We start from the raw sequence: 288,358 nt of genomic DNA, 5'->3' as shown, positions 1-288,358 counted from the left end.
TGGTTAGCTGGCATAACTGACATCACTAACGCTAAAAGCATGTTGACATGAATATTCAAAATCAACGCATTGTGTTTCTAACTCATCTTCTTTCTAAAATTGTGTTTCAACAGTATGACTGCATAATGATGTAAGTCGTGTTTGTCAGCAGTCAATGCTAATTTAGATAATGGTGGTGGCAGCTGTAAAGCCCGACTTTGTTAAATGTAATTCTTCCAGAGACCTAAGGCTTTAAGAGCATGGGTGTAGTTCAAATTATCACAGAACAAAAACAGCTTGTTTTTTTAACACTGTGCACAACTTAAGAGGACAGCTCTGTACAGCCACTTAAAGAGAAAACACAACAGATAAAGGCAACTGATTTTCGTTAGATTTTCTCTTTGATTATATGAAATTGTATTTTAATATGCCCAAATTCACAGTAAAGCGGTCCTTATTTACATATTTTTCTGTTCCTGTGATCAAACAAAGGCCCAAGATTGAAACAGACTAAAAAAAATGGCTCATTAAGACCACATGTTAACCAGCAATCACCTCCAAGCTCAAATTCAGATTTTAAAATCGCAAAGTCATCAGAGAAACAAACCATACACAGAAGTAAAAAATGATATATCTATACAAGTAGAGAATTGCAAAATACTACCCAAGTAAGGAGAAAATTAGTTGCTTTAGCTGCTCTGTGCTTGTGCAATATTCACTATTCATGTTGCACTTTGTTTAACATACAGAATTAATATTATCATTTTATTACGGGCTGTAACAGAAACTTGCATTTCTTCTGAAGCTGCACTACTGACCTAAATAATAACCCCTCTTTGTAAAATACGTTTTTACATGTAGGGAGTTTCCAGTTTAACACTACAGTTCTGCACTTCAGTATTTGGTCTTGTGCTGCATCATGTTTATCGAAATAAAGATAACTTAAATAAAATTATCATTTTGCTTTTTCTGGAAGAAAACGAGACATTCAATGTCAGCTCTGTCCTCTGACAAGACTTTGACTTACCACATTGTTGACGAACTTCTTGGATTTGTCCACCAGTACGTTCATGCCAGGTTTCAACAAGCCTTTTGCGAAGGCTTCTTGAAGCTGAGTAACAGAAATGTGGTTAGATATAGTCATTTTAATTTATTCTAAACACACACTGCCAAATGTGGACTGTAAACACACACGATCCTAAAGCAAAGTTAGAAAGAGGTATTAAAAATGAACTACAACTTCCATTATCTCCTCCTCTCCTTTACCTGAGTTTTATCCGTCTCGTTTGCAGTCAGAAAAACACTTTACAGTCAGTAATAAGATTTACAGGCCACCATGTTCGAGTCTTTTTTAAATAAGAGGTATGACGATGTTTAAACGCTGTCGGTCCAGCGGGGGTCTGGTTAGCTGCTGTTAGCATGTGTTTTCGATGTAAACTTACCTCACTGTCGGACAATTCGCTGTATTCATCCTCTGACTCCTGGCCGAGCTGCGCCTCCTCCTCTGCGGGCTCCATGCTGCTGCTTTCGATAACCATAAGATAAAAATAGGGGATGTAGCGGCTTTAAAACGTGAAGTGAACTGCTGCTGTTCACATGTACAGAGCGCTTCACGTGGGGAGGAAGTGACGTCGCTGTTCTACCAACACAGTCCGCCGGGTGGAAAACGAGTGAGAGCAAATGTTCCTACGTGAAAAAATTGCACAGGAAAATATTGTGGTGGTAACAGTTTTACACACATTCATATGAAAGATGAGCGATTAACTAACTGTAATACTTTAAGAATGTTTTTTAATGCAACTGTTTTATTACTTTGTATTTAATGATGTTGTTTGTTTAAATGTCCCATTACAGCCTACAAACTTAAGCGTATATCTATAACATTTTCTGATATATCAAGAAAAGGCTTGGTTTAAATTGCGTTATTCTGGCGATAAGGGAATCCCTAATGCTGTGCATTCTGTATGTGTGTATATATATATATATATATATATATATATATATATATATATATATATATATATATATAGATAGATAGATAGATAGATAGATAGATATAGATACATATAGACACACACACACACACACACACATATATATATATATATCCTTTTCCTTTCGGCTTTTCCCTTCAGGGGTCGCCACAACAAATCAATTGCCTCCATCTAACCCTATCTTCTGCATCCTCTTCTCTCACACCAACTACCTTCATGTCCTCTTTAATCACATCCATAAACCTCCTCTTTGGTCTTCCTCTAGGCCTCCTGCCTGGCAGTGGGAAACTCAGCATCCTTCTACCAATATATTCACTCTCTCTCCTCTGGACATGTCCGAACCATCTCAGTCTGGCCTCTCTGATTTTATCTCCAAAGCCTCTAACATGTGCTGTCCCTCTGATGTACTCATTCCTGATCCTATCCATCCTCCTTCTCCTCCAAACCTGCAGCTTATACGACCTTGTCATTACAAACACTTTATTTCAGCTTCCAACTAGAAAGAAGACAACTTGGATGCACCCGAGGTCCAAACATTGGCATATGTTGGACTATGTTATCACCCGGAGGTCAGATCGTGGTGATGTATGCATAACTAAAGCAATGTGTGGCGCTGAGTGCTGGACAGATCACCGCCTAGTAATCTCCAAGATTGTCATTCACATCAGACCAAAGCGTAGACCACAAGGAAAGAAAACACCTCCAAAGAGACTGGACACCTCAAAGTTGAAAGAGGGGCATACAGCTAATAGCCTCATCAATGACCTCAACAGTAAGCTTGCTAACCTCAACTTTGGGAATGCATCTGTAGAGGAGGAGTGGGAAACTCTCAAGAATTTGGTTTATACAACGTCTTTAGAGAAGCTGGGCTTAGTTAAAAGGAAACATCAAGACTGGTTTGATGAACACAACTTGCAGATCAAATCCCTACTGGATGAGAAGCATAGACTTCATCTTGTCCTTCATTGCGACCCAAATTCAGAGGCAAAGAAAGCTGCGTTCACAGAATGTCGGCGCAAAGTGCAACTCAAGCTCCGCGCCATACAAGACCATTGGCTCAGTAATAAGGCAGACGAAATACAGTCGTATGCTGATCAACACGACGCAAAAAGATTCTATGATGCTCTTAAAACTATCTATGGCCCCACACTGTCTGGATCCTCATCTCTCCTGTCCTCTGATGGCAAGACACTACTGACTGACCGGTCCCAAATTCTTGATCGCTGGGCAGAACATTTTGACTCCGTTCTGAATAGGTCTTCTGCAATAAATGAAGCTGCAATCAATCGGCTCCCACAAGTAAAAATTAATAAAGAGCTCGACCTGAAACCTACCACTGAAGAAGTGACCAAAGCTATCAACCAGCTCTCGTGTGGCAAAGCCCCTGGTGCAGATGCTATCCCTGCTGAGATATACAGATCAGGTGGACCAGCGCTAACCCAGAAGCTGACTGAGCTATTCTCATCATGCTGGAGTAAAGGAACCCTTCCTCAAGACTTTAAGGATGCCTCCATCGTTCACCTATATAAGCGTAAGGGAAATAGACAAGACTGTAACAACCACAGAGGGATATCACTGCTCTCTATCGCAGGAAAGATACTAGCCAGAGTGTTGTTGAACCGTCTTATAAAACACTTAGAGCAAGGCTTACTGCCGGAAAGTCAATGTGGCTTTAGGGCTAGTAGAGGCACAGTCGATATGATATTCGCTGTAAGACAGCTTCAAGAAAAATGCCAAGAACAGCATCAGAATCTCTACACTATTTTTGTAGATTTGACAAAGCGTTTGATACCGTCAGTCGAGAGGGGTTGTGGAAAATCTTGGCTAAGTATGGCTGCCCTCCAACTTTTATCACCATGATACGCCAGTTCCACGATGGAATGATGGCTCATGTGATCAATGATGGTCAAACTTCAAACCAATTTTTCGTCAGCAATGGAGTAAAACAAGGATGTGTTCTGGCTCCGACACTGTTTTCCATCATGTTCTCAGCCATGCTTTCTGATGCATTCACTGACGTAGATCTCGGTCTCGAAATTCGGTACAGAACTGATGGCAAACTCTTCAATCCAAGACGTCTGAAAGCATCCACCAAAGTACACCTTACAAAGATAGTTGATCTTCTCTTTGCTGACGATTGTGCCCTAATTGCTACTACTGAAGGGCAATTACAGCAAACTATGGACAAATTCTCAGGGGCATGTGACAACTTTGGTCTTTCCATCAGCACCAAGAAGACGGAAGTGTTGCATCAACCTGCACCTAGCACGACATATATAGAGCCCAACATCATGGTTAAGGGTGCCAAACTTCAGTCTGTTGACAGCTTCACATACCTTGGTAGCACAGTATCTCGCTGTGTCCATATAGATGATGAAGTCAATAATCGTATTGCAAAAGCCAGTGCAGCTTTTGGCAGGCTCAGACATACTGTATGGGAAAGGAGAGGTATAACTCTAGCAACCAAACTCAAAGTCTATAAAGCGATTGTCCTTACCACTCTCTTGTATGCATGCGAAACCTGGACAGTTTACAGCAGACATGCTTCCAAACTACAGCATTTCCATACAACAAGACTTCGTAAAATCCTAAAAATCAACTGGCAAGAGAAAGTTCCCGACACAGAAGTCCTAAAGAGAGCTGATTTACCATCCATCCATACTCTTTTACAGAAAAGCCAACTTCGCTGGGCCGGTCACTTGCACAGAATGCCCGACTACAGAATTCCAAAACAGCTCTTCTACTGCGAGCTCTCAAAAGGCAAGAGAACTGTGGGAGGTCAGAAAAAGAGATACAAGGATGTCCTCAAATCCTCTCTTAAGGCTATGAACATCAATTGGGAAAGTTGGGAATCTCAAGCCAGTGATCGACCAAACTGGCGCTACATGATCAATCTCGGTGCCAAAAACTCAGAACAAGCAAGAACATTAGCTGCTCAGGAGAAGCGAGCCGTCAGGAAAGCAAGGTTAGCAAGTACCTTAACCACAACAGAGAGCGACTTCAAGTGCCATCATTGTGGTCGCGACTTCCGTGCCCGGATTGGACTCACCAGCCATCTCCGGACACACCGGAACCAATCGACATCATAGTGGGAAGTTATGGTCCTCATCGTTTCGATGGACGAACAACAAAACAACTCATTCCTGATCCTATCCATCCTGGTCACTCCCAGACAGAACCTCAGCATCTTCAGTTCTGCTACCTCCAGCTCTGCCTCCTGTCTTTTCCCCAGGCACACTGTCTCCAGACCAAACAACATGGCTGGTCTCACCACAGTTTTGTAAACCTTTCCTTTCAATTTAGCTGTAACTCGTCTATCACACGTCACACCTGACACTTTTCTCCAGCCGTTCCAGCTTGCCTGTACACGCTTCTTCACCTCTTTTCCACACTCTCCATTGCTCTGTACTGTTGACCCTAAGTACTTAAAATCCTCCACCTTCTTGATCTCTTCTCCCTGTAACCTCACTCTTCCACTTGGGTCCCTCTCATTCACACACAGGTACTCCGTCTTGCTGCGGCTAACCTTCATTCCTCTCCTTTCCAGGGCAAACCTCCATGCCTCTAGCTTCTCCTCCACCTGTTCCCTGCTCTCACTACAGATCACAATGTCATCTGCAAACATCATAGTCCACGGAGACTCCTGTCTAACCTCGTCTGTCATCCTGTCCATCACCATAGCAAACAAGAAGGGGCTTAGAGCTGATCCCTGATGTAGTCCCGCCTCCACCTTGAACTCCTCTGTCACACCTACAGCACACCTCACCGCTGTCTTACAGTCCTCATACATGTCCTGCACCACTCTAACATACTTCTCTGCCACTCCAGACTTCCTCATACAAAACCACAGTTCCTCTCTGGGCACCCTGTCATAAGCTTTCTCCAGATCTACAAAGACACAATGCAGCTCCTTCTGACCTTCTCTGTATTTCTCTATCAACATCCTCAAAGCAAATATTGCATCTGTTGTACTCTTTCTTGGCATGAAACCATACTGCTGCTCACAGATGTTCACCTCTGCCCTTAGCCTAGCTTCAACTACTCTTTCCCATAGATTCATTGTGTGGCTCATCAGCTTTATTCCTCTGTAGTTGCCATAACTCTGCACATCTCCCTTGTTCTTAAAGATGGGTACCAGCACACGTCTCCTCCATTCTTCAGGCATTTTCTCACTATCTAAGATCCTGTTGAGCAACCCAGTCAGAAACTCTACTGCTACCTCTCCGAGACACTTCCATACCTCCACAGGTATATAATCAGGACCAAGTGCCTTTTCACTCTTCATCCTCTTCAATGCCCTCCTCACTTCATCCTTACTAATCTTTGCTACTTCCTGGTCCACAACCCTCACCTCTTCTATTCTTCATTCTCTCTCATATTCCTCGTTCATCAACTCTTCAAAGTACTCTTTCCATCTTCCCATCACACTATTGGCACCTGTGAACACACTTCCATCCTTATCCTTTATCACTCTAACCTGCTGCATGTCCTTCCTATCTCTGTCTCTCTGCCTTGCCAACCTATACAGGTCAGTCTCTCCCTCCTTACTGTCCATCCTAGAATGCAAGTCATTGTAAGCCCCTTGTTTGGCCTTTGCCACCTCTACTTTCACCTTACGCTGCATCTCCCTGTACTCCTGTCTACTCTCTTCAGTCCTCTCAGTGTCCCACTTCTTCTTAACTAACCTCTTTCACTGGATCCACTCCTGCACCTCCTCATTCCACCACCAAGTCTCCTTATCTCCTTTCCTTCCAGATGACACACCAAGTACTCTCCGACCTGTCTCTTTGATCACATTTGCTGTAGTTGTCTAGTCATCTGGAAGCACCTCCTGACCATCCAAAGCCTGTCTCAACTCTTTCCTGAAAGTCATACAACACTCTTCCTTTTTCAGCTTCCACCATTTGGTCCTCTGCTCTGCCTTTGCCCTCTTCATCTTCTTCACTACCAGGGTCATCCTACACACCACCATCCTATGCTGTCTGGCTACACTCTCACCTGCCACTACTTTGCAGTTACTGATCTCCTTCAGATTACACCGTCTACACAAGATGTAGTCTACCTGTGTGCTCCTACCTCCACTCTTATAGGTCACCCTATGTTCCTGCCTCTTCTGGAAGAAAGTATTCACTACAGCCATTTCCATCCTTTTTGCAAAGTCAACCACCATCTGTCCTTCTGCGTTCCTCTCCTGGATACCAAACCTGCCCATGACCTCCTCATCATCTCTGTTTCCTGCACCAACATGTCCATTGAAGTCTGCACCAATGACAACTCTCTCACTTCGAGGGATGCTCTGCATCACTTCATCAAGGTCCAACCAGAATTTCTGCTTCTCCTCCAGCTCACATCCTACCTGTGGAGCATACCCACTAACAACATTGAACATCACACCTTTGATTTCTAGCTTCAGGCTCATCACTCGATTTGACACTCTTTTTACCTCCAGGACATTCCTAACAAACTCCTCCTTCAAGATAACTCCTACTCCATTTCTCTTCCTATCTACATCATGATAGAACAACTTGAACCCTGCTCCTAAATTTCTAGCTTTACTACCTTTCCACCTGGTCTCCTGGACACACAGTATGTCCACCTTCCTCCTCTGCATCATGTCAACCAGCTCTCTACCTTTTCCTGTCATAGTTCCAACATTCAAAGTCCCTACTCTCAGTCCTAGACTCTTGGTGTTCCTCTTCTCTCTCTTCCTACGAACACACCTTCCTCCCCTCCTTCTTCGACCAACAATAGTCCATTTTCCACTGGCACCCTGTAGGTCGACAGCACCGATGGCGGTCGTTGTTAACCCGGGCCTCGACCGATCCGGTATGGAAGTCATACATTTTATTCACATGTTTGATTCAGCCAAAGTTTTACGTCGGATGCCCTTCCTGACACAACACTCTGTATATTATTGCACAGTAAGACACTGGCTTGTGTCCCCTTGCGGCTACATAATTACTGCTTCTACTACTAATAATAATAGTAATAATAATAGTAATAACAATGTAAATCTAGTTTTAAAAAAAATTTAAAAAATTATATATATATATATATATATATATATATATATATATATATATATATATAATGTAAATGTAATAAACATAATAATCAGATATTAGATATTATTCAGTTATTATATTTATTGGTTACTCCTTATGCCAAGTAAGTAGAAAAAAACGAAAAGACAAACCAAACCAAAGCTTGGGTCTGAGGAGGTTAACTCTATATATGTATAATTCTGTGCATATTTATGATTTTGCCCATTTTTGTGTCCTGCTTTAACCCTGTCTGTTAAACTTTTTAAAGCCTTTTTTAAAAAAGTGCTACATAAATACATCTATTTGTTTTTTAAGTTATTATTGTGAATGAATATAACTTTACTTCTACACAGTATGTAATGTTAAGACAATCCTCTTGGAGGTGCAGTCGTGCACCTCAGCCAATTGTAGCAATACATTCTGTATCTACTGTAATATTCAAAAATGTGTGACAACACTCATCGCCATAAAGATCAAGATTGATAGATAGATAGATAGAACTAAAGTTTCATGGATCAATCTAGAGCAAGGAGCGGCCAAAATCTTCCATCAAACTTGCCAAGATTACTATGCAAATCAAAGTCTACAATCAATTCTCTCAAAGATTCTGATTTAAATCTTTATGAGTCTGATCTTGTAAATGAGGCCTCATGAGTTTTACTTGCCACCTCATCAAGAAAGAAACTATCGACATTGCTTTTCCATTTCTCAATTCCTGAGTCAATTTCTGTCACTATGACACTCCACAATTGAGAAAAATGTCTGCAGCATTGCTCTAGTGTCACTGGACATTTGGCCTGCGGTGAAGATCAAGATGGGGCGGCCAATAAAATGATGTGCTTCTTTGACAGAAGTTCATTTCTGCATAAATCTGCTTGTGTTTATTTCATAACATACAGATTTTTTTCAAGATGCTTCCTTCTTTCTAGGTGCAGATGGACCTTTATTTGTTTATTCTGTATGTATGTTTGTGTCTGCCAGTTTCCTTCTAGATCTGTGTTCAAGCTTTTCTTCTTTCCTCTACTCATGCTGTAAATCAAACTGACCCCTGAGAGGTCAGGTCAGATGTTACAGGGCAGTGGTAACCATGTAAACTTCTCCATAAACAGCAACATCAGTGTAGTGTAGGCTTGACACCTCACACACATTTCAGTGTTTATTTGAGAGAAGTCAAGGGGATGTCTGCAAAGGCCATCAGGCCCAAATGTCCAGAGTTGAAGAGCACTGGGAATGGGAGTCGCAATCATTCACTTTTATGCTGGCTAAACACTGTTTGTATTCATCTTATGTAGTCACGTAGCAGTCGTGAGTGGAGGGCTTGCAGTTAGAGCCAGAGTGTGCAGCTGCTGAATGCTAATAGTGTGCTTTCGCCGGTGACCATGAAAGTAACTTACTCAAAATGTCACTCGAAAGGGGTTCATCTCAAGTGGTCAAGTGAGGATCTCAACCCTACCAAGGGCTGACAGGCATTAGAGTGTGCATACTAAACCTACGACTGTGTCCAAGAGATCATTTAACGTTCAGTGTGGTGAGAGGTGAAGAAGAGCTGCGAGGATGGATCAGTTAATCGATTAGTTGTCAACTATTTAATTAACCGTCAACCGTTTTTAAAAATTGATTGTTTTGAGTTGATTAGAAAAAAGAAGCCAATTTTTAAAAACGTTTTTTTTGAGTTGCTTTAAAAAAGAAGTCTATAATATCTGATTCCATCTTCTTGAATCAGACTATTTTCTGCTTGTTTTCCTCTTATGTGACAATAAACTGAATCTCTTCTAGTTGTTGACAAAACATGACACTCGAGGATGCAATTTTGGGCTTTGGGAAACACTGATGGATTTTTTAAAAACCATTTTCTGACATTTTGTAGATCAAACACCTAATAAATTAACTGGGAAAATATTCGAAAGATAAACAAACCGTGAAAAAAAATAATTTGTTGCACTCCTAAAATAAAGCATTTGGGGTTTAACTGAACATTTTTAACTGGAGAATAAACCAAATGACCACAACGTTATCTGTGTGTCAAATATTGCTCTCTTTTAGGGAAATCTGCTATCTACTAACCTTTATTTAATGCAATAATAGATATTTTCGTAGCACTCAAGATCAGTCTTGGTCTTGAAACCAATCACTGCACTGTTCCATATTTTATCGGAAGCGTATCATTTGTTATGGGACTTGCACCGGTCTGGTCTGGGTCGTGACTCGGTCTCAGTTTGGGTGGTCCTGACAACAATGCCACAGTTCATGAATAATCAAAATGCTTTTAACCAGAAACCACAGGAGAGAGCCACCTGCAGTTGGCATCATGACAATAATTTCCCATTTAGTTTCAGTTGTTGCTACTAATTTCTCTCGGCTGCAGTCCACCGAGAGAAATTGCTGTTTTGTGAAATTATCCAAAGCATTGTGAAAATGCATGTTATTCTAAAAGAAATACAAGAGATGTTTGCAATATGGTGTGTAATCTACTCCCTTGGGAGCAAAAGCTGCATGTAATGTAGGTTTGTAGGACACTACCTGTGTGCCTGCTGGTGTTTTTCTACCTTATGTTCTGTGTCTCAGAATTTATACATGAGCAGAGTACAACATCGACAGTTTTCTGGTGGATTAACAAGCAAAACAACTTAATAAGATGCTGCATCATGAAAAAAAACTTTATATTGGTATTTTAGGTTATTTTTTCACCTTACATGACAATTTGTAGCTCTTATAATTGATCATGTCTTTGTGGTTGTCAGGATCAAACAGCTGCATTTTGACCCGAAAAAGGGTTTGCGGGCTTCTTCCTAATGACAGGGTCACTTTTGCAGTAATTGCAGTACAAAAGAGATTCAAAAGTATGTGTTAACTATTTTCCCACTACACTTCACTATACCCACATTATTTAGATTGGTCCATAGCAACATGGCTCAAAATAAACTCGCAGTTATCATCAATTAAACTTTTGTTACTTCAGTACTTAGTTTGTAGACATACAGTGTTCTGTGGGGATATGTTTGCAAAATCCTCTTAAGCTCTTTTCAGCAGGCATTTAGTTTGGTATTACAGCATGCCCATTTCATTTATTATAGAGAAGTTGCTTTCCTGCTAATACCAGATAAACACAGGATAGAAGGCAGTCTGGGGACTTCTGTGATGACAACCACTGTTCATATGAGATGTCATCATTCTCTTTCAGTGGCTTATCCTCCTCATCCTCAAAGCAGAAACTGTCTGAGCCCCCTGAGAGTGACATTCTTTCTATTCTGATGGAAATCGATATTTACGATTTGTACTTCACCACCCTTAATGCCTCCCATTCTCTGCATGGTCAGAGCCCTATTCTGAGACGTCTTCAAAAGGAAAAATACCATAATTTCCATTTCTGTCATTGTAATCGAAAGGGCCAGACAGAAATGCTGTCCACTGAATTCACAGCTCGCTGTCACTCTTCGTCTCAGGGCGACAGACGGCTTCCTGACAGCAGATTGAAAATAAGTTGGGTTCCCTCTTTCGAGCTCCTGTCTTAGAGTTATTCCTGGGTGCTGGAGTTTTGGACAGAAAAAGAATTTAGTCGTGAATGTCTGAGTCTAAGTTGGATGAGTGGTTTAGCTCCTATGGCACTCAATCAACCTGAGGAGATCTGGGGATGAGCAAGTAAACAATAGTCTGGATGAATTACTGGGAATACTATTTCAGGTCATTTTGTCCTGATCTGTCTTGTCTTGAGTGGATGTTCATTCCCTCTCCCTCCATCAAAACATGCGTGAGATGACTGCTGAGGAGTTAGCCTATGCCCTTGCATTATTCTCACTAGACTTATGCTGTTGTCTGTCTGCCACAAGCAGAGCTATTAAGCATCCAATATCTCCTACCTCCAAGGACTGGGCTAAGTAAAAAAGCTCACGCAAAGACTGTCACCAGTTGTTCTGGGAATCATTTGAATATTATTTATGCTAGGCTATATTTCAGGATGGTGTGACTGGCATGTTTTGGCACTCTGACTGGTTTTTGTGCTACAGGACACCCACACACTCTGCAGAGTAAACAAACCCAGGTCTGCAGCCATACTGAAGCCTTTGCAAGGCTGCACTTGGGTACTTAGGTGCTGCGAGCTAATTGCTAATATCAGTGTGCTGATATTTAGCACATACAATGTTTACTTTGTTCACCACTAACTTTGTTAGTTTGTGCCTTGTCCTATCATTCCATGCACTTTTCTGCATGTATCTCTGGCTCCAAAACTGCATACTTCTGATCTATGATTGCTGTCCTCACCAATCAATTTGCTCAGCCCCTTTTATTTATTGTCACTTAACCATCATTTTTCATACTCCCTTAGGCAAAAACAAAATTTTTAACAACTGCAATTGACTTGTTTAACAGTTAACTTTAGGGGAACATGTAGTCTGTGTCTTCTAATTTTTTACACCAATCCATCCAGTTGATGTTGAGACATTTCAGTCTAAACACCAAATGTCAAACGAAATGTTAACGGATCACTGAAATCACCAGGGTTTCTCCTCTGTCCATGATGGATATTTATGCCAAATTTCATAGCAATCCAGTTCATAATTACTGAAATATTTCACTAAAAGCCAAAGACCACTCTGAGGCACAAACTGCCTTCATTTCTCATTGCACACTGATGCTTAGGGATTTTGCAAGTTATATAAAACACTGGCTTTAGCTCTTGGGGATAATGTATAATTTATCCCCAGTGCCACTATCACAGAGTAAAGAGTGGGTAGAATGTGTGTATTTAGTTAAATCAGCATTCATGAATGGTCTTCTTGATGGTTTTGATCGTCTTTATGGGATAGGAGTCCCATAAGAAGAGATGAGTAAAGGAGATAAGAGGGAGACATTCATGTTCATGTCCTTGTCTCCTGCTATCACAGCTCATCTTCCTCCTTCTGCCGCGTGTTTGGTCTGTAATGGGTTACACTGCAAGCGCTGGTAAAGGTCACAGACACCTGTGCATCACATGTAAATGAGAAAGTGTAGTCCTTTGAAACTTTTGAGTTCTGTTTGGGAGCTTCTCCAATGACATGAGAAACGTTTCACAAAATAATCTAAACTCAGGGCCTCCTTACTATTTTTCTTTCAGAGCTTGAGTAACACTTTATGACTTTCAACAAAAGATGGAGAATTTACTTTCACTGGGAATATGGTTCAGTTGGTCTGGTCAGTTCTGATGACTCCAATAAGACAGCAGTGTAAGCACATATTGAAATGTGTATATTACTGAATAAGAGAGTGATGCTGCTTCTGAGAGAAGTCCAGTTATTGTGCCTTGTGTGAGGAACTTTCTGTCAGACTGCTTTTTCTGAGAATTGCTTTGACTTTAGACACCACCACCACCACCAACAAGAACAACAACAACAAAAAAACCCCACTATAAATGAAAAATGGGGTCAACTGAGTCCTCAACGGAAACAATCAGACCAGAAAACCTGACAGGTCTGATACCGTTCAACCATCCATTAAGTTAGTTGCCAAGCTTCGTCTGGATTGGAGAAATATATTCCAATCTGTGCAGTCTGTATAATAACCACATAATATATGCTGGCCAGGTGACAAGGTGTTTTATAATTTAGCCTATAGCTCATCAGGTGCTCATTAAGTGCTTTACAGAAACTCTGGCCTCAAAGCCACCGAGTGCCAAGATGAGAGCAAGTCATCCAGAAATGGCCACTCAATGAGCGACACTCTTAAAACTGTGAATTAAATTCAATCCAGTGTTCAGCCCACAACCCAGACACGTGTTTCGTCCCACTTTTCTCTGGCCCAGCTTGAGGCTGCTACACAGAACGCAGCTGAATCATGATGAGTGATCACGGTGGACTACAGATAATAAGCTATGAGCAGGGCTGTAACCTACAATAAATTCACTGTAGGAAACATGCTGATTTAACCCAAAATGTATCAACAGTCAGAACTGGGAAGGGGGCAGTGGGGAATAAGTAGTAGTCAACACAGACGGAAAAAGTAATGTATGCACGTTTATCCATATGTTATCCAGATGGTCTATTTTTTCCCTTTTACACAGTTTCTCAGGCTTGAGACCACTGCTCTCTTTGTAGAAGATTAGTGATCAGGCTACATTTAAATGAGCAAATCCCATGTATTAGCAAGCAGCCGCAAAGAGTTAGAAACAAAATGGTTTTTGGGACACTGCCACCCACCATACTTCTGGTAGCTGAGTTGCTGTAGCCTACTGCCTCTGTCACTTTCAGTTGTTCCCCTTTTCAGCTATGCAAATCAATCCTATGTACAGTCTAGTTCTTACAGTTTACAGTGACCCTAGGGTGTTATGTGACACAGCATCAGTCATTTTGAGCGGATGGCCTAAATTTTAGGGCGCTTTTAAGGCCTAAAACACCATATAGTGCATTTACAGTCAATAAACATCACCCTCTTGTGGCAATTGTAATTATGGCTGAATCAAGGGAGGATGTCAGGTGAAACTCTTAGACAGTCTCTGTAGGGTGGAGTTCAGATCAACAAAACACTGGACTTTACCTTCATAAAAATTTTTCAGTGACACGTCTCCTCCTGCCAGTTTCCTCCTGTGAGTCATAGCAGAGGGTTGGGACAAACAGTCTTCATTCCCATTTTTGTTCATGGATTTGTTCAGTATCTTAAATGCTTTACAGTGCGATTGATGAAAACTGTGTGGAGCAAGTTGTTCTTTTACAAACACGTATTTAAAAGGACCAGAAAAGAGAAAGCATAATTTTCTCATAGAAGGAAATTAGATGTTAATTTGTAACTTTCTCACTCCGCTTGTTTTTCTTTACTGTATTATAAGCCAACTATGCGTAAGCCCACTGATGCCCGGTAGTGTTTAGTATGACATTCCTGTGTGAAGCTCTGGATGTCTTCTCATTGCTTGCACATGGTGTAGTCTTTTTGAAGTTGGGTGTGATAAGAGGTCCTTCAAGTCAATCATGGAAATTCAACAAAACAGACAGTGGTGTGAGCTGACCAATACTAGTGAGCTGCATACAACATGTACATACAAAGGATCCAGTTGTCCTTCACAAGGAAACCAAACGGTTTTGTGATTTTTTTTCAAGACATCCATCCATTATCTATACACCGCTGAATCCATACTAGGGTCACGAGGGGGGTGGAATCTATCCCAGCTGACTTAGCAGGAAACACCCTGGACAGGTGGCCAGTCTATCACAGGGCTACACATGGAAACAAGCAATCAGACTCATATTCACACCCATGGACAATTTAAAATCACCAATTAACCTCAGCATGTTTTTGGACTGTGGGAAGAAAATGGAGTACCCAGAGAAAACCCACACATGCACAGGAGAACATGCAAACTCCATGCAGAAAAGGACGTGAACCGAGCCACTGTGCAGCCTTTTTGTCAAGACAAAAATGTATAAATTCAGAAGCAGCACCAGCTCCTGGTGGCTGTAATGTTTATTACACCCCACAATGCAAACAGTCATCTTAAGGTTTGTTCACATGCAAGGCCTTACCAGAAAATGTATCACATAGACACACACAACAGTAGATCTGTCCAGGGACTACATATGGGTGCTTTGTCAGGACCCCCAGGCGTCCTATTTGAACGCGATAGACCAATTACATCTCAACAGCAGAATTAGATGTCACTAGGTGTTTGCCTTGTCACATGTACAGGTTGTATTAGCATTAGCTAATCTTGACTAAAAATTTCACACATTGAACCAAAACTGTGACTCAGAAGAAGAGTACAAAACACATTAACGTTTATAAAACAATTTGTAGCTACAGTCTTTTGTCAGTAGTGAGGGAGGCTTGGAGGGGAATTCTCTGGGGCAGTGCAGCGTTTGAGGACTTCGCTGGATGGACACACTCTGGAAAGGAGTCCCGAGAGGATGGAGAGTTGTCTGGTGGAGGCAGGTTGTTGGTGGCACTGGACATGGTTTGTAGCTTAACTGACTGTACAGAGACTGTGGAGCTCAGTGTAGAGATCAATAGCAGTGGACTGTTTACAGGCGATTGGTCAATTCATAGGTCTGGCAAACTGCCGACTTATGACACCTGAATCTGAGGTTGAGGGTGGAACTTGGTTTGACTTCAATTTCAGAAAGGCGCAAAGAAGCATTAGCAAAGAGCAGAGGTTGGCAGAGGAAATCCTACCACGCGTACGAGCAGAACTATCCAGCAGAGAAAGAAGAGATGAGTTGGGGTTGAAGTGCTGCTGAGTGTTTTTGGAAGGATGTGTTTCAGGTGAGTCGGGTGATTACAGCAGGAGAGAAGACATTCAGGTACACATAAATACACAAATACAGACAAGGAGAGAGAGAACATAGTGAGGGGGAAAACAAGGGAAAGGGGAAAAAGAGCAAGGTAATGTCTGGATCATGACAGAAAACCAAGTGAAAAAAATAATGATCTGACAATGTACACAAGCCTTGGACTTCTAGGTGAATGTTCTGAGACTTGCACCACTAGAAGCCTTCCTAATTAGTCACTTTTAAAGTGGGAAAACGCTGCATACACCTGTTGATGTCAAATTTTGATACAGGTGACACCGACACCAAAGGACACCTTGGCCTTATCGCTGAGTTGCCAATGGCTTTGACAAAACAGCAGCATCTGATGCTCTGGGAATGATAGTATGTTGGTACCATTATGTTAGCAGCTGTAAGGTTCTTCACCCTTTCACCTGCAAAAATGTTTTTGTCCTGAAGTGTAATATACCCCATGGCAAAAACCACATATTAATTGGCAATATTGCACCCATATTGCATTCACCCCCCCACTAATTGTATTGCTTCATATGAGCTGTAACACACTCATATAGAGTGAAAAATAATGGGCTTCACAAGGCTGCCTGGTTGGCTTTCCGGGGAGTGTTTGACTCTCCAGCCAATTAGTGTGCAATTCGCCCATATGGCCAGGTGTTGTATTGCTCAGCCGAAGCATTTTATGTATCAGCACTTCTCTGTGACTTTCTTTACTCGCCCCCTCCCATCATCTGCTGTCTCCTTGTCTAAATGAAATGAAAATTGCATACTTGCTGCACAGTGTTATGGTGAATCACTGAACTGGGACTCACACATGGAAAGCAGGATAAAATAACACCCTCTCCATCTGAATAGTGAGCTTCCTCTTATTTCCCCATTAATGCCTGCCAAGTCCAACAACTAAACTGTCTTTGGTGAAAGGGATACAAACCTCGATGGAGAAAAGTTCACTGATGAAGAGCTTGAGTTTTGGAACATTTGACAACAAACATCAAATTTTGTGAGTACAAAGTGAGTGAACATTCAGATTGAGGATCATCACAGGTGCCAAGAGTTTGGTTCATGGCTATGACTACGGCAGATCAGTTTAGGATTATTGTTCAATATTCATGGGATTGTGCACCATGAATTTGCCTCCTACCATCAGACGGTCAACACCAAGTTATATTTTAACATTTTATACCATCTGAAGGCACAGATGACCTCAACCATCTGCTCATGTTGCAATATAATTCCTCCACAGCTGCTTGACTTGTCAGATTTGGTCGCAGTGACTTCTTTCTCTTCCCCCAAAATGAAATTCAAGCTGAACTGTAATGACTTTGACATAGTTGCCACGTTTACATGAGACCTTTAATTCCTCTTTAATTTGGAATTAAAGTTAATTCTGCTCTAAAATCTCCTTGTAAACACTTAATTCCAAATTAAAAAGTTAATTCCGAATAAACTTAATTCCAAATAAACTACCTGGTTTATTCTGATGTTAATTCCAAATAAACTAATTCCTGTGTACGCTCTATTCATGTATACAGTTAATTCCGCTTTAGTTAATTCCGGTCATTCTGCACATGCTTGGCTCTTCACGTTCTGCAACCTTACTGACGCAACAGAAGTAGTGCGCCATTGTTGAGTTGCTGTTTCAAAACGACAATAAAAAGCAAAGCAAAAAGCGGGCTTTTCAGCTGTTCCTCCATGTTGTTGGGGAAAAGAAATGCCACGGCAAATGGAGTTTGTTTTCTTCCGGTAAACAGGTATACGTCACATCCACTCCCTGTCCAATCAGAATCCTTTCCAACGCCCAAGCATTAAAGCAGAATTAAGGAAGGGGAAAAAAACGTGTGGTCCATGTAAACCTTAATTTGGAATTAATATTTCCATGTAAACGCGAAGCACAAAACTTTAATTCCGAATGAGTTAATTCTGAATTAATAATTCAGAATTAAAAAACTTCACATAAACGTGGCCAGTGTAGGTAGGATCCAACATGCATTGGGAATGGAACTTCATGTGAGTGTTCTGGATGTGCAGGAGCACTGGGAGCGGTGCATCGATACAAAGGAGAGTGCTTTGAAGAAGACAGTGGCCAAATTTAAGTCACATATGCTTCTTTCTTCTTCTACGGGCAGCCTGACAACTTCCTTGGACCTGGTATATTATTTATCTATCCCGGTGTTTAATTACTGTATATATTTTAACACCACAATTAACATCAACAAGCAAAACACATTGAAGCTCTCAATTATGATCTTTTATTTGATTAACAAGACCTTAAGAGTATCCTTACTGGAGCAAAACTGTCCGTATGTCTTGTTCAATGCTTAGTTCATTCATAGGATAGCTACATTAAATATAATGGGATCTCGATATTTCACCTTTACACTTTACACATTAGTCTACACACCCAGCTGATTTTAATTATCAACTATTGTCAGTCAGCTCTGGACTTCTCTGCTAAAACTAGTCATGGACCAATTAACCTGATAATAAATGGACTTTATTTTGTTGTCATTGTACCACAGATAAGATAAGAAACACACGTTCGAAACGTGTATCCTTCTAAGATGTAGATATCTCAGGTACAGACTGAGGTGGCTGTTGGATTGCAGCAGTAGAGGTTATTCATCCCTGTTCATTCATCTGTGTGCTGAGCTTTTGGGATTTGATCTAAAGTGGTCTCCCGGTGGACTCTAATCAAACGTTTAGAGGCACCTTCCTCCCTTATTTCCTTGTTTGCTTTCCTCTTTCCTGGTCTCCTCTCCCTTGCTCCTCCATTTCTGCGTTCTTCCTTTATCCTGACGCTGATTAGAAGCGAAGAGACAAATTAATCGGGGAGCACCAGGTTGCCAGCATTTTCTGACAGAGGACATCCACAGAATATTTAGGGGAAATGCAACGCCAACTTCCATCAGCACTAAAGGGGCAGAGTGAATGTGTGTGTGTGTGTACGACGGAAAGTAAGGGTAGGAACAGTGCACGGCCCATGCATAATCACCTTATTATATCCCTGTGAATGGAATAGTGAATTGATCTGATTAGAGGTTGGATGAGAAGAGAAGGCAAGAGGAGAGGCCTGGCATGCAGAGCAGCTCCAAGTGAAGGATGAGGAAAGAGGAGTGAAGGTATGGAAGGGAGGAAAGAGCAGGAGGAAGAAAAGGAGGAGGAGTAAAGAGAACAACAACGACAGATGACACAGGAGATAAGCAGAATAGCAACTAAAAGGTGAAGAGAACAGAAAATAAATTAGGTGAATAAGAAGCAAATGAGAGAGAAAGAGTAAGGAGTAACATGCTTATGAAAGTGAGCACGCAAACAGTCTTACCACAAGGTCCATTTAATGTTCTGAAGCTTTTTGTTGAATCATATAATCTCCCTCAGCTGATTTTATTAATGTAATGACATTGTAGATGTTAAAAATTCTGCTTTCATGAGCAATTAAGGAATTCTTGACCATATTATCTGTTACCAAGGATGGACAATAGACTTAATGCGCCAAAAACTACATGAAGATTCATTTATTCTAAATGCTGCTGGGAACTGAAACAAAAATCCATCAGAAGTCTTTGTGTATTTCTGACATGACTAAGCAGACAAGTTGTCTTCATATCAGTCTGTAGTCCAAATCTGACCTTCTCACAACTGCAATGTATACCCGAAGATCGGAGAGAATCCTCAGAACTGATGCTGGCACTGCTCACACAAATGTGCTGCTTTGTTGTATCACTTCTCCTGACATCAGTAAACCTTATTCCCAACCTAAGTCATTTCAGTCTCCAGTGTCTCTGTGTCTGCCTCAACCTTCTCTCAAGACCGCAGAATTTCCGAAACACTTATGAGAGCTCCATTTTTCCATCACTCATGAACAAGATCCCGAGATACTCCTTCACATGGGGAAGCAGCTCCCTCCGACCCAGAGGGAACAATCCACCGGTTTCCAGCAGAGAACGATGGCCTCGGACTTGGAGGTGCTGATCCGCACAAACTGCTCAAGTGTGTGCTGAAGGTCACGGTCTGATGAAGCCAATGGAAACACATCATCTGCAAAAAGCAGAGATGCGATCCTGAGGCCTCCAAACCGGACAACCTCCACACCTTGGCTGCACCTTGAGATCCTGTCCATGAACACCATAAACAGGATCGGAGACAAGGGGCAGCCCTGGCGGAGTCCAACACCCACTGGAAACGTGTCTGACTTTGTGCCGAGTATGCAGACACAGCTCTCACTTCGGTTGTATAGGGATCGAATGGCTTGTATTGTACCAAACCATCGTGGTGGAGAGGGAGCTCAGCAGCAAGGTGAAGCTCTCGATTGGCCAGTCCATCTACAATCCAACCCTCACCTATGGTCATGAACTCTGGGTAGCGACCGAAAAAACAAGATCGCGGATGCAAGCGGCCGAAATGAGTTTCCTCCGTAGGGTGGCTGGGCTCAGTCTTAGAGATAGGGTGAGGAGCTCAGACATCCAGAGGGAGCTCGGAGTAGAGCCGCTGCTCCTTCGCATCGAAAGGAGCCAGTTGAGGTGGTTTGAACGTCTGATTCGGATGCTTCCGGGGAGACTTCCTTTGGAGGTTCACCGAACACCTCCGCCTGGGAGGAGACCCCAGAGCAGACCCAGAACTCACTGGAGGGATTATCTATCCCGTCTGGCATGGGAATGCCTTGGGATCCCCCAGGATGAGCTGGAAAGTATAGCCTGAGGGAAGGGACGTCTGGAAGAACCTGCTTTGTCTGCTGCTTCCGTGACCCGACCCCGGATAAGCAGAAGAAAATGGACGGATGAATTATGAGTGCTCTTACATGGCATTTCTTCACTTACCCTATGGAGTTTTTGGCAGCTAGTGGTGTCATGAAGCAACATATTTACATGCTGCTGTATCTTTTGTAGGTTCTCATGTATATGCATATATAAGAAGCAGAGGGCTGTACTACAAAAAATTTGACATGTCCAGGCTTTCTTTGTGAAAGCCAGCACAGAGTTGGTTATTTGCTGGGCTGTCCAATATTTGTAAGGTTGATGGTTCCTTCCCCTGGCAGCAAATCAGGATCCAACATAAAAGCATATTTATGTCTTTTCCATATGCCACATACAGTTTGCACTATTGCACATCTTCATTCAGTGTTAAAACAACTGTACAGCTTATAATAAAGGATTTACAGATGTAACGTATTCTTTCAACTGAGAAGCTGTATTGCTCATAGAGGATCATCAGAAAAAGAAATTGTGAAAGGGAAATATTTCTTGCAACTGATTTAAATGTGAAATTCTGAAAATAACCACCAGCAGAGCCCCCTTTGCAAAATGGAAAAATCCCAATTTAGGCACAACGTGTCCTGCTAACCCATTAGTTTTGCTTTGTAGTACACCCCTACGGTTTAAGAGACTCGTGGTGTTACAGTACTCTACTGAGCTGCACAATACTGCATGCATACTACCTGAATAGAAACAGCAAAGACAGAAAAGAAGACTGCCAGCAAGGAGACATGCAGAAAATGACGATGCTTCACAAGCTGAATAAGAACACAAGAACAAATCGGCTTTAGCTTTAAATTAAGCATGTGCGTTAGACCTCAAAGATGCACACTACATGTTTTGATGTATAACAGCATTCAGACAGAAACCTTTGGCTTTCTAGCTCCAGAGAGCACCTTTAACATACAAGGCTCTTCTCATTTGTCTGTTTTGTGCTACTTCTTCTCCTCTGTCCTCTATTCTGTTGCCTGTTACCTGGAAATCAATTGCAGCGTGCCATCTTGAAGGACGTCTCAATTCCTAAAATGCATCTCATGGCAAGAGGAGACTCGCTGGAGGAAGCAAAGCTGGATCCTTGGCAGAATTCTTTTTTTTTTTGGGGAGTGACATAAAAGACACACCCGTTGTAATACGTGGCAGAAGCAGTTCTTTATTTATTGCGCAGATAAATTATATATATCAGAGCTAATTTTTATATCGCTTTTAATCCAATGATTTGTACAGCTTCATACAAAAAATATGTTTAGGCTGTATACAGATGGGTGACAAACTAAAGGAAAAACATACATTTTTGAACCCTACAGTGAGGAGATCCAGTGCCTGTGTTACTGCAAATGCAGACAAAATTCATCACCTTTACCCAATGATGAAACATTTCTATCCTGATAGAAGTGGTCTCTCTCAGGATGACAGTACCTCCATCCATAGAGTACGAAGGATCAACGATTGGTTTAATGAGTACAAAAAGGATGTAAATCAGACACTATGACATTTACAATCACTAAATCTTAATGCAATTAAACAGCTATGGGAGATTTTGAACCAACATGTCATCATCAAAATCCCCAATTCAGAAATATCTTTTGAAAGAATGGTGCTAATCATTCCGGTAGAGTTTCAGAGATGTCACTAAGACACTTCACCACCCGTCTGTATGTGATTGTGTTTGTTAAATATAAAAACAAAATGTATGACATCCACACATTTGTGCTACACTGTCAGATGGAATGAATTATGAGTGAATTTATACTCTTAAGTTGTTGTAAACCCTGTTCTGCTCATCTGACAGAGATCATAACATACAGGCATAGAAAGCAACAAACAATGGACTGACAATGCAGCTGTGACGCACTCCCATTTAACAACATGACAGCTCTAGAGCGAGGCTGTTTCATTTTGCTAAATGCCTGTCGCCTCGTGTCTCTTCCTTGTCTCCTCTGCTCTCATCTCTGGTGGGAGAGAATAAGATGTGAGGAGAGGAGGCGAGGAAAGAATTCAAGGATGTACAAACTGAGAAATTGGCCAGTTTAGCAGCTTCATGGTCAGACAAATACCTTAAAAAACAATATCTGCCCACATTGAAAATATTCAATCCTCAACTTGCTCCAACTCTCAAGTCATATGATGTTTACACTGACAGAAAGATTGTAACCCAGGACTCACATCAATTGGAAGTACTGTGTCCTGTAAGTTGTTTCCTCAAAAATCCTGACATAGAGGGTGACACAAAAAACGGGAATTTTTAACGATCCAATAAAACCAAGAGTGATGGTAGAAAAATATTTTATTCATTGAAATTGTAGATGGTGTCTTCCTGTATGAATGCATTCTTGAAATCAACCTGGGGCTGTCTCAAGAGTAAAGTGTACATGACTCGACCAAGAACTCTGGATGAGTTTAAACAGAGAATTCAGGATGAAATTCACAGTATCCCAGCTGAGATGTTGCAGCGGTCAATGAGGAATCTCAACTAACCTGGCAATAGCCAGATTAATAATTGTGTAGTACTTGATAGTACTCCACAATATCAATCTGGGATCGCTCCATGTAAATCCGTTCGGAGGAAAGAGGCACGGATTGGACAATGCAACAGTATGTCCCGCCTCTGACAGGTTTGTTTTTAGCCAATTGCGGCAAACTTTAATATGTCGTCACAACGAGTGGAGCCAATTGGTAGATTAAACTCTTACCAAAACCCGTAGGTAAAAAAGCACAAACATCTTTACCATCCAGAAATGCGCAAAGCGCCTCTCGTTGTTCTTCCTTCAAAGAAGCGATAGGAGATTCAGCTAAAACTGACTTAATAGCAGAGAGATTTGTGAACTCACAAATATCGCAAGAAATCAACTTGCTGGCAAGGTTAAATCTCAACAGCAGATTTCAAGAATGCATTCGTACAGGAGGATGCCATCTACAGGAAGTAATTTTAAAAAAAATGAAAATTCCATCATTGTTTCTTAAATTGCATGTTTAAGGTTTCAATTACTGTGAATAAAATATTTTTCTTCCATGACTCTTGGTTTTATTGGATTGTTAAAAAGTTCCCGTTTTTTTGTTTCACCCTGTATTTAGCATTTTTTGAAAACTTTTGGATCTCCACTCGACGTTAAAGAATAAAATTTTGTACGTTCAAACAATATTTGGCTGCACAGCATGAGTTTGTATAGTTTAACTCAACACTAAAGTGCTCAGTAGAATATTCTCCCGCAGTTTCAGAGTTGCTACAGAGCTGAGAAGATCTTGTTCTGCCTACATCTGGGTTGTTGGAGTTGTTCAGTTGTAGATAATTGTGTGCTTGTAAAATTAACTTACTAACAAAAAGGAAACTGCGACGTAGAACTGGAAAATTGCATCCAATCCAAGCATCTCTTTGCTCACATAGTTAGACTACCATATGGCCAATCTATGTCAACACAAACTGTTTCTGTCTCTTGCTCGACACCTTCGCCTGTCCTATTTTCCCTGTGAAAACTCTGGATTCACCACAGAAGAGTGCACGCACACACGCAAGCACAACACACATCACCCAGTCAGCAATTCTCTGGGAGGCACGGCAGTAGATCATAATTAGAACCAATCAAAAAGAAGCGTACAGCCTGTTACTTCCTGCCAGCCAGCCAGTTAGTCCATCTGGCCATACTTAGGCCTTCTGTGCTCCGCTAACTCTCTCACAACAAGCAAATAGATCGCTTTCATTTGTGGGGAATAACTTGAACGCGTGTCCTGGCACAAGTTTAACACACACTCATGGGCACCGGATGCTACGCCTGAGCAATAATTGTAAAGCGTTTGGCCTCTCTTTTTTTTTTTTTTTGTTTACTATTTCTTTATTATTTTCCCTTCATTTTCAGTTATTTCTTTTTTTTTAACCATCTGCATGTGTGTGTCTATGGTGTGTACTAGAACAGAATGAAATATATCAGATACTATATGTGGAGCACGGACAGTGTGAATTATTGAAGTTGCTGATGACGTTTTCTTATCACTGAAGCACCTCTTACCTACCCTCTTTTTCTTTGTTTTCTCTCTCTTCCTCTGTCCTCCTATCCTTGCCCTCTCCTCTCCTTCCTGTCTCTCCTCCCTTCAAAGTGTTCCTCCCCCTAAATAATTGCCTTCTTCACTGACTCATTGTCCACTCATTTATCTCCCGTCTCCCTATCTTTCTGATTACCGCTCTGCAAATCAGGTTTCTGCATCCCTTCATGACTTATTGCTCTTTCTCAGCTGTTGTTGTTGTTGTTGTTGTATGGCCTCCAGTTTGCAGGTATATTTGGACCCTTTTGATTTTGAACAAATTATTGTTTGTGATGTTTAATGTGCACAAATGTTACTGTTGACATTGTTATTAACTTCACCTATACAGTACATCCATAGATCAAAATCTGCATCTATTTATTTGATGTCATTGTATCGAGCACACAGACAGCTGGTATCTTTCAGTACTTCCAGATAATCTTGTGGATGTGCCTTCATTTTCCAGCAACTGCTTGCATGGAGTGCATCTTTTATTGGTCTGAAGCATGACAGTGTTTTCTCTGTGCACAACCACATTTTTCATTTATTTAACCTTGATTTAACCAGGTAAATCCCACTGAGGTTAGCAACCTATTTTCCGAGGCCAGCACAGGACAGCAGCATCTCAGATTTCACACAGAACAATACAACAGCAGGCACTCCAGGAGAACAATAAGAAAAACCAGGTGACTATGAAATGAGGCCGTATCAAAGGCTGGGAAAGTTTTTAGCAGCAAATAGAGTTAGAACTCACAACTCATTTTAGTTACTAGTATGATTTTAAGATACTTACCAACTAAGATTCTCATGAGGACTTAGGTCAAAGTCAAAATCAAAGAGGAAAAATGTCAGCACAAGCTTCGTGATATTCTATCTTACAGTCTCTTCACACCCTCAATACAATCGCACAGCTGCTTTGTCTAATAGGCTGTCTTTCTTGCCAAATGTAGGGTACATTTTAATCAAATTTCAAGAAAATTGGCAGAAAAAAAATTCAAATTATTGCACATTTTCATGCACTACTGTTGCGTGCATATTAGGAGTTATTCCATTGAACATTTAGCACAAATTTTCCAGCCAGGTGTCATTAACCCAGTCCATGAGAAGAGGGTGAAAAAAGAAGAGTTCAAAGAGCCCCAGTACAGCCTCATACTCTGACAATGTAGCAAACACAATGGGAAAATGCCATTTATTTTTCCACACAGATCGGATGTTTTTATCTGCCACTGTTGATTTTTTTTTTTTTTGTCTAATTCTGTGGCACAGACAGTGTTTAAGTCACTTGGTTTATCTACATCTCAATTTATTCACTGAGTCTGCTCCCATTTCACACATTTTGTTTGAAGCAAAATCTTTTTCTTTCTGTGCTTCTGCTGCAAAACACACATGAAACCATGTAGATGGAAACCGACACACCAGGATTTAGACCAGCATGATTTTGCAGTAATTTCAATTTATCCCTATGGAATTGCTGCAGTAAGAGGCTTATTTAATCTACGTGCATGTTCAGCACAGAGCTGAACTTTGACAGACTAATAGCAACCTGTCCTACAGTGCAGACCTTGTAGGAGACAGAGTTCAAAGCTATCTTTAGCTGCCCTGCACCATTCACTTCTATGTTTACTCTGCACTGTAGGATCAAGCATGCAGTTATGAGATAGATGTCAGTGGTACAAATACAACAATCAAAAGCAACTGTGACCAAAATCCTCAGGAGAAGGTGAAAACAACAGAGAAGAAGATGAAGAAACAGCAGTTTAGCCCAAGGCCTCAAGAACTGTTACCAGAGTTCTAAACTGATAACAGGTGAACAAACGAATCTCACTTTCTGGTGTAGCTGCTGCCTCATGCTGTCACGACTTACCAGGACACAACGGATCAATAATTCATGAAGTGAATGACACTTGCTGAGAAAACTCTGCTGAGAAAAATACATTTCTGACAGACTGAGTCACACACATTCGTTCTTCTTATTGGTTCATGAAATTTGGACACTTCAGCACAACTCCACCTGGCGTCAACATAGACTGAGGTCTAATTAACCAGAAGAGAAAACACCTGGTTGTCTGAGCGAAGACTTTAAAATGACAAGAGCTGACCTCATTAACACAACATGGACTGGAGAATACGCACAGCATTGCTTCTTAGCAGCATCTTTTGCACATTTAGCCAGTTATAGCAGCACTGTAGTAATTAGGTGTTATATCTGTTCTGTGGCATTTAGGGCTGTGTCTCTAGCAGTGTACCAACCTCTGAAAAAGTTGGCACAGTGTTTTAACTGGAAATGAGCTCTCTAGTGACTCACTATTGCTTGACTTGGCAAACAGTTCACTGTTACACTTTTTTTTTTTTTGGCAAATTGGCAATAAAAAAATAAATAAAAACAAAAAAGAAGATTCACTGTCCCATAAGCAGCCTTTGGAATGAGTTTTGTCAATATCATTTTTATGATCATGTATATCATGAGATGTTTTACTGCCAAACAAACAAAGAAAAGTGCATTTCTATTATAAACTGATTGAGTTTCGTGTATGAAATGAAGATACTGGAAAAGATGCAACTACAGGAAAAAGAACACAGTATTGAAAAGTACAAACTGTTTAAAGTTTGTTTTATAGTGTTTCAAAAAAGGACATAATTCACGTGTCTTGCGTTTGGACACACAAGATATAAAGGTTCATGTGTGTGTGGTGTAAATGAAGTCAGTGAACGTTATTACTAGAGCAAAATCATCCATCTATCCATTCTCTATACACCGCTCAATTCTCATTAGGGTCGTGGAGTCTGTCCTAGTTGACTTAAGGTGAAGGCAGAGGACACCCTGGACAGGTCACCAGTCCATCACAGGGCTACACATAAAGACAAACACACTCACATTCACAACTACGGACAATTTAGAGTTATCAGTTAATCTTAGCATATTTTTGGACTGTGGGAGGAAGCCGGAGAACCCGGAGAAAACCCACGCATGCACAGGGAGAACATGCAAACTCCAAGCAGAAGGATAACGGGAAGGCGGGGATGCAAACGGCGATCTTCTGAATGCTAGGCAAAAGTGCCAACCACCAAACCACTGTGCAGCCTAGAACAAAATCGATATCTGTAATTATCAGTTCCAGGTAAATGCCAGGCAGTCCCATCTGTGATGCTGTTGAAGATCTCATAACCCTGATTCGTGGAAACACATTTCTTACCTCTTTCCTAAAATATAATCTAATAAATGCAGTGAAATGGTCTCATTTTTAATCTGGAATTCTTGTTTAAGTAAAGTTTTTATACCTTTGGTCTTATTTTAACCTGAAATGATTGTGACATTTTAAGACTCTTTTGTCCTTTACCACATTGAATTCTGCTGACATGAGTACTGTCCATGCTACAGTTCAGCAGACTGGAGAAGGACAGTGAGAACTGAAACATGAAGACTGACAAGATGAAGGCTGAGCTGCTAAATAGTCACAGGAGAGAAGAATTCGGAATTTGAAGAAAAAGATTGCTGAGACAGATGAGACTTTTTATTATATGGAGCAGTGGGACATGAAGTTCCTGAAGTCCTCAGAATTACTTTGACATCTGAACAACACGTGATCACACTGTCAATGCAAAGCCACATGCGCTTGTCTAATGCATACATGGAGAGACATTCAGAGGTTGGGAAGTGTTTGTTTCACATTTTCCAGACAAAGAATTGTCAAAATGGGGTATTTGGGGTCAGCTGAAGTTGCTTGAGATGCAAGGTTCTATTTTTAAAAAAGGAACAATTACCTAATCTCATTGGATCATCTCTTCATCAATCACATTTGCACATGGCTTTCTAAATTCTCCATAAAGTTTTCCCCTTGTTTGTGCTCAATGAGCCACAGTCTCATACATCACAGCTGGCAAGGTGACTGAGCTGCAGTCTGGGTCATGAATGATCGCACTGAATCAGCACACAAATCCTAAGATTTACAGGCAGAAGCGGAAATGAATGCATGCACAACGTGCCCTATTTTTGGTGCACCTCCCCTGTTTAAGGATTTGTTATAAACTAATTTAAATTTCTCACCTCCTTTTTATCTCCCCAGCTTAGCAGGCCTAAAAATCTAAAGAGAAGTAGTGTAAATACCTGAATAAAGGCGGTCAAACATATTAGAAAGCTTTATCTTTGGTGTACAAACTGAACAGAAATCTGACTTGAGAGGTGGGGAAATAAGAAAAAGGAGAGAAAGTAAAAAACACCGAAAAGGTTAAAATTGATTCTGGCATCAAGAAGTCCATTTAATCAACCTCTTTAAGCAATGCAACGGTGTTGTGCAGACTCCTTGTTCGATACAGCTCATTAATATTGTCCCAAAACTTTCCCATTCATCACAGGCTTTGTACCAGTCAGATCCTCTGTAACAAAGCTCACCACTGTCTGCCTTAGCAGCGTGTGTGACAGTCTGGCCTTGCCCTCCCTGGAAAGAGCAAGGCCATATTTCATCACCACCATGCTACTGTCCGGCAGATGGACAGACGTTTAAACCCGCCTGTGGTCCCCTTGTGGGTTCTTTTGTAGAGCCTGGAGACAGGGCATCAGGGCTGGTCATTGATAAGACGGTTTTTATGCAAGTGTCACAGATGCTGACTGTGAAAAGATTAGCTCACAGTGAGGCTCAGAATCACAAAACTAATAGGATGAAGAAATAAATGTGACTTTGTGTGCATGTGTGTGTGTGTGTGTGTGTGTGTGTGTGTGTGTGTCTGTCTGTGTATCTGTGTGTGTCTGTGTGTCTGTGTGTGTGTGATCAGTTGGTGGCTTTTGTTGTGGGGACCTAATGTCCTCACAACCATAGGAAAACCAAAAGAAAAGTCATTGGTGGGGACCTCATTTGGGTCACCAAGAGGGGAAACACTGTTTTCTTGGCCATGTTGTTGTTACTGAAAAAAGTAAAAGTACAAAAATGTTTCTTTAGTGTTAGGCATTGTTTTGGTCTGGGTTAAGGTTAGGGTTAGGGTAAGGGTTAGGGGTTAGATATGAATGGGAGTCAATGGTAGGGCCCCAAAAAGATAGGAATACACAGTGTGTGTGTGTGTGTGTGTGTGTGTGTGTGTGTGTGTGTGTGTGTGTGTGTGTGTGTGTGTGTGTGTGTGTGTGTGTGTGTGTGTGTGTGTGTGTGTGTGTGTGTGTGCTAGAAACAGAAAGTTTGTACATTTGCAGCTGACTCATGAATAAAGACTTGCTCAGAGTGCAGCAGCTGCTGTTCACATGCTCTGTTGTCAGATTGGTTTGTGGCTGTCTCTAATTATAATCCATTTGAACACCACTGCTTACATTTCAATTGGATATCATTTGATCAAAGAGCTGTGCTGGTGAGACAAAAGCAATATTCACTGTCTTTCATGAAAGCATTTTCTTTGAACGCATGATTCCTCATCGTACTGTCTAAACCATTTAAAATAACAAAAAGTACACTGACAGCACAGCAGTGAAATAAGAAATGATTACGGCTCATTCCTGCTTCCAGGAGAGCTGTGATAAGAGTCATGATAAAAAGAAGGGAGATGGAATTTTTCAAGGTTTTACAGGAGCACCAGAAGAAGAGAACATGAAAAAAGAAAAAGATATGAAAATAGGTTGATCCCCATGACAATAACATCAAAGAAAGATGAGACAAAATACATAAACAGATTTTTTATTACATCTTTCAGGTACAGTTTAATATTGGACAAGTAATTTTTGGTGAATGCTAACATGTTTCCTTAAGCCCTAGTGAAACAGGGTAACTTGCAGTTACTGGCTTACTGGCTTTATGAACAAACAAAATATTTGTTTAGTTCCATTGAATTGCTGAGCCTGAAAACAAAATGCTTCATTTCCCATTTTTCCCACCTTCAAACTCCACCTACAGCCATGGATTTTATGTTAAAAAAAAAGGCAGATTTCAGATACAAGCAGGTGCCATACGTTTCGGGGAACCATGTCCCATAAAGGTGCATTTCCTCGAAAACGACCTATTCGTTGATTATATACAGACTTCAAGACACGTTTTGGACAAAATATGTTACTGGCTTGTTTCGTCTGGATGTCCAAGGTTGGATTATGGCCGTTTTTTGTGGAATCTTTTCATCTGTGTGTAATAATGAACCCGGAAATGTGAGTCGCGCTGTGTACATTAAAGCCATGTATAGAGAACGGATTGATGGATATTTGTTGTTTGTCGGACAAATGTGTTTATATTACCCGCTGTGGTAATCACGTCTGAAAGTGGTTTATACCGGTGGATTCATGAGAATTTAAGCTTTCCATTGGCGTATAATGTTTCTATCATCGAGTTGGCAGTGTCATTCTATTTCGAAAAATGCTTATGCAGATATCAAAACGGTCCGACCGCGGGCCGCTGAACCTTAACGGGATAATGCATTTTTATGTCAAAGTGATACAAAACATGACACTGACACACTATCTTGTCATGGACCAGTGGGTCTATTATACACTTTGGTGTAATATTTTTATGGAGGCTCAGCGATCTACAACCAGGTTAGTCGAGGAGTCAGTTCAGGTGGTCTGGATATCTAATGATACCTGATAAAACAACAGAATGTCATAGAAAAAGTGTATGTAACAGCTGTCCTGTTAACACAAAATAATTAAATGAGGACTTCATTCTGTAGCCTACTGCCACAAACCTAAATGTAAATTGATGGATTCAGGTTTCCACTTTGTTTGGAAAATTATCAACTGAGGAGGAACAACTCTAACAGTTCACATGTCAAGGATTCAAACAACAATCTGTGATGGCACCACTGCTTTAATATAAGTTTTCTTTAGTTTTTTTTTTTTTTTTTAATTTGCTTTATCATTGTCCTTAGGTATAGCCGAAGCTTTTTGGAATCAAATAAATCATGAAGCGTAAAATTGAGAACAATTTGCATTCATCTCAAGAATTTCATTCCCACCAGAAAGAAAGTTAATAGATTCTTGGCAACCATTCTTCCAATCATTAGACAGAGCAAAAACAAACTGCTATTGATCAAACAAGCTCATTTTGCAGCTGTTATTGGGCAAGAAAAGTTTCTGCTCCCCTCATCATTGAGGAGAGTTTGTATCGTCTTGCCAACTTGGGTTATCTTTAATTTAAATGGAAATGAGACACTGGTCTTTATAGATCGAGGATCAGGTGCCTGATCAGTGCTTGATCAGCCTCTCCTCTCATTCGGTATGCCTGTGTGTGTGCTTTTGAACTGCTGTCTTTGTGAGATTTAGACCTTGAGGGTGGGGACATGTTAGGAAAGTGAGGACATTTTGGTCATTCCTCTCGTCTCCAAGAGCTGCGTGATGGCTACCACTCGATTTTAGGGTTGAATTTAAAATTTGCCTGAGGTTCAAGTTTGTTTAAAGGTTGCAGTGAGATATGTGCTATGTGTATTGTAGTTTTCGGCGAATATATATAGTCTCTGAGAGCAAGGTCAGACACCATATCACCTAATACACTAAAAAAAAAGTTAGGTTTGAACACAATTTCATAGAGAAAAATCAATAAAGAGATCAATAAAAAAGACTACAGCAAATAAAATATTACATTTGCATCAGGAGGGTGTATTTTATGATGCATGTTTGGTACAAAATGTGTTTCATTTGAAAATGAAAAACGGAGACAGGGGGAGAGTGTAATTATCCGTCCATGTGTTATTCAGACCGTGGTCCAGTTTTGCGTATAGCAGTTATGGCTAATAGTAGATAAAGTCTCCAGGGAATGAATGTAAGTCACTGCAATGTTTGCTTAAGTGGAAGCAAACAGCGTGTATGTCCATTTTCCACAGGCCAAAAATTGCAAAGTGTGTGCAGGTGTGTGGGTGTGAATGTAGGCCTTGGTGCATCCATGTGTGCGAAGAGTTATTGAAGTGACTGTATTTATTTCTGCCTGCATCACTAACTGCTTCCATATATCAGTGGCAATGTCTCAGGTCATCTCCCATTTTTCCTCTACCCTCCTCTCATTCCTTCTCTACCATCTTATTACCTAACTGAAGTTAAGATAAAACAAATCACGCTCCAATAAAGGCATTTCCCCCCACAGATGTCAGAAAGTTCTAGATGTTTGTGTGTCATTCATGTGTTCTTACACTATTTTTCAGGATGAGCATGTAGGAAGAAATGTGCTATTTTCTTGTGGCGGTGTCACCACTAGTAACAGATTGCAGTACATCTGTTCATGAGAACACTCCCCTTTTCTCCCAGGTGGAGCTTGAGGTATAATAAACACAGATGGAGTTTTCTTGCCACAGGGAGCACCTGGAGAGAAACATGGTGGCTCTGAAGAGGAACACGATGAAAAACAAGTTATTGAGACTCACCGAATGTCAACCTCTAGGCGGTTAGGCACTGTGAAGACAACAGTGAAAAGATCCTCTTCTAAGTGCATTTCTACTGATTTTTGTGGTACAAATTGTCCTTGTGAGTCCATTTTCATCATCGAAACATTAGTTTAGGTTAGGCCTTTATTCATAAAAGCTAAGAGGCTTCAAGGTTATGCTCTAAAGAAAGTACCAACCACAATGTGAATAACAATCTTAGAGGTTGAGAGATTTTCTGTAAGCAAATCAACAGGGACATGCAACAAGGCGTGGACTTGTTTGACTTGTGTTGTACATGGATATGCCACAAAATCAAATCACTTGCCTAATATTGTGTAGGTCCCCCACATGTTGCCAAAACAATTCTGACTCATCGAGCAAATGACACCGGCCCTTTGGTCCTTGAGTGTTGGTCCTTTTGGTCCTGCGGGTTGTGGGGTGGGACCTCCATAGATCAGGCTGATTCTGGCACATCCCACAGGTGCTTCATAGGGTTGGTGTCTGGTGAATTTGGCAGCCATTGCAATGTTTGGGCTCTTGGTCTGGTTTCTCAAGCAATTCCTAAGCAGTTTTTATGGAATGACGGGAACCATCGACCTGCTGGTGGTGGGTGTCTGGATCTGGATCAGCGTCGAGGTCGGTGGTACGTGTCAAAGTAACATCCACAGGAATGTCAGGATTTTAGGTTTCCCATTAGAGCATTGCATTACAATATGGCTAATGCTATTCACTTCACCTGTCTGTAGTTTCAATGTTGTGGCTGATTGATGTAATGTCTGTCAAAAGAGTTTCATAGTAAATGAACTTCACTAAAAATCGGCATTCTTTCACACTAAATGAATGATTCCTGAAGAAGAATCAGGAGATTCCTTCAACACAGCATTGAGGCAATCAGAGGAACATGCTATAATCAATATAATGTGCCAAAGTGCTGTTGGTTGTGTGGAGAGCCTTTTAACAGAAACTTGACCTTTTAGCAAATTAATCTTACTTTGAATAAAATATACTGCTGTGAGAATACATCAGTGAGTTTTTGTCTCCTACTGTTGTTTCTGCTTCCCTCTGGAGCCATTTGATGGCAGTCACTTAAAATTCAGCATTGTTGATACTTAGTTTACTGCAGTAGGGGGGCACATAATGCAACCGGGGAAAAAAAAAATTAATGAAAATCAGCAAAACAAACAAGAACGGCTAATGTAACCAAATGATAGACTTTCTTTGTTTTTGTCAGTCGCCCCCCACCACAGTCCCTCTACCTCCCTGAGTGAGTGTGTTAGCTGGATCGACAACAGCACAGAGCCGTGTCAGAGTGAGGCTACAAAGAATTAATATATCAACAAACAACAGCAGCTACAGATGCAAACCATGAGCTTATCTACTTCAAGTTCCCTTTTTGAGCAACACGTTTCAAAAAATAGTTAAAGTTTACTTCAACTTGTCAGGAACTCTACAGGTTTTAAAATAACTGACAAATGACTTTACTGCTAAATCCAAGGAGGAAGCTGGAATTCAAAGGTTCCCCAAAAGCAGACATCCAATAACTACATGTAGTAAGAGACGGACAGTTAACTGTTCATCTTGACAGAAAACATGTTACCAAACAGCCAAACTCAAAGGATGAAATGCATGAAATCAATGACCAGATACCTGATCGTTTTGCTGGAAGCATTCTGAACATAAAACAAATATGTGTCTAGCTTGTGTCATGAACCAATAAATGTGGTTCTTACAAATAATTTACTTCACATTTTAAAAAGTAGACACTGTAAACAATATCAAAGACTGCCAATATCAAATGAAAATAAAAGATGGGAACAGGAAAAGGCATTGAGCAGATTCAAATCAAAATGTTGTACCTATAGCAGATCAGAGACGTTTCTAGTAAAAACTGGTCTCTGCATATCAAAGTTTTATAATTAGATTTTTTTCTATGAAAATAATCCCTTCATGTCTTGCTATGCCTTAGATGTCACTCTGCATTGTTCTGTGATCTACATAACCTCTGTCTCTTTCTACTAACCCTTCTCTATTTGCTGCTGCTCAAGCACACCAGCTCACCAGTGACTACTACTACAAAGCTACACATTGGAATTATAATACTGGAGCAACTGAGAAAGTGACTCAAAGGAAGAAGAATACACAAAGCACACCCTGCAAGTTACCAGAATTGGATCATTAAGTTAATAATGTATGGAAACCTGGAAGTCTGAATCTTTGTGAGACTGTCATCAGTACACTGCAGTTCCATCCATCCATCCATCCATCCATTTTCTTCTGCTTATCCGGGGCCGGGTCGCGGAGGCAGCAGGCGAAGCAGGCTGTTCTAGACGTCCCTCCCCCCAGCAGCGCTTTCCAGGTCTTCCTGGGGGATCCCGAGGCGTTCCCAGGCCAGACGAGATATATAATCCCTCCAGCGAGTTCTGGGTCTACCCTGGGGTCTCCTCCCAGAGGGACGTGCTCGGAAAACCTCCAAAGGAAGTCTCCCTGGAGGCATCCGAATCAGATGGCAAAACCACCTCAACTGGCTCCTTTCGATGCGAAGGAGCAGCGGCTCTACTCCGAGCTCCCTCCGGATGTCTGAGCTCCTCACCCTATCTCTAAGGCTGAGTCCAGCCACCCTATGGAGGAAGCTCATTTCGGCCGCTTGTATCCGCGATCTTGTTCTTTCGGTCACTACCCAAAGCTCATGACCATAGGTCAGGGTTGGAACATAGATGGACTGGTAAATCGAGAGCTTCGCTTTACGGCTCAGCTCCCTCTTCACCACGACGGTTTGGTACAACGCCCGCATTACTGCTGATGCCGCACCAATCCGCCTGTCCATCTCTTGCTCCATTTTCCCATCACTCGCGAACAAGATCCCGAGATACTTGAACTCCTTGAGGAAGCAAGCGAACACTGGTAACACTGCAGTTACACGGTGGAAATACTCAGCCCTGACAGTGGCTGCTTTTTCAGTCATGATGTGTCTTCATGCTCATAAAAACCCCCCATATGGAAATGTTAACATGGTATAATTTTCATTGAAGGGGCTCTTCAATACATCACAGCATGCTGTGCTCATTCCATCTGAGCACAAATGACAGTGAAGAAGGTTGTGTCTTGCTCTTCCCACTTTCATTTTAGGAATTAAACACCTCTAAATCTGACTTCAAAGGGATTTTTCTTTCCACTGGAGCAATAAAATGCTACCTTTGCATTACCCCAATTACGGTATATCATGAGGCTACAGAAGAGCTAAATGGATGTGAGGTACTCTCCTGGCAGAGCCAAATAAAATCAATCAATAACAGCCTTTGTGTCAGAGATGCTATGATCAATGTGTTATGTCGCAGGTAGCCTATTTATTAGCAGGAACAATTGACAAAGAAGTCATAGTCATACTGAGTACTGCTATCAGAAATTAGTGTTCAGACACGTGTGATGTACAAAAAAGAAGCTAACAGAGTTCTTGCATCCAGCTACACTCCCACATTCACACTCTCACATTCACAATATTGTATCCATCCCACACAACTCCACTAATCAGCTCCTGTGGCTTTGGTCTATAAATAAAACTTCTCTGTCTGCACATGCCATTCTGTGGTAGCACCACAATAAGTAACTGTGAATGAAGTACTTGATCTAATTTTGGATCGTGGCCCCGAAGAGGATGAAAATATCGAACCTGAAGAAGAAGAAGAAGGGCTGGAAGGCTGTGCTGCAAGAAGGAAACCTGCTGAAGGGCTGAACATGATCCAGACTCTGAACAATCAACAGATGAGGAGGCCTGAGTTGATATAATGCCATAATACTATGTGATGTTAACGAATGCATGCTGTTCACAACCATGCAAACATGCTTATTTCTCTGTTCTTCTGGAGTTTTGTTGTGGTATGAATACACTTTACAGCGTGCAATGAATTTCCAGGACAGCTATCTGAACAGTAGGTAAAGCCAGCCTCAGTTTGTTTCATTTTGTTGACATATTCGTGCCACAGGTTTTTACAAACTGGATTTGGATATCTGTGTATATCCCTCCATCAACCAGAAAATACTGCCAGAAAAAAATCTATGTTTTAGGAATAAAATGTTCTGTATATCAGGCTGTGAACGATATATTACCAAACCCTACAGTATAAACCTTCAGAATATAGATACAAAAATATATCTGGAAAGTTTGGTTTACATAATACTGAAGTAGAGATTTCTGGCTCAGATTATGAGAAAAATTTATTTTGAAAAAAAACAACCTTTATAGACATGCTTCACACAAAAAGAGACAAAATGCAGTGAAACAAACTTCTAAATGTGTATTTTGTTATTTTGCATGTTTTTGTAAAAGAATGGTATCCCAAAATGTCAAAATTAGCCAATGCATGAAAAACAACGCTGTTAGTAGTGTGTTGCCTTAAACATTATATTGTAGTAGGGATGAAGCTGATGCGGAAGAATTTGATCAGAAGAGGAATAACAGCATCATGTTCCTATAACTCATAAATGGTAGAGGAACATAAAAGTCTCAAAATGTCATGACCAGTGATACAGAGGACCCCACAGTTATTGTAGGAATATGAACAGATGAGGCGGCAGAAGTTAAAATAATACAATGATACCACTGGATGTCTGTGAATGCCTGAAGGTCCAAACTAAACTATTCATATTTCCTACAGATCTGAATGTGTTTCAGCTTGTGATAGACAGTAAATTGTTCAGGGGGTTTATGTCAGCTCTGACAAGAACTAGAAAGTGGATGGAAGGAAAAATTACTATTACTTCAGGGTGTCAGTCAATCCAGTTGCTCTGGATGATACTTGAATCGTGCTTTGGTAAAATGTCAAAAAGTATATTTAACTGAACAGCACCAATTCTGTCAAGAGGAGTGGTCAAAGATTCAACCAGAAGCTTGCCAGAAGCTTATGGATGGCTGCACCTAATTGAAGTGAAAATGGCCAAGGGACATGTAACCAAATATTAGCATTGCTGTACCCAGCGATTTGGTCACTTTTTCTGTTAACCCATAATAGAGTCATAAAAGAACCAAACTTCATGAATGTTTTTGTGACAAAGAAGTATCTGTACCAATCACTCTATCAGGGGAAAATCAGAGTTGTAGAAATAACTGGAAACTCAAGAGAGCCATGACATTATGTTCAAGGACATGTAAACTTGTGACCACAACTCTATCTATCTATCCATCTATCTATCCATCTATCCATCCATCCATCTTTAAAATATCTTCTTTTAGTAGGAATGACTTTGAACCCCAACATAAGGCTTGAATAAACAAAAAATGAAAGATTAACTGACAAGATTCCCTTTCACATATATCACAAATACAGTTGACAAAACTATGAAACCCAATATGACCGACAGAGGCTCAGCTAAAGGGGCATTGTAATGACAGTGTTCCTTTAAGCGATATGTGGCAGAAAAACTTTAAGGTCACTGCATGTTCTGATCCTATTGTTAATCGATGATGACTGTATTAATATTACATAAATCTGTTATTAATGACTGCGGTCGTTATTGATCAGCCTATTGATCAGCCATTGGAGTGGATGGGTTAAACCACTACTGCTGTCAAAGTAAGCACCTTCAGCTCTGATGTCCAGAGAGGCTTTCATTTATCAGATCTCAGACGTGTGTGTGTGTGTGTGTGTGTGTGTGTGTGTGTGTGTGTGTGTGTGTGTGTGTGTGTGTGTGTGTGTGTGCGCGCGCGCGCGCGCGCGCGTGTGTCAGGTGCTGGACTCCCCACGGAGACCCGGGGCGGTGCGGAGGTCGGCTCGCCGCCTCTCTGTCCCCTCCCATCAGCGTCCCCTGCCGCCGTGCTCGGCCACACCTGCATTAAACGGGGGAAGTCCGTCCGGCGGAGCGGCTCAGAGACCGGCGGAGCTGCAGAGAGAGCGGAGGCTGCAGGAGGAGCTCATCACTCCGGACCAAGCTGATCTGAAACGGAGGGTGAGGGTATGAACCGACACACCGGCTGAGAGACTTTGTGATCGCGGACATACGCTGGGATTAAGACCACGGAGCAGCTCGGTGCGGAATGACAGACCTCCAGTGAGCGGCTGAGCGCACAGGTAAGACTGGCTGCTGATAAACACGATCCACACACTGGAGTTGCTCTATTCCAACTTTTTCATCAAATATTTCCTATATGTGAACACTTGAAAGTGCTAAATCATCCATGTCTTCTTATTCCCAACTGAAAACAACAACAACAATACACACTGATTTATTAAATCATCAAATTATGGTTACCTTTAAGTTACCTGGTAACTTACAGGTAGCCCAGTAAATGTATAGACAACCAAACTTTATAGACTATTTTACATGATTTATTATAGCCTAATGATTCTTATTATCAAATGCCCCACTTCTCAATATCTATGTTTGTCTTAAATCTCCCTTAAACCCTTTTGGCTTTTGCCTCCATGTTTTAATCTTTAAACAGTAGCAAAGTGTTTATTTCTTTAATAGGAACCTGTCACACTTGTGATCTAAGTCATCCTAACTGCTATAATGAAAGGCAGCCTCAGTTGTTTGTACTGCAAAACTCAGCCACAATAAATATTAATAGCTTTTTCAAAGACAAAAGCCACAATTTGTTCACTGAGCCCATGCTGTGTAACGTCCTTATGTGTGACTGAATATGAAGTCAAAGTGATACATTAGACTGCCTTCAGAAGCGATAATATCACACAAAGACGCCTATTCATTATGAATTGAATTTGCTAGAAGAAATGACTGTCTATTAATTTCAATATTGGTGCCTGTTTTTTCACTATTTGTTTGTGTGCGCCCCAGGAAGAATGATTTGTCTATTTTGCCTCCATTTAAAACAAGGAACTGAGATGTGTTGACATTGTATCACACCCTAACCTTTGCACCAGCGGGATGTCCCGTTGTGCGGACGACGACAGCGAAGGCCTCAGATATTCTGTAGATCATCAATTCATAGGGCTACTGTCATATACTCAGAGATAAGGGATTTGCTGCAATGTGGAAAATCCATAAACCACATACAAAGGAAGTGTTGTTGGAGCTGTATTCAAGTTATTGCGAGTGGAACAGATCAATGCGCTGTCCAGGCATGACCCCATTGTGCAGCTTTGCTCATATAGATCTGCTGTAACTACAAGCTAAAGACCAGAGATGAATCATGACAGTGCATCTGGAGCAGGCTGCACGCTATCGCTCTCACTGTACCAAAAACACTTGAAGGATCTTTTAGGATGAGATCTAACACTTAAAAGCAAGTGAGGCTGAAAACAACATGTGATAGACCTCGTTAGGAAAGAGCCTGAAGTCAACACAGAGCGCAGGATGTAAGAGCAGAAGGGGAGAAACGAAGTGAGCCTGTGATTGAATCTGTGGATGACCGTGCAGGCTGCTGGAATTATGGGAGCTGTATATAGGTGTGTGTGTGTGTATGTGTGAGACATGGACACACAGTGGAGAAGAGAGTATGCCAGAATCTTAAATACTCTCGACAGGCGTTTTTTTTCCTGTTTGTTTGTTTTTTTTTTCAGTCAGCAGATACACACAATCAAACATGTCGTTTGACTCTGTTAACTTCTTTTTTGTACATCAAGCAGCTGTAATGATCACGTCCTACTCTGTCCCTGGGCATAACACCCACTCACCCACTAATAAGCATAATCAATTCAGGTCAGTACGGGTGGAGTTGGTAAAAGATCACATTTCCTGATTGTGCTCATAAAAAAAAAAAGTAGTTCCCATTTTTTTGTACTCATCTCAAATCATAACTTTAAGCTGCTTTATACATGATTTTTCATCACAAGACTCACAGACAACAGCCGCACACTGATGTGAGGTTATATTATGCTACTACTATTTGCTAGGCAAGCACACAGCCTCCAGGAAGTTGAACAAGATAATAATGCAATACATGGCAACCTAAAAAAAGGAAAGACAAAATGATATGCCGATCTGTAAATTTTTACTAATGCACTGGTGTAAGGAATTTGCTACCTTTATCTTTCAGAAAAAATAGCCAATTGCTGGTTCTTGGTTTAAAGTTACAATTTAAATATGAGTGTCAGCCTTTTATTCTCATAGCAAGAAAGCAAATAAACATCAAACTGCTTCTCTAAGGTGTTACAAACATTTTCCTAAGTGGGCATGGATGTCTGCAGCCGACAAAATCTCAAGACAATCAGTTCAATAAGTGTTTTCAGAGTTGTTTCTAAAGACTGTATATATTAGACAGGCTAAGCCTCCGAGCTGAAAAAGTGAAGCCAATGAAGAAATATTCCTTAAACCTGCATTCTCTCTAACAGTCAGCAGGAGGCACCTCTTGTGGTTGCAAAAAAAAGTCCAATCGCATAAAAGTTTATCAGAAAATTATAATTTCTGACTTGTTTTACTGCCTCAATAAACATTGTCCTTAAGACTTTACGGTCTCAATCGCTAGTTTCTGATCCCATGCAATGAAGTATTGTGTTTATTTTATGATTTATGGTCCCATTCGGAAAAAAACAGACTATAAAGCAGGGTGTGTTTTATTGCGTGGTTACCTTGTTGTTGACAAGTCGCTAATGTGTGGGCAGGCGTACTCTCCTCTAGCTCTCATCAAGATGCAAAGGGCAAATTCAAAAGTCTTGGCTTTAAAACTGTAGTCCACAAACCATTGGGTGACATCATGGTGACTACATCCGTCTTTCATATGCAGTCTGTGAAGATTGTATATTTGTCTCTATATGTGAAGCGACAAATATCATGGTGGCACAAGCGGGGAAAGTCAGAGGATCGTCGTCGTCATCATCCTGTGGAAACACGAATGTCTACAGATACAAAATTTCGAGGCTAGAAAGCTTCACCGTAAGATACGATGCTCTTATAGTAGTGAAACATCAGTTAAGTTGCTCAGCGAATGAGAGAGACAGCCAGACACTGAGCCAGCCATCCCATTCATTACAATCATTATCACCAGACAGCCGATATCAAATTAGAATATGCTGAGTATCACCTCTAAACCCACAAGAGTAGGGGAGCAGGGTTACAAAAACAAAGACAAGAGGAAAAAAGAAAAAGGTAGCCTCTTTCTCGTCGTCAGCAGGAGTGAAGCAGAAGGAGACCAGCATGTTAATTGGTGATTTGATTAGCGTTTTAATATTGCAGCTGTGCACAACAAGGGAAGGCAAACTGCCGGCCAGAGGTTTTTCCCTTTTTTTTTTTTTTTTTTTAATCAACACTAACTTCTCAACTTCAGGGACCGGCGGCGTTATTACACAGCTTCATCATTATGCATGCCATTCAGTTAATATCCTCCAACTTTGAAAAGAGGGTGTCTCTGCTCTCTTCTTTGCTAATGGAGACAGTTTGACGGAAGCAGAAATATTCAAGCCATTTTGAAATGCGCTCAGCATTTAAGATCTCCATTTGGCTCCTGTTGTACACAAGTGGCTGAATGGAGTCCACAGGCTGTGCAGAGCTGAACTAGGCTGGGCTACATTTTTGTCAACAGCAGTGTGTGCCACCACTGAGAGGGAGGAAGCTCTATTTAAAAAGAGGGAAATGCCATATGCCCTATTAGATAACAAATTTGGCCTTTTTTTTTTTGCAAATGTGCTTGGAATATCTGAGCTGTGATTGTTAACATGTGTTTGTGTTGCGGATTAACAATGCTCGCGTGATGGGAAGTAAATACATGAAGGAATGAGGAGGGTGATGACACCGGAATTTTTACGGAGAAGGCAATGTATGCAGCATGAAAGCAGGTGCAGGGTGCTGTGTATATGTATGCATTATGCCACGGGGGCTTTGAGTCAGGCAGCCTTTTACCTGGATCCAGAGGGGGATCTGTGGCGAAGACGAGTAATCCCTCCCCCAAAACCTCTACCCTATGCACACCTCTCTCTCTCTCTCTCTCTCTCTCCCTCTCTCTGCAACACCAAAACACCAGAGCAGACAGCAGACAGAAGAGATAAGAAGTAGCCACATAAAAGAGCTGGGGTGGTGAGACAGAGAGGGAGATGAGCGAGGTGGAAGAAAGGCAGGAGAGGAGTGTAAAGCTGGCAAGATAAGGAGAGGTAGGAGGGGAAACAGATGGAGATGAGGGTGTTTGTGTGTGGAAAAGGTGTCGCGGGGGGGCGAGGGAAGGTCTTGGCTGGTCGTGCCGGTCAGGGTGATATCGTGCCATAAGCTGAGAAATTAGCTCGCTCGGGAAGGTAGGAATTAAACCACCTGAGAGGGCCAAGTGAAAGGGGAGGGATGTGTTCGTAGTCTGCAATACCAATAACCCGTAAGAATTAGAGTCTCCAGCCACACTGGCACCTCAGTGAGGCTGATAAATGGAACATTAGGTTGCTAAGATACTGATGTAAATACAACGTTTGTAGCTAATGTGCACCAAAGTGCAGCTGGGGCTGATGGGAATTTCATTAATTTACAGGTATTTGGTGATAAGTGAAGTGAACCTTTAATCAAATGTTGATGAAAATTTAAGAAATCACCAAAACTCCCGAGGGGTACGTGAATACCAGAACTAAAATTACATCAATCTATCCAATAGTTGTTGAGACTTTTCAACAAAAACTAAAAAGTTCCGCCCAATTGTAGTGTCAAAACTGAAATTACAGAAGTGGTAGAAGTAGTAGTCTGAACCAAAGTTGCCATCAATGTTAACGTCTCTAGAGACACCTGTGTGGCTAAAAAGAAATCACTAGTTTGTGAGAAAACGTCCACGGCTGCAACGTCTTAATGATTCCTGTTGAAGGGCTCATCTGTGCTTCCCCTCCCTTCATAATGTGTCAGTGGCTCATTTTAATTAAGCTTGTAAATCAGGATGATTAGCGCACATCTCCACTTTAAATGAGTGAAATTTGCCTTCAGAGCGGGGGAGGAATAAATATGTAAGCCCTCTAAGGTGAGCCACAGGGGCGAGGTTACAGTACAGTTTGTGCAGCTGATCTGAAAGTCTTTTCTTTCTCTCCTTCTGTCTTAGGTTTTCCCTTGTGATCCCTGACAGAGCGAGGACAGTGACACTGACTTGGCCATTGTCTCCTCTCTGTTTCCGGACAGAGAGAGGCTCCCAGAGTGCCTCGGCTGTCCATTGTGACTGTAGAAGAAAGAAAGATCCAGCTTGTCTGCATAAAGACCTATTCAGCATCATTTCTCTTTGCCAGCTACATTTGCTACACCGAGAGGAACACTGAAACCTCAGCACTATCCGTAGCCGCGAGCCTTTCCGTCCATCCTCAACCCCTTCTCTTCCCACCCCATAATCCCTATCCCACATCCCTGAGCCCCTTCCCAGTTCCCAGCCCTAGCTTCAACCTCAACGTTTGCCCCGTTCCCAGATGACAGCTCGGAAACATCCGTTACCCTCCCACTCCGCACAAGCCTTCTTTCCTCTCCCTCCAGCCCCCGTGGCGCTTGGCACCGATGCCCATCACATAGACAGATGGAGCCAACCCTGACCCCTCTCCTCGCCCGCGGGGACGCCAAGAGAATCAACGCCTGACTAGAGGAGAGGGGGTGGGTGTGAGTGCGAAGGGGGAGAGAGGAAGGAGAGTATTGCTTTGTCACTACGGCAACACATCGCCTGAACTCCAACGGACTCCCCTTTAGCCCGACCCGAGGCACTTGAGTAAAAACGCGCACAGCAGGAAATTCAGCAACAGGAGCGGAAGGACCTCGTGTTTTTTCCCCTTAAGTTGTGCCTGACATATTTTTGCTTTGATCATTTGGCAGAGATATCTTGTTTCGGTATTTGTTTGGAACCGAGATGTGAACACTGACAAAATTCTAAATATTTGAAGGAATCGGGAAACCACAAATTCTGAAGGAAAGCCTCAGTCTAAAGCACTGCTGAAGTTTCATCCTGAGCCCTGCGCATCTTCTTCTCTTTAGCCTCCGAGATCCAAATGAATTAATAACAGCTGCAATTGGCTGGCAAGACTATTCCCTTTTTGTACTTTCAAATCCAAGCAGTCCACTTTTTTTCCATTCTGTTTTGCCATCTATATAATAATAGAATAAAACAGAAGTGGAAATTTTTCTCTGACAGCGAGAAGGAAATACATGTCAAAGCTCCCTTGGATGTACACATATGACTTTGTCTGCCACAAGTTGCATCTCACTTTTGCTGAACACCCAGACATCCACTTTGTGTTGGAGCATTTGCTGTTTCATTCTCCTGACTAAACATCTCACCTGAGGCCCTGCATTTTTGACAACAAGCAAGATTTTGCCAACTCCTCTTTCCTTGGATGTTGCTGTTGCCGTCTTCAGACCTCCTCTGCTGATCGACACTCTGATTAGCATATAATGCCAGACAACCAATTTTAACAGAACCACGCATCAACAATAAAATGGGGCACTAATGGTCGGTGAAATGAATTCAGCTGGCCAACATAACAGAGGGGGGAATACCGGAGTCCCAAAGCTTCCCAGGTAATTGGAGTGCAGTATACTGTTTTTTACTCTCAAGCACAGCTCCTCTGGTGACCTTGCAGGCTGAAAACTTAGAGCAGGCAGACACAGCGAAAGAGACAGAGAATGATACTGTCTGTCCGAGGTTTACAATTACAGTGTCTTTGGGATTTTTCATCATTACTTTTGGTGCATTAGCATAACAGAGAACGTTTGGACTGTTAGTGTCAGCCCGCTTTCAGTCATTTCAGTCTTTACTGCAGGGCTGAGCGTCCACGGCACACTTATTATTCCTGTCACTTAAAAAGAAAGTCATTTAGGATTGTGTCTTCAAATAAATTGCGATAATGATCACAAGTGCCGCTTTCTATAGCTTCTGTGAGGTACCTCAGACAGTGGAATATGCTGATATAATCATCCATTTTTGATGAGTGAGTTAACAGCTACATTCACGGTTCATAGCAGAAGTTGGGATCTAAATGAAGAGATAAATGGGACTGTCAGAAATGCCGTTTGTTGACTCGTTTGTTTTTACAGTCAGATACAGTAGTACATCTGATCTATATTTTATGAATATGCACGGTATTGTGGGAGTGTGAAAACTGACAGCTATAGTGTGAAGATTCATTGTAAGACATAATGTACTGAAGGTTTTAGTGCAGAGGTGTAAAACCACTGAAATGTTTTATTCCTAGCTTTTTATATATATTGGACAACAGAAATCAAGTAATTGTTTTTGAATAATTTTTCTTTTTCGCAATCTGTGTCAGAGCATATCAGATTCAAGGACCACGATTATAGTGCAAAGCCAGGCTTCTTTTTGGGCTGGACGACATCGACACTTTTTATTGCTTGATAAATTAAGAAAATTTGCACAGTTCTCATTTTCAGTGACAAGCTATAGGAGAAGTCTGTTTCATATAATTTCATATAACACAGTGGAAACTAGAAGTTTTTCTGAGCACACAATACAGAAGTGAAAGCAGTGTTCTGTTTATTTAAATGTGCAAGTGGAGTAATGTTGTTTTATTTGTAAAATCACTGAATTGTTGTGAACAGTAATTGTGACCTCAGTATTGATCAAAATAGCCACGATTATCATTTTTGGCCAACATCATGTAGCTGTAGTCAGTCATATGGAAATATTTCAACTACAGAGCAGCAACCATGTTGACCAAAACAGGCACATTTTCAGCAGTGTCTTGCAGTTACCGGTACCGCACGTGTCAACACAACTAGTTTGTTTGATGATTTAATCAGCACCACACAACTCTGCAAAGCCAGATATGAGTGTCATCCAAAAGCAACACAAAAAAGGTATTTTGGATGTTTCTCCATGCAGAAAGATCCCAAGCCCACCCCGGGATTTGAATCAGGGATCTTCTTGCTGCAAGGCGAAAGTGCTAACCACTACTCCACTGTGCAGCCAGTCACCAATTAACCTGAGCATTTTTTTTGGACTGAGGGAGGAAGCTGGAGTACCCACAGAAGCCCATGCATGCACAGGGAGAACATGCAAACTCCATGCAGAAAGATCCCGGGAAGGCAAAACAGGGATCTTCTTGCTGCAAGGTGACGGTGCTAACCAATTGTCTCGGTGAACACACTACCGTTCAAAAGTCTGATTTTTAATGCAGTATCTACATAGGGGTACAGAGGAACATTTCCAGCAACCATCACTCCTGTGTTCTAATGCTACATTGTGTTAGCTAATGGTGTTAAAAGGCTCATTGATGATTAGAAAACCCTTGTGCAATTATGCTAGCACATGAACAAAAGTGTGAGTTTTCTTGGAAATTTCCAGGGTGACCCCACACTTTTGAACAGTAGTGTATATTGCAAAAAAACAAAATAATGCAAAGGTTTTTTGTTTGTTTTCTTTGGAATTTTGTGCATCCCTGCATTCTTGATTTTTTTTTTTTACTTTTGACCCAGATAGTCAAAAATCACACAGTATATCTGAGCCCTCAGTGACTGTAACTCCAGACGAGAAGAGCACTTTGGTCCTCGGAAAAACTGACTCGTGTTGTGTAAATTGTTTGTGCCTTTCTTCCTGCTTTCTATAACTTAAAAGGAGGCCAGTGGAGAGTGAAGCAGTGAGTCAGTGCTTTTGTGGAGATATTTATGAGGCCAGTATGACACGGCTGATATGACAAGAGTTTAGAGGTCATGTAAGTGATAAAAGAGGAAAGACAGACACAGTCCAGCAGTTCTGTCTCTTTGTGTACGTCTCTGGGTATCAGGCTGGAAGAAACAACATGAAGTGAGATATACTCGTGTCGTTAAAGGTTCGATTTCATCTTATGATCTCTGCTGCGTGCCATTGCCTCTCGCTCTATCACCTGGTTGTTTCCCTCCTTCGCGTTACCAGTGGCTATTCAATGAAACAGAGAGTAATGTTTCCACTTACTGACTGAATCAAAGAGATAGTTTCAAAAACTAAACAACAAAGCTGTAGACGGTGCAGCAGCCTCACATGTAATGTTTTTCTCACATTAACACCTTTGGTTCAGACACCAAAAATAAAAAACAGTCACACACACACCTCAATTTCTGTTATTTCAGTGTCCCCACCTGTCAATGAGCTCAAACCGACGGGGATTAATTAGTGAGTCGACAAACATGCGCATAAGCACACACGCACACACACATTAAAAATGCACTTTCATCGCTGTGTTTCTGTGTGAAACATACACAGGTGCGACATGAGTGAAAACATGCTAACAGGCATGTTTTTATTTTCAGTCTGCACCCTTAACCCCTCATTTACAACCGTTCACTCATGCAAAAACGCACACACAGGCACGTGCTCTGTCACAATGCTCCATCAGATACAGGATGTGAAAAGCTTCCAGAGCAGCATGTTGCCAATAAACACCCTCCTCCTCTGCTGTAATTACCTCACTCCTCATTTCACACCTTGTGTATGCACCTCATATCTCCTCGTGTCACCGTGTTATTGCTCTGCCTCCGTACAAGACAATGCCTGTCCACACTAATAAGAAATGTGATGTTGCATTTAAAGTTTTTTCTGAACAACTGGCTTAAAAAAAATCAGGTATTAGTTTCTGTTAAATGGATTCCAGTGCAGTAAATAAAAATAAAAAAAATCTCAAAATTGAATGCAAGATCATGTATCACTTGCTCAGAGTGATAGATTTTGAATTTATTTTAGAGCATTTTGTGTGTTAGCAAAAACCCACGGCCGGTGAGGACGAGCTGTAACTGCTGTCAGCTTGTGTTGGGGGCGCGTGGGCTTGTGCCGTGCACTGCTGACTTTGATACAAATAAAGCCGCTGACAGGTTTTTAAAGACAAGCTGTCGACAGCCATAACCTTGAGGACGTTTGTTTGTGTGTGTACGTGCGTGTGCATGCTCCGTGTTTACATCATTGCGTTATGGGGATGTGATGAGGTTACAAAGTACAGCACAGAGATCAGATATGCTGAGGTAAGGAAAAGACGTGGGTGAATTGAACACAATAAGTCACACATAATGAACATTCACCTGACGTGCTAAAACATGTAATGGTACAGTGTAGACAGTACACACACATGAGAGAGAAAATTTACTGGACTCAAAGGGCTGGGAGGATTCATCGAGTCAGCTAGCGTGGGCGTGTGTTTGGAAGGATAAAAGAAAGAAAATTTACATTTGTGCATTAGCTGTTTGATTTTGTGCGTGACTGTGTGGATGGGAATTGTTTATTCTATCGACAGCTGATGCTTCTTTTATCCAGCCACCTCTGTAGTGGCAACTCATTACCATAGTGATAACGAGAGATAGCAAAGGTTGCCGCCGTCAGCACACTAAGTTTTTTACATAGTCAAAACTGCAAGTTTGGTTTGTTCAGAGAAACTGTGTGTGACAATGTGTGTGTGCGCCCATCTTTAATTCAGCTGATTTTTATCCGCCGCATATTGCAAAGTTACACAAACTTTTGAATTTAAAAAATCTACTTCACACCAAGTGGAATGACACTGTCTCATTGACCTGTTTTGCTTCACAGTCTGTTACATCTCAGGTCAAACCCACCTTCAAAGAATAAGGGATCAGAAAAAAAACCTTGTTGGTGCATAGCAAGCGTAGAACTTGCTTGAAGAGGGATTTTTAGCTGTTGTGAAGTTATTCTTTAACTCAGCCTGTTCAGCTCAGATCCTTCAAGGTGCACAAAGCAAACAGACATCTAGACTGCACCGTTTGTTCAGACAGCCTGAAAAGCTGAGAACAAAAAGGGTCCACATTTTAATTCTTGTATAGAACAAGTCTCTGTTTAACTTGATGTAACTGAAATCAGCAAGACACAACTCAAACTAGCTAGTTAAGCCTTGGGAGGAGAGCTGATGTAGGAGCCCTGCATCTAGTTCTGTGCTATGATTTAATGGCTGGTAAGGAGCAGAATTTATGTGCCAGCAAGTCATATAGTAGTTAACCACAGTCCTCTGATGGAATTGCAGAGACGACACCCATGAGCAAATAAACCTGCACTAATGAACACATCTGTCTTATCTTCCAGGTGACTGAGACTACACTGCAAAACCAAACTGGACATTCTGTGACTGTTGGGATCTTTAATATTGATGCAGTAAGGACAAAGTTTGTGCAAGCTATAAGGATTCAGGTGCAAGAACTTGAATTGACTTTCTGGAACTGATCTATACAGAGCAGTGTGGACAAAAGTACAACATACTGATCTCAAGTGTTTTCAGACATTTGGTGAATTCCATTTGCTTCTTCTGTAGATTTGCCACCAACTCTAGTCCCATCTGAGATTTTCAGGATAACAGACTGAGCAAATCCTTCAATTTTTTTGTAACCTTCTGCCAGTCGTGACAGACTTGTGGTAATCATTGGAGGATCAAAGAAGGACTAAGGGTATCAGGTGAACTTTTTCTCTTCGGTGGTGGCATCCTTATTCAGCAGGCTGGGAGTGCCAGCAGGATGCCAGAACTGGACGACGTTCCCCCCTTGAGGGGAACCAGAGGCCATGATCCGGGTCTAAGCGGTCCGGCAGACCCAGCTCAGATTCAGCACAACATCCTGGAGGAGCAAGTGGAGCTATGGTGGTTCAGAGATCCTGGGAAATCTCTACTCTGCTACTGTGTCGCCGTGTTTCTGATCTTGGGCTGTGGACTGGGTGGTGTCGGCCTTCTTTCCACTACCACCAGTGTCTCGAGCGAATGGCGGTTGGGTGCAGGAACAGCCTTGTGCCTGCTCGCCCTCGGAGTGCTGCTCAAACAACTGCTCAGCTCGGCTGTGCAGGACATGAACTGTGTTCGAAGTCGACGGCGGATTGACATGCTAAAGAGTGGTGGTTTGTCTGACCTGCTAGTGGTTTTGATTACCGGACTGTCACTGTTGATCTGTGGAGGGGTTCTGCTTCGCTTGGCCCTGGCGAACCATATGCCTAAACCAGGCCAAGCCCTCAATGACATGTACATCTCTGGAGTGGTTTTGCTGGCTGGAGGGGGGGCTGCGGTTGTGGGTGTTGGGATATACTCTGTTGTGGTGGTCCTGCTAGAGAGGACAAGGCATGGACGAAGGTTGGTAGACCGAGTTTTGAATGTCTTCACCGTTTCAGGACACATGGACCGCCAGGCTCGCAGAGAGACTACCTCCAGTCTGGCTAACCTCATATGAGATGCAACCACACTAAAGCTGTGTATTTTGAGCCCTGCCTCGACTAAATTAAAACAGGCTTTATGGCCTAATATTAAAAGAAATATGATTAAAACAAGATTCATAACTTACATGATTGAGCTTGATCACAAACTGATTAGACTGTGTTTGAGAGAAAATGAGTTGAATCTGTAATATCTGCTCGGTACAGATATTAGGCGAAGGCAGTCAAATTTCACAGAGTAAAAATGTGGAAATTCAAGAGTAACACACTGAAAAATTGATTATTATGCGGCAGTGCTCACAATGCAGCTTAAAGTATCCAAATTATTTTTTTTCTCCATGTAATCAGCATTTAATGTTCAGTATGTCTTACTCCATTCACATAGGACCAATGCCAAAATTGTGGTGGCAGTTTGCCTGAAGTAGTGTTTGTATACAGGGCACCAACACAAAAGCATGGAGAACACAGACAAGTGTGGCAGTTCAGATAAATGATAAGCACAGATTTTTATCTCTCATTATTTTAACAGCCTGCAACTCAGTACAATTAAGCTGTAGTGGGAGCAAAGTCTGTGTGTCTAAACTGATCAGTCACAACATTAAACCACCTGCCTAATATTGTGGAGTAGCCAATCATGCCATGGACACAGATCCTCTGGGGGCAATAGATCCTGTGCGCTCTGCTTGTTGTGGGATCAGGTTTGTTCATGTAGTCGATGCTCCGTCACATTGGGATCTGGGGAATTTGGAGGTCAGTTAAACATCTTGGGCTCTTTGCTGTGTTCCTTTAGCTGCTCATGAACAGTTTTTGCAGTGTGTCGGGGTGCACTGTTTACTTGGGGATGCTGCTACATTGCAAAGTGCCATTGCTATTGGGACAGTGCACTTGATCTGCATCAATAACTTGTAGTCCACTGCAGGATCTTGCAGGCCATTTCAGAGTGGGCTGAACCTCGATAAGCTTATCAAATAGCAATCTACTCCTCTGTAACATTGCCATATAAATTTCACCATTTAGGCTGACATAACAATCCGTCTGTTGTTCAATTTCGTACGTGCTCATAGAACGTCCAGTAACTACTGATCGTCTTTGTTTCTATTGAAACATCAATTATGGGGCTGTAGACATTCTCACCACCGTGTGCCTGTTGCAGTTCCTGCTGTGGAATAACATCTAACCTTTAGGTAAGCGGTACATGTCAAACTGACATCGACATGAATCCCTTAACTCAGCGTTTCTCTTGTGTTGTAACATGATCAAGCTAATTGACTCCACCAGCCAGTGGTTCTAATGTTGTGGCTGGTCGGTGTATTTTTTAAGTAAAAATTACGGGGACTGTAAGCCTACAACATACCAAAACCTGTCTTGTCTTATAAAGGTGACATTATTTTTTTGTTGGAGGGCAGCACATTCAAGATAATGTACCTGTGATTTACATCTATGATCTATCCTGTCAAAGTGACCTTGGACCACACATCTGACCACTACCTGCTCATTGATTGTAAGTTGTTGGAGTTTTGAGCTGCGGCTGAATGGCTACAACGTACAGGACAGGACACAGAGTGACTGTAGACAGGGCGACATAAATATGTAAGAATGTCCAAGCCGCAGTCCGTCCATGTTTACCAAAATCATATGAACATTCTAAGCTGATGAATTTAAGGGATTCTTTGACTGGTTCAATGATGCTTTCATCAATTTAATAATAATTTAACATACTTCATGCAGTAGAACTATAGTGTTTGTGACAGACTGTCAAAACTTCACTGTAATGTTAGGCTGCCTGTACACATGACACACATGATTGTTGAAGAATTATATCACAGCACTTCAGAATGTATGGATGGTGTGGGTTTTTTGTGCATCAACACAGTATTGTCTTAACTGTGAATCTTGCATCGCTTTGTTGTTCTTCTATCAGTGTTAATATTTTTGATATTGTCACCGCATCAAATTCCTCTGTGTAATGTAAACTGGTCACTCATAGTGTTGGAAGCTCTGTGGAGCTGTTTGACTTCATTCTCTTTACTTTATGGTTCCGTCTTACTGTTTTCATCAGCCCCTGTTGGTAGCCAGTTTTATCATTAAAGTTCTGATAAACTCATTGTACACCACGTACTTACCACCACCAGGTGAACTAACAAGCGTCTTTCTGGACACTAAATCAGGAAAATGGCTGTCGGACTTCATCAGCAGCCAAATGCTATATAACTGCAGTAGCAGAGATCCACAACCAATACCATCCCATATCCTTTGTAGAGCGGTGGATCGACATGCTGTTATATATTTTAAGGTGTTTGCAGTGAGTCACAGAGCACAAACAAGCAGTAAAAAAAAAAAAAAAAAAAAAAAAAAAAATCATAAATAAAAGACAGTGCATTTCTACAAGTGTTAAAAAAGCTAGCCAGCAAGCTCATTAATACCTTGGTAAATTCTTGTTTTTTGGGATAGCACCTGAAGGACTACATTTCTGCTTTTCCAGTTCAGTGTAGGAGGCTATTTGCAGTCTGTCTACAAGCACAGGGAGGGCCAACAGTTTCAAAGGGAGGGACTCATACCCACTAATACACATACGGCTGAACTGGCTGCCAAAACTTGTAACCGAGATTCTTGATTTACGGCGCACACAGAGGGTGAGAAGGACACCAGTACTCCACTATGTCTTTTTATAATAAATATTTTTTCCCCTGCATTATCAATATCATGTTTATGTTCAAAATCACATATATTGCACCTTTAACCATGGGGCACAGTTTGTAGTCTCAGCACATTTCATTTCTCAGATGTGTTTCTGGTTCAGATACTCAGTCATAATCACTCCTCACAAAGCAAAGGCAGAACAATCTGCGACATTCAATCCATTACATCAACATGGCCAGTCATAGAATTTCAACGCACTTGCAAAAGTTTCAAGTGGGTTGTCAATAGGCTTAATCATTTTTCACTGAATTAGGTGAATTCCCGGCATGCGGCCGATACTGCCGCATTGTTATTATGACGTCTCATTTGTTTCCAGAAGTGTTTCAACGTTCGCTTTCAAAAGCAAAAGAAAAAACTCCATTCTGTTGGAAAAATCCGATCTGACACTATGAAGGTACAAAGAAAAAAGCGAAGGTGGCAAATGAAGTTCATTCATGTTCGGGAAATGTTACCGAAGCCTTTGAAACTCATTTCTCACAGCGCCTTAAAGCACCTCAGAAAAAGCCATGCATTGTGTTACATTTGTGTGTGTGTGTGTGTGTAAGTCAGTTGCGCCTCTTATCTGTCTGCACACACGCATGGGCCATTGCCTTGAGACAAAAGGGGTCACACAGTTAACCATTGTTGGTGTGATGACAGACAGCAAACTGAAGGCACAATGCACAAGGAAGCGATCTGTAGGGGCTGGTATAGGCTAGCACCACTGTCTGTCTCTCAGCATACTCAGAAAAGAGCATAGCTCATGCTGCATTTCTAAAACACATGCAGAGATCCTGTTATTCCAACTTACATAAATCTGTCTTTTGACCTACACTGCACAGCAGCAATGGCAGGCTGTCCATGCATGACAGCCAGAAGAGGTGAGCAGAGCAAACAGGGAGGGAGGGCTGATGCTGTAGAGAGAACACTGTGTGGGAGGAGAGGAATCAGAGCTTTTCTGAGAGGCCCAACAGAGAAAATAGTGGAAAACAAAGAATAGAAATAAGAGAAAATGTATTCTATTATACAGTGGGTTCAGAATGCATTTAGAGACCTTCACTGTTTGCACTCTTCATTGCATCTTTGGATGATATATGAATAAAACTGCCACCACCACATATCAGCACACTACTCGGTTTTACAATTCATGTCGAGATCTTAACTTTATGCAGATGTGGAGCAGGCAACCCAACAGCTCAACTATCAAAATGCAACACTACCAGAAGGACATTTACTCAACTACTTCACTTAAGTACAGTTTTGAGGCAATTGTACTTGTATCTGAGTAATTCAACAAATCATATTGTCAATTAGATAAATGATACAGACGGCCCCATGATGCAACACGGCCGATTTAGATTTGTTACGTACGAAATCTTAGCTTTTTAGATCCAGTTATACTTTGACAGATACACTGCAGCTTCAAAGCAAAAATACTCAGCCATGGTGCTGACTGCTTATTTTTCATGAAATGTTATCTAGCATGTAAAGAATGCCATTTGTACATGTAAACAAGGTTTTAAAATAACTAGATTTTCAAAAGTGGGCTTTAACTAGAATTATACCAGAAGTGCCTCTTGATTAGCTTCCCTAAACATAACCCTGTTTACAAAAACCCAAAACTGCCTGGAGATCACATATCTCATCTGACCAGGGACTGCCTTGAGATCCCTCAGGAGTTACTTAAAAACATTGCAGCACAGAGAAACATCTGGAAGGTCCTGTTAATCCTGTGTATAAGTAGAGGACTATAGGAATAGATGGAAAAACACCATTTTTATCCAGTGGTGTCCACTTTTCTACATAAAGAGAAAACACATTTTTCGAAATGTTTGCAAATGTATTAAAAATCTAAATCAAAAGTACTCAGACGCTTTCCTGTCATACTCCAAGTTGTGGTCAGGTGCATCATGTTTGCTGAGATGAGTCTAACTGGAGGGCCCCTGGGGTAAGTTCATTGTTTAAGTCGAGTTCAGAAAGGAGGACACCTGTTTGTAATACAATCCCCCAATCCAAAGTGCATTCCGGTTCCTCAGTCCCTGTTTTTAGCGAGTGCAATTTATATAAAAGTCCTATACCAATAATGTCTGATGGATTGATGTCAGGACAAAAAAAGCCATGAAGTCCAAGGAATTCTTTGTAGACCACCATGATAAAATTGTGGCCAGACATAAATCACAGCAAGGACAAAAAGCCTCGAGTGTTTCCTGGAGCACAGTGGCCTCAACAATAACTATGAAATGAAAGAAATTTGGAACCATCTAAACTCAATTTTAAAATTGAGTAACTGAGCAAGAAAGGCCTTCATTAGACAGGTGACCAAGAAACTAGTGATCATTCAACAGAGTTGCAGAAGTTGCAGACATTAGAGAATCCTCCTCACCATTTTAGCAGCACTTGATCAGTCAGGTCTTTATGATAAGGCAGCTAGAGAGAAACTATTCTTCAGTGAAACATGCCAGCCCACTTGGAAGTTTGCAAAACTACATTTAAAGGACTCCGAGTACACTAGCCCATTATGTTTGCTGAACACCAGACACTCAAACATCACCAAATACTGCCCCTAAGGTGAAGCATGGTGGTGGCAGCATCATCCTAAGGAGGTTCTTAACAGCAGGGACAGTGAGTCTGGTCAGAACTGAGGGAGGGATAAATGCAGAGGGGTCCTTGAAGAGGCATCTAGCTTTATTTGCCCAAACAAAGTGCAGACTTTACAGCCTATAGAACCTCAGTAAAGAGACCTGAAAATGGCAGCTCACAAGTGTTCTCAATTTAGGGTGATGGGTCTGAGAGGATCTGCAAGGAAGAATTGAATTAACTGCCAAATCCAGGTGCGCAAAGCCGGTAGAGATTTACCCAAGAAGAATGCTGTTACAATTGCTGCTGGACAGGTAGTGCCAGATCTGAATGCTGAATTTTGCTGGTTTGAGCATTAAGATTTTTAATAAACTTGCAAACAATTCTAGGAAACATGATCTCACTATGGCACTGGGTGTGGGTCAGTGGAGGATACAAACAGCAATTGTATCAATTTCAAATGGAATCTACAACACAAAGTGCAAAAAATGAAGGAGCCTGCATACTTTCTTAAATACTGTGACTACATCTGAATGAGAAATTTGTTTATTCCCAATTTCAAGTACATTTTTAAAATTTGAAAGGTGTGTAATGTGTGTAAAATTCGTTACCCTAATGTTGTATGTTCAGTACGATTTAGTTGAACATACCTACAGTACAGCTATCCTTCCCAATCATGCATTCACCAGGATTGTGAACAAATGAATACTGTTCAAATTGGTAGGGAAATTTCATTTCATAGAAGGTGCATCTAATATCAAGACTGAGAGTCAGAGAGCATGATTTAAAGGATTACATCATTCTATCACTGTCAGCTGTTAATTAGTAAGATTTAGAGATGTTAATGGACAGATTTTAGCACCTTTAGGTAAGCCAGGCTGTCTTGCTTTCCTGTTTCTCTTTATGGCGTCTTATGGATTCAGCTTCATATCTAGCCTACAGCATGGTAATGGTATCAATCTTCTCATCAAACTTTCAGCAAGAATGTAAATGAGCATATTTCCAAAAATGTCAAACAAATCCACTAAAAGCAGTGCACTCTGATGCATCCAACACCTTCACACTTTTACCTTTTGAATATTTATAAAGAGCTCAAAGCAAATCTGTCCACTAATGTGCCAAATTGTTGATGCTCTGCATTTTAGAGCTGCTACTTATGTATTATAATTTCATGGAACACTCTAGTTAAGAACTACATTTGAAACTTCCTTTTACAAACCAAAGAATAATCTGAAACAAGATACAAAAAAAGTTTATTTCCAAATATATCCCTTTGTTTCCTGTGGACAAACAGTGGTTGATAAATTAATGAAAACACATGATGACACGCACTTATTAAAAATCCTCACTGCTGTCTGAGCCCCACGTAGATAATGGTGTGATTGCAATAGAGGGTTTTGACATGTGGTAACAGAAAGACTTAGGACTGTGCTGTCAGCAGTGTAGTTGAACTGAAGTGGTGCAATGCATGCACAATAGAGGGAGAGAATTACACCACAAATTGCTCTGAAGACGTACAGAAGCCTGCAGGGGACACATACAAAAAAAAGACTTCAACATATTGTCAATTTTCTCAGATTCTGCCGAGAAATCTCTTCAGGTTATTTTACCTTTGTCCTACCTCCTACCTTATCCCCTTTTGTTGTCCTTCAAAGCTTTTGTCCACAAGGGACTATCCAGTACAGTATAAACAACAGATAATAATATAAAAAAAAAATATCTGCACTGTGCTCATTCCTTCAGTCTGTGCCTCAAAGCTGCAAGCTGATTTCGAGCACAAGGACAAGGTTACAGGCCCCATGGGAGTATGTCTACGGTATTATGTTACACTGCCAATGCCTCTGACAATATTGTGCCTTATTAATCATTGATCCGGTCGCTGGTGTTAGTTTCAGCGCACTGGAGATTATGTTCACAGTGCTAATGGTGATGATACATAGGCAGTTTTTTAAGGCAATGAATGTATAATAGAGAGATTCGAGCAAAAAATATACCTTTGAGACAGATGATAAACGACAACTGAGCTAATGGAGTGTGTTTGGTTATTAAAGTCGATATTAAGGACAAAGCATATGAGGAATAAAAACCCCTAATCGTTAAAAATGCTGACCAATTTTGTGAAACTGTGGAAAATGTTCTATTAGCGTACATGGCACACTTTCAATTTACAAAATCACCCAATCTGCAATATAATGGCCCTCTGAGAAATACGAGCTGACAATAACCCATCACAGTACCTGTATGTCGGCATTATGCAGTTAGCTGGATTACATGTTAAGACAGTAGAAACCTACAGTGGACAAGTCGGGTACCCAAAATAGACTTCACCACAATATTTTAAACTTTTCCCTTTCTAAAGAAAGCTAGATTTAAAAAAAAATGTTTGGTTTCATAAACTGTGGCCCAAATGAACCTGGAGGGAAATCACATTAAAAGTGAGGAAATTAGATCTTGCCAGAAGCAGACAGTGTCACAGAGTTATCAGTTCACTATTCGCATATTAAAATGTTTGGAGTCCTGAGGAAGTCTGGAGAAAAAAGTATACAGGTCAGAGATGATGCAACACCCTTTCCTGTCTGCGTGAGTTTCAGAGGAAGGGAAGATGTCCTGTTTCCTTTCAGAGAGAGAAAAAGATTTCTTATGTCCTCCTGCACTTGTCCTCTGCTGTCCGACGCAGACAGGGAGCCGGAGAAATGGAGAGAAGAGAGACGAAGACAGACAGAGAGAGAAAATATCCATTCGTCTAGCAGCATCTGTGCCCTTTAGTTTGTCCGGAGCTGGTAATCTGCCAAGAAATGTAACAGCAGAGCATTAACGCACAGCTTTCTTCCCCTCATCGCCCCTGAACATCACATCACCGTCATTATAAGCATTATTAAATCCCCAAACAAGATTTGCGCTAAACCTAACTGTGGTGGCATTCTGAATAATCAGATTAATATACACATATTTTATATGGAGGGTTAACTTACTGACATTTTTAGTTTATTCTAAAATCAGATTCATCTCAATACATATGTGTGTAAGAGTTCAGGAAAAATATATAGTAACAATATATAGGTAGAATCACGTGGCCAACCCACCCACACAATCTACTGTATCTTCATTGACACCTATGAACTAGAGACCTTTAGTTGGTTCAGGAAAATAGAATTTAAGGAAGATATTATTGCTACAACATACAGCAATGCTTTAGACAGCAGCATGTTAGCTAATCCCTTTCAGGTTCAATTCAAGAAGTAAGAAAACCTTATTCATAACCACGCTGACAACACTAATGACTGAAAATCCTGCCATGGAACATTTCCCTCAACAGCATGTACTGAGGTACAGAAAACCTGTTTCAAAACAGTTCAAACTAATTACTGCACACTGTCTAATTTGTGAAATAATACCTTCATGACATTTTGATACTCGACCTCATTAGGCAAAGTTTGCCTTCTTTAGACACAGACATGCATTATAACGGTTCAGCACAACTGCTTCTTGCAAAAATACATTCATTCCCAGTATTTCTGTACTTGACCTTCATCAGGCAAATCTCCGTATGAGGATCCAGCACTGAAACAGCATATTTTGGAAGTCTAAAATTTTCTGATGTGCTAATCCGTGTCTCATGACAAAAATCAGCAAAGAGTTCCTTTGACCTGAAACCTATTTCACAAAAGCCGTAGACCATCATGAATTTAACATAACTATCTCAATAAAACAGACATCTATGGGGGATTCGTGGAATCATGGTGAGCTCAGATGTGCACAATACCAGCAGAAGAACAGTATTTGGAGTACTTTGTGTGGCTGATATGCCTTCATGTGCTATCGTGATGTAGCTCTGCAAAGAAACACCGGTATGGTGTGGAAGAATTGGACAGGTTTGTGGAGATGCCTGACTGTAACCCCATGCAGCACCTCAGGGATGAATCAGAACTGTTTCAAACAGACTCTCGCGCACAGTCTAACTGGTAAAAATACATTTATTCATGACATTTCAGGCAAATGTTTGGATACAAACAGAAGCCATCATAAATAGTCCCTAGACATAAGATCTAAAGCTTCTGTGAAAACGCAACAATGAAACTGATAGCAGTTTACATTAAATGGATGTATATGTAGTTCAACCTGCAGCAATACATTTACATTGTGAAAAAGCATCGATAAACAAATGAAATCATTCTTAATAAAAACAACATGATCCACACCTTCCCGTAGCACATAAAGATCACTCATATTTAAGATGGCTTCACTTTGTGACAAACTACTGACCGAGCACTGAAGCACCAGTTCCAGCACAAAATGCTATGAATAATTGGATTTTTGCAAGTTAGAAAGAGGGCAGGAGTCTGAAACTTTTGGATTTGCTCATCCCTGTTTAGGAACTAGCTGTGAGAGGAGTTCCTTTGTCTTCAATGAACTGGAACTGGCAAAGTAACTGCTCACCACAGGCCTTGTGGCACAACATCAGGTACAGAATTGTAGCCATGTGGTTAATATTACCTCGTGAAAATGCTATTCCAAAATCACACATTAGAAAACAGCATCCTTACTAAGAGCTAAAACAACAACCAGCTGGTGTATCTCTGTCAGATCACATTCTGATCAGATATTTGTGATGTCATCACTTACTGCTGTACAGTACAACTAAATACCTGTTCATCAATCATTAATGAGTCAGTACCTTCAGGCTACAGCATCTGGGTATTATTTAATCGGTGTGAGTGTGTCTGCCTGTAGTGTTGAGTGAAATGCGATCACGACAGTCTCCCTCCGTGTTGCTGATGGCAACAATAAGAGAAAGGCGATATCGTTCTCTCCCCAGCTTCAGCACTCATCTTTCTCCAACTCGTACTCATCCTTTGTCCTTCTCTTTTCTATCCCCCTCTCTCCTTTGCTGATGTTAAAGCAAGGCGATATTAACCTTGGCATTTGCCGAGTGCCACCCTGGGAGCCTCCTGGCACTCAGTGGCATCATTCAACCTCTGACACAGCCAGGTAATGTATATGACTGATGGAAGGGAGTCAGGTTCATTCCTGGGGCAGATGGCAGGTATGAAACTTAAGGATTTCTGGCAGTGGTCCAGCAGAGGTATTGGGCTTCCATCTCCACATCATTTCCATTTGCCCCCCCATTGAAACTAGTGAGCTAGGGAGGAGGATTGTGCTGCAGACTCATCAATATGCTGTAGCTTTAATGTGGTAATATGAGATGGTGTGTGATCTGCACAGGAGTCGAGCATGTGTTTAAAGGGAAAGACGTTGCTTTCGATTTCAACACGTTTCTAAGGTAACATCTCAGGTTAGCTGCATGATACAAGTTCAAAGCTGACAAACACTTAGTGGTCCTTGTCGCCCTTGGTGTCACCCTTGAGTTTGACAGATGCGGGTTCATTCCCAGGGCAGCAACTGAATCTAAAGCTCCCAGGTGCTATCTCTGCTGCACAAATTTACTGCCACTTCTGTTCAAACCTGGACGACAGAGAACCATTTTGCCCAAGCCTGAACAAAGACACAAGGTTTTGTAAAGTTTCCATGCTTGGCAACCTGCGTTGTGTCACTCTGAGCCCCTGTTGTCGTGGCTGGTGGTGATACAGTCAGGTAATAGATATGATGGATCTTATACAGCTGGGTTCATTAAAGGGGCACACACTGAATACTGATGCTGAAAGACTGATTCTGATGCTGACCTCTGTTTGGACAGGAGACCATCCTGTCTTTTCTGGAACATAAACTTTAAATTTAATAAGCTAAAAAATTTAAAACTTGAGTTAAGCTCAATGTTGCCGCGTATTGTTTCTTCTAACTCGTATCTTTTATTATGTAACCTTACAGCTGAAATAAATTTGCTCTTCTCTGGCAGGGATGTCACCGTCAGTCAAATCTGACTAAAACACTCACACAGATGAAGCAGACTAGCTGAGTAGTTGAATAATTCAACCTGTTTTTTTCTGAATTTGAGCCTTAGTTGATGTGTCTTTAGTCATAAATATAAACAGTTTTTGGGAACTACTTTTTTGAAGTCAAGTTTTTTAGGGGCTTTAAAAGCAGGGATGCAATCATCTACCAACCTGTTATAGGTAAAAGATGCACATTACACACAGTTCATCTCTCAAAGTTATTAGTAAAATCCCCCCACTTTTCAATAACACCATGCTGCCCCATTCCATCAGCAGGGTCACAGCTTCTCCATTTAAATCCAGTCCTAAGTGGGCAATCAGCAGCATGTGAGTGTTTTTATGGGTGACAAGTCATGTGTAATATTTCAGTGCATTATCGTCTCACCTCCACTTTGTGTGATGTAGCGCACCCACGGCAATGCCTGATAACCACTCTTCTCTATGATCTTTAGGTAACGCACCTGTGGAGCACAGACATGTTAAAAATGAGCAGTTATTCGACTTACCTTTTTACCTTAATTAGTTGTTTAGACATTAGCATTTATTGTACATAGTCTATCTGCTGCAGTTTTTTCCTGGCTAAATCAAATCTTGCATCTATGAAGTTGGTAAGTTAGAATTTTTCAGATAAATTGAAGGATTTTAAGGCTCATTAGATCTGGAAATGTCAGCGGAGAGATTTTTTCTTGCAAAAACTCACATAATGTTTTCCGTAGGGCAGTGACAAAGTAACTAGAAGGAAAGCCTCGTGTTTGCTGTGGTTTAGATGCACGGCAATTCAGTCTCTGAAGGACTTTATTAGATGTGCACTCAAGATTGGTGTCACCATATCAGCATCATATATCATTTCATATGAAATGTGAAATATGGCCATGATCTTTTCTTCTGTTTGTGACGTATGGTTTTGAATATTAGCCCGAAAGGTGTTTTTGTTTAACATTATGATGCCACACTTAAGACAACCTTTAATTTTCTTTATAGAAAACATTATCACTTCACTATCTTCTCCTGTTAGACATTTGTGTGAACGTTTGTCACAGTGTTCCTACTGTTTTGGGCAAGTTACATTGCATTTTTTGAATTTTGAATTTTTTTAATGCCAGTTTTATACAATTTAAGATCAATTTTAACAGCTAAGATTGAATTGAAAAAAAACCCAGCATATTAGATGTACCAGGCTAATCTGAACTTGCTGATGCAGCCTGTCTTGTGTGATCACAGACAACCATGTTAGCAGTTTCAAAGCGAGGGAACTTGTAGGATAGGTGTGTTGTCACTGCTTTCAGGGCATAGTTCAGAGATTTGACTGATCTGATTCCCATCATACCAAGTTTGAAACATCTATGAACAAAATAGATTGTGCCTTGTATTAAATTTCTGGTATAAACTTCAGCCATGCAGTGAAATCTTGTTGAAAAATAATGTTTTATTGGATCTGCGTTTCCCCATGTTGTCACTAGTTAGCAGACAGAGCGTTGGCTCTGAGCATTCTGGCTGCTAATAAAATGAATGCTGTCGATTCCTCTCTCCTGATTGTATTATAAAAATACACATATATACATATTTTTACGATTTTAAATTGCAGTGCCAGAAAAAATATCAGATAAAATCCTACTTCCAACATCTTTGCTTTTTAAGACTTGGAAAGTGATTTACGACACTGAACCCTTTTTTAGATCAATGAAGTTATTGCCTTTTAAGAGTGATTTAAGAACCCGCAGGAACCCTGCGTTATGATGAGCGTATGAACTCTGAATTCTCACTAATTCCAAAAAATGTTTTGTGATGTCATAGTGATCTTGATCTTTGACCTCGAGTCCAACTGAACATTTGTGCCAAATTTAAAGAAATTTCCTTCAAGTGTTCAAAAGAGATTACATTCCCAAGTACAGAATGCACATACACTGGGATAAACACGTGAATATAAACTCTAAAAATATGATTCCTCCAGCCAAGGATGTCACCAGTACGGAGGCATAAAAAGGGAAAACTGACTATCACATTCAGGTGAAGGCTGCATATGAATCATATGTGTGTAAAATGTGTTTAGTTGTCATGATCTTATGACAGAGTTTTGTTGTGTTGAAAGCGTTCCACAAAGTCGACAGTGAGCTGCGTCAAAGCGTATGAGGAAATTTTAAACAAAGGGAACTTCCCAGCACTGCAATACTACTTAAGTTATCCATTTGGTCTAGTATCAGCAAAGGTCATTTGCATTCTCATTGCAGTGCACCCAAGTGTGAATGTCAAGCAGTGTAGTTGAAAGTACAGTTAAACACGGCAGCAGGACTTAAGACAGACTGTGTAATGGGTGCTAATGAAGTGTCCTACCTGAATCCCAGACACAGTGAAATAGGGTATCTCAAAATTAACTGTGATTGGTCTCTTTGCCTCCAGTTCATCACTCTCCACACTGGGCAGCCCAAAATGTGCCCTCATCACGTACTCCTTACCCCCCTACACATGAAAGCAACAGAGAGAGAGAGAAGGACACAAAGCTGTTGCCAAATGTGCTAAACCATTAAGTTCAGTGTGATGTTGTCATAAAGCCTTTCAGATAACATAGCTTGGTTTGTTTGAGTTCTATTCCCAGGTGTTTGACTCCAATTAATACAAGGTTACTTTGTCCAAAAACAAAACAGACTTTATATTCATGGCAACACAAAGCAACTCCCTTGTCATTTTAAGGTGAACCAGATATCAGTTTATGGGATTTAGCATCTGCTGAACACATCTCCTCTATAAACCCATAAAACAGGTTAATCATTCTTCAGAACAGGGATTGTGTAGCAAATCATCAGAGCAGTGAATTTGTTTGTTTGTATTTTTGCTGGAAATAAGTTGCTATTTTGACTTCAAAGCCTCTGGCACCGTAAAGTATTTCTTTTCTTTTTTTTTTTTTAACATCCATGTCCTGTGATTGACTGTCAAGTGTTCACAATGCACCTCTTCACCCAAAGTCAGCTGGGATTTGGCTCCAGCTGCAGGCCCCCTGGGATCATCCAAATCTTGTTTCATATTAATGGAAAACATTCTTAGCATCTGTATGGAGAAAACTCATCAAAAGCTCATCTAATCTGCTTCATCAGGTCTGTGTATGTGTGTTTTTGTCAGCAGTAGCCTAGCAACAAAAGAAAAAACCCACAAGATGTCATTACATAGTTCACATTCTGTTGAACGGGACCTCACCCTAGTCTGAATGAACCTTGCCCACTTCAAATCAGCGAGATGAATTCAGGCAAAAAAAAAACAACAAAAAAAAACACACAAATGTTTTGAAATAACTACGTTAATTATGTTGGAATATTCATGCAGGACCCCCAACTGTTGTAGTAAGAAGCTAGACTAAGGTTTTCAGAATCTTTTATAACCTAGAAAAGCCACCTAACACTGAACTGCAGCTGAAATATTTATTCTTGCCAGGGAATTTTTCCAGGTTATAGTTATACATAACTGAATGGAGCTGAAGGCCAGTTGACTGTGGATGAGTCATGTTTCTCATTTATCACAACAAACTCCTTCTCCAAACCCCTTTGTACGTTACAAGTTAACTGAGGCTTCTTGTAAGAATATGTAATTTTATGATGTTCAAAGGTGGACAGTGACAGAGTAAAATCTACTGCAGTCACACACCAGCTGGATGACAATATGTCACCAGTAATGGCAATTCTTAACCCTGCTTGACAGGCTAAAGGTGTAATGAATTACCGAGGAGATATCCGAACTTGACAGATAAAAGGAACCTCGGCTGAATTAATGTGCTACAAGTTTTAAAAAATCTGTTAAATTTTCTTTTGAAGAGTCTATAGAACAGAGACTGACACTGAAACTGGAGGGAAGAGCAGAAAATTGAGCGATAAGATGTGATTGTGTCTTGCTTATGTGCATAGGGAGGTCGTTCATAATGTGATAAATGGCTGCTGTCGAAAATTTGTCACAACACAACTTCATTTTTTGACACGAAGCCTGTTTCAAGCTTATGTAGATGTATATCGCTGTGATGTTATTGTGGTTTTAAAACGTCAGATTGAAGAAAAAGGCTAACAGATGACAAATTTTAAAAAACACTGAACCCTTGACCCCCGCACTGATGGAATCCAGCATTTTTTTTTATGTTGTTTGAAGGCATATTTTGGTCCACTTGTCCCTATAGAGGGAAGAATTCCTTCAAATCAATACAAAGTTGTTCTGAGTGATCACCTTTCTTTTCTTATGGAAGTAGTTTCTTCCAGTGTGACAACGCCCCCACTAGTGGGCCACTCAATAGTTAGAAGGTTATGTGAATCATATGTTTTATCACCAGTTACAAGACCTCAACCCAGTTGGAGATCTATAGCAAATTTTGGACCAACATGTTAGGCAGCACTGTCCACCATCATTATCAAAACACCAAATGAAGGAACATGTTTTGGAAGAATGATGTTCATTGAGTTTTAACATCAGACTATAACACTTTATGCTGATTTTTCCTTAAATTTGTCAGCCATCTGTATGACTACAGGAACTACGTTTAAAACAAATGCAGAATTTGCGCCATCTGCTGTGGGCTTGCGGTTTCAAAATTGTATAAATATGGGCCTAACATACAGTTTGCATAGCAGTATTTGGCAGGCAACTTTCCAAAGAAATGCATCTGCCAACCTCTATTTAACATACATTTGCACAACTAAGACATTATCTTAGCTGATATAATACTGACAGAGAAGTATATGTAAAATGCCATCAGATCAAAATGTACAAAACTCCTGTTTGAATATCAAAGAAAAGAGGGATTGAAGACAAAGATAATTTCAATAATGATATTTGAAGACTCCTTATCTCATGACCAGCTGTATCTAATGTTAGTAGGGGCCTTTGCTCATGAATTTGTTAGACTAGACACAGTATTTGCAAAATGTTCAAAAAGAGATGAAGTTGGTTGTTGGGATATTTAGGACTTTTTATTCTTCTAAGAATGAAGCCCTCTGTTATGGGCCAAGAGTAATAACGGTTGTCTTTCTCCCACTTTTCCAGTATATTTGATTAATTTCATATTTATTTCTAGAATGATAGCGGTAGAACAAGTTAACAAGGCTATTCTGCAGCATCTAAATAGATTCAGGTGGTAAACTGAGACGTTTTGTATATATGTCACACTAACAGGGAAAGATTTGATGTTCCACTGCACCACGCTCTTCTCGGGCACCCACTTGGCGCTGCCTGTGCTGGTCTTGAACTTGGGTGAGTCAGCATCACTGGGCACTGGCACCAGAATAGACACATTGTTGGCAGTGGATCGACTCTTAAACTGACTTCGAGCCTGCGGAAGGTGAAACAGGACAGAGTTCAAATGTCATTCAATATCTGTACAATAAAAAGAGCATGCACATCTAAATTCAAATGAAGGAGGACTTCATAATTATGCAGAGCGTAGCTTGTTATTTTGACTTTGTATGGCCATCATGGCATTAAACAGATGGTAGACAGCAATTCACTTGAGACGCATGTGTCGTAAATACTAAATAAGTGTCAGTGAAGGGACTACTGTACTTGCAGATGAGTTGGATAAGGACGTAGGGGTTTTAATGTGTGTGTATTTGTGTTTGTGTGTCACTCGTCATTACCTTCACCTTGATCTCCACACGGCTGTGAGAGAACTTCTCAATCACACTCTCGATCCATATGAGAGGCTTCACCTGTCAGACAGAGATTGCGAGAGAGAGTGGACAAGGTCAGAGCTGTAGTGCATCTCTACAGACATCCCTATAGTGACAGAGTGGACGACAGAAATACAGAAAACAACATATTATGCTTCTACAATAGAGTAAACGATATGTAATAAAGTATAATAGCTAATATTTAGACTAGTCCATATCCTGATTTTGAGAGATTATCTAAGCAGAGGATATTTTGACACATAAAGTCAACTCTTGAATCAAAGTGCTTTAGAATTAAAAAGCAAAGCATAAAAAGATAAAACGCAATGACTGAAATGTGAATAAAAGAAGGAAATAAAATAATAAGAACAAAAAATGATGATTCTGACTATTCTCTGTTTGTACAAAAAAAATAGTAGCTGATCAGCTGCAGAATCAACAGATCAGCCAAGATGATCAGAAACCTGATTACTGTGACAATATGACTGATCAGGTTTCTAATTTCCATGTAAACTTGACATCCTGAATATAGGACTCAAACTTAGAGCAGTGACATAGTGCATATAAATATCACTTGACAGTTGAAATCATGCATCATTTTTGGTTCAGCTCTCTTAGGTTTCAGCACACCAGCTCGCCTTCAGCTCTGCTCAGACACTGTAAATTCTCTCTGTGCTACAGAACAGTAAGTTGTAGCACTGGTAATTCAGCCATTAATTCCTGAGCAGGAAACCAATTTGATGAGGAATATTGATATGGATAATCCCACCCTGCAAGTTGATGGGACTGTTTTTAAAGTTTGCTGTGTATGAAACCCTGGTTGTCTAAATCCATGTTTTTGACACATTCATTGGCACACACTACTCATGACTGCTCATTTGTTCCAGCACATAAAAACACCGTATGGACGAGTTAACAGGGTGAAAAAGTTCATTTCCGCCAGATGGGGGTTTATAAATGAGAAGAGTTGTGACAATATATGCAGAATTTAACAAGGTTAACAATGAATTTTACGATCACAGATGACAGTAATTTTCAATATTAGAAGACAAACAGAAAAGTTCACTGCAAGTGAAGTAGTTCTGTTAAATTCTAGCAGATATATGAAAACAAAATATGCAACAAAAACAGGAGCAGAAGTGATGCTTAGTGCAAGATAGAATATTTTATGGTTAACCATTTTCAGTTTTGAAGTGTCTGTGACTTGGTGTGAGACAAGAACAATTTGTGTCCTTGGTGTCTGTGGTATGCAGGTGGTGTGCAAAGAAAGATTTGTTTGTGTGTCCTACTCACTGTAGTGTTGAGGCGGTAGGACATGAGCTCGCTCTCGCCGTCAGGGGGGATGAAAGAGATGGTGCGGTCGTTCTCGAAGCGTGACAGACGGACACACTGATGAAACTTCACATCCTCCAGCTCCACTGTCTTGCTCTTCTCTCCTGACACACACAAACACATGCGCAGAAATACACAAAAAAAAAGATTGAGAGCTTTCCACGCAGCCTTGGGGAAATCAAGGTCAAGGTAATGACGGCTGACAAACATACACTCAATCTCTCAGACACACACACACACACACACACAGTACAAGCAGTGTGCCACCAAATCTATCTGCCCTCCTCTTGTCCCCCACTGAACAATTATTTTGCTTCCACGCACAAGCATGCTCACAGTTTGACTTCAGTACCTGCTGCCATCATCTTCTCCCCCACTGAAGCCCATTCAGCAGCCTCACAAACACAGCTGCTCAGACAGCCAAGCAACAAAACAAATAAAAATCGCAGAACTTGCCAGAAAACACACTCATGACGAGAATACATTATGGAAAACATCAGCATGTGTCTGCATTTAAGGAGTGTTTGTTGTTTTTCTGCCAAATACAACCATTTGAGTTGTTGTCATAAGCTGCTGTTTTATTGTGCAAGGAATTAATTCACTTACTAATATAATCATGGACATGTTTACATTTAAAAGGCCACAGAAAAGTGTTAATGCCAATACAAGATGGCATGCTGCTTTGTCTACTAATGTGACCGCAAACAACAGGATTAACAGACCAGTTAGGCTGATTGTTTCAACCAACAGCATTTTTTCCCCGATTATCTGCATCCTTAGTTTTTTCCCCCAGTATTTATAAAATAATTGAATTAAAAATTCCGCCCTTTTAACTCTGATTTAGCCAGCTCTCTCAGACTGCAGTTACAGTTTGTGGTATTGAGTAATGTCCTGACCACAGCATCTGATTGGTCACAAGTTATGGTCAATCAACACTGAAGCATAAACATAAAGTTAAAAAATAAACATGACATAAAACTTAGATTAAAAAAGATATTTCCACAAAGTTTAGTTTTGGAGTGTATTTTATTTTAACAACAGTTTATTCATTTTTACTGCAAATGTATAATGGGGAACAGTCTATTGAATTACTAATAATTAACACCCACATTGATCCTGAAACAACCATATCAATCAACTCCTAACTAACATGCACCAATAACCTGTCAAACAGAAATGGCCTCAGGGATCTTTTGTTTTTTTTTGCAATTTTCTTTTTTATTTATTTTCTCAACAATAGAAACAAACAAGTATATACACATACCAAATATGTATAAGCAAGAGATAATAAAAAAAAAGGAAAGAAAGGAGAAACAGTGCAAAAGGGAATGAATAACAACTACAGTGCACTATGTACAAAGCAATTATTGTTCCTGACATGCCTCATACTATATAGTACCCATGCCTCCAAGCCTGATAGAAGCATTACCTCACATTATCCATCCAGCACAAAACACATATTGCAAGAAAGAGTGCAGTCCTTCACTCAGTCAAGTTGCCAAAAGAAATTGGCCCCAGATTTTTCTGTACACATCCTGCTTGTCTATTAACCTAAAACGGAGGTTCTCATAGGAAGATATTTTGGCCATTTCGTCCATCCATTCTTTCACGGATACCTTCCCTCTAGTTTTCCAATGGCGTAGTACTATTCTACATCCAGTGATAAGCGCTATTCTGCACCATGCACGCTGGTAAACATTTAAACCACACCCCTTTGGTAATATACCTAATACGCAAGACATTGGACTTTGGATTAAAGCAGAACACAACACTTTGTTGATAAAAGACATAATCTCAGACCAGAGATGATCCACCACAGGACATGAGTACAGCATGTGTAAAAGAGTACCACAGGCGGTATCACATCTCCAACACAGTCTGGAGACTCTGAGACCTAATCTTGCCGTCTTGTTTGGGGTCCAATACAATCTATTAATAATCTTATACTTAATCAACTTTGTCTGTACGGCCTCAGGGATCTTAAATATTTCAAGCCCTTCAAAAGTGCTCAATAATTATGTGCAACTAACTAGTATTTTCATTGCTGACATTTCTGCAATTTTTTTTTTATCCAATTAAACAATTTAGTCTTTCAACTGTTGGACAATTGTAAAGAAATAACCCCAAATATATAACTTCTTGTTTTATCTGATAAACCTCAAAGCAGCAGGTCTGTTGCTACACTGGTACATTTTTTCTTGACAAATTAATAAACAAACTGATAATCAATGCTCTGTCAATAACTAATCAACTCAACATAAACAGCACTCCATCTATTATTTACTCTTTATTTTTCTGCTGCACTGGGCTCCAACTGAAGCTGTTTTTACACAGAATTAGGCAGACTGTGAATCATTTCTTTTTGTGAACCAACTTCAGCTTTTTCAAACATTTCCTGCAACAGTGGAGAAAGACAGCATCACTGGCGCAAAGACAGCTATAATGGCGACATCTGTAGTCTGTTGGAGAACACCCAACATTCACCTCCGCTGTGGTTAATGGAGGGTGCCGAGTGGTGGAAAACTGCTGTAATGACTGTGGGCCTGTGGGCCTTCAGCTAAATCCCCCATTCAACAGTCAGTCAGTCAGTCCAAGCCGGCTTCACCTGCTCTGAATGCAACCCTGGACCAACACTAAGGCCTGTCACACAAAATTTGTGCGTCTACATTTGTGTGTTTGTGGATGCAGCTTCCTTGTTCATTGTTTTCTCTCTTGAGTGCATGTACGTGCACAGGCTTGGGCATGACTGTGTTTGCAGATGGGGGGAACTGGCTTGTTTCTCTATTGATTTTGCTTCTGTGTGTGTTTGCTTGTATGTGCGTGTGTGTTGTTGTGGCATTTCCTAATGCATAAGAAGGAAAAGACTGAGTCCAGGTCTGGAGAGAGTACAACAGTCCTGGTCAAGAAAAGCAGGGAAGCCCTTTAAAAATGTTTCTTTCTTTCTGTTTGTTTTAATGTCAGTAACACACACACACACACACACACACACACACACACACACACACACACACACACACACACACACACACACACACACACACACACACACACACACACACACACACACACACACACACACACACACACACACACACACACACACACACACACACACACACACACACACACACACACACACACACACACACACACTTTACACACACCAACACTTGCTTGCAGCGTTATCAAGACAAGACAAGAACAAAAGGTCATACGGGACACTTTCTGTCATTGTGTGAACCTCAGGGGCCAAAAGAAGAGACAGGTGTGTGTGTGTGTGTCTCTGTGTGTATATGTGTGTGAGAACATGTCAGAGGAGGATTGAAGATGCAGCAGTGTCCCCTGTGATTCACCTTTGAGGCTGTTCTCACCTGTTTCCATGCTTTTAATGCACAGCAGCACACAGAAGCGACCTAATCTGTTTTCTGTCTGCTGTCGCACAGGCAAACAAGAGACAGGAAACCAGTTTATAATGACATTTTGGAAATGTCCAAAGCATCTTATGGTACTCTGGGTGGCCAAAGGGACTATTTAATCCTCTTAAATGTGAAGATTTGTTGTTCTCCTTTGTTGTTTTTTTATGACAGTAAACAACATATGTCTACATTTTGAGTGTCAGTTAGACATAATAAATAATTACAAGATGTCACCTTGGGCACTTTTATTTGTCTGTGACATTTTATGGAAAAGATGATTAGCAGAGAAAATGATAAGTGCATTGACTGATAAAAATAATTGTTAGTTGCAGTCCCAGTAGCCTGCAGCTCATACTGTCATCCTACAACGTAAGACCTTTGAAAAATTATATTTTCTGTAATCATTATGCAAAATCAAATCGTCACAAACAAACTGGCAAATCCACTGAGAGGGAAGATTAATACTGGGACCTGTGAGCAGCTGTAGACACTCAAGTGTAATAAATGACTAAATATTTCAGATAAAAGACCACAGTGACAACACGTTTTGTTTACATTAATAATGACATTCGTAATTACACTGAGTAAATACTAGAAATGTAACTTGTTTGGTATTTTCCTCTTTTTCCTGTAGTGTCAGTTCTGAACTTCTGCCAGTGGAGGGCAGTATTCAATGATTTATACTCACATTTTGGCAGCTGGGATAAGAAGTACAGACCATGCGATTATGATAATCATGAACAACTGGGAACTGATATATAAACCAGAGTAACAGCTGAAGACGAGTGCAAAATGCATGTTAATGTTACTATTAACATTCACAGTGAGTGTGTGTGTGTTTGTATCTGTCGGTGTGTTTGCTTGATCGTTATTTCTGATCATTATTTCTGGGGATATGTTATTTCCCAGACTGCTACACACAGCAGGGGTCTGTAGGCTGCACACACCGGATAGCAACAGACCCTCACCTTTCATCTGCAGGGCTGTAGCCCAGGGTGAGGATTAACTCTGAGGCAAAGAGGCTAGACAGTGATGGAGCCTTTCCCCTTCAGTAAGGAACAGTAGGGGGGAGGAAATGTAGGCAAAGGAGAGGAAAAGGAGATAGAGGAGGAGGATGTGCAGGGATAAGCAAGGGAAGATGTAGCAGTGGGAAAGATTGATGGAAGAATTCATCAGCAGAGAGGGGAGGAAGATGAAGGATGGGAGCTATGTATGAGATTTAGACAAAAGGAGGTAAAGCGTGAGGGTGAGTTCAAGATGAGTGAATGGCAAATAGCTCTACCATCAACCAGCTAACTTTTTTCTTTATCTACAGCTTGTCGTAACTCTTGAAGCACTAAGCTGTGAAACCATCAATACTTGTAGCCAATGCATTTACTCAGTGTGCCAAACTGAAAGCATGTTAACTGATTTACACTCAGTTTGCAATTTAAATACACACTGCTTTCCACATTGCTATGCCATTTAGCCAAATGCATTTCCACATATGAAAAACACTTGTAAAAATGAGGTCACTTATCAGTGTGAGCTTTACCACTAAAAATAGGCCACAAATAATCAATGAGTTTGGATAATAAAAGTCAATATTGGACAGAGAGTAAGGGGGATGAGAACTACTTGTAGAATTGGATGAGGAGGACGAGGGGAAGGAAGGGGTGAAGCAGGATGAGGGAAGAGGAAAGGAAGAGGAATACAATAACTGACGAAATCAGTAACTGTGTTTCACTATGTTCTCTACCACTGCATAAGCATGAGGGAGGACGGACAACAGGTTGAACCAAATCTGTGGCTCTATGCGCTTGCAGGTATGATTAGGATATTTTAGTTTCAGAAAGGGCTGCAGTCTTACTCATGTTCTGTACATTTCCAATGAAAAGGATCAGCTATTCACCCCAGGGTGGGAGACCCATATTGTAAATATGGTCAACTGCATCAGATTCAGCAATGCAATGTCACACCAAAATGTGAATTAACTGTTGGTCCACTGTGCAAAAAAGTATTCCTTTCACAATAAAGACTGTAACATCATGAGATGATTTTTGGGAGACCACAAAATGTTCACCAGAGAGACTAAAGTTTGAGTCTCATCATGTGGTGTTCTCAACTGCTACTTACTTGAATTTCCCAGTTCCTTTATTGTATTTGTATATGCTATGAAACCACTTCCTTAAGTTAAGGCACCAAAACGTTAAGAATTTGCAATAGTTTAGAATAAAATATAGCTGAGTAAAAACAGTAACACAAAAATTCAGTTGTTTCCTACAAGTCTTGCCGAAATAATAGTCTTCAAAGTTTTCGACCCCCATAGCTATTACACTGTTTATGTGGAAATGGGCTGGACAATGGCAAGAAAGTCAGAAAGAGTCTCTCTGCACTGACTCGCTTCCTGAAATTCAACAGAATTAGGATGTACAGATTCCCTTTTGAAACAACCTCAGTTCCTATCAAACAATTGAGTACCGAATATGCACAGGTAAGTTATAATAACCTGTAATTTGGATCCAGCCTTGTATGGTGCCATGTCATACATAAACTGCTCCTTGGTTTTTCATACTCTTCTTGATTGCTTTGTCTCATCTCTTACAGAGAGTTCTGGAGCTATAAGCAGAGTGAGGGCATTGTGAGGTAGTGTATGAGGACGAGGCAGGTTTCGACCTTTCAGAGTCGATGTGGCATCATCTACACCACAGGATGGCATGGTGGCAAAATAACGTGTGCGGCCATACAACACTGCACAAATTGTCACATTTCTAGACACGTTCCAAAACAGACCAATTCCTAAAGACCAGTGACCAGGCCGCTGTGGTCGGCAACTAGTTCACACATCACCCACTTTTCACTGCAATCAATCTGGCTTCCTGCTCACTGTTTTCGTATTGAGAAATACTTCTCAGCCTTAGCATTGCTTAGCCCTTCTACAGACGAGGTGGCTTGTGAGGATATCGATCAGAGGTCACACCAGGCTTTCCATGCTGTCCAGTCAACATTGTATATGATGTGGAGGAGGTCTTATGGTCAGACCCACAAGGAGGATGAGACTTAATCAAAAATGTTTTTGTTGTTTCTTTTTCTAGCACAAATGTGTTTGTTTTCTTCTACTGCACTGTTGTTGTTAGAATGCTAGAACAGTTCGAGAAATTAAACGAAGGACTTTTTCTCCTTACTTGCAATGATGATGTGTTATGATAATACATGCAGATACTTCACACATTTGGAAACCTATATGTGGTTACGACAAGTATCATGAACACTTTTTCATTTATACTGTCAGTGCATAGCTGTTGCTTTGTATACTTCTTCAAATGCTGATGCAAAAGCTTTATTTATTTGTTTCATACAAATGATTTAGAACATTTTGCTGGTTTGTTGTAAGTAGCTTGTGGTTTGTGTGGGTGTGTGAGATAGTGATGTACCTCAGCACTCAGGAAAAAGAAAGCTACGAATCAAAAGTTGGACAGTTATATTTACCAATAAACCTTTTTCATTTAAAGTACAATAAAACATCCTAGTGACAGCTTATAAATGCGATATAGAAAAGGCGACAAAGATCCTATGACAAACTTGACCCCCTAACTCGATGCATGCTAGGTTTTATAGAATATTGCTTTTTCGTGACCACATTTTAAGTATGTTGCTGCTCATCAAGCAGCACATTTTTTTTGGTCAAACTAATTATGTGCATATTTTTGCAGTGATCCCAAACCAGAGGTAATGCACATTTTACACAGGTGGTTTTTCAGCAGGTACAGCTGGGAAAACAGATCAAAAACTATCATAATAGAGGAGATCAAACCTTAACATCAACAAATCAGGAATAACATTTTCTGCCAAAATTCTCAGAATCAGAATCACTTTATTCATCCCCGAAGGGAAATTCAGTATTATAATATTATAATTCTGTAGAAATATCAAATTTTACATATTCAATGGCACTAAATAAGCACCATTGCTTATAAACAGGTGCTGTACCGGAGCTGTGGAGAGCTGTGGGTGGACAGGTTGGGAACCAGTAACCTACTATATAAAGGCTAACATACACCAACGGCACTTTAAAGTAATAATATCAGCATGAGAATACAAACAGATAAGATTGCTTAAAGATATAATTCTACCTAATATCCAGTATGACTTAAATGTTCCTGTAATCATCTTGGCTAGATACTGCCATCAGTCACAATAGTGTAGCTGGTGTTGCATTCGCCTTGTGAGTCTATGTGCGTGTGCGTTTATGTCACTGTGGCAGAATTTGATCCTGGAGACACCTGCTGTTGTGGGAATTACCACAAAGACCGTTTTGAGCTGTTTATATGTCTGGTTGTAGACAGACTTTGACAACATGATAGCTTCGTAACTGTGCAAGATGCAGTCACAAAACTCTCGAGTTCTGTGAAGATTGAAATGAAGACTGAGTTTGAAGATGGGTGTGGTCCAAGCAGCCACCGAGTATACTCTCAGAGGACGGAGCATCAACATGTTGATAAGCTTTGCAGCTGCTGTGATCCCACTGCAAGCTGGTCTCCAGTTAAATTTATTATACCAGTATAAAGCCCTAGATATACTGTGATTCTACTTTTGTGCACCGTTTGTATGAGTCGTGTGCTTTGTAATAAATGGCTGTAGACACATTAATTGGTTGTAGGCACTGAATCTGAATGTTACTTACTGCCTGTGATCTCAAACAGCACTTTGTCATTGAGGCCCAGTCTGAGCTCAGGCATCCCCGACAGGACCACTTTGAGCTTGATGCTGCCCACTATTTCACTGCGCAGGACACTGCCATTGGCACTCACCTACAGATAAAAGACAAAACAATTTCATTTTTAGCTTTACAAGTGTTTATGCATATTATCTGCCTACAGTCAAATCTGCCAATGAGGGGTCTAAAAGTGCATCTAAAAGCATACAATCTTTACTGGAAGCAAATACAAAATGCATTTTAAGATGCTTCAATTAATTATTCTATACAGATACATCAGAATCGCAAAGAGCCCTACAAGAAACAAACAAACCAACTAATCAACCACTCAGCAGATACAAACAAACAAATCTGATGTGCTGTGAGAGTGCAGTGTGAAAAAGGCAAGCAAGGCACTCACTGATGTAAAAGAAAGTAGAATCTCTGAACACATTTTTAAAAAATAGCCACATGCTACAGAAAAGGAAGTGACAACTGCAGCTCTCTAGCAGTGGTTAAATACCTACACCTCAGTAGTTTCACCTTGACTCATGAAAACCTGCAGCTGCATGTCGAATTGTCCTTGAGGTGTTGCTTCAAGGAGAGGACATGCGAGAGGAGAGACTTCTGTGTTTAAAGACGCAGCATGTTCATGTTTCAGATGTGTTCCGTTTCTTTTGCTGCAGGAAATGTTAGACCTTGAAAAAATAATAAGTCTACCTCTAACTGGGTTTGCCATGTAGTGCAGTAACATCACATTATCTGATCAGCGGTTGTAGATCTGTGTGAACTATCACTGTCAATTTAAGCTCAGGGAGAGAGAAATAAGAACTGTAAAGAAAGAGAAAATTATTATCTAAGAAAACTATTATCATCATCTATATTTGTTGCTCAAAAATCCATAATAATGTGATGACTAGTCCACCAAATTATTACAATGATAGTCTCCATTTAGTTCATTCCGTTTTCAAACATTTGTCAGCAGTTACAACATTACGAGACAGGAGTAATAGTAGTGATCATTAAAAATGTTGCATTTTCATCTCACTTGTTGACAAGCATGTTGAGTATTCTGACTTGCAGAAAAGCATGATGTTTCCTGATGTGTTTGGCTTGTTTTACTGACAAACCTTGGGAATATACTCAATCACTCCTCACTGCACACAATGAAAAGGCAAACAAAGTGTTTTACTACAACAGAATGGTGCGTTATTGATATTAGAGAACATTTCCTCTGCAATTCAATTCAAGGAAGGAGGAAAACTGTTTGGAGCAGTCAAAACATGCCACTGATTTAACAAACGCACACACACACAACCTCAAGGAAAGTCTTTGACCAACTATTTTAAACAGAGCTGAAAATGCAGCAGTTTCAGATGATGGATTAAACAATAGATGATGGTGAGTAAATTATGTAGGACTGACACTGGAGTGAAAGCAAAAATAAATGAAAAGGAGCCTGATTAAATAATCATTTTCTACTAATGACATTATAAAATGGCCTAGTGAAGCTCTGCATCTGCGCTGGTGAGTGATGATTAATTACTGTACTGCTCGTTTTAGGGTTATGATGCTGACAAAGCAAGCACTGCTCTCACCAGAAGATTCACCGACTCTATGACATCCATGAAAACTTCATTCTTCCTGTACTTGATGCCCTCTGACCGCCAAGACACAGCATTGGTGACAGTAGCAGGAGGTCGAGGCGCCCCGACCTCTAACTTATGGCCCTGCTGGGTGATGTACCTGAAAGAGACAAAGTCAGAGAGAAGGTGTAATATAGCTCAAGCTGTGTTCAAAGTGCAACACCTGAAAATCTATCACACCAGCTTCAAAAATAACAATCGCAGGATTCATTAATGGGTTTTGGTATGTTTTCCTGTTCATCATCTTGTTGTGGAATCATGACAAACAACTAGAGCATTAAATTATCAGACTGACATCTGCAAAGACGAACAAAGTAAGACTCTAAATGGACAATGTGTGTACACTTTGCAACACGAGCCCAAATTCTCTTGAGGAATGTTTTAACACTTTGCATTAATCACACTCTGTGACTTAAAATAAACGAGTTACTCCAGTGTAAATGCATTTAAGGAGCATTGTATTCATGCTGTAGGAAGATTATTCATGGATGTAATTGGAAAAAAAGACATTTACATAAATCTATTGTTACTGTACCCATGGATAATAATTTGACACGTGCATTTGTTTACATGATGTTAAACTATTAAGCACCACTTGGATAAATAAAACCCAAGCATCAAGTGTCTTAAACTAGTATTGGAGTGTGACGCGCAGCTTTTCTTATTGATTTCTACCAGTTTTCTTTGTTGTTTTTGTGTTTGACAGAAGAAAAGCTTCACTTTTTGTTTGAGTGGGTTACTATACAGTGATAGAGGCCATTACATTCTTTAAAAAGCCTTTTAATTTAACAAAAGACACCACAAAAATAATGAATATTCTGATGCTGCACAAAGGATAATTGGTAGCTCTTCTAAATGAACTAATATTTGTTCTCTTTTCAGTTCTGTGCTGATTGTCACCCATTCAAGAAAGGAAACATCTGGCTCTTGAGCTGCTACTGTGTTCACCAGATAGCCACTCACAATGTCTGTCATAAAATCAAACAATAAACTGAATATCATTCTACAGCATTGAGTGCAACTGTGGTAGCTTTGGGTTCACTACTACAAGCAACATACAATTTTCTACTGGTGCAGCAGTAAAAATGTCAATATGGTAATAATGATTATAAATGCCCTACAGCCCAATTACATAAGCCTAGCATTCATTGTGGCAGAAACAAATCAGCTCACTGTGTTTATTCTGCTCATTACTGATGCCAGGAGGAGTATTTGTTCCACTTATTTATCTATCCACATCCAAGTACTGTTACTCCATCTCATAGCGTGCCCACTGGAAAGCAGGTTTGTTTTAGCAGTCCTCTCTGACTCCAGGGACACATAATGACTTGTCATGAGAATAAGAGGTAGCTGTGCTCAGATAAACAACATGTGATCAGGCCTGTTTTTTTTACCCAAACACCTGCCCTCCACCACTGTTTACTCCTCACTGGCCTCATTTCCACTCCAGTTACTGTTATTCCAGTTTGCCGTAATTAATTATTTCCACATTTTCAAAATGTAAAAATACCTTTTTACATCTGATGTGAAAGTAAATGTCTATAACACATACACTCTACATTTATTTAATCTATTTACATATGTTTTTCCAATTTTGACTAGATTATTATACAAACCGATTATATATTAGTACTTGGCAGGGAGGATTCCACAATACAAACAGTGAATCAAATGTATTTACTGATAATGGCACTTCATTAAAACAGCATGTCATTATTGTACAAATGACTGATTTGTGCAGCGGCAGACATTTCAAGAAAACAAATGGTACTTCAGTCGCTTAAAAACATTGTGAATTGGTGCTGTTGACCTACACTTGAACTTACTGTGGGGAAACAGCTAATATTCACAGAAGGATTTGATACAGATGTTGTGCAGTCATGAGGCTTCGATCTGCTGAAATTCAGCTGTATTAATTCTTTACACAGACATCTGCACTTAAAAAGACAGATTGATCCAAACTGTTCTCTCTGAAGCAGTCTCTTGTCTCCACCCCTTTTCTTCTCTTTTTGCAGTTATCCCTCACCACTTCTTCTCCTTCCCAGGCCCGATCCTTTTCTCCAGATAAAGTGACATACTACTGACCCAGTGTTCCACATGAATTTGCTATCCTCAAGAGACTACACAGCAACATTTCACATTTTTATTCCATCTTTTGTGGCTGTAGCTGCACTTTACAGGAAAACAGTAATTTGTCTTTAACGTAATCTGTACAATATGTGGTATATTACATCCAACTAATGTACTGAACCTAAACAAAAGACTCCCAGCAGTTATTCATTTTTGTTTTTGCTTCAGTTCTCTATTTTTAATTTCTATAAACCTGCAATAGCAGATTTTTTGGCCAATTAGGGCAGCAGAAACAAGGTATGAACACAAAACTGGCATAAACTGACACACTGAACTTGTTAACTGTTGCTGATTTACACATGCAGCAGTTATGATGTCACATTAGCGCTCATTTCCAGGTGTGTTTCTGGCCAACTGGTGAATCTAAGTCAGTATTATTTCTCTTTCAGTTCTGTTGTTGATCTCTACCATCTCCTGTGGGAATTATCTTGCTCTTAAGGTGCTAAATACGCCATAATGTTCACCAGCTGGTTGCTATTTAGTCCAGTAATGAAGACCAATACCTTATTATTTAGTAAGATGGCTTATATGAAATAACAGAAATCACACAATTTATTGTACAAATTAGTAGTAAAATAGTTGAGATGTGTTGAGCTAAAGCAGTCAGCTGGAATTATGTTTCTTGCTTGTTAGCAAATGTAATTGTGTATAGAAATTTGTAATTCTGTTTTGATTTTCACTGACTCTTGAAGGAAGCATCTGGTTGGTTGTTCAGGGTTTTTTTCCACTGAAAAGAGCTGCCTGCTGCCCAAAGTCACTCAGAGTGGTGAGAGAAAAACAAAAGAAAAGTTGCGGCCGAACAGCTAAACAGTGAGTTCAAACTTGTTTTTAAGCTGAAGATTTGTGTGATAGCTCTCTGTTGTCTCAGTTGACCTATTGTTATTATTAAAGTATTGATCATGGCTGCTCTAAACTGACTTAACTGCTTGAGTGTGAGCCAGGCGTCACAACACATAAAGCAAATATAATCCTGCTGAATAAATAGAAAACATAAACACCAATGAAGCGAGCCGTTTTCAGTTCATCTGTACATTTCTCATCTAATGTCAAAAACAAAAAATGCTAAATAAACAAGTTTTAGATTGATTGACAGATTGAGGCAACACGTTTTCCCTTGTTTTCTGTCCCACTTCCTCCCACCTAGGGGGTCTTGAATGCTTGCTGACATGTAGGAAAGTCTGTAAGTGCTGAGGGATGAAAGGCGGCGACAAGTGGGCTCGGGGTCGACTTTGGGTTGTTTTCTTGCTTTGCTGTTTGTTCTATTTTGCCCCGATTTTCCTCAGAAATGCTAATGAACAGGCTCTAAAAGTGGGTTTGGCAGCAAACTGACAGATTAGCATAACAATAGCAATCATACACACATACACACCTACGCCAGTATTGGAGGTTTACACGATGATACACACACACATTCACATGCATAGTGCATCTCCAGAGTCTCACATGCATCCACCCACACATTTACACTCTCAGCAGGCAGGTAGTGTTAAAATGTAAGAGAAAAGAAGTGTTTTTGTGAAGGTTGGGCCATGAAGAGGTCAGAGAACTGGAATAGCCTGCAGACAGACAGTGAATGTGCATGTGTACTGTCTGTGGTGTGTGTTTGTGTGCGTGTGTGTACACAAGAGAGAGATGACAATTGTGTGTCTCCTTGGAGAAAAGAAGAGCAGGCCTTTTCTGTCTGAGTGTCTTGAGTGTGTCCAGCTGACGATGTCATTGTGTTTGAGTGCCAATAGGAGCCTGGTAATTATCAGCACTATTCAGACACCAAACACACACACACACATTACCAAAGCTAAACCTCTGTGCAAATGTAGCACATGAAACTAAATATCAATCATAATGTACCAGAAGAAAAGTCCTATCACAGAGGCATGAGAAGGGTAAACAAAATGACGTGAACACTAAGCAAATGCCGTTGAGAGAATGTTGAACCTTTTCCTAGAAACACACGACTTTCTGTGCAGCGAAAAAGGAGGGTAAACACAAAATAACACTCTGTACACCTAGAACAAAAGACACTAATGGACCCAAGAATGGTAGCTGCTTCAGTTCATTTCACTCACATAATAAATTCATCCATTCATTATAGCTTTAGTCACCAGCTGTACTTTGCTGCATGAAAAAAACCAGGCCCACATCACTTCAAACGAAATCATCATGTGCTCTTATTCCCTCTTTGCTGCTCACGCACACTATGAAATAACAAGCTGTAATCTCCCTGAAAAACTCACATTATTCCCCCTGATGGTTGATACAGGTACCACTTGAGCAAATGTGGTCATATGAAAATCAGACTGGAGTGCAGCAGTTAGGTGTTTGAAGCCTGAGACTTTAACCTTGTACCCTCATCAGCCTGATTAGAGTTACGTTTACATGTCAGAACACAATGCCGACACACATAACCGATCAAATGCTTAAAAATAGCAAGTTTTACAATAACTGCTTCACCTTGAAGGCTGTCAAGATCGGCCACTTGTACGTAAAATGCCGCCTGTTCTGCGCTATTATGTTTTTTACACTTGAACATACAGACAAAGCTTTTCTCATTGCTGTAAGGACTGTCACTGGTGGTGTGACACTTCTCTTACTCTTGTAGGATCTTGCTGTCGGTTGTCTGAGGGAACCCAAAGTCCATCACTTCGTCCATCAGCTCATACACCGTTACAAAGTTGTCACGAATACTCTCCTCCTCAAGCTCCTTAAAGTACTCCTTGAACACCTGTAGATTCAAACAGATACAGCTGTTATCAAATATGATATTCTAGTTTTTTTTGGCTGTATTTGCATGTTTTTTGTATTGTGTCTTGGTAAGTAGGGAGAACACACAGGATGTGTACATTCACAGGTTAATGATTACATTTTTGGGGTCTACTACAATATCTTTACTACTTTTTAGCTCTTGTCTCTTTAAGGCCCCTCCTGATAAGTCCAGTTTGCTCCGATTGGTCAGCTGGTCGGCAAAGCGAGGGTACAGTGCTAGCAGAAGCAGCTCTACTGAGTAAATCATGACAGACTGTGCAGAGGCTGCTCAGTATTTAACCCTTGTGCTGTCCTGCGGGTCAAACTGACCCGTCTTAAAGTTTGAAAATATGGGAAAAAAATATTTTTAAAGTGAAAACTTCCACATTTTCAACATTTTTGGGAAATTTTTGAATATTTTTTGTGGGAAAAAAGAAATTTGCTGGATTTTGGTTGATTTTATTTCAAATGTTCTTAAAGAAAATCTTAGAACTTTTACTGATATATCTGGAATCACTTTAGATAATTTTAGGATTTATTTTTGGAAGATTTTCATTCATTTTTATTTCATTATTTACATGTTTTATTTTTTCATTTTTTTAAACAGTTTTATTTCCTGCCAAAATTGGGGATTTCTTTTTTAAATAAAACTTTTCAGGGAAACTTTCAAGGAATTTTTGGAATTTTCATCCTGAAGATTTTGCTAATTTTTATACATTTGGGGATTTTTTTTGCTAAATTTATAGATTTTTTTTTCAGACAAGGGATCAATATTTTTTGGTGCCTGTCAATGAGGACAACAGGAGGGTTAAGAGTGTCCTAAACTAGGCACTCGTATGTGGCTGTAAAAGTGTTCAGACTGGTCTAGACTGTGACCTTTTTTTTGAGAGTGTGACAGTTAAAATGTCAAGTGGTCAAATTGTGCTACTGCATGATGATCAGTGTTGCTGTAACTGGCACAGACAGCTAATGTGTTAACCACAGCGGTGGAAAGCAGTACTCTTATAACTTGAGTGCAGTGTGGTATTTACACTTAAAAATGTGGTCTTCTCGTGAGATGTGGAGCGTACCTACATGTGCTGTTTTTTTCCACTCAGAAAATAGCTCAAGTCAGAAAAAAATCATTTGGTTTAATCTGGGGCAGATCTAACATTACAATGAACTGGTTTAACCCTTTTCAATACACCTGTATGAGCACTGCAACAAACAGCTGCTACCACCACCTGCAATGTGAGGCATTTAAGGAACACTGGTAAATTGTAGGGTCTATCGATAAGATGATGTTCAGCAAATTATGTGTTTTGCCTGTGACAAGGTGGGAGGTTGGTGCAACCAGTGAAACACTTAGTCTGGATCCCTGAAATGTGCTACATGGTGATGTACATGAGTAACAAAATAAAAGCCTGGACTTTAAACATGGCATTTCAAGCAGGTACGAAGCTGTGTTTTTTGTGGAGAAAATAACAATAATAGGAACAAAAACAGAAAAGAAAACTATGGTTTCTTTAAAGTCATATATTCCCACTGCATAAAAAGCAAAACAAATTAAGAAAAATTATATGCACACTGTTTTGACTTTTCTTCTGTAAGTGGCTTCGCTTAAAGTCAAAATACACTATAAAGTAGCACAAACCAGAAAGAAACACACTCAATAAAGAAAAGGCTGCTTTGCTTCCATTCATTAAATGTGGCTGAGTGGTCTGATAATACAGTTACAGCCGGAGGTACCAACGCAACTTTCCTTTGTGTTAAAACTGAACTGAAACTGAACCATGTTTTCAAAAGTCAGACTCACCTGTACTATTTTATAAAGGAAGGAGTACACAAGAGCAGCATTGGCATTCTTCTTGGTCATTGCCACCACTGAAGAAAGCACTGTTAAGAAACAGCTATACAAGTGGAGGAGAGAAACTGTCTAAACAAGAAAACAAACAAGATGTAGACATGTTGTGAGCATCCTTTAGATATTGACAGTAGTTAGAAAATGAATACGATGCAATAGAAAGTTGCCAGAATGCATCAGATTTGCTAGCAATTGAGAACATGGCCACAGGGAGGTAAAACAGCTCAGTTGTTTAATGCTGCTGTGCACTGGGAATACCAGTTACTCAAAACTGGAATATGATGCTGAATTAATAATGTGTAAGGATGTGTGACTGCCCAATCTCACAGTGCAGGGGTGGGGGTGGGGGGTGGGGGGCATGCTGTGCATAACACATCACAGTGAATCAGTGTTCAATTTTTCAACTGGCTGTGATACATGATGTGAAAAAACAGACAGTGAGAGGATCAGAAGTAGCCTCCTACAAAGACCTGAAGCACAGAACTTCTTATGGATCTGCTAAGGGTGGATGAAACTAAGATATATCTATCAGATACTATAGATCATGAACATCCAGGTTTGTGTGAAGGCTGTCCCTTTGAAGTAGAAAGCAGGAATGTCAGTCACTCTTGGAGATTACATTATATGGTAAACTAAAGATTTCACATATACTCTTATAGCGTGAAGGCTTATTTCCAACAGAGACAGCAAAGAGCATCATTTCAGAAATGAACTCTCTTTGGATACAGTAAAGGTTGCTGTGTTTGATCCACAAGAAGTGTGCGGAGCCGTGGCTGACCAGCGGCGACATCTCAGCCTCTTCTTCTCGCTTCATCAGGATGGGCATGAAGTTGTCAATCTGATTCATGTCCATGTTGCCCATGTAGTTACGGCAAATCAGAACCTAAATGGATGACACAAAGACAAACAAAACACAGGTTCAGAGGACATCAGTATAGAGAAACTACTCAGTCACTGAATATTTTAAGCGTTTGGTTGAGATACCAAACCTGCACTCAAGCCTAAAGATGCTTTGCGAACCACTGGTCAACTAAAAAAACCCGAACATCCTGGATCCAGATATGATTTTTCAAGCTCATCTCCCAAAGAAATGCGCAAACTGTGTTCCCAACTTGGACTTCTTCTTTGTAGCTTTAATGGACTGATGGATATCTGACCATAAATGATGAATGACCAACTTCTCGACACGAAAGAAGAATCAGAGCAGACTTTAGCAAGGCTCTGAAGCTTCTCAGGGAAGCACAGGCATGCAATGTCCTAAACCCTAGTGGTCTAAAGTGCATAATATTTAATTCCAACATTTCTCGTTCATTTCTGGTCTGAGATGTTTGCTCTGTATCATCCCTTTTCCGTACTGTTAAATCATTTAGAAGATATATCAGTGTAATCAGATGTGTCTATAAAGAGAAAAAACAAAATATAACCCTATGAATACTCAGCTATTTCATTTCTTTAGAATTTATTTCACTGCCTTTACTTTCTAATAAAGACATTGCAATATAAATTGCAAAAAATAAAAACAAAAATTTCAGTCAAGCTCCAACCATGAACATTACAGTTGAAAGCTGGGGGAGACTGCTATATTTTGCTGTTTTTTTTGGAACATTGAACACTAACCTTTCAGCATGTTGCATTTAAAATGATCTAAGAGAAAACTGAACTTCCTCTTGGCTCAGTTTGAAGTCTGTAGAAAATGTAGCCTGCAACAGGCATGGCTCAATGGGTAGAGTGGCCGTCTTGCAACCGAAGGGGTGCCGGTTCGATCCTCGGCCTCATATCGAGGTGTCCCTGAGCAAGACACCAAACCCCTAATTGCTCCTGAAGGGTCATGGTTAGCGCCTTGCATGGCAGCATCAGTGTGTGAATGTGTGTGTGAATGTGACATATCATGTACAGCGCTTTGGGTACCTTGCAGGCATAGTAAAGCGCTATATAAATACAGACCATTTACCATAACAGTAGATTGTAGCAAATCACACCTGGACATAGTGCAATAGGTTAGACTGAAGACTTTCGCTCAGGAGAGCAGCACTTCAATCCTGGTAAAAGTCACAAATGAAGGTTGACTTTTAGCTTCACTGTCTGTTGATTTGTTGTGTCTGGTGGGAGGGGCTTAGGACTGTGAGGGCAGAGCTGCATGAGTACAAGAGGTGAACTCTATATTTCAAAATTATGACTTTTTGGGGGAGTTTTGTCCAGTTTTCTGTCTAATGCATCTTTATATCCTGGATTAATCATGCTGCATGACATATAGTCTAATCTGAGCCCTTGTGATTTGAGGCTACTATCACCAGAAAATGTGCTATTTCTGCTTTTGCTTTGGTGGATTTATCAGTAAATCGCGGAGTCTGTTCAAGACACTTGCTTTCTTTGAATGTAAGAGGGTCACTCTCCTAACCATGGTTGAACCATTTCTGGAAAAAAAAAAAAGAGAGACCCCATTGTGAATGCAACGAAAATAATAAACCACATCATGAAAAAGAACAATAGATGACCAAACAACATAAGAGATGACCCAGAAACTCCAGTTACACTGCCAATCCTGCTTGTAAGCCACAGATTTGTAAAGGCAACACAGCGTACATGTTGCTACAGAATTAGACCTTTTGATTACAGTTTACAAGTAATTTTGAACATTTTTCAGGTGTGATCCATAACAGGGACGAGGGGAGGAACCGTGTCAGAATGTGTCTTGACATTTGTGATCAGTCCAACATTTTTAATCAACACCTACAGTTTTGTTCACAGATGTGATAAGATTTGCTTCATTTAGCGCAGAGAAAGCACCACACCTAATTTTAATAGTGACACACACACACACACAAAAAAAAAAACAAGATGACTCAGCAGTCTTACTCGACTCCGGACACACAAAGTGAAGAAAGAGATCAAAGCTTCTACGCTTGAGGGATCTAGATGACACACACACACACACACAGCTTCCCCTTTCCTTAATAGAGGAGTCTGTGTTGCGCACAGGTCACGCAAGGGCAGATGCAACAAAGGCAGGAGGAAATAAGAAATAAAAAAGGACATTCCAGCGAAGTAAAGTAATCTGAGGGAGAAAAAAGGATATGAACAGGCCACTGCTCAGGTTCTGTGAGAGGAGATGGAAACCACAGAGCGAAAAGGTCAGAGGTCACTGGAGAGAGAGAATGAGACAAAGACAAATCTTTGTCTCAGAAGGAGCTGCAGTACTGAAGGTGTGGAACGGCGTCCAGCGATTCATTTTGCAGCTCTGAACCCAAACCCTGGTAGAAAAACCTCAATGCAAATATACCCTTTAAACAAGCCTGAACTCCAGCTTCTGTCTGCAGCCGTCTTTGTTGCTTTCAGTTATTCCATCAAAAAGTATGCGACAACATTCCACTAGAGCTGGTTTCAAGTCACAAACAGGACAAGACGAGCAGACGTACTGAAACATGGCTGATCAACGCAGCGTACACACAGTGCAGACTGAAAACCACAGAGCGTTTCAGGTTATGTTGGTGGAAAATTTGTCATCGACAAATAGCTATTTAGACAGTCGACAACTCAGTATTTCCAGTGTGAGGGATAGCTGCTTTTCTCAGTTTTAATTTACTGAATATTAAACATTTTTAAGTCATGGAGAATTGGTTGGACAAAAAAAAGGCAATATTATCTTCTGAAATGAGAAACTGTGACGTTATCAAAAAGAAAATCCATAACATTAAAGATTATTAGGTACAGCTGATGTGAAAATGTGCCATTGATAGAATAAAAGTGGCTCAAAACAACAAATTCCTCAACCAAAGCTGTACTTACTGAAGGCACAAAAAGCATTGCAAAGGGTAAAAATAAATATACTACCACTGGCCCCACTTCTGTAATCTCACCAATATATCAGATACAAAGAAGAGGACACTAACACTGCTGGCACATACTTTAGAGTTGGCAAAATGATTTGTAAAGTACATATTAAACTAAATTTATGTTTGAGTTAATATAGAAATACATTCTTCACATAACATGGTCACTGTTTTCCGGTGAGTTCCAGAGATTACAGTAAAACACGCTTATTGATTGCTTTATTCCCAATTCTTCTGTTTCTAAACCCTCTTGTCAGTACAGTTATGCATAAGCGGCATTCTTTAACCAGCAGCAACATTTCAGTCAACCAGTTCGCTGACTATGAACGGCCGATTTCCTCATTGCCAGCGTGACAGTTATGGCCCATCTGTAATCACAAACAAGGTCTAGAGAAGCTTGAGTTTCACCTTTAGCATATGTGAGACTCTACACATCACTGTCATGTCAGTCTGGTTTGAATACGCAACACATTAAAAAGGAAAACCTCCGATAATGTAGATGAGCGGAGAAGCAAAACATCAAACAGAACACCTCACACAAACAGTTGGCATATTTCATGGCCCAAAGCAGAGTGCAGCTACTTAATAATCCAGGTCTCATTAAAGTCTGGTGTCAATGTGCTGTGCTGCCTGTTAGAAACATATTTTGGTAAGTTCTGTTGGCATTTCCGAATACTTACAAATATTTTTACATTTCATACACACCTGTATTGTACCCCTGAGACCTGATTACACGTGACTATTATCATCAGCGAATGAATATCAAAATTAATAAATGTATTCGAGGAAAATCCAGAACAGATGTAAAAGGAAAGGGAACTAAAACATGAAACTTGAACCATGACTGAATGTAATAGAGGCAGACACACTTTTATAAAACCACTATTAGGAATACTAAAAAAGGAAAACTAATGTAGAGCTTAATTGTATTTTAAATGGCATTTTCTTGTGCAATACAAGATATTTTGTGACTGCATGGATCCACTGCAGTTTAAATCTAGAAGAAGAAAAAAAAAATCACCATTTTAAATCTTTCAATTGACTTTCACCAAAACAGTAACGCAAAAAATCCTTAAAAATCCTTGTGGGTATTTAGTGGAAGTTGGTTACTGGGACACATGAGGCATTCAGTGACTGTTTATGATGTGTGAAATCAATAACAGCCACTCACTGCTGACCTCTAAAGGCAAATGGAAACCAGAAAACCCTCAGTGGAGTGTATGACTGGAAGGCAAACTGGAGCGCACAAAAAACACACACAAACAAGCTGGTAACTATTTGTATCAACCCTTCAACAGTTTGGAAAACAACAACAGAGAAATTCACACCAAGTTCAACATCAGTCGAGCAGTGGGATGAATTCTTATTCTAAAATATGAATATCTCATTAAATTCTGCATGTGATTCTGATATTCCAGGGTGATGGAGCTGTTAGAGGTTAATAATGGCTTACTGTGGAATAAATAATTGTGCACTGACAAATGCAAAAAGACGCCACTGAGTTAGTCCGTCAATTGCGACCATTTAACATTGTGCATGCTGACAGTGCCTCTTTTACTGAACACTTAGAGATTCATTGAAGCTCAGCTTTCTTTATCCAACATGACTACGAGTCTACAGTGACACTAGCTGCTCTGTGAGCCCTGCAAACATGCTCACATTGTGCTTACATGCTTGACATTTACTGTCATGTGTATCTTGGTTTAGCTTGCTAGCATACTAAAATGAGCTAATTGGCAGTGAAACCAAAAGTACAGCTGATGCTAACAGGAATGTCATTATTTTTTTCAGATACATGAGCTCATGTATGTTGTTTCTGACACTAAATATTTGCACTTGGTGTAAAGTGGATCACCAGTTATTACAATTCATCCTCTGGGAAACACGAATGGCAATCCATCTAATAGTTGTTAAACCATTTCTCTGAGGAGTCAGCATCACTACAGTTATGAGGGGTCATCTGGGCTCCATGAATGTTTGCACCCATGAAAACAGCAATCAGGCCTGAGACATTTAACCCTGGGACAAAGTGACAAACTGACCAGCTGTCCAACATTTTCACTGCTATTATGGCTAAAATCAACCAATAAGGCTAATTAAAAGGACTCAGGCTTGGATAACTCTCATTTACATTATAATGCTAATGAATGTGCACAGCTCCTCATCGACAAATGTTACAAAACTCAGAGCTCAGCTGTGGCCCCCTCAGCACCCCGTCTGTCTGTCTAACTATGTTAAACTTAGTCCAGAAACCTTGCGTGATCACATTTCAAGCTTCCAGCTGATGCAACGCGCCGTTATTCGTGACAATCCCAAACTTCAGCTTGAGCATGCTCACTTATTAAAAATTCTATTACGCAGCACTGGGAACAAATGACGCCGTGCTGATTTCTATAGTCTGACATTTCAGTCTACGCAGCAGGTCCCAGTAGCCAGCCATGTGCAGCCGAGTGAGCGGGAGGTACGACAGAGAGGAGGGATAAAGGCCAGAGGTGGAAAGTGGCTTCTGCAGTAGCTGTGGGTTTCCAACTGAGTCCACAAATGTGTACTGGAGTGACCTGCGGATCTGTGCATGACTGCCTGACATGATTGCCTGTGCGATTATTTTTACGATGGTGTCATTCTGAATATTTTCACCCTGCTCTGCGTTCTAGGTTAACTGCAATCCAATTTGGTTCTTGTGCCGCTGTAACAGAGGATCTCATCTGGTCAGAGCAAGTGGGGAGGGAGGGAGGGACTGAAGGTGAAGAGCTGCTTGACTTGCCTCAGGGCAGAGATAGAAAGATAACACAAGAGAGTAAGAGAAAACCTTTAATCTGTACAATCAGACATCCAGGCAACTAAGGTCTGATCCTTCTCCCTGATGGGTACTGCTGTCAGGCAATATAAGCCTCTTCTGCCATTCCTTTTCTGGCCCTAAAACAAATAACCTCCGTAGAATCTCATAAAGTAAGTTTCTGTCATACATTTGAAATTAAAAAAAAGGAATTAATTGTGCCTGTCTGCCTTATGATAAAGAAGACTTACGAGTTAAATGACTTAAAATACCCTTTTAAATGTTCTTAAGTCTCCAAGTGTGGATTTACTGAATTATTGATTAAACTGACTTATTTCTTGATCAAGCATTTGAGCTACAAATGACAGAAATTGTGAATGCAAATAGTAAAAAACATCACAGGCTGTGTCCTAATTGCTTGTTTTATCTAACCAATAATCCCAAACTAAAGCATATTCAACGTAAAGATAAAAACGATTAGTTGCACAACTGAGTACTTCTACCCGAGAAGAATTTGATAAGCAATATATGATTTTTCTGCAAAAGCGAAACTCACTGTTTTCAGCTTCTTAAAAGCGAATATTTGCTGGTTTTCTGGTTTTCTCTTCTATGACTGCAAACCAAACAGTGCTGGGTTTGTACTGTTGACCAAACAAACCAGGCAAACTGCAAACGTCGCCTTGAGCTCTGGAGAACATAAATGAACTTTTCCCACTATTTTTTGACAATTTGTTTCTTGAATGATTCAGTGATCAATGATGAAAATTGGCAGATGAACAAATATTATTAGTTGCACTTGCAAATGACACAAAACATAGAACAGCAGCAGTAAATTCTCATAATTCGGAAGCCATTTTTAAAAAAATCAACACTTTGGTTTAACCCTCATGTCGTCCTGCGAGTCAAAACTGACGTGTTTTAAAGTTTGAAAATGTGGGGAAAAATATATATTTCTACAGTGAAACTTCTGATGTCCACATTTTCAACATTTTGGGGAAATCTATGAACATTTTTTTGGCAGAAAATAGAAATGCTAAAAATGTTTCTTTAAGAACATTCACCAAAAAAATCAACCAAAATCCAGCCAAATTTGCTGGATTTTGGTCGATTTTTTCCATGAATGTCCTTAAAGAAAATATTTGAAGTTTCACTGATATATATGAAATCATTTAGATATTTTTAGTGAGTATTTTTTTACTCATTTTTTAAAAATATTAGCAACACTTTTCTTGCCACATTTGGGGGATTTTTAAAAAAATAAAACTTTACAGGGAAACTTTTAAGGAATTATTGGAATTTTCTTCCAGTAATTCCTTTCCAGAAATTTTGGGTTTTTTTTTTTTTTTTTGCTGAATTTTTGGATTTTTTTCAGACAAGGAAACAATATTTTTTGATGCCCGTAAATGAGGACAACAGGAGAGTTAAATAAAGATCCAGCTATGATTAATTAATCAGTTAATCAACTGATATTTTCAGCTATTTAATTGCTTGAAATTCCAATGCTAAAGTTTGCCCTCCCCATGTCCACACACACATCCCCCTTTTAAATTAAATATAGCTCTGTAACGGTTATGTGATAACTTGTTGGGTCTGCAAAGACTAAAGTTTATTTAACTTTGAAATGGGACACATCACACAGAATAAGGGCTGCATCATTGCACAAGAACAAGCCCTCTGTGTGTAGTGAAGGCTGGAGGAACGAGTTTGGCAAGTTGAGCTGCTCTTCCTGGCTGCTGTCAGCGAGGTTACAAGTTAGCTAGCAGCTGTCAGGAAATACTACTACTACTAATACATATCTGCCAAATGATGCACAGTCGAAGAGTAAACCTGCAAAAACTGACATAAACTTCACTTATGTGACATTTCCTGTCTTCCTCATGGCTAACTTACAGTTTCCTCGTAGCAGGTGCTTCGTTTATAATATCAACTTCCCACCAACAAGTCGTCACCAACAAACTTACCTTCCCCTTCAGGTCCAGGATGAATATCGCCGACGCAGACATGTCGGCTGAGAGAAATCCTCGACAACAAGAAGTAGGCTGGATAAAATGAGTCTTTGCTGTGAGATATGGGTCACTTAAAGGGAGTAATGTTCCCTCCCATCATCCTCCGTCCTCTTCTCCTCCACTCTCTTCAGACGTGTCGCTGCAACTCGCTGCTTTTCCGTACCGAAGCGTCAAGTTAGCGGAAGTTACTGAAGGACAACTTCCGGTTGTTGGATGCCCGGACTCAGCATGTCAGCTTATACATTTTAAACTTAATCTCAGGCAAAGATTAATACCGGAATCGTAAAATAACTAAGTATAGCTACTTAAGAGATGTGCTTTGATTTACAGCTACTTTAATAGAATATTTTTAACCATTAGTTTTTTTCTGAAATACTGAACTTTTACTCCACAGAAATTATGTTTTACATGGGATCATTTGATGAATTTTTTTAGATTACAATGCCTACTATACAGTAAATACATATACATGCTATTGAATCAAAAACAATAATTCTCACAATCGACAGCACAGCATATTGATATATTCCTGTTAATCTTCTGTTAATATTGCTGTATTTTTTTGTAAAATATTCATTTTTAAGGTCAAATTGAAAAACCATAATTAAAATAATACAACTTTTAGATAAGAAGTAAATAGTAATACTTCAGCCATATTTACACCACGCATTTATTTCAAATCTACCAACCCACAAGTAAAATGTTGTGATCCTCTGCTTCCAGTTTGGCAGATTAAAGTTTTCACCTAAAGTATATAATGATCTTAGATATGATGCATTATTAAAGATTAACCTATCCAAAAACGTAAAATGATTTCAACTCAGCTTGTTAAACATCAAGATGCCAATAATAATCCGAATAATACCATTAAATAAATAACAATACTTTAATAGCTTTGTAAGTGCTTTAACTTTGAAACTTTCAGTTTCCCCTTGCTTGTAACAGCATATTTTCTCAATGGTAGTACTGGTACTTTTACATAAAGTGGAAAGAGTGTAAATTTGCTGTGTAGTTCCTCTAATGTTGAGCAATAGGTTATATCCACATTTATCTGCAACTGGTAAACATACATATGCATAACCTTCTTCCAAGTCCTGACACAATTCAGTAATTTGACAAAATAATCGTCATCTATATTTTGATTGTTGGATTTCGGGTCTGAAACATGTGACACGCCCATAACATGCATGCTTTTATTTTGTAGACGCAGCTGTTTCTGTTCCGGCATTACTGTGAGCTTCCCTGTGGGTTGTGGGTGTGTGAGTGCTGAGGCTCTCCTGACAGCTTCACACAGACCTGTCAGACTGCTCTCATCAGCTGCAGCTCTCTGTGGATCCGGAGCACTGCAGGCCTTCGGTCGAGACGCCGTGTCAGCCTTAATTACTGTTGTTTATAGCAGCAGAGTAAAGTTTTAAAAGAAAGGTGAGCGTGGCAACTCCAGCGTGTGTCCAATGAACCAAACAGCCAGTAAGACCAAACTAAAGTAGTTCTCAGAAGTTACCATGGAGTAGAACATAGACTTGACCCACACAGACACACCCAGAGGCGCTGTTTCACTTACAAAATGGACTTTATTGAAATGTCACTGCTTGTAATTTGGTGACTAAACCTCTTCATGGCTTTAGTCATCGGAGTAGATGAAGTACTGAAATCATGCACATTCTCTGTCTATTATACCAGGAATAGCAACCAAAAGTGGAAAGCAGCTAATTACAAGGGCTGCTCCTGGTATAAATGAGTCGCCCTACATTTTCACGAAGCAGCTTCACTGTAGGTCTATATTTAAAAATCTTTCTATGGCACTGTTGGACTCACACAGAGAAACACAATGTACAGTGACACTGTAACAGCACAAATAAAAAAAAGTAAATTTGTCTTTGTAGAGCTTTTGTTGTAAAATAATTAATCTGCTAAATTATACAAAAAAATCACTTCAGAGAACATCACAGATGTCCTGTATTGTTTTGCTGCTAATTAAAGTACTAAACCATTGTACAGGCTTTAAATTGCAGCACAGATTTGTCCTGAATAATATTATACATCCAAATTTATAAATGAGTGTACCTTTTAACAAAAAAAAAATGCCTGTGCAAAGCAAAATGTTCTCTTGTAGGCAGTCGTGTTCACTATACAGAGATATTTTGAAAGGCAGGTTCTATCAGTTAATCAGTTAATCAATTACCACAAACAACTACTATCAATAGATTCACAAGTATATTTTTGTATTCCAATATTATTTACAAATGACACATTGGGGTCTTTTTCATGCACTTAAAAAATACATTCTTATGATCATGACTCATAGCTTACTATTATGTATTTTAATTATTGTTGTTGTCAGTCTACTCTCACATAAAGCAAGCAGATGACTTAAATATGCTCACATGAAAACTTAAGTATATCCAACAGAAGTTATTTTTGAAATAGTAATCTATGAATAAAGATAACCGCAGAGCAGCCCATGTGATGCAAAAGGTGGTCTCCAAGAACCCCAGAATTTCATCCCAGGATCTGCAAGTAACTCTTTAAAACTGGTTTCAAAGTGATTGCTTCTGAAGCACACAAATCTCACTTGCACAGGAGGTGTGCAAAAGCCTCAGTTGTCCAGAAAAGAAAAAAAAAAACAGAACAGAGCAAAATTGCACTTTGCTAATGGCCATACAAGCAAAGAGCAGTAATGTATAACGTGGAATCAAAGATAGAATTGGTTGTCACAGTAACAGCATCCACATTTGTTGCTAACCAAAGACCGCTTCTCAGGAGAAGAACCTCATACCAGCTGTGAAATGTGATGTTTGGGGATGTTTTGCTGCGTGAAGGACTGGGGAAGGTTGCACAAATTGATTCAGCTACAAATCCTGCATCGTGCCAAAGAGTGCTTGATAATATTGCGTGGCCACCTGTCTGAAAGCTGAAGTTGAACCAGAAGTGGACCTTTCAGCAGATTAATGTCCCTAAGCACACTGAGTAAATCCACCGAGGAGTTGCTCAGAAAGAAGAAATGGAAGGTTATGGAACAACCCAGTCAAAGCCCAGACTGGAATCTTATTGAAGTGTTGTTGGGGGATTTGAAACAGGCAGTACATGCAAGAAAACCTTCAAACATCATGCAAGTGAAGGAAATTTACATGGGAAGATCAAAAATGTAACCAAACCAATGTCAGGGACGATGGGGGAAAGTATGCAAAATAATGCCTACAAGAAGTTATTTCTCCTGAAGGGGGGGATAATAGATTTGATGTCAAGGTTGTACTTACTTTTTCGGGAGAATATTACAGCTATTGATATATTTGGTGAATAAATGATTTTTTTAAAAAAACTATATGTAGGTGTGTATCAAAGAGGTTCAAAAGTTTCCTTGTACAAAAATCTCAAAAGCCAACGTTTTTACTTATTTTTTCACATGGTTGTACATTTTCCTGAGAATATGCTGAAATTCTCCATTATGCAGACTTGTCTTTAGATCCCACATTGAGAACTATTGTCACAGTAATGCTCTTTGCATTAAGTTATTCCATATTTCCCTGAAATGAAGACGTATTTATATGTTTTAGTGCTTGTCCCACACGAAACCAGTTGTACCAAGTGTCCATTTTCTGCCAGGAAGCATGAATTTTTAAACACGCAGGAAAGAATGGAGTGGAACTGGTGGCTCAGGGGGCTTTCTGACTCGATCAACAAAAATTGAGTTGAGGGGGTGTAGAGACGCTGCTACTAAGTGATGGTAAATTCAATCTCATCCATCTCCTCCTCTGTGTCCTCGTCTATGATCTCCGCCGCTCGCTCGGCTCTCGCTCTCTCACTGGCTGGGATGTAGTTGTCCTCAATGAAGCCGTCATCGTCCTCCTCGCTCACAGGAGGGATGTAGTCAGGGTTCATTCCACGTCCCCCGTGCATGGAAAATCCCACCTCCAGGCCTGGAAGCAATAAAAAAAAATGGAAACCAACAATCATTGAAAAGGTAGTATGTCATTTTCTCTGACAGGGTTTTCAGCTTGTATATGCACTACTGTTCAAAGGTTTGGGGTCATCCAGGCAATTTCATGTTTTGCATGAAAACTCACACTTTTATTCATGTGCTAACATAATTGCACAAGGGTTTTCTAATCATCAATGAGCCTTTCAACACCATTAGCTAACACAATGTAGCATTAGAACACAGGAGTGATGGTTGCTGGAAATGTTCCTCTGTACCCCTATGGAGATATTCCATTAAGAATTAGCCTTTTTCAGCTAGAACAGTCATTTACCACATTAATAATGTCCAGACTGTATTTCTGATTAACTTAATGCTATCTTCATAGAAAAAACTCCTTTTCTTTTAAACACAAGGACATTTCTAAGTGACCCCAAACCTTTAAACGGTAGTGAATGTATAAATGCTTTGTTATTAGGCAAACAGGGCTATAATGTATAACATTATCTCTGTACAACTTCTCCATAGTCTGTGATTTATGAAATGGATTTAAGTGATAACACAAATAGAACAGTAGGGCTTATAAGGAAAGTAACAACTCAGAGAGGCTGTGACAGTGGGAAATAAAATGTACAAAAGAGGAAGAAGGTGGTGTCATTCATTTAGATAAAACTAGTGTCAATAATTCAAACAAGATGCCATTTACAAATCTGGTTTATACGAGTGTAGCCCTTGCAGTGCTGATGTTGTTCGAGTTGTGGCATCTGCTCGCCTGATTTGCAGATTTTAAACCAGCTGTGACATCTCCACTGAGCGCTGGCACGGAAACTCATCTGTAAGAGTTACTATTCTGCCTTCAAATGGGGTTGTGTTCTAAAGGAGTATCATTAACAACTCTCCTGTGATATTCACAAGCTACATGACGTTTATTTTTCACTGGACGGTACGCAAATTTTAATATTAGCTGGGTTTTTCTTTGAAATTTTATGTCTGAGGGAAATTTTGATATTCCCAAGAGCCTCATCTTTTAATGACATGTTTGCATGTGCAACTTTAACCACTTGTCAACTTGCTTAAAGCTTAGCCTTGGTTGCTTCCAGATAATGAAAGTAAAGTCCATAGGCTGCTTTCCACTGCAGGAACCTGGGGACAAAATTGTACTTTTACTTTTACCAAATGAGCCTTTATTATTGTGATTTTATGAACTCACAAGCAGAGGGTCCACACAAACAAACTGATGAAGAAACATTTTCTGTATTTTCCACCTTTAGTTTAAGATTTTACCGAGTGTTTCTCTTTTATAGACACAATATGTGATAAAAGTGTGAATGTGACACAAAATGTGTTGTCGTGATGTCATAGTTACATATTTAATGAGTATGATACCTTATCTTTTTCCTGATGTTCCTGACACCCAAGGTGATGTAACACATAGCAACAAGGTCAGGTGATAATTCACATAATTCACATTATACAGTCATTTGACCTCTTTGTTATTATAAAACTATTGATCACTGCAGCTCCAGGCAGCAACCAAGCACACTTTGGGAATCAGGGAGGGTTTTTGTGTTGCTGTTGTAGTTATTGTTCTGCGTTTTAATACAGACGGGATGACAAGCCCTCAAACTCATACGACCACACAGGTCGTATGTACGTGCCTCTGAATACAACCCATGAGAGCGTATTTAGGTTAGCGCCCCTACGGGGGACAGGAAGGCATTACGGGATTTAATTCGCGAAACGGCTTTTCCCTCGCGAAACGGCTTTTCTCTCACTTTCGCAAGAAGGGTTTAGGGTTATGGTTATGGTTAGGGTTAGGGTTAGAGTTAGGGTTAGGTCAAAGTTTGTTCATAATGACGTTTCAGCTGAGACACCGGAGTGTCAATGTTTACTCAACCGCTAGAGGTCACTTAACGTCAAAACGTAACACTCGGTCGTAATACGGGCGTGTACAGACGACCTATGTGGTCGTTTTTTCAAGGAGGACAGTCTCAATCTAACACTTTACTTAGCCCCAACTGTAGCTGTCGATAAGGAAAACCATCACGCCTTGCCTAAACAAGAGGAGGAAACTCAAATAAAGCTATTGAAATTTTAGCTCTTGGACCGACACTCCCAAATATTTGTGGACAGTGTTTTCAGTGCTGAATACAAACTGGTTGTATGCACTGAGCCACGTTTTCCCATAGATTGTTATGTCAATACACAGTGTTCTCTGCAATGCAATGTATAGAAAACAAACCTGACGGATCACAGTGGCTAACAGAGTCTGCCTCTCTGAGCCGTGTGTGTCTGTAGCTGGCCAGGTAGCGCCGGACCACCTGACATTTAGCCAGAAGGGCGGTGAGGATGGACAAAGAGATGGCTGTGACCAGAACGGCCACCAAGAACTCCCAGCTGTGACTGGTGTATTTGCCTGTCAAAGTGCCTGCAAGAGAGAAGAATCAACACCCCATCTAGTCAGTCTATTGTGGTTTTGAGGCTGTGGAAAGCACCTAAATGGCCAAACTCTGGAAAGCACCTAAATACGCAAGGTCAATTTAATACAGACTTAAACCAGGTGGGCCAAATATTTTGCTTGGGCAAATTTAGAGAAACTGATGATGGGTAATTTCTACTCGACTTTGCTGAACACTTACCATTGTTTGCTGTCGCCGTTGGTGTAGCTGTCTCATTTGATGATAGTTCCATCTGGCTGTGCTCTTGTTTGTGCAGTCTCTACTGGGAAGGGGCTTCTCCTGTGTGGCTCAATTTGCTTTTTTTTAAATGAAACCTGCCTCTTGCTTTGGAGTATCATGAACTCTAGCATGAAACTACTGATTGTGGGAGTACACATATATATCTCACTTCTACAAGATCCAGCAGACTCTTAGGCAGCTGGAACTGAAGCTGGAGGTTTTCATTTCTTCGACAAAGCTACAAAACTGGCTTGGGTTAGATTGTCTTCAGCAGTTGGAAGCTAAATGGGAAGCGGAGGAGATGCTGTAGGGCAGGCATCTCCCCTGATGAGGGAGGTAGTCGTCTGTTGACCAGAGAGGAGTTGAACCTTCAGAGCTCCACTAGGTGGCAAGGTTGAGTGACAGGAGGCTTCTCGGTTTAACATCAACTGAAAGGTGAAGGCAGCATTTAACAGCATATGTATAAGTCCAAATATGAGCCTTCTGGAGTCCTCTTGTTGCATTCAAATGGAGCTCTAGAGAAAGTGGAATAAGAAATTAAAGCAGTGAGAATCTCTATTTTACACACTTGCCTGCAAACACATCTTGCAAAAGAGGAAAAACCTTCCTCGGTGAAATAGAATAGCAGCAGGCTACAGTGCCACTAAACCTCATGTTGCTTTGAATTCTTTGTGCCATTAAATGCATATTTCATAACTGAGCCACACAGAAAGAACATGAACAATAAAATGACCTAAATATTTCACTAAGTGTCTATGAAGAGTGAGTGTGTCATCAAAAAGGAGATGCTGCCTGGATCCTTGAAATCCAGAAGTCATAATTAAGTCGGAGCTGTCGGGAACTCAGGAGGATATCATCCACAGCAGGAAAAGTGTGTCGCCAACAGGAAGTCCCACACACTCTAAGACCCTTCCCGCATAGTTGTAGCTGACACAAAACACCGGCAAAGTCACTGATTTGTGTGGGTGGTGAGTGTGTGAAGGACTCTGGCTCTGTATGTTTCACAGCTTCCTACAATAGATGAGCTGCAGACTGCATGATTCTCAAAGGACAATGAAAGAAAACCTGCCAGATATTATTTGTTTAGAATAGTATATATTTTTCTTTCTTTTTTTAAATGGAATTGCATGTAAAAATAGTGTAACTGACCAAATATGGAAAAAAAATCTGCATTTAAGGAACAATCTAGATGGCAAAACTCCTTCTACTAGCACATATAATGATTGCACATTAAAGCTTCCTATTAGAGTTGGTTTGTTCCATCCATGCTGAAACCGCGTGGATCAAACATACAAGATATTACATTGCATTGAATTTTCTCATCAGCTGTAGGATGCAGTTTCATGTGTTCCGAATATACCCTAGTAATTGTATTATAAACCATCGGATTTGCATGGATTTAAGAAGTCATGCTGCACTTTCACTTATCATGTTGTGTTTGCACTGACATCACGGCCTCTAAATGCAAATATAAACCTGTCATCCAAAGCAGCTTGCGCTAGAAGAAGAGAGGACCTTTATGTACAGCTATTTGCAAATTTGTCAGATATTTGCATGCATAAATTTACACATATTTGATGCTCTACAGGCTCTGCATTTACAGTAGCGATGTGAAAATGCAGTTAGTTATTCTTCGTGCCATCTGCTCTGTGCGGCTATGTTTAACATGCTTTTGCTTATGTTCTTCACCTCGATTTTTGATCAGTATGAGACCTTAAAGTTAAGGCTTAATATGACATATTAGTTTGTTTCTTTGTTTTCTATACATCTTACACGTCCTGAAAATTTTCAAATACTTTTTTTAAACAGGTGATTTTCTAAAGCCTGATTATTTTACTAAGTAAACACTTTATACTGAATCAAACAGCTTTTAAATTATATCAATTTTTGTGCCTTGCTTGAATAAAGTTAGTTTGGCTCAAGCATCATTGATGCACTACCATGTATGCAACATTTAAATGAGCTGCTGGTAGTGGAGCTAAATTTAAGCATTTAAGCTGTATGGGGTGTATGCTGTATGTAGAATCTGCAAAGTAACCACTAACTGTAACTATCAGGTAAATGTGAGTAAATAAAATTATTCACCTTTGAAATGCAATGAAGCAGAAGCATTAAACATCACTAAATGGAATGATTTAAGTACAGAAAGTACATGAGTCAATGCGCTCAGTAAAAATAAAGACATGCTAAGTGTAACCTGTAGTAATGTCATGTTTAACGTTCAAATTTCACTTTTTGAAATTTTTTTTTTTTTTTACAAGATACAAGCATTTTGGTTTGCTTTGCACATTTGATGGATGAATTTTTACGCAACAAATAGAGAGAACAGTGAAGGGAAGTGTTAGAGTACTTGAGAATATTAAAGTTTTCCTCATTCACATTAACTGATTGAAACATCTTTGCTTGCTGAATTTGGATTTAAATGAGAAGCGTCGGGCCTGACAAAGACTATTTTTTTTCCTACTGCTAACTGGAAGAGCAGAGAGGTTCTGTGAGAAAATGTCCCCATGTTTTGACAAAGACCATGCTGTTTTTCATTATTACTTGGCTCTCACAGTAGAATAATGCAGCAAATAAAGAAAAGAAAAAGGTTTAAACCAACTGATTCTGACTTCTGGAGTAATGGGTCCTCTGTATTGACAACATTAACAAGTCATTTGCTTTTTTTTTTTGTTTCCTTTCTCCAAAATGTGTTTGTTGTTGTCTTGGGCATGCCTAAGATGTCTGTCTTGCTCACTTCCTTGGCTCTGAGGCGATTTTTCACAGCAAGAGTGGTCCGGCTGCTTAGCGCCAGCCATTAGTTCTCTTCCCCTTCATCTTCTCAAGCTATTCTCTTCAGCAGTGTTGGCTGTAAACACACCAGCCGGGCTGCCTTTATCTCTTCCTGTTCTGTCCTCACACAGGCCGAGCACAACAAAATATACACACCAGGCAGCGCAGGACTAGGAGCTGCGGGATCCAGAAATACGTGTGTCAGATGTTTGTGAATTTTACTGTGCACCACTGCTGTACTTTCGTCTCTATTTGTTTGTGACACACATGTGAAAAAAGGCTACATCTGCATCTTTGTCTCCATTCCTTTGTGCTTGAATATCATTCTCAAAGCAAGAAGCCCGTTTTTCTCAGTCATACTTTGTTTCATTGCCCCAAATTGTGAGTTGAGTGTCAGTTTATAGACACTAATGATGGCCAGAGGGTGTAAAATGTTTTCTCTGTCATCAAACTGAATTAAACATCAGAATTATATTCTGCTCATGGAGCACGATCAGACTCCTTTGAACAGACAAATTAACTGTAAGCAGTTTTATGGCTTCACATTTGATTATGGCACAGGAGGTGAGAGCTTAAATAACACATAAAAACACAATGCATTTTCGTGATGACTCACTACGCTTTGCTTTATATGACATAATCACAAACCATATGTGACCACGCGAACATCTCTCTCTGTCCTTGGCTGCAATAATGACAGATAATCATCCTCTTCAGATAATCACGAGCCTTCCTTTTGTTGACCCTCACCCCAATAGCATGCAGGCCTCCCCCTTTCCCTCTTATCCCACTGCCAAGTTCTGGATTTGTCTCTCCCTTTGAAATATGTGGAGGAGTCAGGCTGTGCTATTGTTCATCAGGGAAAATAGGCAGAAGGTCTAATTGAGCGGCGAGTTAAAAAAAAAAAAAAGAACAGCTGGCAGAGACATTGTTTATGTGTGGGATTTTTGAACTCTAAGTATTTTAGTAAGCAAACTACGCCCTTGAAAAATCTTTAATGCATTGTGCTTTTGTTGATTAACTGGGGGAAGGTCACACTAGCTTAAGTGAAGCGCCGTCAAATGTCACGTTCGGCTTTTGCCCTTTAACCCTCGAATAATAGCAAAAGACAAGCCGCAATAACACAATGAGTGAAAGACAAACTCAGTAGTAACTAAATGAAAGATGCTATTTAACCTGCATCATGACCACAGACTGTGATATTTGACATGGAAAAATGAGTTTAAGCACCTGGCTTGTTATGAAATACTGTAAATCTGAACGCACACTTCTTGTAGAGTGAAAAATAATGAGCAAATGCAATGCGAGTAAGCTGTTAGATGTGCAATAATGTTTAAGGTGAAAAAAGCATGTGACCAACATGTGGGTCAGTATTTGTCACTAGCAGAGAGATACAGATTATTTTAAGACTAAACATGCATATAGAAAATTACATAATTAGACATACTGTGCCAATTTGTTCTAGGATGATAAGAAATTGCTTTAAAGTTAGTAACAAGAGTGGAAAATGGTTTGACATGAACCTACAAAGATAGAAAAGAGGGATTATTGAAGTAGTAAAAATGAGGGGAAAAAAAGTTAAAATGTTGCAGTGTTATGTATGTTTAGGTGATCATTTTACCCAAACAAATCATTGACATAAAAGCCACACATGCACACGACACCTTCTTTAGTTAATCGTCTACAGTATCAGCCAACAAAACTGTGCCTTCTCGGCTGTATCATCCATTGTTCAGGAACATCTGGGTAATTACGATTATTATTTGCAGTTTATGCATTGCTTAATTGTTTATTTTTCTCCATCATGACCTGATGTAGCTCCTGCTTTGTATAATTATGTGGAGTAACAAACCGAATAAATGCAATTTCACTCCATTCAAATGCATCTTTTTCAGAGGCAAATGTGAGGAAATCACTTACTAAGTTTAACTCTAGTTTAAGCTTCTTTTTTCTTTTTTACATGTGTGTAGCTGTCACTTGAAGTAGCCCTCTGACTTCAGCTGTGCAGTTAGCTGTCAGAGTGCTGACGAGTCGCACAGTTCACAGATTAGTGAGCCAGAGTGCAGCGACTGCAGCCTGAGCAGCAACACACAGCCAGACTACAAGAACCACCCAGACACAGTACAGAGACTGCATTCTGGTTTTTACATTTCGTTGTTGCAAATTTAATACACTTCTATGGCACAGTTTCCTTCTATGAAGCAAAACAGAATCAGAAAGTTGGATTGAGGTTATATCTCATTTTTGACCTACTATGTTGTTACTGCGTTTTATCTTTGTAGGGCAGTGCAGGTCACTGAAATGCAAACACTTTGGTTATGTATTTTTCTGTATTGAGAAAGAATGGCCTTCAGTCGCTACAGCACTGAATGTAGCAATGTAGAAAAAATAAATGTGATTTCTGCTGTTATATCAATGCGCTCATGTAGATCAGTCTTGTAAATCTGTCCAACAACGGCTCCTTTAGATTATTCCTGATTAAAATAATTAAGTAAATCAATGAGCATATCTGAGGATTTCCATCCCTCATCAAACACGTTGTGCCACTAGTGTGCATTATTCAGAAATATTAAAACTAAATTCCGCCAAACCCCCTGCTGTTTCGTTGAAGTCTTACCTGCTCACCTGTCCCTGTAGGTCTCTGTGGGCCCACCTGCTCTCTGTTCAGTCGCACTCTTCACATCAGCCTTACCCACATTTTCTTGTGCTTTGTCTATGAAATGGAGAAATGTTGTGCAAAGGTTGACCGAGGTGTGCTGTGTAGCTGCTTCCCAGAAGGACGAGTTAATGGATAACTTTGTCACTAAGGTGTGCTCCCTCCCGCCTCCTGCTGCTCCTCTTTGTCCAATAACACAGCAGACCTGGTCAGACTCAGAGTTGTCACTCAGCGGTGCCAAACCAGGAAGAGGTCAAATATGACTGATGAACAATATGTCATGTTTTATATTATAACTGCCGTGTGCAACCAGTCGAACCTGTTTTCTTGAAAATAGATGTTGTGTTTAGCTTTAGTAAAAGATTAAATATTCTTGTTTGATATGTGCTTTATGTGTCTTTTCATTTTGTGCTCCTTCCTGTAGTGTGTGTAAATGTTTTTGTACTAAATCTCAGGTGCTGCACCTGCTTTGTTAATGTAGAATATAAACCTGTTCCTCTGCCCCTATTTGATGAGAGATCAAAACAGAGGAGACACCGTTTGCGGCGACAAGGAGTTTTGTTTATGTGAGACGTACAGCCGGAGTGGAGAGAGCAGACCTCTGGTGGCTCTGAAAGGAAAAGCGAAAACAATAGGGCCACTTCCTGGCCACTCTGCATCTTTACATTTCCCTCCCTCAGTCTTCCTTCTTCCCTCCCTCCCTTCCTTCATATGTTCCAGGATGCTTCAGCTGAATGTCTTGGAGCAGATGGTGAGAACGTAGGCAGGTTAGGACAGTAAAATGACAAGTCAGCATCATCTGTGACAAGCAGAAGGGGTTTCCCACCATAAACAGATAGTAGGGACAGTTTGATGATACCTCAGCTGTCATTGGGGAAAATCAGACAGCTGCAACAGAGGTGCAGAGTTTATTAATAATAACAATGAACAATTTACACTTAGAAAATTAAAGGAGCTAATCAAAAATGGCTCTTCATAATAGTGCCATATAGAAGCAAAAAACTTCTACAGAGAGAACCTTTTAGGCTTTAAAGTGACTCAACAAACCATCAAAAATGATGCTGTTAGCAAAAGTAATTTCTTTAAGGACCATGTTCAAGATAGTTCTTTGTGGTTCCATTTTGATAACAAGGCTTAGTTCAGAAGTCAAATGTAGGAATTTCTGGGTCCCTTTGATGGGAACATGTCCAACATATTGGGGTGTGGATTGTCAGTCAAACACAACAACATATTCTAAAAATGCTAATTTGGGATATGGGAAACTGTGATGGACACTTCTCACTGTTTTCTGATGCTATTAATCAATAATGAAAACAACTGTTGGTTGAAATTCAAATTCCCTCCTATTGCTTGCCTCCAAATATTCATCCATCCATTCTCTATACACCGCTTTATCCTCACTAGGGTCGCAGGGGGTGCTGGAGTCTATCCCAGCTGACTCAGGCGAAGGCAGGGGACACCCTGGACAGGTCGCCAGTCTGTCACAGGGCTACATATACAGACAAACAATCACTCTCACATTCACACCTATGGGCAATTTAGAGTAATCAATTAACCTCAGCATATTTTTGGACTGTGGGAGGAAGCCGGAGTACCTGGAGAAAACCCACGCATGCACAGGGAGAACATGCAAACTCCATGCAGAAAGATCCCAGGCCCAGGCTGGGATTTGAACCAAGGATCTTCTTGCTGCAAGGCAAAAGTGCTAACCACTACCCTACTGTGCAACCCTGTCAAATAATTCAAAGCAAATTGAAGAACCTTTAGTTCATTTAAGAATTACAACCATTCCCCCAAATAAAAAGGTTCTTCAACAGGTGGTGATGTTTTAAAGAACCAGTCTTAGTATTTAGTATAAAGCACATTTCAAAAACAAAGTTACACAGTGTTTTACAAAAACAACACATAATAGAGGTAAGAACCATAAAGATTTGCCAGAGGACGCTTGTAATATGGCTTTCGGTATGTGTTAAAAGCCTGACAACAGTGTTGTTCCTTTTTGTGTTTATCAGTTGCAGGCGTTGGATGTTTCACCTTCTTGTACCAGGGTAAAGTGCACTGCAGCAGTGAAATCTAGAAAAAATAAACACATGGGTGACCTCTAAGATTGCAAAAGAAAAGAATGACCTGATCTTGGTCAGCTGTCTCAGCTGGACAAAGCAGGACTGTGCTACTTCAGTCACCTGAAAGGACAAATGAGAGTCACTTAAACCTCGTTACAAACATTATCAGATAAGGCATCCGGATTAGAGGAGAGACTATTAATGTTACTAGTGCTGGAGCCACTGGGATAGTTTATTTACTTCTGATTTAGAGTCATTCAATTGCAAGACATCCAGTGTCCAGTAGACAGAGGTTTCAGTGAAGGGGGCTTAATGAGGAGGAGGATGAATGAAAGTCAACATCGAGTTCACCGAGTTCAGTGTTAAAGTACTGTCTCACCTCCAATATTTTATTTTTAAAATAACAAGGAAATTCCTCACATTTCTTAGGGGTGGTTTGAACTGCCTGGCTGGATAAGAGACCGGGAGCAGAATTTAGCAGTCAGATCAGAAAAGAAGGTGTGCATTACTTCTTAGAGCACTGATAAACAGACATTCACTCCACTCAGCCTTCTTGCATCACCTCTCCTCAATTCATCACTCAGCTAGGAAAGAGAAGAACATTTTAGCCTTTTTGTATTTGATTGGAGCTAGAGAATATGAAATGTTTGTGCAAGAAGAATTAGAAAGAACTGACAAGCTCCTCGGCGGTGTGATGATGTAGTTCACTGGTGTTGAAATATTTGTTTGAGGCAGTAAAATCCCGACAGGAGTGAGGATGAGAGGGTGGGAGTGAGTCAGTGTTTGAGGTTTGGGGTCAGGAGAGAGGAGTGAAGCCTGGAAGAGCACTGAGTTGTGATCAGAGACGACAAAATCGACGGCACTGATAACATGTTCTCAGAAACCACAGAAGAGCCGAAGTTTCAGTGTGTATCTGTTATCCTACAGTAAGTGGGCTTCATATGTTGGCTCAAGTTTGAAGACTAAAACTCTGAGAACATCAGAAGTGAATGAGGAGTGAGAGGTGCAACAAACATGGAAAATAAAATCAACAAGCTTATGAGCCCTGTCATGCTGTAACATGATGACTGATGAAAGATGTGGACATTCCTGAATAAAACCACGAGTAAGTTGAGGGGGTTGAAGGAACAAAGCACATAAGTGGATAGTTTATTTGTTAAAATAAAGCTAAGACTTTCAAATACGGAAAGGCAGCCAAGTGTGACCGCAAAACAACTCAAATCATTTCTGTGTATTACTGCAAGGCCACCTCCCTGGACTGTCACTCCTGACTGGTGGAAAAATAAACTATCAAAGGGGGAAAGGCTCAATGGGAGGACATCTGACAGGATTAATCTAAGACTTTGGTATGATAACAAAAAAAAGCCCAAATCTATATTGGTGGTTGTATTAAGACAAAAGACTTAGTGGCAAAGAATCTCACATTGATTAAACACAGTGGAGCAGGTACAATGGCAGCGACTGAAGATGTGGTTTTAACTGAAGTGAATTGTGATACGAATTGGCCAACAGAGGTGAATGTTTTTAAGTTAAATCTGTATTATTATTAGCAGGTTTGTTTGGCAATTTGGCAGCAGCAGAAACCGGCAGATCAACTTTTATACTGTCAGCAAAAGTTTATTTACACATGGAGCGGGCAATATTATCATTGGTTTGACGCTGTGTTTCTGCCGAATGCAACTAGAGGATGTACTTTGCTTTCAGCTCTGCTTTGGACAACACCAATCACCCATTTAGCTGCTAAAATAAGTGCTGGCATACAGTGGGTTGAAAAGACTTATTAATTCACACATGCCATGCCTTCAGATGCTATTGATGAATACAGTTAGTGAACGAGAACCGTGGAGAATCCATTGAACAAAAACATTGAACATTGTCTGGCTTCCTCAAACAGTCCAAAAACATCCTTTGTTGTCTGTCTCTCTATGTGTAGCCATATGATAGACTGGTGACCTGTCCAGTTAAACACTGGCTTCTTCCCAAGTCATATGGGATAGACTTCAGCCCCCCAACAACCCTAATGAAGAGCGCTGTATAGACAATGAATGGATGGATTTGGATGAACTGTGTTTTAAATGTTATTATGACAATTTTTTGTAATAAAATATTGGCGAATATAGAATTCACAGTGTAATTTGCAGACAAATTCAGAAAAGTATGGATAATTTTGACTGATAATCTGATTTAACATTCTGCATGTTCTATACTAATGGTATCATTATTTTTTTAAAGCTCTCTAGTAAACTGACTTTAAAAAATGCATTGCTTTCCTCTGATTCAGCTGCCTGCTTCTATCTGTAGTCAACACTCTGTGGTCTTGAACAATAAGTTACATGTCACAAGTAACAACCTATGAATAATAAATGCTTAAAAAACTTCTGCTGTTGGTAAACCCTGTGTTTCTCACGTTTTTCAAAATTTTAACACCATGACTTTCATTTAAACTGCAGATGTATATCGGGTCTCTTTCGATAACTGGTATATAATGTAAAACTCTATGGTTCGATAATAAAACAACTGACCTCTCTTTATTGTGTTTATCTGGTCCCCTCTTGTGCCACAGTGTAGCACCATATCAGATTTCACACTCTGTCAACAGTCTTACGTCACAGCTTCAATCTGCATCACAGAAAAGGCCAAGTCCATAAATTAAAAAGCTATAAATATCAAAGTAAACTGGATGACATTATAACATTGTGAATAAACTTGTGGGATACTTTACTCAGACAAATATTTCAGTTCAGACTTGTTACAATAAGCTGTGGACGTAGTGTGTATTTCATCTCAGATGTTTGACTGATAATGTTGTGAGTCCTTCTATTGCACGCAAACATGAACAAGGTAATGTCATTAGTGGAAGCAGCAGAACTGATCTCAGACTGTGGATAAGGTTTTAGACCAGGGGGAGTTTCCCCACTTTTGCTGCCATGGGATGTTTACTCTTTGTCCTCTAAGTGGAGCAGTGAGGTCTGAGGTCATGGCCCTTTCTGCTAGGGAAGATGGGAAAGCCTTGCTAGGTCCTTCAAGAGGAGGGAAATAACAACACGTGTCGCACTGTACATAACAATGAACAGTTGCACTGGAGGAGGAAGAGCTATGTGACAAACAAGTCTGCCATTAGGCATCTAAAAGGGGCAATCCAGAGATCTCAGGAGGCTGGCTGGAGCAATTGTCGGTTTCTTTCTGTCTTGCCTCACACAAACTTCCCTGCTGGGACCAATCTAAGTGTAAATTTTACAAGGTGAGAGTTGTGCATCGTTCACATTTTCTTGAGTCCATATGTGGACTCCATCTGGAAATATGATAATGTGAGTGACGCTCTGTACACATCTGCTTCAAATCTGCAGATCTATAAATGAAACAGCTGCATTTTAATTCAAGATTTGCATTATTTTCGGAGTGGTCTTCTATTCTAATTGCCGTTATATTAAATATGATACTCAGTATCAGAGGTCTCATTTTGCTCATAAAATGAGCCTGTGGATGCAAAACTAGGCCCTTTTGTCTTCTTCTTCTAATGGATACCCTTCACTCTGTTCCTGTGTTGACCCAGTTTTAACACAGAGGTTGTTTAAGTTTCATCTAATTTAATCTAATATAAGAATTTCCTGACTATATGGGCTCAGCGGTGTAACATTACATACCTCACTGGCACTAGCATGCAGAGTCCAGAGTCTATATTTGTTTGGCTTGATCTTCTGCCACCCCTTGCAGGTGTAATACTGTATACATAGATAGACAGGAAATGGATACCAGTAGTATCAGTCTTCTAGCTACTCTCTTTTAAGCTGATGAAGGTATTTATTTTTCTTCTCTTTCACTCTTCAAGGTGAATGAATAGCACCTATTAACACACTTAATGCATGTAAAACATAACGCCGGATACCTGCCAGCTTTTAAATGCATTCAGCTCTGTGTTTAAAGACCTGAATGCATCCACTTTGAAGAAAGTGATTTACTCAAATCGTGTGTTAATCAGTAAGTGCTATTACCTTACTGTTTGTTTTGGATGTCTGGGTCATGTGAATGTACAACAGACTCTTAACAATACTGCTGACTGATAAACTCGCTGCAGAAAAATGTGCCCAGTAGCAGAGAAAAGCACCCTCTGAGAAAGACTGAGATTCACCGAAAACATCAGTAGTTTCACAGCTCTGCATAGTAGATGTGCAAACTTTGGGAGATTCATGTTAAAGTCAACACATTTCTAATAAGCCCTGACTGTGTTTTTCCTAATCCCTCTGTGAATGCTCTCAGCATATTTATGCAGAAAGTGCAGTAGGATTCAGTAATGGTTCAGCAAGGAATCTGACAGTTACCAACACAGCATGAAACACTAACGGCTAATATTTTTTAAAGTTTGGTACACAGAAAAAATCTGTATCTGCAACTGCTTCTGCCTGTGTTCAGTCTGTGTGTACAGAATAGAAATTATTTAAGGCTGCCCACTGTACAGCTTTGAACCAATATGCAAGATTTGTTTGTGTTGCCCACTTGTAAAATCACTAGATGGGTCTATTCCTATAGATTGTTGGATGGGAGCCACGTAAAAGCTTAAAAAACACAGTTGGAACATCTTTGTAATGCAGAAATGTGTCCAGCTGCTGGACATAGTTCAAATACATTGTTCATGACTGTAAAAATCTGCAACGTCCTGGTTAATACAAACAGCCATTTCAAGAGAGGGTAGCCACTATCTGCTTGTGCAGTCACAGTGATCATACTGGTAAAAGAGAAAAGAAGAAGAGTAAATTACTTTTTATTTATACTCTTCTAAAGTAGGATTATATTGATAGTCGATCCTGTAATTAAAAAGACGACGGTGTTTTTTGTGCAATTTGTAATTCCAGAAGATCTGAGGAGGCAATGTTTCTGCCTGGAACACATTTAATCACAGAGGTGCATAAATAACCAAAAAATGCTTTAAAAAATCTCTGAAAGGCACATTGAAAACTGCACATTGAAAGCAGCGAGTCCGATCCAATGAATAATTTTTGAATGCCTTTGCATACCAAAACCCAACGAAAGCACAAATAGTGCTGCAATTCTTGGAGCTTGTTGATGCTTGTAAAAAGCGACCTTAAAAAGTGGATTTCCTACAATGCGCATATGGCAGCACCTTTGTCTTTACAGCAGTACTGTTGCATGTAAAATGTGGCAGCTTCCTCAGTAATTGCATGCCTTGGCAGCGGCAGACATCCAGCTCTGTTTCTCCTTCTCTCTTGCTGATGGGAACAAGAGCCTACATGGGCCCGCAAAGCACTGTGTGTCTGTGTGTGTTTGTCGAACAAGTTGAATCAGACAGGAGCCGACACCCTCCACCTCCTCCCCCGCCATCACCTCCACAGGCCTTTTCCTGCCTGTAGGGTGATTCCTGCCCCTGCGTTCCCTCCACTTCCTTCACACACATATCAGCCTCCAGCAGCAGTACCTCTTCCTGAATCTGCCTCAAGCTGCAGCGGACAACTGTGGACAAGCAACAACAGCTCATCCATCTCTCTCTCTCTGCTTTCTTAAACTCTCACTTGGAATACTCCCAGGCTCACGCTGTCATCTTACCTTATCGTCTTACATCATTTCCCCAGGTGACACATTGTTGAATTGCGCTTCCAGGGCCTCTTGCAACTATAGTCTCTTTGCACATATGCACCGAATCTTGCTTTTCAGCTCAGCACTCCCAGGGTGTTATTCAACTTCCTCAAAAATGCCTATAATATTCCAGAGACAAGTTGGCTGGGTCCAGTACCACTCCCTTTCCACAATTTCCTTGATACCCATGTTCCGATGGGACTGATATTCTATTTCTGTAATTAGAATTTGTAACCCAAACTCGAATAATAATAGCAATATAAAAACAACTCTGTATTCAGTATCTAACCATGACTTACAAAGTATAGTCAGGAATAAAAATGTGCTTGTGCCTTTTTCTTAAATTTCTTTTCAGTCATTTGACAGTTTATTAAAACAAATGTGGATTTTAAATTATTCCAGCCTGAAGTGCAAACAAAACTGCCCAAGCCACAGACAAAGTTCCATTCTTCTGAAGCTGTGTTTGATATGTCAAAAAAAAATAGCTTTTCAGGATTATATGTGACATTCACCCACAAAAACAAGACAGTAATAGCAAAACTATCCCACCTATTCTTTAGAGTGTTGCCCCCTCTTCTTTAACTTGTGCCTGTGTCTGCTGACTGTCGGAAATCCCGTTATCCTGCATGATCCTGTACTGAGTCTCTGTGCTTTATTTTTTTATCAGTAAACCTGCAGGTCGGCTGCATGCTGTTATGATTAGGGTTTCCTTAGTCGGATCCAGAGGCTTTTCATAACACCATTAATGAGGTGTGTGTCTGCGCGTACAGTACATCTACCTGTGCGGGGTGAGCAGGGGCCATAAAATCAACATCCATCAACATCCTGACAACATGGAGAATTTGTTTGGTGTCAGACTGATGGGTCACTGCGCTCAGCATCTGGTGATGGACCCACATCACCCCGTCTCCATCCCCTGTGCTCCAGCCTCACCCCAGGAGGCAGATCGGGAGACTGGGGTCAGCGGTGGGTCACTCAGCCTCAATCCTGGACCGTGTTTTCTTTCCAGTGTGGGAGTAATGAGTGGACAGGAAAACAACATTTATGAACAAGTAGCTTCATCCTAGTCGCATTTGTGTGAGTGCAGATATGTGTCCTGTACGAAAACAGAATTAGATAAAACTCATGAAATGAACAGGAAACAGACAGAGTTTGCTGTAATTATAAGATGATGTGGTGCTAACGTAAATAAAACCGATAAATCATTGGTGAAACTGCATGCTTTAAAGTGCAGTTATTTCACTTGTATTCAATCACTGGTTCACATTGTCATGCCAGTGAATAATTTATAACGTGCTTTGTTCATCCTGAGGTAACATGAATATATTTACTCTTTCACCGAGAAACAGGCTCATTAAAAAATACTGCTTCTGCATGTTTTCAAGGTCGAAGTTCAATGCTTTTCAGTTTAAATTTGTCTATCAACATACTGTGAAGTCAGCACATTGTAAATGTCACAAAATGATCAACTAGCCTTTGGAGCACCAGCAGTATTTTTGTCAGGACAGGTAGGTAAACTTTGGTCATTTTTCTCAGCCTCATTACTCAATTCTTGGGTGGGAGCAGGGGCTCTGTGCAGCTAGTTTAGTCTCTCAAACAGGAGGCTGCAGGACCACTTTGGTTAAACTTATGAATATCGAATATTGCAGCTTTGAAATCTATTTAAACTTAACATATAAGTCAAGGGGGCTGCACATTGTCGTAGTGGTTAGCACTTTTGCCTTGCAGCAAGAAGATCCCCACTTCAAATCCCGGCCCAGGCCTGGGATCTTTCTGCATGGAGTTTGCATGTTCTCCTTGTGCATGCGTGGGTTTTCTTCGGGCACTCCGGCTTCCTCCCACAGTCCAAAAATATGCTGAGGTTAATTGGTTACTCTAAATTGTCCGTAGGTGTGAATGGGAGTGTGATTGTCTGTACTGTATGTGTAGCCCTGTGACAGACCGGCGACCTGTCCAGGGTGTCCCCTGCCTTCGCCTGAGTCAGCTGGGATAGACTCCAGCACCCCCGCGACCCTAGTGAGGTTAAAGCGGTGTATAGAGAATGGACGGATGGATATAAGTCAAGGCAAGTGTTCCGTCAGTCCCTGTTAGATTTTGTCTGTTAGAGACTGTCATGGGAGCCATTAATTTTGAAGAGTGCCTTACATATTAACTCCTACAGCATGTGAAAACAGCTCAGAAACCACAGATTGGAAGAGAAGGCAGTCCTGGAGAAACGACAATGTTGGTTTTGTATAAATGTGACAGCATTAATTCCTATTTGATACTTTTACTTTTAATACACCAGTTCAACCACAACATTAAAATCTTCCATCCATCCTTTGTCTACACCACTTAATCCTCATTAGGGTTGCGTGGGGCTGGAGTCTATCCCAGCTGACTTAAGGTGAAGGCAGGGGACACCCTGGACAGGTCACCAGTCTATCACAGTGCTGCATATACAGACAAACAATCACACTCACATTCACATCCACTGAAAATTTAGAGTTACAAATTAACCTATGCATGTTTTTGGGAGGAAGCCAGAGTGCCCAGAGAAAACCCAAGCACACACAAGGAGAACGTGCAAACTCAATGCAGAAAGCCACTGGGGATCTTCTACCTGCAAGGTGACAGTGCTAACCACCAATTCACGGTCACTTAGTCTGAGTAACATTCATCATCTCATTACAGTGCAATGTTCTGTTGGGAAACCTTGGTTCTTGGTCCCCACTCCACCCAATGGCAACAGCAGACACACAAAACTGCTCAGGACTGGTTTGAGGAACACAACCAAGAGCCCAAGGCACTTACTCGGCTTCCAGACTCTTCAGAATCCAATCCAGTTGAGCTTCCATGGGAGATGTGACGACCCTCCACCTGGACACCAGGTGTGTCTGTTCCAGTCGTCACCTGACTGAGCCACACTCACGATCCAGTGGCTCAGCTGCACTTAATCTCGCCCACTTCCATTCAAACGGGCTCTCTGACAGGAGCTGCTGCCGTGTGGAGCTCCAGCAGCATGATTCTGGGTTTTGGCTTAGGTTTTTAATGCCCATTTGGTTGTTTTTGCGTGGCAATAAACCGTTTTTAGTCACCACACCATTTCTGTCTCTTGGTTTTGTTGTGACTTTTGGGAGCCAAGTTGTAACAGAGACTGGAACAATACATGATGACCCACTCTGGAACCTAAAGGACCCAAAGGATTCACTTCTACCATCTCAGTGCTAAATGTCTCCTGAGGTCCTGTATCCAAGCCTCGATTCATCAGAGCTGTTTTATCACCACAAGGGGAATCTGCACAAGATTAGAGAGGACATTTTAATAATCTGGCTTTTTTGTGTTATACCAAACAGTTGTGTTGTTTGCCTTATCCACTGTTGCCTCAAACACCACTTCCACATTCAATTCTTTCATTTAAAGCACTTAATTTTTCAAATAGTACTATGATTATTTCGCACACCTACTTTGTAAAGTGGGTAAACTTGAGATCTCTGATTAAAACTACGTCAAAAAGAGATATCATCACTTTTTATACTTCTTTCTTTGTAACCTTGTATGATCCACTACCACCAATGCAGTGATCTTTAATCTGCCTCCCTGAGTGGTTGAGTGTATCGTTACTCACTTATAGTATAGGAAGCTGTAAGAGCTGAGCACTTCTCAAATAGCTGGATGCAATGTATATTCTTCCCGTTGTCACTTCTCATTCTCTTTCTTTCACAATGAAGACACTTGTTGTGTGCGTCTGTGTAATAGCATTCTGTTCCCTGGTAGCACAGGAATATTTGGAAGATAATATCATCCCTGCTCTCTAATAGTCCGTCTATGTTATGGCTTGAAATTAACCATCAAGTTAATGTCTGTATAAGCAAATTATAATGGTAATGAGATTGCTGGTGGAGCCTGAGGAAATTGGAGGTATGGAAGTGTTGCTGTCATGAGAACTTGAAACCTGAATCATGAGGCCCTAAACATATATGTAACTCACTTTGTATTTCCCTGCTGAAGAATAAGATACTGTGTGTATCGTATGTGTGTCATAAAAGAGTAAGCCGTAACGAGTGGCTATGCATATCTGTAAGCATCTGTTGTAATAAATAATACACCACGTAGTCAACAGTTCTTATAACTTAGCAACTTGGCCCATGATGCTCACCCTGTGGCCATGCTGACTTTGTATATTTTTGTCTCCTGTCAATTCATTTCCCATCATTCCATGTGTCAATCCATCTGTCAGAGGTGTTTTCCCCTTAAGGTTACCTAAATGGCAGCTTTGCTTTGTGAGAAAGTATACAGTGGAAAGTGACAGGAAATGTGTGAGAGAAAAGGAAGCGACATGCGACAAAGGCTGGGATCTGAACTTCTGTCTTCATGTGCTTTGGACAAGGAGGTGGTAAAATGTCTCCTATCATTAATACAGCTGCTGATGTGTTCATGAGAAGGTAATGACAGATCTGAGTTTTTGTGCTTCAGTAGGATTTGCACCAACATCTGTCTGGTTTTAGTCATGAATAGTATCATTATGAAACCGTTTTTGTTGTGTACATCAGCTCTCCAGTTCAGATACTGTTAATGCATATATGACTGATGCCTGCCAGTTTAGAAACCAGCAAAGTTTCATATTTTCAAAAAATGTGTCATTCGGTGGCTTTTTTTTTGTTGCCACAGTAATAGCAGCACATTTTTTTGCATACCAGATGACCATTATGGACTCAATGTGTGTGTGTAAAAACAAGTCAGACACAATAATAAATCACTACAAGCTGTTTGATTTTAAAGGTTTGCAGTAGAAAATAAAAAGTTATTTGAGCCATTCATTATTGTCGTGTCTTCTTTAAAGGTTGTCTCAGATAAATCAATTCCATCTTAAAGCTACTGGCCACGATGACGTCCAGAGATATAAAGGAGCAATGCCAAAAATGGAAATTCTACAAATACATCATCAAAATATCTGCTGGAAATTCAGAAAATACATATATTTTTCCGTTCGTCACAAATGCTCAAGAATTTCTCCTTGAACCATAACAATTTGATGAATCCTTTAAATCAAGTCACTGTCATTTATTTTATTCACATTTATTAAATATTAAAACCCTATACTATTATGCATGAAATACTGATCAACCTGACCAATTTAAAAATTAAGATTTAACTTACACCCTATAATAACTTTTATCAAATAAGTTTTTATGAATAATTTAACTTTTATGGTATTACCAAGTGGCACTTCAAAGCTACCACAGAAGTGCCAAAAATTGTAATTTTTTTGAATGCCCACTGGAGGCTGTATCTGAAAACAAGTTAGTTCCCACCAATCCCATTTTAAAATGCCCAACTTTACAGCAAAAATAAACACATTTATAGCCACGTACAAAGAACGGTTTGGGCCTCAGTTTGGGCCTAATTTCCCTCTTCATGACACTATAGAAGAATATATTTTATGTAACTCACCCATTCAAATTGTATTCGACGGTATAATATAGAGCACAAATGATTTATTATTTAATTTGCTTGAGTTAATAAATATTCAGACCCTGAAACATCATACATATAATATTAATTTGCCTGACTGATTTAAATATCAGATTGCTAAATTATTATAGCATTATATATTACACAAATTTCAACACTGATTTCAAGACTCTACAATACTATCTATGATATAAAATTTACCTGGCTTTTCATATGTGCACAGTATCAGCAAGAAGGCTGCCATCTTTGGAATGTGTATCCACTTCCCTCTAACACATTCATGATCCAAGACCAGCTTTTAGTAGTTGACTCTACAGTACAATCAGATGATTAGATGCACTGATTCCTCTGCCAAGAAGCGGAGCCTCAGCAGAGTTATTTGATGATCGGCGTTGGCTTGTCTGTCTGTCTGTATGTTGTCTGTTGTTAGCATATTACTCAAAAATGGACAAATGGATTTGGATGACATTTTCAGGGAATGTCAGAATGACACAAAGACCAAGTGATTAGATTTTGGCAGTGATGCAGCTTATAGTCTGGATCCATGAATTTGTTCAAGATTTCTGTATCATTGTGAGATAGCGCACAGCGTCACTGTAACTATGACAATAATGACAATATGTCAGCAGCTGATGATGATCACACGATTACGATCCTTTAAAAATCGACCGCTGGGGGATTTATTGAGGACTTATCCACTGGAAATGATACAAGGAAAATTAATTAAATTGTGGGGGTGTTTCTGAGTCCATCAAAACGACACAAGCTTATTTAAATCATGCGATTTGGTATCCGTACATAGCGTACACATGCATAACACACCCCCTGTGCGCTACGCAAAGTCATTTTGCTTGTGGGTACATCTATATTATGACCACATTCTATAGTGCCGTGATTTCTGCCACGACTTTTTCAGATTTCAGCCGTCAGAAATGATACAAAGACTGAGCAGCCGTAGCAGAGTACTGCACTCTCTGAGTGCTTTTCTTGTTTTACCATATTCTATATTCATGCCCAGATCTGTGAAGGAGAGTCTGTTTGTGTATATGGGAATGTCCATATTTTCAGAATATGAAGACCTGTCAGTTCATTTTTTATAATCTGAGGGTTGGACACCCGCTCAGTTTCACCAGAACATGAATGGCTTGCTGCTTTTTTTCTGAACTGAGTGGGAAACATTGCTGGGGGATAGTTGTGAGTAAACCTGTCAGTTTGTCACCATGTACTGCTGGAAAGTGTGCTTTTTAAAAAAACTGTTGACAGATAGACCATATCAGAGCATAAACACAAGCAGAATGTACATAGAGGGCAGTGTTGGAGCGTTATCAGGCTATTATGGCCCTTTATCTTAGGGGAAATCCGACTTGGTAGTAGAGGTATTTAAAATCTACTAATAATTTTCACACACATTCTTTAATCTCAATATCTGTCCTTTCGTCTTTCATCATCTCATTCAGTCTATCAGTTATAACATTTTTTCCCTCTCACACATACAAACACTCAAGTAATCATGCTTGTGAGCAACATATGCTCTCCAAATCTCCATGATCCTTAGAAAGGATTTCTTTATCACACTGCTTGGAGTATATAAAGGATGGAGGTCAAGGTTTTGTAACTGTAGTTGGGAAGGAATCGAGGGGTGATATAAGGGGCCTGAGAGGTGTGAGTGACACCCTCGCTGAGGCTCCCAGGGCCCTGCAGGATCAGTGCACGTGGAGCCAGGCCAGCTCGCCACACAATGAGGGGAAATGGGAATTTAATACAAACTTTCTCACAAAGTCTCACAAGACCTCCCGCCTCTGTTGCGGTCTCACTTCCAGACACCCCCAGCTAGGCCATCACCACCTCCTCCACGACAACCACAACAAAATATCAGAAACCACTAAACCATGTCCAGGAGTGTGCTGCTGTAATTTACTGCTTGACACGATTTAGGGGGCATTTCCCCCCACAACCTGTCAGACGACCACAACTACTTTTCTAAATGGAGTTTGTAAAAATCTAAGCTGACAGTGGCTAACTGTTACATTATATACAAGAAGCTAAACTTGCTAGTCAAATTTTGTGGAGGAATGGAAACGTAAACAGAGACTGCCATGTAAAGGAACATTACAGAGATGTTGATAAATCATAAACCCCACTGTCACCCACAGTTCAATCAAAATTCAGATGGTTTACATAAAGATATGTTCATTCTATCAACTTTAATTAAAAAATGCAATGGAGTAATGGTAATTTGAAGGCAACCACAAATCAGAACAATAGGAAAGGCACATACACTTATGAAATCCATAACAATTACATGCATTATTAGCAGGCCAAAGAAAAAGCACATTGTCTTTCTTTCTTTCTTCCTTCTTCAACGACAAAATTTTCCTTTCAGTGTTGTTAAACTATCATTCATGGGAGGCTATATTGTGCTTTTGAACTGGCCAGGAGACACAATGTGCCATGTCTTTGTCTGCTAGTGTCATTAAGTGAGTGGCTGCCATTCTAACAACAAACACGTTTATAATTGCAGTACAGCAACAAAGACTATTGGACACAATAGCTAATGTCTGAGGAGCACAGATAGACGCCTCCACCCTGCAAGTTCAAACCCCGGCCAGGATCATTTCCTTCAATTTACACACACACACACACACACACACACACATCACACACACACGACACACACACACACACACACACACACACACACACGTTTGTATGAACACACGTTTGTATGAACACACACTAATAATCTTCTGTGTACACATGCGTTACATCACACATGCATGTTACAATCTGCACAGACACACACTCACACACGAAAGCACACATCTCTGTTCTCTGGCTCTTGACAGACTTAATGCAGCCAGTAGTAGAAGCATCTGTGTTGACCCAGCCTTTGGTCTTTTCCCTTTTGGCTTCCTATAGAGACTCCACCATGCTGTGTCTGCAACATGCAGCATTTTTCTCTTTTTGCACTTCTGTCTTCGCTGCTCATTGTCTCTGAAACTACAATACAATATAATGCATACATTACAGTATTGGCAAAATGGTGCAAAACCTGCAATAATTATCAGAAAAATGATCAGAAGAGAATGCAAAACCAGTTGAAAGTACACTTTACTGCATATTCCTATGTTGTAAACCTGCATATTTACTGTACACTGGATTGTGCTGCAGCCAGAAGCTGAGCAGGCAGCAGTGTGTTCAAATGAGAGTTTAGTATCTTTGTTCTTACCGGTGAATCCATTCCTGTCAGTGGATATTTTGAAGCGTGTGCAGAGGAAATAGGAGAGTCTTTAGAAAGATGTTGTTTTGGCGTCTGAGCTACACAGGTCGTACTAACAGGTCAAAGGGACCTGAGCCAACTTTGAGCATCGAGACCCTTTGTTTGTCAAGAGCAAAATGGAAGCACTCATTTTTAGACATAACAATTCCACCGGGGTGTACCCATTTCAAATTTTGGGTTTGATTTCTTCTTATGCCTTGAAAAACTGAACCAACAGAACATCTCTTCCCCTGATTATGGTTTGTAGTTTTTGATTTTGCACTATCTGACATTAAACCAAATACTTTGGCATTATTTACCTGTTCAGATTAACGTCACTGTAATCAACACTTTCAAGTCTGAGATTATTTTACTCCTTGTTTTTAGAGAAGCTCACAATAAACGTGCCTTTCAGGCCAAAGAAACCCATGTGAGCTCCTTAATTGAAAACAGAAATCTCAAACAATTAAGAAGCTGTATCAGCTTCATGCCAATTGTCTGAAGCTGCAAGGAAATGTAAAGAAAAACAAGCAAATCAGTCCAGCAGTTTTTGCAGACTTTATTTTTTTTGCAAGTTCAACTCAGAGTGAGACAGTGCCGCAGTTTTAAAGATGAAGCAGAAATAGACACAACAAGCATATTGTATCATTTCCTGAGGCTGACTGATTATGAGTGAAGGGGAAACTGACCGTGAAGGCTGCAGGCATTGGAATCAACTCATCAAAGTGAAAGAACAAAGCTGTTGCATTTGGCAAAATTGATACCAGGCTGCTGCATTTGGTTTTCCACAGTATCTCTAAAACTTATATCAAGGGCAGAGAGTACATGTCAGTGGGAGGACACATGAGGATAGATAGTATAGGTCTTGGCCACACAAAAATCTATATGGTATATTTTGTATTATTCGGCATACAGTGGGTTTTTTTTTATAAAATGCATTTGTAAGTTTTCCAACAATGCTAACTTTAAAATGTCAGTCATGTGCAAAAATCCTGCTGCCTCATGTTTTGCAAGGTGGACAAAATGTGTGCTTTTTTTAACAGAGAACAAAACTTCTCCTATTTATGTTCCCTAAGTATTAAATCTAATCAGATATAAAGAAAATTGATACATGATAACCAATCTCTCCTCTAAAACAGGATGCTTGCAAAATGATACATGTTTTAAATAATGCAAAGACAGTTACTAAATGTTTAGAAAATACAATGCCAGTCACTGCTTGGCACTGTATTGGGACAAAGAGTGACAAAGTTTAAACTCATAAATACATTAATCGGATCGGGGAGGTCTGGAGCGCCAGCAGTTCTCCGCTGTCTGGTGACGCTCTTCCTTCCTTTCCCACCCAGAGAAAGCTTCTAGCAAGTTTGACTCTGTGCTTAGTGTGACAGTAGAGAGATACCATCTCCTTAAGATACTTTGTTACTGGGGAGATTTTGCACCTGAACAGGAGCTTTGAAGGATTCGCCAAGTTATGCGTAAAAAAGCGCACCGTCGTGACGCAGCGTCACCGTTTTGGATGTAGAGCTCTCCCTGACAAAAACACCCCGAGCTGGCATCTGATTTATTAACACAACCTGGTCGCAATGAGGATTATAAATGTCATGAGGATTTTGTGGGTGTTTGTATTGTGCTTCTTTGATTTCTCAGGTAAGAGGAAACTTATTTTAAGGCTGTTTGGGCAGCTCTGAAACGGAGTAGACATCGATATTTATTTTCGAGAAATGCGATATTAAGAAAGACCAAACCTACAGCATATAGTTAAATCTGTCCTTTTTAACAATTCGTGTTTTGTTAAAGTCATAAACAGCCTCGCGTGTAGAGAGTAGATTTCTGAGCCCTTAGGGAAAACGGAGCTCATCCATGTTTCCTCCTATTGTTCTGTGGATCTCTGCCTTAAATACCAGGCAGATGGAATGCTGGAGAAACGGACATTACTGGGTTTGGTACTTTTATTTGAAAAACTACACTCTTTGAGGCTTTTCTGTTTGAACCAAAATCTCAATCACTTTCTCGGGTATCAGTCACAGAGTCACTTCTGTTCACATAATAAGATTATGGAAACTGATACTTGTGATACTTCTACTTTGATTTGGGACTGTGCTTTATGTGTTCACATGGATGACGTGTATGAAAATGAGTCAACCTGCTTCAGTTAACTGAAGTTTTGACATATGTTGACTCGAAAACATGACACAAAACTGTACTGAAATCAGCTACTTGAAAAACAGCAATAACATTTCATAGAGATGCTGAGGCTGACGTGATAGTGAATTGTATTGGTTTTACTGAGAATTACAAAAACCAAGTAACTTGCAATGAAAACATTTGATCTCTGCCATCTATAGACTTTCTGTTTTCTGTTCCTGTGTGAATCACTTCACAGCAGATTGCATCAGTAAACAACAGCCTCGCTTCTTGCTGAAACTATGAGGCAGCCCAAAGTAATCATTTTCTGAAATTGATGTTTTCATGTCTGATTAAGAGAAACAAATATGTGTGTTTTTCATGACCCGATGGATCCACGGCAGGGTCTGTAGTGGTGTGATAACAAATGACCCGTGACCCTGCCTCATCAGTCAGAGAATGTCTAATACTCTGCCCCACAGATGCTGTGATCGACTTGACCATGATCTCCACAGCAGCGGTCACCAACGTCAATCGTTTCACCATCACCTGCATCAGCGGAGAGCGCAGCCCAGCCCAGGTCGAGCTGGACATCAAGAGAGACAACAAAATCCTCCTATTTTCCAAGAAGCCCAGTTTTAAAGTGCATAAGCCCAAGAACAAGGAGGCAGTGGCCAGAGACTTCCGTGATTTAGATAATATTGGCATCTTCTACTGTGAATCCACTCAGGAAGTTGCCCCTCTTGAGACGGTCACGATGATTAACAACTTCGGCAGAGGTGCGTTAAACCTTTATATGACCATTTTTTTTATGAGAGAGACAGAAAGTTCTTACATTTTGTTAGGACCAAGCACTATTGATTATTTAATATCTGCAGCTTCTTATGCAACCAGTTCAATTTATCATCTTTAGAAAATAATTTCTGTGCTTCTTCCAGCTAATTTTATTCCAAATTACCTTACACTGACTGCTAACAGAGGAGAGACAGTTCACCTCAGCATGCAGCTCCTCAGCTCCCAGAAGAGAGATGTGACCTGGAAGTACAACGGTAAGGCAGCAAACACAACTAAGGACAGCCCATCCACAAATAATGAAAACACTTTCACAGGCTTTTGATGACGGAAATGGACCAAATTACAATAAAGAGTGGAACGAAAGCTTTTTCACATGTTTTGTGCAGGAAACTACTATTATATGACTCACTGGAACGATGTGGTCAACCACACTGCTGTACTGACTGTGGAGGATGCAAAATATGCCAATCAAGGCATCTACAGTGCGAGCTATGTCGGAGACAGCCCCCTCCAGGGCGCCTGGATGAGGCTCATTGTCAGAGGTTTGTTGAATCTCGACATTCACACACTTAGAAGCAAAAAGCACACGCTCATTCATTCACTTACATGCAGAGTGTTAGATTGTATTGAGCATTTTTTAGGGCACATATATGATTTGTAATTTGCATATATTTGGCTGATCTTGCAATATACAGGAGGAGATATGATACAGGGGGACTCACTACACACTGTGCTAGAATTAATGATATCTGTGCAGTTCTTCAACTCACAAATACATTGTAGGTGTGTTATCCAAGGATGTGATTGGAAGTGCCTTTGAAATGCAGTTCTCATATTCAAGAGCTTAATCTTAAATTAGGATTAAGTTCTTGAGCATTCCTTTATTAGTAATAAATGAATGAATGAACTTTTGGAAATCAGTAAGGATTAAGTAAGAGTCACAGTTTTTAGCTCCAAAATAAAAAACATAACCCTGTACTTTCTCCAACTCATAGTTTGTCGAGATTAAACAAGATACATTATGTTTATTGGTGAAGTTATACAGTGTACTTGTTGTTGTGGATGGATTATTCTGTCTACTGGGCAGATCCAGCCAGCTACACATCTGTACATATCTCTACATCTGCATTTTTTGGCAAGTCATGACCAGCACATGTGTTTGTTTCATTTCCCGTATCTCAGTGCTCTAAAGGAAAATTAGAGCTTTAACGCTATCTCCACCCTCGACATGATCTGCTTTGAGCTTTTTCAATTTCTTTCCACCAAATGAAATTTTCCTGTGTGTATTTCACTGTGATACTATGACTTAGTATGCATTTTACACTAATTTATTTTCTTTTTATTGCTTCTAAAGTATGGTTAATGAACCGTGTAATTGAAATTAGCCACATGTGCCTGCAATCTGTGTACACAGTGTGATAATGGATGATCTAAACAGAGAAGTCTCTGTTTCTCTGTAGACTGTCCTAGTAAGAAGTGGGGTCAAACGTGTGACAGGGATTGTCCAAATTGTCTTAACGGTGGAGTGTGTCATGATGTGGATGGAGACTGCATCTGCCCTCCAGGATTCATGGGAACACGCTGTGAGACAGGTTTGTACAGAACCCAGGGGAATGTGTCCACAAGTACAGTAATATAACTTTGTCTATATGTCTAAAACAGAGATGGATAGACGGAGGTGGAGAGTAACAGAGAAATTATGTGTATAAGGTCAATAAGATATCTGAATAAATTTAATTAAGCAAGGTTTTAACGGGAACCCAGCAAAGTTGCGGGAACACAGGAAGGGATTTGTATAATGATACCGGCAGCTGAATTCTGCACCAATGCAAGTTCATGAAGACGCTTGAGAGGAAGACTAAAGGATATGATAGAGGATAGAATTGCAATAGTCAATGCAGGATGCTATTAGATGGAAGCGATGGGTGTAGACAATTGATATTGCATAGATGCAAGTATGCAGACCACGTAATATTATTGGTGTGTGCTTCAAAAGATAACGTGCCATCCAAGATGACATGCAGAAAGCAGGGAGTGTGGAGCTGTCAATATTCAAAGAAAACTATTAGGTTTGACCAAAATAGATTTTGTAACGCTATTAGGTTTGAGAAAATTGTATGAGAACCATGATTATTCTCCAGCGAAAAAGGAAAGAAAAGAGTGGAATTAGGCTCAGTGGATAGTTAAAACTGGATATCATTTGCAAAACAATGACAGTGAATACCTGATTTCCTGAAAACATGGCTAATAATAAATAGGAGGGGGACCAAAAACAGAGCCCTGGGGAACACCATTAGTAATAACTAGAGAGGGCTGAGATTTCAAACTTATAACTTGAGCAAACTGAGTAGGACCAGAAAGGTATGATTTAAACCAGATACGAGAGGTGTGAGAGTTAGTTATGTGAGATAACTAAATTCTTTTGATCGTTCAAATCAAAATTCTTCTACCAAACACAGGATTAGCCTGTTTGTCAAGGTAATAATTTTCATATGTTGATGAGATACATTTATACAAAAAGTCTACTCAAAACTGTAGTGTCACACAGTACTTGCAGAAAGGGATAGTGTAGGGGCAACTAATATCAACAACGCGACAGTGGAACACTAGGTTACCTTAACCTACTACCTATGGGTGGCACGTTATTAGGTCACCAAAACGTGATTAGTTTAGTTTTAGACACAACAAGCTCAAATTTTACTTGAATATCGTTCCATATTTTTGTGATACGTTTATTAGTATAAATGATGTATTTGCCACTAAGCACTGCAAGGGATACATATTTTATCATCAAAGATGTCAGCAAAGAAAACAGTCAGGTAAATACATGAATACTGGCTCAAAACAATCAACTGGTTTGGGTTTGATTAGTTTCCCAGTCCTTTTTCACATACTGGGGGAAGAAACCCCACCATTTTCAGAGGTATGTTTTCCTAAATTGGGCCTCTTTTGACCCTGTGATCTGTAGGTGTGGACAGCTGTTTTTATAATAAGCACTTAAATAGCTGACATTAGATGAGCATAACTCTCTTCACTGCTACAGACTATTAGTCTGTCCATGCTGTAAACTGTTTGTGGCTTGATCGCATTAAATTTTCACTGAACATTGTGTATTGCAACAATCTAAGAAAACAAATTGAAACTGTATCCAGATAATTTAATCAGTATAACTAAGGATCCAAATCAATGGGACCCAGATTAGTACATTAGCAGATTAGTTACACTGGTGTTTTGCAAGGTAGGCTGAGGCATGATACAGCAAAACTCGTGGAATTTAAATAAACACATTTGTAAATTTGTCTTTCTCTGATGGTTTGCAGCCTGCAGAGAAGGAATGTTTGGACGAAACTGCCAGGAGTCCTGTGAGTCCCGTGGCTCCGAGGCAAAGTGTAAAGGGCTTCGTTTCTGCCTACCAGACCCTTATGGCTGCTCCTGTGCCAGCGGCTGGTCTGGGAGTCGCTGTGATAGTTGTAAGTGAAAGAGGACGTTACTTAACCCTGCTGTCGTCCTGCGGGTCAAATTGACCCGTTTTAAAGTTTTAAAATGTGGGGGAAAATTTTTTTTTCACAGCAAAAACTCCCACATTTTCAACATTTTTTGGGAAATTTTTAAACATTTTTTGGTGGAAAAAAAGAAATGTTAAAAAAATATATATATTTCTTTAAGAACATTCAGAAAAAAATCAACCAAAATCAGCGAAAATCACTGGATTTTGGTTGATTTTTTTCTGAATGTTCTTAGAGAAAATATTAGAAGTTTTACTGATAAATATGTCATCACTTTAGATATTTTTGACATTTTTTTGTAAGATTTTTATTTATTTTTTGAAAATATTTACAATTTTTATTTTTAAAATTTTTTATTTCTTGAGAAATTTGGTGATTTTTTTAAAAAATAAAACTTTTAAGGGAAATTTTTAAAGTATTTTTGGAATTTTTTTCCTGAAGAGTTTGCAAATATTTATAAATTTGGGGATTTTTTTGCAGAATTTTTGCATTTTTTTCAGAGAAAGGAACAATATTTTTTGGTGCTCGTGAAATCAGGACAGCAGGAGGGTTAAACGTGTCCCTCTGTTGTTTACTTATTAAGGTTATTTGCTTGTAGGTTTAATAACATGTCCTAATGAAATCTTTTTTGTGTTTTCTCTTGCCAGCCTGTCATAATGACATGTTCGGACCAGACTGCAGGTTGAGCTGTAAATGTCAGAATGGAGGAGTCTGTAACCGTTTCAGTGGATGCCAGTGTCCGACAGGGTGGAGAGGACAGAACTGTGAGAAGTCTGGTAAGTATCATCACAGCTGTAGTGTAACAAATAATATCATTGCCTTTGGTATAAGTAAGATGTACTTAAATCATTTCATTCCTTTCAAATGAGCATTCCTGCAACTTCATTTTATGGTACATCAACTTGAGGTTTTCCATTTATCTAATTTAAGTATTGGCTTTACCCAAACATACAAGGCAAAACATGATTTGGTCATTTTTCAGTCCTTTTAGTTTTCTTTATTCTGTAATCCTACTGGAAAGAGAAGTTTCTGTAAGTAAAGCTGAATAAAAATATGGTACTCCTGATGTCAGACGAGCAATGCTAAAGGAGCAGTAAACCAAATTTTTGCATTTTTGCTGTAATCCAAAAAACAGTCTTGGTGGACGAAGTGTGACTTTCAGTTGCTAGATTCCACAAAGGTAAACTAATATCATCAAAGCAGAAATATAAATTACATTTACTGGAAACAGTACTTTACTTCAGCTACATCTCAAATAAACTTTTTATAATGTAGTTACACAACTTCAAAATTATCATTGCACATATTAAAACTAATATTGCTTCAGTAATTGCAACACAATTACTGAAGCAATAATTCATTGATTTAATTATACAACATATAATCCTTGAGTGTGCAACCACGTTTTAAGTTTTGACTCCTAAAAGACCCTCATATCTGCAAATCGTCAAGAGTGTGTCTCTCTTGTTTCTTCAACCACAAGTTAAACAAAAACATAATTAATGGTGCATTGGATTGCAAAATCCCACTAGTGTTTTGACTTCAATAAAGGTTTTGAAATGAGCTGCTGCTGCTCTGGTGTTTTCTCTCCTCACCACATCATTTTTCTTTCTGACTATCTATCTTGACTTTTCTTATTTGCTGTCCCATGTCTATCTCCCTCTTCAGACCGGGCTCCCCAGATTTTGGACTTGGACAGTAACTTGGAGTGGAATCTGAACTCTAGCCCCAAGATCTTTTGTTCAGCCACTGGCAACCCCCTGCCCAGTCACGACAGCATCGAGCTTCGAAAGCTGGACAGCACTGTGCTAAAGGTAGGAAGACTAGCAGTCTCTGCTGCAGAGATAACTTACAGTAAACCCTAATAAAACCAAGCATAAAACATCAGTTGGATATAATGCAAGTCAAGATTGTCAGACAGAGATGAAGGAAATGGCCACACAGCGAGAAGGTGATGCGGAACCAAAAATATTCTTAAGCTCAGTGGTCTAAACAGTTTAATGTGCCAGCTAAAGGAACAGTTCAACATTAGGGAAAAAAACAAAATGTGCTAACTATGAAGCTAGAGTAGGCAAATCGTCTCAGGTTGACATTCTAACTGCAAGCGACAAGAGCAGCCACTGGACCGCCCTGGCCAGGTCACCAGTCTGTCACAGGACTACACATAGAGACAAACAATCACATCACATTCACGCCCACAGACAATTTAGAATTCTCAATTAACCTCAGCATGTTTTTGGACTGTGGGAGGAAGCCGGAGTAGCCGGAGAAAATACGGCACAGGGAGAACATGCAAACTCCATGTAGAAAGATCCCAGGCCAGGACACGAACTGGGGATCTTCTAGCTGTAAGGCAACAGCGCTAACTACCAATCCACTGTGCAGCCCTCATTTATTTCAGATTACAGATTGAATAAATAAATAAATAAATAAACAAACAAACAAACAAACGAACAAATAAATAAATAAAAGACACACCACAATAATTACAGTTGACAGTGCAAGCTAGCTGTTTCCATCTATTTCCAGTCCTTAAGCTAAGCTAAGCTAACCGTTCTCTGGTTCTCTTCCACACGCATGATAGCGACTGATGGTTTTTGTCTAAATACTGATTTTTGTCCAAATGTCTATCTGTCCCTTCAAATGTGTAAAAGATAGAACTGAAAGAATAGATATTGTTTAATAAAATAGAACAAATAACGCAGCTTGTGGACTAGTTAAATAATCAAGTTGAATTAAACTCTAATTATAATTTAAAGTGCGAATTGATGACTATAAGGTTGACTCAGCTTCCAAGGAAGTCCGCAGCACTGTGGTCTGACCAGATAAGGTTGTATCACTCCACAGTGCAGCAGTTACTGTGCATTGCCCATAAGTGATATGTTCAGGTTCTATGTTATTGTTTCTATGCTATTTCCTTGATAATAGAAACAATCTGACAAAGAACTGTACCAGCACTTCCCACAGGAACAAAGGAATTTCTCAGAGGGAGGACATTCTTTGGGAAAATTAAACCAGCAGCTAAAAAAAAAAAAACAGGCACAGGATATGGAAATGTGGTTTTCACCAAGTATTGCGTTGCTTCCCTGTGTTACTATTTTACTACAGGCCTCTCTCACCGTCATGGATTCCAATAAGAGCACTGCCCGGTTTGAGATTCCTCGTTTGACACCTCAGCAAGGAGGATTGTGGGAGTGCAGGGTGTCCACCAATGGAGGCCAGGACTCCCGCAAGTTCAACCTCACCATTAAAGGTTTGAGTGTGTGATTTCTGTTGAGTAACATTTTAAATTATGTACGGAGAGAATATTATATTATGTTGTGACAACCTCAGACAAACCAGTGGATTAAATCATTTCCTGTGTCTACACAGAGCCCCCAGTGCCCACTTCTGCTCCCAAACTGCTGGAGAAGAGGAGTAAGCAGTTGCTGGTGATGCCAGTGGACTCCCACAGAGGAGATGGACCCATCGTCTCAACCAGACTCCTCTACAAGCCTGTGGAGAACGGAGACTCCTGGTCCTCCATCATAGGTAAAAAAAAAAAAAAAAAAAAGAGTCTAGTGGTCAGACTTATCACATTAAGCGGCAGTCTCACAAGATGTTTTTGACTTTACTTCATTGCTAAGCAGCAGCTAAAGCATTGCAGTACAGTTTATCACCATTATTCCAACATGCATTGAGTTCAGCCAAAGTTAAAACGTATTAGCTGAAGCAAAGAGAATGTAATTAGGGCAATAAGTCATAGCTTGAATTCATAATTAAAAACTAGCTCTTAATGGAAAAGCTGACAAAGACGGATCAAAATAAATAAATCATATTTAAAAAACATGTCAAAACACAGCATTATTTTTTAAAAAAGAAATAAATGAAAGATTTAACAAAGAAATGTATAAGTTCTTCATTATGTATGACCTTATTTTCAATCCCTGTGATGATGCATGCTCTACAATTCCTACTGTAAACCATAGTGAAAATCAATCAACCTATTCTATTTTAATTTTCTTACGTGTTATAGCGACAAAGAGCCCATCACTCTGATTGAACCTGGAGCCTTCAACACGCTACCGTGTCCGTGTCAAGTTGAGCCGTCCTGGAGAAGGAGGAGAGGGAGCAGAGGGGCCCGAGGCCATCATGGAGACGACTGTCCCGGGTAAAGCCGCAGATAACTGAGCTGTCAGGGAGACCACACAAACATTGGACATGAGAATATTTATCTGAAAAACTTGCCTGGGAACAAATGTCCATCGTCTGGACCACAGAAGTTGAGCAAGCCCAATTGTCTTGAGTCTGGTTAGAGTAAGAGTGAAGTGCTTTTCCCATGTCTAAAGAAGGCCGATGTCTTTTTCCCAGTGGTGGTGTCTGTCCTGATGACTGAAGTTGGGGGCAAATATAGAAACATGCGAGTGGACTGAAATGATCTGTGGTTTGCTTCTTAACTAAAAATAGATTGAATAACCCTATGGGATTGAAGCCAAAAGAGCAAAAAAGTAGAAAATAAACCTCTCTTTGTCATCATCCAGAATCACAAACCATTCAAGAATAGTAACAACCTGTGTTCAAATTCAGAGGGATTTATTCCTCAATGATGTGGTGCAGAGGAGAGAGAAAACACAGCAGAGAGTGTGAGAGAAGAAAGATAATGGACAAAATAAAATAAAGTGCAGTAGTGCATAGGGTCTAGTAATGGACGACTCTTTGGCAACATGTGGTAGTTTCATGTGTGAAATTGAACTAATTTTATTTGGTACCTGGGAACACTGGTCTCTTGCAGAAGCACAACTATTTGAATAGTGTAAATGTGGGGAAAAGAGGCACTTAGAAAATTCCCCTTGCTGGAAATGACCTGAAATTGTGGTTTATGTGGGAGTGAACCCTGAGAAGGACACAGTACAATTTCAAGACCAACAAGAGATAGGAAGTAAAAGGAAAATAAAAATAGAATGAATCAGCAGAAAAAAAGCTCTGTATTCACACCAGTCAAATATTCATTTTTATTTAGCTATTTAAAAACCATGTAGGGTGTTGAAAGGAGGGAAAAAAAAAAAAAACATAAGCATGAGTCAGTTGCAAAGCAAGACACTATTAGAGGACCCACCATGAAAACATGGTGGGAAATGACCCACTGACAAAATTTCAATTAAGCTCTTGAGCTCATGAGCTACCAGTGTAAATCACTGCTGTCCCTCTGTGTCATTCACCTTCAATCAAAATATAAGTTTAAACAAACACACCACGTTCCAATCAAAATGCACAAGGAGCTGGTGATCCCCTCAGCTCATCCTGTTCTCTGTCGCTGCAGAGCCCACAGTCCAACCTGAGATTGACATCTGCTCGTGGAAGCCGCAATGTTACCATTCGCTGGCGGCTGCCCCCCAACAATGGCGTTAATGCCGCCACAGCCATGGCTTTTTAGTGCAGCTCTTCGGGCCGCCACCCTACAGTAAGAAACTACTGGAGGAGGACACCGCCTGCTCAATGTGCTCTCCACCAAGTTCCACAGCTGGAGTATCAGCAGGACTACACCGTGGTGGTGCACCTATCAACTGTGGCAGCCAGGGGCCTCCCTCCAAACCCCTACCACTTCCGCATCGACAGCCAGGGTAAACGAGAACCTCTGCTGCTGGTTAGGGCAAGCTAGAGGGGAAGCTGCTTTTAGGTGCTGCAGGAAAGCTGTTTTATAATGAATTTACAGTGGTTTGTGACAAAGCATGAGTTCTAATGCAGTCAGTAGTATATTAAGCTCATGATGCATAGGATAACAACAGTAGCAAATGAATGCTGATAACATCTTTTTTGATTTGCTTTAAATGCTCAAAAAAGGAAGAGTATGATTGGTGCCAGTTTCTTGGTGACTCTCTCTCTGCCACAACTTTTGTGTGAACCGAGGAAAAGTTTATCAGCCGATAATTATAAATTCATTAATTATAAATTCATAATTTAGCAAAGTTGAGGAACAAATCCATTTCATGAAATGGCAGTTAAACCTTTTATGTTCTTGACTTTGGCATTAAATGTTTTTCAGTGTGCCAAGCTTTAAGGTTAAATGGCATTAGCGGTTTCATTTTTAGAAAACAAAGTAATAGAATAGCGTCGCTGATTTAACAACAGCAGTGTTTCTGTGTCTCAGGACCATCGTCCCCTCGCAACGTCCAGGCTCTGCCTTGTCTGTGTCAGCCATCCAGGTGAGGTGGCAGCCCCCTGAGGACCCCAATGGAGGAATCATTAAATATATCATAGAGTACCAGCCGGTCGGCCAAGGGAGCCCTCACCTTTGGGTGGACACAGACGATGGGAACAAACCACCAAAGATGTGACAGCGCTCAATGGCAGCACACTTACCGGTTCAGAGTGAGGGCGTCCTCCAAAGTGCTCGGAGAGTGGAGCAAGTTGTTCAGGACGATGACACAGGGGGATGGTAAGTGGAAATGTGTTGCTCTATCAGCCACCTTTATCTAGACTGTTAAAAAATGTATTCCTGTACAAAATTGAAATGTGGTGGCAAGGGTGCCAGATAAAATACATTCAAAAGCAATGGCAGTAAAAAAAACAACAGCCATACACAAAACAATGAAAGTAAAGAGTTTTGACGTGGATGTTGCACAGTTTTTTTAGTCAACATGTAAGTTTAAAAAAAATTTCTGTGACTTTAGTAGTTATTATATGGAATTTAAACAGCTAAACTCTGTTCATATATATTTTAAATAGTGATATTTTCACCAATTTAAATACAGTAAAGCAGTTTTAAATGTAAGATAAAAGTTTTTTCATATGAATGTCATTTACAATTATCTGTAAGTTATAAAAAATGAGAAACTGCAAAGTAACAGTAAGTTGTTTAAAAAAAAGTTCATCTTTTACTTTGTTGTGGTACATGTTGGTATTTTATGAGTTTAGACTAGCAAGAAAATTACATAATCACACTCAATTTGGCACCAGGCATTGTAGTATAACTAAAAAAGAAAAAGTTCTACAGTATTAAAATGAGTTGTCTTTTTAAAGAACTACGGGTTTTTTTCATGCTTACTTTGATGTAGCATTTATTTTCTTTTCATGCTAAAAATAGTTTCCCAGTGGAAAATCTCTTTTCCACTGTATTTGTAGCCAATAATGCTCTTTTCCCAGGTCAGTTAGGCAGGACCACCCACACTGAGACAGGGATTTACTCATTCTAATAATATGGTTACACTACAGCAGTATATTTATCTCTACTGTCTTGAAAATATCTGTATCTCTCTACTTGGCTCTTCTCTCCATCTTGGCCCCCTGTCCTTCTTTCCATCTCTTCCCCTGTACTTGAAAAGGCCTTCAGAGTTTAACCCCGACCACCCAGGGTGTGACTGGGAGGCCGGCTGTGGACAGTTACCAGCTGCTGGTGGCCGTGGTGGGCTCTGTGACTGTCACCTGCGTGACCATACTGTTGGCACTGCTGGCTCTTTTCTTCATCAGGAAGACGCTGCTCAACCGTCGGCGAACGTTCACCTACCAGTCTGGATCGGTGAGAACCCTCCAACGCTGGCTTAAGATTTCTTAATCAGCATTTTGGAACACTGATGTATTACTCAGTTGTGGTTGTCCATTGCAATTTACGTAACAACACTCAGATCACAGAGCCTGGTCTTTGTATCTTTGCTGACTTTAGACTGTTTACATCACCAGGGTGAAGAAACTATTCTGCAGTTTAACTCAGGAACTCTGACTCTGACACGAAGGCCTAAACCCACACCGGAGCCTCTCACCTATCCAATCCTTGAATGGGAGGACATAAAGTTTGAAGATGTCATCGGAGAAGGCAACTTTGGCCAGGTCTTAAGACTCTTAATGCACATTCTGAAAACGTTGCGTCTTTCTCATGAAGTTGCAGCGTGCCAAACATTTGAGCTAACAACAGTTTCATAACCAGGTCATCAAAGCCATGATCAAGAAGGACGGCAACAAAATGAGCGCAGCCATTAAGATGCTGAAAGGTAACTATGGCACACATAAATATAAAGGTGGAGTATGAACGTCTAATCCAATACGCTTTGTTTAATTCAGTGAATATCTCCTCTTGGTTTGCCAGCCGTAGTATTTAGTGTGTTTGCAGAAAAAAATGGTATTGACACAGCATTGATCAGAGACATAACAAGGGAAAGATTCGCTATCTGAAGAATGCTGGATAGCGATCTATCAGGAAAATCCCCAAAGATGGCAGTGATATGACCGACGCTTCCATCCAAAAAGCCTATCATCTGCCTTGTAACAGCAGAACTGCTAAAAATCCAGTCAATCATGCCAAACCATGGTGTCATTAAACTGTAATAATAATAATAAATAATAAACTTTATTTATAGAGCACTTTTCATGCACAAAATGCAGCGCAAAGTGCTTGAACAAAGTGATATAAAATATAACAGTTAAAAAACAAAGTAAAACAAGGAATACAACAATAAAAAAACACAAAACACATAATAAAACAAGAAATACTAAAACAAAACAAAAGCCGTGACAATAAAATCAACCACAATAAAAAGCCAACTGTGGCACGTTCACTAGACGAATATCCTGTCGGAAATAATGCTATAAAAACTGTTTTTTGGGCAAAACCTCCAAATTCTTCAGTAGTTTTGGTCAGATTCGACTGGTGTTTCTATACGTTCAGTTTTTATTTTATGTTATGATAGTGGCTGAAATAAGATGGCTGCCCAGTGGCCTGTTCAGCCATGCACTACTCCAATGTATTCTGTGCATGTTCAAGCTTGTACACATTTGTACTTATGCACAGAGAAGGAATAAAGTCAGGGGGAGAGAGGATGTTGAGAGGAGATTAAGAGAAAGGGGCCAGGGGGTGCAAGAGGGATGGTGAATCTGGGGCATGCTAACTATCTAAAAATGCAAACTTGCTAAATATCAATAAACTTTCTCCCCAATCGGAGACTTCACTTTAAAGCGCTGACAAACAGTATAGACACATGTACCACACACAAGCCCACTGACCCAGAGAGCGGAGCTAAAGATGGTGTAGTGTAGCTCTGACTGATGTGAAAACTTCATTTAAAGATGCCCTGCTTTGCTTGCATTTTGTTTAACGATGCTGTGCATGCGGTTCCTCCTGCAGAGTTCGCCTCAGAGAATGACCACAGAGACTTTGCAGGGGAGCTGGAGGTGCTGTGTAAACTAGGCCAGCATCCCAACATCATCAACCTCATTGGAGCCTGTGAGAACAGAGGTGAGTGAGCGCCATCTAGTGGCGGTAATGAGCATTGATTCACTGTCAAGCTATGACTTTTAAGACACAGCTGCTGGCAGAGACAGTAGTTCACAAGTCACAGTTTAACCCTCCTGTCGTCCTGCGGGTCAAATTGACCCGCAGTAAAGTTTTAAAAATGTGGAAAAAATATATATATTTTCACAGTGAAAATTTCCACATTTTCAAAAAAATTTTAGGAAATTTTTGAACATTTTTGGGTGGAAAAACATTTAAATATGACATAACATTTAAATAAACAATTAAAAAATGTTTAAGAACATTCAGAAAAAAATCAACCAAAATCCAGTGAATTTCGCTGTCAAATTTGGGGATTTTTTATTAAAAAAAATAAAAGTTTTGAGGGAAACTTCAGGAATTTTCTTCCTGAAGATTTTGCAATTTTTTTTACAAATTTGGGGAATTTTTTTCTGAATTATTGGACTTTTTTCAGACAAGGCAACAATATTTTTTGGTAAGGACAACACGAGGGTTAAAGTCAGCTCACTATTTTGTTGAACAGCTTTGGTCTTTTGTCATAGAACTAGATAAGTTTGCATTCTTTTGTGATTTTATCCATAGCTTCTTTAGATATTGCACTGTCACAATAAAAAAAAACATGCAGAGTCTCTCTAAATATTTAAATGTATTTCAAAAGATATATATAGTGTATATTTGTCAAATCCCAAACAGATCCCAGTTCTATCTTTCCTCATCTGGTTCATTATTTCCCAGCATGCAGTCCTGTACTTGAACAGGTTAAATTCTTCTCCATCTATCCCATCTGATTCTCAGTCATCTGCACCTGGAAAGCACCACAAAGTGTCCAATCTAAACAGTGTTTGCCTGCCAGAAGCGTTTGCACGATCACGTTTGTTTGATTTGTCCATGCGCCTCACAAACTAAACTGCTGTAGCATGTATTTATGTATTTGTACAAGGTTTCCTTGGACCCACTTCTTACCATGAAGGATCAGTTTTCACCAACTACATCCAGTGGTTTCTAAAGTGAATAATTGAATTACTTTTGTTTGATCAAAGATGGATAACGTGAGAGGAGAAGTCGGGTGTGTGAAGTACATCAGTGAGGACATTACACAACCAAATCAGCCTTGAAAAATAAACACCTGACTAATTCACTGTGTCTCTCCAGCAGTCTCACTTTCAAGTAGCATTTTACTCTGCAGACCTCCACTCTACAGTGTTTACATCTGTTGGTTAATTCAGATTTATTCAGCGATATGAGCACAAAACAGGTAGATGGCTCCTTACAGCAGCAGAACCCAATGCATGTGATTAGCATATTTTAAATAACCATATAGATACTTACATATTTACATTAATACAAATATCTACAGAAAACTGCATTCTTCATTCAGTGTCATGAGAAGAGCAAAACTAAATGAGGGGGTGAGACCCAAAGAATGCTGCAGGGAGGGAGGAAAACAAGCAAGTATAAATGTTAGAAGATGAGACAGAAATGAAGGGAGGTGATCAAGAAAAGCACTAAATCCTTCCAGGGAGTAATATTTCTTTCTCATGCAATTTGTACGTGTTCTTCCTGTGCTGCCTCCCATTTTGCTTTAAGTAATCTCTAAGGGAGAAGCTCTTAAAAAGGATTTCATTACAAAATAAAAAGTCAGTGGCTCCAGTGGAAGCACCAGCTGTTATTCAATTGGTGTTTTGGGAATTTGGGGAGTTGTCGACTTCATTTTTATTTCTTTCCAATTTTGGGTTTTTACTCACTTGATCCATTCAGCATCTGTCCATATTTTTTGGTGAAACGGCTGACATCGTGTAGTTTCTCATTCACTTTCTCATCTTACTGTGATCTGGAACAAATTTGCTCTCTCTCTCATATCAACATACTGGAGGGATTAGGTGTGTCCTGGAGGAATTCAGCATTGAGCTGCTGAGTGATAATAGAGGAGGAGGGAATGAACAGGGGAGATATTTGATAGATTCTTAAATGTCAAGAGGAAGATAAACATGCCCTGCATGAAGGAGATGAATTATCACCGTTTCATTTTGAGAAATTATTTTGGAAAGAAGCTGTGGTAGGACACGCAGGATGTCCTTGAAGAACAGAAGTTCTCGATGTTCCTAAGTAACATAACTGCATTAAGATCCAGCTCCTTGAGCTGTCCATCAGCCCGTTATTGTTTTCTTCCACATACGGTTCTCAGTAATTGGGTTGGCGCTCTCCCTGGTGAAACCCCTTTCAACAGCTACAAATGACTCATGACCTGTAGCAACTCTGGCTTTGGCTTTATCAACAAGCTTCAGCCATCTGGTGGAGCTCTGTGAAGATTTTACAAAAGCTCTAGCCTACTTCTGACGTGTCAAAAGCAAACTATTGAAGGCCAAGTCCTTCACCGGCAGGAGCTGGGCCTCCTGCAGGGCTAACGTCAGCAGGATAGCAAGGCCACAGTCACAGTGTTTGGATAAACTAAGGACATCTTATCATTGTAATAGTCTGGCTGAGCCACTAACAACTTGTACAAAGAGGAGGTGAAATGTTTATTAGCAGGAGTCATGGCCTCTTTTAATGACTGTGAGACTTTAAAGGGATGTCAGCTAATTAAATATGAGCTGGAAAAGGTGCCAGCTATCTCAGAATGATCACACAGCATCGTGTCCTTCTGTTTTCTGCAGGTTACCTGTACATAGCAATAGAATATGCTCCCTATGGTAACCTGCTCGACTTCCTGAGGAAGAGCCGTGTGTTGGAGACCGACCCTGCCTTTGCAAAAGAACACGGTACTGCTTCCACGCTCACCTCCCAGCAGCTCCTGCAGTTTTCTGTGGATGTGGCGACTGGGATGCATTATCTCAGTGACAAACAGGTAGGAGGAGGAACAATGTGTGCATGTGGCTGCTGGTGGCTGAGCGAGTGTTTGCATTTTCTAATCCCAAATTCTCCTCAAGTTGCCTTTTGGCAGCTGGTGTTGTGATTACAAAACATTTGGTTTAGATATGTTGGGGCATTTAGAAAGACATTTTGTCTTGCTTGAGATATTTCCTAGTGCAGTAGTACAGCATCAGGCAATTAAATAGTAAATATTGCATTTTACAATGAAAAACAGTCCTATTCAACCCACTGTGTGCTGACCCATTTGAAAAACATGTTGTAGCATTACATTCAATCAAATATTTAAGAACTGTAATTTCTGTTGAAATACAGTATAATTCCCAGTAGTGACTCTGCTTTCCTCCTCCACTCTCCTGGCACTAGTTCATACACAGGGATTTGGCAGCCAGGAACGTTCTGGTAGGGGACAACCTTGTGGCCAAGATAGCAGACTTCGGTCTGTCTCGAGGAGAGGAAGTTTATGTTAAGAAGACAATGGTGAGTAGTGGGGTGAAGTGCAGTTGTGCTGTTTTCAGAAGTTTCAGTCTGTTTTTCTTTCAGCCAGCAGAGGAAACTAGTTGTTTAGGGCACAAGTACTTTGGTCTTGCATACATTTTCACTTTAATGAGAACGAATTGCATCGGCTGTCGTAATGCTTCTCACATGCTGCAAAGAGCAACTAAAAGTTTTTATTTGAAATAGCAAAAGATAAATGAGCTGTAAAGACAAACAGTCACAGACATTTACCAGCAGATTGCTGCACATGATGTAATTTTGTGTTAGCAGAGTGCAATATCTTCAGTCTGTCAGGTTATTAAAAAGACTGTCACTCTCTTATCTGCCACAAAAAGGTTATACAGTCATTAATTATTAAATATTAGTCATTTGATAGTTTTTCCATAAAACACCATTCAGATATGAACTGAGTACGACAAGTGAGATGAACTGTAGAGGGCAGTCATGTGTAAGTATGTCAGCTGCAGCATGGTGTGTAGTGGCAGTAGACCAGTGTACTACACTGATCTGATAGGCTCTGTGGAACCACATTAAACAAAAAAATACATTTTTAAATGTCTACTTCCTTTGTTACGTTTTTAACCCCTTGAAACCCAAAATATGCCAGCCAGTTTGAAATGCATTTTATGTTGAAAAAACACCAAAATGACACAATTTATCAGAGCCATACACTGAAAACACAGAAAGAATTGCCAGATTTTTAACTTTCTGATGGTCTTTAACACATCATCAGTGATGTGTGACTTAGTTTGGAAAAATGAACCATATATAAGCATAGCATTATGATGTTTAATCAAAATCACTTCGTTTTATGTCTCATTTTTTAAAATGTCTAAAAAAAGTGAAGCATGTGTTCTCGTCAGATTTTGTAAAAACCAAAATATTCTGCGCTCCCCTGTGCAACCGTGCAATCATTAATGACTCCACTGCAATCAACGGTCCTGTGACAAAAATTCAGGGATTTTTCAGCTGGACTGAGCTGAACTGCAGACAGTGTTTACAAGGAGCATAGAGGAGATAAGTATGGAAAAAAATTAAAAATGTAAGTAATAAAATATCTTATAGTATGTGAAGTCACTTTTTTCTCCTAGTATTTGTAATACCTGAGGACACTTGGAAAAATGCTGGACACGTTTCATCTTGCTCTTTAACCCTTTAAGGTCTGGGCAATTTCCGCCCGAAATTTCTACTGAGATTTACAGAAAGTAAATTGAATGCTGTTCTTGAACTGTTTGGAGTACATGCATGGTTGGGGTCTCATTTGAAAGCTGACAACCTGAATTTTCACCCAGTGCAGTCAGAATTACTCTAGGTGCTACTGGCACAGAGTTATGTATGTTGGAACACACTGAATTAGGATGAATTTTTTTTCTCGCCTACATTTTTTCCCTAATAAAACACCTGAAAATCAGTGTGGCAGCACTGCAACAGCTTGAAAACACAATATTGCAAAAGCCTGGGGTCTTACATAGTTCAGGTCAAAATTTCAGAGCAATACTACAAGAAATGAGTGTTTCACACATGTATTTGTACTGATATGCTCCGCCCCTGTCAATGTTGGATACACTCTTTATACACTGTGCACACTCTCTACAGAATGGTATAAATTCCTTTTCACTCCATTTTCCACTTCATTTTCATTCCAAAAACTCATAAAGAACTCAAAAAATCACTTCAGATAGGCTTCAGTGTCGATCACACACACAGATTGAGAGGAATACAGAGAAACAGCAGGTGGAGCCCGGAGCTCACGAATGAAATATCATATAAAGCCGCTGGCAGAGGCGGGATTTATAGGCAAGCCATTCAGCAAGCTCATTGGCTACCAGGCCTGTCAATCTAACGTTTCCTCCGGCGTGATTTGCTGAGAAACAAGTCAATCAAGTGATGTAATCGATATCTGTCAGACTCGGCCATGGTTGGCTAAATCGCCGAAGTAGGCGGAAACGAGTCACCTGATTGGTTGAAGTTCGGTTTGAAGCGGTCGAGAAGCCTCCAGTATCCATTTTGAATCGCGAACAAAGAAAATAGGACCGTGTATGATAAAGTTATAATAGAAAGATGCAGTGAATATGAAACGCACAGCGCCACCACGCGCCGCGTGCACGCGCACGGAGCCGATCGTTTTCTGGATTTTTTACCTATTTCGAGACATGTTTTGGCCAAAGTATTATACTGGATTGTTTCCTCTGGATGGCTAAGCTTGGGTTCTGGCCGGTTTTTGTGGATTATCTTCTTTTATGACCAGAAACGAGCGTCCAAACTGCGTCGACAGGTGAGCTGTGCACGTTTACTTGACTTGTTGTTTGTTGGATAAATGTGTTTATATTACCCGCTGTGGTAATCACATCTGAAAGTGGTTTATACCGGCGGATTCATGAGAATCTCAGCTTTCTATGTGTGTATAGTGTTTGTATAATCGTGTTTGCAGTGTCCTTCTATTTTAAAAAAAGCGTATACCGATAAAAAAACGGCCCGCCCGCGGGCCGCCGTACTTTAAGTATAGAAGTGCAAGAATTTATAGTTAAGTAAAAATTTAGCCTACAGTTAAAATGTAAAAATGAGTCAGGAGCACCAAACTGCTTGGGTTTTAGAGGGTTAATAGTTAGACTCAGACTCTTTACATGTGTGAACAGCATAACATGCCATCATATATATATATATATATATATATATATATACATATATATATACACATATATATGGCAGTGTGTTTGACATGAATGTGTTGTTTGGTTTTCAGGGGAGGCTGCCAGTTCGCTGGATGGCTATTGAGTCCCTGAACTACAGTGTCTATACAAGCAAGAGTGATGTGTGAGTGAATATATTATCTCGACTAAATACTGACTCAAAATGCTGCACTTACTACATCAGGTGAAGTTTTTCAAATCAGGCCAAGCTCACATTGTTTTACGCATAGCAGCTTAAACATTTCGTCTGCATTTAAAGCACATGCTGCCAGTAATACAAGAAGCAGCAGCTCATAATGATTAGAATTCTTACTTTTTATTTTTTCTTCAGTGGCACAGAAAACTTATCAAAAACATTTCAGCCTCCTGTGAAGTTTAGATGTTGTGTACCACAAAATGCTTTGCCACAGAAAACAACAAATCATACCTCTGTCAGTGGCAGAGTGATAACAGTGTGTTGTGTAGCTGATAAGCACAACCAGGAAGCTTTGGGTACAACTTAGCAGAAAGACAGAGACGTTGGTCTGTCAACTGGAGCCTATTTATACACAGCAGAGAGGGAGCAAGAAGAGCGCAGGACAGCTAACGGAAGAAGAGCGAAGGCTGCCTGTAGAGCCACAGAGTTGTAAACATTATACACAGAACAAGATGTGAGATGTGAAAAAAGACAAAAGAGCAGACTGACAGCTCAAACAACGCAATCTGCTTATCTGATCGACCACACAGCACTGAGACATGAAACTGGTGCTGTTTCTCATCGCTAATCAGATTGCAGGGAAGATGGTGGTTTCATGTTGTTCTTCTTTAGTTTCCGTGTTGATTTTGAAAAAAAAAGCTTGCATTGTTACCATAGGAGATAAAATATTATCATATCATTTTTGTGCTTATTTATTTATTGATCTGTATTTTCAGTTGGATTCATGCATGCTTCCTATGACATGTATTGTAAAAATGCAAAGTGTTTTTGCAAGGCACCAGATATGATCAACAAAATCAGCAATTGTGTTCAGGAGCTGATAATGAAACCTTCGTCTTCTCTTCTCATCTCCCCTAAAGTCTGATCTATGTTGCTAAGATTTCTGTGTCATCTTTGTATCTTCTCGCACAGGTGGTCTTTCGGTGTTCTCCTCTGGGAAATTGTTAGCTTAGGTAAGTAAGAATACAGTGTGTGATGGCTTTTAACACAAAAGCTGTACCATCAACCTCTATACTGTATTGTAATACTGAGTACATATCACTGACGGGCTAACGTTTAGTGTCTTGTACCATATTTCAGCACCGGCTTAACAACTTTGGGGAAATTCCTATGAATGTATTGTGAGGGCTTTTGTGGTTAAACTGATGGCAGCGATAACGACGATTCCTATCACTGTTTCACTCACAATCACCGTCACGATCTTATTGTTTTTTGGGGGGGTTTTGTTGCTATTTTGTTCCCTGTTAGCTGCTATTGTCATTCAAAAGTTTGGGGTCACCCAGACAAGTTCATGTTTTCCATGAAAACTCACACTTTCATTTATATGCCAGCATAATTGCACAAGGGTTTTCTAACCATGAATTAGCCTTTCAACACCATTAGCTAACACAATGTAGCATTAGAACACAGGAGTGATGGTTGCTGGAAATGTTCCATTAAAAATCAGCCGTTTCCAGCTAGAAAAGTCATTTACTACATTAACAATGTTTAGACTGTATTTCTGATTCATTTAATGTTATCTTCATTGAAAAAAATGCTTTTCTTTCAAAAACATGGACATTTCTAAGTGATCACAAACTTTTAAATGGTATTGTATATCTATTAGATACAAATAAATGTGGGTGACCAGATAAGAATACACGCAATTACATATGAATCAAGTAATAAGATAAAATAACGTACCTTACACATTTGCCTCTATAGTCAGTAGTATAGCAGCATATGTGGTGCAGTTTATGTCTGCAACTATCCTGTCACCAAAAACATATCAAACAATACATTTCACTTTATAGTCGTAGGTGATTTTATGACTCATTAAAAAACTTCTTAATCTTTTTCTCTTCAATATTATTCAGGCATTTGTTAATACAGGTTTTCTGCAGAAATCAGCCATTCAAATTAAATGCTTTTTAGTGGAATTATAATGCTATACTGTACAAATTTTAATGCCATGACTGTGACACAACAAATTACATGGGTTTTATTTATTGTAAAAGATGATTTTATATGAAAACTGTCCCTACATTTTATTATTTCTGAATCCGGAAACCACCCCTGACCACCCGCGGGCTGTAGTCATTCTTTGAAATCCATGTTTTCTAGCCATTTTTGCTGGAATTTGCATTTCCCCTATTTCCCAGCTCTCCTCCACCTTAAAAACATGACGTTTTTGGCAATTGTACCCGACCAGCCGGAACAATTATCGCAATGCTTCGGCTTGTTTACATAGATGCAAATATCTGACAAATCACAGTCCATAATTATGTATTATTATTATTGTCAAATATTTTTCTTGAAAACTGAAGAAAGAATTTTTAACGCCACTGAGAATCAAATTTAATGATTTTTAATGCCAATTAAGACCTTAATTGTCGTAAAATCAACTTAATGACTGTTAATGCTTTTTAATGCCCTACAGAAACCCTGTAATAAAACATGTTAAAGTCAGTGTCCGGTAATTAATGAAACCTCTAAAAACTCATCAAAGTTACATATTTAGAATGTTTTTTCCATGAAAATAATGCCTTTATGCATCAGTGTGGCTCAGATGTTGCTGTACACCGTAACATGCAACACAGCAATGGATTTTGAAGAAGACTAATGATACACAAACTTTCTCTCAGCAAGTTGACAACAGTTGTTCCTTATCTTTGCTTTGAATGAAATTGTGGAAGTCTGAATCTGTGCTTTTGAGAGTATCATTAAAACACTGCACTTTCACAATGAAAATGCTCCTCCTTGGCATTGACCAGTTATGTCACTCATGATATGTCTTCTAGCATATAAAAACCTAGTACTTCTATCTACACAAGGCCATGTCAAAGCTTTAACTTTAGATTGAGGAAGCTTTGGAGTCACTTGTATAGTTTTGCAGCACCGTTCATTGCGAGTAAACCTTGAGAAAAACACATCTTTTGCATTTTAGAAAACGTGATTCCGGGAGAAATGTTAACAGACTGCATGCCAGCATCTCTTACATGAGTCACAACAGAGTATCATATATTGTCTGTAGCTTCTCACGGTGTGAAACTATGTGTCATGGCTGTTTTCTCACCTTCTTACGTGTGTCTGTCAGGTGGTACACCATACTGTGGGATGACGTGTGCTGAGCTGTACGAAAAACTACCGCAAGGCTACAGGATGGAGAAACCCAAGAACTGTGACGATGAAGTGTAAGTATACTGTATTTTGTAGCTCGTGTTTCTCCTCCTGGCATCTGTTTTACCACATGTATCTGCGTTTCTCTCTTTGTGCAGCTATGAGCTTATGAAGCAGTGCTGGAGGGATCGGCCCTATGAGAGACCCCCCTTCTCCCAAATATCTGTCCAACTCAACAGGATGCAGGAGGCCAGGAAGGTAATGCCTCTTCCACACCATGTCAGCAGAAAGAGGAGAATAAAAATACATCCTGTTGTTCTCTTTAATCCAATTCAGTTCAATTCAAATGCACAAATCTCAGATAACATGAAGTTATCTCAGGGCACTTTACATTCTAAAGTCATCTTCCTGTATTCGAGAGACAAACCCAAGAATTTCTTATTGAGCATTACATGGTGGCATTGGGGAGGAAAAACTCACTTTTATAGATTGAATCCTCCAGCAGAACCAGGCTCAGGGTGGGTGACTGTCTGTCTCGACCGGTTGGGGAAAGAGGAGCAGGTTGGGGAGATCAGTCACTTTAACGCTGATCAGAAATATCTGCAGAAATACACAGGGAAAGAAACGTTAGGAAAAATGAAGCACAAACTACAGAAGAAAGAATGCAAAGTTAGTTCTATACAGCTGTAGCATTTAAGTATATAAAGAGGGAAAGAGAGGAGAGGTGCTCAGGGCGTCATGGGAGGTACCATAGCAGCCCAGCAGCTGAAGAGATAGTTAGGGTCACCAGAGTCAGTCCCAAAGATAAGCTCTATCAAAAAGGAAAGTTTTGAGTCTGATCTTAAAAGTAGAGAGGATCTCTGCCTCCTGAACCCAAACTGGCAGCCGATTCCACAGGAGAGGAGCAGGATAGATGAAAGCTCTGCCAGACATTCTGCTTTTAGGAACTCTAGAAACCACAAGTAAGCCTATGGTCTGAGAGCAAAGTGCTCTGGTGGGATATATACTACTCTTTGGTCTATAAGATATAATGGAGCTTTGTCAGGGCTTTATATGTGAGGAGAAGGACTTTGAATTCTATTCAGGAGGGCTAATAAAGAAAAGCTAATACAGGAGAAATATGATCTCGCTTGCTGGTTCCTGTCAGAACTCTCACTACAGCATTTTAAGTCAAATGGAGACTTTTTAGAGAGAACATCTGAAAAATCAGGCAATACGATGGTCCATCCAAGAAGTAGCAAATACATGTACTCATTGTCAGCATCATTCTGAGGCAGCATGTTCCTGATTCTGACAACATTGTGTAGATGAAGGAAGGACACTCTGGAGATTTGTTTTATGTGTGAATTAAATGGCATGTCCTGATCACAATTAACTCCAAGGTTCCTCCCCATATTAGGCCAAGGTAAATGCCTTCCAGGGTAACTTCATGGTTAGTGTGTTTCTGAGATGTTTAAGGCCAAATACATTAACTTTGGTTTTGTTTTAACTTGTAACATTACAGTTCATCCAGGTCTTTATTATTGTCAGTCATGCTTGAAACTTGACTAACTGACTTTATTGTCGGGTTTCATAGATACACATAGCTTGGTGTGATTTACATGGCGATGAAAATGAATGCAGTATTTTGTAATTTGTCATTTGGGGGGTTCAGACATTGATCTAAGATGAGATAAGATGGTTATGTGTTTGGTAAAATCACAGTCACTCCAACGAATTACAAACCAACAAGTTGTAGTAAGGGTTTTACTATTAGAATTACACAGATCAAGTTGTAGTAAGGGTTTTACTATTAGAATTACACAGATCAAGTTGTAGTAAGGGTTTTGTTATTAGAATTACACAGATCAAGTTGTAGTAAGGGTTTTGCTATTAGAATTACACAGATAGTTTTGACTTTGCTGGGTGGTAAAAAAAAAAAAAAAAAACAAACCCTGCAGGTCTTGGGGTTTAGCAAGAACCAGAATGAATGATTCACCTACTGAAGTTGAAGTGGACGAGAGCATGTTTTTACAATGCGAAAGCAAAGCAGTGCAAGTCTGACATTTGGGCAAATTTCTTAATTGTTACTGACAAATATGGAAAAGTAATGGACTTTTTCTTACAATAAATGTGCAGGGTATTGATGCACTGAAATAAACAGGCACAAATCTGGAACCTCTGAGCTGAGGCGACACATTCTCAGTATTCACCAAGCAAAGAATGATTTTCTTCAGAGAGAATTTCCTCCTGCATGTGTTTAACAAGATAGTATTTAGAAATGTATGAAAATGGTTCCCATTGCACGAGAATTACTGTAATTGCAGTGTCCTCGTGCGGTGTGTTAAAACTTGAACTAAACACCAGGTTAAACTGAAGCCAATGAAGATTTACCATTTATTGTCACACTTCTTCATTAACATGTCGGTGAAAACAGCAAACAAAACAATACAGATTGTTGGTATCTGTGTTTACGGCATTCCCTCTATGATGAATTTTAGCAGATGGCAGCTGATTAAATTCAGAGCATGCTCAACATGTCTGCCTTGCTTTTTGAAGAACCAGGAAGAGACCTGGAAATTACCTAATAGGACGTGAGGTCATCAGATGACCAGTATCAAAAATAAACCTCTTTAACAAACTGTTTTAACCTTCAGCAGTTATTAACACATTCTTCATCTGAAATTAGTAAAAGTGAATTATTTAAAAGACACAATCTGTAGAAAATGAAACAATGCCTTAGTGGCAGCACAATAATTCTTATGAATTTAACTGTAATTTCAGGTTACAACAGATTAGCACCTCTTTATTAGACTAAAACTAAAATAGCATATTTTTCCCATAGGTCAGAAGAAGATTCAAAATCAATAGAACTCTGCTTTGTGCCTGAAATTCCCTGTTACGCTTTGACGTGAATGTTGTTTCTCATTTTCAGTCTTATATCCCCATTTCTGTCCATCTTTTAAGGCTTATGTGAACATGGCTCTCTTTGAGAACTTCACCTATGCTGGGATCGATGCCACAGCTGAGGAGGCCTGACTACCAGCCCCCCCAGACCCTAGCATGCCACGTAGCTCCAAGAGGAAGTCACGAGGGAAGTCGCCCCGTTACTGCCACCTCCCTGCCACTCAACACCAAGATAGGAGGAGTAAACGCTCTACCACAACCACCCAGCTATAGGTGGAGGACTGTGAAAGGACACTGTGTGGAGGTATCACAGGCATTGCATGTGGAGTATGGCAAGGCCTTCGATGGAGAGATGCGAGTCCTTCGAACCTTTCTGGAAATATGGCCTCCTATCACAATAAAATAAAAGAACTGTCTCAGAAAGAAAGACACAGCATTGTACTTCTTGCCTCGACAAAGGTTACAATGGTGGACCTTTTTCTCTGAGCGTTAAGGAAGAGTGACAAATACGGAGCTATGTGACTTGCTGAAACACCACAGGGTCTGTGGGGTGTCAATGCTGGAATTTTCTTTCCATTGCTCTAAATGGAGAAGAAAATCTTTTCAAAGGACACAGAATGGATCACATTCAAGTTCTCAAACAATTTGAGAGTGAACCAAGACTTACTTTTGATGTAGCACTTAAAGCAGCCTCATTTGTGCCATCTGTGTCTATTACTATTTGCCTATCACTGCCATGTGAATGTAACTACTACTGTATGTATTCTGCCTCATTTTAAAGAACATATAGATGTATCAAAGCCTCCTATTCGAATGTAGTCAAAGTTACAGCCTGATTTAAATGCAACCCAGGTGAATATTCATGTGTTGTATATGCAAAGTTCCACCACAAGAGTAGTTCTTTGGAAAATGAAATGAAAAACTAATGCAAGGCAGATGCACTGCCAGTCTACCAGCTATCACCATTATAGATTACCTTTAACACTATGCAATCTAACATTAACGGTAATATATTCACCGTGTGAGAATGTACAGTATGTGTTCATTAGCTGGTTTGTTCAATAAAGGTGTTGTGTGGTGACTGGTCTCATCACCACAAGTGGTTCAGCTTCATTTGCAGTTAAAAATGAAGTGCTTTTTCTATCAATGATGTTGACAATTATTTTGTTGTGTTTGTGTGCTGACCCACTTAATAGTGAAGAACATACTGAGGAAAGTACAGGCCAGGCGACTAGGGGCCCATGTGTCCTTGGAGAGCTCAGGAACACTGATCAGCCCAGCTGCACTGAGCTGATCTGTCACTGGGTTTCCTCCACACCGACCACAAGCACAGAAGTGTCTGTCAAACTCAGTTTCACAGGGCCAGCTTCCTGATGACTCCCATACATGTGTAATACGGGAACTAGAACGCTATTAGATTTATTTTTATCCCATGTAACTCAAGGGTCTACAGTGGGTACGGAAAGTACTCAGACCCCTTGAAATTTTTCACTCTGTGTCACTGCAGACATTTGCCAAAATCAAAAAAGTTCATTTTATTTCTCATCAATGTACACTCAGCACCCCATCTTGACAGATAAAATCAGAAATGTAGATTTTTTTTTTGCAAATTTATTAAAAAAGAAAAACTGAAATATCACATGGACCCTTTGCAGCGACATTCATATTTAACTCACATGCTGTCCATTTCTTCTGATCCTCCTCGAGATGGTTCTGCTTCTTTATTGGAGTCCAGCTGTGTTTAATTAAACTGATTGGACTTGATTAGGAAAGCACACACCTGTCTATATAAGACCTTACAGCTCACAGTGCATGTCAGAGCAAATGAGAATCATGAGGTGGAAGGAACTGCCCAAGGAGCTCAGAGACAGAATTGTGGCAAGGCACAGATCTGGCCAAGGTTACAAAAGAATTTCTGCAGCACTCAAGGTTCCTCAGAGCACAGTGGGCTCCATAATCCTCAAATGGAAGAAGTTTGGGATGACCACAACTCTTCCAAGACCTGGCCGTCCAGCCAAACTGAGCAATCGTGGGAGAAGAGCCTTTGTGAGGGAGGTAAAGAAGAATGAGAGAGAGAACACTGTGGCTGAGCTCCAGAGATGCAGTCGGGAGATAGGAGAAAGTTCCACAAAGTCAACTATCACTGCAGCCCTCCACCAGTTGGGGCTTTATGGCAGAGTGGCCCGACGGAAGCCTCTCCTCAGTGCAAGACACATGAAAGCCCGCATAGAGTTTGCCAAAAAACACATGAAGGACTCCCAGACTATGAGAAATAAGATTCTCTGGTCTGATGAGACCAAAATTAAACTTTCTGGTGTTAATTCTAAGCGGTATGTGTGGAGAAAACCAGGCACTGCTCATCACCTGCCCAATACAATCCCTACAGTGAAACATGGTGGTGGGAGCATCATGTTGTGGGGGTGTTTTTCAGCTGCAGGGACAGGACGACTGGTTGCAATTGAAGGAAGGATGAATGCGGCCAAGTACAGAGATATCCTGGAGGAAAACCTCTTCCAGAGTGCTCAGGACCTCAGACTGGGCCCAAGGTTCACCTTTCAACAGGACAATGACCCTAAGCACACAGCTAAAATAACAAAGGAGTGACTTCAGAACAACTCTGTGACCGTTCTTGACTGGCCCAGCCAGAGCCCTGACCTAAACCCAATTGAGCATCTCTGTAGAGACCTCAAAATGGCTGTCCACCAACGTTCAGCATCCAACCTGACAGAACTGGAGAGGATCTGCAAGGAAGAATGGCAGAGGATCCCCAAATCCAGGTGTGAAAAACTTGTTGCGTCATTCCCAAGAAGACTCATGGCTGTACTAGCTGAAAAGGGTCCTTCTACTCAATACTGAACACAGGGTCTGAATACTTATGACCATGTGATATTTCAGGGTTTTTTTTTTTTAAATAAATTTGCAAAAATTTCTACATTTCTGTTTTTTTTCTGTCAAGATGGGGTGCTGAGTGTACATTAATGAGAAATAAAATGAACTTTTTTGATTTTGGCAAATGGCTGCAATGACACAGAGAGTGAAAAATTTCAAGGAGTCTGAATACTTTCCATACCCACTGTAAGTTTTGCATGCAGTACTTCTGGTTGACTATAGACCAGGCTTAAACTAACCGTGACATCACCCGTTGGTTTCAACGCAGAGAAAATGAAGCCCGGATTTTGCTACTTCTTGGTCGCTGTTTTGGATTTTTGGAGTCAGTGATGTAAAAAGCGTCATCAAACAGACTGGACCGGAGAGCAACTAGGGGCAGGATTGGCTGAGGACTCTCTTATCCCGCCCACATTTTACCGCAGAGGCTTCTGTTGCTGTCTATCAAGTATAGCCACGCCCCCTGGCTCCGCCAACTTTAAAATTCAGTATTGATTTATTTTAAGATCGGTCACCTGATCTCTCATTTTGACCATGGAAACTAACGGGAAAAAATCCTGAGCTGTAGAAAATCAGTCTATCAAATTTTATTTTTTCCAAAAATGAATTGGGGTCTATGGAGCAAAAGCTTTTTGGAACCAACCCTAGCGGACTGCGTGATATTGCAAGTTTTTGACACTTCCGGGTTGGCTTCAATTCTGGAGCCAGATGCTACGTCCACTATATATACAGTCTATGCTATAGACCCTTCTGTGACCTCATCACCCAGCTGCCTCATGTCAAACACTTGGGGAAAAATCTGAGTTTTTTGTTTGCCATACAGGAGCAGGTTTCAACTCCTGCATGTTTTTCCGGGCAGAAAACAAGCAATACTGAAGTTCAGTATGTTTACAGACTTCACCATCCAGTAACCTGATGTGACACATCCATAGTTTATCCACCTTAAAGACCCCTTCAGTAAAAGAGTGAGGGTTGTTGTTGAGTAGTTCATCCTTGAAATTGTGATGTAAAAAGTGATAGTCTCAAAATACAGATTCTAGAGATCAGATTTAATACCTTTAAAAACCTAAGTACCAATCCTGTCAACTTGTAGGGAGATGATACTATCATTATTCTTCTTCAGAATTAGTTTCAAGCTCAAAATGTTTATGGCTGAATATTACAACTCATCATTGTTACGATTTCTGCAGCCTTCAGCGTGCAAGATTTAAGGAACTCCCCCTCAGAGTACGGCTTTGATGCTAATGCTGTTTTGCTAGCAATTAAGTAGCTGGCTTTCACTGCAGCATCGCTGACCTCACGGTTCCGGGTGAAAACAGATTGCCGTTTCCTCAAACCTGTCAACAATTCATTTTTCTTCTGTCTTCTCAGTTCTCCTTGCAAGCTGTTGTATTTTTTCGCCATGCCGAGTCTCATAGTGGCGCCGAAGATTAAATTCCGAGCACCGAAACTTGCTGCATACCAGCCCGATCTCACGAGGATTCGTGAAACTGTCACGTAAGTTTTAGTTTCGGTTTCGTGCGCACCAACACGATTTCGTCATGTTTTTCGTGCCGCTCACCACGAAATGTGCACCAATGTATTTTAAACGGCGGACTTTTCGTGCCACTCAGAACGTATTTCAAAAGAATGTGTATATTATATTTTTAATGTAAAACCGTGGCGAATCCAACGCTATATTTTGCATGACATCGTTCCTAAACATAACCCTAACCATAATCCTAACCATAACCTAACCATAACCTAACCATAAGCCGGTGGTACACTTACCAATTTGCATAGGAATTTCAAGAATGTCCGGCGGCCGGCAGCCGCAAACGCGATCACACAAGCAGTATACGCCGATGGACAGCTTAGATCGTCATGAATCCGCCGGTATAAACCACTTTCAGATGTGATTACCACAGCGAAAAACATTTCGTGGTGAGCGGCACGAAAAACATGACGAAATCGTGTTGGTGCGCACGAAACCGAAACTAAAACTTACGTGACAGTTTCACGAATCCCCGTGAGACCGGGTTGTGCATACACACCAAGCACACAGGTTTGTCATTCACCTCAGTGAACGAATAGGAAGTGGTTCATTTGCCTTGGATAATCGTACACTCCATGCCCACTTTTCTTGCTGATGAGCATGTCAGGGCCAGCAGAAAAGCATGTAAAATTCCAATAGACAAAACGCCACCTACAGACCCGGATTCCATGTTGCTGCCATCCGCTGTAAATGCCGAGTCACGGTGCTGCGTCATGTTGTCTGCTCCGAATAAGACATAGCACCCCTAGCAGGCAATGTGGGAACTGCGGTTTGATCAAACAAATGCAGTAGTAATGTAGGTCATAATTTTTTGAATATTTTTTGATATTGTGGGCAGTCTAAGGCACACCTGTGCACTAATCATGGTGTCTAATCAGCATCTTGATATGGCACACCTGTGAGGTGGGATGGATTATCTCAGCAAAGGAGAAGTGCTCACTATCACAGATTTAGACAGATTTGTGAACAATATTTGAGAGAAATGGTGATATTGTGTATGTGGAAAAAGTTTTAGATCTTTGAGTTGAGCAAAAACAAAAGTAGCTGTGTTTCCATTATCCTTAGATATGCGCAAAATGTAAATAGTGCAATAAAAAACTGGTAATGGAAACACCTGAATTTCCAAAAAGGACTAAAATATCGCTCAAAAGGTTTTACGCTCTCATGAGGTGGTTTTTCAGACGTTTCGATATTGAAAAATATCGAAAAGCGCAATGGAAACACTTTTTCCGCAATTATACGTCACCGGACATGACGTACCTGGTCACATGACCAGTTCTCTCGGAGTAAACATGGCACGGTACGTGTGGACAGAAGAGGAGATCGAGACTTTTCTTGCCATTATTCTTGGGAAAAACATCACTGCCATACTAGACAGCAAACAGCAGAGGAATGCAGAGTGTTATAAGGATTATATAAGGTTATATATAAGGTTATAAGACGTCCATCTTCCTACAGTGAAATCTCGCGGGATGATATTTTACGAGAGTTACGATGCTTCTGCCCAGAACAACCTTCAATGGAAACACGTTGAAAGTGCAAATATACTTTGTCGAAATTTTAGAAATATCGCTTTTATTTTGCGAAAAACTGTAATGGAAACCCAACTAGTGTTGCGTTTATATTTTTGTTGAGTGTACGAATGCATATATAGTAGCCTACATACCAGGCCCGGACTGGCAATCGGGAGAGGCGGGACTTTTCCCGGTGGCCTGCCTCCTTATTGGCCTGCCTGGCAGGCCAATGAAAAAAGTTGATCGGCTTTTTGGCAGACAGGCCAGATGCAGCAGCTAGAAGCCTTACAGAGTACACGCCCACCCTCCTGTCACTCACACAAAGCAGGTGCTCTGAGCTCTAAATCAGAAGGATAGGGATTGGTCAAAGTGACATTTTTTTTAGAAGAACCGTGCCATGATTGGTTAGTTGCTTTATGGCCCGCCCCTTCATAGCGAGAACGGAGAAGGAGAAGCATGCACTGCAGAGCGGTGATATGAGAGTGAGGCCAGAGAGTGGAAGGAGCGAAGGTTATGGAGCACCCTCTTCAAGTAAGTTTACAAACGGTCGGTTCTTCTTACAAATGCATCATCAGACTTCAAAGGCCAAAATATAATAAAAAATGTCTGGCCCAAATAAGCTCCACAGGTGTCAGGTGGGTTGCAGGAAGCCTGAAAACGTTTGAGACCCCCTCTTCAGGTAGGATAGGCAGTTGACTTACAATTTTCAGTTATAAAATGAACATTGGTGTTTGCATATACTATTAGCTATGACCAGCTGACATCTAAATGATTTACTGACAAAATAATATATATATTTTTTAATCCCACATGTTATATAAATAGTAGGAAAAGGAAAACATTGGAAAAATTGGTGAGGGTAGTGAAGAGATTACAGAAGAGAAAAGTTCTGGACTGTATGGAGCTGTCATTATGGTTGTGTTTAATAGACTTACTGTCTGTTTAGTAGTGTTGTAATTGCTATAACATAACTGTAAAAGGCATATTTTTGGAAGGAAAAAAAAAACAAAATTTTGGTGCATTATCCCACGTGACACAACCCTTGCGGTGGCGAAAGTGGCCTGACTGATTGGAAATCTCCCAGCCTGAATTTCTTTCCCAGTCCGGCCCTGCTACATACTACACAAAACGTATTATTTCACCTATTTAAAAGTGTTGCTGCCTTTTTGTTTCTAAAATCCACCCTTCTGCTGGTACCACTTACATTAGTGGTTGTATTCTTTGTTATACCCTGCATACTCCTTTCTTATTCCGTCTTGTACAAATGATAATGACTGAGTTTTTAGAACCTTCAACATTTCTGCAATTTGTCATGTCAGTTGATTAAACTTCGTGATAAACTGCGCACTAGTATTAATGCTCCTAAAATTGATTTTATTACCCCCTCATAGTAACATTTTTAGAGTGTGAATTCATCACATGGATGTGCATACTTTCTATATTAACTGCAACTCCACAGATGTGTCCTTGTAGTACAGTCAGTACAGTCTCATCATCTCATACTAAATCCCGCTTGATTTCAATTTGACAGCAATCAGTGAATCATCCTTGTTCGTGGTGACATGTGCTGCCGGTTGGTGGGTTAGGCGTATTGTTTTAAGAGTTCCTGCGTTTTCAAAATTAGAAGATCATAGATACTTCTAGGGAACTTGAATACAATTTTCAGAATAGTTTCATGTCAATCATTGCACCATCTAAGCTCCAGTGCTGTTAAAGATTATATCAGTCTGTGGTTTGTATTCATCTACTGCTAAGTATGTTTTTCTGATACTAAGGTTCATGTTCACTTGTTTCTTTATTAGTGTGTGCTAATAACAGAAGAACAATCAGACTTTCTGTGTAGCCTGCATCTGCAATTTTTCTGCTCTGACTGTATTTACTGTATTATGAGCAGCTCACAATAAACCTCAGTACCACACACCAGGCCACTTTGTCCATTCACAGTGCCTTATTTTGTCAAATAAGATGACTGTGTCCTCAGTGTTGACACAGATAGAAAGGCAGCATTACTTAGTTACTTACATTTTCACAACAGTAAAAACACCCAAAATGCAAACTTTTTTTAAAGTCTGACAATCGATAACTTTTCCTAAAAGTTAATAGATTTTTTAAAATACTATTTTACTAGTGCTATTTTTTTGTACATTATGACGGTTCTACATCTATATTGTTTAAAGATGGGTTTTAGATCCTCCACTGTTTCACGTATCAGGGAGAATGGTAGATTTGGGGAAATCTTAAAACTGAAACTGTGCATGTTATGTCAAAATTTTCTATGAAACAGTCATACCAGAGTTTAATGATGATACGCGGAGAACTACCTGAATTAATGTGAGTAAATTTCCACCAAGACAGACAGTTTCTTGCATTTGAAGTGTCATGGTTTCTCCTGTCTCAGTAAAAAGAGCATCTTATGTGGTGCACATAGGGAACAGAGGTGCATTGATACTGTCACTACATCAGAATCTGCAAACACAAGCCCTTGCAGTGTTAGAAATAGTCTCAAACCAATCAAAACCCATCAATTCCTGCATCACCAACAGGACTTAAAAGAGGAGTTGGTGGGTCACAAGACTATAATAGTAACAACAGACCTGCTGTTTTGGTGACTGAGGTTATGGCAGCAATACTCCAAACTGCACTGAATGTAAAGACTATGGCTTTCCATTAGCAATTATGATTTTTTGCTTGTTGGTTAAATGTAACTGTTTTTCTCATGATGACGGTGTTTGATATGGAACCTATCTGATACTGGATTATTCGAAAAATGTAGAGATCATTATATAATCTGATCACTCTTCTAGTGCAATTTCTTTTAGTACAATCACAGCCATAATACTAAAAAATGCTTTAAAAACTTCAAAATTTATTTTTAATGACTCAATTTGGGTTCCATAAAAATAAGATTTTTTTCCTTATTAAAATAAAACTAAATATAAGAAATTTTGAGTATTGGGTCATTTTGGTAGAATTTAGTTTTGTTACTTTTTCTTGTAAACAATTACCAAAAAATACATAATTTGCACCGTACAGCCACAACTTTTGAAACACAAAAAATATTTTTTCACAAATATTTCATGATAATATTTGAGGTTGTGTAAAATTTTATGAGTGTCCAAAAACTTTTTTCCACCACTGTACATAAGGGGAAATGATGTGGTCAATGCTTATTACATCTACAGCAACATATTTCGTGTACTAGTTTGCAACTTACTGTGAAGAGACCACTTCACTCCACACCGCCATCCACTCAGCTGTGATACGTACTCTGCTACATGTACTGCAGACAGTGATATGAAGACTGTTAACAATCAGTCAGAGAAATTTTCCTGGGCACCATTTCTAAATCACGGCTACCTTTTTTTTTGCATTTTGTTTTATAAAACATCACAGTTTAATGCAAACAGAACAACACAGACACTGATGCTAACTTATCAGTGATTGGCCAACATCAACCAGCGAAATCTGCCAACCAATTAAATGGGTCAGGCTCTCTTTTGATCGATGTAATGACTCGAAATGGCTACATAATAAACCCCACAGTGTTCCTGTTGCCATTTTCAGTTTCAGTAAAAGAAGATACTGTGTGGTAGTAGATGTTTGTTCCTCCATAGATGAGTGTTTGCTGGGTCAAAACTGAACCAAACCTTATTGTGAAGGCAAAGAATATGAACAGTGTCACTGTATCGCCCTGATTGGAGAATGAGCAGCAGCTGCTTATCACTGTTCCTCTGCCATAAAGGCCAGCGCTGCCTGCTGTGAGCGCTGGATCATTCCCCTCCTTGGTCTCCATGTAGTGTGACACCTTGAAAGACGGAGAGGCCTTCTTCTTTTCCCCCCCGACGTCCACCGGACAGTGGACGTGGTCCTCAGCCGTCTCTAGCATTTGAAAAATGTGCTGTAAAAGTCTAGTGTTTTGCAGGTGATGAACTAGTAACTGAGAAAAGAGTTCATGAATTTTGGTGACTGTGGTCACTGAATGCATTTTGTGTGAAAGCAATGGAAAGTGATTCACAGTTTGATCCACATGGACTTCTGTTTTGCAGACTGAGTTAAGAGTTTTGAACATGTGACTTTAGTTTCGACCAATGCGTGTTAGCAATCGAAAAAAAACTATAAATGAAAAGATTAGGTAATTACACACAGCTGAGTGTAGTTGTCAGCTGAAACCCGATTCAGGTGATCTGTGTTTGGCCTCATCAGAAACCATAAAAAGGAGACATCCAAAAATGTTCTACCCACGGTGTATCTCCAGAGAAGACATCAGATGTAATGGATGGAAACATGTGGCCAAATGCAGATGACTGGTTGTGAATGTTACAGTATACATGTGTTGTTGGTTTTTGAATTTTATCTCTTGATTTCTATTCTGCCCCCTGAATTCTGAGATTCTGCATTTTTTTGTTTACAGTAAACTTTTTACAGTTTTTTTCGGTCCACATGGACTGCTGTTTTGCAGACTGTGTTAAGAGGTTTGAACATGTGACTTCAGTTTGGACCAATGCTTGTTAGCAATTGAAAAAAACTGTAAAACACCCTGGACACAGAGATGGTCCCGAAGTCCGACCACAAGGAGGAGGAGGAGACTCACATCCTCATTGCTGAGGGCTTCCTGCTTTACACCTATAGGCCTTTGATGGACGTGCTAATCCATCCATCCTCTATACACCGCTTAATCCTCATTAGGGTCACAGGGGGTGCTGGAGCCTATCTCAGCTGACTCGGGCAAAGGCAGGGGACACCCTGGACAGGTCACCAGTCTGTTGCAGGGCTACATATACAGACAGACAATCACACTCACATTCACACCTGTGGGCAATTTAGAATAATCAATTAACCTCAGCATATTTTTGGACTGTGGGAGGAAGCCGGAGTACCCAGAGAAAACCCACGCATGCACAGGGAGAACATGCAAACTCCATGCAGAAAGATCCCAGGCCCACCCAGGGATTTGAACCGGGGATCTTCTTGCTGCAAGGCGAAAGTGCTAACCACTATACACCACTGTGCAGCCCGTGCTAAACCAACGTCACTTTATTTCCATCCCACATGAAGAATGCAAAAAGAGGAGGTGCTCTAGGAAGTACACGGTGCCAGACCCCCCCGGCCTGTTCGATGGCCACGTCTGGACCACGGACCTGCAACACAAGAACATCTGCTCACTGTGAAAGATTACTGAGAGCAGTTTTTTGTGATTTCTATGCAGAGCACTATGATGTTTGCTGAGCTGTGCACTATTAAATGACTGAAGAATCTGGAATATTATTACTGTTTGTTATTGTTCTCAGGTTTGCTATTAAATGTATAAAGTGTTGCTTGTTGGATTTTATTGGCTTTTAAAATTTATATTACTGCACAGAACATTTAAGATTATTTTACCACAGATCAAGGGTACAGATTGTTGTTGTTCACTGTGTATTGGGTAGTACTCATTTTGATTTAGACTGATTAGCATACAGAACCCTATGATGTTTCTGGTTTACAGCTGAGAACTAGTTGCTAAAGTAAATAATATTATTTCTTATTTTAGGTGTGATAATTGTCAGTCAACATTCTAAGAAGTGGAAATTGACAGGGTTGTATACAGTGCTGTTCTTGCACAATATTTGTCACTTAATTGCCCTCAGGATACTGTCATTGAGCTTACCAGTTTTACTTAACAGGCAGTTGGTGCAGCTTATGATGTTGTATTTCACATAAACGAGTAAACATGAAAAAATCCAAAATGAAAAAATCATATACAGCTTTCCTATTGGGTTAAAGAGCCAAAAAAACAATAACATGAAAAATACTTTGTAAAAGCGAGAGGTTAGTAGCAGCTTTCATTTTTCTTACAATTTTTCGGTGACCCCCTCAAAATATCTGTTGTACCCCCCCACTAAAATTAATCTGGATCCGCCCCTGCTTGCCTTCTCCAGCAGCACTGACGACCATCATTTCTATGCAAGGTGACCCGACACGCATCAGTGAACAGGACAGTAGACCACTGCTGCATTGTCCAGGTCACATGGTCTTGTGTCCACTGCAAACGGTCACGGCGGTGTCTTGGTGTCAGTGGAGTCACCTGCAGCGGTCGTCTGGCATTCAAGCCAAAGCGGTGGAGTCAGTTGCGAATGGTTTGTCTGGAAACTCTAGTACCCCTCACTTCTCATAGTATTTCTTTATTACTAAAGCCAAGTCTGAAGTATAATTTCACTAGTTCATCTAACTGACTGAACAGCATTTTGTAGAAGCAGCGCGCTGTTTGTTAGTTTCAAAAGGCGAGAGCAGTTGGCTGCAGACCTCCAAAAGGTTGACTTTATTCTCAACATCCTATTTCAACTTTATTCTCGACATTATATTTTGACTTTATTCTCGACATTTCGACTTTATTCTCGACATCCTATTTCAACTTTATTCTCGACATTATATTTCCACTTTATTCTCAACATCCTATTTCAACTTTATTCTCGACATTATATTTCAACTTTATTCTCAACATTTCAACTTTATTCTCGACATTATATTTCAACTTTATTCTCGACATTATATTTTGACTTTATTCTCGACATTTCGAGTTTTTTCTCAAAATTCATGCTGAAAAAAAAAATTCTACCCCCTCTCATTTTTTTTCTCACGGGTGGCCCTAATACTCTTCCGGATTATTGAGAGTAGTGTAGATAGTAAAGAAACTGTTACACACAGGTAATTTGGACAAAGTTGGATGGTTTTATGATTGCAGGCTATCTGCATGAGGAGATAATTGGTAGATTTTAATTTAACAGAACATGTTGAAGTTAAGATCCATCAATTTGAAATGCTATGCAGGTCCAAAAATGCCCTCAATAACAGCCAGTTATCAGCGCAGTTAATATTTTCTTCATCAACTTCATCTTGGATTAACAAAGTAGTTCCTAACTAGCTCATTAGCAACTAACTTGGTCTAGAAAAAACAAGTTAGATGCAGGATGATAATTATCATGTATATTATGGTTGAAATCTTTTTCGAAGCACAAAACCACACTGTTGTATTGTGCTGCTGTGCAGTAGATCAGGATGTGGTTAATCAGCACAAGCTGTTGGGGCAAGTTAACTTTTTCAGTTTTCTCACAAAGCACTAGCTTTCGTATGTACGTCAGCAGGGAGGCAGCATGGAGGGTCTGATGAGTGTAGATACCAACACATGAATGTTGTTGAGCCCTACAAAATCATTTCTACTGAGTGTTCTTCAATCCAAAATTTCCTGAAGTCTCCAGTGAGCTGATAAAATCTTCATTCGTGCTTGTTCTGATCTACCAAATCTTTCTCTTGAATTGAGAAATATAATTTAGCAGTATGACAGCGCTACAAACCCAGACAGATGGTGATTTGAAACATTCATGTGAGAGTTTTTGTCTGCAGCAGCCGTTTGTATTGTGCCTACTTGTTAAATATAAACGTGGAAATTTTAAATTTATGTTCAATCAGTCCTTCTAAACTGCCATATTTGGTGTCAGCTTCCACTGTACACAAAGCTTTCTTCCTGTTTTAAGCGGAGCAGTCACAATGGGCCAACCCCTCAGTGCTGCTCACCCCTGTTATCCAGCCATGCCCACTGTAAACATGCACAGCCGACAACACATAATGTACATTCACATGTTGTGTTAGTTTAGGTGCCATGATGGTTAAGAATACACTGTACTTGCACTGACCATGGATATGAGCTGTGGGCTGGAGATACTCCTTATTTCCTTATGGATACAAGTTTGCTTTGTGCCTGGAATACACTGCAGTAATGGAATTATCAGTCATCTGTCAAAGGAAGGTAAGACTTCAGGATAGTTTATTTTGCAGTTTGTATAAAATTCAGTCCAATTATGGCAATTTTTTATCATTTTATTTTGACTTTTAATAGAATAATCCAACCATTCTACCATTTGGGAAAAAGATACTTTGTCCAGGGCTGCACGGTGGCTTGGTGGTTAGCACTTTTGCCTTGGGGCCAGAAGATCCCCTATTCAAGTCCTAGACTTTCCAAGATCTTTCTGCGTGGAGTTTGCATGTTCTCTCTGTGCATGCATGGGGTTTTTCTGGGTACTCTGGCTTCCTCCCACAGTCCAAAAACATCCTGAGGTTAATTGGTGCATAGATAATGGATGGATGGATACTTTGTCCATTACACTCTACGTCATTTTTTGCACAACACAAAAATCTTCCAAGACTCACCGTCACATTATATCGTCTTCATATCTTTTTTCTATTTTATCATCTTGATTGCAAATTAAAAAAAAACAAAACAGATATAGCATTTTTCTCACTTGTTCTGTTTGTCATTTTTGAATTAGATGTTTTGCTGTTGAAGGATGAGGAGAATCCAAAGTGTTTCACTCGGACAGCAGAGGATTTCACCTGCTTCTTTGAGACTGCAGACAATGGGACGTATGATTTGTTCTACTCAGTAGAAGGGTGTGTTACTCTAAATAGTACTCTGTTTCAGAATGAACTGAATCACAGTGTTTAGACATTTTTTATACTTTTGGCATGTTAGTACTGATCTAATGTTCTGTTATTTAACACTATATAGGTGTCAGTTTCAAATATCCTTTTCCATTATTATCATTATGCAAATTATTTGTTTGTTTGTTTCAATTTCATTTTGATTATTTCAGTTTAAACATTTCTATTAACACTTTAATATTTGCAATATTTCAACTTTTTTTATAGCATTTTGAACATTTATCTAAATGAACAATGCTAAATACTACTGAGCAATTTATGTGTACCCCAATATCTGCTGTGCTTGTCACTTGTTCTAATCAGGTACCCCGTACAAAGCTGTAAGATGTCGGTCCAGAGAACAGAAGAAGGAACTTTCCTCCACATCTGCTCATTTCCTGGCTCAGATGTCATGTTATATGCGGATATATATCTTGAAGTGTTGGAGCGTACTACCAATACCAGCCTCTACAATCGAACTGTCAGCGTAGAGAACCATTGTAAGACATTTGTTTTTTCATTATTTACTTTCTCATCAAACAAAGGGATGGAAACGTCTTGCTGAAAACTAGAAAACTAGACAAAGCCACAAGTATTCTGAGCAATTTTTGCTGCACTGATTTCCAGTTTTAATCTCTTTATGATCTTGATTTTTTTCCTGTAATTCATTTGTAAGTCCATCCATCCATCCTTTTCTAGCTGCTGGCTAAATGCTCTGCTCTGTGTTAGTGACCGTGGCTGCCTCTTTTTCCTGTGTCTTCAAATGAGTGAAAGTTGAGTAATGAATGAAGTGTGAAGTCTTTTTTGCAAGCTTTTCTACTCTTCTGAAATGCTTGCCGACTTGTGATATTTTTTCCAAAGTGGATTATTCCACTTTGAAAGAAATGGGGTGAAATGTTTTATGCTCTAGTCTATCAGATTTTTTTTCTTTGTGCTGTAGCCTTTCACAAACTAGCTACAAGTTTTATTTCAAGCATAAACTCCTCTCTGACCCTCTGCAAAAAAAGAGATGTTATGTTAATGTTTTTTTAAGCCATTACAGAAATACACCAAACAGCCACAACATTAAATCCACGGCAGGCGAAGTGAAGAACATTAATCTTGTTGTGAAAAACCAAGGTTCTCCTGGGGAATGTTGCTTTGATACTTACCACCTGCCTAAAACTTGTGACAATAGCACTCACCAAAGCCTGCGACCTCCCCAATCACACTGCAAAATCTACTCAGGAATGGATCGAGGAACATGACCAAGAGCACAAAGTGTTGACCAGGCCTCCAAATTAACCCCCTCCCCCATCCAATCATTACATCAAACATCTGCCCAGCAACAAGCTTGATCACAGGAGGATCCACCATGCTACCCACAGAACCCAAAGTGGTACCCAACACCACAGGACATCCCAGAGACAGGTGGTTTCAATGTTGTGACTGATAGTGTATGTTTTGCATCATAAGACATTCTCAGATTTGGTTAACACTAATAGACACTATCTTTCATGGGTTGTATTGAAAATAGACTGCAGTATACAATGACTTTCCACTTCATGAATGTATTTTTTTGCATCCTTGCAGCTCTCTCTTGCATGCTGCTTTAAAGAACCTAAAGACCAAAGGGCACCAATGAACCAGTGAACTAATCCTTGAAAGTGTTCTTCCTTCTGTAATATGTTATCCCCCCTTTTCCTTTTGATTTTCTGTAGTTCTTCTTGATCCCCCTTTCGATGTGACTTTACACCCAAATGGCCAAGTGGGACAGCTGCGGGTTTCATGGCGCACAAACAGCTTAAAATACTGGGATACAGATAAAGTGTACAAGATTCAATTCTCCTCCACGCATCTTGGACAGAAGACACAAGAGGTACACACAACTCCCACATAAATCTATTAAATATTTTTTTCCTAAGCTGCTTTGTTCACACATACTGTGAGTAAGCATTAAAGCATTTGTATACAATCTAAGTACCGGTATGTCCATGCAAGTTCTGCTATTATTATGACCAGCTCCTGGAGGACTGAAACTGTAAAATCTAAATTAAAAATATTGTGTATGAAATATATAAAATAGGTTCCACAATTTTTAATACTTGATTATCAGTTGTGGCCGTAGCTTGGTAGCTGAAAAGGCTGCTGTTCAGTCCCTTTGTAGCCTATTATGTAAGGTTTTTGTTCATTGAGCCTTATTCTAACATAACTTCACCTGAAGACTTTCATCATAATCACAGTGGGTAAAAGTGCTACAGGAAAATCAGTGTTGTTTGTGACTCTGTAGGTGAAGAAGGGCGAAGTACTGAACTCTCTGGCAGCAGGTGAAGAGGTTGAGGTAAAGATCGCTGTCAAATGTGCCACAAATTCAGCTGGAGGACACTGGAGCAGCTGGTCTCAACCGGTACGAACCGTGGCTCCCCAAAGTGCAGGTGAGTCTAACACACCGATTGAGTGAATGACTCGATCAGAGTCAATGAAATGCAACTCTTCAGTCATTCCAGGTTTGTTTTCCTTTCTTTTCAGTTGACATTTCACTAACATGTTACACCTCTGACCTGCATAAAATCACCTGTCAGTGGAATGCGAGCAGATATGGTGCAAAGAATGGGTACCAACTTTTCTACAAGACAGGTCTCAGGTAGCACAAAACACACAACATTTCATTACTGATTTAATACAGTTCTCAGATCTTTGTTTTGCTGTGTTTCCATTTACTTAAACATGTTTCTCATGTGCGTCTGAGCTAGAAAAGTCATGCTGATAGAAGTGGATGCAACAAAGTGCAAAGGAGACGCGTACAATTAGATGCAAAAGTTTTCAAAAGAAGAACCCCTGCAGCAAGTTCCCTTCAAGTTGTGAGATGTTTTTAGAACATCCTGCACACACAGCATATTTGAGATCTACCTACAGATTTCAATAGCATTCAAATCAGGACAGTATGAGAGCTAATCCTAAAAGCTTCAGCTTGTGTTTCCTAAAGTCTGTCATGATATATTTTGAGGTGTACCTGAATCACTGTCCTGTCAGTCTCTCTTTCTTGACTATGTGACATTTGTATTCAGTGGCCTTGGAAAGCTGCACCACTGATGGGTCAGTGAAATCTTCCTGCAGATCCTTTGCAGTCATGCGGGGTTTCAATTTTTCTTAAAACTCCAAACTTTTTGCAGACAACTGTGCTGCAAATGTCACAGTATCTTTCAAAGGAGAAAAGCTCTGCTGATGAAAACCCCACATCTGTGTGACCTGATGGATGTAGGACAGAAACCTGACCCACGCTAACACAACGACATGTTTTATATCGTTTAATAGTGCATCTAATTTTTAAATTACGCCCTCCACAATAAACACTTGACACATAGAATCATTGTGAGTAACAAACTGTTATGGTATCCATCTCTTTTCTGCTCATCACTTCTTCTTCCTTTCATTCCACACTGTATGCTAAAACAGCAAACATTAGCGTGATCTTATATTTGTGTCATGTAACCATATTACAAACCGTTGCAGTGAACCTTTGAATTGGACCAAATGGACTGAGTGTCAGGCTGATGGGAACTTTGCTGACCTGTGTTCTTTCTCTGGAGTTGAGTCCAGAAAAGTCAGAGTCCAACTCAACAGCACTTCATCTCCGACCAGCAGAACCTTTTATTCTGAAGAGTTCACTTTAAGTAACTCGGGTGAGAGAGTTTGTTGTCTTTTTTTTGTTCCTTTTACATCTTCTGTCTGTTTTTTTAATCTCAAATGCCTCTCCGGTGGCCATTGTACTCTGGAGGTTAATATGCAGAAAACTCCACATGACAAATCGGTTGGACCATATCTAAACCAAATACATGTGATGAAATAACACCTGTTTAAATCCATATTTCTGTCTCCAATAAAGTTCTCCAGTAAACTGTGAACATGGCACATGCTTGGGTCAACTCACTAGCTTTTCCATTCAGTTAAAGGCTGGTTTGTAAAGTTTAAAGTAAGAAAACAGATGAAGCTGCTTTGTTGTTCAGCTTGCACACAGAGCTTGTGTAGACTATATATTTCAGTTGCTGTAGACGTTGAGAGCCCGGTAGCCTGATTACAGAACTTCAGCTTTACTGATAAAGCCTAACAGAATGTTCCATGGCTTTATCTTCTGACAAATTGCTTTGTTTACAGTAAAAACATCCGCACCAGATCGTCTGAGAGTCGCACGGGACAAAGACAAGCTGTGTTTGGAGTGGGAAGCTCCTCTTCCATCTCTGTCCGCTCACCTGCAGTATGAAGTCGACTACAGGATTAAAGGAGCTGAAAGATGGAAGGTAAGATGCCGTTCACAGTGGACGTTTAATTGTATATATTTTTCAGTATGTTTTTTTTTTTTTTTTAAATGGTGTCCTTGGGCCATGGCAGAATGCATTGTTTTCAGTCAATAGTGATTTGTGTTGACTGAAAAAAAAAAGCTTGTTTTCCATATTTGTGAAATTCTTCCTGTGTTGCTTTCAGATTCCATTGCAACATTTTAGTGTACTTAAAATACCACGTGTTGAATTTCTGTAGAATATTTGGAGATTTTATGATGACGGCATAAATTTGTGATGGAAGACAAATAATAACTGTGGGCAGAGACAGTGTTGTTCTTGATCTTACCACCAGATGGTGCCAGAGTGAGGAATGTTCAGTTCCATGTTCACACAGTCACATCTGCAGTAGATTATCAGCAAGTTGAGCCATTAATAATACTCAACACTGTCATGTTGCAACACTGCAAGATGGCATGATGTAGTATCAGTACAACAAGGGAACATGAATATATTCCAAGAGAATTGAGAAAGTTATTGGGAAAGAATGCACAATGGCTTCACGCTGAATGTCAGACAAATGTTTCTGTCCCCAGATGATAAAGGACCTCGAGACTCATGCATGCATAGAGGCTCCAGCAGGTAGCCAGTACAGCATCAAAGTCAGAGCTAAACCTACTGGGTCCTTTTACTCAGGCCACTGGAGTGACTGGTCAAATGTGCTCACTGGTGACACCCCCACTAACACGGGTAAGCTGGAAACACTATTAAGATGTGTTTGTTTTTTAAATAATCCCTATGAATCAGAACCAAAAGATGTAACTAATGTGGCTCTTTCACAGACTAATCATAGTCCGCTCTTTACTAGCAACTTTTCTAGTTCCTTTAACATTAATTGTGTAAATTGATCATCATAAATATAAAATATGCATCCCTTGTACATTCAAAAGTGAGGTTCTGTGCTACGCTAATTACATTAAAATGTTATACACTACTGTTCAAAAGTTTTTGGTCACCCAGACAATTTGATGTTTTCAATGAAAACTCACACTTTCATTCATGTGCTAAAACAATCGCGCAACGGTCTTCTTATCATCAATGAGCCTTTCAACACTATCAGCTAGCACAATGTAGCATTAGAACACAGGAGTGATGGTTGCTGGAAATGTTCCTCTGTACCCCTATGCAGATATTCTATTAAAAATCATCTGTTTCCTGCTAGAATAGTCATTTACCACATTAACAATGTCTAGACTGAATTTCTGATGAATTCAATGTTATTTCCATTGAAAAAAATGCTTTTCTTTCAAAATAAGTACATTTCTAAGTGACCCCAAACGGTGGTATATATTCCATTCAAATGCTAGTGTTGTACAACTAACTTTTTCAGACCTGCTGCTCATGTTGTGTATTCCTGCCTCCATGCTGGTGACTGCAGTCATCCTCATCTTCTTGCTTTCCACATACCTCAGGTATTTTGTTTCCAACTCATTTAGACTGTAATTATCTACATGAAATTACTACCTGAAACAAAAATGTAGAAAGAAAGAAAGAAAGAAAGAAAGAAAGAAAGAAAGAAAGAAAGAAAATGAATACACTATTTGTTTTAATCTTTAAAAAATGGTTATGCATTGGTTTGGTGTGATCACTACAGCATTATTTCTCAGTTTTCTGACATCTTATTTCCTTAAAATCCTTTAAAAAAATTGCTATTCAGTAGCCAAAAAATTGAACCAATTATTTCAGTGCCTTAATCAACATGTTTTAATGTCTAATATTTTGTGTATTTGCATGTTTTTATAGTAAGCTCAAGCAGTATTTTTGGCCGCCAGTTCCCAACCTTGAAAAAGTCCTGCAAGGCTATCTGATGGAGATCAACAGGCAGAAATGGGTATATTATTCAACCATACAATTTAGTATATTGATACTATGGTGCAAATTAATATTGCATCTAATTACTTACATCACATACTATGATAAAAAAAATTCCAGAGAAAAAAATGTACATCAGCCATACAAACCCGTGGAAATGGGTGTGCTTCAGCAAAAGCTTTGTCCCCTCCACCATTCCTGCTCTTAATCACCTTTAGTATGTTTCCCACTCATCTCTCACCAGTATGTGTGCTGTCATATTGTCCTGTGTTTTACTGTTTTGCATATGTGTATTTTTTATGTACCTGACAGTGCCTGTGACAACAAAGGTCTACCTATCTATTCATCTCTCCATCTAAATGCTGTAAAATTGATGTAGATGCAGCCTTTAGAGTGATAGCAAAGATGAATTTTTAGGAAATGCAGATAATAAGAAAATTATTAAACTGAGAGTGATACAATGCAGTTCAAGTCAGTTTTAAATGTGTTGGTATTTAAAATAAGTGATTGTGCTCACACTACAGGATCCTCCAGTCACAACCAAACAGTGCCCTGAAGAAACCACTTCATCTGTGGTGGAGATCATGTCTGAAGAAGAGGTTTCAGGATTGGGGAAGCCAACAGAAGAATCCAGGGAGCTGCTGTCACCTGACCAGGTTGATGGGAACCCCAGAGCTGAAGTCTTTCCAGACTATGTGACCCTGAATAAAGACAGTGCCATTCTTTGCCCTCAGAGAAACAGCTACGTTTATGATCAGGTTAAAGGAGACTCCGAGGTAGGAGATGAGCTCCTCCAAACACGTCGCTGTTCCTGCACTGAGGGTTCAGTCTGTGTCCCACCGTGCTCATGCTCTGACTTTCTGAACCATTCCTACCTGCCTCTGGCTGAGCCTGCAGACACATTCAGCTGTAAGGTCAAAGCTGTTCGGGCTCCAGGAAACCTCTATACTAACTTCCCCTACAGCTAAATGTACAGTGGTGCAGACTTAATGAAGGCCTCGCACCTTCATACTAACCCACGGACTTACTGTAAATTAATACAAATTTCAACACATTCAAATAAGCTGTAAAAGAAAAAAAGGGCATCAAAAGGAATATAATGATTGATTAACGGTTAACAAGCCTTTTAGCCAAAGCAAAGGAGTGTTACCCCATGTATTCACTGTATATTAGCTGTATAGTTTGTCATCCTTGGCGACTCCTTAAGGTCTTCAGCAATCTGAAAACTTCAAGCTCTAGGTCTGAGTGCTGTTCAAGATATTCAGGTGTACTGGAATCAGATATTTCATTTTTAAAACTGCTTATTGGGCTTCCTTAACGAGACTGCTAACAACTGATCAACAGTAAAAAAAAATTCTGCTTGCTGGAACAGTAACTAACAACACACTTTGTGAAACTACAGCTCTCTAAAAAGTGAATTTCTGATTCACCTACAATGAGCACAGATGCTGCTGTTTTGGAAGCAGAGTGTCTGTTCCTCAGCAGGCACATTTCTATATTGTTCAGAATTCTTTTGCCGACATGTTTTTGATTTTACAAAATACTGAATACAATATTGAAAAGAGCCACGCCAGTATGCAAGGCAGATGGTTTCTGTGAGCATTGCAAATTTGAGTAACCTGGATAAAGAAAAGATATTTGTACATTCTCTTGAATATATGAATGTAACTGTCTCTTAAATTGTATATCAATTATGCTTTTTTTTTCAAACTGCAGGTTTTGCCCTTGTTGTTGTATACTCTTTTATATTGTACATATCTTTGAGGAACGTTTTATACTTTACAAGAATTTGAGATGAGAAGATTGAAACAGATGTGTCACCAAAATGCTTACTCCTGATGCTCTCCTCCTGCCAAATAACATCTGTAACAAATGTTTTGTTTTCATGTATTACATAATGTCAGAGTTTGTATTTTTGACATTAAATATCAAAAAGCTTCAATTTTCTGTGAAGTCACTGAACCTTTTAAATTTTGCTTGGTAGTCGTTAAAGCGTAACACCTGAGGTACTTTACATCTCTATATGTCAAGGTTACATATTTGGAAGTTGTTTACCATGAAAATAATCTCTTCTTAGAGTAATTCATCCATGCATGTTTAAAATCAGTTCAGAAGATGAATGATTCAGACTGCCCTACTTTGCAAGTTGACAGGATTGCTGCTTTAGGTGTGTTACCAGATATCTAAACCCATACATATTTTTTTTAATTGTCATTAGAATACTACATTTTCAATGGTGTTGGCTGCTTATTTGATTTACGATGTGAGTTTGAGCATATGAAAAGCATTATGTGGACCAGTCAACATAGCGAAACACCTGATTTTCACAGGAGGGACTCTTGTGCAGCTTGTCTTGCCTTCTGGTGTACTGAGCCGACGTTTTTACACCCCTTGTTTTTGTCTTACAATGTTCCTGCCACTAGGTGGTAGCAGAGATCAACAGGCAGAGCTGTGTTGTCACTTTGAGTCCATCAGAGATGACACTAGAGACTCTACACGGCTGAAAATAAGCAGATATTTAGATGTAGCTCCAGATTCAGGTTAACATTTTATCACATTTTCACACACTGAAACCTAATGATCGATACCAACTTTGTTTGTAAAGGTAACACGAGCAAATGTAGGGTCAGGAGCTGCTATACTAAATGTAAATTAAACATTATTAACAGTCATGAAATGACAGAAGGCTGTTATTTTAACCTAAATTAATCAAAATCCACAACACAGATAAATGCTAGATGTTAATTTATTACACAAAGAAAGGCTCAGTTTAAGATGATTCAAATAACTGTTACTCATATGAAAACCAAGAGACCTGAGATGGACAATCACAACATCATGAAAAAGTATTAAAGGAACATTCAGATTGTTTAATGATTGTTACAGTGCCTAAGAGATGTACAAGCAATGAAAGGCTGATGGGTAATGGTGCGAGAGGGGATGACAGCTTAAGATAAAGCAGATGACATTACTTGTTCTAAAACAGTTGACAGCGGTGCTAATTAGACAGCGTATGACTGGTCCTGCCTCATTCAGCCCTCTGGACTTCCAGCGTGAGAATCAGAACTGGCTCTGCAACTACTGTATGTTATCATCCTGCTTTCAGCCAGCCGCCTTCTGTTAAATATACTGCTGTCACACTTTAACGGCAGGCCATCACATCCACAGTGTCCGCCAGACTGTATGATATCATGGCCATAAATTAGCCCAGAATCGTCTATGAGGCAATAAGCAGAGGGTGGGAGATGGCAAGTGCACAGAGTGAGACCGTCAAGAGAAAGACAGAGAAACCTTTAAAGAGTCGCTGTTTACTGGCGTACAAGCCTCTCCTCCCAACATGAATTCTTTCCATGTTTCATCACTGCCCACTTGCCCATACGCAAACGTCTACGGAGGGAGGTTGAATCACCTCCTGATGTCATATCCTCAACTTTCACTTACAATCACGCTGAGAAACAACATGGTTTTAGCTGCGATGGGCTTCGACAAGTACAGTAAAAGGAGTAGCACAGTATACCCGTCTACACACACCGTGTTGTCGTGTTTACAGGCCTCCAACATGAATCAAGCAACAGCACATACATAAGGCCACTAAAACAGGTCAACGTCCTTCCAACTGCTACTGGAACACACATGGAAACGCACCAAAGAGGGGCTGTTTGCTTGTTCTGCCTGCTGAGTTCAAACTCTCTGCAGTCACATTCGGTGCTATTGGATTTTGTGGAACAGACATCAGTTTCACAGCATGCTCTAAGTCAGTACTGGGGTAAAAACTGCCAGAGAGGGAGGGGGGAAAAACAGTGTAATCAACAACACAGGCAGAACCCAATGGCGTGAGAAAAACTACAGTGTCTTCAGAATCATTCAGCAGGAATTAAGTCATTGATTTTCCACAGAGGTCTTGTATATTTAAAGTAACAGAGGTGCTATGTTGGAGTGAATGAAAGCTCGGCTCATTTTACGATAATGAAAACATACATTTCCTTCGTCAACAGGGTCGGCCAAAGGCATCAAGTCATTTTTTTAAAATAAGTATCAGTCATTCCCCTTTTATTTTTGCTAAGTTTGCATCTTCATATGAATCTAACAGAGACTTACTGGAAGGGATATGAAACCGCAGAAACCAGTGATGGTCCTTTTAGCATCACTTGTCAGTTACTGTTAGCTTTTCTAGCTGGTGGCAGATAATAAAGATGAGCAAATTTAAACAAGTTAAAAAAAAAAACAGCTCCATTACTATATGAAAAAGGGCAATGATCAGTAAGCAATAGTCAAAAAATTAACAGTGTTTCAGGTCTCAGTGGCAGAACTTTCAATATCAATCACAAAATCCTAACAAATCACACAAAGAAAATCATCACTGCGATCGTACCAAAAGCTCACATCTCCAGCAAGCTTTTCAAGAACTGTATTTTCAGATGGACAAATCACAAATCACAGTGGTGTGTAGGTGGGTTTGAATTCTGGTTTAGCACCAACTGCAAAGAAAAAGCAGCAATTTAACACACGAGTGAAAGTAAAATGCTACAGAGCAATCGTGACATTCAGGTTCTATGTAAAAGCGGCAGCAGGACTTTATTTTGAGCCAAAATACAGTTCTTGAAAAATGAGTCACAAATGTCTCAACTCTAAACAAAAGCACACACATAAAAATCAAATCACAGTTAAAATGCTGCTTGTAAACAGTTTGAAATCAACCGTATACTTCTTTAGATTCACTGTAGATGTCGGTGTTAGTTATACAATCTAGAAAATAGAAGTGTGGTGTTGGTAAGACGAGTTTACAACAGCGACAAAATCTAATTTATCATTTAGATCCATCTAGTTTAGTTGGTTCTGATCTGTGTGGTTCTCTTTAAGGGTTGGAATCACTGGAAAGCAGTGAAGGATTGGTCTACACATGAGCGGTAGGTGTTCTGCAGGTTCTATTATGTGGGGACTCAACATGGCACGAGGTCTACTCATTTTCAGATCTTCAATCATCGGACAGATTTGTTATGAATCGGAGCGATTTGGAGAAGAGCAAAGAAGCAGGTAGTGAAATAATAAGGGATTTGATCAAACCTGTAACCTGCTCTCTTGTGTTTATCTTTTCACAGAATGTATCAAACTCAAGAACAAATTAAGACTCATTTTTGATGGAATATCTTGATTCTTACAGACATATAGGTAACCAGAAACCACTGTCTTTTATTACAGCTGAATTATTCACACACTGTAAGACCTTTAATGACTGTATTGAAGTGAAAAGTGAGACCACATGATTCCTTTCATTTGATATATTCTCTGAACCTCAGTAGCGTTGAGCGTGGATTATTCTTCCTCTAAGTACCAGGAGCGTTTTGCTAAAACCTTAGGATCTGTGGTGATCAGATACAGGCTCCACTTGGTTACCATGTACTGAAAGACCCCGAGTGAGCGTGCTCAGTTGTTAGCCTTCTTGTTGATGAGTATGGAGCAGCATGTGAGAGCTCCGTCCACCTTGACCTTCTCCAGGTTAGACACAGGAATCAGCATGTGGTCCTTCAACTTCTCAAACACCTGCAGAACACACAGACAAGCATGTCACCGGAAAAATTCACTTTTTAGAGTATTCCGTTTTAAATGTGTCAGTTGCTGTGCAATTATCAGTTGAAATTCAACAGCTTCTTGCAGTTTTCATTGAAATATTACAAAAAAAGCACAGTTCAGGGTGAGTCCGTCGCTTAAAGAAATGCTCAAATAGAAAATTGATATTGTCATGGCAGCAGCTGTCCTCGCTGATCCTCATGTACACACGTGGACAAAATTGTTGGTACCCCTCAGTTAAAGAAGGAAAAACCCACAATTCTCACTGAAATCACTTGAAACTCACAAAAGTAACAATAAATAAAAATTTATTGAAAATTAAATAATCAAAAACAGCCATCACTTTTGAATTGTTGATTAACATAATTATTTTAAAAAACAAACTAATGAAATAGGGCTGGACAAAAATGATGGTACCCATAACTTAATATTTTGTTGCACAACCTTTTGAGGCAATCACTGCAATTAAACGATTTCTGTATTTGTCAATGAGCGTTCTGCAGCTGTCAACAGGTATTTTGGCCCACTCCTCATGAGCAAACAGCTCCAGTTGTCTCAGGTTTGATGGGTGTCTTCTCCAAATGGCATGTTTCAGCTCCTTCCACATATGTTCAATGGGATTCAGATCTGGGCTCATAGAAGACCACTTTAGAATAGTCCAACGCTTTTCTCTCAGCCATTCTTGGGTGTTTTTGGCTGTGTGTTTTGGATCGTTGTCCTGTTGGAAGACCCATGACCTGCGACTGAGACCAAGCTTTCTGACACTAGGCAGCACATTTCTCTCCAGAATGCCTTGATAGTCTTCAGATTTCATCGTACCTTGCACACTTTCAAGACACCCTGTGCCAGATGCAGCAAAGCAGCCCCAAAACATTACTGAGCCTCCTCCATGTTTCACCGTAGGGACAGTGTTTTTTTCTTCGTATGCTTGGTTTTTGAGTCTATGAACATAGAGTTGATGTGCCTTACCAAAAAGCTCCAGTTTGGTCTCATCTGTCCAAAGGACATTCTCCCAGAAGCTTTGTGGCTTGTCAACATGCATTTTTGCAAATTCCAGTCTGGCTTTTTTATGAGTTTTTTTCAGCAGTGGTGTCCTCCTTGGTCGTCTCCCATGAAGTCCACTTTGGCTCAAACAACGACGAATGGTGCGATCTGACACTGATGTACCTTGGCCTTGGAGTTCACCTTTAATTTCTTTGGAGGTTGCTCTGGGCTCTTTGGATACAATTCCAACGATCCGTCTCTTCAATTTGTCATCAATTTTCCTCTTGCGGCCACGTCCAGGGAGGTTGGCTACTGTCCCGTGGGTCTTGAACTTCTGAATAATATGAGCCACTGTTGTCACAGGAACTTCAAGCTGTTTAGAGATGGTCTTATAGCCTTTACCTTTAAGATGTTTGTCTATCATTTTTTTTCGGATGTCCTGGGACAATTCTCTCCTTCGCTTTCTGTTGTCCATGTTCAGTGTGGTACACACCTTTTCACCAAACAGCAGGGTGACTACTTGTCTCCCTTTAAATAGGCAGACTGACTGATTATGAGTTTGGAAACACCTGTGATGTCAATTAAATGACACACCTGAGTTAATCATGTCACTCTGGTCAAATAGTTTTCAATCTTTTATAGAGGTACCATCATTTTTGTCCAGGCCTGTTTCATTAGTTTGTTTTTTTTTAAATAATTATGTTAATCAACAATTCAAAAGTGATGGCTGTTTTTGATTATTTAATTTTCAATAAATTTTTATTTATTGTTACTTTTGTGAGTTTCAAGTGATTTCAGTGATAATTGTGGGTTTTTCCTTCTTTAACTGAGGGGTACCAACAATTTTGTCCACGTGTGTACAAGACCTGTCAGCCACTGTTCCAGGAATTCAGGAGCACTGCCACAAGCTCTTTAGAAAAGACTGAAGTACAAGTGAACAGGCAGCAGTTAAATTGAAGGGAGACCTTATGCAACACTTAAGTTTGTTTACTCTACTTGTCAGCTTGTAATTTTCTTTGATAGAAAAGCCCTGCAGAGAGACAAAATGTGAAGCAGGAGAACAAGCATTCAGGTTTTCCTGGTCTCCCGGCAAAAACGTAAAAAAAAAAAGAGAGAGAGAGATGGGAGTGAGAACTATTACGACATTCTCAAAAGACCCTTGTAAAGCAGTGTGTCACCCTGTGGACATTTTCCAGAAGAAAACCAGCCTTTTCCTACCGCACTTCCAAACCAGGATATTTTTCTCTTTAAACTCTTACTTCAACCCTGCTGTGATACGGAGAGAGGCCTTGTGGCACAGCCAGAGGGACCGGCGAAACTAATTTTTATCTCGTGATGCAATATGGCTGACAAAGCCTCTGGTGATCCAGATGCCATGCCTGACGACCAAACACTCCAGCGCCTCATAACTCTTCATTTTTTTTCTACTCGAGTCATTTCTGTGTAATGTTGGCGGAGCTCTCTTTAAATCATTGCAATAATGGCACTCATCATACTCTCCTCTGATACTAATCTACCACTTAAAAATATTATGTTCATGCAGATTTGAATGCAATCTCCACATTACGGCTTTTCTGAGATTGATAATATCATCACAATGGAGGAACCTGGTCCTCTTATCATGATGGGTTCTCCATCTGCTGCCTGCTGTCTACAGACATGTAAGTGGTGATGTGAGCTAAATCTTCACATGCTTACCATGTTCACTATCTTTGATTATCCCGCTAGCATTTGCAACTTAACACAAAACACAAAGTAGAACACAGCTAACGCCAGTATTATGTTTGTTCAGCTCAGCAGGAATTTGTTCCAAAACAAAATACTGCTTATAGTGGATGAGTTAGGGATCTCCAAATGCTTTGTGTAACGCTTTACACTTCTATGTTTAATTTGCGCCATCAAATTAAAAATGGTTTCATAATCCGTTTTTTCCAACAAATTTTTGAATAGAATTTCTAATTGTTCAGGTTTAGTTGTTGCTTCAGAATTAGAGTCTTGTACAAAAAAAAGTGACAATCTTGTTATTTCTGTGTTTTGTGCTTGTGGCTGGACAGAACCATTACTGCCTGGCCGAGTCTACAGCCAGCGATTGACCCGGCAGTGAGGTCGAATTAAGTATTACAAAGGGCCTCTGACCATGCAATGATTCATCGCCTACTTTATTTGGGAAGGCTTTGGAAACAAATGTGTACATTATTAATACACTGGAGCACCTGACCAATGCATTATTGTTGTTGTTGTTGATATTAAACATAGAGTTGCAGTCTTCAAATACCTCTCTGAGTGTGTCTCTCTTCCGCTACCTCTGTGACTGACCCAGAGGTTGTGTTTAAGTGTGTGCGGTATATCTTTAATGATGCAAATCCTCAAATGCTGCCTATAGGCCAATAAATAAACAAATGAATGACCATGAAAGTAAAAATAAAATTATATAACAATGTTCTCCACAATATGTGGATCTCGCATTTTATAAATAACCCTAACACACAGTGTAGCTGATAAATGATTGAATGTTCAGATGTACTATAACACATGTGGTCTTATAACTGGGCCTGTGGCTGGCTGTTGATTCCCCAGGAAGATAGTGGTACGGTCCAATGAAAGCATGAAATACAGAGGTGGAAAACTAGATGAGCGATTTTTTTTACTTTTTACAAAAAAATCGGGAGTCCGAAGCAAAAAAAAAAAAAAAAGTGAAGTTAGAAATTGAACTGAGGGACACTCATAGATTGGTGAAAAACCTGGAATAAAAAGGATAATGAAAGTCTGAAATCTCACTTAACTCATTTTCAAAGGAACAACAAAGCACTACACAGACCACCAGCTCTGTTCAAATGTTATACTGAGGGAAACATAAATTAAATATCATTATAATCAATCCAATAGATGCTTCGACATAACGCTACGATCACAACAGTCAACAACATGGTGATGACGAAAAGTCAGATTCCAATAGTCACTAGGATGCATTATCCAGTCTGGGAACTATGAATAAGTTCAAGGATTTCAAGGAAATCTATCCACCAAAGTTAGAGTTAGTGGGACATTTTCTGGTAAACATCACTACTGATTTATATAGTTCAGTCTGGACCAAAGTGGTGGACCAATGAAGGAACACTGCCCCCAAAGAAATCTTCAGTTTAGACCATATAATCAGAGGAGGTGACTCAGGGATCATCAGTAAATCCTCTGCTATTTATAGCACCTCTGCATCCAAACTATCTGTTTCTGATCATTTCCAGCTGAGTTCTCATTACTGCAGTAGTGATGTATATGCTGGGTCAGGGTGACATGAACCCACACAGTAGGAGCTGCTATGTTTCACTGGTCCCTTTGTCTTTTCAGCGTCTTTATCTCCCAACAGAGCCCTCTAAAGCCGCTGCTACTGCTAACCCTTGAAGGTGCCCCATCTCCGCCCCCTCCGACCCCACCAATCCTCTCTCATGACCCCCTGCCTTTGTTAATACGGAACTCTTATGTAACTTCACGAGCAACCTAAAAATAGGCCGGAGATTAGGACAGACAGTGTTTAGAGTTAGAAATCAGCAGACGTCTTGCAGAGTGTCTCAGCGATTGTGCTGACAAATCTCTACATCTCATTGGAGGAACAAGCAACAAGTTCCCTTGGGAAACATTCACCAACTCTACGCCGACTCTGCTAGACATGATAGTTAACTCTGATAACTGCCCCTGCTATTTTACTGCTTGTGTTATGTCTTGTGCTATTAATATTTTTTCCAGTTTCCTTAAGCTACAATCTCTTAAACGCAGGTTTGGGGCCAAAACTGGGGTTCAGGCCAATTTCTAGAGGGTTTGAACCTCATAAAGGAAACTCGTTCATGGAGCAAACATACATTTTTTGAATACTGCTCCAAATGTTCTGCTAAAAGGTGCCATGAAAGCAGGAAGCGAGATATACACAAATAGATTTTATTATCCTCAAGTGAATTCCCTCAGTTAATCTTACTGGAAAAAACTGAGACTCCACTATGACTGTAAGTCCAAAGACGCATAATTTTGTGAATTCTTCCTTCTAAAAATAGCTGCTGGAGGTTGGGGTTTTAACCACAGAGTACATTTTGAGGTCTGAGCACTGTCTCTGCAGATTGTAGGTTGCCAGGTTCAATCCTGTGACATTCCTTTTGACTTGTGATGTGGAGTGACCCCAAAGCATCTAAATAACACAGCTCCAGCTCAGCCTGTCCAAACCCCAACAGAAAGAGTGAGACAATAACACGTCATTCATGTCAAGCTGCTGCAGCAAACATGTGGGTGAATGGCACATCTTGCTGGTAGATGTAAGTAGGTCACTGTATGTTTGAAGGGCTACCTGAGAAATCTGCTATGAGCTTACAGGCCTGTACTGTGAAGCAGGATTCGAGGTTAGTGAGGTACCTTCAAGTATAACTCTGAGTTTTTAGTACTATGATGTTGGTTCACTTCTTACTGGGGTGCATCTCCATGGTAACTTTTGGATAACATCGTACATGCTCTGGAGCAGGCTGTGTTTAAGATAACACATCAACACATATTACAAAACCACCTACTGACTAATCAGTTCTCTTGGAAAATAGCATCAGCATTGTTGGAAGATCCCACAGAGCTCAGGGTGCAGATATTCAGAGAGACAGATTCATCTTTCAAGGGATTTCAAAACCAAATTTCATTGTTCTCGCTGTCTCTGTATAATCTTAAAACAGACACCGATTAAAACCCTAAAGTCTTGCACTTGGTGACCTTAGAGGATTTTCAGTAAGTCTGTTCATTTGTTTGAGTGATGTTTTCATATTTGGTCTTTATGTGTTCCTGAAATCCTTTAACATCACCAAAGTTGCAGCTGAAAGAATAAAACTAAAACTTTCCAACGTGTGTGAGTAACAGAAAGGGAACACATCTGTAGTTTGATCATACAGTCGAGTAACGCATGATAATAATTCAAGTGAAAAAGAAAACCTACATCTAAGCAAGTCACACATAAAGGAACAGAGATATTGATAAGCATATAAATTATGCATTCACACAGTCTGCCAGCTTTCCTTCTTGACTTTGGCTGCAACCGCTGTGTTGCTTTTAGCCTGTATTATATTTAGAATGTCTCATTTTGGCTTAGGGTCATTGTTTGTTCTTCCTGAGAGAAATATGCAGTTCTAGATCTGTCAACACTTGTGATTGGTCATCTACTGCCAAAACCAACCCTTTAATGCGAACACACTCATGGCTAGATAGAGAAGCTGGGTTGACTTGCTGGGTTTATAACTAACTTCGTGACCGTGACGGCTTAGCATGATTGTGATTGTTGGGTTTAGAGAAGCCAGGTAACAAAAACATATCCAGAGTATGTTGAACTTGCTTTGTAGCACAGGCCTCTGATATCTCTTGAGGTAAAAGTGTGGTTCTAAAGTTGCTAAGTGTTCTGCTATGTCAACAAGCTGGATACTAGGTTTCTGCTTGTATGCTGTTTGGTGCTGGGCACAAACACTAGATTTGTTGGTCAGACTGAACCAAAACACTTCAACCAAATGATGTAAAACCAAAACACTGTTAAAAGAAAGTAAAGCACTCTCAGATGACCTGCAAAAATGTTATGATTCTTTGCAGGTTCACGACAACAAGCTTCGTCTTTCACATACAAGATTTCTGAAAAACAATTTGTCATGGGAGCTTTATGAGCTATTTTGAACAACTCTACTACTGATTAACTCAAGTTCTGAGGAAAAAAAGCACCTAGGATGTTTGTTCTCACGACTTTAGTGTCTCTGGCTCTGAGTCTGCGGTCAGAGTCATGTCCACAAAAGGCCACTTCACATCAAACTGCAGGTTCCTTTGTTAAAAAACAACCCTGGCTGTGGTCAGCCTGAAGCGGTCTGTGTAAAACAACCACACAGCTTACGTAGGGGTTCCCTTTCCAACCAGTTGTTTTTCTCAGAGGTCGGGACAGGATGAAGTGCAACAAAGGCAACGGCTCTTTAAATTTAAGCCACTGAACCACTCTGGTTGCCCCGACGGTGGTCCTTCCTCCCAAAGGTAGGACCGCAGGACTGTGGATAAATGTGTGACTGTGCAAGCGAGACAAAGTAACCTAGTGTGGATGAGAAATGAGCTGACAATCACCTTTGCGCTCTCTGGATACTGCTCAGGTGTGCAGTGCATAAGCACATGTCCCTTGTTGGGCAAGTTCATGTAGACGCAGTTGGCAGCGAGGTCATCGGGCACCGTCAGTTTGTCATAGCGATGGTCGCTCATTTGCTGCATGATCTAAACAGTCAGAAAAAAGAGACAGAGGATTTAGACATTGAGGTAAATAAACATGCTGTGAGATTCCACGTGTTGTTCAGAAACACAGACACTAAACACTTATTCAGACATTTTGAGTCATAAGGCCACGATAACGAAGGCAGCACCACATCCTTCTCTGGCCAAACCACTCTGGGCGCCTGGAGGGGGGGCTTAATGGAGAACACAGGAGCACATAGACATTCTTTCTCTGCAGATGTCATGTTATTTATGTAATCTGAAGGAGCTGAAGGTGGGACAGGAGGTGGAGGGAGAGAGCAGCAAAGACGCCCGTGTTGCCAAGTGGATGTCGGAGGGGGAGGGGGTGAGGATGTTATGACCTGAAAGAGAAGCAGGTGCCTCTTAATGTTTATGAGCAGAACATCTGCGGACGGATACCTCAGAGACGAGGAGCGGAGGGAGGGTGGAAAGCTAGTAAAAAAAAAATCCAAAGTGTCAACATTCAGAAAAGGTATTTTGAGAAGTGAGATTTTCCCCAGATGTAGACACCATGGTTGTCAGTCTGCTGTTTTCTATCTTTAACTTCCCTTTTCTCTGTGCATTTCATTACTCATTGTCTTCTCTCTGCGTCTTTAATGATGAGGAGGATGAGTTGGTTGTCTGCTTGTGATTAGCAGTCAAAACGTCAGCATTCAAAGCTGAAAGTAGGAAAAGTTGTTTTAGCTGAATGCCACCTACACAGCATCCAAAAAGTGTGACGCCTGCTTGACGTACATATAGGTTTGGAGGAGCGGCTGTGAGCGAATATGATGACACACAACTGCAAACGTGGGAGGAAAATGGGTGATTTGTGAGCACAATGGGCTTTGTGGCTGAAAATGTTTTCATTTCACTTCCCACTGACGGGGTTAACTGCAATAGGGAAGACTGGGGCGTTAACACAGATGGGAAAGGTCAGATCCAGCGAGGCTTATATACAAACTTGCATTACATTGCATTATGTTACTGGCATTGTAAGCTGAACATACACAATTTCACAGAAAAATGAGCTACTTCAACGCATTTACCTATTATCAAATGAGCCAATCGACTGAAAAATGTGCTGTTCCAGTATATTGTAAGGGCTTTCCTGGGAAAATCTATTCAATACACAAGAAGTGACAAATCTCCTGTATCTGGCAGCACCATCAGCACTGAGCTGGAATAAATAGAAGAACAATTGTGTGGTTAGCATGGGCGGTAAATCCATCATTAAAGAGAATTCTTAAAGAAAACACTGTCACAGGCCTGGACTGGTTGTCAAGTGGATAAATAATCTCTGGGAAGTGCCGAGCAAGACAAACACAGCAATGAACCTTTAGCACCAGCAGTGTTAAAAACTAACAATATGAAGCTTATGCATTTTAACAGCACATTAATCTTAAAGCGGCTAATATTTTCATACATCTAAAATCCACAATTTATTTTTCCAATTTCCAAATGATAAATGAAACGACCGTGTAGATGACTGACAATGCAGAACTCAATTAAATTCACTTCACAGGAGCTGAAAGTGCTGTTTCGGAGGGTCGGGCTTCAGGCTGGAGTACAGGCAGTGTGTGTGCACATGTCTGCATGTGTGTAGCCAGACACATTCCCAGGTCACTTGCGGGTGTGTTCCGTGATTGCAGCGGCCCTAAATGAAAACACTCCGGTCCGTGTGCGAGACAACACTGTCTCTCACACACAAGGGGATTAAGAGTGGTAGAGGGGAGAATAAACGTTGACTCCACCAAAGATCACAGTCGTTCCTGCTCCACTCCTTGTTTTGTCAGTAAACGTAAAAAGGGGAAAACTTTTTGGGGTGCAAGGAAAATGGCTTTCAGCTACATTTCATCATGCTTCATAAGAGGTTCGGATCCCAGAAATTCAATTAAGTCTTTACAAAGTTCACGTGACTGGTGGAACAGTCGGTTTTCTGTTCATTGTCAAAAGGTGAAGTTAGCCAATACAAGGCCAGACCACTTCAGGCTTCTATGTTCAAGCTAGAATTCCTTTTTACTTATTCAAATCTTAGGTCTGAAGGAGTGACAAATAAATTAAAATTTACCTTGGTTTTTAAGGTAATTTTTTAGGCAGCTCTGTGTTGTTAACTTCTCTTCAATATGTCTCAGATTTGTGAATCACCTTCACGCAAAAGAAAAACTGTAGAGCCAGGGCTTTTACAGAGTCATCCTGGCTCTCGACCAAGTATAAATCTACAACAAATCAACAGTGACTTACTCCTGGACAATGGCCGAGGTCCAGTTAATACACAGAGTGGTAACTGGGCAGCAAAATGTGCTCCGTCAGAGCTGCTAAAGCTAAATATTTACTGGAAGGTAATAAAATCCTCCCAGGCAATGACAATCTTGACCAGTTAACAAAAACACTGACAGTTTACTGGACCTGAAGCCTCCCGCCGTGGTAATCAGCATAATCTGTATTTTGGCTCCAGGTATGAATATTTATAATGCTCACATTAGCAGTCATTCCCAGGAAACCTTTAAAAGTTTTACAATACTTCTTTTCACTACAACAGCAGGATGTACAAGACAAATCCTACCACAGGCTGCTTCTAAACCAAGAGAGGAAGTCAGGTTGAAATTGTTTCTTGCTGATGTACAAGAAATGTTTGTTATTGCTTCTTGACAGACATTTCACTCTGGAATTACTGGGCTGTATGGAGTGTTTATTGCTGCATCCAAAGGTGTCCAGTGGATGATGACACTAGCTGGGGGCAGAAAGGAGAGGGGAGAATATATAACATATCAGTTAATACTGAGAAAAGAATGACTCAGAATAGTGCCACTTATCTTGTGTTTTTTTTCTTATTATCCTACAAATTGAGGCTGCTGCTGTCTGACTCTGAAGCTAATTCATGAACACAACGGGAACATCATGGAAACTTAGAAAAGAAAACATGGTAGAACTAAGACATTTTCTCAGCATCACTCACAGTATAGCTCTAGATGGTAATATTGGTTGGTCCATTTGTCCAGACTAAAATATCTCAAAAATGATCAGATGCAGATATTTGTGGTTCCCCGCCAACGACGCATTCTGAGTTTGGTGGTTTCCTGACTTCTACTCGAGCTCCATCACCGCATGAAGTTTTATTTTGTCACATGCTCACTTGATCCTGTTGGCATGAACAACCCTGATTTAGAGCAGACACCTTTCTTAGCGGTTTGATGGCTGCTTTCCACTGTAAACATAGCAACATTCACATCAGGCTTGGCAGTACTTTAGTGCTAATTAGTAAATCTCAGGCTAAACTAAGAACACGGCAAATCTGCTCAACATCAACACGTTAAAGCTGTCATTATAAGTATATTAGCAGGAAAATCCAACGGTGAAACTTTAAAGTCACTCTCTGGCCACTGATTGAAGTTTGTCCCCTCAAAATATTTACCTCCTATTTTAAAATGACTCAGATGTAACTTGACAATGCTGACTTCTCTAGAATGTGCAGAGCTATGAAGTCCCAGCCTCACTCTTCATCCAAACCTCCCCTATGACAGTTCAAGCAAACCAGCTCATCTATAACTCTGTAAAAGTGCTCTATGTGACACAACGGTAAGCTGGAATTCAGCTGTACATGTTTGAACCGGAGAGATATTCTGAGGAACAGCAATGATGATACAGAAAGCGTCATCAGAAAGTTTGTTACACTGAAAAACCTGAAAGTCCTAATTTGTGTTTTTGAGAAGATCATCAGTACGCTGCAGTTTCAAGGTGAAAAAAAAAAGATTTTCACAGGAGCAGTTTTAAAGAATTCTTACAAAAAATCTTACAAAAATGTAACTTTTTAAAATTTGATTGATCAGCATCACACATTATATCATTCTGTGTTGGTATAAAATGGTAATTTTAACACTTAGAATACATTTTTGAATTCGGACTAACTAGCTAGATTACATGTTGGCAATCAAAATATGCTAAGTATTGCAATAATAAGTATGAGTTGGGGTTTGGTGTCTTGGGAAGAAGACTTGGGACTCAATGAATGACCGCTTTAAATGTGAAGTTTTATGTTCACTTCTAGTTCTATATGTTTACTCTGGGACTCCACTCCACTAGCTTCACATGATTTGCAGTTACTACACTTGCTACACTTGTGGGTTCTTTGTATCCCTTCAGCTCCTTAAAGTCCACAGATTTTGCCTGTGAGCACCTCATTCTCTTTCTGGTATGGAAGTTACCAAAGCAAACTATAAATCTAATAGGTTACATAATTTCTTATACTTAATCAGAAATGGCAAGCTCTACAATCCACTCCCGACTTGTTTGAGCTAGAATTTGATATAGCACATGAGAGTAGATGGTATAAACATCTGCAACAACAAAGATAACAGCAGGGCTTGTGGACATGTTGTGTTTGAATGATGTCCATATAAAGAAATATATGACGAGATGATTTCAGGTTGGCAAAAAGTAGAGAAGACATCTGAAGCCTGAGCTGTTCTCTCACAGAGATTTTTCATATGTTTCTCTCATTATTTAAAAGTCTGGTCACGTTTAATATGAACATCCGACATTATATATGTTACAGAAAACAAGGAAAAGCATATTAAGTTCCATTTCACTTTTCATTTTTAGCCATTTTCCATTTTCCTGAAAGGCACGTGCTATTTGAAAACCAAACAAAATTGGTCCTTAAACGCCAAATTGCCTCATGAATGCAGAATCTGTTGCTGCTGTTGTTTCTCACTCGTGTATATTTTTGGGATCGGGATGTGGTCATCAAAGATGAATCCCCCTGAACACGACCTTCACTGTGTTGTCACCTCATTATCTATAAAACTGAAGCGTCTCAGCATCCTTGAGGTGAAGATCAAACCCTGACCGGCAATGAGTAATGACCTCATGAATCAAACCAGGCTAAGTAAAGGCATGACTGGTGATCTAAAGCCTGCGGGGCAGTCCGCTACAGGGAGGGAACAGTGTGTGAACGTACAGGGAGTGGGTGCTGCTGCCTCTGACAGAGGCTGTATTTTGGGATGATGACTTCATGAGTGCAGCTTGGCAGTGACAGCAGCAGATGGATGACGAAATCCATCCGGTCAACGTGCATTCTTACCCCTGGGAGAGCCAAACACAGACACATGCAGAGTATATATTTTGAGCGCTGAGCCTTCCTGAGCAGACATAAAGCCATGAAGCAAAAAAAAAGTCTCATTCATCAGAAATCACTGAGACATACTCTGCATCTTTTACTCTCTTTTTTGAAACCCTTTAATAAAATAAGGCCAGGTCTTCCTTTCTTGCCAGTAAATATCCTATAGCAGCAAAAATGCAGCTCCCTAAAGACAAAATGAATTAGCGTGGCTCCAATTTTAATTTGAACAAAGTGTCTTTGTTCCAAGGGTACACAGACAGGGAGCCTCATTGCCATAGGAGCTGCATCTACATCCAAAACAAGCAGTTTGAATTCATTAAAACTGCATTCATAAGATCTCACTCCCCCCACAAAGAGAACATTACCTAATTACAAATCTGGGGCTGTTAAAAGTCCTTTAAAACAGGAGCTAATTGCTGCAAGAGAGGGTGACGTAAACCGTAATTAGAAAGCGAGCAGCCTGTCATTAAGTCTCGCTAACGGCCACTCCTCGTTCCAGTAGCTAATTACTGGGGTGATCAAACAGGCTGGAATCTTAATGAGTCGATGCTGGAGTATAAAATTAATTAGCTTATGTGCTTCTGCATAGATTCTTGGCTTCTTGTGTACACTCCAGCAACATAAACATGCTTACAAAACCAACAAGGCTGACCTTTTGCTATTCTCAAGGACTTTAGCTTCATTAGAGGGTGCTGTCTGATGGTCTAGTTTTAATTGCCCTGGAGACATAAGAAGTGACTTTTGCTTGACTTAAAATAACCCTTTTTAGCGCTGGGCCAGTAGGGGGAGATATCACACTAGGAGGCAAGTGAGGAGAGCTGCCAGAGAGGATCTGTCAGAGCCAAGGGTGTATGGAGTCATGTGTAAGTCTTCCTACTTATGTAATTACATATTAAATGTGCTGTGTAAATACATTTTGTAATTGTATTTCAGTCATGCGTGCCATTAAAAGGTTCATATCCAGGGTCACATGTTGATGTCTGGGAATTTGAGGGATAATTCCACAACAGGGATGGGCTGAGATTTATTACTCTCTTGGTGTAAATGAGCGATCTGTCTCCATCAGGGTGTAAACCGTCCCCTCTTTATGCTGAGTCTTGGCATCCCCTGGGTTTCTATTGTCACAATGGAGCCTGATCGATGCAGAAGCTGCTTACACAGTAATGAGCTCAATCTGTTTAATGGAAGGACAATACCTTCGTAATTGAAGCTGGAGTGTGAGCGCCAGGGGCAATCCCCTCAGATTAGCTGAGAATATGAATTAATGAGGAAGGATTAAGGTGACAGGTGGTTTCAATGTGCCTGCAGTGGGAAGCCGCCATCGAGCTGTAAGTAAGGGAGTCTGCTCTGAATCAACACGTGCGATGTCCTGTCTTGCAGTGTTATTCTTGCTGAATACTTTGCAGAGCAGCTGAAAGCAAAAAGGACGGGGTTGTTCGTACCAACAGGATCAAGCTAAGAGTCAAAATGAATCCGCTGCGTCAATGTGTGTCATAGTAATGAAAACAATGCCAATATATTGATTCGGTGGTTTCCATGACTACAGCCAGGGAAAGCATAGCCATGGTGTACATACGCCACATGCGCACACTAACTCCATACTTTGAGGGTTTTCTGCGCTGGGTCACTGGAGCCGATGACAATGAGGCCGGGTCCTCCCATGCTGCAGAAGGTCTTCAGGTGCAGCCCTTCCAGCACAGGCACAGTAGAAACAGCATAGTCCTGTAAAACACAATCCAATCGCAAAAATTCAGCATGATAAGCTTCGTAAAGATAGAACAGACCAGGGTAATAAAACGTTTCCACTCATTGTCACCTCTCTCCGGGGTCAAACTGTTGAGCGGTGAGGTGAATCACACTGAGATTGTGGTTTCAACATTTAAGAGTCTGGCTCCTCAGCTGCTGACACACTGTTCCCTCACAAAATGTAATTCTCCAGAAGCAGCTCTCTTGTGAGAACATAATGCCTCCTCTTTTATCCAAATGTGAAATAACTCAGTGCAAATCATCCTTTGTGAGTGACGATATTTCACAATCCCTTTAAGCTCCAAACATGTTCCACGGCTTTATTCAGTCATATATTATTCTCTAAAGAAAAAGATTCAAGGAGCACTGCAGTGATCTGTGTGGTATCATTAGATAGGGTATAAAGTGGCATTTAAATAAAGTAGTGGACAGCTCTGGGGCGGAAACAGCAGGAGTGTGTGATAGATGATGTCACCGAGCTCAGAGGCTCATGGGGAGATTACAGAGCAACTGGTAAGAGGCTGATTGGAGCCGTTTTCTCTGGCTGCAGGGTGTCTGCATACCAAAAATTGTCATTAGAAGTGTTATAAACACAGGCTATACAGTCCAATCTCTCACAGCCAGATTTATCTCCACAGTTTCAGTTTGGCTGGTATCATTCTGCTATAGAAGGATAAATACTGTGGCTTGTTTGTATTTCTTTAAAGCCGTAACAATCATGACGGGCGGCACTAAGCCGAGAATACAGCAACGATGTGAATACAAAATAGTGTCAGAGGTACTGTTTTGGTGAAACACTGTCATTAAAATGGCGAATTCACCAAAACAACCAAGCCAGGCCTGCCTTCTTGCACATCCGATGCATCTAAATCTTCAGCAAAACTTGAAATTTTCGGCATGTAGGTTGCTGCTTGGAGGCAGTTTCTCTTAATTAAGGACACTTCTGAAAGGGTTACATGCAGCTAGAGGAATCAAAGAAGGAAGCCCCTTAAAAAGTGTGGAGGAAAAGGCAGCCTTATCAGTAATCTACATCCAGTGAGTCAGACGATACAGTATTAAAGAACTGCCAGTGATAATAGTTTTCTTAACACCTGAGCTTGCCTCCTGATTAGGTTTCAGAAAGCCCCTGGAAATTTGGTTTTAAGTCATAATTAGCTCACTATAAAGTTGCATAAGCATTATTCCAAAAAACAAGGTTGCCAAACATCCTTAATTACTATTTCTTGATATCAAAAAAATGAGAAAATTGGCTTCTTCTTGACTGTGTGGGATTGGTTTGATTAGAGTCAAAACAACACAGGTCAAAAAACATAACTGAAATCACATTTTGCTTGAAATGCTGCTAAGCTCTAATCAGTGTATGAAAATACATAACATGACAATCCTTCAACTTCAAACTTGTGGGAAAGTCGGAAACAAAAATACAAATCTCATGAAGTGCCTAAAGCTGTTAAAGCCAAAGCAGAGAATTTAGTGTTGATGTAACGACCTGTCATTCATAGCAAGAGGCCACCTGAGAAAATACCTTGTTTTAATGGTCTTTAAATCTCTGAACCTGAAGATAAACTGTGTTCAACTAGCAAACTGCATCCAAACTGGCAGATATATGGCTCTTTTATGTAGAACAGGATCATATGTACAGCGCTGTATAGAGGCCTATAGTGTTATATTTACCTTAAGCCTTCAACAGTTGATTTTGGACTGACCACTTCATTAAAACATCAGTTAAAGGCCGCCTTCTTTGCAAGAATTAAAGCCATATTTGAAGAATTACAGCATGCCCTGTCGAAACAACATTATTCGACCACCAACTTTATTTTGATTTTGACTTGCTGCTTTAATCGACTGGAGGAATTTCCTACTTCAAAGTTGATTGATTGAGCAGTTGATGCAAGGACTCACACTTTGTGACAGCTAGACATACTGTAAGTCTTCTGAGAATCGCTATACCCAGAGTCGAGTCCTACTGAGATTTGTAAACCTTGAAGTGATACCGAGCTGTAATTTGAATTATGATAGGATATGAGACTTTGAGGTTATTTTCCAAGACTTTTCCTTCCTGAATCTATGCGAATACACTTTGATGACCCTATAAATTCTGGCTTGCGCCTAAAAAAAATAACTCTTGCAACTGATATCCACGTGTTTTCTTAATCACATGTTTTGCATGGGTTTTTTTTTTTATAGCTTTTAGCTTCATAAAGCTCATGAAGAATTGTGTACATTTTCCATTGCTACAATCCATGATGACATTTTCCATTCGGGTATATGTTAACACTTTTCAGCTCAATATTTGCACTGCATCATTAGCTCAATTTAAGTGCTATGATTCACTTCGATAATTATTGTGACTGAATAACAGAAAAGCACTTCATGCAAAAAACTTAAATTACCCTGTCCTGGATGTTTTCCTGAACTCTTTTCTTGGCACTTGTTTAGATCCAGAAGGGTCAACTGGGAATTATTTAATCTGAGCTTTCTTCATTCCTTATCTACAAACAGGAAGTTTCTGTGTAAAATTAGAAACTCATACTTTTCTCCTTATCAAGGCAGACCCTTAAGGGAATGAAGAGGGAGAGACTTGCTTTTCATCTGCACTAACATGCTGATACACTTCCATGCTGTGACCTGAAAAGACTCTATTGACAAACCCAGAGGCAAAGCCGACTGAACTTCACTGTTTAGTTGACTGTGTTAAGATCTTATTAGTAGAAATTAGGAGTCAATACTTCTTAGCAGTAACAGTCAACAAGCACTTTAACCCCTATATTACTTCCTGAATGGACTGATTCCATCAATAACACCAATTGTTCTGACCTCTGCAAGGACCGTGAAGCAAAGACCTTCAACATCTGTACGCAGTTGTTGAGTGCTAAACAAACCTGGCAGCAAAATGATCCTTAATTTGATAATGAAAGGAAAAAACAACAGTGACAGGAGGAATCAATCTGATAAAAAGCGGAAAAAACAATAACTGACGCTCAAGCGATTTTTCCTAGTGTCATTTGCCAGAGACGCATCATTAAGTCCCATCTTATCAACGATAACAGAAAACACAGAGGAATCCATAATGAGGAATTCAAACCAGATACAGATGGGAAGATGGAAGCACTACAATAGGGCCATTCAGGTTACCGTAACGCACTGAACTCTTGACGTTATGACCCACCTCTGAACTTGTGTGTCGGCCAGCTTTTCAGTTTTGTCATGGCGGCTCAGAGTGAATCCAAAAATGATACACATAAGTCTGCAGAATGAAAATTCTTCACTTTGCAATAACAGCAAACAAAACAGATAGGATCAGTCTGTGTGACCCACACTGTGGCCCTGTTTGCAGGCCGCATGCCTAAATCCTCCCTCAAACGAATCTGCTGTTTCAGGGATACTTGGGATATTCTTTTCAATATTCTCTCTGGATGTAGGAGTGGACATTGGCAAGCTTGGCTGTGGATATCAAGGACAAGCCACAGCGAAGGGAAATTAGTCAGAAAGGAAAATATGGTGAAACTGATAAAAAAAAGCCAAAACTAACTTTACAAGGGCTGAAAAGAGGAAGCCCAGGCTTATTCACCGAAGAGTCAAAACATATGACCACCACTGCCTCAGATAGTGTTGGTCCTCTGTGTGCTGCCAAAACAACTTTGAGCAACTGGGGCAAGAGAGTCGACAAGACCTCTAAAGGAGCGCTGTGATATCTGTCACCACAGCACAGGTCCTGCATTTCTGACATACTTTGACCTAGTTGTCCATCCATAACAACTTGGCTGTATCAGTTGTACTCAGGTCTTTACAGCTATTCATAAGTCCCACATCTAACAAGGTGTTCATTTAACATCTACTGTATCCCAAACCAGAGTTCCAGATGAACTTTTCCAGTGGCAGCACCATGATTTGGTCGCACAACCAACACAATTTACCGATGTAATACAGGATGTGGTACACGTTGCCAGACAGCTGCAGGTCTCACCACTGTAGTTACTGCAGTGCACTCAGGCATGTGTATGACAAAGATAGTTTGAAAAGGGTAAAATAAGTTGTTCTAATGTCGTATTTACCCAAGTTAAAAATGAATGATTTTATCTACAAGGGGTATTTTCACTGAGCGGAGCACATTATAAATGCCAACAATAATGCAGGAGATCAAGTTTATTTAATTGTGATAATTCAACATCACAACTGCTGCCTTTAATTTTGCAGCCCCAGCACACCTTTAAGCATTATATTGGATGTTCTGGATCAAAACTGCTTCTAGATAATGAGCACAATCATTCTGTTAAATAAATTGTTTAGATTTAATCATGTAACAAATCTGAATCTAAAAAGTAATCTGTTTTTTCTTCAGAAATGCACTGCAGAGCCAATATCTATCTATCCATCCATCTATCCATGTTATGTAGATAAATGGCTTTGCGGTACAAATCAAAAGTCCATCAAAACATCAGTCATGACTGAACAGGCTGATATAACTAATTAATAATGGCATAGGAAGAAAAGAGTCCATGAAATAATTAAATAGAAATAGGTTTCCTCTCCCAAATGACCTTTCTAATCTGTGTGTTCAATGGTTGTTTAACAGAGGTGATGGAGGTTTGCATCAATAGTTGATTAAAAACGCCTCAAGGCCAGCTGAGGCCTGGACTTAGGGACCAACAACTAATTGCCACTGGGACTATTTACATCTGTGTGAATCAATAATCTCACACTTCTCCACTCGAGTGGTGCTGAACAACAAAGCAGAAATACTTTTTAATTGTACTCTGCACAAAGATTTATATTGTTGGTTACTTCCAATTTCAAGTGAGATGTATCCTTAAATACTTACTTCAGAGTATTTCTGTATTTATCTAAAAAAAAAAAACCTTTTAAGCTAATCAGAAAGACCAGCTTTCTCCTAAAAAGCTATTCCCCCTCAAAAAGCCCCGGCACCTTTCATTTTTTGTCATCATTCTCTGAGTACAGCCAACAAACTGGATGTCTTGAAGGGTTTCTACATCTCCTAGCAACAGTTCATATGTTTTTATGTACTGTGTGTAGCCTACAAAGAGAGCGTGGCCTTGATGCAGACTGGGAGTTGAGCATCCACTGATAGAATAGCAAATGAATGTGGTGACGGAGGACGTGGAGGCAGAGGTGGACGGGCCGAGGTCAGATATAATGGACCAGAAGGAGGGAGTGCAGTGAGGCAGTGATGGATGTGGAAAGAAATGGAATTAGAGAAAAGGGGAGGTAGAGCAAAAATGAAAAAAGCAAGATAAGTGGAGTGATGATACTATTACCTTCCTGACCTAAAGCTTTTATGATTGATAACACATTTATCTATTCCTTCCTTGTTTGCGATGTGTGATTGCTTCTAGAAGGCTCGCAGTTAGGGATGACTCAGATGAATATGAAGAAAGGCAGAGTGGTAGTTGTGTACTTAAAGAAGCACATTTCTGCTAAACAGTTTATTCTCTGTCATACAGAGCAAGATCATAAATTTCATCCATTTTAAAATCCTGGTAATGATTAACAAAGTTAATATTGATTGTTTGAAGCAAAAGTTACTTTATGTCAAGGGATGTATTGATAATGATGATTATGGTATATCTGTAACTTAGATTTATTGACAGGAACTAAGTAAGTTTTATGAATTTTATCTCTCTTTACTGAAATTTGCACAACTTAAATGCTTTAAATAAATTAATTTGAGATACTTTAGTCTTTTTTCAGACTTATATAGCTCTATTATGGTAACTTTAGGTTTAGTTTTACAGAACCGTATCTGTACAATACCTTAAAGCTGGACTAATGAATGCTTTCAAATTAACACTGGATGAAATGTAACACAAGAGTTATCACATGTACTGACAACACAGCAACTTCCAGGGATGAAAAAAAAAGTTCCTAGAATGTACATTTTAAGTTGAATTTAAAAGCGACTCAGTCCTAATACTCCATCATGTTGAAATGTCCAACTTTACAGCAGGAAAAATATGTTCACAGCCTGGTACAAAATGATCCGTATAGCTAATTTCCCACACAGAGGGGAATTTTATAACACATCTCTTTAAATTATGTTAAGGCTTAAAGTTCTGCACAGCTCTGCATGCTCTTTGCTCATTTTTACTGATTAGCTCTTAGTCAGGAGGAGTCACTGCTAACGGGATGGTGATGGCTGGTGTCAACACACTGAGGTTCTAAACGTCCTTTCAGGAAACCTACAGTTGATGCTATGGAGGGTTCTTCTATCTTTATTTAAACACACAAAGGCCCTGACAGACCAACTAAGGTTAGTATAGCTTAGTATTGTTTCCCTCATTTTGAGATCTGGTTCCCTCTCAGCCATCTTGTTTGTAGTTGCAGCAGTGTTTTCCAGGGGGAAAGCAGCATTGTTCTACCCTTGAAAAACAAAATTAGTGTCTAGTTAGTCAGCATAGTTGAACATTATGTAATATTTCTCCCAGGAATTGGTGTAAACCAAAATAAAGTTGAAGTGAGAGCAAATATTGGACAGCAAGAGGTGTAAATTGCAGCTGTTTACTTCGACATTCATCATGCCAGCAGCACACGGACAGTGTTACACTTTCCCCATCTGTGGGTGTCCGCATGACGTCAGGTTCATCATCTTCCTAATTAGAGACTGCGAGGAGTCCAAAATTTGTATCCACATGGCAGCAATGCTACAAAGGCAGCAGTGTGCATGTGCCGAACAGAGTCTTCCAAGCAGACTAGAAAGTCTAGAAAGGAGCATAATCAAGAGTCAATCTCAGTTTTGTGTTTACATCTTGTTGTGCTGCACTCAATTATATCGACATGTGTATAAGTTACGTAAGGTATCCTCATTTTCCCCCAAATGTTAACACTTTTTACACTACTTGAACTCACCTTAAATGCATCTGCTAGGATCTCTGCTCCTCTCTGATTGGTCCTTTTGGAAAGTCCCACAAAGAACTCTCGACCTGTCGAAAAAACAATAATTTGATTTGTGTAATGAATAGGACACCTAGAATTCTGAATCTGTTAAATCCACAGTGATAAAGTCGAATGATCAGCACGTGGAGCTACAGCAGCTGAACACTGCAGCCGCCACAGTGTGTACTTTCTGCACGCCTGTGAGGGAGGCCAACTGTGGTCAGTATGGTGGGACACAAACAGACGGTCCTGAATGCCTGGCGAGGCTGCAGTAGTACACTGAGCTCAGGGATGGGCTCCTAATGTTGCTGCTGAGCCTTTACAATATGAGCCATTAGCCGGGGCCCTGCCAACAGGAAATGTTTCTAGCCCTGCCATGTGAAACCGATTTCAGCTGGAAGGAACGGCAGCACAGAGCCAGTGTCTAGAAACCCAATTAAGTGTACTATGCTTTTTCCTAGCAGCCTGTGCAGTGTAGAAGACACCGACCCACATTTTAACTCACCACACGACTGTAACAGAATGTACAGAAATCTAATAAAGACCACCCTGTTCTTGACTGTCTGCCTTCATCAATTTTATTACCTGATGCCAGAGGAATATGGTGGGTCTCGCAGAATGGTACACAACAGTTGTGCTACAGATTATTTGACCGGGGAAATTCTGCGGGGTGCTCTGAGACACAAGGTCAGCGAGGTCACACAAAGGAATGTTTGCGCGGAGGATCTCAAAACACAGATGCATACTTACACGTACTCGTCTGCTAACTTAGTTAACTGTTTATGAGCTGTGGAGGTTCTGCTATTTCACTGTTCTCTGCTGTTTCCTGTTTACAACTACATCCTGGTATTTGTACAAGACTTGACAGGTACAGCAGTCCTAACATGAAGTGAACGCAGTAAATCTCTAAGTTACATGTGGTTTGTCAGTTACACAATCTGTCCTTGACCCTTTACTATAGCTCTAACCAAGAGAGATGCATATAAAGTACAAGAAAAGCACAGTGCTACGCCAAGGCTGTTCAGTCCCCTATATGGCATTGTCAGAAACGCAGCATATTTTTGTAGAAATGCAACATTTTTTCTTATTAGTTATTGATGATCAGAAATCACGGCAACATAGACTGTGACTATTAAATATAGATGTACCCATAATCAAAATGAAACAATGGGGCCAATGTTTATATCTTACCATTGATCGACTTAAACATACGGGTGTGTGTATATTTTATGTTAATTTGCAATCATAAACAAGTCACACATGTTGAGCAGAGAATGTTCGTTTTCGGCTGTACAAGTAAGCAGGAACCGAGTATACTCGATGCCGGCTTTGTAGGGGTTAAGGTGGAACACACACTCCTCCAGTAACGTTTTTGTTTAGTTGCTCACAGAAACCACAAACTTACCATACAGGCGTAAGCAAAAAAAAAAAAAAAGTTACCCTAACAAACTGTTGAATGCCTTAAAGCATGCTCTACTAGAAATCCAACTACAAGCATCCCAGCTCATCTTATCAATCAATCCAGTAGACTTTATTTATATAGCACTTTCCATACAAACAGAATGTAACACAGAGTGCTCCATGGAACAAAAAGAAATAAAAATAAAAGCCTGTTTTAGTAATGTTTATTCCTGTTGACAACATGAGAAGCTCAGGGTAAAGACCTTAAAGACCACATAACCTCTAACAGGCTTCGCTCACAGCTCAAACTTTACAGTTTACTGGCTTTAAGAACAGCTAAATCATGAGTATGTGGGTTGAACTATCCAGTGCTTTATTATGAACACTAAAGTCTGCCATCAGGACTTTAAATTCTTGTTAGGAACCAAATGTGAATCTTTTCTCCTTTACAGTCAATACTAATCTAGCACAAGAGTACAAGCTATTCAGCATTGTGTCTGCCTATTTTATTTTTTCATTGTTAGCACAGTGACTGTAGTTTTTACTGTCACAATCAAATTATAAAACACTTTAGACTGTGGTAAAAGATACTGACAGTGATTTATAAAGTGTGAGGCAGAAACATAACCTTATCTGTAGTCTCTCAGTTTTGTTTTTTAACCCAAATTGTATTTGAGACTCCATCTTGCAGTTCAGTATTACAATGTAAGAGAAAACACTTGAAGAGGAATTTAACAACATAAGATCTCTATAATGTTTAATTCTAGTAGGATATTTATACATTTCCAGATATAGACCACATGGTGCTCTTTCAATCCACAGAAGTTACAAAACCCAAAGCTCTCACCTTCATGGTTTCATCTATATGTTCCATTACTGCAAAACAGAACTGAAGTGCCCTGGGGTGTTTGTAAAATGTTTTTTATTTTACGATGGCCCTTGGCCCTCCCTCACTCATGAGCTCACTCCAGTAAAACTGTTTCGATATATTAGAATCTTGATTGGATTGGATCTATTGAATGGCTTTAATACCTTTTTAAAACATAATGTGCCTTGATGAGCTCATATTTAAGCCCAAAACTCACTAATGATCGCCCTGCAGTGGGACTAATAAACATATGAGGAAGGCTTGGGGCTGCTATTTTGACTGGCAGGATCATGCAAAAGTGAAAGGTTGAGTCAGCGATTCTGATCAGTACACACTGACAAATTCAGTGAATATCTCTTCACAGTCCGCTAGCTGTCTGTCCTGTGTGGGGTCTGTAAATGGGAAACAAAGGGACTCGATCCACACAGCACTAGTCCAGTGTGCACCTTCATAGTCATGAAGAGGACGAGGACAAAAGAGAGGGATAAGACAGATCGGGTAAAAGAGAGCACTGGGAGCGAGAGCGACGGTCAACCCAGCTTTCTAAATAATGCTGCGTAATTAAAAATGCAAATTCCAACTGTAATGAGTGAGTCGTAAAACAAAGTGACAGAGGGGGCAGAACAACCTACCGGTAAAAAGGACATCTCCTCCATCCAGTGTTGCATTCTCATCAGTCATTTCCACAATGTTCAGATTTAAATCCTTCAGAGCCCCTTTCATTGCCTCCGTCTGGAACAAACACAAGGACACAAGCAGAGATACACTTAAAACATCTGCCGACATTGAACAAAGGTTGGACTGTGATGACATACACTATGGTCCACTGCTAATCAAACGTGTGTAAACAAGATGATGAAAATCAGTTTGGGGATCTTCACTGGATTTGTGTGAGGCATGGTCCAAAAGAGAACCCAGGTTCCTGAGATTGAGTGCAGTGAAACAAAAGCTTTTCTCTCCAAAAAGTTGCGATGACATCATTTCAATGAGGCATGAAATGATGTCATTTTGTAGGAAGTATGTTAAAACTTTTACAAGGCAGTGGCTGTGGAAAATAGGTACGCTGAAGGACCAACACAAACTCTGCAAATACCTCTTTCTGTCCTCTTGTTCTGCGTCATCTGTCTTTCATATATTTATAGGAAGTATGCGCAGGGATGACTGCAACCAGGACATTTCCAGCATACATTATGAAACACATCCCCTTATGGAAGATTATGGGAAATCTGCATTTCACATGCTTGTCCTCTCTGCTGAACTGGAAACCCGAGGAAAGAGCAGGTCTTTTTTTGGCCCAACTTGGGCTGGTCTGCTCTCCTGTCTGGCCGCCCAGTGTGATTTTACTGTCCTGTTTTTTGGGGTTCCTGCAGGAGTAGTTTCCAAAGCCAGTCATGTTAGCGAGAGCATCAGTGTTTCCACAAGCCCTATCTCACTATGACCTCAGCCTGCTCGGTGTGCTTTTTGGCGAACATAATGCTTCTGCTTCTCCTCATCTATGCAAGGCTGAACCATGCGGTCATCCAGGTAGACGTACCACCAGATAGCACAGTCGAGGCCTGAACAGGTGCACATGAAAGCACAAACGCACTTTCCTCAAATACAAATACATACACAGTAGGCCTTTAAGTAAATAACTCTTAAGTATTTCTCACTATTATTTAGACAACTGTTCCTTTAAATGGCTTTGGTTCACAATGGTTCACAACCACAATGGCATCTTCCCAATCTATTCACTTCCAACAAACAAGACAGTGGTGTCGCACAAAATAATAATCAAACTTTCCTCTTCTATGTTTCATCTTCACAGTAGGCGTTCTGCTCATCTTTCTGCTTCAGTAAACCAGGAAGAACACAGCGTCCTTCCAAGAAACTGGGTTCACGATTCTAAGTGGTTTCTTGAAAGCTTTGACAGCGACAGCGTGCAGCATATTAAGTATAGGTAGCAGTTAATCCCACTCATTTTTTCTTTGTGCATCGCCAAGCCACACTCTGCTTTTTATTTACTTAGGTTTGTAGATATGCTGGGTGGGAAATAAAAGGTTGAGTCAGGTTCTGAGGAACGGGCCAGATGGGTGAGAGAGAATTTACGCTTCTGATGTTTGCTCAAGTCACGTGTTAAGATTTCTTAGTGTGTCACTGCAGTGGAATCTTAGCTGGTCCCAGGAAAATCACTCCTGAGCCATCACTGACTCATCACACAGCATGAAAGTAAACGAGTCAAATCAGACATTTTATTTTAAAAATCCCAGTGCATGTCTGTATTAACGGGGCCAGGTCTGCACAATAAAGGTAGAAAGCTGCAATTATTTATGTTGGTTTGATACTTGTGAGTTGCCAGACTTTCACCCTCTGGGCCCCACACATCAGCCAACGTTTCCTCCTTATTCTTCGTTAACTCGTCTCTGGCGCACTAAAGTCTTCAGTATCATGATGGTCATCTTCCCTGGAATCTGCTAAATTATAGGAGGCAGCTCTTTACCTCAGCACTCTGGCATTTCCTCTGACATCACTGGAGGTGGTGTGACCCAAAGGGTGTTGAGGCTCCCCACAACCACCACATGAAACGTAGCAACCCCCACGCAGAGCCAGCAGTATGGTATCGGCTCTGTCTGCTGTGTGGTACGTTACTTAAGCTGTCTGACCTAAAAACGGCAGCTCATGAGTTTGAATGAGAAATTTAGCACAAATGGAAAATGAGACTTAAAAAAGGAAAGGATGCTTGAGGTATAAAACCTACATTTCGAAAATACAATGAATTAGTTCTGCGCCATCACATTTTATTGCATACTGTGGATAAGATGTGGTGTAGGACAGTTTACACAGTTTATGGACCTTCATTTGCAAAGATCACAAATTACAGGCACAGCGTTGTTTACCCCTTAAGAGGTGCAACATGAAATTTCCACAGTTGATTACTTCCAATACAGCCAGGACTATTTGGAGAACAAGTTTTCTGAAATGTTACGTCTAAACATGCAGATGACGTACTATAGTTGTAAATGCCTTAATGTACAAAAGGTTCCAGATCAAAACTGCAGCCAGCTTTAAAATGTTTGTTCCATGTTGTCCTGTTAGAGTCAAAGGTTGTTAATGAAAATTCTCTCAACAGCCACCATGTTTTTAGAGACAAAACTTCTACAAATCAGGCCACGAATGACATATTACTAAATCCTTTGGTGGGAAACCCTCATAACATAGATAAGAATAAAAGTGAAAAGTTTGATGTATGTAAGTGCTACTGAAGTAGAAATGCATGGCTCAGAATATACAGGAAAATCCTTTTGGAGACAACATCCTTTACATAAGACAGAGCTCTTTATTGTCCCGAAGGAAATTTGTTTTCACAAGCTGTCATGTCACACATCATAACGCATGTACACTACCGTTTAAAAGTTTGGGGTAACCCAGACAATTTCATGTTTTCCATGGAAACTGACACTTTTATTCATGTGCTAACAACTAATTGATGATTAGAAAACCCTTGTGCAATGTCTTTCAGGATGACTAGCTGACAAAATGTAGCATTAGAACACAGGAGTGATGGTGACTGGAAATGTTCCTCGGTACCCCTATGGAGATATTCCATTAAAAATCAGCCGTTTCAAGCTAGAATAGTCATTTATCACATTAACAATCTCTACACTGTGTTTCTGATTAATTTAATGTTATCTTCATTGAAAAAAAAGTTTTCTTCAAAAATAAAGACATTTCTAAGTGACACCAAACTTTCGAACAGTCGCGTATGTAATACAAAATTCCACATATTTCTATTGGCAACAACTGTCTATGAGTAAAATCTTTAATTAACAGAATTACGACAATTATTTTTTGTATTTCAAATTTTCTAAAATGTTGTTTAAATGGGAAAATGAGACACTACGACCCGCAGACAAAACACAGTACAACAAACACCTGAAACGTTTTATGGATATATATTTTTTCTGTTCTAAAAATAAGACATGTTATGGAAGCAAAACATCTCAAAACTGATCAGTCCATAAAAGGATGTTTAACTCACGCTGTCTAAACCTGAGTGACTTCTGATTTATGCCGTAAATCTGCATATGACTAAGCCCAAACATCTTGATTCTGTTCTGGCTGTCTGTGAAGTCCTAAGCGACGCTAAAGATTTGGCTGTTTTATGGGTGTAGACTTGTGCAGTGAATTCACTGAGGATCAGCTTCACTAAGCAGCACCCTGGCTTTGGAAGTGTGTGCTGAAGTGAATTTCTGGGTAGTGGCAGCACTTCATCTTAAGGGAATTGGTGCTATTTGCTCTTAAACCACACTAAAATCCAAAGCATGCCCAAAGTCTCAAACAATCCAGCAGGGACTCAGTAGCATCACTCAGGTGCTGCATGGAGAAGGCCCAAAACATGTTGCTGCATGTCATCCCAGATGATGTCTGGGTGCCAAATGAAGTCCTTGGACTCTCCTGGTCCATTGGAGCAAATCTTGTTTATGCTACACGTATCCGTTTAAAAGAAAGATTACAGTAGCCACAAACCGATGCACCTGTTTAGCTACAAGCTCTCTCAAGGCTGTGGTGTCTAAACACTTCTCTGTTGGCAGCGAAACATTTCACATGAGCCAAGAAACCCCTCTTGACAACATCACACTTCTACCTGTTTACATTCTTTATCCTATTTATGGCATGTTTTGAGAGTTGCCATCAACATGTTGCAACAGATTCATTTGGGTAAATAACCTTTACTTGTGCAGAGGCAGGAGGATAACATGACTTGTTTTTATCCGGCTGTCACACATCCACTTCTAGGTCAGATGAGGTTTTTGTTCTGGCATGCAAATTTCTGTCCACAAGACTGCAGCCGAATGTACGATGTTCCAAGAGAATTGACGAGGCGTCAAAACTAAGATCACACATCTTGCACAATGTAACATTACATCAAGCCATCAAAAAGTAACTCGGCCTCTTAACCCTGTTTGCTTGCTGCACTGCACTGAAGTCACAGCCGAGTTATTCACTGTCAGTCAAAGAGAAGATCTGAGCCAGTGTGCTTCAATTATTAACCACCCAGTGAAAATAACTGACATTTAATTCTCTTTTCTTATTCTTTTGCCGTCGTCAACATTATCAGTCTAATTAAATGAACTTGTTTATGAGGTTTGCTCTAGTTTGTGGCAGAATGTTAAAGAGCTAGCAGAGCTGTAATCGTGATTGACAAAGCCCTGCTAGCTGCTGTGTAGTTGGAAAACAATTAGCATACCGCTGCAGGTCCTAAACTGCTCCCCACAGAAACACTGCCAATGAACATCAACTTAGTGTTTTATTTCTTTGTTGATATGTCTTTACTGGTCTGTGGAAGTTGTAGTGTTCATTATTACACAAGACGGCGTACAACGGAGGGCCATACAGTTCACTGTCAGGCCAGGGGTACTTTTCTGCAGTAACACTAAGCTAGTATTAATAGAAAACTGGCAGCCATTAGGGGAACACGATACATTTTGTGAAATCTGTTTATTTACTTTATTGTCAAGACTCAGTAAGAAAGATACTACAGTATCTGTATTACTTTCAAGTTGAACAGTAACGTTTGTGCTCTTATATACAGAACCTTTTTTTCAGCTGCTCTTTGCATGAGGAGTTGTTTTGCTTTATCTTCTTGTAAAACTACCCCAAAGGTTTTTTTTATTGGATTTAAATCAGGTGACATACTTGGCCAGACCATGGTTTTCACTTTTCTCTTCTTGAGAAACTCTTGTGTGATTTTGGCAGTGTCCTTTGGATCATTATTATGCTGAAACATTCCTTTTCTGCCAAGCTTCTGCAGACTTGGAGTCATCTTGTCAGCTAGTATTTTGGTATGGTCACTGACTTTAACAGTGGCATCTGCAAGTGTCATCTCCTCAACATCTTTAGTATCACGCAGCTGCATGTCATCACAAACCCATCACTGCGCTTCACTGTCAGGACAACCCGGTCTCACAAGGATTCGTGAAACTGTCACGTAAATGAATCTATGGTTACGTGCGCACCAACACGATTTCTCATATTTTACGTGTTGCTCACAACGAAATTCAAACCAATGTATTTCAAGCGGAGGACTTTTCATGCCACTCAGAACGTATTTCAAACGAATATTTTTAATGTAAAAGCCTTGCGAATCCAACGCTATATTTTGCATTACATCGTCCCATATATATAATGTGATGCCTTTATTTTTGCTGCAGGATTTGGGTATTTGAGATTAAAAAACGTTAGTGTTTGTTTGTTTGCAAACGGGTTTGATTTTGTTTTCATATCTGAATCTTAATCACACCTGAATAGAACGTTTAATTAATCAAATATTCCTCGTGTGTCATGTTTCTCCTCGGTCAGATTTAAGCGAGTTACGTAGGGCATTTTGAATCGGTATATTATATTTTTAATGTAAAAGCATTGCGAATCCAATGCTATATTTTGCATTCGCAGGGGCCGGCAATTAGATGTGGCTTCGGGCCAAAATTTGTGTAAACATTATTCGGCCGTTTGACCGACGGGCCGGTGCGCTGGTATTTATCAAATAATTTTGATCAGTGGGTATCTGATGCCTGTATAGCTCAGCACGTTAAGCAGGTGACTCATGTACAAGAGCTGGTCTCGGACGCGGGTTCGATTCCGGCATGCTTTATTATAATATTTGGGAAGTTTTTCATACACAAATGCAGATTTCTAAACGGACTGCTGTAAAACTTTTTAACATGATTGAAGATATCAAACTCATGGACAACTCCTAACCCATTGGACATTCATGCGGACAGACTCCTGTTTCAATTTTTAAAAAAAAACAAAAAAAAACAAAACAAAACGTGCAGCACTTCGGCACCTTTCTTCTTCGGTGGTGTCTGTGCAAAACAATGTCCAACATGCAAACAGCACACCTAGCGCCATGACGCACAAAATGCAGGTGTAAATCAATGGGGTGCTGAACATAGTAATATTCATAGCAGAAATAATAGATAATAATAATAATGATAGGTAATAGAATATTCTGAAATTAAGCTCGACTGTAGACAGGTATTTTGCAAACACTGTAAACACACACACACACACACTAATATATGTTAGAGAAGAAGATAATGGCAGTAAAGTCAATTATTTTAATAATTTGAAGAGACAATATATGATTACGCTATATATACATATATAGCGTATATGTACATACCGACTCACCGGGGGCCCTAGTACTTGTGGTTAAGATTTCGTCCCGTTTGGGTAAAAAATGAGGGTGAGGGTCTAATTCCACTGGCAGAAGGCTCTCAGGGTTTAAAAATCTGACAAGACCTGATTTTCCAACATGAACACTTGGTCAGATTTTTCTACTGGGACCCTGGGGCTGATCTTTTAGTATGTTATACTAGGCTATATTTGGAGCTGAACTGTGCTGGTTTGGTGTCTCTGTGACCTTCCTGTGACCCCTGGCGCAGGGTCAAAGTTTGACATTTTTGGACTATGAAGCCCCACAAATCGGTCATTTTTGCATCAAATGAGCTGAAACTTTTAGGGGTGATTCAGGTGACCTTGGTGAACAATTGATTTGAAGCACAAGTCTCTAGGTCGTTCCTGGAGCTACTTCCGGTTTGGGAGGGGCTGGCAAAACAGTTCTAGTGGATTTAGATTTTAGATGTTTCAGAGGTACCAGATCCCAGGTTTCAGGTCTCTGAGTGTTACAGAAGTGAAATGAGAGCAAAAGAGGGACATTTATGAAAAAACATGTTTTTTTTGGCCCTCACTCCTTCTTCAGGGCCCCTGGAGGTCTGAAACGTGCATGAGCGTTCACATTAGCCTCTGTATATAGAACCTGTGCAGTTTGGTCCAAATTGGTCTAGGATTGTGCGAGATTTTGACCTTTTTAGCCCATTTTGAAGCATTTGGACATTAAAGGGTTAACCGTAGAGTAAGAAACAGGGCCATGATCGAGCCCCTTTTGAGTAAACTCTCTGAAAAAAAAATATGCAAGGTCAGGAGATGGTCTAGTAGGAGCGTGTACGATTTGGTGTCACTAGACCCAAAAATGACCGAGCAGGAATTTTTTTTACTTGTCTGAAGGCCTCAGGCTTCATCAATGCTAGCAGGCCTCACTGCTGAAAAACGCGGGTTCCCGTGGGGCTAGACCCTTGAAAACAGATACAGTGCTTCATGTGACTGCTCTGAATAGTCCCACACAATATCAGACTTGAATTCCACTGGGAATGACTTTTATGATACTTGTTGCACAAAATGTCTCCTTCATTTGAAGTCTTCTTCCGCGAAGCTGTCGGGCTACTGAACAGGTCTCTGTAGACTCTGTTTTCATATCATCACCACCTCTCCCCCGCAAATACACATGCATGCACACATCCCCACATACACACACAAGCATACACACATTCATACACACACTGCACTACTGGACTAGGCTCTTTATTCATTTACCTACTAAATATTGCACAAACTGTTGGTTCACTGCACATATATCTATGTTGCAGATTTGTATATATTAGTGTGTCTCTTTATACTTATATTGTCTTTATGAGAGTGTTTTTATATTTTTTTGATGGCTGAAACTGGGACCAGGGTCAAATTTCATATTGTTTCATGTGCAAATATGGAATGATACGACAATAAAGTGAACCCTTGAACCTTTGAACCTTGATTTAGTGACCCTTGACCCCTTCAAAAGTGTTTTCACTGCAGACTTGCTCCCAGAGCGTTCAGCACCACAGACATAATAAAGAGTAGACGCCGCATCGACCGCTACTGCCTATTGGGGCTGACGAGCGGTGGGGCCGCCATCTTGGTCCGGTCATCCGCTCCACTCAGCGCTGTTTGACAGCGCATTTAATCCATCTTAACTCTGAATATTAAACTGATTTTCACGCGTTTTTTAATTTTTTTGCTGGAAACGTCATACATGCAGCTATGATACAGGACAAATGGTTTGGCGTATTTTAATATTCATAGTGGGATTAACAGTAATAGAATATTCTGATATTAAGCTCGACTGTAGACAGGTATTTTGCAAACACTGTAAACACACACACACTAATATATGATAGAGAAGCAGATAATGGCAGCAAAGTCAATTATTTTAATAATTTGAAGAGACAATATATGATTACGCTATATACACATATATAAACAAAATACTGACTAATGAACACATATTTTATATAAAACAATAGATAGAAGTTATATATCAGAGAAAATGAATACATATAAATCATAGATGGAGTATCAACATCATTCACATATATATATATATATATATATATATATATATATGTGTGTGTGTAATAGATAAGTTATATATCAGAGAAAATTATTATATAAATCACATATAGACTATCAATATAATTCATACATATATATTAAAAAGATATGTCAGAAAATGATATTATATATATATATATATATATATATATAGTTTTATGATTGTGAAACCCGCGTCCGAGACCAGCTCTTGTACATGAGTCACCTGCTTAACGTGCTGAGCTATACAGGCATCGGATACCCACTCATCAAAATTATTTAATAAATACCAGCGCACCGGCCCGTCGGTCAAACGGCCGAATAATGTTTACACAAATTTTGGCCTAAAGCCACATCTAATTGCCGGCCCCTGCGAATGCAAAATATAGCGTTGGATTCGCAATGCTTTTACATTAAAAATATAATATACCGATTCAAAATGCCCTACGTAACTCGCTTAAATCTGACCGAGGAGAAACATGACACACGAGGAATATTTGATTAATTAAACGTTCTATTCAGGTGTGATTAAGATTCAGATATGAAAACAAAATCAAACCCGTTTGCAAACAAACAAACACTAACGTTTTTTAATCTCAAATACCCAAATCCTGCAGCAAAAATAAAGGCATCACATTATATATATGGGACGATGTAATGCAAAATATAGCGTTGGATTCGCAAGGCTTTTACATTAAAAATATTCGTTTGAAATACGTTCTGAGTGGTATGAAAAGTCCTCCGCTTGAAATACATTGGTTTGAATTTCGTTGTGAGCAACACGTAAAATATGAGAAATCGTGTTGGTGCGCACGTAACCATAGATTAATTTACGTGACAGTTTCACGAATCCTTGTGAGACCGGGTTGGTCAGGCTATGCATTCACTCCCTCCAGAGTCAGACACTGTCGCTCTGACTAGTAGTGCTCTAGCTCATGGTATACCTCCTGATTAATGTTGTAACTGTATTTTGACAGATTTTTATCAAGCCACTGATGTTCCCATGTCCTTTCCCATAACAGTCAAGTTTCACAATCAGCTTTTTCAAATATAAACGGCCCATAGGTTCAACGTTGAGAAAGTTCTGGTGTTCACAGGTCATTTTATCATTGTGTTCATGTAACTAGGCTAACTGGAAGTCATGGACGTACAACTTTATTTTTTCAGCAAAGTGATGACAGGTTTTATGATGTGTGTCAGTGATCACACGGTTATTCACTTTTGCTGCATTCCATTTCCAATTGAGGGCCTACAATTTCAATATAGTCTTCTAAAGCATTTGTGTTTGTAACAGGAAATACTTTCACTAATCTTTGAAATAGTGCAATTAGTGTACTCACTTCTGTTGTGGACTGTATTTTCATATTGACTTGATAAACAGCTACCCCGGCTCTCAGTTCAAAAGGTGAACATTTCCCCATATCAGTACTCCAAAGGTGGCTCACTCAATACTTTCTTATAGTATGTTGGTGTCTTAAAAAAAAGCAATGTATAAAATCAACAGGTTTTGTTTTTCATGAGATGATGAAAATACATTCAGACATAATGTTGTGTAAAGTCATAAGGAAATGCAACCTAATGTGTAAATGAATAAACCCTAAAAGTGCTGATAGAGGGTTTTTTTGCTGCTGTACATGTCATCTAACTCCTGGCAAAAAAGTAAGAAACCACTTTTGCCAAAATGTTGGACCATTTCATTAACAAGTACGAACACTTAAAGCAGCACACGCAGACTTCTGAGCACATTTGAGGCTCTGTTTATACCCTTGTTCGACCACCTTTAAGTCTCCTCTCCAGCCTTTTTTTTTCTTACCCCCACCTCCTTCACTCTCTCCTTCGTTCTTTGTCCCTCGCATTCCCTCTATTCTCTTTAGACTCTCGTGGCAGGGTCAAGAATGCTCCTACAGCGACTTCTCATGCAGAGTGGCCTATTATCTCTCGCTGTGAGGGACATCCAATACCCAACCCTGCGTAGGTGCCAACTCACTTTGCCAGTCCTCCTCCTCTCCCTCCCTCCAGCCCTCCAGTGCTCCTTCTTCTCTCCTCTCTCCTCTTTTTCCCCCCGAGTGCTTGGCCAAGCGACATGCTGTTAGCCAGCACCCTGCTTTGAATGAAAAAGGCCTTTTAAAATTCATTAGAGTCTGAAGGCTCTGAGGGCCAGTCGGTCTGCCTGCCACATTCCTGCCGTTCCAGCACAGGACAGGGGAGACGGAGCAGAGAGAACAACCTTTTATTCGGGGCTTTTTATGGACCAACTCTCCCATCTCTCGCCCCTGGTACCCGTGGATATCGCATTCTGCTAAAAAGGACCATCAGTCTGATAGAGCACGGTGCATTTGGAAAGGGAATAGAGCACACAACAATGGCATTCCTGAGGGTCATCCTAGCCTCCCTACACCAGGCAACAGAGTCCCACGCTCCGGTATAATGGGGATACAGCATTCCTCTGAGCCTCACACACAAGGAGGTTAACCGCTTTGAATGACAGTTAACTGCCATGGTTTGTCAAATTACAAAAGTACATGAAAAAAGTGCCACATAAAGACAGAGAGTTTGTGGTTTGGCTGCAAATTACTTGTCTTCTAACATCTAAGCTCAGACAGATTTGTCAGGTTTTACAGATTCATTTAAGCAGTTTAAAGTTGGACACAATGTACAATGGACAAAAGCAGTGCACTGAAAAGCATTTTTGGCAACTTGCAAATGCTAAAAACTTCTTATTAATTTCTAGAGTTTGACATGGCAAATGTGGAAGCTGCAAGCAACAACCTCTGGGGTCAAAAACTGTTGTCCCTCAAATGGCCACTTGAGGCTGAGTTGAAAAGCTACAGAATCCTCATAGATACCCAGAATAAAATGATCCACTTTACAGCAGAAATAAACATATTCACAGTCGGGTACGAAAAATTGTTTTCCGCTCTATAGCTAGTTTAACCAATAATGACAACTGTAGAGGGGTGAATTTTTTTTAATGTGATTCAACCATTTAGATTGTATTTGATCTTAAAGTGGCAACCCTGAGTGACAGGTGGGGGCCTTTATGGGACCAGTATGGCTCAGAGATATTTGCATGAATAAAAATTAACAAACATAAAGGAATGAGCACAGCTTAATACACATAAACTAAAGAAAACTAAACAAAATTGGAGGACGAGCAGGGTGAAGCTGCTTTTAAGGTTCAAAGTGGTTGGCCAGGACCTGGTATCACCAGACTGGTACCCCTCACAGGCCTTGGTGTTTGTTAGTCCTCAGTGCTTAGATAAAAGTTTTGAGGTGCGTTTTGGTTGTTCAACCCGTATTGCAAGGGCAACCACTGGCCAACCACAGCCTCAATCAGGGGAGGTCTGTGTGGGCAGACGGGTTGGCGAGAGGTCCAGGCAGTGACAGAGTAGCACACCTCGAGAGACCTTAATGAAATGGATGGAGAGAACGACAGAGGACAAACAGAGTCAGGGAGCAAGCTTGGGGTTTGTTCATGTAATCAAACTTTGCATATTCTGTGTTCATGTCATGTTCATGTATGTGGCAGCTTGCATCTAATGAGCTGAAATTAAACTGTCAAACGTATCTTTCAACAGCGCATATCTCTATCATTTTATCGGCCAGGCCAAAATATTTATTCAGATTTATTTTTTAGCTTTGTTTTTGTCTCCACAGCCTCCTGCAGAAAATATCTGGGTCTTGAATAGGCAAGTGCCCCAGCTCTACTGAAAACAGCTGCCTGCTGGAAAGTGGGCTAATGAGAGCTGTAAGTAGACCAAAAAGAAAAAGTTATGTGACATAAACAAAGAGCCTAAAGACACTAAATGTTCCATAGAGTTGAGGGAATCTGCAGAGTCAGATGATCACAAAGTAATCTGATCCACAACATAAACAAAATGACAAGTGCCGCTTTACGGTTTATTTTAGAACCAGGAAGGACTTAATTAAAAGCACAGTTAACAAGCAGCCAAAAGTTGCAGTCTCTGAGTCAAAGAACAGTGTGCAAAAACAAAGAAAAAGAAAAAAGTGACTTGCTTGTGTCGACAAATGGACACAAGTCTGAACAGTGAGCCTTGTGCGTCAGAGCTGAAGCTTTGGCTGGACATCCGGGACACAGATGATGATCGTAACAGATAGCAGAGGCCTAATGCAGAGGAACGAAAGTTCAAAGACCAATGGTGTACGAAATGGGAATAATGACTGCATTTCAGGGCAATCTACCAAGTGGAATGTAAAATGAATGCACAGATCTCATTAGTTATGCAACAGCTAAATGGATAAGGCTATCTGAACCTCTCAGGTATTAAGTTCCTGACGTCATGTAAGAAACAGAAAGATGACTCCCTTTGTTTGCTGAGAGGACTAAGTGTGATTAAATAGCTCCATTATAGATTTGCAGTTTCACTCAATGCTTCTTCAGAAAGAGCAGCTGAACGTTTGAATAAATGGCTGCCATTAGGAAGAACATCTACAGAAGCAGTAATGTGGGTCGTACACGGCTATTGTCGACATCCATACCCTCCACTGCACACACACACATACGAACAGACAGGCACACACACTTAACACATTGTTAAGTGTGTATGGCATGTAGAAAAAATATTGATATGACATAAATTGCGAAGTTCTGACATCGCAAATTCGATTATAATGAATTTTTTTCTTCCAGCCTCTCTTGTGGAAAAACTCCAATCACAAAGGACACACAAAGCACTCATACATGAGTTACACAGGTTGTTGCGTACATGGAAAAAAATGGCCCAGTTTGATGCTGTCATGGTGGTCAAAGAGTGCATTCCTAAAGGCAGCTAAGACTGAGAGTTTGCACTGCCACAGCCGAGAAGGATAGCCTGAAATGACAACAACTCATTTTGCAGCAGTCAAGAGAAAACAAACCCACCGTGGCCTGTCCCTGAGTTATCCAAACAAATCCTCGGTGTATGTTGGAACATACCTGTGGTTAACCAAGTCATGACATTCCCCCCTCCTCTTCTGCAATCCCCCCCCATTAACTTTAGGATTACATAAATGTTGAGAAGTAGGTCAATGTGAAGGCATGCACAGTTAACAGTAGCAGATCTGGAGACCCATGTACCACATCAACCGCAGGGATCTGGCAGCCTGCCTCGGTAAAAGAGCTGCTTCAGCCAAACCTACTGTGCTGTCAGAACGCTTGTACTTGGGGCTCCCAGGATATCAGGACTCCAAGGAGGAAAATGCCACACTGAAGTCCTGTACGGACACATTTACAACCTTCTGAATGGTGGGAGATAGAAGCAAGGCCAGGATTACACAAATTATTTGAAAGGAGAGAGAGTAAAAGTGCAGGGAATTATGTCCGATTGTTAAATGGGGTGTCTTCAGCTTTGTAGAAGCATGTGTTGTGTGTGAAAAATAATTGCATTTCAGAGAGCTGAGAGAGGCTGCTGTAGTCCTCATATAATTACACATAAAAGGAGGAATAACTGCTTGACTAGAGACTCATTCAGCAGAAATAAGGGCTTCTCTGTAATTAGTTTTCTATCAATGCTCTTCATTATGTACTCTATTTATTATTTTTAGATAGAAAACCAAATTGAAAAAGAATACTGAAATTACATCTCATTTTGAACTTTTCAATGTCTCAATTTGGGTCCTTCTGAGCATACAAAGTAGTAACCTCCCAGAAACAGAAGTACTTAATCACATTTGTAAGAAGCTTTAACTAAAGATTATTATTAAGAACAATCCGTCTATCTGCCTTTATGAGACTGAAGATTCAAGAATCTTTTTTTTCCAGATGAATTCTGAAGCAAAGACGACCGTAAAATCTCTTACACATCCTCAAAGATGTATGCTGTGTTACTGATAAGTATTGTACCTCCAGACGTTCCTGGAAATGATTACAGATTAAGGAGCTCCTCTGTCGAATAAAGCTTGTGGAATCACTCTTAGATAACACTCTTAACCCCAGAGATTATCTGTTATCAGGAAAAGGGGGAAATGTACTGTACATTTCTGGGCGAGACAGAAAATACACCAGAGGAATTAGATGTCTGTCAAATATGCAGTTCAACAAAAGTAAAATGCGAAAAAGAAATGTTGAGAAACTTCATCCAGAAAGGAGGATTGACTTAATTAACATTTTTTACCATGACACCTTGCCGGTTACAGTGCACGCTTGCATAGATAGGAGGCCGAGGCAGAGCCGAGTACTACAAAAATAAACAGAAATATGAATCCGTTTGACAAGTCCAGTGTCTGTCCCAGAGCAAATAAAGTGCTCGGTCCAATCAGTAGGGCTGCAAAGAATGTGTCTGCTACCTACCTCTCACTGTGACGGCTCCACAAATACAGGAGAGCTGCAGGCTAGGAACTGCTGGAAAGCAGAAAGATGGAGGCTGTTGGTTACGAACAGACGTGAGCCTCCATCGTGCGGAAAAACACAAGGGTGGGCGGGGGGGGCTTCAGTAAATACATCTCCACTTGGCACAGAGTACTCCATGTTTATTGGGTTTGACCCCCACAGATTGAACCTCTACACCCAAACAAGGGGGAAAAGCCAATAAACACACCTATCTCATGGAGAAATACATTTCACCCTTGCCTGTATGGCTACACTGCACTGACGAAACAATATCTTATCCAAAAAAATCGCAGCACTACGTAAAATGTAGCTACCACAGAGGAGAAGATTTATTACACATCACATTCACAACCAAAAAGTTCACGCTGAATTGCTGTTTTTGGAAGAAATAATCTGGCAACTTCTGCAAGCACAGCTGGAACACAGGCTGGTCAGATGTCAGCAATGGCTGTTTGTACTCAGGAAGAACAGCATGCGAGCCCTCCAGGTCACTCTGCGCTATACCACAGACAAGCTCGCCAATAAACTGCATTTTACAACCAAGATTTCCTGTGCTGAATGACATCAACTGGAAAATGGTGAAACATGTAAAGATAGAGGGTGTAACGTAAGCACGGTGAGCGGTAAAGGTCGTTCCACTCCCCTGCAACATTTTAAGCAGGACTCTGAAGCTCCTCTGCTCTTCTTTGATAAAGTGAGATTTACTCTTAAGCAGTAACACCCAATACCACGTCAGTGAAAATATTTCAACATTATAACGCTGCAGCGTAACTCAAAGCTGAGACTGTACAGAGAACAGAAGCTGTATGGCCTTTCTTCCTCCTCTCTTTTTTTCTTCAAGGTAAACCCGAGTGGGAAACCCTACTCTCTGTCACCTTTGGCCTACCTGGGCTGACAGACACGGGACCACCCACATCACCAGTAAAGTGGGAGTTCAAGGTGAGCACATTGTGTCAATTCCTACGTGTGCTACAGCACGGCTATAAACTCTGTGTGCGCGCACAGGGCCATATAAGTCAGCATTGCAGTGTCCATACGACTTAAAGGACAGCTCTGGAGGCCTTGTACGTTTGAGCACATTCACTACAGATCACTTACAGCATACCTTACAGCTATATCATGACTACTGGTGAAGACCATGCAAACCATGTTGAATGTACTTCACTACCATTCAAACCATCCACAAGTTTTGACTCATTTCTTCATTATATGGGAACAAATTAGCAGAAAGGGACATATTCTATAATCCATCACACTAAGCATCATGTTCATCTTTGATTTTGTTCAAGTAATATCACAATTATCAGGTAAAGCCTGACAAATAGGGGATTTTGGGGTATTATGCCACTTCAATCAATATATCAGTCGATATACATGCAGTATATGTGCATACAGTATGGTAGAGTTACATGGGAAAGTGAAAATAATGGGGGCATCAATAACTTCCAGGAATGTACAGGGTGTCCCACAAAATTTGACATCACTTCGCAGGCCAAAACTTTTGGCAATTCTTGTTGAAATAACCTCAAATTTTCACAGAATGTATAGAAACAGATCAAGATGTTGTATCTAATGTTTTATTTTTGTTCTGTTTTCATGTTAAGCCATGCCGTGCACTCCCAAAGAGAAGTCATTTTGCGTCTTGGAATATGCTGATGTTGATGATGGTCGACCGGATCTTTTAGCCCTGCATAAGCGGCCTTCCTCTTGAAATTTTTGGTACCAAGTCCAAATTTGTTTGCCAGTTGGTGAAGGTTTTCCAAATTTTGCATTTAAGTCAGTCTTGAGTGACTGTGTGCGAGCAGATTCCAAGACACAAAATGACTTCTCTTTGGGAGTAAACGGCGTGGCTCAACCTGAAAACAGAACAAAAATAAAACATTACATATAAAATCTTGATCTGTTTCTATACATTCTGTGAAAATTTGAGGGTATTTCAACAAGAATTGCCCAAATTATTGGCCTGCGAAATGATGTCAAATTTTCAGGGACACCCTGTATGTTACAGAGCAGTTAGCGACCTACTGTGATGACACCGTTCGACTCCACACCAGTGTCTGCTCAGCTACAGACGTACTCTGCTACATGTGCTGCAGATACTTGTAAACAATGAAGTCAGTGCCGCTCTGCTGGACAAACTATGTAATGACACCATTTCAGAATCACCCTCAGCATTTTTCTCTGCATCATGTTCGGTAGAAAAAAGTTTTCACTTTTGCACATCAAACATGATATGCACAGATACAGATGTTCCCGAATTGGCTGATAATATCGGCTGACTGATAAATCTGTTGGGCTTTTCTACTAAGTAATAAGTTTCAGCATTTTCAATGAAACACTAGTAAAAAAAAGAAAAAAAAGAAAAAAAAAAGAAACACTAGTAAATAGACTTTAAGTTGTACATAAATAAATGTAAAACAAAGGAAGTCTGGTAGGAAAGTAAAATACATTAAACACGATATAAATGAGACACAAAATGCAGAGTATACATGATTTGTAGCATGAGTATGTTTTTGCCCAATTCAGCAGCATTTGTGGTAAAAAGAAACATTTCTCTCCAGAAACACCACCTCCCTTACTGCAGATCGCCCACAGAACTCACTGTTATTATTGGTTTATTTTTTTTCAAAGAAGTAGCTCCTGTGAAGGCTGTTGACGTGTTCATAGGATTATCCCGGGCAAAGGGGACACATCTCTGGAAAAACAAGCTGCTGCTGCATTTTTCAAATGTCATTTTATAATATTGTGGAGCCCACAAGCAAAATTCCATTCTCGTCTATTGTATTAGAGTGGCGACACAAACCTCAGACGGGGATACCAGACCAGAGAAAATAAAACCATAACTATCTAAATGACTTAAATCCACTACAGTCAGTTTCAATTATATAGCCCAAAATCACTAAATTGCTACACAGGGCTTTACAATCCGTACAACAACATCCTCTCGAATAGGATAAGGCATTGCTCCAGAGGGGAAAGTGAGAAAATATGCACAAGAGTTTGGGTGAAGCAAAACATTAAAGAGCAAAAACTTGCAGACACAGTGGTGTGGAAGTTTTTGCTCTGTGGGCTGTCTGAGATTTGTAGAAGCTCTTGTTGAACATTTAAATCAGGCAGTCCTGAATGACATTTGGAAACAATGAACTGATGTGTTATGGTAATGTGCTACAGTAGACATGTGCAATGGAGGTTTAGTGGAAGTACATATGGTCCAGGACCAAAAGTTGAATGGAAATTGGAATGTCTGACAACTGTCACCAGAAGTCATTTCCCATAACCTGTCAGGCTTTCCGAGCGCTGCGGTTAACCAACGCTTATTACCCTTACAGAATAAAAACTTGGCGTCCGTCTCACGTGTACAGAAGATGATTCAATTGAGATGATTTGAGTAGGAATCCCCGTTGTGTTTGTTTTAGTTCCATGGGTTGAGGCTCCTGGAAAGCCAAAGTAAAAATACCCAGAGCTCCCACATATTTAAGCTGTTTCAACATTTGTGAGGCCCAAGGTGTGCCACAGAACGGAATGTCCAACCAAACAAACTCCGCAAAGGTTTGTCTGGATTTATGTGGCCCGGAGCCTGACCTACCATGGCCTTTGCTAGCGGAGGAAAAATATGTTGGGTGCTTTGGGAGCTACAAGATGGGTCGAGAAAAGAGGCGGAGAGTCTGGGTGAGTCACGTTGAGATGAAGTTCTTGTTGAAGGCTTCCCCTTCTCTCGTCCTCCCACACAGGGAGTCCTCTTAGTGTATGGTGCTGACTTGCTGAGACAGAGGAAGCCCTTGCTAAAAGGTCAGGAAAGCCTCAGAAGTAAGGAGGGAGGATGAGGAGAGTCAAAGAATTTGAACATCACTGGATACGGGGAGCACGTGAGACAACAGCCGTTCCCTCTAAATCCCGCCCACCGTGTGCTCTGATACTGTTAGTTTTTGTTAATGATACTGATGTTCCACATACTTGCAAAAGAGAAAACCAGAATTTGGCTGTGAGCGTATACAACTACAGTATCTGACCACATTTTGAAGCCACACATGCTGTCTAGATTGTAGGAAAATCTGTTGATGTCTTTTCATATCTGCATTCTTTTCATTGTTGAGGTGTTCCAGCGGTTGTTCCTCTTTGCTCTGTCCAGGATACTAAAAAGTGCCTGGAAACACAGTGTGTTCTGCCGAAAGAAAACACCATCATACCACACGGTTACACCCACACTTTCCAAAGAATGCAATGGATGTGATCCCAAAGGGGAAAAAACTACAGTTTGCCAGGCAAAGTATAGACTAACTGCCCATCATGAGGGATTTCCCAAAACAGCCATGTGAAGTTAGATGTATGGGAGGGGCTGCTATGGAAAAATGAGGAAAAGGAGTATGTGTTTTAATCTTGAAAGGGAAAAACAAGATGGGCCAAAAGGTTTCCCATAAATGTTAATGAAGGGCTTTCCCAGAAAGATTTTTTTTCCTCCTTGCAGCATGAAACAAGAGGTCAGGTGCTAATGTTAACCAGCAGGGCTGGATCCAGAGATCTGCCTTTCAAGTATAATAGAAGAAAACCATGTGGAACTAACCACACTGGAGGGATTTAGCAGTGAGGTAGCTAACTTTGCATGATGATGTGTTAAAAGAACAGAGCAGGCGTTTGCCATAGAGGCACACAAATCAGACAGAAGCCAAGAGGGCTGAAATCATTTTGTACTTTTAGAAATAGCATCATTTGCACACAGGTACACTCAGTAATATCTTGGATATGTTTTCCATGTGGTTGCACTGCAGCTGTACACTTTTCCTGTAGGAGAGAACTGCTGAGTCAATTGTGGTTCAGTTTTTGAGCTCAGAGTCAATATCTACTTTAGAAGTTACTTTAGGGGCAATTAAGCACAACACAAGTCAGTCCCAGTGAAGAGAGAGCAACTTGAGCTGTCTGCTGTGAAGAGAAAGGTACCACAGATGACTATTTTCTGAAAGTGCCACAGGCAAAATCCAACAAATTACCTCAGTGTGTCTGCACTCACACATCTGATCTGGTATGACTGTGGGGTTGTACTTGTCTGATGGTTTTCAGATTTATAAAGGCAAAATCTAAGGGTGTTCATCTCCAGTCATCTCAGTTTGCAATAAACAACAACTATGAATAAGAGTGTTACTAAAGAGTAAGAAGTAAGTAGGAACTAAATCAGAAGCTGCACTATTTTTTATTGACAAAAATGAAAAACATTGTCTTAAAACTGGTTATTTACACCGTATTATCACAATGCAGCAAAACAAACAAACAAACAAAAAAAACCCCAGAACCACCCCCTAAAAGAGAGACTGATTGAGTTCTGCTCTTTGTTGTAACTAATGCGCCACTTCTCTGCCATGCTCTGTTTGGTTACAGAACACTGGGCAGTTGTGAGCTTGTGATTCATATCAGACAATGGAACCATAGAAATTACTCTGGTAATGTTGTTTGGTTTGATTATCAGTTGTCTCCTGTTGAAATCTGTGTCAGCGGTACTCAAGCCTAACCCACAAAGGACATTCTGTGCTGCTTGAGCAGTTTAGCACTTAGCTATTATGTGCAGCTTTTATTTTGTTGATAGTCTGATAATCCACAAGATCTTCGCTTCACTGCTGTGACACGCTGGGAATTATATTAAAAGCAAGTGCCAATGGTGGGATTTAATAGTAGGACTGTTGTCTCCAGGTTGACAGGTTGGTCAATATGCTCTCTTCAAATCAAATTGTCATTAGTGGGACAAAAGCTGGTGGGACCTCTATGGAGAAAAAAACACTACATCAACAGGTTTCAGGAATAATCCATTCTTTTTGGTGAGAGGTGGAACAGACTACCTGTTAACACCACTGTGTTTTCCCAACTACAACCTTGACCAGCTTAATGGAGACTACTTGGTTAAAGTTATTAACTGAACATTTATTTGAAATCCAAACTGTCTTGCATCCTGTCAAAGAAGTTGATGGTGAGGCTCAACAGCCAATTTGACATATCAGAAAAAACAGTAAGCTGTCTGTCTTACATTCCTCAGGAGTCGTTGTGATCACAAGCTGATATAGTTCAGAGTGGGTGCAAGCTCCTCTTCACAGAGTCTGTTATCACTGAACAATAGGACAGCTCTGGTAAAACGATTTAATGTGGTGGGATTGCCAGCTTTTATACATTTATTCATATTTCATTTCATTGATTTCACCGAATAAGAACGTCAGGTAGAGTGACCTCAATGCACTGTGGTGATTTAGTTCTTCTGGAGATGACGTGCAGATCATTTTTTCATTGCACAGACTGATTTGACTGGTTAAAGAGTAGGGATGGGTTCAGTCAACCAAGACATCTCTTTGGTATCTCCCAACCAACTGCACTTGTTAAAGTGCTTGTGTTTGATATGAGCCATTAGGTCATGTGAAAAACATTTCATAACTCTACTCTCAGTCAATAAAGAAGCAAGTGATACAACAATGATGGTGCATGTTTACTGTCCAGACAGTTTTATAACAGCTGATATTTTGCATGACTAAAAACTTTCAATAACTGCATCATTATATTTTTATGGTATGATGTGCCGTGTGTTCGTCTCCTTTGGTCCAGCTTATTAAATCTTACAAGTGATGACATCATGCAAGCTACAGCTGTTTGAAGATGACTAAGCTGATAAACTGCTGAGCAAAAATGTCTGAGATTTTTTTGGGTTGTGTTCAGAAGTCCTCGTGAACTTTCAAACTGAAAAGAAAAACTTGAAATGAAGGCTGATGGTGCACATGCTGGGTCACGTCGCACACCTGCCCGCTACCTTGTCAGTACGTCCCAGATCTTGCTGACCAGTAATCCTGTTATTCCTCCACAGAGCCAGCACAATCATCCAGCTAACTAGTTTGAACTCAGTCCCTGGCAGCCTCCTTCTGCCTTCCTGTCAGTGATAACAGGCTGCCAGCAGTCAGACCGACAAGCTATGTCTTTGAAGCTCCACATGTAACCCATGTGTGGAGGGTCCACAGCCACCCCCTCCCACCTCGCACTGCTGAGGCCGTTGCTAGCAGGGCCACAGGGCTCGCCTCGTACCCCCAGGCCTCCACGCAAAAACATTGCCACCGATGCAGCGAAACGAGACAGACTGTAATGGAAACGGCACACTTTCCAGACACTTGAGGGAATAGCAAGCATCTCCGCCTGAGCCCTGTCAAAAAAAAAAAACACAAAACATACAGGCTACCAACCCTGACCCCCTCCGAACCACCCACCCACCACCTCTGCTCGTCTGGACAACAGAACATCTCATCTTTCAGGAAATAACTGGGCTGGGTTCATAATGGTTAGAACGCATTATAGATAATAAACCCTCTAGTCCGGGGAATTTTTAAACATAACAAAACTGGCGAAAAAAGCAAATTCATCAGAACAATTCAAAAGCAAGCAGAGGATTATAGTAAGGTCTCATTTTGTTGGTATGTACTTGTACTTGGTGCAAAGTTGTGCTGCTTTCCACACTTTACTTAGGAGGTGCAGACATTCCTCAGAGGCACATTTCAGCGGTCTGTGTTGCATACTGATCATTCTGGGATTCAACAGATGATTGAAAGATGTCGAAACTTCCCAAAGGATCACAGGACAGTTGAAATACTATGAAAAATACATAAATTCTGGTAAGAATCTACCACATTCAGACATCAGACCTGCTACTAATCTGCTCAGCGTGTGTTTGATCCATGTCGGACCATTTATGAGACAGCTGTCACCCTGATTCACGTCATTAACAGAGACTCCAGTTTCGCTTCACCGCTCACTCAGTTGAGAGACATTTAAACATCAGTGTCAATCAATCATTCTTTCTGGCAACGCCAGGTCACCAGAGTCGGGCAGGGTGAGGCACACATCCAACACTGATCAGAAGGAGGGTCGTGCAGGAGGGTGGGCTGTGTTGACCCACATAGAAGGAACCTGGATATGAGTTTAGCTCAGGTCACTGTGGGCAGCTCCTACATTGCTCTTGTGTAACTGATTGGGAGGGCACTGTGACGAATCAATCATTTCTATGTTCCTCTTGGTCTTAATATCAGTTGACATCAGCATGCTGCTTGGTGGAAGCCAAACAACTGGCCACAGAAAATGCATTAGACAACTTTGTTTTATTGCTTTTCTCTTGGATCTCTTGTTCAAACGTCTCAAAATGAGGGTCTACTGTTTTCTCATATATGATTGCAAATATCTGTGAGCAGACCAAACAATTAACCCTCTGAATCCCAAGCAGTTCTGGGTGGTTTTTTTTCTTACCTCCTGAACACATTTTACTCCCAGTGACCTCATTTCTGATGGCAACTGCTCTGTGCAAACACAACCTGCAGTTTAGCTGAAGAGTCCTTGAATTTTTGCTACGAGACCGTTGCTCACAGTTGAGTCACTAATGGCTTCACTGTTGAGACAAAGAGTGCAGAATTTTTTGCTTTTTATAGAATCTGGTTAACACAAACAGCTAATTGTTTTTCTTTTTTAATGAAATAGTATAATTTTTAAGTGAGAGTTAGCTAGATTTTCTGCTGGAATGTCAAGTCATAGATGAGTAGTTTAAGGACTGGATAAATGTCGGACTTTTGGTGATTTTTGAAAGATGACATGCCTTTTAAACTTGTTTGGAGGTTTTGGGATTCAAATGATTATTATATTAATGAAGAAAATAATAACAGATTGATGCGCGATGAAAAGAACCGTGTTTTTGGAGCCGTATTGCATTGTGTACCACAAACAGAAGGGCTGCTTGTGCACAGAAAAACAAGAACTTATTGGCTGAGACTGGCTAGAACTATAACTTCAAACAATTGATTAACTTGTATAGAATTTGACCAAATTAGTCCAAATGACCCATTTGACTTGCATTTGAATGGTGGTATGCATGCGGATTTGTGTCACATTAGTTCCCTTGTGGTGCAGCTTTTGAACTCGTATAAGTAATCCAGTCTGATTTACAACTGATTTATGTAGTAAATTAGGACATCCCCTTTACGTAACCTGGAACTGATTCAGAGTACACTGACAGAGCGGTAGTCCAACTTCTGAGTTTGGTGTCAGGATACTGTAATAATCTCAAGAAGCCCACATCAAATTAAAAAGGTAAAAAAAAAAACCAATGTCAATGAAGCAGTGTTGAAGTGAAGTACTGGCATCTGCTATAGGCAGACTGCAGATTAGAGAAGCAGCTATAAGGTGAAGAAGCGTGTCACTCCCTCCTCCCTCCTTCATTTCACCGTTATAGAAGTGGATCACATTTCGACCTCCCCCTCTCAATCAGCCCCCTTCCATCTGATAACGTATAGTGCTGTTCAGAAGCTCTTAAACCTTGCCATTCCTCACATTCTCAGGATTCTGGATGGTGTGACCTCATTGGGTGAGCGAAGCTGGTAGGAAAATAGCCCCCGGCCGAGCCTTTGCTTCAACATGGAAACTTAAGCTAACAAAGAATGCATGACTACGTGCAAACTTGACTGTAGCTGCACTTGTGAGTGAAAACAACATGTTTTCTTATGTGAGCATGTTTTCACTTCAATGTGCATTCTGTCATTCTGGTGAAAATGCCAAATGCAAGTGTGAGCATTGCTATGTGTCAAAACGAGCCCGTTTCAGTGCATACATCGACTCCATGAACACACATACGACACTGACATATGCACATTAACACTTCGGCTCTCTGTGCCTTGTAAGAACTAAAGCCTCATTCAGATTGGATTTATTTCTCCATCGATCCTGTGCAAAAATTACCTACAACCCAGTAATAATTACAGCTGCAATTACCTTCAATTTCTCTGTGAACCAGCTGCTCCTCTTGCAATTTAAATCCTCTCTCGAGTGAAACTCTTTATATTTCAAATTGGATCTCTGAGTCATTTTCGTAGGGGCAGCTGCTTGTCCTTCCACCTTTTCGAATCGGCTCAGTGTGAAATTTGACTTTTATGTGGAAATGGAGAGAGCGAAAAATGTCTTTGCTAATCTGAAAGATGGAAGCATGCCAATACTTACAAATATGCCTGTTTGGAATCACAGATAAAACACCATCAGAGGAGCAAGATCTGTAAAAGCTCCGCAAATGTGCTGTTGTCATGCCAGCGACATTAAGGCACTGATGCTCTATTTTAAGCTCAGTTTTTAGGCTATATTTGTTTACATTTTGGTAAACCGGCAATAACAAAAAAAATGACGAATGAGCTATTAACAGACCATCTTTGTAGTGCTCTCACTGATGTGCAGACAGCTATCACTGAACTGCTTTGATCCTGACAGAAAAATCTAAAACTTTAAAGTTTTGAAGCATCGGAGCCGCAGAGTCGAACATTAATTCTGTGATTTGATATAAGCAGCCCCTTTGACAGCACCTGCAATCAATGGATTCAGTTACAGCATTAAATGTATCACATTGATCCGGTTTACGTGGCATCTGAGATCCAAACGGGAAAAAAAAGACATGGATGAAAAGGAGCAGAATGAGGTAGGAGGTGCAGGTGGATGCAGAAGAAGACGAGATGGAGGAGGATGAACAGGAGGTGGTAACAGTTGTGCTGCAATGCTTGTTGCAGTTCTGATGCTAGAAAGCAATTATATGGCTCTCTGCTTTATGGAATGCTCTTGGAATACAGAGCACGGCGATCCATTAGGTTTGCTAATCAAGCTGAGTGTGTGCTCCTGCGTGCAAGTGTGTGTGTGTGTGTGTGTGTGTGTGTGTGTGTGTGTGTGTGTGTGTGTGTGTGTGTGTGTGTGTGTGTGTGTGTGTGTGTGTGTGTGTGTGTGTGTGTGTATGCATGTGGTGAGTTGCATGCCTCTCACTGGAGCACATAATTACTAGCTGGTGATAAAGAGGAGAAGGGGGCATTGTGGGGTAGCTGTGGTGTGAGTCGCCATTTCTACCGAGGTTTATTGAATGACCGTCGGTGGACATGATTAACTACACAGCTGGGAGCTCAGGTATGCACTGACACACATATCGAGACACGCACGCCGACACATGTCCTCGCACATGTCTGAAAAGTTCACGGAAACCTCGGAATACTCTTAGAACGTGTGTAAACGCTAATGTCACGTCGCGTGAAATGTGCAGCGTACACACACACACAGAACAAACCGCAAATTTTGGCGCGATCGGCAAGTGGGGCCGGAAAAGAAAAATGGGCCGATGTTTATACTCTTCAACCAGGCTCTGAAAACGTTCATTTAGTCAGGCTCTGCTGAATCATTTACCAAAAGTGAGGTGGAAAAAAATATATAAGCACGAAGTCTGGCTTTTACGTAATGCCAGCAGCCAGTCAGTCAGAACCACAGGATGCATACAGGGAAGCAGAGAAAACAAACACTGAAGGATGTCCTTTCTGCATACTTGATGCTTTTCCCAGCCGCAAATACCTAAGTTAGCCCAGGACGCTGCAAAACAGATTCACTCTAAACCGACCTGCGATTTTACCTTATAAGGGTTCGAATGCTTTGAGGCCTTAGGTTGTGTGTATATGTGTGTATACGTGTCTATCTGTCTGTCTGTGTGTGGGCGGGCTGCAGGAGCTAGGCTAGGTTTTGGGGGGAATATTTTGGACAGCTGGTGAGTCTTTGTTATCATCTAGAGATGGTGCTTCTGGCAGCATCAGTGGTGGTTTGGGAAAGCTTAAAGCAGATGAAGAAAAAAGTTCCACGGTTACCACTTGATCTAACATCCTTTCATTCCACCGGCCGGTGCCAGCGACACACACACACGCACTGAAACAAAAACACAAACACAGAACCTCCTGGTGGTAGGTCTGAAATGGAACATTGTTGAAATTCTAGCGGCCTCTGATCCAAAGCCTCTTTTCCTCTGTAGTTCTTGAAGGTTCTGCACCATTAAGTCTAATATATACTGCTGTCTGCTCCACCCCCGCTGGAGGAAAACTGTTTAGCACTCCTCGCAGGCAATGTACCTTAACTGTCCCTCCCATCTTTCTAAAAATACAATGCTGTTTTCCTGCTACATCTGTGAATATCTAAGCATACAGGTGATTAAGAATGAAATGATGCTCAGAGCCTTCTACAAATGGGGCCGTCTGGTTAGAGGCTTAGAGGTCTGGACGCATACAGTCACTGCAATGTCCACAGTTGTGTTTCTTCTATTCTTACCTGAGACTTTGTTAACAACATTCATTACAAATTTGCAGGAAGGCAGACTAAACTGGCCGAACCTGCTACCACAGCAAGCCAGCGGTCTGCTCGAGATGTAACGTGACTCATACTGATATAAATATGTGACTTACTGTCGGCAAGCTTTGTGTGAGATGAGTTCACAGAAAAAAGCCTATTTTTAGACTCTTAAAAACACCTTGCTTCCTTTTTTACGCAGGAACTGTCAGGAAAATTGATGTCATATCCTTGGTGCTGTAAAAAGAAGCAGAACAAAGTGAACCTACAGAACGTGGGATCTAATCGTGGTCGTTCACACGTAGCCGCATGTGTGAAATGCAACACTGACTGAGTCACTCAGATCCCTGAAAAAACCTGACACATAACAAGCTACATAAAGCGTCCTCGTTATGATAAACGTGCAGAGGGAAAGCCTGCCTAGTGTCCTGCCTTACAGGGGCAAGGCCACAAAGTTCAACCTGGAGGTCACACACAGAGCGAACACATGCAGCAGCTCACACAGACATGCATGAATAGAATCAGCGCTGCCCAACTGTCCACTCTACAGCTGCCGAGTGCACATTCAAGTGTGTTGACTTCATGCCAATGATAAGAGGAATACCTCACTTGGGAGTTGCAGGTCACGGTTGCACATGATGACAAATACCTTTGTGAGTGCCAAACAAAAGGCTGTTCATTTAGGGTCCCGGCTATGTTTAGCCCCCTGCTCGGTGCATGCCGTCATTGGTCTGAAGCATCTCCATGCATGGTGTAAAGCACTTGACACAGTTTTTGTGCCCTCTTACCTGCAATGACACCAAGTGACAAAGTGACTCCCAGTGTCCCATTTCAAATAGAGTGACAGAGAGGAATGCTGCAACAGATGGCACAAGTCTGAAGCATAACAGGACGGGACAGGAGTGTAAGTGACGAACAACATGGAGTAAGGCGAGTCTGATGAGGGTAAATGTGCTCTGGTTTTGTTTCCCTGTGAAACCTAAGTTCACTTTCATTCCTCTTTGTTGCTATTAATGCAAAATGAATTGCTAAGGTATTACAGAAAGGAAACTTTCAGAGTTTGACACAATGGGTCTTCACTATTTACAGAGATATTACTGTACAGAGTGAAATATTTCCAAGCATACTAAACTGTAGATTAAAGCTACAACAATAATAAACGAAACCATAAGTTGGTGGTAATTAAATTTATCGTTAAAAAAATAAAAAAAGAACATTTCCTGATTTCTTTATTGTTTATGAACAAAGCAAGACATTTTTAAAACATCATCTTGGGCTTTGGGAAACACAAATTTTGTAATTGTTTTTCTTTTTTTTAATTGTTTGACTTTCATGTCCAAACAGCTAATCCATTAAAGCTCGTGTCCGGAGTTTCCATTTGTTTTCAATTTATGTATCATTGTTTAACAAAAGCTTAAATGTGTTAGTCTAGTTCGATACTATAATATAATGTTAGTATGACGCGATATGAAAATTTATTCCTGAGCTCCGCCTTCCTCTCATAGACCCCCATGTTATTCCAAAAAGCGCCGGTCGCTGCCGACCAATCAAATTTGAGCTTCAGCTTTGTCATGCTGTCAATCAACGGTTACGCGCACAGCAAGCAAGCCCATGCAGAGGTGGGCGAGCTATGCACTACGCAACCGCGCGCACATTTGTTTTGCTTGTGGAGGAGAGAGCATCAGGGATCAGCAACTTCCAGAAAAGTTACCAATCCCACAGCTTGTCAGGCCAAGAGACTGCAGGACATTTTTTGGCTCGGGGTGCTCGCGTCGCTCCCCGACCACGGCCTCCATAGCCCGCCTGACGGCTTCGTTTAGATGCCCGACCTCTGGAGGAAGATGTTGGGGCGTCTGGGACATACTCTTCGTCAGAGGAGTCATGCAATTCTGAACTCTAGATAGAAATAAATAAACAATGTAACACATATACACGCGTAAATGCACTAAGTTTGATAAACAACGTCATCGAGAGGGATACACGAGTGTAATCACATATTGAAACTTTACTAGTTCGTCCTAGCAGATTCATGTTATTTTGGTATTAGGACAAGTTAGACTCAATACAGCATTCTAACGTAATTCCTTTATTATTTACTAAATGTACTAAATGTAGAAGAGTGGAAAACAGCAAAACAGGCAAGATGCTGCAGCACTCCGGGCACCCCTCTCAGGTACAGCGCGCGTGCACAAATAAAGGGGCGAAATCATAGGGAGGGTAGGACCAACAGTGTTTTGGGAGACGCTGCGATTCAAACTCCGGACACGAGCTTTAACTGACAGAATAATCAACAGATTAATTTACAATGAAAAAAATCTTCATTTGCAGCCCAGCAGCAACAGTCATTCACTGCCCTAATGACAGCAAGTCTGAAACTCGGTGTCAACCAAAAATAAAGTCAGTTCCAATAAAAGCACATGTGATTGGTGATTCACTAAACTTCTAAAAATACAAAGAAAGAGCAAAAGTGTCTCTGATAAGTAACTCTGGTGATGATTATTGCTGAAGCTAAAGCAGAGGGGAATTCATAAAATAAGGAGCAACTGTAAGAAATACATACAAAATTCTAAATTAAAGTTGACATGCTCTACAATCAATACAAGCTTCCAAAGTTAATACATTTCTCAGAGATGGCTATCCCCAACAATCATTGTTCAATAAGACATCCAAGAAAGCCCATTTTCCTGACATCAGGCCCAGGACCACTGATGTAGATGATATTTTCAAACTTCTCCCATTCTCTTCTCCAGGACAGAGGTCAGGAGTAGCACAATGACATTAAAATGGCACCAAAGCTTTTGAAAAAATACAACAATCATGTGAACTCAAAGGAAAGGTCTCAGGCCAGTGTGTGTGTGTTTAAGAAATACCTGTGTGTTGTTGTTGCCCTATCCTCTCCATCTTTAATTTATCATTCCTCTGTGGTTAAGCTCTCCGTTCAGAAGGCTGAAATGATGAGTTCAGACCGTGGCTGATCTCTGTGACTAATCGTGACCCTGCTGGTTCAGTTCCACATATTCCATCATTGTCTCCAAAGACACCAAAAATCCCCGCTGGATGGCCTGAAGAATCTGCTGAGCAGTTGCATAATACAGCAGATTACAAAATGAAAATGTGAAACCGAATCGCATGATGTAAATGAACAATTTAACTATTTGTAGCGAAAGATTTAAATTTCATATGATTTAAACAGAATTAACTGATGACTGCAAATGAACAAAAGCAAATTCAGTGGAAACATTCTGGGGTGTCTGCGACTCAATGGGTAACTCTGGAAGGTGTTCTCCGTTAACAAAAGGACCCCAAATGAACTTCTGCTCTCAGTTAATGAGCCAAGCATGAGCGGCTCTATCCTTTTGCTATAAGCGCTGGAAACCAGGAATAAATGCTCTCATGCACAGAGTTACCACAAAGGAAAAAGATCTGACAGCAACAATCTACCCGTACATCACTGGAAAACCTTTCCAAATCCTTTAAACTTTGTTATGATTTGATCTGTTTAGGAGTTTCCCCAGGAAGCCGCTGACTCTCATGTTGTTATCAACCACTGATGTCATGGACTCAATCTGAGAGGATTACGCAGATGGTGGAGGAGATGAACTGTGTTTTAGCCCAAGGAAAATATGGATTTCTCGAACAAACTATGGGAAGAATGACAAGGAATTTGGCTTCACATTAATCTCTTCCTTCTTACGGGGAAAGGTTGGATGGACACCAAATCGCTCCATTGTAAATGCTCAGCCTTGTGGTTGTATTTCCTATCACAAAAGTACATTCTTCCTGAAGGCGTCAGGAAATAAACAAAAAGAGCCAGTCTGAGACAATGGAAGCGGGCGCATGCAAAATGCCATTCTGAGTCAGAACAATCAATGCGAGGCACTCGCTTTCTTCTGTTCCATTAGTCATTGTCCTTGAATGGGAATTACAACTGAGGTGGAAGAACAGAGCAGTCTCATTATTGCAATTCCACTTCCATTACGCATCAGCTTCGGTAAACAACTAATTAAAAGCACAAAACATTTCCCAAGGACAAAAGTACAGTGATGATCAAATATGTTATTGGAAGGCAAATACCAAGAATGACATCTTTGGGAGTTGTAAAACACACATATTTTACATTCAATATGTGTCATTTCAGTACACTGCAGCCGTCATAACATAGCTGGTAAATAAGTCATTCAATCCACTTCCTCTGCTGAGTCTGTAGTGTGTCTCACTCCATAAATGGTCCAACAGTTTGTTCTCTGTTCTTCTATGGATGTCATGCTGGATGTGCAAAGGTTCAAATCTAATCCTTAGTCATTAGAATGACATACTAACAGAAAATTTAAATAATCAGACGTCACCCTGCTACAATTCCTGATGATGTGATGTATGACATATGAAGGTAATCTAGTCTTGGTCCAGCTTGAGTTTGAGAGTACAGAAAAGAGGACATTTTTCACAGTGGGAAATAGACAATGATTTGCTTACTGTAATGGAGACTAAAAATATTAAACTATTTATATTAAGCCGTTAAACAGCTGACAAACCATTTAGCAGCTGTTCTGGAGCTTATGGAGTCACAGGCCTTCATTCCTTATTAACGTTATTTTATCACTGTAAGACCATGACAACACAGCAAACTCCATCAGGAGAAAGTGACAGTCTGAGAAACAATAATCACTGTTCAGACAGCCTGTGTTGAGGAACTACAAGAACACACAGCTGAAAGGAGTGACTCCTTTTAAGGAGTCAAGAGGCGAAAAGGCCCGGAAACACAGATCTAAAAAGATCAAAGGAACAACAGGTGTCGTCTCCATCCATTCTTAATCTGTGAGTCTGCACAATGGAGCCACAGATACAACACTGAGTCATGTCTCATACTGGCACCAGAGCCTTACATGGCCAGTCTGTCCGTCTTTGTGTTTACCAGTCACGCTGACTTGTGCCGAGCAGGTGAAGGCAGAAAGCTCAGAGACATTCCTGAGGAGACCCTGATGTCACGCCGCCATGACAAGAACATTCCAGCGGGCTCGTTGCGTGACTCTCTCTCCGTTTGCAGGTTTATCTGTAATGTGGCCTGTGTGTTGACAAGCATGATGTAACTGCAGAAATCAGGTGATGGGCGGAGGGATCTCAAGATTCCAATATATTGCAAGCACAGATGATCTAACATGAACAAATCTGAGACGTGAGGCAAAGATAATCCTTTTATAATCATATCTGAAAGCCAAGTATAAATGTATCTGATGCAATTTTGAGCTTGTAATTTATACTAATCGAGAAGCCAATTAAAATTGAGTTTACAATTCACTTTTTGTGCACACTTTGGGTGTTTGCATGGCAGCAGTTAGGAGACAGACTGCTAACTTCACTGACTGGAGCGTACCAAAGCCATTATAATCTATGGACATTAAAACAACATGTTTATTCATCATTTTCAAAAAGAACGAGCAGAGATGGCTGTGTGAGTTAGTGATTTCAGACATCTGTCCCTGATTGTTCTGGTTATTTGATATTTCAATCAGAAAATGAAAGTTATTTAGGCTACCTTGCAAATTTTAGCAACAATTGCCATTCTTTATCTTTGGTACGTCATTCAAACCCTGGCATCTCCTGTGCACTCAATGTTATGTGGGTCACACATTGAACAAAATTTAGCATTAGCACTCTTCTTTCATAGTTCTAGATGTGGTGATATGAAATGACCAGAACTCACAAGAATAAGCACTTCTTTAATCTGGGAGTTCCAGATATTACAGTTTGATTTCAATCAAGATACATAAAACCAATAGACTGAATCAGATGGGCATGAAGAGTTCTCAGAATATAGATGGGATTCAAGACTTTCTCCAGTAAATCAAGTATTTTAACTTGGTAATTTATCCATTTAGAGTTTTTTATATGCTAGGGGACATGTCATGATTTAAAAAAAGAAGACGGTACCATTGCTGAGTATTCCCGCCTTGAAACTGCAGTGGTGTTATGCAGTGTTTGAAAAGAGCTGTGAATGAGCTGGTGCGCTCAAGGTGCCATGAACAGACAGGGGTGAGTGGATTTGCACATTCTCGAGGAGTTACATCTCAGGCATTTTTAGGTATAGAGGATACAGAAATAATGTAGGGGTTTAATCAATGACCAAAGACAGACTTTCAGCAAACAATGTAAAACATCCATTTAACTGCCTACAGGGCCATCCTCAAATTAGCCAAAACGTTGGTGTCAACATTCATGATCCTTTGAAATGACTAATTCAGGAGACGTACTCAGTACAGAAAAAATGTTATACCAGTAGGTATGCAGATCTACAGCAAACACCAATAATACATAGTGGTTTCTAGGCCCCCCGCAGTGAACGAAACCGAATATTCAACTCGTTCCTCCGTTTCTTCCTCGCCCACCGTCAGACTTTACGAGCCGAACCGAATGTTCGGATATTTGTCATTAATCAGGGCCAAATATCCAGAGCCCAGAAACTGCTATTCGGGCCAGCCCTAGCGGTTTCTTAGCAAGAATAAATTTAACTAGCAGTTTGACCTTGTTACATCTAGTGATGAAAATTCATCATTGAACAAATATTGAAGTAGGTGGGAAGAGTTATGCTCCGTATGAGAGCACCAGCTTGAAAATGAATCTGAAATCAGAGAGAGACAGAAATCTTAACTTATAGCAAAAACAATCATCAGTTCTTTGCAATGAGCTGAATTTAAATCTATGCAGATGCAACTGTGTAGTTTTTCCCACCATGTCATTATGTAATGCAATTCTGACTTGCAATATGCACTAAAAGAGTCAAAAGCAATTGCGCTGGAGTCTATAACGTGAAATGACGCATTTAATTGCAGTGTATGATTACTATGCCTTCTCCAATTTTCCGTTCAGGCTGCATATGATTTCTATGCGTGGCCTAATGAAATGCCACAAAATGTCACAGAGGACATAAAACTCTCTTTAAAAAAAATTAATAACAAAAGGGATCAATGGAAATGCAACGGCGCAGCCTCAGACTGATCTGCCTGGTCGGCTGTGAAACAGAAACAACCATCTGAAAAATGATCAGGATTTTTCCAAACGGCGAAGACGTCAAACAAAACAAACAACTCTTTCAAACTGAAGGTGTCATTTATTTTTTGTAAACCTCGAATATGATCATATAAAAGCAGACATGCTGTCAGAGGATTGGAATGTGAAATGGAGCACAGTGGGAATGTCTCTCGGCTGCTGTGTGTGTGTCTGAGTGTAACTCCTCAGGTCTGGCACGAGACAGGTGTGCTTCTTGGGATACAACAGTCCCTGTTATTGCCCAGCCAGCCTTTTATTACCGCCTCACGCTCAGCCAGTCACATCCACACACTGGTAAACAGGTAGGAGAGAACAACCATCAATCACTCTGCGCGCTGAGATCCGACTCCTGCCAGTTACACACGTACAAAAAAAAAAAAGATTGAAAAAAAAAAAGAAACAGACCAGCAACACAAAGAGCAGAGTGTATTTTTGGAGCACAATCCTATTTTTCCAGGCATGTTTCTGTCATTATCATTCCTGGAGTAGCTCATGTTTGAAGTCAGCGGGCCGTAGAACAGCACAGCGCTCACTCTGTACCGAGTGGGATGGTTACGAAGGGATGATGGGGAAAGCAGGTGCTATGATTGGGGCTGCTGTAGTGCCAGAGAGTGAGGGAAGAGACGGGAAGAAATGGAGAGGAGGGGGCAGCATCGACAACAGTGACAGCTTTCTGACCTTATTTCCCTGACTGAACCCCAACTCTGTCTGATTAGTTTTCATTTCCACTTCCCTTTGCTGTCTGATCACGGTTTAGTCTATCATGCCCCTGGCTTGTATATCCATCTGTCTGTTGAGCTGATCAGCAGAGAAGAGCAGCGACGTTAAGCTGTTTTCCTACAGAAAGAGCAATATCAAATCTTCACACCAGCACAGAGTCAGACTCTTCACACAGCACAGTTCAAATTATTTGAACTTTGACCTTGTTTGTCTTAAAAGCATGTCCAATGAGTACAACTGATCAAGCTCACTAAAGAAAAATCTTTTGTATAGTTATGATATAGCTGCTCTCACCAACATTAGCAGCAGCATCTGAAAACATCAAGACATCTACTACGAAGTGTGACACTATGAGGATCAGCTAAAGTGAAAAACACAGTCCGCAAATTGTGATGGATGATTAAAAAGAACATTTTGGGTGATGGTTTGGACAAATACAGTGATCCTTGACTTACGTCGAAGTATCATTCCTACAGCCCGATGCAAGTCGGAACTCTGGCGAAAATGTAAACAATGCCGTTATGTGTATTACAAGTGTCACAGTGTATCAATCAGTTCTTCAGAATATCAATGACTTTCATGCATGTATGGGTTAGGCGTGCATTTTATTATATCTAACTTCAGTTCCATGGAGGTGACTTTCCTTTTCTTCGAAGCACTGCCATCACAAGAGTCTGACGTAGACTTGGAGACATAATGAAGGGCAAAATGTTGGCAACTGGAGCACAATCCAAGGTGGTGTATAACCAGCAAATGTAAACAAAGCCGTCTTATGGCTCTGTGTCATGACAAATTCATCCACTCACTAACTAGTTCCACATAACCAGTTCCGATGTAATGACGAAACGCTGTAGGTCGAGGACTCCAAAAATCGAGGACCCCCTGTATGTCTGGCTCACCTGGGGTTCACTTAAAACCTGTCTGATGGTGCTTCTTGTCTTGTGCGACTTCAAGATCTCAAGAGAAAATCAATTTTTTTTTACTTTGTGAAAATGTTTGTATGATTTGTTTTATACACTAGAAGATACGTCAACACCATGGCTCAGCATTTCCACCTTCAATCTGCAGTGTACCAGTGACCATCTCAGAGACATGGACTGAGACACAGTGGGTGAACACAGCACAGGGTATCTGGAGATTTTAGAACTTTCCACTTTGTTTGGCTGCTGTTGATAGAAGACATGCACAAATCAAATCTCCTTTTTTAATGAAGATGTGGATGATGGAGAATCTCTTCACAGATTCTTCTGGCACATCAGTACAAGTTGAAGTGCAGCCACACTTTGGCTAAACGTGGACATTTGAGAGGGGTCCACGCAAACCTTCACAGAGTTTAGTGGATGACAGAATTTACATCGTGTTTACCCTCGTGGACTCTTGTCAACACGCAGTTGTGGAAAGCATTAACTGCTTTTAGGAACCAATCCTGTCTACAAGCAGAGCGGGTTTTTCTGTACCAGTATTCCTCGATAGAATTAGTTTCTATCTTGAACATACACAGCTGAGTTACTCCATGATTACAACTTGTCATTGTGTAGCATAGAGCGGTGTTACAGTGTTTGAACAGAGTGAGGTGACCTGGTGTGGATGAGCTGCAGCAAGTGGCAGAGGCAAAAGTGAAGACAAAGGCAGTGGCTTCAACTGCACATTTTAAAAGAAAGAGTCATATCAAAGTCATTTTGAGGCACGGAGGGTTAATGCCCACTGAATGAAAGCTTGTAAATATGTAATTTTGATACACGAAGATTACTTTTGAGACGTTTAATTAATAACTAAAGAAACAGTTTAATTTCAGCTTATCATCTTGTTTTCAGATCTTGGCCAAGGATAAACCTGATCACAAAGCTAATTAATTATTATTATCAAAAAGGCAGACAGTGCGTGCATCTAATTAACCAATCTGGGTAAAGGGGAGGACAAAAGCAGCATACAAAGGAAGCAGAGAGAATAAGCAGCATGATGAATATTAGAAGCTGTTCGAAAGAAGCAATGTTTGGATCCTTTAACTGCAAACATGTTTGCTGGATGAAGACCAACTCAAAGATCACAACAAAAGCATAGGAAGGAGCGTACAATAACAAGTGTGCAGTGATTCAGTGTTAATTATGATGTCTACAAAACAAACAAACAAAAGACTAATTGTATTTGACTGGAGTTATCTTTTAAATACTGAGAAAGCATGACTAAGTTTTGGCAGACATATATAAATGAAAAATATATTGTATTATAGTTTCGATTCAGCTGCAAATGTAGCAGATAAGCTGAGCTCACTGACTGGTAATCATGTGTAGGCACAGCTGAGGAGGAGACTAGCACGAGGAGGAGGAGGAGAACGGGGATATCTGGCCTGTGCTGTGTGCAGCAGAAGTGTGTTCCAGCAGATATGGGACTGATGTCATCTTCCTCAGTCAGTAGGCTGGAGAAACAATCAATGTGTGAGTCAAGGTAAAGTAAAAGAGGAACGGAGGACGGAGGAAAAGAGGGTGATGTCAGGGGTTTGGTGGTTGCGGAGTTCACAGGGCAAAGAGTGATGTTACTTTACCGACAACCTCAACTAAATATACACGCCAGAGGAGGCGCTATTTAAAGTGGATGACAGCATGAAGAAAACAAGCTGTTTGAGCGTGTGTACGTGGGAGAAAGCATGCGAATGAGTGTGTCGGGCTGATTTAATGCCTGCTCTTAGTTCAGAGCTCAGATGAGCATTTTAAAGAAGGACCTTCCTGTTTGCATACAACAATTCATCCATTTTCAGGCCAAACTGGCATCAGCAATAAATGCATCGAGTTGATAATTCAATTAAGAGCAGATGAAGTGAATATACATTACCTTATGACAAAAGCTGCTGTGATGAGCTTTAAAGTTCAGCTGAATCGTTGTTCTGAAAAGGACATAATCACTGTCTTCTATCTCACTAATTCACAGCAGGCAGCGAGGGTCACATCTATTAACATCTCAGTAAATAAGAGGATCGTTTACGATCCTCGAGTGCTACACTCTCAATTACAAAAAAAACTGTCAGAACAAGACACAAAACATCGCTGGTTCTCATTTAGTATTCATTAATGCAAAGCCTTCAGTGGCACCAAAGCTATTCAGTTTATACATTTTGCTCTCCTCGCTATTCATAGCGGATTCGCCAAGTGAATACTGAATGATGGGGCAAAGTCACATTGGGGGTTTTAATCATGTTGTGTTGAAAGGAAAGCTGGCAAGACAACTCCTCAGAGGCCTGAAGCAGGAAGAGCGGAGCTGCAACCGGGGTTTGGTACCTGGTCTCCATTAATAACATACACTCAGGCATGGATGTGATTATCAGTTCTCTAACGTCTCCCACAGTCTTTCAGGATCGCACCGGCAATGCACGAAGATTTATTGTGAAAAACGTGGCAAGAAACTTGGATCACATGAAAACAACAACGCAAAGTAGGTGGCACATGCATAGACAGCTAGTGTAAGGCTGATCGAGTATCCTGTCGTGTAGTTTACTGCTATCTGCACCAAAGCAACAGACTACTGCACTAACCTACCAACACTGCAGAGGGCCACACACTGTCATCAATGCGTTGTGTAAAGCTGGAGTCTGCCCAAGGTCGCTTTACTATATGTGTCGTAATAGAAACCACAGTGAAGTGCACTCACACACTCAGCTGAACCGTAAGTAAGGTTCCAAAATAGTCATACACACTGCAGAGTCTGTTCAAACAAATAGGGAAAGGCCACTTCCTGTTCTCTGCAGTGTTATTGCAGAGGTAGGCATTATGATTCTCTGAAGATACACTCTGCAGGGCCACACAGGGAAGCATGTTACTGGTGACAATAAATTACAGAGTCTAGAAGGAAAGCCACGGCAAACACCTCCTAAATCCCTACAACAAATCATGCACCCTGAGTGTCACACAAGCTGATTGGCTAATCAATTCAACTCTAACAACAACAACAACAGCAGCAGCATGTTCACCCAAATGCATCCTAGAGAGGCATGTTTCAGCCTCGACACAGTAAAGTCAGCATAATGTAAATTTCCACGCCATTAATTCCATTAGTAGCACAACATTGGCATGCCATAGATCGACTTTTCATTAACATCAAACAGGAACATTAGAACATGCACGTTGTAAATTGGAAATAAAGCACAGTCCCAAATAGCATAAAAGTAAAAGGAACTGAAATGGAGAAATACGCAATATTTAGTGTGTTTGTGATATGCATTGCATTATGACAAAATACAGGAATTCTCACCAGGTAACTTGAATCTATGTATTTGGAAAGAATTCATCTTCCTAGAAAGGGGTGACTTTCTAGGGGAGTGCATCTGCATAAAAAATGAAGAAGCAACTGAACTTCTTTTTTCTTTGAAAAGGCCGTTTAAAACATTTTTCAAATGGTGTGACACTGGAAACAGCATCCTGAACAGTTGTTTTTGTCTTGGATGACATTCAGGTCTGACATTTCAGTCGGTGAGCAGAGATTTGTGGTGCTGGTTTAAATAACCAGACAAATTGATTGTTTTCCCTTGTGCAGTGGCAACAATTACAAGATACTGCCACAGAATAACCGTTTTTTTTTTTGTCGGCATCATGCTTTCTGAAGCTAAAATATTTCCACACCAGTGATGTTACGTTTCTTTTTGCAATTAAATCTTAATTCTAATGGTTTCTCTCCTGATTTTCCCTCACTTTGTTACGCACATGTGGAGAAGGCAAGTAAACAAACTCAGTGTCTTGTGAATAAAGTTAAAAAAAACACTTAGTGTATCCAAGAACTCATAAATCGGAGTAAACGATCTTCTATTAGACAGACTTCTCTTGTAGTGTAGTCATGGAAATTGAAATCTGTGCAAGTTTTCTTTTGTATTGAGCAGCAAAACAAGTTGTAGAATAATGTGTTTAGTTTGTCTAACTTCACACCGTCTGAGATGTCACGACTGTCCATGCACGCATCACAATGTTGATGCTGAAACAATACGTTGTGTTGCTCTGTGTACTCTTTCAGGACAAAAAAATCATTAATTCAAAATCATCCATTATCTATAATGTTTAATTCTCATTACAGTCTCGGGGATAGTGTGTGTGTGTGTGTGTGTGTGTGGGGGTGTGTGTGTGTGTGTGGTGGGGCAGTCTATCCCAGGTGACTTAGGGTGAAGGCAGGGGACACTCTGGACAGGTCACCAGTCTATCACAGGGCTACACATACAGACAAACAATCACACTCACATTCACATTTACAGACAATTTTGAGTTACTGATTAACCTCTGCATGTTTTTGAACTGCGGGAAGAAGCCGGAGAACCTGGAGGAGACCCACGCATGCACAGGAAGAAAATGCAAACTCCATGCAGAAAGATCCCAGGAAGGCCGGGACACGAACCAGGGATCTTCTAGCTGCAAGGCAAAAGTGCTAACCACTACGCCACTGTATAGCCCTCACAAAAAACAACGTCTGAATATTTGTTCTGATCTATTATCTTTTGTCATGTTACATACTGTCTACAAGTTACCCTATTTTTACTAGTCTCCAGTTTTGCTCCGTGGCTTCTGTAACCACTACGTGTTCATTTACATTATATAATGCAGTCCAACACTGTAGCTGCTGTTGTTGCATAGCCAGAGCTAATGAGGTGGATGAATTAGGCAGCAGAGGATCAGCGCTCCTGCGCTCCTGACGCTTCTGGGCAGATCGGTGGAAATCTCTGTGCCAGTGATCAGATGAACCACTATTCAGGTTAACAGTGCAGTAGCGTGTAAAACGCATGCACGCATTTGTGCACAAAGCAGCTGACCTGACATGCCTGGTTAAAAAAGGTCAATCAATAGCGTCCCAGAGCAGAGCAGTGACAAGAAGAAACTGTGTGGTCTGTTATGGCTGGACAATGAATGCAGCTTTCACTCAAAAGGAAACACACTGCTCGCAGCTGCATGGTGGGACATACCGACCAGTGCGAGTCTGGAAGGGATGTCTGTGTGTACTCATTTGTATTTCAGGTGAAAGGAACAAGCTTCGTGGTGCTGTCCTTGGACTTTTGTTTTCCAGACTCATTTCTTATCTGATGTTGTGCATGTGTCTGTCTGGTTCTGGGTGTATTTGTCTGTCTGCTTCTCTGTGTGGGTCTGGGCGGGTTTGGGGGACTCAGACCTCATCCAACTCACGAAGAAGAGTGGAGACTGGAGCTGAGCACATTTATAATACTTCCTTCCAGACTGCTTACATCGGGATTGTTTGTGTAGTCTACACCAGGGGTCTTCAAAGTTTGACAATGAGGCATCCCCTCAGATAAAATCGAGACAAATGCATTCTCCACCCAACCCCAGCCACTGATTTTGACACAGGAATCTTTATTTGAATAGATAAGGGAGTGTTGCAGGAATATAAGAACCATGTGGCTGTGAGACTTCAAATAACAGATGATGCAATGTGAAAACAGTTAAAATTGAAGTACTCTGATAATCCATTTATTTTTCTTTCTCATCCTTCCATCTGAGGGACAATCAGGTTTGAGGTTTGGAATTACAATTCCTATCTTTTTAAGGCTTTAGGGGATTCAAACAAACAATATCATGGAGTTCATGTCATATATCAGTATAACTTCTATAGTCAGTAAAAACCTAAGACATCAGAAAAACTAATGAGATAATCATTGACAGAAAAAGCATTTTTTTCGTTGAAATTAATTTAAAAAGAAAATATATCGGCAATGTAAATGCAAGGCTGTGCAGGATGCCAAAAAAAAAAGGAGTGAATTTTTGCACCGCTGTGAGCTCATACATTTTTAAATAAAACCAGAACTGGAGAAACTCTTCATTAAGATCAGCTCTTTACACATTCGTCTCTTCACCTTCACATCACTCTGCTGCTTATAAAAGGATAAATAATTGCAGGGAGAAGTGCAGCAGCGCTTTAGATAACACTTGAATCACCCACTTCCACTCTTAGTGTGGGAATTTAGCCGATCCTTTATAAGTGATGTTGGCGACGTGTCTTATGTAAAAATTAATATTAGAAATGAGAGTGGAAATGTTTGCCACGATGGTAGGGTAGCTGAAAAGAGAACTGAATACTGCTCCGTCGTGGTAAATGGTTTGCAGTTGTATGGCACTTGGTGTTACTCAAAGCACTCAGCAATGTGTTTCTCATTCATCCATTCACACAACAATGGTGATGGGCATCGGGAGCAACTTCAGGTTTAGTGTCATCCCCAAGGACTATTTAAGAGAGTGGAGGGACAGGAGATTGAACCACCAACCTTGGGAGTAGTAGAGAAATTTATTTATTTATCACATTTCTATGAACCCTTCGAACAAGTGGGCGTCTCTTTTGGTAAAACATCTTTTACAGACGGGCATTGTGGCTGTAAGCAGAATAATGCCATATTTTGCTTTGTGTTTCTACTTTGTGGACAATCCACTGACTCTGTGCCTCTCACTGTGTCACCATGAAAGCTGCATTGAGCTTATGAGAGAATCGAACATGGTCAGGATGACTATGACTGCAAAGAGTGGAAGCAGAGTCGACTCACACTGCCTAAATGTAACACATTGATGCAACTCACAAGAAATACAGCTTTTATTAAAACACTTTCTTTAACTACTGATACTAATAAAATGAGGTATAGTATAGTAATTAATGGCAGAGTATTGTCATTCTTTTCTAGTATCAGTAGAGCATGTAACACTACCCTAAAGTCGCTTCTTCGCAATAACTTGAGGCAAGTTTTGGCAAACTAAAAGCCTTTAATGTATGCCAAATCAGCTATCAGAAATTCCTGTTTATAAAATATCTCTGGATGCGTGGATCTGGGCTTAATTTCTCCGATACTGAAGAAATGTGATCACCAAGCAGCATCTTTATTTAATGCCTCTGAAGTGGTTTTATGGATGTTTATTCATGATCAATAATGGCGATAACAGTATCCTCGTCAGGAGTGTCACACTGATTTTGAAAATATGTAGATCATGTGTGTGTTTTCATATTCAACCGAGATAAACAGCACTTGGTTTCTTAACTTAAAATGCAGCAATCTTGCGACATGGGTTTTAAAGTACTTTAACTGCGCACATGAGCTCTGTGTCACTGCTACTGATGCAGCTCCAGCTTTAAGTGGTTCGCATCAGGCTAAACTGAAGGAACTAACTTCCAGTTGTTTTCAGAACACCAGTATGCATCTCTATTTTTTAGCTCAACCACAGTCTTTGCCTCACATGTCTCCCTCCATGCCTCCTTTTCAGGGTTTGACAACATCAGCGTAGGTCTGATATATATAATTTTGAGCTGCACTGCAATCTCCTTTGTTAAGACAAGCAGTCTGAATGAGCGTTGGAATAGATTTACCCTCATAACATTGAGTTATTGTTCTATTTTTGTAGCTCCTCCTGCTGAGCGAACCTCTTACTGTGGTTTGTTCACATTATCTCTGGCAAACAAGACCCAAAACATGACCTGCACCCTCCTCTCCATCACATGTTGTTCTCCCTCGGAACACGTTTCACCGCAAAGCGTGATAGATGACTGGAGACAACCGTTTGTGAGCAGATTTCTCAATGTTCCATCCTAAATAAATTGATTTGGTAGCAGAGCATAGCTTTCATACGCAGGATTGACTGCAACAGATGCCACGATTGTCGAAAATGCCTCGTCTTAAGTGGCGTCTGACACAGCCATTTATGGACAATTATTGCCATGCATGTGCCAGTGTTATGTAATTATCTTGGAGCTGTCACGTAGACTTTGCTTGAGGATCCAGACTATTTCCACCAAGTGACAACAGGGTAATTTCAAATTTATTCGACCCAATGGTTGCCATGTGCTGCAACCTTGGTAGCAGAGTGTGCTAAAAGGGAAATGGACCCATTACGACTGAAGAAAGGATGGCAGAATCTTCCTAATAGCCTTGCTGTAATGACTCTGGCATCTGCAAGACATTGTACCGTCTCCAAAACATTACTGGAGCTACTTGGCTATCACTCAGTCTTGCCAGACCTCTGCTGAGAACTGTGAACGCTGATAAGGCGACCTCCGAGCTTAAAGGATCCCAACAAGCCTAATTTAGTCCTTCCAGGGCTTATTTGGCTTCAGGCTTTCTGAGTCATCACCACCTTTCAAGTCATTAACAAAACCTCCTGAGTCATGCGAGTCTTTTCACCTCCGACAGTGACTGAGAGTGATATGGCTCCGTATCTCTTTCAACAACAGTAGAGACCCTGCCCGTCTAATTATTTAGCATGTCACTGGGCCAAACCATGCAACGACAACACATTCTAAAGCACTTATGTCGAGTGATTTATTAATTCATCCATAGCCAGCAATTTAATCAGCAATTTTGATAGCTGACTAACTGATTCATTGCTTTTGTGTGATTTTTCAAACAAAACCAAAAAGCAGGAGGTCCAGGTTTTTAAATCACTGCTGTTCCCTGTTTTCTGCATGGAACTGAATACCTCTGTGTTTTGGATGTACCATCAGACCAGCAGGACATTTTTGGAGAGATCAACTCTGGCTCTGGAAAGTTGTGATGTGCACTTCTCGGAAAGTGAAGAGTGTAAGCAATTAATCAGTTAATAATCAGTTAGTAAGTTCCAGTGCCCAACACATTTCAGAGTAATTACAAAGAATGCAGCTGCCAGCTTCAGAATCGCCACTTGTGTTCCACTCAGTGCTAAAATGATCTGCTGATTATTCAATTTGTCGAGAGAAAATGAATGATAATTTGTATCATTTAAATTATTTGTAATCAGGCAGAAATGCCAAAAACACAGTTTGGTTCTAACTTTTTAAATGCGTTATTTAAATGATTTTCTCTGTTTAATAGCAAAAACTGTGACTCCTTTTACCTGTTATGTCTATTTTCAAGTGAGTGGTGCTTAAAGACACCAGAGAGGAAAGACCACATCCATGTTTATCCAGACTTAACCTTTGACCAATTGGATCTAATTTGTCAACAGGTCATATTTTTTTCTGATTGCTAAACTAAACTAAAAACAGGTCAGTTCATACTCAAGACCAAGAAGTCTAAAGAAATCTGAAGAAATCCCGTCCAGGCGTTTGAAGAGATACCACGTTCACAGGAATGGGATGCGTACGTACGACAGATGAATGGGCAGATGACTTGAACAACAAAATGTTTCCAGCTATAGCTCTCACCCCAGAGTGCAACTGAAACCAACACACACACATGCATGCAGACATCCCCACATACACACACAAGCATATGCATATGCATACACACACACACACACACACACACACACACACACACACACACACACACACACACACACACACACACACACACACACACACACACACACACAGGCACACACATTCATACACACACTGCACTAGGCTCTTTATTTTAGTTTATTTATTATTTATCTACTAAGAAACTGTCAACCACTACTTCGGAGCCAAAGCTCCTGTCTGTATTGCACTAACTGATCGTCTCATTGAACATCTATTTATGTTGTAGGGTATCTATTAGTAGTGTCTTTTTATACTTATATTGTCTTTTATGGCTGAAACCGGGACCAGGGTCCAATTTCGTATTGTTGCATGTGCAAATATGGAATGATATGACAAAGAACCTTTTGACTTTTTTGACCTTTGACCTTATAATCATGAAAAAATAATGACACCCACATTTGAATTCAAAGTAACTAGTGAGTGAAACATGACCAAAGTTGGAAACATGAATGGAACCAAACATTAATCTGCTTTTTCATTTGATGACTCTTTTGGATTAAGTGTGTACTACATTTAGTCAGAAATTTGACAACTACGTTAGACATCCCTGGGTTGTGGTCAAAAAACAAGCACACTGAAGATGTTACTTTGGGCTCTGGGACTTCTCAGGACTCAACAATCATAATTAACTTCAGGCTTTTATCTTCTACAAATACAGGAAGGACAACCACCAGCTAGCTAACCCTACACAGCCACTCAGGCATTGTTGCTGATGTAACTGCACGACCTTTAAATCTGATACTGGCAATCAAGCTTCCTGGAGTGTCTGCTAACCAGCTGATAGAAACATCCTCCACTGGCCAACAGGTTTCCAGTTCACCAGTCTGCGCCGTGACCCTGCAGCCCCTGACCTGTGATCACCTGCCAAGGCTGTTTCCAGTGAGGCTGGACTAAGTGAGAGACTGGCCAGACTGGTGTGATTTCTCCCCCGCTGTGTTTTTATTATTAACCTGATCTTATGACAAAGCCACAATGGCACGTATGCACATGCACTTGCAGAAAGACACACACGTTCCTTTTCTCTGTGATATTAAACATCTGCCAAGGGGACAGCATGCACAGAATCAGTCATCAGCAGGTGTGGGTGTATCTGTGTGCAAGTAGTTGCAAAAGGAAGGAGTTACATTTTGTTAAAGATAAACGTACAAGCTCATTGAGTGTGTGTGTGTGTGTGTGCACATGTGGGAGCTTTTTTCTACTCTTTCCAATTTTCCGGAAGTCTGCTGGAGCCTCCCACTGCTCTGGGCCCCAGCGGATGAGTTCTTATTGTGGGTTTGGAGCCTCAGAGCAATTAGATGAGTTTATGGTAAGCGCTAAGAAGCGGAGAACCTTGTCATTCTGTCAGAGCTGATTTCCCCTTCGCTCCAAACGCCGACCCCTCTGGGTTGCCAAGGGTGGACGCGGGCCACAGCAGTGTTTTTGACAGGAAAAAGAAAAAGATTTGAGGGAAGTGGAACGTTTCTGAACCCTGCAGTGATTCAGTTTTTACTTCCTGTAACTACTTTGTGTTGCTAAGTGATTGGAGCCAAAACATGCCTGCAGGAGGCAATTGTATTTGATGCCTGGCAACATAAGGAATTTACATCCAATAAAGGGAGCACTTGCAGATTTGAGATACTAATGCATGGACAAATGAACCCCCATTGTTTAAGTGAAACAGCGGAGCTTCCTGATAGCTTTTGCTTTAATCAAACAACTCCTAATGTAGCATTTTATTGGCTGTATTGAATAAAGCTGTGCCTGTTGCAATAAATAATCCCCAACTCAGAGCCTCCTGCCATATCCACTATCCATCTATCATCACAGTGTCTATCAACACATGATCCAAGTGCTGTGGAGACTGTAGGTGCTCACATGTTGCAGAGGGAGTCTGTATAAACATACAGCAGCTTCAAAAGATACCAACACAGGCAATATAGGATCAAGCAGTGGTGAGGTATTTACCACAGACTGACAGAGAAATTAAGTTCAAAAGTTCTTTCTACAATGAAAATAGAAACTCTACACACAGCAAAGGCACTAGCATAGGATTCACTACATGAATGAAAAAAAAAAACTATGTTGCACCTCCCCGTGCAGTCCCCAGAGCATTTCTCAACACTGTTGATGTCTTTTTTCCAAGTGCAGTGCCAACAAAATACTTCATCTGCTCCACCTCTGAGGCCTGTGTATCCTCTTGAGCCTCTCTACGAGATTCACCTCTTTACCAAAGCATTTGCTGGAAAACTAAATAAACACAGTTACACAATGGAAAGGGGGTCTTACGTAACTAACACCAGCCATGCCGTGGCCCAAATGTAACAATTTTCACGGCCCTGAACTTGAATACCCCCCCGTCCACACACGCATACGTACACACATACAGTATGTGCAGAATCAACATGCTATGTAATATGTAGTGTTTTCTCTTTCTATCAGTGGGGATTACTGAGTGATTCCTAGAAAAATAACAGTAGGTGAGCAGACCTCTCTGAGCTGACAGTCAGCAAATGTTGCAAATAACAACGTAAAGGACACTGAGGTGCAGAGGGCCCCCTAAAACACTCATGTGATCAGTATTGAGTGGTTTAAATAATCAAAATTCAATGCAATGACAAAATCAGCTGTTTATTTACTAGTTCTAATTGTGGAAAATGTTGCTTGCTCAGTCCAGCACTTCTATACACTCTTAATGTAGCAGTAACATGGCATTTTTTGGCAGTGATAGATAGCTGAGCATATTTCTGAGTCAAAGCAGAATGACATATATGTCTAATGGAATCAATTTAGAATTAAGTTAACATTAAAAAGCGACAGTTGAGGAGCACCACAGGCTGGACTCCACATATACAACCTTTTATGTTTGCTCTTTAACAACCCTGACTGGGCTCAGTCAGTGGTATATAAAAAATCTAGACAAAATGTATAGAAGCCAAAAAAACTACAGCTGTGGTCAGACTGTAGATTCAAGTGAGCTTCAAATTACATAAATACGTGTATTATACATACGACACATCAGTGGTTTAGTCATTTAGATTGTGCATTTTTGAATGTTAAAAACATGCTTTTTAAATTGTATACACTTTTACTATACATCTATGCACTGTAAGGCCACAGCTACTGTTTTATTATTTTCCCCATTATTATTCAAGGATATAATCTACAGAATTTTAATCACAACTGTGACATTACAGCTAACCATCACAATTTCACTGACCCAGTTTGTCATCTTAAATTTGCTCATCTTGTCCAAACCTCAAAGATATTCAGTTTACAATTATCCTAATCAGAGCAAAGACACGAACCTAATTGGTTGATCAATCGTTTCAGCGCCGACGCATGTCTGCTGCCTCAGCGGGAGCTCTGTGCGTGACTGAAGAGAATGGTTAGCAGAGAAGGAGTGTGTGTTTTCAGTGTGATCCTTGGCGTGAGAACAGACTGAGAGCGGACATCACACCACACCGTGACAGCCGAGGGCAGACAGGGGAGGCAACACACACCTCCCTGCCCAGCCCTGACACCTGCGCTGGCCCTCTCACACATGCACAAATTCTCACCATCATACACATGTGAATACATACAGAGACACACACACACATACAGTCGTTTTCACTGTTTCATTAAAAAACACTGGATAAACCTGAACAATCCACACAAGATTTAAAGCATCAACGGTTTACGGTGGTGTGAAATGTATGTAGTTTTGTCCTTCTAAGTAGTTTTGATCAGGTTGGGCTGTAGTTATTAACAGTTCTGCAACTATTTTTTTCATCCTGTTGCACAATAGGAGAAAGCAGAATTTTGACATGCAGAAACCTCAAACAGTCTGTGAACATGTCCAAAGCTGCCGAACAAAAGGATTATGAAATTGTCGTCAGATGTATCAAACACGTCTGAAAATATATGGTTAACGACTGACACGTGGCTTCTTTGGCTGAGAAAGCTTCTTCAAGTCTGTGCACTGCTTTTCAATTAGATAAATACAGGATGATGACAGAGGTGTTGCCAATATTGGCAGACGCATATAATGTGACTGTAAACCACTAAATGTGAAGGATGCATATAAATAACAACATGTAATTTCCACACGTAGCCCCAAGCTAAAGACGTACCAACAAACTGAGGAAACTGACTGACTAATATTGTGGAGGGACTCATAGCAGAACATATCAGACCCACTGGGGAATGGATGTGGGACCTCTTGTGTGGGGCACCAGAGCGTTAGCAGTGGATCTCTGGGCTATGTGGATTAGAGCTGGGCTTGGTCTGGAATCCTACAAATAGTTAGATTGGGATCTGGGCAGTTTTGAAGATGGATCAACGCCTTGGCCTCTTTGTCGAGTTCCTGTAACAGTTCGTGAGCAGTTTTTGTGGTGTGGTAGGACGCGTCGTCCTGCTGAGGGAGACTGCTGCCATTAGGGAGTGTTGATGCTGTCTGTGTACGGTCTGTAACAATGCTTAAGGAGGTCGTATGTGTCAAAGTAGGAACCACATGAATACTGGTTTCCCAGAAGAATGTGGCATTGTAGAATAGTTTTAATTATGTGGCAGATCAGAATATATTACACAGCAATGTGACAAAGTATTAGTAGGTTAAACAGCACCACTTTAAAATGGTGAGATAAAATATGCTCCCCAAGTATGAGATTACTTTTTACTGGAAATATTTCATATGTAAAAAGTAATTACAATAAAAACTGTTGACTGCAAGGTTGTTAAAGAGCCCATATTGTGCATATTGACACCTTTTAAGTTTTATTTTTGGGGTCTACTAGAATATGTTGACATGCTTTAATGTTCAAAGACCACATTATTTTTCTCATACTGTTCACTTCTGCAGCACATCTGCTAGTTTTAGCCACTGCCTCTTTAAGCCTTTGACCCTTAGCAGCTCAGTCTGCTGTGATTGGTCGGCTGGCCTGACGACAGCGAGCCAAAGTTGTTTACGTACCTTAACCCCAGATCTATGAGTATAGGCAGACAGTTCTACCACAAGCCTCCTTGTTTGAAGGCATGCCAAACCGGCCACTGGACAAGTGTTATAAAAATGTGTTACAAGATGACCTAAATAAGTCATGAAAGAAAAGACTGGTGTTCAAATTAGGTTTTCAAGCACTTAAGGAGCAGACCTTGCAGCTTTGCAGACCTCTTACATGCACAAAGAAGCTATAAAACACTAAAATAAACACAAACCCAAAAAGCATAATATCGACTCTTTAAGTTTTTGTAATGTAATTTTACCAAAGCTTTGAATAACATGAACAAAACTCCAATTTCCCCTGATCCAATAGTCAGCAAAAATCCATGAAATACTATAAAGCTCAAAATGTGCACAGTAAAACCAAAACTTTGCAGCTTAAAATGTTCAGATTTGAGGTATTTTTGTGTTTGTTTCATGTCAACAGCACACCGAACAGACGTAAATGTGACACACTTCTGTACACAGGCACAAATTACATGTAGGTGCAAGAGATGCAACAGACGATCACTCTTCTCGCGGCCTCCAGCCTCCCTTGACACTCCGAGAACATTTTGGCACCCAGTCGACACATACTGTCTCCTGACTCACCCTCATGTGGAAAGTAGACACCCGAGTCTCACTTCCTGTATGTGAGAATGAAAGGACTCACATGCACACTCAGTGATCATGTTTGTGTGAATAAAGTCGGGCGTTTACATTATTAGATGCAGGTCAACTAGCAGTAAGCGTTCAGTATTGCAGAAACTGACTGTCAATAATACTGATTTTATACACCAGTCATAACCGCCTGTTTACTATTACTATTACAGGAGAAGAATTCATAAATTGTCAAATTATCAGTTAAATAGTTCCAGTATCAGAGTAATGATATCATCTTATGTCTAATTCCAGCTCAGGACCAAGTGGAACATCTGAGGTCAAAAAATGAAACCAACATATAAGGGCTAAAAACTGATTCCTTGAATCTCCATTTGCAGTTAGCTTCAAAAGCAAGTCAATCCTCATAGACCTCCATCCAGCACACAGACAGACGTAACTGTGACACAATACTGTACGCACGCATAGATTACATGTATGTGCAAGAGATGCAGCAGACGATCACTCTCCATGTGGCCTCCTTCTGATGCTTTACATCAGAAATAAAGACGCTTTAAGCCTGGTTTCCATAGTTAATTTCCCCATTAATGACAAGTGTTCTGAGGTATATTTTATCTATATTTCACTTCACTTTCACTTCACATTGTATTGAGTCTTGAAATTCTGTATAATTAAGAGCTTGGATGCTTTGATTGACAGGCGGCTGCCCTCCTGAGACAGCCTGTGTCCCAAACATGATCGATCTCAGCTCAGACACTGCCAAAAAGGTGAAGGCTGGAGCCATCACATCGAGCTTCAAAACTGCTCTTCAGAAAACCTATCATCTGTCACGGAGGTTCATCTATCTTTATATAATGCTCAGGACTCATAAAAAGGCAAACAGAATATTCCTCACTCCAGCTGTGGGTACTTCTGTAAAGAAAGCATTCAGTGAAAGCTATCTTTCCAAATTTTCTGAATCACTGGATCATTAGCCTGGCTCCAGTTAATTCCACTTATTTCACATGCTCAGTGATTCAGGTATCTGATGTAATTCCTCATATGGGAATAAGCTTCACAATGGCACTGCAACACATCCTCCTGCTCAGAAACATGAAAATAAAACCCACGAGTACAACAGAACTGCACACATAGCTGAGATTCTCTCATTACTTTGGCCAAGGTTCACTCACTGTTGAATTCAATTTGAGAGTGTCTTGTACTGTGGCATAATTAAAAACTACTCTGCAAACAGCATTAGTCAGACTGAATAATGGAGCAAAGAAAAATGCTAACTCAGAGAGGGCGGTCCCAGAGCGAAAACCACGCCTGAGATATATCATTCTCATCAAAGGCCGATGAGTGGGTCTTTCCAGGCAGAGAACAGAAGAAGTTCATAAAGGAGCAGGAGCATTTGCTTCACGCTGTGATGAATCGGCCAAAAATTAAGAGAAGACATGAAGGTTGCATCAGTTACACGGTGATGATAAATGACCATCAGGTTGTGATTAGTGAACGAGATACATTCTGTCTCGGTGTCAGGTCAACCTGTATAAATCTGCAGCACCAACACATGTTTGTTGTGGAAAAAGAAAAAAGTAAATTTCACTGGCAAGAAGTAAGAAGACAACTACAGAGATATGACGACTGGAATGAAGTATCAACTGGAACGTTCTGCAGGAACAAATCACTTCATGTTCCAGTCAGAGAGATAATTTTGAAACAATATTGGCTGTGTGCTGAGAGCGGAGCAGATGTCAAAACAGTGTTTTTGCCTGGGCAGTGCTCTGGAGGCTTTGCATATTCGACAGACACCACTACAATGATGTAGAAAATAGGACTGATCCTTGCTTTAGCTTGTACTCCCAGGACGCCATCCAACAGTGAGACACAAAATTGGCATGATTAAGTGTGTGCCTGCTTTTGCTGCAAGCAATAAAAGATAGATGGGGATAGGGGGTGATATGCAGATATGTCTGCAGGTAAAAGTGCTTCTCTACGTGTGGAACTGAACACACATTCATACATACCACTACGAGTTAGGCCTGCATGAGTCTTTTTCTTTTTCCATGCTTTGCACAAAGACTAGCTGAATGACTACAAGTGTGTGAAAGCCAGTCTATTTTCAGGTTGGTGTTGAAGCGGATGTTGTGTGTCTTTTGTCAGAGGTCTGGTTCATCACTGACTTAATCTTGACATGTAAATACAAAAAACAGACCCTCCAAGTAATGTGAGGTGAAGGGGTGAAGAGTTTATAATTCGCTCTGTGTCTGGAGGGCCGTGGGCTCAGAAACAACCCAAGTGCAATTGACATGGGGGGGGGGGGGGGGGGGGGGGGGGGGGGGGTGTAAAGTTACAGTAGCAACTTTATGATGGAAAACTTGTGGAAATCCTGATAGTTCATTTTCAACTTGTGCCTCATTTTCCTTTTTTTTTTTAAACTATTGTGATATAATTGGTTATGTTCAATATTTCATCACTTACTTCACTCTTGATGTCGCTCCAAGTCGCCAGGAGCACTGCACTGTCTCACACAGAAACAGAGCACCAAAACCAAAACAGTTTCAACCATGTTCTTTCAACACGGCACTGAGCCTGGCCTTTACAACATACTGCGTACAGATCGTCTGCAAAATCAGATTATTTCACCTCACATGAGCTCATCGGAAAAGCCATTTAAGTAAGTAGTCTGATGGAGCGTTTCTTTGATGTTCTGTTAATTTAAACTGCTAAATGGGGAAAAACACAATCACGTCAACCCCCGGTGGTAATTACAAGAAGGATATAAGGAGCATTTTGACAGGCTGACACCTGTAGAGCCACTGTGGAGGCACAAAACACTACAGCTTTTCAGTTTTACAGACACAGTCGTCCTTAAGAACCAACAATTATTGCTGCAACCATTAATTATTTTCCATTATCAGCCAATTTGCTGTCTAAAAGTGATGTTTAAATACAGTTATTCTGATTGATCAATACTGAAAAAAACCAAAGCGTGTTACTTACAATGAAATTATAGCCTAGCCGCGCTAGACAACCCACGGCAACGAATTTAATTCTCCACCAGGGTGGGTCTAGTTACCCTCGGTAAGCCTCGAGGTTGGATGCTCCTAAAACTGGCCGACGAATCACCATGAAGTGTAGAGTCAGAAGGCGGGCGTAACTAAGTGACAACAGAGACGCGACAGTTCTGACAGAAACAACCGGAAACAACTAGCCTAGCCGCGCTAGACAACCCACGGCAACGAATTTAATTCTCTGCCAGGGTCGACAACAGTCGTTGAGCTCCATTAGCACCGAGTCTGAATAATCTTTCTGTTAACATGTCTGTAATATACTTGAGCTTCACCCATTGACTGTATAAATAAGGCTTCACCGAAAACTCCCGCATCCTCTAGGAACTATGTCAGCCTATTCGTTGCGCTGATTGGTTGTATACCTACCCAATTGCTGCAGAGTGATTTGAAAGACAACCTTTTAGCCCGCCTCCCTCCCTGTCGAGAGTTCCTAGACCCTTGTGTCTTCAGACCTGGGTCTGGCGCGGCTAGGCTAATGAAATTATGGAGATAAAAGCAACAGGTTTGCATAGTGAGAATCTGTAAGCTGCACATGTTGGTCATTTCTAGACATGCTAACTGCTTTGCTCTGTGTATAGCATGGATGTTGTCACTCTGTGGTTATTGTTGTCTTTAGACTTTTCCCTAACCCTGGATCTACTTCTTACTGTTACAGGTAAGTTTTTTTTTCCTTCCCACTCATTGAATTTGTCGCGTTTCTCTCTTGAATGTAACCTTGTAGGGTCCTCACCTTACTATGTGAATTGCCCTGAGATGACCAATGTGGCAAACTGCTGCCATATAAGTAAAACTGAAAAGTATTGAACTCTACTGACTAGTCCTCCACTTTGAGTCCAACCAAAATATACCATGCTACAATACTATAGGAATCGATATGAAACTTTGCACACATTCATGGTTCCAATTCACTATATTAATGAACTGTAAGCTTGGTTATTTGATAGTTTAACATTTGGTCAGATTTGCAATCAGTCGGGTACTTTGTTTAATTCCTAAATACCTACAAAAAATACTAACATTCAGTGTCAGTTGCACTGTGTTTATTGATAATTAGCATGCTAACATGCTAAACCCAGACAGTGAACATGGTAAATATTATTCCTGCTGAACATCAGAAGGGTAGCGCTGTGACACTGGCTATGATGTGGCTCAACGCATCATTGTGTCTAAGTACTGCCAAATAGGGGTTTAGCATTTTAAAGATTATGATAGCTGAAAATTGACTATTTTCTGTCATAGTAAATACTTAAAAAATGAAATGAAAGCAAATATGAATTCATTTGGGTGGTTGTAGTTGGTTATTTGACATTCAGTTTAATTATGTCATTGTTTATGAACAAAAAAGCATCATCCTCACATCTGGAAAGCTAGAACCCATTCCTGTTGACTCTTTTGATGTGAAATAGGTAAAAGCGTGAACTGATTGCCAAAATACATGACAGCTAAAATCACCAGCTCACAGCTGTATCCTACATCAATGAGTCAACTTGACTTTGACCTTTTGGATATAAAATGTCATCACTTCATCATTTCATCCAATTAGACATTTATGTGAAATTTCTTTGTAATTAGTATTTGCATTCTTGGCTTCTGGTGTCTTGGGGGCTCACAGTGACCAATGACCACCAGATTTCTACCAGTTCATCTTTGCATCCAGGTGGACATTTGTGCCACATTTGAAGAAATTCCCTCAAGATGTTTATGAGATATCTTGGTTACAAGAATGTGACAGACAGATGTACAAATGAACAGACAAATGTCAGCCTCGAAACATAATGCCTCCGGATGTGGTATTCACTAACGTGGAAGCAAAAAAGAATGTTCTCTGACAGCAAATAGACATCATGGTTGCAGTATTTCTGAAACAGGGGGCCACCTGGAGTTTTTGCTCACAGGGACCAAGACAAATGTAATAAACAAACACTGTTTGACCAGTAATTTCTGTGGGGTTTAGTACAGATACACAGAGTACACAATGTGCATTACAGCTGGATATCATCAACGAATTTTTGTGCTTTAATGCGAGGTAAGGCCAGTTGGTACACCACCTCCTCAGACACAGATATATTCAATCTTTACCACCAGAGGTGGTAGCCAAATCCCATCAACAGGCCTCTAGATAACATGAAGGCTGTAAAGAATGTTGTTGTTCAGTGGCAACAGAAAAAAATGGGATAAACCACAGCTTTCATCTGGACTGACAGGAAAGACTGATGGCTGTAGCCTTGCAAGATGTAAGATATTTCTGTTCACACTGCATCTCCAGCAATCAATGAGGTTGATGTTGATGGTTTGTATCTCTCAGGGAGTGTGTTGTTTTTAATGAGTGAGAACAAAAGGGAGGGGGTGAGAGTGAGAAGTCAAAGAGTGACAGAGAGAGAGAGAGAAAGTAGAGAGCAAGATTATAAAAGCTTACAGAGATTTATCTCAATTAGTCTTGACTGATTTCTGCTGTGTTTACAGAGTGCAGCATGATGTGGCAGAACCAATCATAGTATTACAAGTGAAGTATTTATTTGGTTAAGTGAGGCCACTACAAATTACACAAATACCTACTGAGTCCACAGACTTCTCAGCATCAGAGATGTTTGTTGCATAACCTGTCATCAAACAACATCTGTGAGCTCTGTTGAAGTTAAACAAGTCCAGCATGACCAAAGTATGAAACCAGTTACAAATTAACACACCTGACTATTTAAGAACTCATGACACCATAACAATTTTAATATTAATAGAAGTTTCATAGTGAACATTCAAAACAGGCACAATTTATTCAGCTATCCTCTCAGGTAAGTTTCATCAACACTGTTGCAGTCAAAGCTCAGTGAGTCCTCTCTTTACATCTGACAAAACAACAGCACTCAAAGTGTTTTTGCACAAGACTGACAGGAATCATTTCCAATCCCAGGTGAAACATTACCAAGCAACCTGCTCATCCAAGCAAGGGCAAGAATATGTAAATGCAAACAGCCCTGAAAAATCCCTTGCTTTTATATTTCTATCTTGACAAAAATATCAGAAAATCTTAAAACACTTATCAACGTCCTCTCAGGTAACTTCCCTCGGTATGTGGCCTTTGAGGACTCTGACTCAGTAGAAAAAACCTACATATCAATCCAAGCTACCAGAAAAGTATGTCATTTCTGTGAAATAAATGACACTCAACCCCCCAAACTTCAAGTGAACAAAGGGTCTTTGTCTCAACTTCTGCAGCACCCTTTCTGACCTTAGCGAGACTTTTCTCAACTCCACCATGCCTGGCTCACTTCCTGTGTCTTCTACTGCTCTGTCTCACATACCAAAGCAGACATTCGCACACCCACAGCGACGGCTGAGCGTGACCGGGTCATCCTGTGAGGCTGAGAGCAGTTCCTGTTCGTGAGTCTCCTGCAGCTGTCTCACAGACGGCTGCACTGTGCCGGCTTCTTGGAGGGCTTTTGGTGGGTGAACCTGGGGCCAAAAGGGGGCCGAGTCCGAGGTGACGGCAGGATGGGGGCAGAGCTGTCTGGTCTGTTCATGCGATTCTGACTTTACACAAGACACATGAGTGGAGAAGCTCTGGCACGTGTTGGCCAACTCATACAGAACACACTGTGATGATGCTATAACAGGAGCAAAATGGCTGGATCAGCTATTCCTGAGTCCATAATTTAAGTACACAATTTCAGACTTGTGACTTATGAAACTGCATCAAACTTGCACTAAAGTTTGATGAGCATTTAGTACTGAGGAATCAGCAGCTAGAAAATATCTGTAGCATTATTGAGTCTACCACAGCTGGCTATAAACAGAGAAGTTGCATCACAAGCTGTAACATATCTGCCAAAAATAACTGTTTCTGGGAGCAAATACTACAGTTACATAAACTTAACTGCTTACACTTCATGTATTACTTATTTATATATGCATACATGTAAAAATATTAATGTATCTATGTTTATTGTGTGTTCGTTTCAGAGTTGGCATAGTGTGCAGTTTGGAAAGCGTAGTTCTAAATACGCTAACCTTGCTAATGAAATATGGTCATGTAGTCAAAGGTACATTTTATTGTGCGTTTAGGTGTATTGTCTTACTGAAATAAAAGTAAACTTTTGCCTGTTTGCGTATTTGCCTGTTTACATCGTCATTAAAGAGGTCAATAGTTGTTAGTCTTTTCACTTTTAACAGCGAGCAGCAAGCTAATGTTGTTTCATCAATTAGCGACATGGGAGTGAAAACCGCCTGTTAGTGAATGTAAATATTTAGAAACTGCAAATCTAAAATTAATTAGCTAGTTTGGAATGGAACAATAAGTTTTATCCATGTTTTCACTACTTTATTAACAAGGCTAAGTGTGAACACTGGAATTGGAGCTGCAACCTGCTAGTTTTTTCTGTTAGAATTAGACTTGTATTCTTTGTATTCGGCTTGCATGATGAACCATATGTACCAACTATAGACTCAAAAACAAGTAGAAAAATTTTAAATACAATATTCAGCAGTTTCACTTGAACGAATTACAAGCAAACTGTTTCAAAAGTGTAAAACAAAAGTGCAAAGTTCAGTTGCATTAACAATCCCAAAGTGTGCTCGTCCTTACTCATAAAAGTCTTTCATATCTTTCATAATGGAGGCTTTTTGGCTTTTGTCACTTTCTCCGTTGGATTCTGTGCTGTTCTCTCAGTGTGCACTAGTTTGCAACTGTCTGAGCCTCACTTCACCCCCATCTGTGCCTACAGACCTCCCTGGGTAAAGTCTAGGGCTGGGAGGGACATGTGGTCATGACACTGTGTCTGCCACCACCTCCATCAAGTGACACAGTCCCGGCGGCTGCTCCGAGGGCTGACGGATCTGACATCAAGGTGAGTGTAGAGGCTGGTGTGGGGTCTTTTTCTGGCGATATCCGGTTCTGGAATCCACTCAGAACATTAAACTCAGTGCAGTTTTGGCATAATCATTATCAGTATGGTTCTACTTGCTTTCTTTATTGAGTGTGTATGAAAATGTCATTTATTTATTTACCATTACTCATGTCGGTAAATCTATTCATCCAGGTATGTTTTCATTGTGGTTTTAACATTAAAATGCTAAAATTATAACCTGTACGTGGATACACAAGCTGAAATATATCATTAAAATAATCAATAATTGTTGATTTCAATGAAACAGGTGACCATCTCATCATCAGCTTTGAACATTCTATTTTAATGCTGTTATTTTCTCTGTTTAAGGTATGTGAAAGTAAAAATGGTACAGGTAGCTCCTGCTTGATGTATGAGAAGGCAGGGTTACGGAGACGGCTGCCTCACTGCCAGACTGTTTATTGTGGAATGCATTTCCATCCCACCGCTGGTTCTCAATGTGTTTTCAATGTGAGTACATTTTCATGCCAACAGAAGACAACGCAGCAGCATGGTAATTTACTATCACTATTATCCTATTACTGGAAATATAATTTATTTTTCCGGTACTGAAAAGTAGGTTAACCTATATTGCTCAGTCAGAGAGGGATTCAGACTGTTTCACTGGCAGAACACCGTGACTATTAAGTGGCTGATTCATGGCAGCAGTGATCTGACCGTGTACATATAAATATATCAATTTAATCTGAGTTAGACCCCATACTTTGATAATATCCTCTGTAAGACAATGAATGAGAGGCAGAGGATGGGAGAGGCGGCATGGCTGAGATGATACAAATAAACGAGCCAGACGAGGAATCAGACAGACAAACAGCAAGAGGAAGGGCAGGTTAACTGCGGTAGGAATGTAACAGGGAAGGCAGGCTGACCCCGTCCAACATGCTACTGCCGGGTTCCAGGTGTCTCAACCTCCTCCCACGTTCACACTCGGATGTCAAGTTTCCCTGAAGGAAACCAGGTCGGTTCCGTTAGGGAAGTCATATAAGAGTGGGAAGGGAGGCGAGGAGTCAGCATCTGCAGGCCGTCTAGTCCAAACAGGACTTGTGTGCTGTCTGGCGTTAGTTTGGGGGTGGCTACGTGAGGCATGACCGGAAAGAGGCCCACACGGACACATAAACTGCGAGGACTGAACCTAAATATTACGTCTATGAAAACGTGACCTAAATATTGTGTCTGCAGAGGAGAATTTTCCATCCTGTCTCTAGACCTAAATACACCTAAGCGTTTTACACTTGCTATGACAGATTTTAGCACTTTTTAATGACCATTATTTTCCAGGCACTCCGTAAGCTGAACTTACAGTAACTGCTTATAGCAGTATAGCATTGTGAGATACAGTAAGTATCCAGTGGCCCTTCCAGAACAGTTAACGCCTGCACTTTAAGTCATCCCAATGTCTGAGCAGAACGAGTAAAACGGTCAAGCTTATTAATCACCTCATGGAGGATTTAAACTGAAGTTGATTCAGTAGATAAAACTAAGCCAGCTTCCTGTTCAGTTGTTGGGAGTTCAGGTCTTTTTTTTTTTTCTTCAGTAAAAAGAATGACAGGGAAGTAAAAGTGAGAGTAGAGGATCAGAGAGAAGTTCTCTTTCTAGGCAATTAAGTTTGACTCCACTGTCAGACTGAGAGATTGCCAGCACAACCTGATGTTCTGGGTATAAATGCAGAGGAAAAGCCACCCAACTGCAGCTACTGGGAGACAGCTAAAATTATATGAAGCAGTTTAACAGTTCAGCTAAATCACTGCTTGTCATGGATGCTGGACTGAGTCTGTTTTTAACTAAAAGTACAGCAAAAACACTACTGCAAGATGTAAAAGTGTTGTACCTTATCTAACAACAACAGTTAAAGACAATGTTGTCAGCTTGGTTAATAAAAATTCTTGCTAATCTCAATATCAGATGGGAGCTACTCATCTGGGTGAAAAGCTTAAAAGGTTTGAACTAGCAAACATGAGGAAGAATCTCATGTATCTGTAAAGAGGCACTGAAAATGTCATCAATCCACAAGGTTATTTGAATGCAAATATTATTCAGTGAAGAGATAGCATTAGATGGAAACTGGTGCTGCCATTACAACCTGCACCAGCTGATTACCTTGTCATTTTCATCTCGAGCAACGGTAAGAGATAGCGGTCCCATCCTGAGACACTTAAATACATCCTACGCTGACTCTGAAGCAGTAACTATCGATCAACTCCACCGTGGTCCTTAAAGTACTAAAACCTCATGTCTCCTCAAGCAAAACTATCACAACTGGCTAATTCTGAGGCAAAAGTTCTCACCAGAAGTTATCTGTTATCTGTCTTTAGGCTCTAATATCATGCAAGGTTGGCTGCAGCTGCAATGCCATTTCCCTCACAAGTCCAATTTCTGTGCTTGTCCTTGCCTGGTAATTTCAAAGCTCCAAACAACCTGCTCGTATGACGGTGGGCGCAATCGCAAAGCTAAGGTTGTGTCTGAGCAGATTAGAGGACACAGTGTAATTTTGGAACTTCTCTGGCATGAAATTGCACTCCCACCTCTTACAGCAAAAAAAAAGCAAAAAAGTACAATTTGACCACACCGTGGTCTCCAAAACAGGATCATTATTGCATCTTGCACTTTGGTGCCTGCGTTGCCAGACACTAGATCACCGGCGGCGAGGAGACATCTTTTGTGATTTACGTGAACTGGCAATTTAGCGGCGTGGTTTGAATGTGAGGAGTAGCAGATTGACTGTGATTACTCAGCTCTTCAGTCTGTCACAGAGAATGAATTCAGATATCCTGTGGGGAAGACTCATTTTGTTCACTTGTGTCCAACGCCTGTCTGTTTCAGTCTCTACCACAAAGCTGCAACCACAGAGAGAAGACAAAAAGCATGTTGTGCTAAGGCTCAGATCACGTGCAGAAAAGTGGACAGCATTTTTGTAGTGTTCATTTAGACATACCAACCTCCAAGTTCTGCACAAATGTCCAACATAAAGCAGGAAGCTAGTATTGGAGACAGACCAGGCATGAACAAGGACATCAAACCACAGATGACCAATGAATGATTCATCATCTAATCATTTTACATGGAACCAAACTAGACTGAGTGCTACTTGTGCCTGAAACTTTAACTTCAACTAAACTGGTATCATTAATTAGAGATCAGATTTTTGGTCTGGTCAATTATGGGATCTCACATTCAGCATTTTTCGGTGTAATACGTTTTTAGCCAAATTAATGAAATTGCAAATGTAATCTACTTACTACACCACTTGATTCTCTACACTTAAGAGACAGGAAACTAGTTCTCCAAAAGTGCTCACAGCATTATCTGACTGGTCGTGAGTAATAACCAATCACTTCTCTCTAAAAAATCTGTAAAACAAATGAGCAAAGACATTTCAATTAAGTTTTAATTGGAGTTTATTATTGTAAATTTGAAAATAAAGATTCTAATTTTTACCGCAAATGTGCACCAGTGCTAATTTTGTCAAAACAAAACCTTAATCAACAAGATGACATGGTCATCAATATCCCCCGCCACATGTGATGTCTATGAGTCTATATCCAAGATAGTGATCAAGGGCCATAACTCTGTTAAATATTATCGCACAGGTCTCATTTTGGAACTTGATCAAGGTGTCCATGGTGTGAAGCTACACACTAAATTTCGTAATCCTAGCTGTAATAGTTTCCGAGAAAAGCTGTCCCCTTCATCTCTGACGGACGGACGGACGGACGGACGGAGGCCAAACCTATATCCCCCTTTTCCACTTCGTGGAGGCGGGAGATAAAAAGTAATATTTCAACCAAATGTTTCACCCTTTTCATCAATGAATAACAATTAAATAATAATGCACAAATGAACTAATCGCTGTTTTAATGAAAAGTGTTTTTTAATGAGCTGCGGCATCTGTGGAATCACGCACTGCAGTTTATTATCCAAGTTTCCTCTGTAACCCAGAATTTCTTTTGTTCAGTAGATTTGTCAGTTTGACCTGTTAAGTTAAATGCTCCTTACATTCAGGGATGTAATGTGGCAGTCAGTAATGTTTCCTGGTGGTTATTTAAAGTAAATGGACATGACTGATTTGCAAATATACAACAAGAAGCATCAACAAAGTAGCTGAGATAAATTACAAAGAAGAAGGCAGCAGCTGACATTTAGAAAAAGGTCAGCTAATGATAATCTGATGCTAATGTAACACAGGTGATGTGTACATAGCATTAATGTGACTTTCAGTCGAGTACCATTTATGTGTCTGTTAGAGTTAGTTTCAGGATTAATGATGCTTCACCACATAAAGCTTCCTCTGGATGTTCACTGGAGGTATAATGTGCATTCATTCGTCCAACCATTAAGCATCTCGACTTTGGTGAACAAGTGAGTGAATAATCTTTTGAACAAGCTGCTGCTCTTCAGTGAGAGGAGCATGTAGCTCTGTTAATGCTAACACTAATGGTAGGCGAGCAGGACTGACAGAGAGAGAGAGGTTTAGAATTTCAAAATGATAACTGGATTTCCTGAGGCGACTGTCTGTTCTATTCCTGCTGGTCATGCATAGCCAGACCGTTCTGTCCTGCAGAGTGCACCTCATCATCCTTCTGCTTTAGGTTGAAAAACGCTCTGGGGCTTGTTTGTGTTTCTAGTATTGTGTTGGACGGAGCTGATCTGAGGATGTAGAGGCAGTGGTCCTGCAAAGTAGTGATGGGGAATTGTTTTGATGCAATATTTGCATGCAATGAGGCGAGCACCATCACTAAAATGGTAAATTCAACAACAACAACAACAACAACAAAAAAACGGTAGAGCTGCATGACTGCACCACAAGTTTGGGGTCACCTAGAAATGTCCCTATTTTTGAAAGAAAAGCATTTTTTTTCCTCAATGGAGATAATATTAAAATAATCAGAAATGCCATCTAGACATTGTTAATGTGGTAAATGACTATTCTAGCTGGAAACGGCTGAGTATTAATGGAATATCTCCACAGGGGCAAAGAGGAACATTTCCAGCAACCATCACTCCTGTGTTCTAATGCTACATTGTGTTAGCTAATGGTGTTGAAAGGCTAACTGATGATTAGAAAATGCTTGTGCAACTATGTTAGCACATGAAGAAAAGTGTGAGCTTAGGGTTTGGTCTATGGGTTAGGGCTCACAATAACCCATAGACCAAAAGAAGACACGTAGCCACGGTGATAGATGGCAACAGTTGTGGTTTTAAGGTGCTTTAATGATATAAAAATTTAAAATGACATTAAATGAGTTTAGTTTTTATTTAATACAACTAATAACAATCAAGTGACCAAATTCTAAGAGATAAGAGTCCGAAGACTAAAAATATAAATAAAAATAAAACCAATTCAAAGTCAGGTGCCAAAATTACCTCAGGGTCATCAGTCTACTTGATTACTAATAATGAGAGCTGGTCCAAAATAAACACGTTGGTCGACTCCTAAATCTTTGATGGTTGCAAAAACCCTCCTATACATAAAGATGAACTCCTTTACCTGAACTGATGCTGAGAAAATATGTGTAAAATATGCAAGCAAGCAAAAACATGTAAGTTTTTATTGGCATGAGGAGTGCCAGCCAATCAAACATGCATTACAGCTTCTACCGAGAGAAGTGACAACATTCTGCAAAACAGCCTTCAACAAGGGCAACAATAAAATGGTCGGCGTATGTCTCCACACCACATTTACAGCTCACCGCCTCCCGTTCTGTCAAACATAAATACTTGAGGATCTTTTTAATTAGGACATTTACAGGCTGCTGGTTTCACTCTTCTTTGAATTTATAGACAAGTCATTTAAAGTTTAAATGAAGGTCAGGGGAAGGAAATATTTAAAAACATCTGCTGCTTTAATGGATAAAGTCAAGAGGCTTGACAGAAAAACTGAAATGCAGTCAGCAGGTCAGGGGTATTTTCTTTTTGTCTATTTATTGTCAGTCATTCTGTGAAGAACACAGTGTGCTGAATTCATCCCAGTGAGACTCATTATGTGGCTCAGTTGCCAGTTTTTTTCTGACAGTCTTCAGTGCACAAGGAATCAACACCTATCGCCAGTGGTGGGTGCCTGTGCTGAGACTGTTACTTACACTGAGGTGGCACGACGTCTCAATTTGTTTTTTCAACAAATCACTGTTGGCCAACAAGTCATTGCTTTTGCAGACAGACTGCCACCACACAGAAGCACATACGAGCTCATATACAGTGTAATAAGCCTTTATATGTGACCGTCAATTGATTAAAACCTGGAACAGGTGCTTCTGTCCTTCTTTTTTAATTGCTGATAAAGCTCCTAAAGTAATTACAGTTAAAAAATAACAAGATAAGTACACAAAAGACACTTGTGTCCCGAGTGTTCAGCTCAGGACAACCACCTAGTTGAGACATCACACAGTGACCATCCAGCCAGTAATTTCTTTGGTACCACTTGTTTTTCAGAGCCTTTTAAAGTATGTTCTCAAGCCTACAGGTGTTTTAAAAAGCAGAAATCAAACACATATGTGAAATCATATACAAACACAGTCTCTCTCTCTCTCTCTCTCTCTCTCTCTCTCTCTATATATATATATATATATATATATATATACACACACACACATATATATAATAACAGATGCATGTTTACACAGTCTATACATTTTTCAATGGCAACAACATAGACTTTTTGAGTTGCTACAAAATCTGTGTAAATATTTTCTGGTTGGTCAGAACTACTTGCTTGTGTGTGGTTGAATGGGGGGTGATTGTCAAGTTGAAATGCATCTATATGAGAACAGCAGTTTTGCCAAAACATAGCAGTTATTGGGTGTAACTCTAGCTCTCTGATCACATGGAGCCCTCCAACAGGCTTCACCATGGGTTTGGTGACTGTGGCCACACGAGGCCAAGGACACCCTTCAGCTCTGTCGCTGCCTATCACAAGTCAAGAGCGTTGAGGTGAGATAAGACGTCACACACAACACCTGCGGTAAACAACTGCATCCGAGAAACAGCAAGGATGTTGGACAGGAGACAAATGGTGCTTGTGTGAATTCCAGATAAATGTATACATTATAAAGTGGACTGTATTATCAGTCTAAAAACCTTACATATTCATAAAACCGTCTGTTTGTACCACCGCCTGTAATCACCCTGAACAAGGTGCAGTAAGAACGGCAGCACATTATTGTACTCTGTCAAATCAAACACTTAAAATCGAAATGAAGTGCTTTCAAAGCTCAAAACAGTATTTTAGAAATGTGTTCTTGTCAATCTGAAGAAAATATTTCTTTCCATATTTTGAAAATGTTTGACATTATGGAAATAATTTGCTATCTCAACTTAGCACGTAACTAAAGCATAAAATGACTTTGACATTTTTTATTACGAGACTTGAAGGAATTCATAATAAGTAAAAAAATTAAAGGTTACATGACATTCTGCAGCTCTGCATTCAGCTTATCAGACTTATGTTTAGTATTAAGGAAAATTTAACTTTGGAGTGGAGTGTTTTAGACAATGCTCCAGTGTGCGCTACACAATAATGCAATCCATTTAGACAAGCATTTCCCCTAATAATAAAGCTTTTAAGGCCCGGCCTAATGGATAAGATTCCTGCAACCTTCAAGAAATCTTTAATAACTTATTCCTTTCCCTGTTGTCTTATGGAGTTGAATAATCTAAAAATCTATAATGCATGTCTTCAATTACAAAAAGTGAAGGTCTCATCTTTTAAAGGCCGAGAGCAAAATATCAAATAGTAAAAACCAACTCGTTAATCTCCCCTCCAATGACTTTACAAGATGATTAGAGGAACCGAGGCAAAGGGACCTGGAAACAGATCTGATGTAGGAGGCCGATAGACTAAAAAAAAAACCCCGGAACATTCACCAGACGAAAGCGATAAACAGCAACACAACAAGTGATTTCTCTCAATTTAGATAAGCACACCTCTGAATTCCCACATCACTTCTGCTGCTGCATTGCGTACCTGTCCTCTATGGCGTCTTATCAAAAGATTTTTACCACAAGTTCCGACCTAAGGTGTTTTTTTCCCCCTCTGACGGTACAAACAATCTGTACAAAGTCCAGTTTTTCCAATGGCAGCCCCTGTAACTTACTGGTTAATGATAAAGTAAACTATAACAATGTTTGCTGGCACAAGATCAAGATCAGAAACTCACTTACTTGCACCTGCTGCACATTCATTTCTATGTTGCTTCAAACTGACACATTAACAACGCAGGTAAATCACAAGCAGTGACAGGCCCTTTTCTCCCAGCTGCAGACATAGAATCTTGCATCATGCAGTAAATTGTTATAATATTTGCACCAAGAAAGGCCGTAAAAGCAATAAAACCTGAGATGATTGGGTACTTCGTTGATCCTGACAGCGTTTAGACACACCGTCCATCTCCTGCATTTCCAGGCACAGGAGGCACCAACTTAAATTTTATTGCTGTAATGCAAACTATGAGGTTATGATGCTTTATACTGCATTCATTATGAGAAAGAGTGTGTGTTTACCGCCACTGTGTTCCAGCTGCACATACAAACAAGCCAGAGACTCAATTGTGACTCTTTTCTCTGCGCTAATGTATCATCTCTCATCATTCACAGCCAAACCGCCTCATAACCTCAACTATGGGACAAGAGCTTTTCTGCTCACTTTGACGTGAAAAGTCATTTGTTTGTTTTCCACAGCCACCAACAGCGCTTTACCTCGCACAATCATACTGAAATGTCATTTGCACAGAAAATTAAATCTCATTGTCAAACTGTGCAGTTCAGCTCAGTTGTTTGCAATTCTGCACGAGACAACAGCCAGGCGTTCATTGTGATTTTTTTCACAAGCCTGTATTTTGCAAACATATTATTTATGCCAATTTTTCTTTCATCACAGCTGACATCTCCCACGAGCGGAATGGAAGCGAGAAACCAAAGCACTGCTATCTGTGTCTGAAATATGAAAAATTCCACAGTTTGAAGGCGATAAAGGGGCTCGGCAGAGTGCTGATGGCGTGCGCACATGTGCATGCAAATCTGACTTGCAGCGCGTTCGGCATAAATGAAATGTGGTGGCTGAAGGTAGCAGCGGCGAGCTTTTCAATCAATATCCCTGCCGCCAGTGAGGCTGGGGACCATTAGCACTAGTGAGCCAAGCAAAGTGAGTGTGATGTGAAATGACAGGGGCTTTCACAGAAACCGTCCTACCGTTTCCCTCATTGTCATTCAAACACACACAAATAGCCTACAGTGCAGCCGCCCTCACTAGGCAACCAAAGTGCACTCGTACTGTTGTGTTGTTTTTCAGAAATCAAGTCCTGATTCATTAGTTTCTGTAGTGGTTCAGCCTTTTAGTTCCTGAACTCTTTTCTCTTCCTCTTCAGTTCTAGACAGGATCCCAATCAGCCAATAGCTGTGTGAGTTATGAAGTGGAACCTTGAGGATGCTTTGACGAGGAAAGAGGCAACTGATGATAAATTGTATATAAATATGATGAAAAGTGAAGAAAAAAATCTATCTTTTTCAAAGTGTCACTCATTTTTTAAAAGCACTGTTTCTCTAATGGGTGTTTCCTTATAATCACCATATCCATCTGTAAAGGCTGCTGCACATGGTTAATGTGTGGATATGCAAAGCTTTCATAAAATGCAGGTCTTCTTCTACGAAATCCTCCCAAATCCTACACATTTTTGCACCAGATTTAATTTGGCACTACAGCTAGAGAGAGCCTTAAGTTAATTAGGAAAACTGAGTCACATTTCGAGGGGAAATCATGCTTTTACTAGAACAATAATTTTGTATTTTATGTTTCTGATGAGTCTAATAGGCTCTAATGTGCAGTCTGACATGCATTAGGCAGCCTAACATCCACATGCTGCCCATCCCTGCAGCTTATTGATTGCATGCCAAGTGAGCACAACAGTCCAGCGAGGGCAGGAAGGACGCCTTCCTCTCCACTTTCACGTCAAAACTTTTTTTTATTTATTTTTTATTTTGGCCGTATTGAATCATGCTGACACTTCCCTACCTCTCTCCTCCTGCTCTCTGCCCCGGGTCTGGTGATGAGCGCCGTGTCACCGCACACCACGGCCGCGTCCTCCACGAACACGCAGTCCGGGAGCGACTCGTCCGCGGGGAGCTCGACCACCTCCAGCCCGAGCCTCGTCCTCAGGACCTCGACGTACGCGTCGTGCTCCCTGCGCGCCTTGGCCACGTCCACCTCCGCCTGGCTGGTCCGGAGCGCTTCTTTGCCCAGGGACAAGGGGATCCCCCGGACGACGGCGTGGGTGTAATGACCGAAACCTGCCATCAAACCAGCCATGTTTTGCTTTCCCCCGTTCACTTGGCACGCTCAAATCTGGAACAAAAAAAAGGAGTGAAAAACACCCTCAGAGACAACTCGGCGAATGAATGAGAAAAACTACAATCAGCTGACCCGTTGCTGCCCGGCTTGCTTATTAGTTGCCTGTTAGTTTGTTGGCTTTTATTCTTTATTTACAGTAGCCTGCTGCACACAGTGTCAGTCAGCCCTGCTCCAGTCTCCAGGCGAGCGACAGCGTTTCGGTGACGCGCACCGACCATCACGTGTAGCCGACGAGGCTGTCAGAGGCGTTCAGCCCAACAAGTGACAGTCAGACTCTCACTGAGCTGTGGGTCCGGCAGCTGCACACTGGCTCAGCACAGCAGATCCTGCAGGTTCAAGTCATACCTAAGTAATACTATAGATATGCCATAATATTGTTTGTAGTTATTTATAAGTGCCTAAGACTGAGTGGAATTGTCCCCCCCCCCCCCCCCCCCCCAAGTAAAAAAATCCGAAACACCACCTTGTTCCAGCTCATCAGTTGCAAAATTCTGTGTTTTTCTTTATCTTTGGTGATTATAAGTTAAGTTTTGCTCCAAATTTGGACCAAACAAACCATCTGAAAAATCCCTGAGCTTTTTGCCATCATTTTCTTAAATCATTTTGTCAATCAATCAAAAATATTAACTTGCAGGTCTGGAATCAATACTGGCATTAGCGTTTCTGTCCACATAGTGACAGCTGCACTTGGATCAATCGTAATATCCCTGCAGGAAATGTTGCTGGATACTATTTATGTATACGATTGCGTCTAGAAATAGGTGCAGTTGCTGAAATCTGCAACAAACTCAGTGACACCAATAAGAAAAGAAACATTTGCAGAGAATATGAGAGCTGCGTTTAGTTTTTTCATACTGAGATGGATGGAAGCCACTTCTGCCCACACTATTAAGACTGGTAAATAATGTATGATGCTGCCATAATAGGAGAGAAGATTTAGTCTTTAGAAATTTGACTGACAAATGGAGAAAAGTCATAAATTTAAAAGTATGGAAAGACACAGTAAATTATATATTTATACTAAAAAAAACTAAAGTTTCCCAGAGAAATAAACGGATGATGACAGAAATGATGATCACATGCGGATCTAGATGCAGCTGAGAAACCGCTGCTTTCTTCCCACTGTTATATTAAAATGCTTTTTAAAGCAAAGAAACTGAAAGTACATCTCCGTGCTCGAAGCTGATAATTTAAAGACATTTGCTTTGCTCGTGGCGGACTTGAAGAAATTATGTAGACAAACTTCAAGGGCAAAGAATGAATGTATATAAAAAGAGGCTTTGTGTTTGTGTGAGGTGTGAGGGTGAGAAGGGTGTGAAAGGAAGATCAGTGCTGAGTGTATGTGCGCATGGGAGGGCTGGTGGGTGGGTGAGGGGGGCTGTATTCCCTATGGTGCCATCTAAGGAAGGATCTGGGCCCGGTGAAGCTGTCTGAATGGATGGAATGTTTCTTCAGACGTCCCAGAAGCGCATTCTTCCACCGCGGGACCTCGGTTTGTCTTTTCTTGTTCCAGATTCACTCAATTATCCCCGACTGCTCCAAACATTCCAGTACATTCCAGGAGCCCCACATTCCTTTTCCCACTCCAGCCAGGATCACCAACCAGCAGCAGCACCCTCCTCCCAACACTAACACCTGCCCCCACTCACCCACTCACTCACCCACCCAGACCTCTTTTTTTTTTTTTTTCCATCATTCCTCATCACGGATGGATGTGGCCCAAGAAAAGACCCTCTCTTTTCTCTTTCCACGCGGAGGAATTTGGGTTAGTCAGATGAAGGAAAGCCCTCATACTTTCGGCACACCTGGCTGCTACATTGTGCAGCTATAAAATCAAATCAGTGAAAGCAGACACGCTCCTCCAGCTGCAGATAAAGCGGCACCACGAGCAGCACCTCTTTATTTGTCTGCTATGATTGGGCTCATCATGAGCTTCTAGACATCTGAAGTGACACAGACATGCATGATTACACAGGTGCACAGAGCATATTTAACTTTAGGCAGTCGGGCAAATTTATGAGCCTAATTCCCTCCGAAAATAAAGTGATCAAATAAAATGATATTTATAGAGGAAAGGAATGGACGTTCCATTTTCAGTAGCAGCTCAAGTGACATCCAATGCAACGAGTTTTTCAGTAAGAAAATGCAAAGTAAATGTTGATCTGTTGAGTCTCTCAACATCCAATAGAAATCAATAAAGAGTAGTTCTGAATTGAGGAAAGGAAGCTGTCGCTTTTAGCATAATTTAAACTTCTCCATTGGTGAAAATGTTTTGTAAGATACATAATGAATGAAATAAGCAGTCAGTGCCATGGCTGAGTATTTCCACCTTGAATCTGAAGTGTACAGATGACAAGTCTTAAAAGTATAGATTCAGATTTTCAGGGTCTCATACACTACTGTTGAAAAGTTTGGGGTCACTTAGAAATGGCCTTATCTTTAAAAGAAAAGCATTTTTTTTCAATGAAGATAGCAGTAAATTAATCAGAAATACAGTCTAGACATTGTTAATGTGGTAAATGACTATTCTAGCTGGAAACGGCTGATTTTGAATGGAATATCTCCATAGGGGTACAGAGGAACATTTCCAGCAACCATCACTCCTGTGTTCTAATGCTACATTGTGTTAGCTAATGGTGTTGAAAGGCTAATTAATGGGGCTAATTGGGTGACCCCAAACTTTTGAACAGTAGTGTACATAATGAGTGACATAACCAGCCAGTGCCACGGCTGAGTATTTCCACCTTAAAACTCAAGTGTACAAGTCTTAAAAATACAGATTCAGATTTTCAGGGTTTCATTTGCAACAAACCTCAAGAACCTACTTTGTTAACTTGCAGGTGTGACTTTCTGTGTTATCATTCCGCTTCAGAATCGCTTTCAAGTTCAAACATGTTTGGCTGAATTAGTCCAGTATTACCACTTGCCATTGTGTAGAGTAGATTGACTGTTTTTGAGCAGAATTGTAGCTGGTGTGCTAGAGCTGCTGTGAGTGTGGAGGCAAGGAGAAATTTACACCCACAGTTGAGCCTCAGCAATCAAAAAGTACTGGGAGACAGGCAAAGCATTTTTGGTTTGTTCCTTTCTTGGAGTATAAAATATCTAAAACTTTATTATACTTCATGCACATTTTAAAATCCAATCTTAATCTTGGTCTTTTGTCACTGTTAATTAAAGTATTTGTGGATGTTTTAAAGTTTGAATTTGGTTATTGATTCAACAGCTAAAAACTAATCTCTGTGTATCACAGTTACATATTCAGAAGTCATCTTTTCATCTTAAAAAATCCTTCCTATCCTAAAATGATTACATATATCTCCACTGGAATGTGCAAATCTTAGTCCCGACCTCTCTCTCCGTCTACAGCAACTCCAGCACACTAGCTCACCTATGGCACTGCTCAAACTGTGTAGAGCTACTCTACACTTCACAGTGGCAAGTTGGAATACTGGAGTAATTCAGGCATTTGGGCATGTTTAAAGCTGCTGTCCGAAGTTTCCGTTTGTTTTCAATTTATGTATCATTTTTTAACAAAGCTTAAATGTGTTAGTCTAGTTCGATACTATAATATAATGTTAGTATAACGCGATATGAAAATTTATTCCTGAGCTCCGCCTTCCTCTCATAGACCCCCATGTTATTCCAAAAAGCGCCGGTCGCTGCCGACCAATCAAGTTCGAGCTTCAGCTTTGTCATGCTGTCAATCAACGGTTACGCGCACAGCAAGCAAGCCCATGCAGAGGTGGGCGAGCTACGCACTACGCAACCGCGCGCACATTTGTTTTGCTTGTGGAGGAGAGAGCATCAGGGATCAGCAACTTCCAGAAAAGTTACCAATCCCACGGCTTGTCAGGCCAAGAGACTGCAGGACGTTTTTTGGCTCGGGGTGCTCGCGTCGCTCCCCGACCACGGCCTCCATAGCCCGCCTGACGGCTTCGTTTAGATGCCCGACCTCTGGAGGAAGATGTTGGGGCGTCTGGGACATACTCTTCGTCAGAGGAGTCATGCAATTCTGAACTCTAGATAGAAATAAATAAACAATGTAACACATATACACGCGTAAATGCACTAAGTTTGATAAACAACGTCATCGAGAGGGATACACGAGTGTAATCACATATTGAAACTTTACTCGTTCGTCCTAGCAGATTCATGTTATTTTGGTATTAGGACAAGTTAGACTCAATACAGCATTCTAACGTAATTCCTTTATTATTTACTAAATGTACTAAATGCAGAAGAGTGGAAAACAGCAAAACAGGCAAGATGCTGCAGCACTCCGGGCACTCCTCTCAGGTACTGCGCGCGTGCACAAATAAAGGGGCGAAATCAGAGGGAGGCTTAGCCTCGCCACGCTAGACAACCCACGGCAATGAATTTAATTCTCTGCCAGGGTGGGTCTAGTTACCCTCCATAAGGCTCGAGGCTGGATTCTCCTAAAACTGGCCGGACCAATCACCATGAAGTGTAGAGTCAGAAGGCGGGCGTAACTAAGTGACGACAGAGGCGCGACGATTCTGATAGAAACAACCAGCGCACAATAAACAGTTATCTTTCGACTCGGCTTTGGCCACAGCCCTTAAAGATTTGAAGCTAAAATTCAACTTGAAAGATAAACAAAGGACGGCACTTAAGTGTTTCATTGAGAAGAAAGACGTATTTGGACTTATGCCGATGGGATATGGCAAATCCTTAATATACCAGTTGGCTCCGCTGGTTGGGAGGCTAATGGGACTTAGCCACAATCCGCCGGTGCTCTCGGAACTACGTCAGCCTATTCGTTGCGTTGATTGGCTGTATACCTACCCAATTGCTGCAGAGGGATTTGATAGACAACCTTTTAGCCCGCCTCCCTCCCTGTCGAGCTTCCCTAGACCCTTGTGCCGTCAGAAACATGGGTGTAGCATGGCTAGGCTAAGGGAGGCTGGGACCAACAGTGTTTTGGGAGACGCTGTGATTCAAACTCCGGACAGCAGCTTTAAGTAAAAAAAAAAAAACAATTTTGAAGAATAATGAAACAGGAAACTCCACCCTACAAGTTGACAGGATTTGTTTCTTGGGGTTTTTACTTAAAAGACCTTGGAAGTTTACATCAGTTTTGTTGAGATTGTCTTTGCTATACTTCGCTTTTAAGGTGGAAATGCTCAACCATGTCATTGACTTTCTATTTTGCTCATGATATGTCTTCTTGCTTACAAAAATGCCACATGGACGTGTTAACTTGTTTAATTTTCACCTGAGCGGTTCTTTAACATTTCAGTTCCCTCTAAATGATGTGAGTCTGTGTTTATGTGCTGTAAGTATGTAAAGCATGGGTTCACTATATAGATAAACTCTGACCTGATTTGACTTTATTTGTGCAAGAAGTTTCTACAACTAGACCAGGCAAGTTAGGCAAATTCAGACATACCACAAAAGTAACTTTAATCTCTTCATCACGCAATAACTTTTGGAATGCACTGATCCTTAGAAATAGGTGGTACTGTGGCCAAGTATCAAAGGGAGAAGTTTTCATTGTTCCTTCTATAATCATTAAGGCAGACATGTTTTCAGGTAATCAGAACTACTGATTAATGGACGCTCCTCTTGTGCTGTTGACAGAGCCAAAAGATTCCTCAGATGTCTCAGTTAATGGTTTGGTGCAGGAATGTGAACTGACTATATTTCACTAAGATTATCATGTTCTCTTACTTTGCTGCTTCACACCCCATTTCAGACACTTAACATCTCAGCAGTCAGCTAAGTACATTGCTTGTCCTGCTCTCTTGGCCTTCAGCCTATCAAAATCACACAACAACAGCTGATTAGAGCCTATCTGAAAAGGACATATCAAATCTGTAATACTAACAGAATGTCCAACGGCTTTACACAGGTTTTTTAATCTGCTGCACAGTCAGTGTCAATGATTCTTGACATTTTCACTTCCTGATGTGACTTTAAAGTCCTTCACATTCCTCACAAAGTGTACATCTGTAAATACAAGTGTGATATATACATACCGATCAGGCATAACATTATGACCACCTGCCTAAAAAGTGTGGCACCGAGATGGTGGCAGTGAATTCTGTGGGTTGCAGGGTGGCACCTACCTAGGTCAGGCTTATCCTGGCCCACAGTTTTTGCGGTGTGTTGGGGTACATTGTCAAGGAGGGGTTGGTGGGTTGCTTGGCCTGCAATGTTCAGGTGGGTGGTAAATGTCAAACATCCCCATGAATGTCAGGACTCAAGGTTTCCCAGCAGAACTTTACATTATAACAACATGATCAATGCTGTCCACTTAACCTGTCAGTGGTCATAATGTTGTGGCTGATCAGTGTATATAGATGGACAGAAATGCTTTCCTACTCTTGTCTCATTTGCAATAAATGTGTGCACATCACCTGAAAATCACTCTCTGGCCATTAATTGAACTACTAAGATGTCATCACTGGGTATCAAAGTTACATATTTAGATGCTTTTCCCATTTAAACAATCCCTTCCTTTCTATCAACACCCTCTTTTTTTTCTCCGGTATCTACCTACTCGCTGCAGCTCAGCACACCAGCTCACCTACAATCCTGCTCAAACGCTGTAAAAGTACTTTGCGCTACACAATAGTAAGCTGCAATGTATGTTCAAACTGGAAACTGATTTTGAGAAATAATATTGATACGGAAAACTCCACCTGTCAAGATGACAGGATTGGTTCTTTAGGTTTGCTATTTATGAAACCTCAGACATTAGAATCCATGTTTTTGAGACCGTCATCAGTACGCTGCATTGTGAGGGAAATACTTTTTGACTAATTATTTTACTTATGATTTTTCTACCATATAAAAAAAACACACTATGGGCATGTTAAAAAGCTAAAAAAATAAATAAATGAAAAAGATTTTGACTGAGGGGATCTTTAAATTATAGTTAGACCATAAATCAGTCTACAAGTGGAAACTTCAGCCAATGTCATGCTGGGGTTAATTCCGGCCATCTTGAAGGATTGTGTACTTTTTACACTAAACTGACCCATCCCTTTTGACTAAACTAGCCAAGAATGCCAAATGAATAATATTATTTTCTTCCTTTACCCAACACACAAACACTTGCACAAGAAATGACTTCTTCTTTTGGCAGAACTTGAAGTAGTATATTCAATTTACTGCACCTTCCTGACATGTGACTTTGTAGCAGATGTTACGAGTCACGACATCTTGTTAGCCTCATCCAAGCTCACTGCTAAACAAAATAATTCTGAACAGACCCACAGTGTAAGTACAGTATATGCCAAAAGTATTCACAAGTTTACACAACCATGGGATATCCTATACCCAAGTGAAGTGGAGTAACTGTGCAGCTTTAAGCATAAATTATAGTATAGTATGGATCAATTATGCATATATTGATGTGCTATACCAGGAACACAGAATGTCTGTTGTGTGTATTTTCGGTTGCAACAATGGTTTTAATGCCCTTTTGGCCCGGCCTCATTTGAAAAAGAAATTTTAATCTCAATAAGACATAACTGACGAAATAATTAAAGACAAAATGTTCGAACACATTCATCTGTGCCTTTCCCCCTTTCAAAAGATCAACAAATCCTACTGACAAAAGTTATATAAACGCATCCAGTAACATTCGTATGAGCATATTATCTCAAGGGTCTGTCTTCTCTGATCAGATCAATATCTCTAAAGAACTTGACTCTGCGTTTTAATCACCAGCATCATCTCAGCAGCCGTTCACACGAAAACAAGCCGTAACTCATCAGACTTCCTGCTGCTCCATGAGCTGACAGAGAAAGGAAGCGCTGTCTCTACACACTGCATACTAGTTATGACATTTAGCGTGAATATGCTACAATGGAATCTGTTGTTTAAACACACCGGGTCGTCTTGTTCTGTTCCATCTGTCACTTAGACATAAATGGGGAGGCTGACGGCTCTTGGCCACAGACTTCTTAAGGACCGATTCTGAGGGCTGCTGCCTGTTGAACTGTGAGGGCTCCTGGTGGGATCTGACAATAGGTTTCCATTACACTGAGCCACAAGACAACACACAATCTCTCAAATTTTGGTCAAGAGCGAAATCGTTTAAGCATCCCAGCTGGGGGCTGCGAAACTGCTCTGATACTGACGTTACACAACAATGAGAACAATCCAATCATCATCATCCTCTCGACTGGGGGGCAACAGACTGTGTATACTGTATGCGTGACGGGGGTGCTTCAGCCTTAGTGGAAACTATTATGCCAGAGCAATTACAACACTGAGACGCATTTCCAGCTTTTGGAATGTTTCCTGAACTGAATGGGTAATTATGGAATGAATATTACTGCATGGTATTCTCCACTGACGCAGGATGAAAACACTGTTTCCTATCACTGGAAAACATAATAAGATAAACATACATGTGGACATACACAGATTGATGGGAATATGTTAAGCTGCTGGGGTTTTTTTTCCTGTCGTTTAATGTGACTTTTACTTTTGTCTAAACTTTTTTGGAGCATTTGAAAGATCTGTGAATTTGTAACTTGGCCAAAGACCAAAAAAATTATTCTCTTCCTCAGAAAATGCTGCTTCATACCTGCCTAAATCCACAAGAGTCCATGTGGCCACTGTGGACATCTGCAGCCCAAACTGTGTGTCCATCAAGCCACTATGCTACAAGGGCATGCCAGGAAAATGTCACTGTATAGAAAAGATGGACATAGCCTCCAGGTGTGAAAAGCAAAGCCAAAGCAGAAGTGCCTTAAACCTTATTTTGTCTAAGAGCCAATAGAAGAGGCGACTCCTCTGGTTGGAATGAGAAGTCTAATTGTATAGAAGTCTATGAGAAAAGTACTTTACTTTTCACTTTATGTTTTCCATCAGTTAACAACTTCCTAACCAATTAATGATCTCAGTTGCTACTTTCAAGACTTTTTGAGTACAGCATGATGTTTATTTTGTAAATTATGGTCTAAATTGGGGCTGCACAGTGGAGTAGTGGTTAGCACTTTCGCCTTGCAGCAAGAAGATCCCGGGGTGGGCCTGGGATCTTTCTGCATGGAGTTTGCATTTTCTCTCTGTGCATGTGTGGGTTTTCTCCAGGTACTCCGGCTTCCTCCCACTGTCCAAAAATATGCTGAGGTTAATTGACTACTCTAAATTGCCCATAGGTGAGTGTGATTGTTTGTCTGTATATGTAGCCCTGCGACAGATTGGCGACCTGTCCAGGGTGTCCCCTGCCTTCGCCCGAGTCAGCTGGGATAGGCTCCAGCACCCCCCCGCGACCCTAATGAGGATAAAGCGGTGTATAGAGAATGGATGGATGGATGGATGGTCTAAATTGTGGTAAAGTACCTGTTTCAGGGCGGGACTACTTTCTAATTGACAGGTTGCTAGAATATCAGCATAAACTGTATCCACATGGCTTCAATCACATCCATTGCTTGTTACATCTGATTTCAAAAGAACAAGATAATAACGGCCGCATACAAAACTCAGAGCTTGACCCACAAGTGATGTCATGGTATCTCTAGAAAGTAGTCTTGTGTCCTTGGTTGTCTGTGTGCACTCCCACAGGTCTCTCTGCTTATATCCACAGATATACTGTATGAAACCAAATTTACCTTGCTTTATGGGCCCAGTCGACCAACCAGGGAGGATTGGGCTTTCAAGAGTGGACCTTAAACAGAAACTAAAGAAGAATGTTTCAGAAAAAGGAGTAGAAGAGATGCTACAGTTATGTAAAGTATGAGCAGAATACTGTGTGCTTTGAATATTTAAAGCATGTAAATATACTTTGGTAGACCCCAAAAATATGAGTAGTCATAGCTACAGTGATACAGATATCGTTAACAAATCCGTGGCTTGAGACTATAAGCCGCATCACTGACAAAATCTAATCAGGTGGTCCTTGTGTCATTTCTGACCTTCCCTGAAAATTTCATCCACATCCGACAGTCCGCTTTAGAGTAATGTTGCGCACAGACAGACAAACAGACAGACAAACCAACACCGATTGTCACATAAGTCCGCCACATTCCTTGGTGGAGTAATTTTGAACCTATAAATCTGCATAATAGGGGCTCTTTAACACATACAGTTGAGTGACTGCAGAGGACAAGCTGATAAAACATGTTTGACATGATTCACACAATAAAGGGGTATTGTTCTAATTCGGTGTTCACATTTAGACAAAGCTAAAATAACTAAGAATGACATTAAAAAATGATCAACCTTAATGCAGCAAATTTCATGATATCCTGACTTTTACCCCATTGTATGGATAAAACTCCTAAAAACTGAATCCTACTGTTCACATATTGAAATCAAAAGTGTGTTTGTGATCAACTATCCCTCTCTAATATTTGCCTTTTGTCTTCCCCAAAGCCCCAGTTTTTTAAAGCAGGCTTTCTAAATTTCAATTGCATAATATTAACATTTTATTTGTAAAGCTCCCTTCCGAGCCCTTCAGAATAAATATGTTTCTTAGAAATAACAGCAATGAATTAGTGTATTGAATTGTAAAATCAGTGACATGTCTCTTTAAAATCTTACATTTTACATGTAAACAGGTAAAATTTCAGACACATTTGCATAAAACATCAACACACGTGCTCACATAGACACACCCCCTGGGCACATCGGCTGCACACGCAGGCACACCTCCAGACCCAAAACTCACACAGTCATGAGTAGGAGCCTGCACAGCAGCACTGTAATCATGTGAATGAGAGCTGCTCTATTTGAAGATGAAGTGACCACTGACTTCAGGAACGTGATCAGTCTTAAAATAAAAACATATCATGCAAGAAATTCTTTAAGCATCACCTAGCGTCTGGAAGTGGAAGTGTGAAAATATGACCACAGCATCACAACTGACAGCCTGTAGGTTACCAAGATTGCAACAAAAACACTCCATTAATAAAAGTAGACTTTTAAAAAATCGCTTTCAGGAATTATTCATGTGATTTTATTTTTTAAAACTTTTGCTGAATTATCTTTTAAGAACACACTACCTGCTGTGATTCACAGTTATAAGAAAGGGAATACGATGATGATGATTCAGGGTTTTGCAAGTAAAAGCTGATTCATAAGCCATCAAAGCCAAGCAGAGCTCGTAGAATCGACTGTAAAACAAAAGAAGTCCAGACTCACCGGAGAGGCTCTTCAGCCGTCTTGTTCACTGCTGCTGTCTCTCTGTACCGTTAGGTTAAGTCTACACATGAGTCTAGAGAGAAGCTGGGAAATGTCCGATCCTTATAAACACAAATAAACTACTCTGTCCTCATGAAAAATATCCTCTCTGGAACGTGCCATCCGTTCATAGCAATGACAATAACGGTTTATAGGCTTTTGCGTCTTTACGCATGTCCTCTCCCTCTGGTGAAAGTTTTCATAAATCGGAATCATTTCAAACCTCAGGTGGAAGGGACTTATTGAGACCCCTGTTGTAAAAACTAGACAAAGACTAAGTATTTGTCTCCCCCCACCAACACACCACAACATCTCGGGTGGAAAATTGGAACACTTCACCTACAACGGGACCCACTTTTCTTCCCACTAAACGTGGACAGATTTCGTGAAAAAAAAAATCAAACTGCCTCAAGGAATGAATGCAAAGGAATTTCCCTGCATGAAGAACATATTTAACAAGCCTTTAAGCTGTCAGGAATGCTGGCCAAAGGGAGAGAAATATGTTAATAATGTAGGCTACTGCCATACCAAATATGGCAATATTGTTACGTCTGAGCTCTGGTGCGCATCTGGAAATACTTAACTCCTCTGAATAAAGGCACCGGAGAGCCAGAAATAGACTTTTTAAACGTATTTCTGCGCACACCTTTAAGACTCAGAGAAAACCACCTCAAGTTATTTTAAACGTGGACACTGCAGCGTGTTAGAAAAGTGTATTTAACGCCTTGTTTTGGTCAGGAACAGTTTATATCCTTGGCATGATCTATGCGCACTGGAATTCGATTTGGGGGAGATTCTGTGGTATTTGTCACGTTAAATCAGAGGGTAACACTCTAATTTGGAATATTTGAACACATAGTGCAAAGTCACCCTAAAAGGTATTCAACTGCTGACAACAAAAAGTTACAATAAATCCCTTAAAGTCCACCAACGCAACAGAAAAGTCCATAGAAGCTGAGTTGATAGATGTGAGAAGCGAGCGGAGGAAGAAAATGAAAGGGGGGATAAACAAGAAGGGAAAAATGTGAGACGGAAAAGTGTGTTCAGATGGGATCCAGGGGGGAAAAATCCATTTGAGAAAGAGAAAAAAAGAGAAAGGTTTAGACAGGGTGGAGCTTAGGTCTTGGATGGAAAATGCGCCGAGAAACATTCCTGGCATAGTTTGGGAACAGTTCAGCAGGCAGCCCAGGAACGACGTCAGCTTCACACTACGGTATAAAAGTCCGGAGGTGGCCGGACCTCAGCAGACTGCAACCGCTTTACCGAGAGCCTCATCTACTCTAAAAGGAGCCTCTAACAGCAGAGACTACCAGCAAACAAACCAAGAGAGACAAGCGACCGAGCGAGGGAATACCTAAGGACTCCTCCGAAGACAGACTTTTCCTAAAGCTGAACAGGATTCCTCTTGAACGCGCACAAGAAATTTATCCAAGATGCTGATGCTTACTGTTGTTATCTTCCTTGGAAGCCTCAACCTGGTGAGTGTTTCTGTTTTCTACATATTTACGCTTTAAGGAGAGGAGCATGTTTTAATTGGATGAAATGCTCGTTTTCTATAGTTTTGAGACATTCTGTGCGATTTTTTAAGCTTCCAGCTCTAATAGAAGCTTTTCTTGTTGGCTACAGGTCCTCTCCTCCTCCATCTCGTCATGCCCCTCCGTGTGTGAGTGTCCGCTGGAGATGCCCAAGTGCGCACCCGGCGTGAGCGTCGTCCTGGACGGCTGCGGCTGCTGCAAAGTTTGCGCCAGGCAGCTGAACGAGGACTGCAGCCTGACCGAGCCTTGTGACCACACTAAAGGGCTGGAGTGTAACTTTGGGGCCAGTTTTGCTGCTGCTACTACTCGTGGCATCTGCCGAGGTATGTATAAAGACCCGTCCAGCTCCAGATGTGCATGCCTTTGAATTAGTCTGAAGTTTGAAGGGGTTTTTATATTCAGGAGTATGGGAACCTGTGTGATTTCAACACTGTGGAATGCAGCTAGGAGGATACTAGTCTAAACCTCAAAGTACAGACAGCCCACTGTGGAGGGAAAGAGACTCCTCAGGCAGCCTGAAGAATTTCACAGTTTAACTGATCCTTATCTGGCAGCCATGTGATGTCTTCAGCAGACGTCTTTGAGCAGAGCAGGAAAGAATAACATTCCTTTCCTCCTGTTTTTTCTCCCTGCTGCAGCCAAGTCAGAGGGCAGACCCTGTGAGTACAACAGCAGGATCTACCAGAACGGAGAGAGCTTCCAGCCCAACTGTAAACACCAGTGCACATGCATTGACGGGGCGGTGGGATGCGTCCCGCTGTGCCCTCAGGAGCTCTCCCTGCCCAACCTGGGCTGTGCCAACCCCAGACTAGTGAAGGTAGCAGGCCAGTGCTGCGAAGAGTGGGTGTGTGATGATGGCAAAGAGACAGACATCCTCGAGAAGATCTTTGGCAAAGACACACTGACTGATGAGTTGGAGACAGACCTCACCAACAGGAATGAACTCATTGCAATCTTTAAAGGAGGACTCAAGTCTGCTGGTAAGAAAGCAGGCTTTTATTCTGAAAGTTATTCCTTCTTTCTGGATACATATATGTAAAATATGAAGTATTTCAAGGTGCTAATGTGTTGACTTCTTGTAATTTCAGCGTTCAGACCACAGCCTGAAGTCCACATGTTTGACAGCCAGAAGTGCATCGTCCAAACCACGCCCTGGTCTCAGTGCTCCAAGAGCTGTGGAACCGGCATCTCCACCAGAGTCACCAATAACAACAGCGAGTGCAAGCTGGTCAAGGAGACACGAATCTGTGAAGTGCGGCCATGCACCCAGTCACCTTATTCCAGCCTCAAGGTAAGCTTGAGCCAGCATGTCTGCTTGTTGTGGACACATGCATGACTCTGAAAACACATCACTGCTGGGTCTGAGTGCACAACTAATGCTCCCTTCTTTTCTGCAGAAAGGAAAGAAATGCAGTAGAACCAAGAAATCCAGCCAGCCGGTGAAGTTCACCTACGCTGGCTGCTCCAGCCTGAAGAAGTACAGGCCCAGGTACTGCGGAGCCTGCGTGGATGGCCGCTGCTGCAGCCCCCACGACACCAGAACCATCCGCGTCAAGTTCCGCTGCGAGGATGGCGAGACCTTCAACAAGAACATCATGATGATCGAGTCCTGCAAGTGCACCTACAACTGTCCCCATGCCAACGAAGCCTCCTACCCCTTCTACCACCTCTCCAATGACATCCACAAGTTCAGAGACTGATTGGTGAACGACATCCAAACCCCTCAGCAAAGAGACAGATCGGCAGCAGCATCGGCAGCCAATGGCAGTCGAGACGAATGCAGGGGTGTAAATAGACCACCAATCAACTACCAGCTTCTTGTTGTAACTAGATTCCCAAGGAATTGTGGGCTTACATCATGAGGACTTAATGAAGTGCACTGTTTGCTGTGACTACATCAGCATTCTCAATAAGAACCGCTTCGTATTAATGGAGCATCTGAAGTAGCTTCGTTATGGAGCAAGATGTAATTAATATTTGTACATTTATGTTAGTTGCTGATATCAATTCACTGTGTATATTTTGATCCTTTACATCAGACATGACCCAGACTGTAGACTTGTGTGTGTATATGTAGATATGCACATGCGCAACTTCAATTAGCATACCATCTTGTATCTTAAGAACAAGACAACGAAATGTAACCTCTGGACTTGTTTAACAAGTGTGTGGTTTCATTCCTTCCTGACGTGGGCATTATTGTTCATGTTTTGTGGCAGCTATTGAACTCCCTTCATGAAAAAGACAAAGCGAAACATGTCAAAGGATGAATGAATGTTTTTATTATTGTTATTAATATTATTTATCAAGAAAAATGTAGCTACTTTATTTGGATATTATGTGTCATACTGGAATAAATTGTAAAATGATTTAATTTTATATGCTACAATAAAACAAATTTATTTATGAAATATGACATTGGCTGAGTTCAGTCTGTTCAAACTACACTGCAGGACAGAGCAAACAAACAATGCTCACATGCACAGAGCTGGGCCAGGACATTTAAAGCCAATATTGAAAGAGAAAGCCCTCCTGTTATATCACTCTGTAGACCCAACAGATTCTCAGACAGACACCGAGGAGGGTCAGTCTGTTCTTATATAACACAACCTTGGAGGCTCCCTCTACTGACTTTCTGTGCTTTGGAATGCCATTCTGCAGTGAGCTAGCTTGCTTTTATTTGATCTGGCTAAGTCATACACTTGACTGATTCTGAGAAGGGGGAAAAAGATTAAGTCCATGAGTAGCAATGAGTATGGGAGTATGCCAAGAATCTTAAGTGCTGCTCTGAATGGGCTAGGATTAGACACCATGCAATAAGGACAATGACTATTATTGTATACAATGGGCTGTATACCATGAATGCATTCCCCGGTAAGCTTTTTTTCACACCGAGGAAGAGTACTACCAAATTGACCTAATTCATTAGCAGTTGCCTTTAAAAGTGAATTAGCTGCATTAGTCTCTGCTGGCTCTTAAACTGCAGGGGTCTGCTAAGCAGTTGTAAACAGTGCTGCAGAGCAGGGAGGGCTGAAGTCTCCCATCCAGGTTTCAGTTTCACAGGCATTAACAAATACTATTATGAGATAGAACCAGGGAAAGTACAGGAAACAGGAGGAACACAGTTGCTTCTGTGGTCATAGAAACTTCACATTCAGTTTTCATGCCACTGAAACAGTGTTTTGCTACTGTCGCATTAACACAGCTTGACTCATGTTCCAGTGTTTATGTTATTTATGTTTACCAGACTGGTCCTACATGCTTTCAGTCTAGTTTTATGACTCCAGGGTTCATGAAATGCATGTGATATGCACAGTATGATTAAAGAGCACAATAAGTATCAGTCTGAAAAAGGACCTCCTGTTATTTTTCTTTCTCACAAGGTCTGATGTTTGCACCTGGTAAAAATACCACCAGTACAGTTTGAACTGGGCTACTGAGAGCAGAGCTCAGGGGCAACGACAGGGAAGGGTTTCTTTTTTGATCCAGGTAGAGGGAGCGGCTCAGGAATGCAGCAGTGGCTCAGAAAGCAGACATCCTGATGGGCAGCAGATGTTGGAAAATATTTCAGAGCAACATGTTCACTTTAGCTAAGAAGATTTTCCAAATATACACAAACACTCCCAAGTACCCGCTTGTATTCACAAAAGGCATTTTATCTCCCCACAACTATAAAAAAGTGTCTGACACTCCACGGCACTCCTGCACAACTTTCATGCATAGCTGCTGGCAATAAGTCTTAATCGAGGGTATTTAATAAGAGGTTGAGCAGGGTACATAGTCTTTGATTGAGCTGAATACTGCACAGGATGTGCCCACTGAGGTTTTACAGATTGCTCACATGAAAGGCTTCTGAGGTTTACCTAATCACAAAGATGTGTGGCTGTCCCTTGCAGCCAGGGTTTACAGTCAAAACACTTGAGGGAGCCTTGTGTTTGCTCTTTCCCTTTCTGTAGCTTCCTAAAGAAGAAAATTTCCATCTCTGTCCTTCATAGTTTGGGAGCTGCCATGCAATCAGATTGTCATTTGTCTTGATAACAGCTTACTTGGTTACGTAATGGAATCTGTATGTTATGTGAGCAATGCTTTCGGTCACCCGTAGCATTCCTTTATAATGTACAGACAAGCTCAGTGGTGAGGCTCACGATCCCTTAACTGTCTCAGAGAACCCAAAAACATTTACTGTCAGAAATAAACTGCGGTGTTCCAGCAAACACAGTGCAAACCTGTAAAAACTATCACTCTCTCACACACACAGGCGCCCCTGCAATTAAATCACTCAGCGACTACCTCATTCCCTGAACCTAAAATGTGTTTATATGACAAAGACATTAGCATTAAAGCTTCATCAAGCACTACGTAATGCAGCACAGGCAGAAGCTAACAGGATTGAGAGTGGCCATTACAACATGCTGGACGCTGCTGAGCACTGATGTCAACTATTTTACGACCCCCTTGTCTATAACCTCAGGTTAAAACTCACTGTTATAAGGAACACAGGGGGAAAGCAGGGTTCCAGGATGGCAACACAGTGCAGATGCAGAGGCAGTCACCTCTTTCATAAAGTACCATCTGCTGGACAAAAGAGGAAACAGCATTCTGTGTGCGATATCCATCTCCACCTGCTTACACCTGCACATTTGAGAGATTTATTGCAGTCAAATGTGCAGCTGAAACTGACTAAGATTGCACAAATTATTACTCTGGTATGTTCAATTTCTCACTATAAAAGAATGATGTGAAAGACAAATGTATGCCAAGTCCTAACAGGGTGTGGGACCGTTTTATGGCAATCAGCATGAACACACACAAACACACAACCCTGACAGTGATGCAAATCTTTGGACACACCCATCAGATCCCCATTTGCAATTACATAATAAAAACTGAAGAGCAGGCTTAGGGGAAAATGAGAGTCGGTTCCCTCCCAGGCTGTTGGATTGTTTGGGCTGTCCCCAGAGGACCGTGGGCTACTGCAGTGATTATTTGCTCAAACAAGCTGAGCATTGATGGGAGAGGCAGCACTCAGTTTTTGGGCGTCTTGCTTCTCGGCCCATTGGAGACAATGTTGGGCTGAATAATCTCCAAGGGGGCACAAAACTGTCAGCTGAGCTAATGTTGGCATCTGCTGCTTTCGCTATTGTCTGACATGGGCAGAGCAGTGAGGTCACGCAATCACAATCTGGGCTTAGGTTTTCACTTCCCTTAAAACGTTAAAGGAATCTAATCTGCTTTGAGTTAATAACGACGTTTGCTGTCCAAAATGTCAACGGCAAAAATGTGGAATATCCCTGACAGAAAATGCAGTAGTGTGAAATTAAGGGTTAAATGGAGGGGAAAAAAAGGCATCAGATGTCATTTTCTGCTCACTGACTTTTTGTTTCATTATGCAAGACTACATTCTTTGTCATAAGACTGAAGTACTGAAATCAATGAGGCGGTTAATGAAGCAATTAATATGCAATATGTGGCTAAACATACAATTATTTATTTATTGGTTTGTTTTCAGAGGAAATTGTGAAAGTAGAATTTGATTAACTGTAAAGCCAGCACAATACATAGGGAGTCCAGAGTTTGAAGCATTGATTTTAAAAATAATACAATAAACAGTTTATCTTCAAACAAAATGCAGTTAACAGGAAACACCTTAATCAAACCAATACTTAATGCGATCATCCTTTGAGCGTCAAACGGCACCAATTCTCCAACAGTTAGCCCAGGTAGGTTGTCCCAGGGATGTTGGAGAACTTTGCACCATTATTCTGTGGATTTAGGCTCTCTCTGCAGTTTCTGTGTCCTCATGGTATCCCAGCATCACCTAATGATGACATCAGGGTTGTTGCAGGCAGGATTTCTTGCACTTCTTGTCCCGAAGCTTCATTTATTGCTCTGGTTGTGTAATAGGGGCTCCAGTTGCAAATTAATTTTTAACAAGTAAAACACCTCTCTGACAGCACCATATGATAGATAGTTCTGCCGGGAGTTCT

General features: G+C 40.5%; 7 protein-coding genes across 9 annotated transcripts in view; 4 read left to right on the top strand and 3 right to left on the bottom strand.

Annotated features, from left to right (window-relative positions):
- Positions 1-1,622, bottom strand: part of ebna1bp2 (EBNA1 binding protein 2) — a 6,008-nt gene extending 4,386 nt beyond the window's left edge. Inside the window, exons 1-2 of the mRNA XM_022197263.2 lie at positions 1,422-1,622; positions 1,007-1,090 (exon numbers count right to left, since the gene is read on the bottom strand). Coding sequence (XP_022052955.2) covers positions 1,007-1,090; positions 1,422-1,517 — 180 coding nt within the window. The 5' untranslated portion in view covers positions 1,518-1,622. The remainder of the gene's footprint in view (positions 1-1,006; positions 1,091-1,421) is intronic.
- Positions 1,623-39,079: 37,457 nt separating this feature from the next.
- On the top strand, positions 39,080-54,034 carry LOC110953318 (transmembrane protein 125). Its single transcript, XM_022197262.2, has 3 exons — positions 39,080-39,400; positions 44,290-45,740; positions 50,236-54,034. Exon 3 carries the CDS (start codon positions 50,661-50,663, stop codon positions 51,357-51,359), a length of 699 nt encoding a protein of 232 aa, XP_022052954.1. The 5' UTR covers positions 39,080-39,400; positions 44,290-45,740; positions 50,236-50,660; the 3' UTR covers positions 51,360-54,034.
- A 3,800-nt stretch (positions 54,035-57,834) lies between these two features.
- ap1m3 (adaptor related protein complex 1 subunit mu 3) lies at positions 57,835-94,700 on the bottom strand. The gene is made up of 12 exons (XM_051946913.1): positions 94,477-94,700; positions 86,636-86,792; positions 85,862-85,929; positions 83,916-84,046; positions 79,147-79,294; positions 77,537-77,663; positions 69,419-69,561; positions 68,093-68,164; positions 67,630-67,788; positions 64,821-64,946; positions 62,875-62,950; positions 57,835-59,383 (listed from the first exon to the last, which is right to left on the bottom strand). Exons 1-12 carry the CDS (start codon positions 94,516-94,518, stop codon positions 59,361-59,363), a joined length of 1,272 nt encoding a protein of 423 aa, XP_051802873.1. The 5' UTR covers positions 94,519-94,700; the 3' UTR covers positions 57,835-59,360.
- A 29,552-nt stretch (positions 94,701-124,252) lies between these two features.
- Positions 124,253-151,906, top strand: tie1 (tyrosine kinase with immunoglobulin-like and EGF-like domains 1). The gene is given in 30 exon segments (XM_051947461.1): positions 124,253-124,555; positions 125,515-125,811; positions 125,971-126,081; positions 126,214-126,369; positions 127,288-127,419; positions 129,148-129,297; positions 129,981-130,109; positions 131,002-131,147; positions 132,442-132,586; positions 132,706-132,864; positions 133,349-133,483; positions 134,633-134,666; positions 134,668-134,732; positions 134,735-134,820; positions 134,822-134,933; positions 135,461-135,493; positions 135,496-135,627; positions 135,630-135,665; positions 135,668-135,748; positions 136,635-136,828; positions 136,990-137,136; positions 137,234-137,297; positions 138,428-138,538; positions 141,211-141,401; positions 141,791-141,904; positions 144,666-144,736; positions 145,721-145,761; positions 147,885-147,981; positions 148,066-148,165; positions 150,854-151,906. Coding segments are annotated over 30 exon segments (3,405 nt in total). The 5' UTR covers positions 124,253-124,491; the 3' UTR covers positions 150,926-151,906.
- Positions 151,907-164,321: 12,415 nt separating this feature from the next.
- On the top strand, positions 164,322-173,251 carry mpl (MPL proto-oncogene, thrombopoietin receptor). Its single transcript, XM_022215968.2, has 12 exons — positions 164,322-164,510; positions 165,031-165,151; positions 165,506-165,681; positions 166,882-167,039; positions 167,451-167,595; positions 167,690-167,804; positions 168,674-168,843; positions 169,316-169,458; positions 170,034-170,187; positions 170,828-170,909; positions 171,241-171,328; positions 171,834-173,251. Exons 1-12 carry the CDS (start codon positions 164,399-164,401, stop codon positions 172,275-172,277), a joined length of 1,908 nt encoding a protein of 635 aa, XP_022071660.2. The 5' UTR covers positions 164,322-164,398; the 3' UTR covers positions 172,278-173,251.
- A 786-nt stretch (positions 173,252-174,037) lies between these two features.
- On the bottom strand, positions 174,038-280,939 carry ddah1 (dimethylarginine dimethylaminohydrolase 1). Of its 3 annotated transcripts, none has more exons than XM_051946818.1 (7): positions 280,798-280,939; positions 269,341-269,670; positions 200,774-200,873; positions 197,846-197,919; positions 190,838-190,957; positions 183,973-184,116; positions 174,038-176,850 (listed from the first exon to the last, which is right to left on the bottom strand). In XM_051946818.1, exons 2-7 carry the CDS (start codon positions 269,632-269,634, stop codon positions 176,734-176,736), a joined length of 849 nt encoding a protein of 282 aa, XP_051802778.1. In that variant the 5' UTR covers positions 269,635-269,670; positions 280,798-280,939; the 3' UTR covers positions 174,038-176,733. The 3 variants fall into 3 exon arrangements, with proteins under 3 accessions (XP_051802778.1, XP_051802777.1, XP_051802779.1); XM_051946817.1 differs by lacking the exon at positions 280,798-280,939 and adding an exon at positions 269,749-269,937; XM_051946819.1 differs by lacking the exons at positions 269,341-269,670; positions 280,798-280,939 and adding an exon at positions 215,662-215,680.
- A 1,048-nt stretch (positions 280,940-281,987) lies between these two features.
- On the top strand, positions 281,988-284,787 carry ccn1 (cellular communication network factor 1). Its single transcript, XM_022214968.2, has 5 exons — positions 281,988-282,314; positions 282,463-282,694; positions 283,010-283,351; positions 283,460-283,662; positions 283,769-284,787. Exons 1-5 carry the CDS (start codon positions 282,270-282,272, stop codon positions 284,069-284,071), a joined length of 1,125 nt encoding a protein of 374 aa, XP_022070660.1. The 5' UTR covers positions 281,988-282,269; the 3' UTR covers positions 284,072-284,787.
- Positions 284,788-288,358: the final 3,571 nt, after the last annotated feature.

The sequence above is a fragment of the Acanthochromis polyacanthus genome, chromosome 4 (assembly GCF_021347895.1).
Source record: "Acanthochromis polyacanthus isolate Apoly-LR-REF ecotype Palm Island chromosome 4, KAUST_Apoly_ChrSc, whole genome shotgun sequence".
NCBI lineage: Eukaryota > Metazoa > Chordata > Actinopteri > Pomacentridae > Acanthochromis > Acanthochromis polyacanthus.
The sequence above is the reverse complement of the archived record's forward strand: the minus strand, read 5'-3'. Positions and strand labels throughout refer to the sequence as shown.

Excerpts from the sequence above, each read along its gene's own strand:
- LOC110953318 (XM_022197262.2), top strand. The coding sequence starts at position 50,661 with ATGCCAGAACTGGACGACGTTCCCCCCTTGAGGGGAACCAGAGGCCAT.
- ap1m3 (XM_051946913.1), bottom strand. The coding sequence starts at position 94,518 with ATGTCTGCGTCGGCGATATTCATCCTGGACCTGAAGGGGAAG. Across the intron at positions 84,047-85,861 it reads TCCTTTATAAAATAGTACAG|GTGTTCAAGGAGTACTTTAA; the intron begins GTGAGTCTGACT and ends TTGAATCTACAG. Across the intron at positions 67,789-68,092 it reads GTGTGGAGATCAAGGTGAAG|GCTCGAAGTCAGTTTAAGAG; the intron begins GTAATGACGAGT and ends CACCTTCCGCAG.
- mpl (XM_022215968.2), top strand. The coding sequence starts at position 164,399 with ATGGATATGAGCTGTGGGCTGGAGATACTCCTTATTTCCTTATGGATA. Across the intron at positions 164,511-165,030 it reads CAGTCATCTGTCAAAGGAAG|ATGTTTTGCTGTTGAAGGAT; the intron begins GTAAGACTTCAG and ends TTTTTGAATTAG. Across the intron at positions 168,844-169,315 it reads GTTCACTTTAAGTAACTCGG|TAAAAACATCCGCACCAGAT; the intron begins GTGAGAGAGTTT and ends CTTTGTTTACAG.
- ddah1 (XM_051946818.1), bottom strand. The coding sequence starts at position 269,634 with ATGGCTGGTTTGATGGCAGGTTTCGGTCATTACACCCACGCCGTCGTC. Across the intron at positions 184,117-190,837 it reads CAGCGCAGAAAACCCTCAAA|ATCATGCAGCAAATGAGCGA; the intron begins GTATGGAGTTAG and ends CTGACTGTTTAG. Across the intron at positions 176,851-183,972 it reads AGTATCCAGAGAGCGCAAAG|GTGTTTGAGAAGTTGAAGGA; the intron begins GTGATTGTCAGC and ends TGTGTTCTGCAG.
- ccn1 (XM_022214968.2), top strand. The coding sequence starts at position 282,270 with ATGCTGATGCTTACTGTTGTTATCTTCCTTGGAAGCCTCAACCTG. Across the intron at positions 282,695-283,009 it reads TACTCGTGGCATCTGCCGAG|CCAAGTCAGAGGGCAGACCC; the intron begins GTATGTATAAAG and ends TCCCTGCTGCAG. Across the intron at positions 283,352-283,459 it reads AGGAGGACTCAAGTCTGCTG|CGTTCAGACCACAGCCTGAA; the intron begins GTAAGAAAGCAG and ends TTGTAATTTCAG.